The sequence below is a fragment of the Dryobates pubescens genome, chromosome 6 (assembly GCF_014839835.1).
Source record: "Dryobates pubescens isolate bDryPub1 chromosome 6, bDryPub1.pri, whole genome shotgun sequence".
NCBI lineage: Eukaryota > Metazoa > Chordata > Aves > Piciformes > Picidae > Dryobates > Dryobates pubescens.
In genome coordinates, this window is record NC_071617.1 from 14,467,105 (window position 1) to 14,705,114 (window position 238,010).

General features: G+C 43.1%; 2 protein-coding genes across 11 annotated transcripts; one reads left to right on the plus strand and one right to left on the minus strand.

Annotated features, from left to right (window-relative positions):
- Window positions 1-6,047: 6,047 nt before the first annotated feature.
- On the plus strand, window positions 6,048-14,505 carry SMIM28 (small integral membrane protein 28). Its single transcript, XM_054162642.1, has 2 exons — window positions 6,048-6,489; window positions 13,803-14,505. Exons 1-2 carry the CDS (start codon window positions 6,379-6,381, stop codon window positions 14,199-14,201), a joined length of 510 nt encoding a protein of 169 aa, XP_054018617.1. The 5' UTR covers window positions 6,048-6,378; the 3' UTR covers window positions 14,202-14,505.
- A 23,335-nt stretch (window positions 14,506-37,840) lies between these two features.
- On the minus strand, window positions 37,841-236,600 carry NHSL1 (NHS like 1). 10 transcript variants are annotated; one of them, XM_054162652.1, is made up of 10 exons: window positions 236,021-236,600; window positions 96,442-96,594; window positions 76,121-76,248; window positions 73,267-73,338; window positions 64,576-64,768; window positions 59,602-59,733; window positions 43,823-47,227; window positions 43,144-43,273; window positions 42,702-42,753; window positions 39,530-39,659 (listed from the first exon to the last, which is right to left on the minus strand). In XM_054162652.1, exons 1-10 carry the CDS (start codon window positions 236,376-236,378, stop codon window positions 39,633-39,635), a joined length of 4,650 nt encoding a protein of 1,549 aa, XP_054018627.1. In that variant the 5' UTR covers window positions 236,379-236,600; the 3' UTR covers window positions 39,530-39,632. The 10 variants fall into 10 exon arrangements, with proteins under 10 accessions (XP_054018619.1, XP_054018618.1, XP_054018624.1 ...); XM_054162644.1 differs by lacking the exon at window positions 42,702-42,753 and having other exon boundaries at window positions 37,841-39,659; window positions 43,823-47,224; XM_054162643.1 differs by lacking the exon at window positions 42,702-42,753 and having other exon boundaries at window positions 37,841-39,659.
- Between the last annotated feature and the right edge of the window lie 1,410 nt (window positions 236,601-238,010).

The following is a 238,010-nucleotide window of genomic DNA, read 5'->3' on the forward strand; positions in this document are numbered from 1 at the left end:
CCCGAGAGTGGTGGTGAATGGTGCCACATCCAGCTGGCAGCCAGTCACTAGTGGTGTGCCCCAGGGATCAGTGCTGGGCCCCATGCTCTTTAACATCTTTATTGATGATCTGGATGAGGGCATTGAGTCCATCATCAGTACATTTGCAGACGACACCAAGCTGGGGGCAGGAGTTGATCTGCTGGAGGGTAGAGAGGCTCTGCAGAGGGACCTCGACAGGCTGGACAGATGGGCAGAGTCCAACGGCATGAGATTGAACACATCCAAGTGCCAGGTTCTGCACATTGGCCACAACAACCCCATGCAGTGCTACAGGCTAGGGTCAGAGTGGCTGGAGAGCGACCAGGTAGAGAGGGACCTGGGGGTACTGGTCGATGGTAGGCTGAACATGAGCCTGCAGTGTGCCCAGGCAGCTAAGAGGGCCAATGGCATCCTGGCCTGCATCAGGAACAGTGTGGCCAGCAGGAGCAGGGAGGTCATTCTGCCCCTGTACTCAGCACTGTTTAGGCCACACCTCGAGTACTGTGTCCAGTTCTGGGCCCCTCAGTTTAGGAAGGATGTTGACTTGCTGGAACGAGTCCAGAGAAGGGCAACGAAGTTGGTGAGGGGTTTAGGCTGGAGGCTAGGAGGAAGTTCTACACAGAGAGAGTGATTGCTCATTGGAATGGGCTGCCCAAGGAGGTGGTGGAGTCACCATCACGGGAGGTATTCAGGAGGAGACTTGATGGGGTGCTTGGTGCCATGATTTAGTTGATTAGGTAGTGTTGGATGATAGGTTGGACACGATGATTTGAAGGTCTCTTCCAACCTGGTCTATTCTATTCTATTCTATTCTATTCTATTCTATTCTATTCTATCTTTATAATGGATTCCTTATGCCAGATAAATGCATTTTGAGTTAAGCTTTACCAAAGCATAAAAGGTCCCCTTGTTTGATTTTAATTACCTTGTCTAGTAGAGATATAATGCAGTAGGAAGCTGGCCCACAGCCCACTCATCTGTGACAGGTGAGACAATGAGCTTGGCACCCTTTTTAACGGTGACATTTCAACTGACTGAGGTAACAGAGAGCCAGAGCCCAGGATGGCAGCACAATTATCACCATTAGTACAAAATGGGAGGGTCTAACAATGACAGAAAGACATAAATGAATAAAAAATGTCAGCCTGAAGAGAGAAACAAAGCAAAACCACGAAACCCAAGCACCCTTTCACAAACACACAAAGTAGCACTGAAGTCTAATACTTCAATCACACACAGAGATTGGGACAGTGAGAAAAAATGTGTCACAGTTTTCAAGGTTGGCTCCCACCTTCCCTCTTGAAATGTTTATGTTTCCCAGGCTCTGCCCTCACTGTGATCTCCTGGAGAGAGATGTTCTTCAGAGGCAGGCTGACAATGAGCTCTGTTAGCTGGGCACCAGCTTCAAGACAGACAGAGCTCCCCAGTGTGCTGCAGGCACTGTGGGGCTTGGTGGAGGGACCTCACAACATGGTGCTGGGCACCTCAGCTGCTATGGCATAGCACAGGTAAAAGCTGTCAATAACTTTGAGCACCTAACCCTCTCTACCAGGCACTGCCTGCTGTCCAAGTTGAAAGGCAGCAACTCACTTTGGGACATTGCTCTTACACAGCAGGTCATTTATCATTCCAGAGATTTGCAAAGCACTGACAAGATGGCTAAGTGGGCTGAAACACAAGACAGTGTGGGCTGAACCAAAAAGCCCAAACCAAACAACCAAGAAAACAAAACAGTAAAAGAAACAGGGCAGGAGGGGGTGGGGGGGAAGCTACAAAACTGCCCACAAAAGAGAATTTCTGTTGTTTATCTAAAAAGGAACCATACAGTGCATACTGACAGACTTAAATATGAGAAAAAGAATTCAGGGTAAGGTTGACCCACTGTAAATTAAGGGGATTAACCCTAGATGTACAGAAAATATATAAATAACTAAATAACTCTTCCCAAACTCTAGACAACTTCATCAGATGGCTGCTGGTCAGCCACCAGCACTCTGCTGTGGACGCAGGTTTTCATGCTTTGTTACACTCAAAAAAGTGTAAAGGATATTCTGCAGGAGGCAGTCCTGCTACAGAAGCCACCTGAGGTCTATCACTGACTGTCCTGGTTTGAGGCCAGGCAGATCCTTTCTTGCTCCTGACAGGGGCAAATGAATGCCACTCACACAAATGGATTGCAGACATGATGGAAAGGTTAAATGGAAAAGCAGTGAGTGTTTTAGAGAAACCTACAAGCATAGTGACAAAAGATATCCAAAGCATACAGAATCCCCTATAGCATACCCCAAATCCTCCCAACACTTCCCTTCTCCCACCTGAGAGTACACCCAAAACCTCCAGGGCTCTTTCTTCCCCCCCACCCCCCTGCTAGACTAGTCCCAGGCTGGCCAGGTCTGAGACTGCCCCCCCTCTCTTCTCCCCCTGGCATTAGGCCTAGACAGGCCTGAAAGCCCTTGAGATAACTCCCCACCATTACCCAATAGGGAGCATCTCCCATGAGAGCAGAAAGGGAAGAAAGAGGAAGAGAATCACTCTGCAGATAGATTTATAGGGTGCAGGACATTATGGGTGTGAAATACTCTATTTCCTGTGTCCATCTACTGGGCTGGACCCTCGGGACACTGGAGGTGTAGCTTGTGTGGCAGGAACAGGAGGCACCCAGCCTAAACTGCCACACTGGTATTCTATTTAAAGGTTTTGCTTTCAGCTACCCTTCTGCAGCATCAGATCAATACCGCTGCATCATCTCCTCCTGCTTCCACAACTGCTGCTGCTCCTACACCAAGGTATACAGCATCAGCATGCACACATTTTGTGACTGGGTCTCCCTGGCTGCATTTCTACAAGCCATGAGGATGTGGACCTTGCCCACCAGCTCTGTTCTGCAGAACACCAGTTGTCAGCAGGGCTACACCGACTGGTACCTAACACTTTGAAGCGTCAGTGGTTGTAGTTTGATAGAGGGGAGGTGAATGCTTTACACAGAAGCTGCTTTGGGTTTGAAAAATAATTTTACTGCTGTCTAACAAAATGAAAAAAACAAAGCCAAAATCTCAATACCATGAAAAGTTTACCAAGAAAGAGCAAACGAATTGTCTAATTACACAAGTGAAAGGGAATGGACAGGAGCTGACACCACTCATGCCTGAAGATCACTGAAACACCTACCAGCTGGTGATAGGCAAAAGTGAGCACATCCCTCTATTGAATCCAGTGCAACCAACAACCAACAATGCAGCATCACTTACAGTGGTAACACCTCACCCACCACAACTCTTAGTTCTGCATTATTCAGGTTAGCTTTCACTCACTCCCTCCCAGAGGTGCAGAACTTCAGGCATGGAAGCCTTACCACCACCTGTGGAAAGCAGCGAAAGAAACTGGGGAAGAAAGTAGCAGATTTGAAAGGCATCTAGGACACTGTGGATATTCTGTTCCCTACTGATATTAGTGGCAATACAGCATAAACCCAGCACTACTAGCCTCAAACGTCTCAGCAAATCAGAAAAATTAATTATTTATGACAGACAGTTCAAGTTTCCTACTGGGGACAGTGGAGGAGCCTGTTTTCTGCAGTGGCTTCTTCACAAAGTCTCTGCCTGCTCCCAGACAGAATATTGGAAATTATATTAGCAACACTGCCTCAATTAAGAGCATCATGTTGTTGTTGTTTGCCATTTACTAGACCTTCATGAATTTGCTGGTACCATTCGAGATATTCTCTCCAGAGTACTTTAATCTAACACTTGCCCTGTCAATTATTAAAAAAACAAAGCCAGTGGAGGGAGGATGTTTTGTCCATGTCAAGACCTGAAGACCTCCAAAGGTCAGCCTCCTCCATGCTTGAAAGCAGCAAGCCTGTCATCTGGCCATGGGGCTTGGAACCAGTCTCATTCCTTTTCCCCTTCAAGCCCAAGCTATGTTGTTATTTATGAAATCTGTGTGAGAAGGAAAAACAAATGTCATGTACCCCATGGAGCTGGTAGAAACCTGCCATCACCAATCCAGCCCTCAGGTGGTACTGTTTCAGTTCTGTGCACAAGCAGTCTCGACAGAGGCAGCATGTCAAATGGGCATCTGACCACTGACAGCAAAAGACAGTATCCCTTTACTCCTACTAATATTCCTGCTGATTCCACTGATTGTATAAAAAGCCAAAGAGATTGGTTTATATTCTAATTACCTGCATGACAAAGGCCACCAAATTCCCCAATTCCCATCTGGCCTCAGCTCTTTAATTATTTAATTTTAAATTAAATCATTCTTATACATTTTCCAGAGAGGTCAAGAATTCAAAGCAACCCCTGGCAAATCAGGTCAATGAGCCTTAAAAAGTCACACCTTAGCTTTTGCTGAAATTCATCTAACTAGACTCCAAGGATGCCAAAGAAGGTGTTTATACTGCAAGTAGACTTTCCCCCCCACCCCCCACTTCTCATTGTTCATGACACAGTCCCAAATCAAATTTCCAGTAAGCTTTTAAAAATAGCATTAATAGTCTTAGGGGTTGTGTTATTAAGACCCTAATTAAGATAGTACATGAATGTTTCCTGCTTGCACGTGAAATGACAGATTTAAGCTACACAATCATATGACTCCTTAAGGAATTTATTTTCTTAACACCAGTTTGGGAAAGATGGTTGTCATTTTTGCTTCCACACCAAGTGTCAAGGCACCAATTCAGAAGTATTTCCCTGCCTTGGTGTGACCTGTTAAGCCACATCTAGGATCCAGCTTCTGAGGGAATGTTGTAAATCATAGTGTGAATCCCTAGACTCTGGTTGCAGCTGCAAACACCTCTGAAAGTGCTTTCTAAGATTACAAGCAAGGCACCAAGGAAAGAAAGTCTTCTCACTAGAGTGCAAGAGCTCTGTGAGGTGACCTTCCCAGCTTTATACAGGACCTCAGCAGAAGCAAGAGCAGGGTCCAGTTTCTAATGAATGATGCAGCTGCTTCAGCACTAAGATAAACCATTCATTTTGTGGTACTGCATCTTCTCCACTGCTCACCTGGCAACTTCAGTAACAAAAAATAGGACAGCTTTATCAATATTCTCTTTCCCACAGCCCATGCTCACCTGCAGAGCAAATCTCTCCTGTGCACTGCAGTGGGAGGAATCACACACAGCCTTGGAACAGACCTTTCCACATTAGAAACAAGTGCTGACACTTAGGACTGCCACCGTTGGAGCTGCAAGGGTTCCGCCTGCTGGCAGTTACACCTGCAGTTTTCTGGGAGCCATGAGCAAAAAAGGAAGTCCAAGCAAGAAATAAATGGTTACAATTCTGACCCCAGTTTTGCATCATCAATGCCAAATAAAACAGGTTTGCCTTGAGGAACTATCCAAAATATACCACAGTCAAACGAGATATTACCAGCAGCCTCTCCTCCTGCTCACAGCGAGGCAGAAAGAGACACCGCCAACCTTTCAGTAGGAGTTAAACCTTGATTCAACTTTCAACATAAACATTCCTTGTTTCAGAGTTTAATGTACATCAGTGGATTTTATTTCTTTTTCTGTTGGATACACAGTATCCAAGGGCTTCTTGCTGGAGAAAAACTGCCATTTAACAACATGCATCCTAGAAAGCTGGAAATGAGTCCTGATTTAACTGAGGTGACAACTCATTACTAGTGAAAGCAATCGCATACTCTCAGTGACCAAAGCTTTCCTGGCAGAGTTCTTTGCATGGATATATCATTAACATCTACATCCTAACACTGCTAAATAATTCAGCACAGCATTTAGCCTTGTGTCCTTGTCTCTCTACCCAGAAACCACACTCACTATTTACTGTACATTGCAGCATCAAGGAGGAAAAACCTGCCTGGATCATAGTTCCACACCACACCATGTAACTTCGGGGGAACCTTTGCTCTCAACATAGAATTGTGGGGTTTGTTTATTTTGTTTTGTTGGGAAAAGTGTTTATTAGATACCTAAATATAGAGCATTATTTATCCACATGGAGTCATGACCATGTGGGCTCAGATTCACATGCAAATTCCCCTTTTAATAATCCTAATGCAGGGAGCGCTCCAATCAGAGCACTATCAGCCCCAGCTCCCAGATACCTGATGCCAGCTTTGCTGGTAATGTAGGCCACCGAAGCAAATCCAGAGAGATTGAGTTGGAAGTGGAGAGAGGCTCTGAGATCTATTTGCTTGGCTTCCTGACGACAGGGGGAGGGGGGTGTCTAACTTCTTTTTTTCTTCTCCACTATAAACGGGATATCATTCAAGAGGGATCATTAGCTGAGAGCAGCCCAGCTGGGTCAAGGCTGGGAGGCGGGGAGGCAGCTGCAAGCAGCGAAGCAAGGTGGAGGCACGAAGACAGAAGACCAGGTTAATGAAAGCATGAGGTGGCTCCTAGGCAGCAGCTGGAGAAAATTCGGACATGCTGACAGGGGAAACTATGACTGGCTGAACAGCGAATCAGGTGGGGCACTCCTGGAAACAGAGCTTCAGGTCTGTATCCCCCTGCTCGTCTCTGTGGCATGTCCTTTGACTTTGCACGTGTGTGTATGTCTGTGTAACGACTCAGTGTATAGCACAGAGTCAATACCTGTGTGTTGAGGCATATCAAAGCAGTACTGCTCCGTTACATAGAGTCAGAGCATTTATTTATTGCTGTTGTTTTAAGCACATTTATGGGGAAAGAAAAGCATTAGGTGGAAAAAAATCCTGCTGGAGCACCAGGTGAAGAAGTTTCTTTCTTTTAAGAATAATGCATTCTGCTGTTCTTTGATTTCCTTTCTTTAAAATGTATGTTTATGCTTTGGATCTGATCCCATGAAACCTTTCTGCAGATGTTAAGAGTCAGTAACAGTCAGCAATAAACTCTTGTTCCCTAAGCTGCGCGCTGATTACTTCTGCAAGAGAGGATCACATGCAGGCAAGTGGGGGGGAGGGAAGCAACCCTCAGAGATGAAAACACAGCCTGCCTTTCAGGCTTTGTCTGGGAGACAACAAAAGGGTTTCTCTGGTCAGAAATAATTTAAAGTGCAATTATATCCCCAGTAAGTGTCCAGGTCAAGTAGTATTAGCAAATGAACTGGTAGTGCTATTGAGCTGAGGTATCAAGTGTATTGTTGCGAAATAAAAGGGAGTAGGAGTAGGGGATCAAAACAGGAGAAAATGTAATATTTAAAAGGCCTCCACATTTTTAACAAAGTCTACCTCACCAGTAACACTGCCAGAGCAGCAATGGCAGTGTCTTCACACCTTGAGACTGGTTTTGTCTGACAGTGAGAAACAAACAGCATCCCCAGAGTCACTTTCTAACAAGCATTTGGAAATGCGGTGTAAACCTAGGCTCACTTTAAAACTATGTGTTATAATATATGGACATGAAGAAAGCCTACCACAAAAAATGTTTTTCTGTTTCCCAGAGTTGTATCTTTTTTAGTTCTACAAGCAGTAATTAATCAGCTTGAAGACATAGGATAGAGCTTGGAAAAGCATCTATGTGTGGAGCACAGCCTAATGACTTCAAAGCAGACTTTGTTCCAGATCCACTTAAAACATTTCAGAAGTATCAGCTTCCTGATTCAACTTCAAAAGACTTGCACAAATACAGGCTATATTAATAAAAATAATGTCAATAAACTTCTAAGTACCCTAGCAAATCATTAACAACATCATAAATCCTAGCACCAATCAAACACTCACTTCAGTGGGAATTTAAGCCAGCCAAATAAACGTGCATTTTTTTTCTATCCTTACACAAAAGCTTCCTTTAAACTCATATTTGGCTTTACTTAGGTCATTCCCTTCAAAGCCAGGTACTAGGCTTCTTTTGTCTAGACAAAGAGTTCAATTCTAAACACATTCCTCCATTACTCACCAAGGAAATGCCACACAACTGGGCTGCTCTCTGCATTTCATTCCTTTACCAACAGGCACAAATGAAAACTCATCTAAACTGATATGGGTCACGTAATCCGTAAGCTGGCAACTGTACATGCTCAGCATGTTGAAAAAAAACCTAGGCAAACAGATTACTAATGAAAGGCTTTGCCACTTCTAGTCTGTGCTCAGTGTTAGGGGAAACTAGCCCTCTGCTTCAGTTACTACAATGATATAAATGAAGGGGAGGGAATAAATATGAGCCTACAATGGCCAAACCAACCTAGTGAAAGTCAGTTGTGGAAAACCAGAGGGCTTTCTGAAAGCATAATCCCTTTTACCCTTGTGCCCTTTTCTGCATTTATAAAGGATATGTCCCCCTGTAATTTATTTCATGCTGGAAGATGAAGCCTTATCTTTATCAATTGCAAACCAAAGAATAGCTGCTTGTGATGACACAGGCAAAGCACATTTCCAGTGGAGCAACAGCATCAAAACCAAGCTAGTCAAGAAAACACAACTAATTAATTCCCTCAGTCGCTTCATGTGCTTGCTCTGGAAATTTCAGTTGCAAAACAGCAGAGGATTTGATTTTATGTATGGTCTGCAGTTGGCTTATTTGCTAGCACTTTCATTTCGTTTACTGAAGATGCAGTTTCATTTCTAGATCATTTCATTTGTCATTTCTGGCAGTTGTTTCTGATACCTATGCACGCTGGTTCCTTTCTCATTTTAGAGCTTCAGTTACAGACATTCATTTAACTCAGCTTAGAGCTTCAGAGCATTTTTTTTCCCCTCAATGACCTTTTTTAACTTACATGCACACACAAAAGGAATATTTTTTTTTTAAGATCTGTGGGGTTCTCTATAGCTATAAGATTTTTCCAAGTCCTACATGTCAAGATGTTTTGCAACATTCTTCAGTAACCCCTTAGCCATTCATCCCAGAAATAGGCACAAAACCACAGCAGAAAAAACAGAGTACTGCTCAGTTGTCTCTCAGTACTTTGGACATATATTTGGATAGACCTACAGGAAGCTAATCAGCTTTTTGAACTACACCTCGATGTAAAATCTGTCCTCATTAAATGTTTGGCAGGATGCAATATCAAAATGGCCATGTAGGTCCCTGTTAGTTATACTTCAGGTTCTGGGTGTGTGGGGGGGCAATATAAACTTGTTAAAACCAATTTCAACTTAAATAATAGGCTAAGTAGCCTATTGATTATTTTGCCCAAATAGCAAAGCTAAGGCTTTAGTTTAAAATCTATGGACACTTTGAAACACAGGCTGAGAAAACTGGTCCTTAATGTCACCTGTTAGCATGAGAAACACGTATTACCAGTATTACCCAATCCTGAGTCCTACCTGCTTCATGTGCAGTTATTTTGCAGATCATAGTAAGGCATACTGTTCTTTCACAACTGCACAGGACAGGATATTCTTTTCATTACTAACCATTCAATGTGCTGCTCTCCCCACCTTCCTCAGCACACAGCCCAGGGCCTTTTTTATTGCATCTTCTTCAAAGAACAAATTACTTATGTCTTGTTTTATACACATTAGTGAAAAGATACTCTCTAAGCACTTGTGTAGTTACTCTGAATGGAATAATTCAGTTGGGAGGAACCTACAACAAACATCTAGTCAAAACTGCCTGACTAATTCAGGGAGCACATGATGATATATTTTGTAATCACTTATGTCATTTCTGCCCAGATCCCTTAGTGTAATAAAGTACTCACAAGCTCAGGGCACTGCTCTTTTGCTTTCAGAAACAGCAATGCAGATGGAGAATTTTTTCATCCCAGACCCAGGGATCTCAACCCAGGTACTCAAAGTAAGGTATAACTAATGAATACCCCACCACACACCTCAGCTGAGCTGCCTTGCTGCCTCTAGAGCATTCAGTAACAAAGACAGGAAAATAACTCCCCAGAAGACCATTCACTATTTCTAACTAGCAGGTAGCCCTCTCTCTTTCCCCAGCCTCCCAATCCAGTCAGCACACACTCTATACATTCTGTAGCACATTACCCTGAGCCGCTGTGGTCTTCTGCCCCAAGCAATCTATTCCAACCTCAAAGTAGGCACTTAGTACAAAACAATATAATTAAAATTCATGTGAGTTGTGGTTCAAGAGAAATATCCACAGATTTCCAGGCATTTATTCAGCCTTGAGGGCTTGAATTTGCAAGTTTAGAAGCAGTGATATAGGTTTCTTCTGGGGGGGATAAAAAAAAAAAAGGAAGACACAAACACCCAAATTAATCAAGGTTGCCCTTTTATACCTACTTCTCAGACTGTGGCCATCTGAGTTAGCTCATACTAGAAAGAGTTGCACAAAGTGCAGTGTACTTCTTCCATTTTCTTGCCATTAGATGCAAATAGGCCCCTCCAGCAAGAGGACATTTTACATATTTCTGTTGATGGGCATTTCTTTGCAAGACTCAAGACTGATGGGTTCCAGGTGAACCTTTGGAGCAGAATATTCCCCTAAGACCCAAACCCACTTGCTAATTCCTTCTGTTAATTGTTACCTTTCCTTCCCCTGCCTCCCAGTTCGCCACTAGCCTCTTTCTTCTTCCACAAAGAGAATGGGACTGATGTAGTGAGCTGGCCCAACATCTGCTCCTCAGACTTCAGTCCGATCCACTCCTACTGCCCCTATTCTCATTCCCTTTTGGTTTTCCTCCCCACAGCTTTGCATCTTGAGCATCATCCTCACAAACCAAGGCTCTCCATCAATGCCAGTGCACAGTTCAGACCTGCATTCTTCTCTGCTCTTCTTTCCCTTGATGGGTCCACAGCTCTTCCCTTCAAGAACATTGGTTCTTATTTTTCAAATCCACATCCAAGCCTCCTCTGTCTCCTTGCCATCCTACAGATTCTCAGAAACCCAGGCCATGCCTGACAACAACACTTCAGGCAACCACAACACTAGTCTCTGCTTCCACCTGTACACAAAGGATACACCATCCTTGGCCATCATTTAAAACAAAACCTTCCTTTCAGTGAAATTCAAGGGAACTTGCACTTCACTAGGTTCACGTAGGAAACGCTGGCAATCTGTCCTCACAACCAACCACAGCAGTGCACAACTTGCAGATACAAAGAACTGTGCTCCAACCCAAATGAAGGCCCACTCCTTACAAATGAAACCCAAAACTCACACCTGGATCTCAGAACCAGGCTCTTCACTGATCATGCATAATGTTTATGCATTATGTATATGCTTAGCTCTTCTAAGGATTTGTTGTAAAATGCTTTTTCTCATTTTCCCTCTGAACTGTTTTGTGCATGTCACAAGCCACAACAATACAGAGTTAACAAACACTTTAAAGAAAAACACCTCATATTTCTTTTCAAAGATGATTTAGTGCCTGGATTAGAGTAACATCTGAACAGCTCCTTCCACTTCTGCTGTTTCCTGTAGCTCATTTAATGGTCAGGTAAGACAACAGTTTGTTCTGCCAGAAGCTCTTTAATAAGAAATGATCAGTAAATATGAGATAGTTCTTCCATATGCATTTTTGTGATAAAAAGACAGCTGGAGAACAAAGCTTTATGATATCAATGTATTTTAAAATTACTTTAATGGCTTTAGCCTCAGACCCACATTACCTCATACACTGCCAGAAGTCACAACCTATTTATTTTTCTTCAGCATGACTGTCTCTGTTTAGTCCATAACTAGGGCTAAAGTGTAGTAGTTGCTCTATCTCACAGTATCACAGTATAACTAAGGTTGGAAGAGACCCCAAGGATCATCAAGTCCAACCTGTCTCCACAGACCTCATGACTAGACCATGGCACCAAGTGCCACGTCCTCTTGAACACCTCCAGGGATGGTGACTCCACCACCTCCCAGGGCAGCACATTCCAATGGTGAATGACTCTCTCAGTGAAGAACTTTCTCCACACCTCGAGTCTAAACCTCCCCTGGCACAGCTTGAGACTGTGTCCCCTTGTTCTGGTGCTGGTTGCCTGGGAGAAGAGATCAACCCCTTCCTGGCTACAACCACCTTTCAGGTAGTTGTAGAGGGCAATGAGGTCACCCCTGATCCTTCTCTTCTCCAGGCTAAACAATCCCAGCTCCTTCAGCCTCTCCTCATAGGGCTTGTGCTCAAGGCCTCTCCCCAGCCTTGTTGCCCTTCTCTGGATACATTCAAGTGTCTCAATGTCCTTCTTAAACTGAGGGGCCCAGAACTGGACACAGTACTCAAGGTGCAGATCATCTGCTGATGATCCCTCCACAGCAGAGAAAAGGAAAGCAGGAAAAGCAGAAAAGAAACCACAGGCTGAAATGAAAACAGATTTAAATAAAGAGACAAACTAATACCAGTACAAAGTACAACAAGTTATGCTCAGCTCAGCAAGCATACAGTAAGTACTTCCAATAAACAGGAAAGCAGTCCTCAGTAGTAGGAAAAGGAGCAGGATCAGAAAGAGCAAGAGCAGGAACCCTTCATCCTTAGCAAACTCCCCTCTTTATACTGAGTGAACCAGCTCTGGTCAGCTGTCCTGGCTGACTCAAAACTGCTAAGGGCCTGCAGCCCATGGCTAGCCTGTGGTTCTGCCTCAGCAAAATCAGGACAATGACTACTGAATATGACAAAGAATTAGAGAGACAATCAATGCCTGTTAGATAATGAGTTGACTGTAGGTTACAGTGTGGTTTTGCAGCTAAAAGAATGACCACAATTCTTGGAAGAATAAGAACAGAAAGTTTTTGTAGCCAAAGAAGGGGTCAAAGGAGTTACTGATGCTTTTCACAAAGCCATTACAGCAAACAGTCAGTTTGCACACCTACTTCAAAACACTTTGAGGAAAGAACCACTTGAATTTTCCTAGCTATAAAAGCAGCCTTTGTTCAAAATAAAGGAAAATTGATCAGTTGGTGTGTTCAGTCTCACCATAAAAATGTGAAAAAGCCACCTGATCATAGTCTTTGAGTACTTAAAAGGGACTGATTGGCTAAAACCCAGCATTTTACAGTTTGGATGTTTCACCCTCTCTAGACTAGACTCCAGAAAACAGTCAAGTTATTAAAAGGTAGAGCTAGACCCAGACTGAAAATAAGATATATTAAATGTTTAAAGCAAAGCTAACATCATAGAAGAGCATAAATGTTACTTTTTAAAAAGTAGCTTATAGCTCCTTTAACACTACAGCCCAGTTCATAAGCTGTGGGTCACAGGCTTTGTGTGCCATATTTTGCAGGTGATAAAGCTAACTGAATAGTCCAGCTGCTATTACTCTTATAATAGAAGGATATTTTCCCACAGTTTCAAACAGGGACAATGATTCCTGGACAGCTGGCAGAACAAGCTCAAGAAAGAGCCCTAGCCTAGGGTGTCCTGACACACCATGTCTTATGTGGGGCTGGTCTGTAAGGTTAGAACAGACCAAAAACCAGGTACTGTAGGCAATGGATGTTGATGAAAGGTTTCATTGTCTTAGTATTTTTCCTTTAAAATAGTAGAGTTTTCCAAACAGTAAGATAGAACACTATAGAACACTAGATGGTGGATTACCAGCCCTACTCCTCTGCAGGTCAGTGTTCTCCCAGGTTTTAAAAGCTAAACCACTCTTTGACAAAGAGGACTGGTCCCAACATACTCTAGGAGTACTAAAATCTCATGCCAGAAGACATACAGTTCCAGGTTGCTGTGGTTTTCTGCCTATGGAGACAGTTTCTCTTTGCAACTTCTCAATTTCTTTTCTCCAGTTTTCAAAGTATTTTGTGATAATGGACCAGCAAATAACATTTGACAGTCCACAAGAGTTCAAAATATATTGAGTGACACTAATGCAGACAGAAAGTAACTTGAAAAAGCAATAGCTGAGTGATGGCAGGAGGGGTATTTTCTCTCTGAATAAGAGGTCTCCAGAAATCCAACGCAATACCTACCTATTTGCTTTGATTACAGAGCAGACAACAGACAAGTTCAACCAAAGATGACATAGAACCATTTCTGTTCATCATACTACCTGCCACCATGATGCTCTTCCTGGCATTCCTGCTGCTCTTCCTGTACCACCGTTGCCAGCACCCCACTCCTCAGGGGCAGATCTTCAGCATTGACCTCCCTGAGGCCCTGCCTGAGCACGATGTGTCCAATTTACTTTCCGTGTTGCCCTGGAACAGCGAACAGAGTTTCCAATACTCCACTCTGGTTCCTGATGCCACACTGCTCAGTGTGTGTTTGCCCCCATCATATGAGGAGGCCACCATGAAGACTTCCACAGATGAGGCTCACATTGAGCTCTCTCCAGATCCAGTGCCTTCATATGAAGAGAGCATGCTGCAGTCCAGCACCTCCAAATAAACTTCCTACGGAAGCACCTTAGCTGAAGCATGCAGCCCTTCAAGGCACAAAGGTAGAATTGTAATGGCCTTTAAAATCAGCATAAATATTCCAGATGAGGCACCAAACTAATGACTTAATGAAGGAAGAATCTTGGAGTTACAGGGAATGAGTCTCTTCTCATCCTAGGAGTCTCTGTCTTCCACTTGTGGCAAGCATACACACATAGAGTAGCACCAGACAATCCCAGACTGGTAACATGGATATTCCAGTTAACAACGAATGTCATGCAGGGATTCAACTTAAGGACAGGTGGGAATATGTCTCTCTTCAAACCCTCAGCTACAAGGAAATATAAATTATGCTACAGATTCACAAGTCACCAAAAAAAAAGGGCTTTTAGCTCATACCTATTTCTGTTTGGTCGGGGTTTTATTTCTTTTGTTTTTTTAATGGGTTTATTTTTAATCGAGTTTCTGACAAGATGATATGCTCAACCTGTGTGTTGATATCACACCATGCTGCACTGCTCTGGAACGATCACAACAATATATAACCTCTACAAAATTTCCAGTGGTGGTCCCAAAGGCTCAAATGCACACTATGACTGGTAAAGGCTGTAGTTTATCACAGGTCAACAACAAGGACAACCAGAGAAGACCTGATCATTCTGGGTGAGGAAAACTCCAGCAGCACCACACAATGGCACACTCACAGTGCTGCTGCAAGCTACCTGCCAAGACCTGCAAGGTCCAAACATTCTATTGGCTCAAGTTCTTTTCCAATTTGCAGTGATAAACCCTGTGACCGATCTGGTGCAGCCTGTATAAGAACTGGGGGGAAAATAATAAAATCAAATTCACTAAACCCCCCTGATCTGAGAGGGGATCTTACCAGTATCTATAAATGCCTCTGGGGTGGGTGTCAAGTTGAAGGTGCCAGTTGCTTTTTGGTGGTGCCCAGTGACAGGATGAGGAACAATGGGCACAAGCTAGAACACAGGAGGTTCCGCCTCAACATGAGGAGAAACTTCTTTATGGTGAGGGTGATGGAACACTGGGGCAGGCTATCCAGAGAGGTTGCAGTTTCCTTCTCTGGAGAGTTTCAAAACCCACCTGGATGTGTTCCTGTGTGGCCTTCTTTGGCAGGGGGGTTGGACTTGATGATCTCTGGAGATACCTTCCAACCTCTAACATTCTGTGCTCCACCTTCATCACTAGAGCAAAGTAAATCTCATTCAAGTGCACTGTTGGTATTTTCTCAAGAGGGCTTGCACAGGGTTACTTTTAGACAATGACCTTACCTTTACTTCTTTCTTAGCATTTTCTCTGTGTTGATAGAAATTTTGTTATGGAAGGTAGCTACTACAGATCCTGACAGCCTCAATAGTTCTGACAGCTTCTTCCTTGCAGGTATCAGCTTTTCCATGACATTACATTTGTTTGTGGCTTGCCAACGTTACTATTACTGTGTGCAGTCCTGGTGTAACTCCTAAGCCCAAAGGCTGTCCTGACGTACACATTGTCATTACACCAACTGTCATGAGTTGTCAGTATCAATCAGTTCTGTTTTGTGAACATACCACAAAACAGTACCAAAACAATATAATAATGGAAGAAAAACTTGTCATTGTACAACAGAAGAAAGAGGCCACTTTTGAGCTGCGTGTAGATAAATTTCACGGTGTTATGCCAAAAGTGGCACAAATCATATCGCCACAGTAACCAAGTAGTCCAGGCCAAAACTGATGATCCCAATCATACAGTTCCCTTTAAAAAACAAAAGTGGTGGTGGTGGGTGCCTTTTGTAATTCAGAAATTGGATTGGTCTCTTGAACTACCTTCTTTAGGTCACCAAACTGTATGAAGAATAGCTGCAAATATTTTGGACAAATTCTACTTCACTCCCAGATCATGTCTGGGATAAGCTCTTGGTATTTGCTGATGCAGTTGAAAGTACTGTGCTTTACTGTCTCCTTGTATTTTGTTTGTCCCCTTAATATTTTGTACATGCAGTTGTTGCCAGGTACAAGGAATGCTGGAAAAATACAAGAACCTTAAGCATCCTAATTAGCAAGGTACAAAGGTTTGAGGTTCAGAGATGAATCACTTCTGTCTCTGGAGTCTGTATATTCCACTAACTTCAGCAGAATTGTGAAGGTATGCTTGAAAGTTCAGCCATCATGATATCAAATTGAATATATTGTGCCTTGAAAGCTGCTGTGTCCTGAAAAGAGTTAGACTGTTCTTCAGCACAATTTCTTGTTTACCCTTAGCAGTGTAGGACCTGAAACCTAGTCCCAGGGTTCATCATTCTAAACTGCTCTCCAGTTACCTTAGTTACGATTGAAATAACTTGCTGGCTGATATTTCTTGTGACCAAGACTGATGTACTTTCTCCCCAAGAATATAGTGAATGTCTTGCACAGTATTTATTGGATAATTCTCAAATCCTGCCATAGACAAATAGTTTCTGTTCATTCACACTAGAACAGACAACTAAAAAAATATATTTGCTCAAATCCAAATTAACAGAACCACCTCCATGAATGAAATTCAACTAAGACACTGCTTTTTATTCCATCTGGAATTGATATCCCTTACCTCATTCCAACACAATTTTGTCAAGTCATGCATGGTAATTGTCCCTAGTGGGTTTTGACCCAATCAGCATCTCACCCTTAAATTTCCACCCCAAAGAGAAGGTCCAGAGAAACAAGAAGAGAATGCTTCTTATGCAAGCATACTGAAACTATTCTCCATTGCCTAGAAGCTACCTCTGGTTATATCAGCTCATGGTGACACACACATATCAGTAACCACAATATTATTGGTATTAATGCTATTGGTTGTGGAGGGCAGAGCAGCTATCATGCCCTTGGAGCAAAGACCTTCCACGTTCAAGTGAAGAACTCAGAATCTCAAAGTAATTTGTCTCTAGCAACACAACAACCATAAATGTAGGAGAAAACTTCAATTTTCTCAGTTCCACTAATCTGAAAGGCGATGGTTTAGAGCATATCATCTAAAAGAAAGATGACAACTAAGGAGACACATTAGGTTTTCAAATACATAAAAGGTTAATGCAAACAAAGTAAAACAAACATCCTTCATGCCTGCAGCAAGATTAAGTCAGAAAAAGACATTTCTAGAAGTGAAAATGCGGTGAAGCACTGGCAGCACCATCTCTGGACACACTAAGTAAAGACAAACATTGGTCAGGAGTGATGAAGAATCCTAGCTGGAGCAAGGAATGGATAAGATATCTCTTCTGGGTCCTTTCCTGTTCCCATGACCTAAAGCTATATCCAAGTAAATTTTGTTTATCATTTCCCAGTTTTGTATGAAATCAGATGTTTCTTTCTCTGAAAATCCAATACTATGCAATTCCATGTGTATCCAGGGATCACTGTAATCCTGGCATTGCACTTTATAACCACAAGATCCTCATATACATTTGCCATTTTGTTTAAACCTGATTAAGATTAGGGCTTATTAAATATTAATATCTAATAATACACATGCAAAGTCTTACAACTGGTAAACTCACCTTGACGTGAAGGGCAAATTTATTTCGGTTTTCCATTGAGAAAATACTAACACCCATGATGAGATTAATTATGTATATACAACCCCTTGTTTAGACTTCATAAGAAACTATGGAACACAGGCTTCCTTCTTGTTAAGGAGGTTTTCAAAAGCTTAGAAGGCAGTCCCTGTGCTCATCGTCTCTAAGAGCTGCCAGAGTCCCTCACTGACATGGGTCCAATTAGTTTGTAGACTAAGATGCATATGGATCCCACATGCATCTAAGTTTCTTGCTCAAAAGACATCTAAAGGAAAACAACACAGGTAGTTTACACAAAATGATTCTACTGAATATCTACTGAAAGTATGCAGCATTAACAATATAATAGTTTGATATTAACAGAGCATCCTAACTCTCATTTTGCGTGAAGGAAGGAAAGGTGACACAGCTCTTTGCAATCACAGTAGGATCCCAGAAACAAACACCTGGCATAAAACTGATTCATACTTGTACACAGATTGAGCATCTGGCACCTAATCTTTACTGAACTAGGAACTAGCTTGTGACTCAAGTTTGTACTAGCTGAAGGTAAAATGTGGTTTAAAAACAGGACAGTCACTGCTTGGTATTATGGAGTAATCAGCTTCTAGTCCTGGTCTAGGAAAGGAGGAACAAGCATTTCAGCACACACATTTCTCTGAAGAGAAATGATCCTTTGTAACAAGTATCTTGATCAGAAATTTAGATCCTGGCTTTATTGAAATGTAGTCATTTTCCAAAAGGAAACTAACCCTGACATCAAGTCAGAATGTCTTTTTGATAGTGCAATACCACCACAGAAGCCAAGAAAGTATCCCCAGGAGAAAACATTTAGCTTAATCTACTCTTACAAGAATTTTACTTGGGTTCCTGTGCCAGCAAAGCCTCAAAACATGGACATATATTGATCAGTACAAACTCTGCTAGTATGAACTATATATTGTCTAGTTGTAGAACAATTCTTACACATGTATATGGGAAGCTGAGTCAGCAATCTTATTTTGGCTAGAAATGCAAACAAACCCCCCCCCCAACCTTTTAAGGAAGAAATCTGCACAAAAGCATCAAATAAGAATGAGTTGAATGCTTATGGCAATTATTCACTGACCTGTCTTTCAAAACTTGTCCATAAACAGAATGGTTAGGGATTATTAATCATGGTGTTCACTAATTTAGTCTAATTGGTAGTAAGTAATCATATGATGGCTTGACTTTTGTTACACATGAGTTCTTCTCATCCTTTGGATAACCAGGTCCTCTGCAGAACAGGAGAGGCGTGTGAGTGCAGAGCCTAAGCATACTGTTCTCAGTGGTACAGGCACAAGGCTGAAGTAATAGACATATTTTGGCAGCTGTGTGGATTCCTACTACGTCCCACCCACCACACCACTCCCTGCCAGCCAACAACACAGTTGTCAGAGACATTTATGGTTTTGGTTTGTCCAGTTTTATGGAACAGATTTTCAGTTTTACCTGGGACTGCCACCAAGTATGTACAATAAGTGTATTAATTTCCAATAATTTTTTATTTTTGCTCTGTTAGAAGATAAAGAGTATTTCCAGAATGGTTTGTATTTAAAGTTATCAGATTACAGTGACTTTTGAAAAGCTGAAACCAAATTTTCACTACCACAACAACCTGCTTCTCCAACACAAGCTGTGCCACGCTGTCCTGGTTTGACAGAATGCAGATTTACCTCCCTTCCCCCTCCCTCTCCTCCCATAGGGAAAAGCTAGGCAGGGGAAGGTGGAATGAGTAAACAAAATAGACTTGCACAGAACTGGAAGTTAATATAAGTAATATTAACGAAAATAAGCAAAGTACAAAAGGTATTGAGGGAAAAGGAATATATACAAAACCAGAATGGGCAATGGACCTGATGGGCTCTTGTCAGTGGTGCCCAACAGCAGGACAAGGGGCAATGGGTGGAAGCTGAGGCATAGGAATTTTCATGTAAACATGAGGGAAATTTTTTTCCCTGTGAGAGTGACAGAGCACTGGAACAGGCTGCCTAGGGGGGCTTTGTGGAGTCTCCCTCTCTGGAAATATTCAAAACCTGCCTGGATGCATTCCTGTGTGATCTGCTCTAGGTGATCCTGCTCTGGCAGGGGGGTTGGACTGGATGATCTTTCGAGGTCCCTTCCAGCCCCTCTGATTCTGTGACTAGGCCCCACCACGAGGCCCACAGCTCCCAGCCAGCAGGAAGCCTCTCTCCCTCCCTCCCTCCCTCCCTCCCAGCAAAAGCAAAAACAGGAGACAAGAAGAACACTGACCTCTTAAATAAAGAATATGCAGGAAAAAGAAGGCAATAACACATTCCATTGTCCAGTGCCTCCCTCTTGGGACGGGCTTTCCACACACCAGAGGAGCTCCACCTCAGGGTTTAGCAGTTAACCCACAACACCTGTGCAAATGCCAGCTCGCAGAGGAGGAGGGCACGGAAAGGCTTTCTCTCCACTAGACAGCTGGCCACCAGCTGGTCTAACAGTGCAGGCAGAGACTGAATCCCCCTTTCCTGAAGACTCAACTTGTTTGGGGCAATCAGACATGCCCACACCTAACAGCTAGTCAAAAGGAGAGGTGGGACTTCATTGCTCTTGAGCCTTAGAGAATTCTCAGTAACTCCTGCATGTGTGCTCTTGTGCCCCGGGGCTATAACAGGCCGTAGTAAAGCTCTATGCCTTCACTCAAGAGCTCTCAGAAGTTACTGTAGTAAGACCCAATGATATAAACTGCTCCAGTTGGTACGTTTCCAGTTATCATGGTTTTGACGATGTACCTGTGTTGGGTGTACAGCTACAGCACCCCTGGTGAGGCAGAGGCTGCAGGAGGGAGGGCATAGCCTGCACTCAAACTGCACTGTCCAAGTGTTAAACAAGCACAGCCGAGTGGGGGTTCAGAGAGCAGCCATACACTGGGTGGAAATGCACTGGACAATAATGTTCAGGCCAGCACAGCAAGAAGAGCACCAGGCAGAACCAGTGGTGCCAGACTGGTTCTGGTGGCCCTGCTGCTTTTAGCCAGCTGGGCAGGTGAGGGGACCCCACTCTGCTGCCACCCCACCAGCCCTGGCCCACTGAGCCACAGCTCTGCCTGTCTCACCAAGCAGTCAATGGTGAGCCAGTCTGGCACTGGCAGGGAGATGGGAGGCAGTGTTCGAGATGGCAGTAGGAGGCTAGTGGTTGCTGTCATCACATCACTGTCCCCAAGTTAAGCCTCAAAATCCACTTTTTTAGCTCCCTGTATCCTCCCTTCCATCCTGTGACAGTTGCAGCAAAAGTCCCATGCATGCTCCACCAGAAAGCAAAACAATTGCCAGGCTGATGTGTCATCAACCACCCTTAACTGTATATGGGTTTCTTCCACCCACAACTGCCCCAACATGTTGTCCAACTGAGACCAGTAGCAGATATTTACCTGTGTGCTTCAAAATCCTGGAAATGAGAACAAACTGCCAAAGTTACCCAGCAGCTCCAGGGGTGCCATGCAGGAGCACTAGATCAAGCAACACTTTTGTCCAAAACCCTAAGTGAGAATTCAGTAGTGCTGAATTGTTAAGTAAGCACCTGGTAAATCAGCACAGCTGTAAACATTTAGATGCTTCGGCTGTGATTAAACTAGCACTTAGTAAGAGCCTCAGTTTATCTTACTAAGCACTCCCATGCAGAAGGGACAGTCAGCCTCCAAGCACCATCATTGTTTGCTCCCTGCACACCTTCCTCAGAGGTGTTTGTGGCCTGGATGAGAACACAAAGTAACAGCATGAGAGGTACAAAGACTTACAAGCAGCAAAGGCAAGTAATGTATATATGGGAAGACCAGGAGTGCTTTCCCTGGCCCAAGCAGGGAGCTTAGATATCCCTGATAATTTCCTAGAAAGGGTCATCAAGTACCTGCTGAACCAGGAGTTGGCTGCACAGCCACAAGGCTCAACCCTCACTGATTTTCATTACCTTAATTCACTAAACATGAAACTGCATCAATCCAGAAGCAGATTTACAGGTCTGGCTTTAGAAGAAAGCATCTCTTACAAAGAGTATGTTAATTAACAAGACAACATCTACTGTTACTCAATTTTAATCCACAGCCTCCCTACATCTAACAGTCAGAGCACCCTTAATCTAGCTGTTGTCCTGAATTGAAGGACACAGAAGCTAATGAGTAGTAGTTGCAGTCCTTTGAACAGTCATCTTCGGGACAAGAATAAAAAGAGAAGGCTCTAAAGCCATGCCTCGTTCACCAGAAGAAGCATTCCACACAGCTCCTTCTAAATGTATGTTCCAATTTCTTATTCCTGGAAGCCTTTAAGTAGTGCACCCTCTGGCTCCACTGCTCACACCAGTCAGAAAATTGTAATTTCAGATTAAACTGCAGAACAAACACATCGTTCTATACTATTTAAAGCATCTTGAACATTTGACCTACATTGAAACTATTTGATTACAACCATTCTGAGAGGAGTTCCATGGCTCTTTTTCACACTGTACAAGGTCTTTCCTCAGCTGTGTTGTAGCTCTCTGAACAGCAAATTTTCCCAGTCACAGTGTTATGAAGGCAAGGACTTCTGTTTTGGGTCACAGTCAAGAAGCCAGCAACAAATACTGTAATGTAATGACATGCTGCACTTAGAAATACCTGTAACAAACAGTGATAAGCCACAGGAAAGCAAGGCTCAGCATTACAGATGTCTTCAGGTGAAACTACCACCTTCAATGAGCTTTCCAAAACTAACTATCCTATAGTGAGATTTCACCTGTGGCCTGGTTTTTGCAGAGATGGAGGAGTTCCCAGGATTTAAGGGAACCCTTAAGCAATCATTATGCTAGTGCTGCTCTTGACTTCCTTGAGAATTACTTAACTGCTACCACCTGGCCTAGGATTTCTAATCCCACAGGCAGCTGTGGTCTTGTCTTGTGCCCATCTGTGAGTAAATTTAACGCTTTCCAGTCCTCAGAGAAGACAACTGAGAAGAATAAACACCTTCTATGGAGAGGAACATTCTTTTTGGGAGGTCTGTGGAGTGCTTGGCCATGGGGGGAGCTGCTCCCATTCCTAAAAAGCTGGTTACAACATCCAGGACCACTAGAGATCCTTCAGATAGACTCCTTTTGGTCACAGTGATAGAAGCCTAATTTGTAGCTGAGGAGAAAGGGTGCAACGAGGTTTTCCCAGGAAACTAGTCTAATGCATTATGATTACATTGCACAGGATTTCAATCTCTTCTTCTCCCACTACTGGCTTTTACATCCTTTTGTGGCCTCTTTGTGAAATCTGTATCAAATCAGATTATTTAAAAAACCTAAAGCTCCTTTCCCTTTCATGGAAACTCCAGTTTCAAGAAAAGTGACCAATAATAGTGACCCCTCTAGGGCAAAGAGTGTAGTCTTCATCTCTTGTAAAACTAAGAAAATTCACATGGAGGAAAGACTCCTTAAGCACAGCGAGCACATTATTGCATCATGCACTCTGCAATACAGCAGAGAATTCAAGTTGTAAAGGTACAGAAAAAACAGTAACTTGTACTTTGCTGCTCACAGAACTATGACAGAACAGTGAAGTTATATAGGATTTATTTGTGGTGTTACTACCCTCCATACAGAATTAAAGGTATAAATGCAGCTCTCACACAAGCTAACAAGATAGATGCTTTCTTGAACTCCACACTCTTTAGCTGCTCTGCTTGAGTTTCTATGTGCCATTAGTTATTTTTACTTACCTAGTCTTCTGAAAGGATGAAAATATAGATGGTGCTCCAGTGAGCCTGGTGCACATCCACTCTGTGTCCACCTTTGTGGTCTCCTATTAATGCCACTCAAAGACCAGTGTGATGGAATTAATGTATTTCTACTGAAGAAAGAGCAGAAATGAGAGTGTCTGACAGGTGTGGATTAATTTGTGCAGTGCTGGCAAACAGGTTTTGTCCTATAATCCAAAGAGAATATCCAGAATAATAAGGTCAGTAAAGTTGCACCTACTTTCCTGCATGAGGGAACTGAGTTTTCATTTTCACCAACTAAACCATGCACTGAGCCAAAGCCTGACCAGAATTAGCCTGTAATACAGTAAATCATTGTACTCTTGCCATAGTAATTCACTCTTACACAAACCCCACACATTTTTCTTTCTTTTTTTTTTCTTCTTCTTATAATACCACAGTTTATGTAGACTGTATCACATCAGATTATATATTACCTACTATAATTACATATTTTCCCTACTTGGTTGTGTGAGTCAGCATAGGCAGGATGCAGGAATGGCCACAAAAACAAAGATGAAATGCCAAAGTAAATGTATTTTTGTTACCTCATTAGCTGGAGGATCCCTGAACAGAGGCACAGGAGCAGGGATGCAAGGCAGCACTGAGCTTGGTCCATCCTAGATCACTAAACCTGCTGTTTTCACCATGCAATTAATATGACATTTGTATTTTTCTATACCCCATCTGATGGTCACTTGAGTGCATTTATAATCACCCTTACCAGTCTTCCACTATTATCCCATATTTCACTCCCTTGATCAAGGGACTACTTCTACTGTGACTGGCAAAGCTGGAGGTGTCCATGTGGGTTTGTGGGGTGTATGGCAGGCTAAGGTACGGAGGCATATAACAAACTCATCTAGAAAAAGGAATAAGCATATCCCTACAGTAATGATTTTCATCAGATGTCTCACCCATCCTTTCAGGGAATCAAACCACTCTAGCTAGCCAGGAACCACTGGCAGATTTTTATTTATTCGATGCATTCAGTCCTGGGGGTGATGGATGTTGAATGTTGTCCTCTGTGCTAGCTGATTTCATCAGTTATGTTGAAGCAGCACACACCTTCAAAACTGGTGCAGCATTTATGGTGTTGAAGAAGGAGATGCTTCACTGCTAGTCAATTTTGTAATGTTCCTTGGCATGCAGCCATTACCTACTCAGAGAAAATAGCAAGAGGAACATTAATATCAAAAGCACTTAGCAGAGTATAATCCTCTAATACAGCTACTGGGGTTGGCACGCTAGAGAAACACATTGTCAAAAGATCTGCAGCTGTTAATCCCTCCTCAATACAAAAGGCTGTCGAGTTAGTTACAGAAAGGGACAACCAAATCCAAGTATTTGCATGTTGATCTCATGGAATCTTATCCAGGGCCTGTGCTTGTAGTACAAGGCTACAAAGCATGAGAAGCAATCCTGCGATAAGGGACAAGAACAGAAGCAACATCTCTTTCCAGTAACGTACACCATTACTCCATCTCCTTCAGCTTGTATTACTCTGATGATAACCCAATGTGAGGTAGTTGCTCACAAAGATTGAAGAGCTGTGGCTTGTGCTTTTTCACTTTGAACTTCAATTTGATGTTTGGCTCATGACACCAGTAACACCATTCCAGTACTGCCTTCTCTGGATAAAACACAGGTATTCATTGAAGATACTTGAACTACAAGAACTCGAGAATCTGATACCAATAGAGGATGTAAAATAATAGGAGAAGTTGGGCTACAGAACCATACAGCGTTCTCAGGGGTTACTATGTGAATCTTCACATCTAGAAGATGGTCTAGAAGGTCATGGTCCCAGCATGCTCTTTAATGGTGTTAACAATTCCATTTCCCGTGTGGTTATTTTGGGAGAAACACCACCTGGAAGAATTTCAATCCTCATCATGTTTTGTACTGGAGGTGGTGTGATAGAGCATTTGCTCATGATTACTCCAGCTGTTTAACTAAAAAAGAGATGAACTCCATACACCTGTCCCCTGTGTAGGGTATTTTTGTACATGTCAGTCCTCTTGGGCCCATTAGGCTAACCACATTGTGGGGTGTTTGTATACAATCCTACTGTCAGTGTATAAGAAATGTGCCTTCCCTTCCAGGATGGCAAAAGGTGCTGCAATCAATCCAGTCCAGTGACAAGCTGCCTGTATACCTACTTGCCACAGTATAGTTCCTGCAACCAGGGCACATGCAACTGCTCTCTGTTGTCTTTGCCCAGGTGCCCTGTGTGTTGCACTTCCATTAGTAAACCAGGCATCTTTCTCATGCTTTTCTATTACCTCACCTTCATAAGGTGGCACTTCCTCCACTGGCGATGTAGGGCAAGCTCCCGAGTGCGGCTGCAGGATTAAATGACACAGTGCCCAGAAAAGCAGCAGGCAGAGTGGTGACTCGTGGTTTTCCCAGGAGACATCATTACTGTGAATAAAGTTTGGATTTCCAGTGCGTGGCTGTGTGAGCTGCCCCTTGCATGGGCCCTAATGACACCACCAGTAACCTCCCCGTGAGTAGGTATGGGTGTGTCTGTACAGCCACATCTTGGCCTGTGACTCTTGCTGTTTCTTGTAGTGCCCAAATTACACATAAAATTTGTTTATCCATTGAGATATAATGTATAGTGAAGCCTTGTAATGCCTTAGAACCAAATCCTCTATGTTCTTTCTAATCTTTTGGCCAGGTCATCTGCCACGGTCCCCACAAGACTGTATCATCTAAAATTGCTACTTCTAATTCAGAGGGATGTCCTTGCCGAGGAGTGTATAGTTGTGCACACTCAGTAAAAACACTTCTGCAGGCATCTAACACTTCTTGTTCGGTCCACCGCCAAGCAACTCTCCCCAGTTAATGCCTGCAGAGGGCGCATCAATACCACCAGATGTGAGAGAAACGTTCCACACCCCGAAAGTCCCAAGAAGGTCTGTGGCTGCTGCAAAGGCTCTCAAAAAGAAAGCATTGTCAGGGAACGTCACCACATTCCAGGGGGGCACATTCTTGCTAATTTTTTTCTATACGAGTAGCCATGTCTGGTAGTACTTCAACTGCAAGTGTAGAGGGTGACTATATTCAGTTCTCTATAAACTACAGGCATTCCCCAAGAGCCATATGGTTTTTCAACAGGCCAAATAGCACCTCTCCTATGAGGACAGACTGAAAGAGTTGGGGCTGTTCAGTCTGGAGAAGGCTCAGAGGTGACCTAATTGTGGCCTTCCAGTATCTGAAGGGGGCCTACAAGAAGGCTGGGGAGGGACTTCTCAGGATATCAGGTAGCGATAGGACTAGGGGGAATGGAATGAAGCTGGAGGTGGGGAGATTCAGGCTGGAGGTGAGGAGGAAGTTCTTCACCATGAGAGTGGTGAAGCCCTGGAATGGGTTGTCCAGGGGGGTGGTTGAGGCCCCATCCCTGGAGGTGTTTAAGACCAGGCTGGATGAGGCTCTGGCCATCCTAATCTAGTGTGGGGTGTCCCTGCCCATGGCAGGGGGACTGGAACTAGATAATCCTTGTGGTCCCTTCCAACCCTGACTGACATTATGATACTATACTATGATACTATGATTATTAAGAGTAGTCATGGTTCTCTTAGTGATTTCCACTTACTGAAGTTTCTGAATGGTTTGAGTAGTTTCCACCGCCCTCCCTGGCACAGTCCAATATGATGGCATTCAACAAGTCCAAGTGCCAGGTGCTGCACTTTGGCCACAACAACCCCATGCAGAGCTACAAGCTGGGCTCAGAGTGGCTGAAGAGCAGCCAAACAGAAAGGGACCTGGGGATGCTGATTGACAACTGCCTAATCATGAGCCAGCAGTGTGCCCAGGTGGCCAAGAAGGCCAATGGCATCCTGGCCTGCATCAAGAATAGTGTGGCCAGCAGGAGCAGGGAAGTCATTGTGCCCCTGTACTCTGCACTGGTTAGGCCACACCGTGAATACTGTGTCCAATTCTGGGCCCCTCAGTTTAAGAAGGACATTGAGACACTTGAACGTGTCCAGAGAAGGGCAGTGAGGCTGGTGAGAGGCCTTGAGCACAAGCCCTACAAGGAGAGACTGAGGGAGCTGGGATTGTTTAGCCTGGAGAAGAGAAGGATCAGGGGTGACCTCATTGCCCTCTACAACTACCTGAAGGGTGGTTGTAGCCAGGAGGCAGTTGGTCTCTTCTCTTAAGCAACCAGCACCAGAACAAGAGGACACAGTCTCAAGCTGCACCAGGGGAAGTTTAGGCTCGAGGTGAGGAGAAAGTTCTTCACTGAGAGAGTCATTCACCATTGGAATGTGCTGCCCTGGGAGGTGGTGGAGTCACCATCCCTGGAGGTGTTCAAGAGGGGACTGGACGTGGCACTTGGTGCCATGGTCTAGTCATGGGGTCTGTGGTGACAGGTTGGACTTGATGATCTTTGAGGTCTCTTCCAACCTTGATGATTCTGTGATGATATGATCAGAATTACCACCTTGGCAGGCACACATAGAACAGGACCCTATTTTGTAAATCCATGCAAGACAGTTACAGATCAAACAGTGAATCCTGCTTCTGAAGTCCTGAAGAAGAAACAACCATTTAAAGTTTCAACTGTTTGTCTTGCCAACACATCAATACTCAAAATATATTCACTAATCATGGCAGTTAACACTGTCATGGTAAATTGCTAAGCTAACCTTAGCTCTGAGGGCAAGAGTTGGATTTCCCCCTAATCCACAGACCTGTGATGTGGTGTCTTTACTGTTAATATTACTATGTAATACAGCAACTTCAGCTCCAGTATCCACCAGAGCTGTAAAATCTCCCCCAACCATTACTTTATAGTTAAAGGAACACAGAGGTGCTGGTTCCCCTTAATGGAAAAAGGCTACAGTGGTAGCAATTTTGGGGGACCCAGCAAACTTTCATTTCTGCTTTCCATGTCTGTCCCTTTGTTTATTAGCAATATGTGCTACCAGCCAGCCTGCAGTACCTTGCAGCCCACGGCACTGCTCGGCTTGTGTAGGAGTAACGCCTCGCATGATTGTCTTTGCATCTTGTGAAGTCCCAACTTCCTTTTCCAGTTCTCTCATTTTACTCCATAATGCTACAGCTTCACAATCATGAGCTCTAGGACCAGTAACCAGTAGCTATCCCAATCTGCCCACTAACTTGTGAGAAGCCTGTGATGCTACTTACCATGCAAACCACTCACTGTCATGACAATTGTCTGGGGTATAACCACCACCCAGTCACTTATTTTAGGCCACACTTCTGCTGGAGCCCATGTGGCCAGAAAAGTAGCCACAGGGGTCCAGTGCTGTGTACTGGCTCATCCTGGAATACAGGGAGTCACTGTCACAACCTCCCCATTCCCCAGCTTTTCTGCCAGCTGCATCCAACTGACTACACCAAAATGTGTGAGTCAGCGCAGGCAGGATGCAGGAACAACTGCAAACCCACAGACGAAATGCAAAGAATAAATTTCTTTTTGTTACCTCACCAGCTGGATTCCTGAAGCAAAAGCCCGGCAGAAGCATGTAAGTGGGAACACCAGCTCAGCCCTTCCTAGTGATTGCTGGATCTGCTGGTTTTGCCTGTGTTTCAGGCATTCATGCAGGCATAGTTTACCACTGTGCTTTGATCTTTCCCACAGCAGGGCAGGAATCTCAAGCATGCCTGATAGGATGCTTCTAAGTCTATCACATGCCTATGTTGTTATCTAAACACAGATATTCTACTTGTCAAGCACACAAGGCTAAACAACAATTAGTTTGATATATGTGTTTCTCTAACACCCCAGCTGCAAGTCACTTGAGGGTGTTTATAATCCTCCACCCCAATCTTCTGTTATTATCTCAGACTGGTTGCTCATATTTCACAATAAAAACACTATGCCACAGGAGCTGGGAATGAGAGGGAAAAAACCTGAGTACATTGCATATATGAAGGAAACAAACTGAATTCCAGATCTCAGTACCTTCTCAGAGCTACAGACTGCTTGAAAAGTGCAGTTGAAGACTACCAAGGAAAACCTAGGTATTTTCTGTTGTTTTCGGTGCTCCCAGTTGGGCCCTATTTGATGGAATTCTGCATTTCCAAGTAGCATATTTCAGGACTGAGAAATGCAAACCAAGATATCTGGTCATTTATGTTACCAGTTTCTTCACTGATGTTTAATACCTGCTGTCTTTTACCCCAGGGCCACTTCTCTTCATAGATATTTAGAAAACCTAAACACTGCAGGTGAAGTAAAACAGACTGTGGGCAACAGCCTTGCAAGGTGTCGGAGAGGCTTTCACGCTGGTGGCACAAACCACAACTGGATGTTGGGCTCTAACAGCAGACACATCTCCTGCCATGCATTTAAGTGCACACAGTGGACACCTGTCCATACTCTCATTGCTGAAGTGGTGTCACTGCTCTCTGTAGCTGTTCACAGTCCTTTCACGGGTGTGAGGACAAGATAGCACGGATAAGGATGCAGTCTGTGGGAGCTGGGTGTGAAACAGGATGGTGAGTAAGAGCTTGGAGGTCATGGTCAGTCTCTGGCATTCTACTGGGGGAGAATGATTAGCAAGCATCTGAGACTGCAATTAAGGAAAGCAGACATGTTAAGAGAGGAGAAAGATAGTGGAGTCAAAGGTTAGCAGATTATGTTAGAAGAGGTGAGAGAAATGTAAGCTGCAGGAAGCTCTCCTCTGAACACACAATCTAGCAAACTAAAAGGTTTCAGCTCTGTATAACTGGAAAACACGAACTGGCAAAGCTAGAAGCCCCTGTGCTGGCATGGAAGCAGGAGCTGCTGTCACTGATGCCATTTTCCCAGATAGATGAGCTTTAGGAGTCCATAGTCTTTGTACTAGGGCATAAAGGACAATCAAGTTTAAGCTCCCTTTATATCTATTATTCTTGGAAGGGTTTTTGGAATACATACCAGTATCACTTGGAAGATATACCAGTATTTAAATGTAAGGGAAAACTTCTTTAGTTTGAGGGTGCTGGGGCAATGGAATAAACTCTCAAGGGATGTTGTGGAGCCTTCTCTGGAGACTTTCAACACCCGTACAGATGCATTCCTGTGCAACCAGATCTAGGCAAACCTGCTTTAGTAGGGGGGGCTGAGGTCCCTTCCAACCCCTATCATTCTTTGATCACAAAGAAGTCTTGATGCTAGCAAGGTCTTTGAAGCAGATGAAGAAATACCTGTTGAACAAATCCTGCCAAGGCAGTCTACATAAACATATGATATGAGGTGTGGCTTATCCAAAGAAGGAACAGTCCAACAAACAAGAGTAGCAACCAGAAGGATTTTGAGAAAGACAATTTCAGTTTATTGTCAAGATACTTTCTTCCCTCTTTTCTCATTTTAGATAACTTCTAACACAGACTAACAGTTTCTCTTCCAAGAGGTCACCACAATTTCCCAGGTGCTGGTGATCATTTCAGACTGAGCATGTCTGTGGCACAGAAAGCAATTTTTGAGATTCTTTGTTTCCAAAATCCACGCTGGTACTACAGAGGTTGTCAGATCATGCAAGAAACTCATCCCTTGACTTGAATGACCAGTTTATTGCATGAGTCCTGGGCCTCAGAGCTGCCCTCCAGGAAAGGCTTTTATTTTACACAAACTTGCTTGCATAGGGTTGTGCCTAACAGTCCAGAAACAAAGAAGTGCTAATGAGATTTTAATCTCAGAAATAACCTGTCAACTGCTTCACATCCCCAAAGAACACAACCCACTTCTGACAAGCTTTGCAAAAAGCTGCATCAGTAAACAGAGAAAAGCACTGCTGTGGATGCTCCATGTTGGAATATTAAGGGATTACACATTTGATTATTACACTGAGGTACACTTCTGTTCCCTGTGTATCACACATCATGGACACCTTTCTGTAGAATTTAAGTTTGGTTGCTTGCAGATAACAGACTGGCCCAGAAAGCATTGCCTATACAGCAGTCTCATCTGGCATCACCAGTGGTTTGGTACTGCATGTGATGATGTCCTTAGCTTTCAAGTGGATATAAGCTACCCCAGAACCACACTCGGTCTTAAGATCTCCTTCCTGAAATGGACATTTCCTTTGTATCAGGACTCCATAAAAAGGTAAATGTATTAAAATCATTATCACTCCTTTCCTTGTGACTGCTGTACTGACTATGTAGACCTGGGCTTTGCTTTTTTTTTAATCCCTTTGACTACATTACTCCCAGTGGGCAGAGTAATTTACAAACACCACCGTTTTGCAGGCAGCACATTACAACATCCCAGCTGAGGAGTGAAGGATAGGACCACCTTTCAGTCTCCCAGCTGGTCATGCTTTTGCCACAGTAGTGCTCCTTCACCATTTTTAAACTGGCTTACAAATCAGTTTAGTGAATTACATAAGTTAAATTATTACCTACATTTCTCTTTTCACATTGGGTTGCAGAAAGAGAGACAGAAATTCCAGCCTTCGGGAGCTAACACTGTATGTGACCAACTTTAAAGACAACATTAATTTAGTACAGAGACTTGATAGGGTGCTTGGTTGCATGGTTTAGTTGATTAGGTGGTGTTGGATGATGGGTTGGACGTGATGATCTTGAAAGTGTCTTCCAACCTGGTTTATTCTATTGTAAGAAGAACATGGAAGGTTAAGCAGCTCCTAAAATACCAGTGTCCAGTCCTGATACTCAAAACCCTGCACTCATCAAATCCACATCTTTCCCAATTCTTTTAATTGATTTCCAAGAACCTTCCAGACCTCCTCTTACCAAGCTATTGCTCCTTGTATAACCACCTTACACTTAAGATATTATCTTCTCTCCAGTATATAAGCAGTGAAGGCCTGTAAATGCCACAGAGCCTTATGAATGTATTAACATAATAACTAAAAGGGATCCAATTAGTAGAGAGAAAGCATTCTTCTTCAGATGGCAGGTAGGACATTTTGTTTCCTAGTTGATGTGTTGCCAGAATTCATCAAATTGTTTCTGTAATTCATGTATTTATTTTTTCCCCACAAATGAGTTTCAACCATCTGAACACAAAACTTAGGTTTCTACTACCTTTTTAAAGATGTAGTGAACATGCAGAAGCTTCTGCAACCTCTGTGTCCTGACAGATCTTTACCTTTTTGTGTTCCTTCAGTAGCCAGAATTTCTGTTTTATACTGAAGGCTGGTGCACAGCTCTGGTGAGACCCCACCTGGAGTACTGTGTCCAGTTCTGGAGCCCCTATTTACAAGAGAGATATGGATGTGCTGGAACATGTCCAGAGAAGGGCCACGAGGATGATCAGAGGGCTGGAGCACCTCTCCTGTGAGGACAGACTGAAGGAGTTGGGGCTGTTCAGTCTGCAGAAGAGAAGGCTCCGAGGTGACCTAATTGTGGCCTTCCAGTATCTGAAGGGAGCCTACAAGAAGGCTGGGGAGGGACTTCTCAGGATGTCAGGTAGTGATAGGACTAGGGAGAATTGAATGAAGCTGGAGGTGGGGAGATTCAGGCTGGACATGAGGAGGAAGTTCTTCACCAGGAGAGTGGTGAAGCCCTGGAATGGGTTGTCCAGGGAGGTGGTTGAGGCCCCATCCCAGGAGGTGCTTAAGACCAGGCTGGATGAGGCTCTGGACAGCCTGATCTAGTGTGGGGTGTCCCTGACCGTGGCAGGGGGGTTGGAACTAGATGATCCTTGTGGTCCCTTCCAACCCCGACTGATACTACTATGATACTATGAAACAGAGCAGTACACTATAGATAGAAGCAATTCATGTATGTTGGGACTGGCCTTTCTCTTTATTATATTCATGCACATGCATGTCCCCCACATTTAGATTTGCTATTAACAGACAATTTCCTGCTAAAAATCAATGACATTCTGCACCAGTATTGTTGGAAGGAAAACTGATTGGCCCTTAAAATGCTGGTTGCACATTATGTGAAAGAACCTAACTGCAAAGAGAAAAGTTTTCAACATAAAATGTACTCATTGTGCTGGAGAAGCACTTTCAAGACTTCTGGCCAGTCTTTCAGAACAGTACATAACATAGCAGCTCTTTATCAAACAAACCTGTATTTTACTTTGTTGAGTGCTCATTAACTCACCAGTATAGCCACAGTCATGATACAGTACTGAATACCTGCAAGATTTTAATGCCTACACCCTGATTTAAAGTTGGTAACAGCTCTTCAGAACCAAATTATCAGGTTTATGTCAGAAGACTTTTCTAATCTCAACCCTTGAAAGAAAGAACTTCTGAAAGTTACTCAGAAAACAAAGTGTAACTCAGACAGCTAATACAGTGTACATTACATAACTAATGTAATTTCACAGAATGCTTTAGGTTGGAAGGGACCTTTAAAGGTCATTTAGTTTAACTTCCCCCACAGCTGACATCCCCAGACCAAGGATATCTTTAGCTAGATCACGTTGCTTAGAGCCTGTCCAACCTGACCTCGAATGTTTTACAGCAAGGGGGCATCTACCACCTCCCTGGGCAACCTTTTTCAGTGTTTCACCACCCCAGCAGCAAAAAAAGTCTTCCTTGTATCTAGCCTAAATCTACCCTCTGCTAGCTTAAAACCATTATCCCTTGTCCTGTCACACTAGGCCTTGCTAAAAAGATTGTCTCCATCTTCCTTATAGGCTCCATTGAAGTACAGATAGGCCAAAGACATAGCCTAAAACTGCCACAGCCACAATAAGGTCTTCCCCCATCCTTCTCTTTTCCATGTTAACCAATCCCAGATCTATCAGCCTGTACTCATAGGAGAGGTGGTCCAGCCCTTGGATCATTTTTTGGCCCTCCTCTGGACCTGTTCCAACAGGCCCATCTCCTTCATGCACTGAGGGCTCTAGAGGTGGACACAGTCCTCCAGGTGAGGTCACAACAGAGTGCCACTGTACATTTTTTTAACACTATTGCTGAAGTCTATGCTTTTAATCATCTCTTACAGAAGCAAACAACACAGCATTATGAACCACTTAAACTGTATTACAGCAAGAACACTGGAACAGGTTGCCCAGGGAAGTGGTTTGGGCCCCATTCCCGGAGATACTCAAAGCAAGGCTCGACAGGGCTCTAGGCAGCCTGATCTAGTTGACAATGCCCCTGCTTACTGCAGAGGGAGTTGGACTACATGACCTTCAGAGGTCACTTCCAACCCAGACCTTTCTAGGATTCTATGAAAAGCTTTGTCTGAGCAGTGACTGCTGCTATAAATGGCTTTTCCAGAACTTTGTGAATTCCAGCCAATACCTGACAAACTACATTGGCTTGCAGGATTATGAAGACATTTATCCCTGTGCTGCATGCAGAAGTGGTCTTTCTTCATTCCAGGAAACAACTGAAGGTTTAGCAAGTTAGCAGAACACAGGTGTCTGGAGAACTGTATTGTCTGTAGGAATCACTGGACACCAATCTTCTTGATCCCATACATTCTTGCTAGATTTCAGGCATAGAACCTTTTTGTATAGAACCCTTCCAAGAGTTGTGCTCAACCCTGCAGCTACCTGCTTAGTGTTGCCTGAAGTCTCCTAAAGCATTCCTCACTTAAGCCTATTTCTGCTTCTCTAAGTTCACACAATTTTGCTCTCCTTTTCTAAAACATTTTTTCCTATGTTTGACTGACTACACCCTTTAAAATGTGAAGAAACACACAGGCCAACATTTTTCTTTCCCCTTGCTCCTTTTCTTCTTCTAACTTCTGTATTTGCTGAAGCTCATCTTCGAGAATCTGCATTAGCCTGCCTCATACCTTACTGTCATTCTGTGTCTCTTCTCCTCAGTCATCTCCTTGCTTCAGCTTTTCTGTCATTATTCTGTGCCTTCTTGCAGCCAAGCCTTGTGCATGCACCAGCATCCAGCCCTGCTTACTCAACCCTCTGCACTCATCTTTCCCGATTTTTAACCCATTTCCAATAACCTTCCAAACCTCCTCTGACCAAGCTATTGCTCCTTACATAACCATCTTGCATTTAAATTAAGACATTAAATTCTCCTCTCTCCAGCATATGACCAGGGAAGGCCTGTAAATGCCACAGAGCTCATGAATGTATTAACACAATAACCAATGGGCTCTAATTAGGAGAGAGACTGAGACTTCCTACATCTAACAGTAGTGAAAGTGAACTTTGAACATAAACAAAGCAATCATAGAATGACTTAATACAGAACAAAATTTAGGAAAAGATGGAAGCTGAAAAACCATTCCCAATAAAAGAAAAAAAAAAACATTAAAGTCTCATCCAGCTTCAATAATTCTTTTAGAGACAAACTCCAGACCAACTACAAAGTCTGGACAAGGCCTGTAACAGTACGACTCATTAAGAATCAGGATGACAACAGCCTCCTTTTTCCATTTAGCATGGCCAAAGTTTGTTTTTTTTCCCTTCTCTCTGGATGTCTTTAGCAGAGGTTTGCTAAACTTACTCCATACTTATTCACCAACAAAGCCACCATCACAACCCCCCCACCTATGGAGGAAGCTTCTAATGGAAGAAACTAACTTTGAAGTTGGATACATGACAGCAAACAAAGCATGTTCTCCTTAGCATAGTTACACACCCATTGAAGTTCTTGACAGAACAGAAAACACAGCCTAAAGTTGTCATGCTATTAATGTTCTGTAGGGGATACTTGTATTGGCTGAGACTCTATGGCTGAGAAAACTGAGCTGCTAACCACTTCTGTGTGCTGCTACAGAAGATGCCAGTAAGAAGATGACATGATTGCATCTCCACAAGCTACATCAGTTGCCTAAATAAGTATCCTTATAAGCACCATTAAAAATATTTCAGCACATACTATGCAAAATGTAATCATGCAGCAACATCAGTAGGGCTACATAAACACTGCCTTCTGCACAGCAACCAAAATATGAGCCTCAACTGAAACCCACCTCACAGCAGATGTGGGCTTCAGATAAGCATCAAGGCTACCTGTGTCCAGAGAAGAAATTCAGCCCATGATACATTCAAGTTCAATCTCACCTACCTGCATTGACAAGATGGTGTGTTTGCAGGCCAAGACTTCCCAAAGAGTACCCCATACAGCCTATGAAAATGACTGGCAGCATCAGCTGGCCAGCAGCAGGGAAAGAAGCTGGCTAGGCTCCCTCCCATAGGCATCTTGTACAAAATGCTGTAATGTACTGCAGAAGCTGCAGACACCAGAACTGTGATGTTCTCCAATGCTGCAGTTTTCAATTTGATGATGCCCCCAGTTGTAAACAATAAAACCAAGCCTGAGTGTCTTCCTGTCAGGATGGTGGCATGAGGACTGGTTAGCATTTACACACTGCTTTGAAAGGGGCAGTAGCTACTATGAAAAGGACATAGCACATGTTTCATGCTATAATCTCTGGGAGAAATGTCAAAGCAAGAACCAGAATGTCTTGCAGTAGCTCTTTGCAACAGCATGCCATTCAGATCAGTATCAATAAATGTGAAATGATCTACTTTATCCAGTTAGTTTTCCAAAATATTCCAGTGGTCCTTTCAATAGTATTTAGCATGCAAAAATGGCACAAAGTTTGCTGTGCACCAGAGTTAATCCCACCCTGGCTCCAGTGAGCGCAGCTGGATTCACTTTCTCCACTTCATTTCACTTTTCACTCTGCCTATAATCTGGTTCTGCAAAAATTTTAGTTTTGGGGAGATGTTGCAAGTAAGAGAAGTAGTAGAGACACTCACAAACAATACTGGAAGAAAGTTTAGCCTTCTATTTCAAGTCTTCTAGCTTCAGCACTAAGATGCCAAAATGGGATGGATGTGTAAGCATGCTTTAGTTGTCTGTGAAGAGAGTTAGTAAATCTTGTAGCGAAAACTGAGATTAGTAGCTGGATGGATGGTTTATGGCATTCAGTGGGTTGCCATACACTGTGGGACACATCTTTTGAAGGAGATTTTAATCAGCTCAAAAGACAATATGGCAACTGGCAGCCTTGTTCTTTATTGAAGCAAAGTCACAGCATTTTCATCACTATTCCCCTCTTGTGAAGGGAAGAGTTAAAGAAGGCCCCTGAAATTTACATTACTAACAAGTAAAGGGTTGAAGAGAGAGATTACAAGCGTATTTCTCTAAAATAAATAATCTACAAAGAGTGCTTTTTCCTCTTCCAAGCAGCCTAGAAATGTATAAATCCTACGGTGAGGAGATCGAAAGATTTCAACAACTTCCAGTATTTACAAACAGTACAAAAACCTGCGCGCGCCGGCGGATGATGCAGAGTTCGCCTTAAAAACCGAAAGCTCCATTCCTACCAAGAGCCCTACAACTCCAGCCAATATTTAAGTTTCAATTAATGGTCTCCTTCACAATTGGAAAACCGTTAAATGCTTTTATTATCTGTAAAATGTACAATAAGAACAAACCTTGCTAAATTATTAAGGTTAAAAAAAGAGAAGAGAAATACTGCAGGCAAATCGAAAAGGAAAGCAACTGTAACTTATTCTTTGGTAACCAAAAGTTAGCGAGTACTGTGTATTTCAAGTGATGAAAAGTAATAATCTTCCCATTTTGACAAGTGGAAGACAGACTTCTGGCAAAATACAACTCCCAAGTCTCAATTTTGAAAGACAGGCTTCACCTACAGCTCCATAGTGCAAGTTCTCAAAGTCAAATTTTGCTTTCTAATTCAGAAACATAACCCTTCCAAACTCTTGGCAGTACACTGCTTAATTCCTCTCCCACCTCCCTTTCATCTGCTTGCATCCTCCGCACATATCCAGTTCTTCCAGTTCTCTAAGGGAATACTCTAGTCAAGGAAGCAATTCACTTGGACGTGAGTGTTTCACCAAGTGCCTGTGTGTGGCTGCACAGCAGCCAGTAGCGTCTTACAAAACTTGGCTCCCTTTTTCACATTAACTCCTATTTCATTTTCCCTTAGGAAAAACAAAAAAGTACCCTGGACCAGTTCAGAACTTCAGTGGTGACCTCACTGCTTTAGCAGGACATGCTTCATTGAACACTGAGGCATACTCCAGTAATAAGCCATGTAAGCCCAACCCTACTACCTTCTCATAGTTCAGTGTGCCTCGTCACGCCTCACTCCGCTTACAAACGCACTATGCTGCACCACTACAATGCTTTTGAAGCAAACGTCCACCTTGTACCACAGAAGCCTTCCCATTCTGCCTTTTCAGGCTTATACCTAAATTTGCTTGCACAATTGCAGTCTCAAGAAAAAGAAAATCTTCACACCCCTACAGGCTCTGAGAAAACTCCCTCCCCCACAAGAGGACTTCTAAGGCTTTACACAAAAAGTTCAACTGTTAAACTCTTTAAGCCACAGACCGCTCATTCATAGCAAGTCCTCCCCACCCCAATCCATCCATGCAGAACTATCATTGCTTTAGCATTTAGACACACACATGCAGTTCATGGAATAAATGCTTAGCAAAGCACACTTGTCCTGGGTCTGGGCTTTCTTCTGGAATCTAGTCCTCTGTCATTTTCTAGACTAACATCCAGTGCCTTTAGTCACCGCCTTTTAACTTTCTTCAGCTGAAGGGCTCAGATACTTCCTTGAAGCACCTGGCTGAGTCATTAAATCTAGATGGGTTGCATCCAAGGTCTCCTTAGAGCCTGCCTCCTCAGCATATGGAAAGTCATTTATGTCCATTTCATCACTGGCAAACATATCAAGCTGCCTTTCTTGCTGCTCTTCCAAAGTCCTTCGGACCCTGCCCTCTGACTGTTCCACCGGTTCTCCATCTCCTTCACTGATGACGGTCATAGGGCTGCTCTGGATGCGGTTGCGGACATTGTATTTGCTGCTGGCAGCAGAGGGAGGTGTTCGTGACCGGCCGTACCTACTGCCAGAAAAGGACATGCTCCTTGGCATCAGGCCCTCACTCTTAGCCCACTCTTCCTGAGCTCGCTTGCTCTTGCTGGGTGAGCAGCTGGCAGGGCTGTCGGAAAGGTCAGGGGAAGAGGCATCTGTCTTTGTCCGGTGGAACCGTGGGTCTGTGTTCTTCAACATCTCTGCCGCAGACATGCGGGAACTGGTGTCACAGCGGCTCCCTTTCTTCAGCAGCAGGGCTTTGAAGTTGTCATTGCTGGTGCTGCTCTTGCGAACGCTTCTCTGAATTGATCCAGCCTGTTTGAGGGTAGCTAAGGTTGGGGAAGCACCAGTGGGAGTTACGGGGGGCGATGGGGAATGGTTGCGGGTACGGTCATCTTCAGAGTCTTTACGGCCGAGGACTTTCCTTTTGGATCTGGGTTTGAAAAACAAACAAAAAAAAGAGAGGGCCAAACAAAAAAAAAAGAAACTTTAAACCACCCTTAGCTAGAACTCAGCTTAGAAGGATGACAATGAATTAAGCTAAAGCAGAGAGAGAGAGAAGGCAGAAGTAACCTAAGTATAAAGCATGAGGAAGAATACCGCCAAAACTGTACAGGCATTAATACAGCATTTGCAGTGTAAAGCTCAGTTTATTGTTCTTTTTCTGCAAATCTGGAACAATGAAACTACTAAAACTGGCAAATACTGATTTTATAGTGAATCAGGTTTTGTGAAGTCAGTATTCAAGTGCTATGACTACTGCATCATACTCCACACCATGTGCCAGTTAGTTTGGGGACTTGATTAGAAACGTCACCCAGGGTACGTTGGGTTTTGGGTTTGGTTTTCTATTGCGTTTGATGTTCTCTGGACAACGAGAACTGTGGGTTTGTGCACTTGCCTTTAGAAAAGGACACTGAAATGCACTGCTGCTGAAGTTAAGATGAGGTAAAGGGAGGCATATGTAGCAATTCTGGATTAAGTGATTTAAAAAAAGAAGCCCCCCAAACTCCCAACCTAAATATTAAATTAATACTGAAATTTAAGTTTCTCATCTTCTATTAGGGTGCACAGACAAAATTCTGTTGGTTCTCTGTCACTATGTTGGTGTTCTGTCACTATGACCCTTCAACTAAATGAAGGAGAGACCAGCTTCCTGACATGAAAGTGATCAAAAGGCAGAGTGTTTTTTAAAGTGCAAGGGTAACAAAAAAACAAACAAACAAAAAGAAACCATCACAGAACTGGGAATAAGTGGAAACTGGACTTCTGTTGCCCCATTTTCACATTAGAAATCTTGGAGATGTATTAGATGCCCAGTATCTGTTGGAAAGCTGCTCTGCTTCTTTGCAGGTTAAGCAAGAATTAATTCAAAAAGATTATGCAAAGGCTAATTTTACATATGCTGTTTTGGCCAAAGTTTCAAGTCAGTCAGCAGACTCGTTACAAGATTATCATGCTATAATTCCATATTACTGTTTATCAAGCACGTGTGCAATACAGACTGTTCCTCTTGTACAGCAGGTTTCTATTTAACATGATCTTTAGCTGTTCCTTTCTCAAAGGCCTTGAGATTTTGCCAAGGAAAGCTCAAATGTCTTCATGCACTGCAGCTGACTCATAATAACCAGAAAACAAAGTAGCAGGATTCATCAGCTGAGTAGGTGGCAGCAACGGACATTACCAGAAACTCTGCCAAGATCGTAGAGTGATCCTGTCTTTCTTAAGTGGTGGAATTTATGCATAGATCACTTTTGATTACTTCCCTCAAAGGCATCTATTTATTTTCAACTGCTGCTGCCTTCACCTGCCTTTCTGGAAGAAGACTGTAATGCTGACATCCATTCAGTCCGAGGATAAATGGACACCAGAAGATAGCATAGGGATACAATGATTACTTCGGTACTTCCGTTGTGGCAAACCTAAGAACCTTGTCTAGATTCAATTGTGTGGCCAGTACTGTGGACAGCAAACAAATTTGGTGCTTGGATGCTCTGCAAGTCCGTACGTGAACATGTGTGTGCATTAGTGGGAAAAGATCTCCCTTCTTTAGGGTTTTGGCTTCCTATAGGTATCTGTAAACACTGCAATGCTGGGGTCGTGCTGCTGCCAAAACCCAAATTATATTCCAAATACACAGAAAGCAAAATTCAATTGCAAAGGATCTGCAGGGAAAGAATTCACGATCTTGTCTTGAAGCAATTCAGTAAGACTGTGAATGCAGTGCAGAGCAGTCAGTTTGCTGTCAGCATCTAACCAGCTTTTCTCAGCATGTATGAAGTATGGCATAAACTTAACAATGAAATTTGGTTTTGGTGGCTTTTCAGACAGAGTTTATAATCAAGCACAACCGTGACTTAAGATTCTTTTTCTTGTCCTTAACACACATGCCACTAAATTTCTTGTCTTTCTCCAAAGCACATATTTGAGAGTGAGCCAATCACTGAGATAATGCCTTTTAGAATACCAGGGTTGGGGGGCAAAGGGAAGGAACAGAACCAAATGGGGTTTTTTATGAGTTAACAACCAAAAATGGTTGTGGTTCAAGTCTAAAGCCAGCAAAAGCAAGGTCTTAATAACAAATGTGTTAAGCAGTTTTAACTATGCCACATCCAGTTCCATTGTCCATTTCCCCATAAACTCAAGAATTACATGTATGTGCATACACACAGAGATCCACTCTGTACCTGCGTGCATAATGGAGAGAGGTTACTGGCTAGAATATTCCATTCTAAGAACAGATTTGTCACAGTCCTAGTGAGTGCCACGCAACATGAATGCAAAAGACCATTTTTAGAACAGCTCCTAAGGGGTAACTGTAAGTTACAAAAAGACAGCATCATATATATGTTATATTTTTGTAACAGGATTGTTTCAAAAACTAGAAACCAGCATTTGCATCCCAAGTGCTGCAGTCTCCCAGCACCCGGCCGTATTCTCTCAGGCTTTTCCCATCCTTCAGTTCTCCTGATGCAACTCACACAGATAAGCAAACTGACTGTGCATCTACATAAACTTACATGGGTGCTGCCAAGCTCTTTGTGTGACCACATCAAAGAGCTGACCCCTCTACGTTCTGAAGTAAAAGCCACAAGATGGCACTACCACTACATCGATTCTAGTCTAAAAGCAAGCTCAGTAGTTCAGAGTGGTAACGGTCTTCTGTGTGTACTGTTTAAATGGTGCACGTGTTTCATTTTCTGGTTTTAAGCCTTTTTCTTTTTTTGTTTACTTCTTTTTGTTTTGCTTGGGTTTTTTGGACAACCTCACCATTCATAACAATCTAGCTGCCTATTCAGGATGATTGTGTTTGTCAGGGAAATGAATAATGTCGTTAATAATAGAGCCAGTGCTGCACATTTCATTCATGAACCAGTTGGACACAAAACACCCGACCTCAGGCTGGATTATGGCAAACTATAATCCAGCGTTTGCCATATGTTTTGCCATATGACTGACATGTTGTGTTACTTGCCAGTTTCAGCCACGCTTGCCATGAAGCATTAGCGTTGAGCCTCTGTCCCAAACTGCACCATATAAGCAGCGAAGAGAGTAAAAAAGAGATGAAGAACAACGAGAATGAAAACAAAAAGGTATACAGAAAAAAGCAACAGTAGAGTTAATATGGCAAATTGAGAACAGTACGATAAAGACTAGATGTAACTTCATCTTTCAAGGGGCAGGATGTTTATAAAATGATCTACACTGATTTAATTCTTTTAGTTCAGAATGGATTAAATGCATCTGTAAAACAGAACACAAATCTTTTTCATATATAGCCTTAGCAGAAAGTTCATAAATGCATGCCCTCTGTTAAAGCAATGACTGTTGTAACTGGGTGTTTGGCAAACAAGGTTAATTAATTTTGGAGAGAACTATTGGACCTGACAGTATGAGCAGTGCAAGTTCTGCAGTACCTGTGAATAGCTGCAAAAAGATCCTCGGTAGTCCTTGGTCTTGCTGGTGTTGCCACTCCGTCCATCTCTTCCCCATAACTACTGCTTGGCAGGAATGAACTGTTTGCTGCATTCGATTCAAATACCTCCACTACGTGGAAAGAAGGAACAGTAATTATCAGTCCATGGAGAGAACCCAACAGCACATAATCCTGAAATCAGCCCTCATTGCCTCTAAGGCAAAGCCTCCAAGAGACTGAGTGAATGCACTCTTGTCATTGTGATTTCAGAGTGATGCTTGCTTAGGAGGCTGCAGTGCATGAAATGCCAAGGCTTGCTCACTCATAGGGGTGGAGAACAATACTGACAGAAAATTCTGTATGGTTTCTACTCAAATTGCAAAATCAAAATTAGCCAAACTAATCAGGTTTTCATAGCATGTTTTAATCCTAGCACAGTTAAATAAACATCATTCTCTTTCCACGTCTGTAATAATGAGAAGTCAGAAAGGAATTAGAAGAAATCCATGAAATATTAATCAGATTCTGCAACTTCATTCAAGCTTTCAGTTGTACCTCACACAAGAGATTCTTCTCTCTACAGAAGCCCACCTGAATGCTAGGATTGCTATTCTTGCTCCCCAGGCTCTCTAAAATAGCTACTGCTGCATCTGAAGAACAGTCAGAGAAAACAGACTCACCACTTTCATTTTCTTGAGAGAGGTGCCCATCAGCATTACTGCCACTCTCTTGGCTGCTGCCTGAACTGCTTTCTTCATCAAAAGCAGACTGCTCCTCCTGCCTGGCTTCTTGAACTGGTGATGCAGAAGGCTGTACCACAAAGGCATTAGTTCCGACTGTCTCAGAGAAGGTGAATCCGGCAGCTCCTCCCTCAGGAACCAGGCTGCCAGAGTCCATCTCGCTAGAACTGAGTCCATCTGTAAGACAATTTCTCGCTCCCTCGCAGTGTGCAAGCACAGCGTCTCCCTTAGTTGGACTTGATGTGCTTCTGACAGTATCTCTCACTTCAGCTATTTTCTCCACTGTAACATCTAATTGTGGAGGTGGTACAACAAGAAACAGTTTGGGTTTCTTTGAAATAGGAGGTGGCTTCTTGCTTGGCAATATGACCTGAGTTTTCTCAGGAGATGCTGGTGATCCCTGAAGTGACATGCCAGAATGGAGGTCTTCACTCTGCACTGAAGACTCAGGTGTGTCTTCAGTAGCAGTCCCCAGTACATCAGCTTCAATGGGCTTGCTTAGACCTGCAGGCTTTTGATCACTGTCAAGCATAGGTTTGCTATCAGAGAGAATGAAAGGAGAACCCCGAGCCAGCGTCTGAATTGAGTCTTTAAATGAAGTGCCTTCAGCTTTCACTTCCTCCTCACCTAAGCTGCTACTGAGTCTTAGTGAGAGAGATGGCTTTAGGGAAGACTGTGATGGTGAATTTACAGTACCTTTTTCCTGAGAGGTGGTTTCAGAAGCAGATTCAGGTGATGGTTCACCTTCTGTCACTTTTTTCACAGACCTCAGCTGCACCATTTGCAATGCTTTGGTAGTGACTAAAGGCATTACAGGTCTAGATGCATCTTGCTTGTTGAGTGGCTGTTTCACTGGACTACAGCAAGAATCTTCCAAGTTACGTTTCTTAAAAGAATACTGTGGTTGGATTGTTGCACCTTTCAGTTTGGGATCAAGAGGTGGTGCTGGAGGTGGGACAGCTAATGGCAATGGAGAAGGAATAGGGGAAGAGAACGAATTGGCAGAAGCTTCTTGTGGAAGCCATGGGACAGTCTGGGCAAAGGAAGACTTAACATCAGCTTCTGGGGGAGGAGGAGGGAATGTGGGAGATGATGGCAATGGTAATAGATCCATGACTTCTGCAGCAGGAGGAAGGGGAGGGGGAGGAGAAAGCTCAGGACAATGTGATGGAGGCGTTGGAAGAGGAGGTGGTGGAGGAGGTGCACCAGAATCTGGAGGAGAATTCAGTGCGGGGTCCAATTTCTTCACACTCACACTCCCTTCAGTAGATGTATTTGAAGAAAGAGAAGTAGAGGATGAAGACATGGAGACTGAAGACAAAAGGGAAGATTTCCTTTCAGGCACTTTAGGCTTTGGCTTAGATTTGCCAGTTCCTGATGATGAAGATTTCAAAAATACAGGCACTGGAGTAAGTGCAGTGGGTGTATTGGACTGGCTGGAGTACCCACTCGACGGAGATGTGACTCGGTGGGATTTCTCTGGCGAAGTGCTCTTTGGTTTGGCCAGTTCACTGGGCACTTGTTGCACAGAAGCCCTTGAGCCATCACTGAAGTGGCTGATGCTGTAATCGCTGAGAGCAGATGATGTGCTGGCAGAATGGGTCACTGGTGACTTCATCTGGTCGTCTCCCACGGCAGCATAGTCACTGTAGTAACCCCACTGGTCAGCATACTCTGACTTGATGCTACTTGTTTCGCTCTGAGATGGAGTGACAGTGCAGATGGAGTACAGGTTTGGAGCAGTGGTGGACATCATGCTGCTGCTTGCACTGACTGAGCTTTGGCTGCGGGATCGCAACACCCAGGGATCTTCATAATCACTGCTGGGGCTCTGGGAAGGGGAGCTGCCATTTTTGCATTTCAGATTCAACTGCAGAGAATGCTGGAGGGTGGCAATGAGAGTCTCATCAAGCACCTGTCCATTAGATGGAGCTTTTTTCTTGGGCATCCTTCTAAGTGAGTCTGTTCTGGATGGTGGCAAAGGAGGCTTCTTTGCCTTTTTCAGAGAGATGTTTCTTGCAAGGGATTTGTCACCTTGGCCTGACTGGTCATCCTGATATCTCTTCTCCTTTCCTTCAAAAACATTTATCACACTGTCTCTGGCATTCCCAAACCCATTAGTACTATTGCATGGCACGTCTGACTTCAGCCCAGAGTCCATATGCATGGAGCTGTAATAACCATCATGGTCCACAGAATGCAGAGAAGTAGAATCGTCCCTGACCGAAGTCCTCTCCAGGCTGCTGCTGCTCAGGTTGCTACCAGGAGTGGCACAGCCTGGTGTGGTACAAACTGCCTTGAGTAAAGGAGTCTCACTGTTTTCTGCAGACTTGTACAGCCAGTGCTCTGTGCTGTTCACTGCTGCTTGTGCTCGCTCCCCTGAATAGCTAGATTCACTTCTACCATCACTGTCCTGGGAAGAGTTTGGTAAAGCAACATTATTCCTACAGCTGTAGCTCATGCTCTGAGACCCAGCCTCTGCATTTCCAGGAGTGCTAAGAGACACAGCAGAGTCACCAAGAGAAAGCATGATGGCAGTGTTAGATGGGATGGTATCTGAAGTCTGTGAGTGACGTGTGGAGCTACTCTCACTCCAGTTACCACTGGAAGAATGGTGATCTTCTTTCCCACTTACCACACTGCTGGCAACAGGGTTGTCTCTTGGCTTTGGGTAGGCAGTGGAGTTAGTAATTTTACTATCCAATGGCCCAACACTCTGGGCTGTGTGAATAACAATAACTTCTGAGGAGGATGACAGCGTTGCATTGGGTATGACACTCGTTGAGTAGGTGGCATGAGGAGAGACAACACATGCTGGGCTTGCAGATTTTTCACTGTCATAGCTTTTTACCTCTTGAGACTTCGGCCTCAACAGGACCCCTGGTGTGGGATTATTCCTCAGATGCACAGCACTATCATCCACTTGCAACTTACTTATCTGTTGAGGTAAAGTGCCAGCGATGTCTTCTGTCTGCCTAGAGCTGCTCTGTGTCTGCTCTAGGGACTGCAGTGAGACTCTCGCACCAGCCCGTGGCAAGCTGTGAAAACCTATGTCGCTGTTTTGGCGAGAGGAAAATATAACTGCAGCAGAGTCACTCATCACTGACATGTTTCCAGATGAGCTGGAGAACTGAGACATCTGGGCCGCAATGCCTTGTCCTTTCTGTGCTCGTATTCTTCTCATTGAAGGAGGCACAACTTTAACTTCCTCCGTCTGGCAGCTGGTGTCCTTGGTTTCGGAGCGCTGCATGGCAGAGCGATAGCTGTCCAGTCTCCCTAGCGTGGAGCAGTGATCTGGGACATACATTGAATGCCCTCGGAAATCACCTTGGCCAGTGCCAACTGCTGGAGTCAAAATAAAATCATTATTTCTTGAAGCACAAGTTCACATTCATGCTCTTATTCATTTAAAAACAAAACACACCAGCAAACTGTTTGATCCCAAGCTCCTGCACGTTATGCCTTCTGAGAAAGAATCTGCAACAATGGATTTTGCACAGGCACTCTGTGTTTTCTGCATCTCTTCCCTTTTTCCTTATTACCATGAACCCTCTACTTACAGGTTTTTCTGCATTCCTGCTGCAGATTTGACACATGAAATCCTCTATTTATGACATGGCAATAATTTCCATAGTAATCAGTTATGGCAGAAACCAAGTAGCACTGTTTGACTTCCAGTAGGAAAAGCAGCAGGAACAGACAAAAGCCTAAGCAACGTGAAGTGCGTTTCCATGCTGATGCCTCATGCAATAAAGAAAAGGGGAAGGAAATTTGGAGACTAATGTGAATAATCAGATCTGCTTTTTGAAAGCATTACACTTCACACACAAAAAATTTCAGAAGACCTGGACAGCAGGTCTCCAAGTCTTGCAGTTCATATGAAAGGAGGGTAACACACTGAAGCATGCATTGTTTTACCACAAATAATATGATACCACTTATACAAAGACATTCTCCAACAATGCAAAGAAATCCATTAAATAACATTTCTTCATACAACTAGTTTTGATTTATCATAAAGGAAAAGCTCTTAAGAAGTGGGGGGAAAGGAACAGCTAGTACTCAGCACCATCAGGAAATAGAAAATAACTGTACTTTTAAAAAAAAAAAAAGAAGTAGTAATAACAATAATATATTGGCATTAAAAGAAACCAACAAACCTTCGAGGACAAAGGAAAACCAGTTGTAGCCCAAAATACAGTTATCACTGGGTCCACATAAAGGACTCGAGGGTTCTTTTAAACTTACATTTTTATTGGTAGCTGCCTTTTAAAATCACAAACCAGAGCACTGGTTTAAAATGGGTCTGTGTAAAGCTGTTGCTTTTCAGTTCGGTTGCATGACTGTATAAATAGCAGACACGAGAGGCAGGCGTGCTGCTGGAGATGCTTCTAAGGATGCTGCATATGTCACTGCGGGGGAAATCGGTTATTTCAAGTCTCCGCCTTAGCTAGTCTCAGGAGTGATGAAGCAGCACGCCTGATGGGACAATTCTCCTTTCATATTTACTACATGGAACTGGATCAGGACGAGAGGTATTCTCATCATGCAGCTTTAAACACCACTTAAAGGATATTTAATTATCCTTATTCTTGGCAGGCAAAAGAGGCATTTAGGAGAAGGAAAAGAGAGCTCTGAAAAGGCTACAGTGAATGCAGCACACACAAAAAGATTGTTTACTTCTTTTCCCCAGGCACTTAAGTAGCCTTTTACCAGCTTGAAGCCTATTTAGTTTGCTTTGTGTAGATTTCTCTTCCTCTCATGAAAACCTAGCCTCTTTCTGCTTCTGGTAGAGGTTTGCAGCAAAGCTAGATACTTGGATGCTGGCAAACATCTTGGATAATCTGAGATGCTATCAGAACAGATGGACTACTGCAGCCAACCAAGAGAGGCATTTGCATATTCTGCACACAGTTATTAAGAACTGTACAGTAAGAAAAATAATTTCATTTTCCATGTGTGTTTTTTCTGTGGATCAGTGTCCCCTTTTTGATTAGAGAAAAACATCAGAGCAGATGTTACAAATGTTTCTGGAACCATGACATCACTGATGATGACTGAGAGCTAATTAAAAATACCCAGTAATAAGAATCTGTGTACTACATCTTACAAATAACCAGAGGAATGGGGTGTGTTTCTTCTTTCTGCCACTATGAAATACACACACACATACACACACACGAGACAGAAGGATGGGGCTGGTGCACAAAGCTGTCAGCACTACAGCAAGCATCTAACACTGTCACATACTGACCTGTGGCTGAGAGCACCTCATCTCAGTATGCAGCATGTTTGTATTCACCAAGGAAGCTAAATACACTCCGCTTCACAAGCAGCACGACACAGATCCACGGTTTATGCTTGTTTAAGAGGTTACTGCTAGCAAAGGTAAATGGCAAAGCAGAACAGCACCGGACCTGCTGACTTCCCCTTTCCTCCTTCCAAAATCAGGTGTGACAAACACACTACTGGGACATGCTGCTTATGGCAAATGCAGAGCAACATGTGCAAGACAAAATTAAACCTTGGTGCTACATCTGCACTACTGAAAAGAGGCCAAGGGTGGCTGTAGCAAAATGGCTGAGGGAAGAGCTCTCTCCCTGTCCCCTGGCACCCATGCCAAGATGTAGCCCAGGGTACCACTGGTTGGCCCAGGCCAGAGCAGTACCAGAGAAGCACACTAACAAGAGGGCAGCATCAACAACCACAGGATGCTGCTGGGCATCAGTGCTAATCCTGTGTTTGCTACTAGAGGTAACTTAGGGTCCAGTCTAATGCGCTCATGAGTGGAACATCTCCCTTAAGAGGAAAGGCTGAGGGAACCAGGCTCTTTAGCTTTGATAAGAGGAGACTAAGAGGTGACTTCAGTGTTTACAAATATGTGAAGGGCAAGGGTCGTGAAGATAGAGCCAGGCTCTTCTCAATGATGTCCAATGATAGGACAAGGGGCAACGGGTGCAAGCTGGAGCATAGGAGGTTCCATGTAAACATAACAAAAACTTTTTCACTGTGAGGGTGGCAGAGCCCTGGAACAAGATGCCCAGAGATGCTGAGGAGTCTCTATTAAGGGGTGCTCCAGACCCCACTTCCCCCAACTCCATCAGCAGAAATTTGAATGGGGAAAGATAAAGGCATGAAATTGCCTTCCCCTTCCACTAGGGACAGGTAATGGCTCCCATTCTTCCTGCCTGGGTGGAGGTCCTTCACACATATTTACCAGTGGGGGAAGTCCACTGGGTTTGGGAACTATGATTAGCATTGTGCTTCGTGCCCAGTACACATTGGCCCTGGACATGTTGTCTAGGAACACCTTCAATAGGGTCACCAGAAAGTGGTCAGGGCTCCCACTCTCATTTTGCTCGCTCCCACTTTGGCTCAGCTTGGACTTGCTCTGCTTTCATGGCGAAATTGGAGAAACCAGCACTCAGACCTGGCTTCTCCCTGGACCTGCCTTCTCCCTGGACCTGCCTGCCCTGGGGTCCTGCTCCCTGCCTGCTCCTGGAGTGACCCTGCCTGCCGTGAAACTGCGGCTTGATTGCACTGTTCAGACAGTGCCACTTCACGAGTTTCCCCTCATGACAGCCGCATCTACAGACACTTTGATTCTGGTGGGTCCCTTTTCCTTCAGACTTGTGCCACATTATCCACAAATCAGATTATAAAACCTGCAGTTCTGGAGTGTGCCACTGAAGAAAGACCTAGGCACCATCGCCAAACTCCTGCTCCATCCCTGTGAGTACAACCTGGTGCCCTCATCGGCTTTCCCTAAGGTTCCTGGCTTGCCTCTGATTTTATAAGTGGGGCAAAGCTATTTTGGGGTTTAGCCTTTTCCATTTTCTGAAGTCTCTAAATTGTACGAAAGTTGCCCATGAGCATCCTGGTAGAATTCACAACCAAACAGAACCTGTTAATAATTTAGTAAGTTTTACACATCAATTGTGGGTGGGATTTCTGGGAAAAATAAAAATCACTATGTTTTTGTAATTCCCACCTCGTTCCTTTAATCCCAATCAAATCAGTCTCCTTCTCTGAAACCCACCAGGATGCATTCCTGTGTGCCCTACTCTAGGTGATCCTGCTCTGGTGGGGGGGTTGGATTAGATGATCTTTCAAGGTCCCTTTCAACCCCTAACATGCTGTGCTTCTGTGAAATTGATTGAACAGCAGTAAGCCTTTACAATCTTGAAAATGCCGGGGAGCCCATCAGGGGCACATCTTTGTACCAGTGAGAAGCCTCTAGTAGTTAGAATGAGTCAGATCCCAAACAAACACAGGGTTCAGAAGGGGATGTAAGACAGCCTAGTCTCAGAAGTATAAAGTACAGGGCTACATCCTTCAATCACTATATGGGACTTTTCACAGCAGTTTCCATCACAAGAGCACAACATTGAGGTTTTATGTAATTTTTGGAGGAAATTGGTTATATTCTGAAATTCAGCTTTGGTTTTACATCCATGCAGCATCTCAAGCAAAGCTGTGAGGATTTACTTGTCCTTTATAATACAGCGATTGCTCTTTTTACAGTTCCATTTCCTGAACAGGAACAACAGAAATCTGCAGGGAAAATGGTTCAAAAAAACCCCAAACAATGACCAAAGAAACATTTAGGACTCAGGTATTCTCTTAAAATAGTGTGGGTTTTAAGACTGTGATGGAATTCAGAGGAGGGTGATGAGGAGTGGTTTGTTTGCTATTTACAAATGCACTGCAAATGCACAAAAAACCAAACCACCTTTGCTGATACTGCAACTAGTTGACAAAATCCCTGTTTAAGGGCCAGCTCAAACCTTCATTGATTATTACACTGTCTCTCTCAGAAAGCCTCTACTCAAATAGCAGCCAGAAGTTCCAGGGAGGTGGTGGAGTCACCGTCCCTGGAGGTGTTCAAGAGGGGACTGGACGTGGTACTTGGTGCCATGGTCTAGTGATGAGGTCTGTGGTGACGGGTTTGGACTTGATGATCTTTGAGGTCTCTTCCAACCTTTGTGATACTGTGATACTGTGAATCAGAGCTTCTAAAGAATACCACTTGCAAGTCCATCTAGTTGCAGGAGTGATATCCAGGCAGATAGCAGAGAAAAATGTTGCAGAACTGGACATTAGGTTACAAATGCTGAATATTATGAAGTCAGAAGGGGCTGCAGTTTGGTGGTATGATAAATGTGCTGAAAGTAATAAATAATTGCAGACAGTGCTATGTCCACCACAGGAGACCAGTAACTATACCCCTTTCTTTTTTAGCCTAAGCTGGAAATACCTCTTAGGGCAAATGCTCTTTCCTAACACACATTTTCAGTGTAGGCTCCAGAAGCAAAACACCCACTAGCTGGAACAAACAAAACATGCAGAATATTTTAACATCTCTTTGCATGGAAACACAGAGAAGAGGTTCAAATGCATGCCTTAGCTCCAAGCACTTGATCCAAGATAGGCATATACAGGTTACACTAGTTTTCCCTGACTCCAGTAGTCACTGGTGTTGCTCATTAGAGATGACAGGCACCGAGAGTGACTGCAGATCTGATGGGAAAAAAAGAAAGCTTCTGCATCTAATTCCTAGGGCCAGATAATAGCTACTAAAAGACTCGCTATCTCCTTGTGACTCTGGCTGATCTGGTGGCACCAGTAACTCACTACAGAGAATGAGCAGAAAGGTCCTCTGCACTGAAATGCGTGCAGATAACTGAGGATTGGAGAGGATAGCACAAAGAATGTGCTTGTTTCAACTAGTACATAGAAGTAATCACTCTTCCCAAACTTCTTTTGACTAATCATTTCTGCTATAAGCACTTGTCTCTTGTGCCCCAGGCACATTCCTGAAGTTTGCTGCTCTCATCTTCTCATGCCCCACCTAGCAATCCTCCTCTAAACCTGGTGACCTGGCCAAGTCACCACACAGGCACCACAACTTCCACCACTAAAAAAGAAAACACCCTTGGAGATTCTTAATCTGTTTTACCCTAGCAATTAAATACCAAATGATTTTTAATAGACATTCAACAAGAAATAGACAAGTACATCTGGCTTATGGTAATTTTGAGGAATTTTCACTGTGCTCCATGAAACATCTGTAATCTCTCTCAAGGGCAAGAAAAATATCGCAGAGAATCTTGCAGTACTTTCAGTCCTGACAGCTAAAACAATATCCTGATTCCTTGCATATGTTAGTGACACCCTGAAAGGGAGAACTTTGATGAAAATATAGGGAATTTAAGTTTTCTTGAATCTGTTAATTTCACTAACTGAACAGCCTCTGGTAAAAACAATATTCCTGGCATCTCTGTTTTTCATCCCCCATTATCAAAAAGCAGATCATACCTGTTTTCTAACACTCTGATTTCTGGATTAATAGTGCTGGAAACAGTGTTGAGAAAGTACACCTTTAAAACCAGTATTAGTTAACAGGCACAGCAGCTCTGGAAGAGAGATATTCTGTTCAAGGACTTTTAAAGCTCCATATTGAAGCAAGTACAGAACACCAGCCTGAACAGCTAGGTATTTGCATGGTATTTAGAATACATGGAATACATAGAATAAACCAGGTTGGAAGAGACCTTTCTGTAGGCCCAAAGCATAGTTGTGTCTCTTCTTAGCTGTGGGACCTCTATCTTGAGTGACTGCAAGTGCTGAAGCAACAACTTGGAAAATAATATCCCTTAAGAGGAGTCTTCAACAGAACAGTGAGACTCTGGAATAGGTAGCCCAGAGAGGCTGTGGATGCCCCTTCCACAGAGGTGTTCAAGGTCATATTAGATGAGGCAAATCTAGTTGAGAGGCATCCCTGCCCATGGCAGGGAGGTTGAAATAGATGAGCTCTAAGGTCCCTTCTAACCCAAGTGTGGCTGTTTGACGCTGTGCCTTTAAGAAAGGGGCACACTGGCCAAATGTTTATAAAATATTTTGGTAGTCTAAACGAATTTCATTGGCCAAGCAGGTGGGAGGTGAGATTGGACCCAGGGGAGCTGGGAACTTTCTCTCAGTCTTCCTTCCTTCGCTGTCCCTTTCAGCTGGATCTGCTTCTGGGCTTCTTGCCAAGAGATAAGAACTAACTCACTCCTTATAACAGGCCTGTCCGCTTCTTCCCCTGTCCTGCTAACCATCCTCATCTCTTCTTCTACCTCTTTGGGGGAGAAGGGAGGTAGGGGGTAAAGGGGAGCACAGGAGGAAGCCCCCTCTGTGGGGGGTCTGGTTTCTGGTTGAGTTCATTTGCTGTATATTCCTGTATATATTGTAAAATAACTGTATTTGTTGTGTTACATATAATCTGTTTCCTTGTAAAATATAATCTCATTTCTCCGACTGGGTTTAGCCGTGGTCTCTTTCTCGGTGGGGGAGGGAAAGCAGAGCCTTTCCTTTCAAAGCACCACACCCAAGCCATTCTATGATTGATCATAAAGACTTATGTGCCCCCATGATACTGAGATAGAATGGTTTCCTCTAAGGCACCAAAAGAGGGTCTATGTTGTGCCACAAGAAATCACACAAGGGACGAATAATTCAGGTGACAGTCATATTCATCCTGATGACTGACAGGAGGTCCTACAGGTGACAATTCATGGTGAGCTACTGAAAATGTGAGGCAGGGAAATAAGTGGAAGAAAAGCATATGAGGTCATTCTGACCCTCTGAACTCTCTTGTTAGGAAGAAAAAAAAACTAAGTACAAGGGGTGGGAAAACTGAACCACCAAGCCACTAAGACCCTGAATTGCACCTTAAGGTTTTGAGATAGCTCAAAGGAAGCACACACAAAGCATAGCATTAAAAGACAGGTTTTGAAAATGTGAAGAGAGAGACTTTGATTGAAGAAAAACAGCATGCCTGGCACAAGACCAAATCAAAAGGTAGAAATCTTGAAGACGGCTTCCTCTCCCCTGGTTTGGTGAGGTATATTTAACTGGAAGATGTGTTGTGGCAGAACCGATTCTCAGGTCTGGGAACTGCTCCTCCTGCAAAACAGGGAGGGAGTGTGGCACACCAGAAGCTGTTCATTGGTGCCTGGGACTGCACTGGTGCAGAGCTCCAAAGAAACATTCATAGCCAGGTAACTTGGTACCTTCAGAAAAAGCAAGTTAGTCTGAGCCAGACATAGAGCACTGACACAGAGAAGGGACCATTTTAATGCCTTTATTTCATCTGTAGAATTGGAACACATGAAACTGAAGGTAACAAAGAGACAAGAAACGAGCATGGCCTGCAACAGGTTCTCCCAGAGAGATGCTCAACTATACCAAACTTGTTTGGGAATCATCTTCATGAGGGAAGAACACCAGTTTGCATGTAAGGTGCTGTCTGAAGAAGACAGGATAATGGCAACACAGAGCAGAGAAACTGAGTGCACAGAAGCGTGAAGAAAAACATCATCTCAAAGTTTCTTGCCCTTTCTGCAGTCTTGATCCAACATTAACTCCTTTAAATATATATATAAAATATTAATGTTCTGTAAGACAATGAAGGTAATTCAAAGGTAAGCAAAACTAATTTTGCATTGCTGTGTTTGGCAGAGAGGAATGCTTTGCTTTCTTGTCTTACTTCAGTGTTGTTCTGCTGAATAGGACTGAGCAGGTCCTGCTGTTGAAAGAATAACTACTTAGAACAGAACTGGCATCTCTAAACTAGTGGGCATCTCATATTCTTCTTCTGTCTCGAAGTACCATCTATGACACTGCATTTAATTTACACAGCATTTTTAGTGCAGAAGTTTCCAGTCTGTGCAGAGACTGGTTCCTTGCTGGAAGACACCTGTGAAAACACAGCAGTATTACGATGCTCAGAAGTAGCAATGTTTAAAGATGCTTTCAGCACACGCCTCAAGGGTGCAGTTAAGGATCTCTTTTGGTACATTTGTCTAAATTCTATGAGGGTACTGCAGGCACTGAGCTCAGGCCAGCAATCTGCACAGGCTCTCTCTTCTGTTTGGTATTTTTTATTCCAAAACAGTCAAGGGAGAACCCCATCAGTTTGGTGTGGCAGAAGCTCTTCCATGAAATGAAAATAGTTCAAACTTGGTTGAAGCTTTGAGGTTCTCTCAAGTTTCTGCTTCTTTTGAAGGACGAACAAGGGGTAACAAGAATCTGCTGTGTTGGTTATTCAGCCTGTGCACAGCAACTCTGGTGTACCAAGGGATTTTAATCTTTGTGTAAATATTACAGCCATTCAGCTTTAGGGGAGAAACAAAGAGATTTATTCAGCTGAAACCACAGGGAGAATGTCAATAGGCACAATGCAATTGCTTGATTTGGATTTTAGTCCGGATCCTTGTTCTGATCAAATGAACTGAGGAATGTTTTAAAACAACTTGTTATTTATTTTGGGACAGCGTAAGAGAAATAGGAATGGACAAGTACAGAAATATTTGGGGAGTGTCAGAGGAGAAAAGGCAAAGAGAGTACTGAACAAGGATGGGGGAGATTTAATTTATTCCCAGCCTTGCCAGCTGCCTGCTGGGTGACTCCAGCTAAGTCATGGTTTCCCCATCTACGAGATGAAGATACTGATAACTTCTCTCTTTTAAACTGCACTTTGTTTCTAGTGAGGGAAAGCAGTATGCTAACAGGATGGAGAGTGCCATTAGAGAGTTTTCCTGGCATACATTTTGCTGTGTAGATGACATACAACCATCAAGAAAGTAACAAGAAGTTCCTTGAACAACTTCCACTGTAGGGCAGATGGCTGAACCTCTACTTGCCGGCCAGTTGTTGGGCAGTGAATCCTCCAGGGCAGAGCCCCTACACTGAGGTACTGCCATCCCTGAAATTTCTGCAACTTACATTAGGAGCCAAGGAAAATCTTCAAGCAATGAAAGATGAAACATGCTCAGCACAGAGGTAAAAGACTGAAATCAAGACCACAAAACCTGTCACCCTTAGCAAACAGGCTGGCAAAAGACACAAACCTCTTTTAAGGCAGTAATTGAAGAAATTCTCAGTTAATGCCACTAGGAAAACTACAGCTGATGTTTTCAATCATTAAACGTCTGTCTGAAGGCCTCACAAACATTACCACAAAGTTCTGGAAAGGCTGCTGTCAAGAAGCAGTGTTCACACATCCACCTGAGTAACAAGTTACCCGTTTCGAAAGCCACGTGCCTGAAAGAGCACGGAGAGCCCCAACAAGAGACAAATGGCAGTGTGGAACAAAACCTTCTATGTCACTCTGCTTTTCTCTGCTATCTGCCTCAAGGTAGGTCATCATGTGTCAAAGATAATCTCTACCAAAACCAATGTCCACGGTACATGTGCCACTTTCAGAATACCACAGAAGACTAAGACCACTGTAGTAACATTGAAAATGAACAATTAAGTCATGTTCTGTTATCAGTTTTGCATTTAAGCAGCACAAGTACTTTTAAGGAGCACAAGGCATTTCATCTAACCTCTAGACAAAAGAGCAAAGCAGTTTAGTTTGAAATGGAAAAACAGCTCTAGAACAGATGAGAGAGGAAGAAGGCTGTTTCTGCTATTCCTCAAACTAGCTGTAAACATGGCACCTGAGGGATTATCCTCAGAGAGATTTAAAACAGAAGGGAATCTTGTTAAGAATAATTTAATATTAAGTTTTATGTAGCTTTGTTTCCAGCTTTGATCTTCATTTGGTAAGCACAAATCTACTTTATTTAAACTCTCAAGCTTACTTATACTTGACTGCAGGTCTGATGAATGTGCTGTTCTCTCTCAGGAAATAAATTCAGATTTTGAACTCCAGGAGCATCTCTTGGTCTGGACATTGTCTCCTGCCAGGTGGTAAGGCCCACTACACACAGTGAAGAGGGAGGAAGGGAATCCGCACTATGAGGAGCTCCCTACAGCAGGCACAAAACAGCACCCATCTCCCAAGAAGAGGGGGACAGACACCTGTGAACCTTGGACAAATCTCAGAACAGCAGTTAGAAATCAAATCCTTATGGGGGACCCAAAGGTGACAACATTTAAAGCTGCCTAACTTCAGCCATCCTAGCAGAGTTAGAAAAAAGGAGTTTCTTTCTTGAAGCAGAGGATCCCATGGCAGGGCAGTTTCATTACAGATGTCAAAGGAGCACAGGCCTACTCACAAACCACTTTTCACACACTTGCTTCTTGCTTTCTCTACACTGGGCCCTCTAGTTCACTTCAAACTGACTCACACACATATTTTTGCTCCTGTTACTGAAAAATCTAGACCAACAACCAAGAATCATTAAAAAAGAAAGAGATGCAAGATGCAAGGCAGTAAAAACTTACTTGAAATCATCAATATGAGATGATTCCGCATGTAAAACACCTAAAATTATGCTCTGCCACACTACTTTAAAAAGTGTACACTTTAAAAAGTGTAAGAGTGTCATTTTACCTGTAAAGTTATATATTTTTTTAAATAAGTAAGAATAACCAGTTAAAGAGTTCTGCCAAAGTGCCTGCAAGGTCTGCCAAATACAGACTACTTCATCAGCTTTGAGTATCATGTACTGTATCAACTATGAAAGGACAGTCAAAGGTAGTGTAAATGTGACTGAGCAGGAATTTTTCCTTTGGAATATATGCAATAGCTGATGAGCCCTTGCAAGTTGCTTCCAATCAAACAACATTTATTCTTAAGGAATTGCCAATTAGAGCTAAATTAAGCTGGAAAATGTATATGTTTTTCACTGTTGATGCAACTCTCGGCAGATCCAAGAAGGCATCCATGAGTCATTGTTCGCAAGCCAGTATGTCTGTCCACTTCAGTTTTCTTTCAATGAACATCATAGAATTGTAAGGGTTGGAAGGGATCTCAAGGATCATCTAGTTCGAAGCCCCAGACATGGGGCAGGGACACCTCACATTAGATCAGGTTGCTCAGAGCCACATCCAGCCTGGCCTTAAAAACCTCCAAGGATGTGGTTTCTACCACCTCCCTGGGCAATCTGTTCCAGTGTTACACCACCCTCATGGTGAAGAATTTCTTCCTAATATCCAATCTGAATCTACCCATTTCTAGTTTTCCTCCATCCCTCTTAGTCCTGTCATTACCTGACACCCTAAAAAGTTGCCCCCTTAAGATACTGGAAGGCCACAATAAGGTCTTCTCAGAGCCTTCTCTTCTCCAGACTGAATAACTCCAACTCTCTCAGCTGGAGTGCTCCAGCCCTCTCATCATCCTCGTGGCCCTCCTCTGTACACGTTCCAGCACGTCCAGATCCTTCCTGTAATAGGGGCTCCAGAACTGGATGCAGTACTCCAGGTGGGGTCTCAACAGAGAGGAGTAGAGGGGGAGAATGACCTCCCTCAACCTGCTCGCTGTGCTTCTCTTGATGCAGCACAGGATGTGATTGGCTTTCTGGGCTGCAAGTGCACACTGCTGTCTCATGTTGAGCTTCTCATCCACCAGCACCCCAAGTCCTTTTCTTTAGGGCTGCTCTCAAGCCAGTCACTGTCCAGCCTATACCGGTGCTTGGGATTGCTGGGGGAACAGTCCAAATATCCAAGAAAACATTAAGGAACAGAAACCTTACATCCCTGCAGATTTCCATTGTACCAGTACATCATTTTCCAAGTACCCTGCCCCGTGTTCTCTTCAATAGATGGAATTCAGATAAAAGGTCCTAATTTCCCTTGCCACTTTGTGCATCAGAGGCACACATGTTTGGAACCGTAATAGGCTATCAGACTGTATTGGTTTCATGAGCACTGGTAATGTCATTAGTCAAGTAATGATAAGCAGTGACAATGAACAGTGGATGGAATACAGTTCTGATGAGCCATACCTAGCTCCTTTTGTATGTTGTCAGGGATTCCTGTAATAGTCTTTCTCCTTTTGACTTTCTTCGGCCGTCTTACCACCGTGTCTGTGTAAATTAGAGACCGCCGAATGCTGGCTTGGCGGTCGAAATTCTCCCCTAATACATGATAGAACAAGCAAAGCAACATTACTTCCAAGCATGCTGACATCATGCACTTTCTTCCACTCACTTTGTTGTAGAAATGGAAAAAAAGGCATTAACAAATGATGTTAGCTTGTCCTACAAAGGTTTACATTGAAGGAAGATACAGCATATTGTCACAGTAAGGCCTCAAACGCAAATCCATTACACAGGACTGCAGGCTTTAAAAGGAGTTTTGACTTCCTGAGCCCAGGTCAGATCTGGTGAGAGCAGCTCTAATTTCAGAAGTGAACAGAATCCTTGCTTTGATTTGACCCTTCAGGGTGGGTTTTTTTGTGTGTGTGTGGTATTGTTGTTTCATTTTGAAGTAACGAGCTGCAAAAAAAAGCAGATCTGCTCACGAAAACAAAAGATCACAACGGTTTACGCGGGAACAGACATCGCTATTGGCAACAGCTATTACATCTTTGCACAGCTCCATCATTAAATCACACAAGACGCTCCTTTTCCCTTCCAGGTTGCTCTGAACCTGTCAAGTGTACCACGTTTCTGGTGGTGATCTTTGAACACGAATACAAATAAGTACTATGGAGCATGCAGAGATCAAACCAGTCTTTTGGTCTCATAAATATTTCAGCCAGAGCCCAAGATGCTTAAAACAGACATTTTATAAAGGATTACAAAAATATACAGTGGTGAGAGCAGAAAAAAATGCGTGCAAGAGCACGCTGCCAGACAAAGCCTTCTGATGACCATGTGCTGTATCATAATGGGACCCAGAAGCACCACTAACATTAAGCAGCTTTTCTTTAGGAATTCACTTCTGTTTAGAGGTTTATAATTTGGCCATTTTACTACCAGGAAGATAAAGCTTGCCCTACAGATTGTGAGCCAAGTTACTTCTCTGTTACTACTAAAAAATGTAAGGACTACCCCCACATGTAACACCCTTTTTAGAAGCTAAAGCATTTTAAAGCAGTAAGTGCCCTTCAGATAATCCATTTAAATGTTAAATGCAGGGGAAAAAAAACCCACATGTGTGTAGATATTTTTTGCTAGGGATGTTTTGAAAATCGATGACCAAATTATTTACCTCTAAAAAGTGATTAATGCAGAATAACTAATACGTCATAAATATCCCTGCCTGACTGCACATCAGGATGATGTGTGTCGTGCAAATGGCATAGAAAACCTCCTTACCTCTGTAACAGTTAAAGACACAGCCATATTAAAAGTACAGCATGTGGACTTGTGAAAATGCAAGGAAAAAACCACCAGTTTCATTCACCATTTTGTAAACAAAGACTCTGACTCTGTTTGACTGGAGCCTCGTGCTCCCACGAACCACACTTGTGTGAAGTGGCATTCTTGCAGCTACAAAGAAGTGCCAGTTCCATCCAAATTTTGGATGAAGTGATTGAAGTCAGGGCAGATTAAGGGAGGAGGAAGCCTATGAGATTCATAAAATTTAGAGGTATGGATCCCAGTGGCTTAGTAGAAGCCCCTGCAATACTGAGACAGACTATGCACCGTCTGGGGCATTACCACTACCAGGATAGTAGAACCTTTATGGGGTCAGATTTAGGTAATCCTGCCATGCAGGATAATAATTCTATCCGCATCATAGCAAATTTGAAGGAGAAAAGTTTTGCTCCTCTGAATAAATCTTTCTCCATTCGAAGGCCAACAATTAGGCCTGAGACTGTGAGATGCAAGGAAATTAAAATACAGCTTTGAATGCCCTGGAACGAAATATAAGTGGTAAGTAGAGGATGCAAACAAGGAGAGAGTCTTTTACATGAAGCCTCAGACAGCACAAACAGGATGACCATGGGGAAATGTTACTGTGTCAGCTGATCCACAATAACTTCTTCCCCTGACCTACCCAAGAACTAACTCAACCAATCCATCTTTAATGACTTTTGATACATAAAGTTGGGGTTTTTCTCTCCCCAAAGCCACAGTGAAAATGTGTAGAATTCCAAAGTAGCAGCTTTAATAGATTCCAACAAGCTAAATCAGAACATCTTGGTCTTTTCCCCCCTCCTTCACTGCCATCTTTTTTTTAAATTACTTTTAGAAAATATGCATCACCTTAACATTAAATAGATTTTGCACATTTAAGAATACTTTCCTCCTGTTACAGATTTCTAACAAATCACCTAGGCATTCCTCATACAGTTTACTCAGTTTCCTTGGATGCACTGAAAATATTTAAGTATGGTGCTTAAGTCCCACTGAAGTCAGTCAAATCAGACTCAAGCTAACCCTTAAATGTTTTGCAGGATCCTGCCTGGCACTGATCACCTCCACCATCACCAGCCTGCTCCGTCTGGAAAGAAAGTTAGTTCCGAAACCCCCATGAAAGCAGACACCATTATACATCTTTTAACCCCCAAGATGTGTAAACGCAAGGACTGGCCACCGCTAGCATTTCAGCCCAGACCTTTTCCAGGCCAGAATAAGCTCAGCTCAGGCACTCCAGAAGTCTGAAACTGTGTGCAAATCTGGATGCCCAGTCAGCAGCTTGTCAGCCCAATGCAATGCCCCCCTGCACCTTTAGGCTATCCAACAGATTTTTACTATGACTGCATTAGTTGCTGCAATCCATTCACCGAGAAGGCCCAAAAGCTGACCTTGCGGAGTGTTTGTTGCACAGCCACGTGAGAGGCCATTGTATCAGGATCATTACTAATGTGCTGTTGAAAATGCTGTCCATTGCCAACAGCCTCTTCAGAGGTTAACCTTTTATTTCATGCCACAAGTAGTAAAATGGGAGTTTTTGGACCTCTCTTCTGGTAGAGTTGGGGGGGGAAAAAAAGGCAAGTGAAGGAAAAAGCCCGATCAAAACAAACACCAGTGATGGCTTGTTCCCCGGCACATTGAACAAACTGGACAGAATTCTTGGGTGTTTTTTTCCTGCCTCATGCAGTAACATAAGGAACTCCACAAAATAAAATTATTCTGCGTGTGGGAGGGCAGAGGAGGGGACCAGATTGTGACTTTTTACAAGGGAACAAGGATAGCAGCTTTTTCATGTGTGCTGTGTGTGGCTCGTAGTCTGTTACTGTTGCTTGCCTTGTTTCACAGTAGTAATGTAATTTATTCAGGGAAAGGAAACAGTGGATCACAGAGACTATCCACATGCTGCAACAATGGCATTCCTTTACTGCCCTCCCTTTCCATCCCCTCTGATTACCATGCTTACAAGGGAATAAATGCTCAACAGCACACTCCAAAAAGGTGAGGTGTAATACACACGCGCACTGCTTTTATCATGAACGTTGAGAACTGCTGCATTTGCCAAGCGCAAACCAAACAAGGGTTGCTACACCAGTCCAATTAAGCTGCTTTACGTCTCAAGACTAGTTTATCCAAACATGTTGATGTTCTCAGTGACAATGAATTAAGTCTATGAGGTTTATTTGATCTCTTTGGTCTCATTTTTCTTTCCATCTGTTTTTCTCCTCCATATATCTTCAGTGGGCAGGACCATTTAAATCAAACAGCAGATTACTCTTTCTGTAAGTATACCCTCTTCCTGCTGTCACAATTTCTAAGCCCGGCTCAAGCTTATCGATTATGTCAGATTATCCATTGTTCCCACAACTCAGCCTTCTGCACCTACATCCCCCAGATAATGCCAGCTGGCCTAGTAACATTTGAGCATTACATTTATTTTCCTTCTATTAATTTTCCAGATGTGAAGTGTTTGTAATTTTCAGTCAGTCCTCTTAATGATGTTTATTTCAAGTATTTTCTGCTATTTAAGAAAGAATTCCTGTTGCTTTCTCAGCTCTCTGATGTTTATCACAGAAGTACTGCTCTTACACTATTTAAATACTATTAAGTAATACTGTCTAAAATTATAGTTCATAAAAAATATAGGTGAAGAAAATGCTGGTAGTCATACATGGAAGAACACCACCCAGGGTACTTTCAGAACAAAACCAAATAGTGTAAGCTATTAGTTGTAAGACTGAGCATGGAGTCAGAGCATGCCATATGGCATTTGAAATAAATTGGATATTGAATATCATCCTGGTTTTGGAAGGCAAGTACTCAGTTATTTGAACTAGTTAATAATGGCTGGATACCGTGCAGAAAAAGAGGGACTGTTAAACTGAAGTGATAACTCAATCTTTCACACAAATTCTATTCACATATAGCAAAATATGTACTCAGCATTAGGCCTGAGCATAATTTAACTTCCACAAAGCATGAGTTCTACAACTGTAAAACCAAAGAGCACTTTCAATATGAAGAGTTAACAGACTGTTCACAGCAAGAAGATGTGGACTATGGTCACGTGAGCGTCTTGCTGAAGACGTAGCCCCATCAACTTATGCTGCTCTTACCCTATTCACCCTGCTATCCTCTTGCTGATAAAAATAAAACCCTTGAGGCATTTTTTTTTCCTTGCCTTTCGTAATGTGTAGCGTTTGGAATACAGAAAACCCCTGGTAACTTTCCTAATGTAAAATTCCTAGAAAGAAAACCCTTGAAAATCATCAGCATGGCATAAAACGTGATTTTCCATTCTGTATCTTCAGTACAGTCAACAGCAAAACACTAGTTATTAATCCCCTTCTAGTACTTCATGAATATCTCATGCTGTTTCAAGCCCACATTGTGTAGACTATCTTCATTAATGATAATTTTAAGGGATTTTGATGTTTCCTCATAAACTTTGGAGATAGAATATTAAACAAAACACTGTTTTCACAGAAAGGTGCAGTAAGTAATTAAATTCCATGCATCAATCACACGAGTGTCAAAATATAATCCAACTGTGTGAATCCCTTTTTATCCCTTCCCTCCCTCAGTGTAATTTAATGACTGAAATTAAAAGCCTACCAGTCACATTAATAGGAACCAGATCTGTTTGGACTGCCTGTGCTTGTTGTCGCATTTTCTCTTCTGGTGTTGGCAGTGGAAGTGACTTAGTCCAGTTGGTTTGGGTGTCGATATCTGATAACTCATCTGAAACTGGAGTTTTAGGCCTCTTGATGCTAATAAGCTTTTCCTCTTCTGGGGAAGAGACAGGGCACTACAAAGAGAAATACATGCAACAATGTAAGTTTACTATAAAAAAACCCCAACAGCAAACCAAAGGTGGGACTATGGCATTACAAAGGTACTGCTGCTGCAGCCAGCACGATCGCTCATGGAACAAAACGACACCCTCACAACTGTCACATTTTTACCTATATGAAGAGTGGTTTCAAAGACACACCACCCACAACGAAACACCTGGACTGTATGCATCTGAGACATCTAATGAGTCTAAGGCCCATTAGATCCTTACCAATGAGAGAAAAGAGTGGTCTTGAGCACAGCAAAGCACAGTAATGTATTATCTTGCACTCTGACATCATTCCTGGAGTGATTAACTCCTCCCACTACATTACAGTGTGCCTTCCCTTCTCCTCCCTCCCCCAGTGCCCTGTCAGGTAGATGAGATTTGAGCACTGCTTTGTTCCAGGTCTACTAGGTTGTGAGGATGTGTCACATCTCAGCAAGAAGCGTGTTATGAAAAGACAGATATTGGGAGAGCCAAATGAACCAGCCAATGTACTCTACAAAATCATCAGCCACGGATCAGTGAGGTAGTAAGAATAAAATTGATTTCACCTTGGAGAAATCTGTGCCACACTCAAGAAGTCCAATTGTGCCCATTTTTCAGGGGTAAGGCAGTTAATATTAGTAGCCACATCATGTTCACGTCAAATAAATTCCGTGTCAAAGTGGCAGATTTTATCCCCACAACGGTGTTTCACTTCAGAAAACCACATCAACCAATAAAACAAAAACTTTCTGCTCCAGAAAAAGAGGTTGCAACAACTTGTGCAAATCCTTCCACTAATGTGTTAAGCCAGAAAAGCCATTTGCTTTCAGGAAGCAAACCTGTTTTCATTACAACGTCCTGGTTTGCATGTCAGTGACAGCAGAGAAAGCTGTAATAAAGCCTTTTACTGATAGGACAGTATTAGTCCACAGGAAAGCCCAAAGACAGGCAGATTCAGGGCACACAGAAGACATATCACTGGGGCTTCCAGCAGGTGGTCACAAGCTTCAAGCAAAGCCAGGAGAAGCAACCTTCTCTAGTTACTCCTACCAGCAAGGCACCCCAGGGAATCCCAGAAGCAGGAGTGGAAGGAAGGCCTAGAGCAAAACCAATCTCTGCTTCCTCCTGCTCCCAGGCAAAACAAAAGAGAGAAAAAAACCACAGGAGTTCAGCAGCAATAGCAGAGATCTCTCTGCCACCTCCCAGCTCCTCTGCTTCAGAGGTGTTTCATTTGGAACCTCCCTCTTCACCACCAGACCAGAGTTAGTCCCAAACTCTTTCTTTTTATTTTTCCCACCCCTCTCTCCATTTGGATGGCAGAATGCTACCCAAAATAAGGTTATCTGTAGTGGATCACTGTCTCTCCTGGTCATTACTCCCTCACTGCTGTACACAGCATGGGAAGAAGCATCACAGCTATTCATAACAGATGGACTTTAAAAATTATTCTGGGTTTTCAGTGTAAGTGATCTGTTCTTAGTGCTATAACAAAAGGCATACCCAGACAACACTCTGCCACAACCACTGTTTATAACTTCTGAGTTTAATTTTCCTCCTGTTACCATGAGGCAGTCCCATTGTTTATAAATAAATAACCATTCATTTAGTCTATTATGCTTCAACTGTACATCCTTACAAGACAGGGCTCAACATGATAATAAAGAAAAAATAAGTAGAGGAAAGGAAAGGGAGGAAAGGAAAGGGAGGAAAGGAAAGGGAGGAAAGGAAAGGGAGGAAAGGAAAGGGAGGAAAGGAAAGGGAGGAAAGGAAAGGGAGGAAAGGAAAGGGAGGAAAGGAAAGGGAGGAAAGGAAAGGGAGGAAAGGAAAGGGAGGAAAGGAAAGGGAGGAAAGGAAAGGGAGGAAAGGAAAGGGAGGAAAGGAAAGGGAGGAAAGGAAAGGGAGGAAAGGAAAGGGAGGAAAGGAAAGGGAGGAAAGGAAAGGGAGGAAAGGAAAGGGAGGAAAGGAAAGGGAGGAAAGGAAAGGGAGGAAAGGAAAGGGAGGAAAGGAAAGGGAGGAAAGGAAAGGGAGGAAAGGAAAGGGAGGAAAGGAAAGGGAGGAAAGGAAAGGGAGGAAAGGAAAGGGAGGAAAGGAAAGGGAGGAAAGGAAAGGGAGGAAAGGAAAGGGAGGAAAGGAAAGGGAGGAAAGGAAAGGGAGGAAAGGAAAGGGAGGAAAATAATGAGGAAAAAAGGAAAGGGAAAAAAGTAATGAGGAAAAAAGGAAAGGGGAAAAAGGAAAGGGAGGAAAAGGAAAGGGAAAAAATAATGAGGGGGGGAAAAGAAAACAAGTAAAGAAAATTTAAAGAAAAAAAAATTAAAAGGAACTTCCAAGTGAAAGGTAAAAGAACAAAAAAGTAAACTCTCTTCCAGTAATAATAAAGAGATGTTTCAGGCAATGAAATTATTAGCAATGTCATCCTGACATTTGGAACCACGCTTTGTAATGTGAGAGCTTTTCTTTCTGCATTGCTTTCTAAGAGAGGCTGCAGATGAGATGGATGCTACTCTGGAGGGAAGGCCCAGCCCTGTGAAAGGCTCAGCAATCCTTTCAACACAAGCTTCTTGGAGGACATTTGCATTTTTTCAGGCATGCATTATTTTTAACAGGCTCTAAAACCATTTCTATATACAAACATAATGTGGATGCTTATCTTTTTACAAGTGTGTGCACATACGCTGTTCATACACAGATACCACGTGGGCACAGATATCTGTATGTATTTACACACACACAAGGATCTCCCCACCTCAAATCACTCAAATTCAAAACCTTTCATTAACTTAAGCAATTTGGGAGAGAAAAATCACTGCAGAATGGAAAGCTGCCTCTGAGCCATACTTCCTCCCAATTATGTTTAAAAACAACTGAGAGATACAAAGGGTTTGTATGGAATGTAGTACTGGGATGCTAGCCCAGTGTCACAGTGGGCATGTGTGCATGCACTTAAAGGAGTCATTGGGGTTGAGGCAAAGAGATTCCATTTTCCCCATTTGACAAAGAAGTTTTCTCTGCCTGAATCAGGGAACCAAGGGAGACACCTCAGGCCTGGTTTTGCAGTTTGTGAGGATGAGCTCCAGTGACCTTCAGACACTCTGCTTGGTTGATACTGTCAGCATCAATATCTGTCACATTCAGACTGTACAGCAGTGCCAGGTCTCAGCTGTCATACAGCAGTCACCAGGGGCTGCTCCAATATGCCAAGTGGCAGAGATATTGATACAAAGCCACCTTTCATTTACAAGGCAATTACCCAAACCAAGTAGAACACTTCTTCTGTTACAGGACATAAACAGAATAACCAAGGAACTGAATCATCTGCTACAAGGGAATTCAAATTATGGAAAACAAACAACAACAACAAAGTGGACCAACAATGACAAATTCTGCAGAATTAAAAGCTGAGAAAATCTGGGACAGATGGAGGACGATAGACAGAAATGTAACAACCCAGTAAGCGTGTAACAAATGGAAAGTAATTGAAAACCCAACTGTGCAGCTGAGAGTTCAAAGCACTGTATCTGGAAGAATTTCTTCTGCCACAGAACAGTGATGTGTACTTCTATAAAATAATTCAGTATGAGTTGTGGGTGGCTTTGGGTGTAGGAATAAATGTTCTCTTTCCATCTGTAGGTACACTTCCCATGATTCCTGAAGAACCATAATTATCTTTAATATAGAACCACTGATGGTGGAAGAGATCTTTGAGATCATGATCTTTGTGAGGGTAGGGAGGCTCTACAGAGGGACTTGGATAGATTGGATCGATGGGCCAATGTTAATGGGATGAGCTTCAACAGGCCAAATGCCAGGTCCTGCATTTGGGTCACAAAATCCCCAAGCAATGCTACAGGCTTGGGAAGTGTGGCTGGAAAGCTGTCTGGAAGGAAGGGACCTGGGGGTTCTAATCAACAGGGAACTGAATATGAGCAAGCAGTGTGCCCAGGTGGCCAAGAAAGCCAATGGCATCCTGGCTGTATCAGAAATGCTGTGTCCAGCAGGAGTTGGGAGGTGATTGCCCTCTTGTACTCAGCTCTGGTGAGGCTACACCTTGAGTATTGTGTTCAGTTTTGGACACCTCAATACAGGAGAGATGTGGAGGTGGTGGAGTGAGTGCAGAGGAGGGCAACAAAGCTGGAGAAGGGCCTGAAGAATAAATCTTACGAGGAAGGACTGAGGGAGCTGGGGCTCTTTAGTTTGGAGAAGAGGAGGTTGAGGGGAGACATCATTGCTCTCATCCTGAAAGGATGTTGTGGAGAGGCCAGTGCTGGTCTCTTCTCACAGGTAATTAGCGATAGAACAAAAGGCAATAGCCTCAAGCTATGACTGGGTAAGTTTAGACTGAATATTAGGAAAAATTTCTTCACGGAAAGAGTGGTCAGGCATTGGAATGTGCTGCCCAGGGAGGTGGTTGAGTCATCAACCCTGGGTATGTTTTAGATGTGGTGCTTGGAATATGGCTTAGGGGTGAACCTTGCAGAGTAGGGTTATTGGTTGGACTTGGTGATCCTGAGGGTCTTTTCCAACCTGCATGTTTCTGTGATTCTGTGATCATCAAATCTAATCACTCACCTAGAGCTCACAATCCCACCACCACTAAACCATTTGCCTAACTACCACGTCCATGTGGGGTTTTTTAATACCTCCAAGGATGGTGACTCTACCACTTCCCTGGGCAGCCTGTTCCAATGCTTGGTAAAATTTCTTCACAGAAAGGGTTATCTAATAGCCAACCTGAACCTTCCCTGGCAGAATCTGAGGCCATTTCCTCTTGTCCTGTCACATGTTGCATGTGAGAAAAAATTGACCCCAACCTCACTCCAATCTCTATGTTCTTCCTTCCAAGTACTCACAGTGACAGCAGCATAGGATTTTTTTGATGTGAAGCTGCTTTAGAGTCCATGACAAAGCCACACACAGCTTTCTTGCATGTGCAGGAAAAGAGCAGCTTGTGTTTCAGCTTTCTTCACACATAAATGATTTTCCTCCATAATCATGATGAAAATAGGGACTCACATTTTTAGCAAACGCTCCCAGATTTACAGCACAGAAGCTTGCTCTAAGATGCAGTGATCTGCGGCTGTGTAATGTCTTCTCAAGTACTGTTTGTTACATCAGAAATAGCAGAAACAGTATATCAGGACTAGGCTGTACTTTGAGATTATGTATCTGCTTAGCAAAGCTCATCATAAACACTATGCTCATAAAACAAAAAGCACTTGCCCCATTTTTATGGCATAACTGATTCATAATGGTTTTGTTACTAGACTTAAATGGCCACATTTCTGTGCCAAGTGGATGTAAAGACCCATCTTCTTAGGTAAACTTGGGGGAAATTATTCTTTTTAATGGATATTGGAAGAGAGGAAAGTGGGAAGTAAAACTCGCAGCCTAGGACCTTACAGTGTTTCCGGGAACTATTGCGACAGAGACTGGAGTCAATACAGATGACCAATATGATCGAGTATTGTTCCTTCCTTGTTCCAGTATTGTAGGACTATAGTGCAAGCATAGTGAGTATAGCACAGTAGTGTAAAGCAAAGAAGAAGGGAAAGGAAAGTGCGTATTAAGGGAACTTCTACAACTTATATAAACTCGGAGAGCCTCCTTGGCATAGCTTCATTGGTTCCCATGAGTGACCCTACATAGCACCGTTATGGATTATTGGTCCAACTACTAATGATGCACAAAGTTGTTGGTGCAGGTGCATGTCCTGTTGTCCCAAGATAACTTGCTGTGTTTATAGCTACCAGTGTCCTGCTTTAGTTACATGCTGCAGGCACAGCACTGCTTTGCTGCACTGCTAGCCACTTCTGCACTTATGCTGAACATGGCCTGCCACCATGTCAGGCTCTAGGCCTACACTGCCAGATTGCTCACACTGCTCGTCGCTGGCATTGCCACAGGGGACATGCAGTTTTACAGGGGAAAAAGCACAAGCTTTTCAATGGGAGTTAAAAAGAGAATCCAGGGGGAAAAACGTCCTACAAATACCCTGTAGACAAGCTGTATGGCTCAGTAAGCCAGAGAATCTCCAATATTTTGCTGACATATTGTCCCCCAGCCTACTCAGCTGCCGAGATACAACAAAGGAAGGATTTCACTGTCTTGTCACATTCATGTTATTTGAGTGGTCTCAGATGACAAGTGCATCTTCCAGCATGCTCTACCTAAATTCTGTTCATTCTTCCTTTTTTTTTTTTTTTTTAATATATATTCCAGAGGCTTATACTATAGAGTTAGCTGTCCATTACTATTTGTCAGCACCTTCTTTCTTCTCCAGCCTTTTAGTAGGTTTGTCAGCTTCAAGTGCCCTTTCATCCAATGCAAGATGGAAAAGCAAACAGACAAACCCCCCAAAAACCCCCACCAACAAACACAAGCCCCAAACCTTTAAATTATTCTTTCCTGGTCAATTGAGAATGTCACTCTGTACTTGCTTCAGCCTGTGGGGTTTCACAATGTGTTATGGAATACTGCCACATCATAAATTTACAAGAATTTACACTTAAACTAAATTAGTCATGCCTTGCTCTATTTGGTGTCCTTCCAGACCAAGGTCTCCAGTCTAATCCCCACAATTTTTGTAGAATATTCCCTTTTACTACTTCTACCCATAGAACTTTGGTTACACTAGCCAACTTTCCTATTCTACTCAATCCTTCACTTCATAACCTTCACTGTCTCAGTAAGGAAGGGATTCCTGTTCTGCTAGCAAAAAATTCTGAGCATCAAGCAAGTTATGACCTTAACCAGTACACACAGAAACGTTCCTTTCTTCTTCCTCTGCTGCAATAGGTATAAAAATATAAGAAGAGTTATACTGCACCAGTTCAGAGCTCTTAAAAGCCTGCCCACTATCTGCATTATGATAATGCCCAATCAATAATACAGGTGAAACAAAAGCAGAGGATGCATAGAATAGGATACCTTCCCCTGAATATTTTCTCAGCACTGGATGGAGTCTCTTTCCCCAGTTTACTCAGTTGCTTTCTCTACATATGGAAACTCCCAGCACCCACAATTCCTGCAGCAGTTAGGCAGTGCATGTCATACATAACAAATTACCTTCTTGCTTGTTCAAAGACTTTCTGTGCTCACTTCCTTATGCTCTTGGCAGTTTACAGTTTGAGCTGCTGGTTTGACTCCAAAAACTGAGCAGTATTAGAAAAAACACACCACCAAAAGCCCATGAGGTGGTATACATGTGCTGCTTACTGCTCACAAGAGAACCCCCACTTAAAAGTACCTGCAGTTCTGCTAGTGTCCATGCCTCAGGACTCTCAGGCATTCCCACCTCCAAACTGGAGTGGCTACTTGCTTCAACCCCTCTTAACATCAAGCAAAGTTTCGGATTAGACCTCCACAAGCTTCTCAAGCCAATACAGAAGGGCAACAAGGCTGGTGAGGGGTTTGGAGCACAAGCCCTGTGAGGAGCAGCTGAGGGACCTGGGGTGATTTAGCCTGGAGAAGAGGAGGCTCAGAGGAGACCTTATTGCTGTCTACAACTACCTGAAGGGTAGTTGTAGCCAGGTGGGGGCTTGTCTCTTCTCCCAGGCAACCTGTGACAGAATGAGAGGACAGTCTCAAGCTGCACCAGTGGAGGTTTAGGCTGGATATTAGGGAGAAATTCTTCATCAGTAAGAGTGATTGGCCATTGGAATGGGCTGCCCAGGGAGCTGGTGGAGTCACCACCACTGAAGGTGTTTAAAAAGAGACTGGCTGAGGCACTTAGTGCCATGGTTTAGTTGATTAGATGGTGTTGGGTGATAGGGTGGACTTGATGATCTCAAAGGTCTTTTCCAACCTGGTTAATTCTGTACTCTGTAGTTAATGCATCTGTTTTAACTTTTGCACATATATTGAAGATAAAACTAGCAGTTTGCCTGAGTACAGTGGCAAATATCTGATTCCCCCCATGCATAAGCAAAATAACCTCAAAGTTTTTAAGAGATTTTATCAAGTCAAAATTCATAAGCAAAATGGCAGGACCTGAAGAAATACAGCATGAGATTTTGGCACACAGACAATTTTAGAGAAGGAATAAAGATATGATATGCTGCATGTCTGGGAGCAAATGCTCTCTGTAGTTCACATTTCATCATTTAAGAAAAACACATTACTCCAAATTAGTAAAGGTTCTCTTTGGCTAATTAAGAGCAGATGAAGCAGCTATTTAAACAAAATACAGTGTTTGTTGGTGAAGGGGTTTTAAAGAAGGTAAATATTAATAGACAAAAAGGAATGAAACAATTTCAAGTAAACAGGATATTGGACTACAGACAAGAAGGAATAATGAGGAACAATAAAGGAAACAAACCTGGTGCAGCATTCTTCTGCTGACTAGTTTATTTTCAAAATAGAAAACAGAAGCAGGCAACAACTGAAGGCTGAGAGCAGAGTAAGATTGCATATAGGCTAAATGCTACAAGTCACATCAAGCTGCAGATATGGCAGCTGGATGGTCCCACTTGTGGGCAAGGTACCTTGTTGTTCCAGGGAACCAAGTTACAGCAGGAGCTAATGCAAGACTGAGAGATGCAGTCTAACAGACTAGACTGTTGAGTGAGACAAAAAGAAATAAAGAGAATGAGTGATAACAAGGGAAAGAAAAAAGAACAAGAAACAAAAAAAAACCCACACACACAAAAGACATACATTTAATATACACAATTCTAGAACATAAGGGAACCAGAGTTTGAAAGTGACATCTACATTTATCTTGAACTTCAACAATACTGAGGGAGAGTAATAGCTCCCAAATTGTATCGCCAACAGTTGGTATGCACGGAATGAAAAGGAGGACTCTGGTCACAATACTGAGATGTAAAATCCAGATAAACAATTTAATCTCCAACAAACTCAATTAGGATCAGTACTGCAGTGCAGTTTGGACTGTGATTCATTAATGTAACTTGTAAGAATCAACATAGCAGAGTGGTACTACTACCAGTATTACTACTTCCAAGAATTAAAATTTCTGCCAGCAACCAGTCAGAGGCTTCAGCTTTCTATGGTTTCTTTGCTTGTTTTTCAGCTGGGCTAACTTGAGTGCCTCTCCCTACTGGTTTTCCTTTCCAACAGCAAATGTTCTGCTTATCATAGACATTTACCAAGACTCACACAGAATCACATGCCTTGCGGTATGAATATCACCACCCTCTGCTGACAGACACTCACCTCCACAAATTGAGGTCTTCCCTTGCATCATTTAGCCACAGTTTCATACTGTCTCCAGTGTAGACAGAGAACTGGAATATGTGGCCACATTTATTTTAGGAAAAGGCAGATCAAAAAGAGTGTGGAGAGATGATTTCCATTGTGAATCTGCCATGCAGTTTTTCCACAAGTTGGCAGTTACATCAATTTAGAAGCAAATTTCCAAAGAGTAAATAGCTATTCATCCATCCAACTATCATTATTCAGTTGTCCTTGAATTTCAACTATTAGCTCCTGGAGGTACAGAATGTAAAGGCTGGCCTCCTTTTCTTTGAATAGACAACTACACCAAAAAGCTTTCATCTAGCAGCGAGGAGTTCACATATTCAATCATGGAATTTTGGTGACCCCAGTTGCACACTGGTGCTGAAGAGCAATTCTGACAGCTGAAATATGAATTGTTCAAGGCATAAGACTTATTAGAATTACTTGGCACTTTACCAGTGGGATTATTATTCAGAGATCTGTTGTGCTAAGTGTTCATTTTAAAATAAGAGCAAAATTTTAGGCAATTACCAAAAAAGTGAATTAATCAAAAGACATTGGTCAAAGGACACCACTAAGCACTCAGTTGTACGATATGAAGGGAGACTCATGCTGCCTTTCACATGGGATTGATGCCTTTTTGAGCAGCAAATTAAGAGCTGCAGGATGAAGATTACAGTTCTGAGATAATCAGTAACATTCAAGACTGTTAATTTGACAGCTCTCTCTCTCCACAGCTCTGGACCATCCTTTAGCAAAAGCTATTTAAAGGAGATGATTCCAATTCAAAACGTGAGTGCTATCCTATCTGTGAAACATGACTAGTTGCATGGTTTTTTTCCCCCAGAATGCACAGAAATTGTTACTAACACATCATGTTAACATTCCAGAAAAGCCTTAACCAAGGATGACAGACAGCTCTTAGGTCTCTAAAAGAACTCAGTCATGCCTATGTGCTCTCATTTGAATTGTTAAAAAAACCAAGAGAGTGTATTTCTATTTTTCTGATGTTACACTTGTTTTACATGTTGCAGACATTGTGTGCAGCACAGTATTGGCTATGAGGAGTGGATAAGCTATATCCACGAACATTTATGAAGTACCTCAATAGCAACGCTGTGCTAATACTAACCACAGTGGAAGTTATAATTCCACTCAATTCAATAATGGTTTGCAGGTTATCATTATAATGCACTCCACAGTAAGAATGTGCTCTACATTTTCTGTTCACTGCCAGTAGATACTCCACACAGCTAAACAAGATGCTCTAACATTTGCTGCCAATACACTCATAGAATGTAATCGCCACCTGGATGACAGACTGTACATAGTCCATGACACACTTTAATATGTGATGAAAAGCTATGGAGGACAGAGCTGAAAACACTGTACCTTTTAAAGAAAGAGTTCTCACTTTGTATAGAGACATTTATTTAGTCTGTACTACACTGGCACATATGGTTTAGTAATGATTCAAAGAAATTAAACTGCATTACAATCAAGAATATCCTCCCACTCTGAGCCACACCAGTTCTGTAATTGAAACATATATAAAGTGATGTATATAACAGTATGTCTTCATATGTTCATCTGTCCCTTCTCTCTCTTTCTTTGCTTGCTTAATTTCTAGATTCTAAGCTAAGCATACCAGAGCTGAGATGTGGGCATGTAAACATGAAAACCATGAAGCAAACTGATTAAAAAAACAGCTGAGAACCCCTACTTGGTGTGCAATCTTTTATTCTTCTGGATGCCTTTAGGGAAACAGTTGTGATGCAGTATGACAAACCTTTACCTAATGAAACTTCCTAACTGTTTTTGTTAGTAATTCAAAGTGTGCACGGGGTGCTGTTACAATGCCAGTACAGCAATGGCTGGAAAACAGCTTTTCCTGGTATTTAAATGTAAAGGTCTTCCCTTCAGAACATCACCAAACCCCTTCTGGCTTTCACATCGTAAGTTCCACTTGGAACTTCACATGAGTAGAGTTAGGATTTTGGGGAGGCACAAGTCAGATGACCTAATACCACTGTCACTGAAAGGCATACGCATGCTCATGATCTTCCGGAAATCCTAACTTATTCATAAACTGCACCAGATACATACTCTTTCCAGCACTTCACCTCCCACCATTACCTTTTGTTCAATTTCTTCATAATCATCCTGATAGCTTCCACAGGTTGCATTGGAAGATGAGGAGAAGGTGGGGCCTTGAGAGTAATACTGTGAGCTCCGGTAGCCATCCCGTCGCAGCTTGTCACACTCTGTTGAAAGACAGCGAAAGAGGAGATTAATTCATCACAGGGGCCATTACTATTTACACTGGGTGTACAACAGGCACTCACAAAAGTACAGAATACTCTTCTGAAGGTGTTTACCATGCGTTAGCATCATCTGTCTCAAGTGACAGAACCCAAAGCTGCATTTTTCGCGCCTGTGTTTCCCCTTCCCTCACATATATTACAGACACCAGCCCACACATAGCATACATACACATGGCTTTTGTTCAACCCAGGAGATGTCAAAAGCTTTGGAAAGAAGGGGGAAATAGATTTATTTATTTGAGGCCTGGCTCAGTGTCTTGACAGATGGCAGCATCTTGCAGGATGGGAGATGGAAGCATGAGAGTAACACCAGGGGTCTCATTTGCCAGGCCGGTAGACACCCATTATGTGCCTTACACTTGAAACCATGATGTTGCTCACTACTCATGCACCATCTGCTAAATAACTTTGGCACTGACCACTTGTCTTCCTGCCTGCAGGAGAGACCATTTATTGTGATTTCGGAGAGGTATGCAAATCACAGGGACATCAAGATCTCATGCTGCCGCAGAGCACGTGTAGTTCAGCGGTGAAGTTTTCAAAAGTCAGGAAGAACTCAAGAGTGGACATGCATGCACACTCAAAATGGCCAAAATCCCAGGCAGTATCTCATCCCCCTTAGCCAAGTTTTCCACAGTCATCTTCTTGCCTCCTAATTGATATTCAGTGTGATTGTGGTGAAGAATAGCAGACGCCAGAGCATAAGGAAAAATTAAATGCTCGAGATGAAGCAAACCCACCAGCCCAGTCAGACTGTTAGCTCTACATTTCCACAGGCAGATATCTGAGACTCTTGCAAGATGAGGAAAGAAAAAAGAAAATTAAGTATTTGGTACATTTCTGTCTAAGGAACCGAAATTTCTGCACAATACACTGACATTAGCATGATACAAGGTACTTTTATCATCACTTGCTGGAGAAAGACTTTCCATGATTGCATCATCTGTCTCCCTATCCTGATCTTTTGAATACCCCTTAAATTGGAAAACACACAATGTTTACATTGAGGGCAAGGTTTTTGAGAGGCTTTTGCCTGGCAAATGATTAAGTGGAGTTGCAAATTGCACATTTCATCTGTTACACTCAGATGCTTTCAAGGCTGAGGTCTGGAGGGCTTCACTCTGATAAGTTAATTGACCTAGAGCAACCACAGCCCTACCAGGGTTTAGTCAGTGTGGGCTCCCTTGTTATCTGCACATGCACACTGAGAAGGCAAGTCTGCAGTTTGGCAGCTACCCATTTGCAGCACCACACATACATCCTGGCCTATCACGTTTCTGCATTGGGTCAAGAAGGGCACCATGGCATGAACCTGTTCACTTCTCTCTCAATTCAGAGACAAAGGGGGGCTAAGGGCAGCTTTGAGATCCAGGTCAATTGCTACACCTCAGGAACAGAAGGTTGGTAATGCCGTTTAGCTGCTTTGCACATGTGAGTATGCTGACACTGCACGCATCTGGCAAACTGCTGCTGCAGTTCAGAAGAAGGTGAAAAATGGCTGCAGGCAACCACAGGAAAACAAATTCCTCTATTGCCCTTCCAAATATAGCACTGGATCCAGCCAGATCCAGCAAATAACACTCACAAACGTGAGCACCCTGATGGGCTGTTTGTTGGTTTGAGGTACAAATCAACAAGACTAAGCAGGGTGCAGAACCAGACAGTCCAGGGACTTGCATCAGCTTGTAGCACAGGTTAAACACACTCAGACACTGCCAAGTTTCACCTTCAGATCAGTCACTAATCACCACAAAAAAGTAAGAAGACAGCCTAAGGGGTACATAAGAATGCAGTGTATTTTTTTCCTCCTGTTCTTGGGATAAGGCCCCAGGGCCCTGGGTGGCCATTTTGGTGACTATTCGACATCAGGCATCACCATGCGCCCCTAGGGTGATGAGCTCTCACGAGGCATGGTAGACACATACTCTGATATTCATTGCTTGACATTTATTCTCCTAACAAAGGAGATGAAGATGATGAATGGTGTGCTTCACGAAGCCAGAAAACCTCCAGAGACTTAAGCAAGCCAACGCTAAAGGTCTCAAGTCCACCACAAGTTCAGGTGGACCGAAAGCAAAAACCTGACAGTTTATCAGGCCCACAGCCTCCAATTGTTGACAACACTAGATCCATGTAACATCAGAAGCTAGTGCAATAATGTTGCTGAAGAAGCCAAGAGAACTGCAAGAGAGCTGCCAGGTGAACACAAAGGTGATTTGTCCCCCAGATCAGCTTTTCTTTTTATGTACTGTCACTCTACATTTTGCAGTGCTGCAGGAAACACACTCTGTGAATGGCAACCAAGGCCAACTAACCTCAGCAGAGTTTTTAGGCTGCTACCTTTTACTTTACATTCATTGCAACAGTCCACAAGCACACCACAAACTCAATCACTGTGTCTAATTGAATCTACTCTTGCTGCCAGACCAAGGGCAGCAGTTTCTGCTTCAAACCTGCTCTAGCTGGAGGCACACACCTCTCTTCTCATCACTCCTATTAAATGTGTGTATATGGTCTTCTGCAAGCAATCAGCCTTGCACTTCTCAGAGAAATGTTGAAGTTTACATAAAAATAACCTAAAAATTCTTACTCCAGGAATGATTCCAGACATGTTTCCTTTTTCACAGAGAAGCAATACCTTGTCCTATCCCTTGCAGAGGGACCTTGACAGGCTGGACAGATGGGCAGAGTCCAATGGCATGAGATTTAATACATCTAAAGTGTCGGGCTCTACACATTGGCCACAACAACCCCATGCAGTGCTACAGGCTGGAGTCAGAGCGGCTGGAGAGCAGCCAGGCTGAAAGGGACCTGGGGGTACTGGTTGATAGTAGGCTGAACATGAGCCAGGAGTGTGCCCAAGTGGCCAAGAAGGCCAATGGCATCCTGGCCTGTATCAGGAACAGTGTGGCCAGCAGGAGCAGGGAGGTCATTCTGCCCCTGTACACTGCACTGGTTAGGCCGCACCTCAAGTACAGTGCCCAGTTCTGGGCCCCTCAGTTTAGGAAAGATGTTGAGTTGCTAGAACATGTCCAGAGAAGGGCAACTAAACTGGTGAGGGGTTTGGAGCACAAGCCCTATGAGGAGAGGCTGAGGGAGCTGGGGTTGCTTAGCCTGGAGAAGGGGAGGCTCAGGGGAGATCTTTTTGCTGCCTACAACTATCTGAAGGGAGCTTATAGCCAGCTGGGTATCAGTCTCTTCTCCCAGGCAGCCAGCACCAGAACAAGAGGACACAGACTCAAGCTCCACCAGGGGAGATTTAGGCTGGATGTGAGGAAGAAGTTCTTCGTAGAAAGAATGATTGGCCATTGGAATGGGCTGCCCAGGGAGGTGGTGGAGTCACCATCACTGGAGGTGAATGGATGGGGCACTTGGTGCCATGGTTTAGTTGATTAGATAGTTTTGGATGATAGGTTGGACTTGATGATCTCAATGGTCTCTTCCAACCTGGTTAATCCTATTCTATTCTACAATCCCAACAGAGAGGAGGAGCATCATACACTGATAGCAAAAATGTTCTTGCAGTTTTGCAGGTCATTTCAGAGACTGAAAGCTGACTGGGGAATAAAAGCATACAGCCAGTTCCAGTTGTTAATCATTTTCAGTTTTAAGAATGTGACAACACATCAGTGCTTTTGTGAGCCAAGGCCATACACGCTCTTGGACTGAGCAGCAGAGCTGCCATTACCCACATTATCTAAGATGTCAAACAGCCTTTCCATATCTCTGCCTCAGAACTGCCAAGGTATGGTAGTGTCAGGTTGTGCCTGGAAAATATTCCACAGATCCTGAACAGAAAGTGGAAGAATGTAAATGAATTACCATTGGATGTAAAAAAGGAAAATAATGGTAGGTTCTAAATAATTCCATTGGACAGATGACTAACAAAGCTACAGTTCTATGATTCTATGAAAGTTGGTTTGTATAAACTCACTTTCACTCTTTTGGCTTCCTCACTCTGGCAGATACTGACTTGTGCTTCTGCTGGCTTTGCTGACCTTGAATGTGTTCTTGTTGTGGTTAAGTAACTAACAGCACCTCTCTGCACTTTCTCCTGTCCTGTGTACAGCGGGGTAGGGAAGGGAGCAGGAAAGGGGAAGCTATTAGTAGCCCCCTGGTTTGTACAGGGTGCTCTTGTGTTGTTGATAAATTGTACATGTATGTAAATATTGTATATTTTGTACATATTCACTGCCTTTCATATTCAGATTATAGTTTTGCTTGTAAATACAGCTTCACTTGCTTTCTAACCAAGCTGGTCTGGCAGTTTTATGTTAGGGGGAATTTTCAACCCACCACACAGGGCAAACCTCAGGAGACTGCATCAGGCTGGACAAAAATGCCTGTTCCTGAAGATGTGCCTGCCAGTTCAAATCTACAGCACACCATGCAAACTCAAAGTTACATAATCTTAGAATAGTTCCAGTTCAGAAGGACCTTAAAGATCATGTACTTCCAACCTCCTTGGCATAGACAGGGACACTTCTCACTGTATCAGGTTGCTCAAAGCCCTATAGAATCTGGCTATGAACACTTCCAGGGAGAGGGCATCCACAACTTCTCTGGGCACCCTGTTTCAATGTCTCACCACCCTGCACAGTAAATAATTTCTTTCCTATACCTAATAAAAATTTACCCTTTTCCAGTTTGAAATGGTTAGCCCTTGTCCTATCACTGCACTCCCTGGTAAAGGGTCCTTCACCAAGTTTCCTGTAGGCCCCCTTTAAGTACTGGAAGGCTGTGATAAGGTTTCCCCAGAGCCTTCTCTTCTGCAGGTGGAACAACCACAATTTTCTTAGCTTGTCCTCACAGGGTAGGTGGTCCAGCATGTTTGTGGCCCTCCTCTACAACCACTTGAGCGCGTCCATTTCTTACACTAGGCATCCCAGAACTGAGCACAATACTCAAGGCAGGGTAGGGTCTCTGCCAAGTATCTGATCTGAAATATGCAACAATATTACTGCATCCCTGATGAATCAGTTTTGTTTGCACAAACATTGACCACCCACCCAGGAAAGCCAGGAAAGAGCCACTGCCCTGGCAATTGCAATCAGTGGCTGAACAGGGCAGTGTTAAAGCACTACCTCCCCTCCACCTCCCAGCTGCTTCCACGGATGAGTGTGCAGTGGTGCTGCCTGTCATCTGCTGCCCTGCAAGTGCTTTTCTGGCTAGATAAAATCACAGATTAGTTCTTGTCCTTCTCCTCCTACACTGATGATACATTAAATTTTAAAACATCTTCTGTATCATAACATTGTTAAAAATGACCATAGTCAGACTGCATTACAATATGTTTTAACCCCACTTATAATCATGCAAGTTAAAAATCTTCCAGGAGAAGGAAGTTTTGCCTGAAATTGAGTTTAACTATTCACAGGGTGGTTTTAGTTAAGCATGAAGAAAGTGCATGGGAAATGTGGTCAAAAACCTTTTGAAGGTCCCCCTCATAATTTCTACAGTTATCAGAATAGGATACATCTGATGTTCAGGACATGCAAGATGGAAGTCAATGTGCTAAAGATGTCATACAATACATCCAGCCATCCACATGTACCCCCTTGGGACTCTCTGCCACCGGCTTTACTAAATCCCGGCATCAGACAGGCGTGCTGGGGACATGCTTCTCAATGACAACAGGCGTCTGCATCACCCTTCTCTGCTTGCTTCCCCCCCTCTCAAAAAGCAGGGGAATGAGCAGGTACTGGCAGCACCCTGCTGAAAGCAAGGGCTCAACTGAGCCAATTGTGATTCTTCATCAGTTCTGAGCCACAGGCACCGGATTCAGTGCTGCTGTGAATAGCTTGACCTCTCCATGTAAAACCTTCAGGGCTCTGTGACAGGCAGTGAGACCAAGTGTATGAAAATACCTTCAAGCCTCTCAGCCCAGATTTTCTCTCCATTTTATATGAGGAACTAGCACATAATTGCATTTGGCCCTGAGCCAGCGATGCAGTTGCAAGTCTCACACAGCAGAGGAGATTTACTGCTTTTCCAACAACTTGAAACCACATTCTTACATGATAACTTGAGCCACAAATCACCAGAGTGAACAGAAGGCACAGCCCTGATACCTCAGTAATTCGTCTGACATGGTATTACTGTGAAAAACCAGGATTAACATTTACCTTGTCTGCTTAGTTAGACCTACACAGTACATTGCTCTGAGCCAGAAGGAAGGCTGGGTTTGATGGAAGAGGCTGGATGTGTTGGCTCTTCTCCTCTCCTTTAACCAGCTTTGGTAAGACTTCATTCCTGCTGAGTTTCCTACCACTAAAAGTAGCTGCAATATCTTAAAAATTCACGTGATGGAAAATGCATCATCCTGCCAGCAGCAGAAGTGGTTAGAGGTAGATGGATTGATGGTAATTTTCACAAGTTTTCCCTTTTGCAAACTTATTTTTATTTTATCATAAATAAATTGTGCAAGACAAAGTGTCATTCTTCACAAGCCTCTTCATAAAACTATGCTTGTGCCTGCCAGGCTCAGGGCACCCCATATTGCCATGGCTGTAGGGAGAATGGCTCCAGAGGCTGGTTTTCAAGGCTGGAGTTTATCTGAGCCTGGGACATCTGAAGGTGCAGCCTCAGTAGCAGTGCAGAGCCATAGCTTCCTGCTACCACTCTGGTCTGGTTTTCCAGTTCTGGGCCCCTCAGTTTAGGAAGGATGTTGACTTGCTGGAACGAGTCCAGAAAAGGGCAACAAAGTTGGTGAGGGGTTTGGAACATAAGCCCTACGAGGAGAGGCTGAGGGAGCTGGGGTTGCTTAGCCTGGAGAAGAGGAGACTCAGGGGTGACCTTATTACTCTCTACAGCTACCTGAAGGGAGGTTGTAGACAGACGGATGTTGGTCTCTTCTCCCAAGCAAGCAGTACCAGAACAAGAGGACACAGTCTCAGGCTGCGCCAGGGGAGATTCAGGCTGGATGTTAGAAAAAAATTCTATACAGAAAGAGTGATTGCACATTGGAATGGGCTGCCTGGGGAGGCGGTGGAGTCGCCATCACTGGAGGTTTTTAGGAGAAGACTTGACGGGGTGCTTGGTGCTGTGGGTTAGTTGCTTGGGCGGTGTTGGATTGGTTGATGGGTTGGACGCGATGATCTTGAAGGTCTCTTCCAACCTGGTTTATTCTATGTATGTATTCTATGTATTCCAGGCCTCAGGGCTGCAGCACAGCTATCACTCAGTAAATTGGCCCTAATGAGATTACTTGTATAAGCAAACACTGCCTCACATGACTGTTGCAGGATCAGGTCTTAAGCTCTGTAGTTGTCTATCTCCACACAGGAACACTCAGAAACACTCTCGAGTGCACAGATTAAAGAGCTCAGTATTAAAAAAATAATCATCCACTTTTTTGTGTTTCTAATTATTTATGAGTAACCAGTAAAAACACTAGCTAAAGAATTCAGCTACCACAATATTTACAAGTATAAACATGGAAACTTGCCATTGAGGTTATTCAGACATCTAAACAGCTCCGAGTTCCCTGGCATCACTATCCATCTCACTGGATCGGTCAAGTAACCAAAGACAGAAAGATGATGTCCCAGAAACATCTGAATTTGCCTCATACCACAGAATCAACCAGGTTGGAAGAGACCTCTGAGATCATCAAGTCCAATCATCACCCAACCCTATTTAATCAACCAGACCATTGCACCAAGTGCCTCATCCAGTCTTTTCTTAAACACCTTGAGGGGTGTTGACCTCACCACCTCCCTGGGCAGCCCATTCCAATGGGCAATAACTCCTTCTGTGAAGAACTTCTTTCTAAGATCAAGACTAAACTTCCCCCTGCACAGCTTAAGACTGTGTCCTCTTGTCCTGTTGCTGTCACAGGTTGCCTGGGAAAAGAGACCAATACCCACCTGGCTACAACCTCCTTTCAGGTAGTTGTAGACAGCACTAAGGTCACCCTTGAGCCTCCTCTTCTCCAGGCAAAACAACCCCAGGTCCCTCAGCCGCTCCTCATAGGGCTTGTGCTCCAAATCCTTCACCGGCTTTGTTCCCCTTCTCTGCACACATTTGAGCAAGTCAACATCTTTCTTGAATTGAGAGGCCCAGAACTGGACACAGTACTCAAGGTGTGGCCTAACCAGTGCTGAGTACAGGGGACGAATTACTTGCCTAGTCCTGCTGGCCACACTATTTCTGATACAGGCCAGGATGCCTTCTTGGCCACCTGGGCACACTGCTGAACTAAGAACAGCACTGAAACTTGAGACTAATTGCTAAAACCAAAAGAGAAAAAAATGTCAGTCAGGTAAGGGGCAGCTTCCCAGGGGAGAAGATGTACTGCCCACCCAGCAGAGCTGCCCAAAGCCACCAAGGCAGAGAATGCCCAGGGCAGAGAGAAAGGGAAAAGACCAGCACGTGCTTTGCTTGCCTTTGCACCATCCCTTGTCAGCAAGAAGGGACAAGTGACAAGCTGGCAGCTGCATCTGTGCACTTGAAAAATTATCTCAGCTAAAGTCAGGGTGACTTTTTGGCAGAGGCTTTCATGCTGTAACTTGTATTTTGTAGAAAGGGATTCCCCCACCGCCCCCTTTTTTTTCTGGTACTAGAGAGGCTCTTAACTTCAAGAGTCAGCTAAACTGTCAACTACAGACATAAATCTGCTGACTAGAAAATGAAAACACATTTATCCATTCACTGCACATATCACTGGAAAACTGCTCTACTCCCTGAGGTCAGAAGTTCTTTTTTTTTCCCCTGTCTTTAAACATTATAGTCAATCCCTTCTTCCATAAATACCCACAAATCACATTCCTCCCTAAGTCACATCTGCAAACACTGTCTTAAAAGTAGCTTTTCAACATTTCACCTAAACCCAAACTGGGCTGCATCAAGAGAAGTGTGGCCAGCAGGTTGAGAGAGATGATTCTCCCCCTTTACAGCACTCTTGTGAGACCCCAACTGGGGTCTCAGTCTAGTTCTGGAGTCCCTATTACAAGAAAGATATGGATGTGCTGGAATGTGTCCAGAGAAGGGCCATGAGGATGATCAGAGGGCTGGAGCACTTCTCCTATGAGTACAGGGCTGAGAGACTTGGAGTTGTTCAGTTTGGAGAAGAGAAGGCTCCGAGGAGTCCTTATTGTGGCCTTCCAGTATCTGAAGAGGCCCTAGAAGAAAGCTGGTGAGGGTCCTTTTAGGGCGTAGGGTAGTGATAGGACTAGGGGAAATGAATCCAAGCTAGAAGAGGGAAGATTTAGATTAGATGTTAGGAAGAAGTTCTTCACCATAAGAGTGGTGAGACACTGGAACAGGTTGCCAAGGAGGTGGTGGAAGCCCCATCCCTGGAGGTTTTTAAGGCCCGGCTGGATATGACTCTGGGCAGCCTGAAGGTGTCCCTGCCCGTGGCAGGGGGGGTGGAACTAGATGATCCCTGGGGTTGTTCCAACCCTGACAATTCTGTGGGTATCAGAAGACCTGGAATTTCCTACCAGGCATTGTTTCATCCAGGAAAATCACTCTGGGTTAAACTCAGTCAGGAACTTATGAGTGCAGAGAGAAACAACGCAATCAATGTACGTGCCTCCTAAATTAAGGGTTCAAGCAGGTATCTACAGTTTGCCTGCAGCACCCAAGTATATAGTGAAGCATCTTAGGATAAAACCAACTAAGGAAGAACCTGGGGTGCCTCAACTCTTGCCCTCCCCACAGCAGTAATGACCAATGCTTGGTCCAGTGCTGTGGGCATCTCTTCTCATGAGGAGCAGGAGAATGTAACACCTTTAGCTCTGAGGATGATGTTCTTTTCATCCAACAGCTGCTGAAAACAACATGCTGCAAGTTAAAATATTTTTCATGAGGTACAAGTTAAAAATCTTTAAGAATCAGGTGAGCACAGGCAAAATCTCCAACTTCATAAGAGTCTGCTCTGAGCGTTACACAAAAAGATTGTCACCTGAAATGTAAGAGTCAGAGGTGTGTTTGTCTGGTACGAGACATGCTCTAACCACACCTACCATATTGGGTGCAGCTGCCTGTCTGCTTGCAGGGCTGTAGCCTGCTCTTAACCCTGCTATAAAACCAGGGTTAACTCTGGGTTACACAGTTAACCAGGAATTTCAGGGAGGTAGCTTTTCCAGATAAAGAGCTTGTTGACCATTACTCTGCCTGGGACCATAATTAAAGCAGGCACCCTAGTTGAAAGGTCTCTCTGGTTAGTAAAGCTAACTAAAAGTACTGCCTTTCACTCTGTGCCTCTTTGCAAGTTCCTCACTTGGAAACTGGGGATAAGAATGCACAGGTCTCTGCATGTGGATGAAACAAGCTGTATAACAGCAGAACTGAACAAAGGCAATCTTGTTTTCAACAAATGTCTCGCGCTAAATGTGACTTAAAACAAAATAAAAGCAACTCAGTTTAATTCCAGTGAAGCATCTATTTTTGTCCCTGGATCTAAATATGAGGCAGACAGCTTGCCACTGTTACTTTACACTCCTCCCAAAAATTCATTCAGCCTGGATCAAATCCCATTTCCCTTAAATGTATAAATCCCCGTATCATCTGCAGAACTTAAATATCACAGAGAGTACTTCTATATCAAAGCTTTAAAATATGTTGCAAAGCCACAGCAACCGTGCACTTGTGTAACAACTGAACTGTAACCAACACTGACTGCAAAGCAAGTTCATGAACTTCAGCTGTGATATATCCAGTGCACTATTTTGTTCAGACTTCGGGTTTGATGGGTCAGGAATTCCAACAGATGTAGTACCCATAGCAGCCCAGCTGAAAAAAAACCTTCTGCTCAACAGTTGGATCTAGATGCTCTGGATAGTACCAGCCTTTGCCAGGACAGATACCTTCCTTATTATTCATCCTCCCCTAAAAGGAATTCGATATTGCTATTTCTAGATCCTCATATTTACCAGCATGTATAGAGAAGGGTAAGAGAAGCCTGGAGATGGTGAACATTGGTACCCAACACACTTCTTCCACAACTCAAGTGCCATATGAAGTGTCAAGTTTTTAAACCACCAACAAAACTTCATCATTTACTACATGGCCCTCTTGTCTGATGAGGAACAAGAAAACTCTTTCAGACTTTATAAAACACTGTTCTGTACGTTCCCTCTCTTGAATAAGCAGCCATGCCCAGCTACACAAATAGCTTCTAATGACAGATGCTGTGTGGAGATTCCCAGAAACAAGTATGTCCACAGGAGGAAGGTAACCTTAACAGAGGGCTGCTGGACTCTGAAGGAGAAGTCTGTGGAATGGATACCTCAAGAAGTCTTGAAAGCAATCAAATATGCTAGTCTATTCCCCCCGGTGCATAAGTGCAGACAGTCTCCTTGGGAAGGATGTCCTGACTGCAGGCCCAGTCAGGCTGGGAAACCCACCCTTCCAGATCAGCATCTCCAAGCTACTTCAGGGCTCAACAACACCAGGATGGGGGCATGAAAGTAAAGGAAGTATGCAGTTAATTTATTTTCAAGGGCCCAAATCAGAAGTCTTTAAGAAGGACCTAAACTAAAAGGAACTCTGCACTGTGAAAATATCTTTAATGAGGTTAAGTCAATGCAAACACACTGATAATTCCTTTTTCTTTTTTTTTTGAGGTTTTTAAAGAACAAATACATATAATCCCATTCATAATTCCCCAGATAATCTGTAGGATTTAGTCATACAGAAAGCCCTCCTAATGGCACCAAAATGCAATGCCATTGCAAATTATATTTGTTAACAAGCTGTCACTAGGGAGTGCCCAAAATAATTATCACTGTTTGTCTTCAGTTAATTTAAATTTATGCAAGTGTGTTGTACCACTACATTTAGTGGTGACAAGATGTCTTAAGTTTAACAGTTTCCTTTCTTCCTTTTGCATGTTTGATGCTGGCATTAAAATCACTGTCCCTGCTTTTTGTCTAGCGTTTTAATGGATATTTGTTGTTTCTTAGACAAATGAAAGCAGCTAATGCAAAAATATGAAAGGAGTTTTTAATTATTTCTTTCTCCTAGGACACTTACTGTTAAAACTAAAGCTATCTAAAATGCTGCAAGCAAGCATGTGTAACACCCCAGTCTAGGAGAGGAAGGAGAAAGAAAAGCAAACAATCTTAAAGCCTGATATTCCTTGTGATGGAAGTTACTTTACCTAGCACTGAAACAGATACACCACAGATAGAAACAGTTCAAATTTCTTCTCTCCATTAAAGGCACAGATCTGAAATGTGGTGAGGTTTGATAATCTTCCAGCTAAGTCTTCCTACTGATTCTGACTTCTATAAAAAGTATTAAGAAAACACATGAATCTGGTTTAAGAAAAAAAAAAAATCATTAGTATTATTTTGAAACAGATTTTCATCTTCTTTCAAGCCTTTCACTGGAATTATTTCACTTAGGTATTTCTTGCAATCAATCTATATATAACCACCCTGTATGTTTTTACAGTAAGCACTGCACTAAACCTAAAAATAGGGAACCAGAATGCTTCCAAGTAGCTGAATTTTTCAGCACAAGAGCAGCTTTCAAACACGAGCAGTGTAGACTCATGGTCAAATCCTGTTTAGTTTTATTTGAATATTTGATTTTTAAACTTCCTTATTAGAAAGGGCAGTTGTGGAACTTGGCCAAAACCATCAACGGCTGTACTGTGAATTAATTCAGGAACCATAGAAAGGGCAGGATACATGGACAGAACCTCTGGTACTAACTTGACTACTGAAACTAAAACAGCAAGAAATCAACTGATTTCTATTTTTTGACTTTACAACTCCAAGGCCCTTCCTGGACTTAACAGTCTTTTACTTCACTAAGGTTTCCAGTTGGTAGGGAGCTCACATCTTGACGTCTCCCTGAACCTGAACCAGACCTATTGTCAATATGAAGGTTGCCTCCTATTTTGCAGCTCTTTAATGAAACATAAGATTATTTTAAGTCCATAATCTTCTCAGAAGGATTATCAACTAGTAGGGCTGACCCTAATATTGCTCATCTGAACAGTGGTCTGGCAGATGCACTGAGAAAACAAAGGCTAAACACATACCTGTCTGGAGGGTCTTGCAGCAAGGCATAATAGAGGCTTTATGAGTAACTACTTAAATCCGGTTTTATTTAACAATGCTTACCAGATGTCTTGTAGAAAACAAATCGAGAGCTTCAATCACTGCTGCTTAAATACATTCCTTGAATTTGACCAACAAAGCTAAACAGAAGCTATAGTCAGCCAAATCCAGCTCTTCTGAAGATGAGATAATAAATGAATCATCGCGGACACTGGAACATGGTGCCCTATATTATGTACATAGCCTGAATCAACACAATTACCCTGGGGGGAGGGAAGGCACAAAGTGCAGGCAGTTGTGCAGGAAGTCTCCACAGTTACAGTCTGAAATGGAGTGTGAAAGTCAGCATATGGACTGCTCCTACTATTTACAGCTACACTTTCCTAAGTACGTACCTGACACACTGTAACCGGCTGAAAAGAACAGCCAGCTGGGCCAGCAACCAGCACCCTATGACAATTACCACTCCTCCACAACTTGAACTGCTCAGGGAGAACATCCACAACACCCTTCAGGAGCTGGCTACACCTCCTGACAGCCTGGTAACATTTCTGTCTGCCTGTGTTTGCCCTTAAACATCGACACAGTTCTTTCATCCCTTCCCCCTTTACAACTGTCACCTCCCACGGCATGGCCAGGTGACAACACGCAGCAGTGGAACTTGTCCTCCCCCATGTCTTAATTTTTGCTAACTGCAGGAAAGGGGAAGATAACTGCCCCTTGGAAATCCAGCTATGTATGTCCTGCACTGGCTCCCACCTCTAGAACTGACTTATATCCACATTTGAAGGAGAATATAGGACACTTCCAAAAAATTCAGAAGCAAAGAGTTAAGCTGCATTCCAGGACTTTTTTTTTTTTTCCTGTTTTGATTTTTTTTTTCCCCTGGTTCCTTCACATCATCATAGTTTGCAAGATTATCTGAGGCCAATACATTCCAGATAACTTTAGGCCTTCCTTTTAGGACATTAGACCTACACCCGTGAACACGCTATTAACACTGCAAACCTGTCCAGAAGGGTGAGAGGCATACTTAAGAGATACACCCCCACAAAGCAGTTAAGCAAAGCAGTCATGGAATCATAGAATTGTTACAGTTGGAAGAGACCTCAAGGATCATCTAGTTCCAACCCCCCTGTCATGGGCAGGGACACCTCACACTACATCACATTGCTCAGAGCCACATCCAGCCTGGACTTAAAAACCTCCAGGGATGAGGCTTCCACCACAGTATCACAGTATACCCAAGGTTGGAAGAGACCCCAAGGATCATCAAGTCCAACCTGTCCCAACAGACCCCACAACTAGACCATGGCACCAAGTGCCACGTCCAATCTCCTCTTGAACACCTCCAGGGACGGCGACACCACCACCTCCCTGGGCAGCACATTCCAATGACAAACGACTCGCTCAGTGAAGAACTTTCTCCTCACGAGTCTAAACCTCCCCTGGCACAGCTTGAGACTGTGTCCTCTTGTTCTGGTGCTGGTTGCCTGGGAGAAGAGACCAACCCCTTCCTGTCTACAACCACCTTTCAGGTAGTTGTAGAGGGCAATGAGGTCACCCCTGAGCCTTCTCTTCTCCAGGCTAAACAATCCCAGCTCCCTCAGCCTCTCCTCATAGGGCTTGTACTCAAGGCCTCTCCCCAGCCTTGTTGCCCTTCTCTGGACACGTTCAAGTGTCTCGATGTCCTTCCTAAACTGAGGGGCCCAGAACTGGACACAGTACTCAAGGTGTGGCCTAACCAATGCAGAGTACAGGGGCACAATGACCTCCCTGCTCCTGCTGGCCACACTATTCCTAATACAGGCCAGGATGCCATTGGCCTTCTTGGCCACCTGGGCACACTGCTGGCTCATGTTTAGGCGGGTGTCAATCAGCACCCCCAGGTCCCTCTCCGTTTGGCAGCTCTCCAGCCACTCTGACCCCAGCCTGTAGCTCTGCATGGGGTTGCCGTGGCCAAAGTGCAGCACCCGGCACTTGGACTTGTTAAATGCCATGCCATTGGACTCTGCCCATCTGTCCAGTCGGTCAAGGTCCCTCTGCAGAGCCTTTCCACCCTCTAACTGACTAACATCCGTTCCCAACTTGGTGTCATCTGCAAACTTGCTGATAACTGACTCAACCCCCTCATCCAGATCATCAATAAAGATGTTAAAGAGCATGGGGCCCAGCACTGATCCCTGGGGCACACCACTAGTGACTGGCTGCCAGCTGGATGTGGCACCATTCACCACCACTCTCTGGGCTCGGCCCTCCAGCCAGTTTCTGTGTTTGCACTCAATAAGTATTGGCAACATTAGACTAAATCATACAAGCAATTCTTTCAGCCTTGGAGCTGAGCATACAGTGCAAGGGCTTAGGACTCATTTGAGGATCCTGACCCCATGCGGAGCCCCAGTTCTTCCTTCCCATGTGTCTTCTTCATCTCCTATTTTCACAACTCCCTAGGAGGAAACAGTGACATGGAGCAGAGTCACACAAGCCTCCTCAAGAGTGAATATTGTTTTGTTTCCATCTGAATGCCTGCATGCTGCATCTCCCATAAGGTGGCCATGAAAATTTAAGGAAGAAATCACCTAAGGCAGACTCTCAGGAAAGGCCAGTTAAGAGTAGCTTGGCCCCGAGGGGAAGGAAACAGGCTTTTGGACGGCAAGTGTCACCCTACCTGCTTCACCAGGCACTCTAAGGTCCTAGATCCTTTTCCAAAAGAAAGGAGACCCAGTTTTATCCAATGTAAGCAATCACCACAACCCATCTGCATTTCTTTGAACTGCATCACTGGCTAAACATTTACATCCTACTGCAGCAGTACCATGACTATGAAGAGCAGCTCAATTTTTCCTTCTAGCCATCAGATTAAGCACTGTTTAACATAGTAATGAAGCCTGGGTTAAACATGTCAAGCCACTGATTCTAGTCAATGACACCTTTAAATACATTAATGTAAGTTACATAAAGCCACTACAGTTCTTAAGAACACATATTGTAAATGACACATTTTGCAGCTCCCACACATTTTTAACATTCAGTTTTAACATTCAATTTTAACATTCAGATTACTGGACAACACAGGGTTTTCAGAACTTCAGGTAGCACTGGAGCTTCTGCATGCCTAAAGAAGAATAAACACCATTACATCAATTACTAACAAATCTGAATGCAAGATCTTTTGATGCAGCCCAGGAGGCCAGTCACATGCTGGGCTGCATCAAAAGATGCACTGCCAGCAGATCCAGAGGTGATTTTGCCACTTTACTATGCTCTAGTGAGACCTCACCTGGAGTACTGCAATCCGGTCCAGAGGAGGACCCTCTACATCATGAAAATGATCATGGAGTTGGAGCACCTCTGCTTTGAGGACAGGCCTAGGGAGCTGGAAGTGTTCAGCCTGCAGAAGAGGAGGCCCTGGGGAGAGAAGGGGGCCAGGGAGAGAAGGGGGCCTACAGGAAGGATGGAGAGAGACTGTTTAAAAAGGCCTGCAGTGACAGGACAAGGGGCAATGGCTTCAAACTAGAGAAGGGCAGATTTAGACTGGATTATCAGGAAGTTCTTTACTATGAGGGTGGTGGAACACTGGAACAGATTGCCCAGGGAGGTGGTTGAGGCCCTTTCCCTGGAGATATTCAAGGTGAGGCTTAACAAGGCCCTGGGCAGCCTGATCTAGTTGAGGATGTCCCTGCTGACTAGGGGGAGGTCAGACAAGATGACCTTTGGAGGTCCCTTCTGGCCTGGACCATTCTATGATTCTATCTCTTTGAATCTCAAATCTCATCTCAAATTTGAATGCAAAATGCCCTCTTTTTTTGGTCAGGCATTGACATAGACTGCCCATAGAGGTGGTGGACTCACCACCCCTGAAGGTGTTCAAAAACTTGTAGACATGGCATGTCGGGACATGGCTTAACGGCCATGGTGGTGTTAGGTCAGTGGAAGACTCGATCTTCAAGGTCTTTTCCAACTGAAACAACACTATCTCACCATTTATAAAGTAGTTTCATGTGTTTAGTACAGTGTTTCTCTCTGATTTCGAACGGGTGAAAGGCTAATTCATAGCTATAATAATCTAAAGAATCTCCCCATGCAACATCCACTATCACATGCTGCATCCACCTCCACTGTGTGATAAGCAGAAGAAAGAACAATAATAAACTACACCAAAGACAAAAGGGAAAAAACTCTTCCTCCTCCTAATACAACACTGCTCTTCCTATAAAAGAATGCAGACCATGAAGAGATCACCAGGCAGAATACTTGGTTATCTCAAAACAGGTTAGACATCTTAAGATCTAACTCTTAACCTTTTATTCTTAAACCAATTTAAGAACAAGAAGTGATAATAGCTTTTCTGCTCTTCAAGTGGTGCTTAGAAGTTTATTCTAGACCAAAGACAGCTTCCTATCCACTTCACTAGGGTTTTATTTAGCTAGACCCATGCTGTCAAACATTTGCTGTTAAAATGATACCAGAATAAATAGGTTTGACCTTACATTGTCTTAAAAGCTAGACATTATTTTTGTCTGATCAATATTAAGTAGGTGAAAACACCTTGGTAAAAAGCTATCTCTTCCTTCCCAATCTCTAAAAGTAGGATTAAGTATACATAGACAATTTCTGAGGAGCATTTATCTTACTTATTCTAAAAAATCTCCCAAAGATTTCACAGCCCAAAAAAATTCATCTCAGTGCTTCAGGGAAGTTTCCTCTGTTATCAGACCCAAGCACTTCCCTGCTGCTGTGCATGTTCACTACTTCATTTTCTGTCTTACCACAAAGAAAAAAATTAATTTCACTTTTGTTCCATTCCATGCAGGGGGATTCTTAACAGGGGAACTCATCCTACTGTTTCCTTTACAGAGCACAGTGCACCGTGTAATCCAACAGTGTTTTTATTCCCTACCACTCAGATAGCACTTTGGGTCACAGAGCCATTCTGCTGTCCAACACTTCACCTTGACCAAAGAATTAAGATACATCAAGATGTCAAACTGCAAGGTTCATCATGACACCAAGAAAAGCAGAACTAAAGCTGCCATATCTATAGCATGGATAAACCCTTCAAGGTTTATCTATGCTATAACCACATAGCACTGAATTCACCTCCTACCCATTAAGAAGCTTTTCTAAAGCAGCAGGTAGAAAATCAGCTCGGCAGTTGTCATAATCATGTCACAATTTCAACAGCACTTCTATGCTGAATGAAGTTCAGCTCTGGCTACAGAACTTTTAACCCAATCCTCCAACAGTGAACAGAAGCACTGTTGTCTGCTTGATTTGACAGTTCTGGCGGAAGCAGCAACAGTAAAACTGATAAAAAAACTACTCAGTGCCTCTTTTACTACTCAGAGACCCTACAGGCAAGAACAAAATTACTGAAAATAGTGTTAAATTCATGCTGTAGGTACTCAGGACAGCTACAGGGCACAATAAGGAATTATTTTAACACTGCTCTTGGGGAATAAGTACAGCCTGGGGAAATAAATAAATAGCAGAGTTTCAATGACTCAAGTCAGCAGACTGAGGTCTGGTGAAGGCAGCACAGCTTCTTCTCTCTTATTACTACCCTGAAAGCATAAAACTGAAATTCAATTCATTACCAAAGAGACCTACAGCACATGCACAAGCCAGATTATTTAACAGAAATGGCTAACTGTTAAGTTGTAGTAGTACTGAACAGGAACAGCTTTTGTTTAATAAAGAGCCACAGCTCTGGCAAAATGTCCCAGCAGTTCTGAATAGCTTCGGATGTGTAAGATGGGGGAAGCTGCATATATTGCTTGAGTTTCACACAAATATATTAGCTATAAATTTATTGAAATGAAAGATGGATGTGCAGTCAACACATTTCTGATAAACTATGAGACAAAATTAGGGCAGTGTTTTAGCCTGTGCAGTTTTCTTTGATATCCCAAACAAGAGAAAAATAGAAAGGCAGCTGAAGTTCACAATAAACTAACCACAAGCTGTGTTCTTTACAATCTAAAGCAAGCAAATATTTTTCTTCTGTAAAGAACTGGTGAATGTGTCTTCAAGGAAACAATAAGCATTTCAAAGCTGAAGTGCTGCACAAAAGTGTAAATCCAATAACAAGTATAGAGGACACACAGGCTATCTGCTGAGCCATGCAAGAGCTAAAAATAGTGGCTGTCAAGATTTCCCTATTAAATAACAAAAGGCACCCAGTAAGAGATAGTGAAAATCAATCTAGAGAAACAGCAAGAGAAATAGAATACAACAGCCAAACACTTCTCTATTCAGACATGCAGAATAAAGTTCTCTGCATGTTAAGAAGCAGAAATGTGTTAAACAAAAATTACAATGTTCTTTTAAATCAGGCTAACTCTGCAAGGTATCAAGTAGCTGCAGTTCTTGCCAGAACAGAAAGGGAATTGAAATGAGTTGGCTCTTTGCAGGGTAACCCCTTTTGTTACACAGCCAACGTAAAGAAAAGTTTTAGCTTAACCACTTCTAGAACAGACATGAAGCTGTAATTTAGAACTTTACTTCTGGCCCAGGGACAGATGTTCTGCAGCCTGCCCCATTTTCATGGCTGCACTAACACAACACCTGCCATGCCAGACCATACAGGTACACTCCCAATGCAGACACCAAAGGCAAAAAATGCTCCTTAAAAATATGCTGCATCCTTCTGAAAGAAGGGACTTTCTCTACTGAAAGAGTCCCTGTGAGTGCCCTGTTCCTGGTTTCCCTTCTCTGCCCTTAGCACCTTCTCAGACATGTCTCAAGTAGTCACATCCCTAGCAATGACACTGTACAACAACAAAAGACATCACCTCTGATGTGATTTTTAAACTAAAACATAATTGAGTAACACAGGACTTACTGAAATGGAAGGTACCATTCTGGAAACACTCTGAAGACCAAATGGAAATGGCCAAAAGACACAAGGCTTTCTCCTTTTCCATTCTTTTCATAGCAAAAGCATTTTTGCCCTACCCCTGTGCTTTAGTGGGTAAATCCCACTAATGCTCCTGACATGCTGCAGGCAGAAAAATACATGTGCTTCTTCTGAAGCTTACAATTTAGATATGTTTGCAAAACCTGTGACAGAAACTACTTGCCCTTTCGGACATGTGCTAGTAGCAGCACCCCTTACCTCTTAGGACTGACTTGAGGTTCAGCTTCGCTTGTCGGTGCAGATCCTCCACACAGGGTGGTCTTGAGGAGGGCAGGAAGACATTTTCCTGCTGGTGCCATGGAGCAGTGTAGTGCACAGTCCACCTGCTTTCTTCATCTAAGTTGGAAACAGCTGCAGAAAGAGACAAACAAACACTATTGTAGATAACTGTGTCTTGAAACCACACATGTTAAGTTTTTTGCACATCATCTTAAAACAAAAAAAGATTATTTGCTACTGTAGTCCCATCAAAATGCTCTCTAGGACCTCACTTACATTGCAGTTAAAAATCTTGCTCTCATTTCTAGTCCAAATTTGCTGTGCAGGAAACACCTTTCCCTCTTGCTATGTTTACACTCACTGTTGTATTTACTCTGAACTTGCAGCTTCGTTTTCCCCTCCACTAGCTCCCAGCTTACACAAATGAGATCAGTATCCCCATTCCTCTGATCCCAACAGGCACTGTGCATTGCAAGATAATTTCCTCTTGTTCAAAGGTCACCCTGGTAATATGGCAGTCACCAAGAGAGATTATGACAGGTTCATAATAACTTTCTCTGACCTCATGCTTGCTCAAACCAGGAAGAAAGATTCCAGTGAAGCCACCAAATTAGCTACCGTCTCTTGCCATGAGTAGAAACCAGGTTTGGACAACAGCAACTCCCTGGGCAAATACTGCTCAGAACACAACAGTACTGAAGGAGGATTGTTCTGACCACCTCTTCCAGCCAATACACACATGAAAATAAAATAGAGACCTTGCTCAAGTTCAAAGTTCCCTACAGACATGTAATGAATCTCTAGTAATGAATCAGAGAAAGCACACATTGCTAAGATTTGTTTATCATTTATGCTTCCCAAGAGACAGACATTACCTTTTGTTTAAAATTTATCACCAATAAAAACAACTACAGCTTAATAGCCTTATCCCTCCACCCTGTAATGATAGGAAAAGGGTAGCTGGAGGTCATGTTTTATGATTCCCCCAGGCACCTTTTTGCCTTCAGCCAGCGTACTGCACATCCTTGCTTTTAGCCCTCCGGATCACAAAACCCAGTATAGCTGTGGTGCTTCCCGAGCACCTGCCCTGCTGCTGTGCTGGCCTCACCGCCAGCTCCGCATCTTCCCTTTGCTTTCCTTGCTGCCCGGGCACTGCTTGCTGCTGTCACATCCCTTTGTGAAGTTTGTCTGATGCAGAGGAGGTGTGTAAACTGACAAGCAAAATGAAGGCAACAGTCTCCCGTTACCTGAAAAATTACCCCTTCCCTAATGCTATCGTGCATCAGGATCCTTTAAGATGGAACCCGTTAAAGAAAAGCTACACCTTTTGCTTCAAAACCTGCCCACAGCCTATTGCCCCATGCCTCTTTTGTCCTAGGAGGACTTGGGGGGGGATGGAGGGATGGGTGTTCTTAACTGCCTGTGTTTATTTCTAGTTTAGTGTAAAGTCTCGAAAAAGGTTTTTGAAGACTTTTTATTAATCACTTCAACTCCGAGGTGGCTTGGTCCTACACTCTCGTCCCTATGGCAGACATACTGGCTGCAAGACGGCTGACAACACATTCAGTCTCTGCCTGCTTCTCCTCTTATTGCTAACTAAAGGTCAAACCTAAATCATGACAATCTCACAAGACACCATGTACCTGGTTACAGCATCAATCACACTGATATTACAGAAAAAGTGGTAGGTATAATGAATGACCTGCCCCAAAAGCAACACTCACCATCCCCAGGCTGAGCAGGCGCGGGGGGAGGAGAGTTAAGGCGAGGGGAGGAGGAGGGAAACACCAAGCCTACTGTCTGGCTGCAGTCCCACCGTACCAAAATTCAAGTTTGTTGCTCATCACAGCAACGGTCAACAAAACTAGTCGACAGGAGTGCTGTGCACTCTCTCTCTCGAGTGCAATTTGTTTATCTTCATGAGTTAAATAAAGATCTGAAATTTTAAAAGCCGTTCTGAAACCACAGCATCTTTAGAAACCAAAGCTCTGCTCAGAGAAAGCTTTTTGTAGGTAGCTCAGAAACACAAACCCGTAGCTACACAGGTGCCCAGCAGCTGCCCAAACAGACGCAGGTAGGCGTCTGTCCAGCCCTAGAAGAATGCCCCAGCATACCGCAGCACACCTGTGCCCAGCTGCAGGTGACACTGGCACCCTCAGCCTTGTTACCAAGCTGCTCCAGCTCACTTCACACAGAAGTTTGGGTCCTCCAGAATTACATCGACGAAGTATTTCAAAAGCAACAACGCAGCATCCCAAAGCAGAGGTCCTAAGGCACCTTATAAGGCTGCATCTACACATTGGAAAGTACTCTTATGGAAAAGGGAAGCAGGACACAAGGAAAGCAGGACCCGAGCCCAAGGGAATTGCACTTGCCGGATGTCTCTTGAAAGGACAGAGAGCACGCACAACTACTTACTCTTTCTCTTAAAAATTTTCATGAAAGATTTAAGCTTTGTGTTGATGAAAACCACCATTTTCAAGGTGTTGAATTTCAATCCTGGAGTTCAAATCCCATAGAAAGGAGGAGCTGCAGAAAGGTGACTCTTTCCAGACCAAGCCTGTTCAAACTCCACACAGCAAATTCCTCTTCTCCAGGCTCTCTTCTCCGCCTTTCTTTCCTGAAATCACAACTTTAAACCTGTCTAGGTCTTCCTGATGCACGAAACCATTTACAGTTCTTTACCCTACATTTGTCCTCCTCACAAGTAACTTTGTGGGCTGTAAACAGCTAGGTCCAACATGGAAAACCAGGAAGAGCAGGAAAGAAAAAGAGTTAACTATATTCAGGTTCGCATAGAATCAAAAAATCGAGCTTTCCCGCTGTCCACGCATTTACTCAGTTCTTCTCATCCTCTGCTCGGCTCTCCAAGTTTGGCTGCCCCAGACAGTTCGAGTTCGCAGGTGACCGCTTCCCCTCCCCACCGCGCCAGCCGGCTCTGCCCGCGGAGCAAAGGGAGACGCCTGCACCTTCCCCCCTTCCTCCTCCTCCCTCTCCCCGCCCTTTGCACCTCCCCGATGCCAGTCTGCGGGCGGAAGGCGGCAGGGCAGCCCCCACCCGCCCCCGGCCCCAGCTCTGCAGCCTCATTCCAGCTGCAAATGAGTTGCATTTTCGTGCAAATCAGGATGCCCAGCGTTCCCACCGCTCCCATTCTATCCTCCCACACCCTTTTTCTTTCCCACCCTCTCATTCCAAGGACCTAAAAGCTGCGGTTTAGTTGACTGCTCCCCCCGTATTCATCGCCACCGCCTGCGACACTAGCCTTCTATTTTACATATTGAATTTCATTCAGTTACATACCTAATTTATTCTTACCAGCGTCATCTCTGACCAGATACACAGAAAACAAAATCGAGTTATTGCTGGCTAACAGAACCTGTTATTCATCAGATGAAACTTGTGCACTAGCCCAGCTCTTTCAGATTCACATTATAGTCTCATGCCTTAATAAAACAAAACAAAAACAACCAACCAAACAAAAAAAAACCCAAACCCGGTAATTGTACTGAGAGGTCCAGAGCCATCCTTCCTAGGAATGCTGTTTTGTAGCAGTTAAAGAGAAAATGCTAAGCACCAAACCAATGTGCTCAGCAGGGCATGCCCTTCGCACAATGTTCGGCTCAAGAAGCAAGCCCTCCCTCACAAAGCAAGCCTAGGAAACCCCCTCGAGTTAACAATGAAAAGGATTTTTTTCCTCAGGAAAAAGAAAAAGGCAGCAGCAGGGGGCTCAGACTGACCCCGAAGCTACAGCAGGATCTGGAGTGCAGCAAGTAAAAAGCAGATGCTCCACAGGAACTTCATGTTTCATAAAATGGCTAAAACTTAGCACTGCACAGACCAGACTGCAAAGAAAGTACCTCCATCACCGTCTGCACACGCTGTCATCAGTATTTTTCAAACCCAGATATTTTACAATTACAACGTGAGATTAACACCAAAAATGCTGCCATTACAGCAGGTCCTCCTTGAGTAGCTGCTGGTCTCAGAGACATTTTGACTATCTCATCTCTGCCACAGGGCTAGAAGACCATGGTGCCACAGCAGCAATGGTGAAGAAGGCACCTTTGCCTTTGCATTGATTTCTGTCAAGAACCTTACACAAGAAATGACCCCGGGATCAAACTCTGATAACACGGTAACTGCTGAATGTTACTTGCTCTTTAAAATCGCACACACAAGAATACCCCCGTGAGGAATCTGCCATCTTTCGTACATCATTAAAACCACTTTAAATGCATAGACACACTTTGAAGGCAAGGACAAACTGACTGCATGTCTAACGTCAGTAGCATTGTCATCTGGTAACAAACCCAGACGGTAGTAACTCCTTTTCTATTGTGATGGTGTCTTTTTTAGGGTGCAAGATGTGCCTCTGTAAATGGGATGGGCAGCTACTGTACAACTGCAAAGAGAAGGTAGAAGTTTCAAGCTAATATGTGCGGGAGACTGGGCTACTGGAAATGAGACGTTGTCCCTGAGGTCTTTATAGCACCTCACAGAGGCTTGCAAGCCCTGGGAAGCAAGCATAGTAACTTTTGCATATGCGGGGTACTTTGGACGATTCTAGGAGCCCTTCCCCGTTTCACCTGCATTGTGTGTCAAGCCCAGTGTTGTTCTTTGTTACCAGATCATCAGCCCAACCCTGAAGCATTTTTCCTGCCTGAAAACAAGAGCCTGATGGCTGTCCTCAAGCCCTCATCTCCAGTATGGAGGCAGCTATTCAAACCCAGTAACAAACAATGCGTAAGATGATGTCTGTCGTTCATCCTCACCCCTCCTTTGCTTCCATTTTCCCTTAGGTCACGTTGATAAAGAAGTCAAACATCAAAAATGCCTATCGTGAGAGGATACACCAAAGGAAATACCAGTTGGGTACTTGTATTTGCATCTCTCAGAGACTGTACTAGGTCAGCAAGTCTTTTCCACCTGAGACAAACCCATTGGCTTCCATGAAATGCAGCATACTATTTCAAATCCAGCTTTTTTAAAATGCTTTTGCTGTCACAGGAAACGGTCAACTGGCTTCTCATGGCAGTTCTAGAGCTGAAAGCATGACATAAGTGTGCTGCTCTGCAGCCTGCTTCTCTACACTGAGAAGAGAAAGCAAAGATGAAGCCGTTTTGAGAACATTTATTTCGTAGTCATTATCCAAACAGGTAAAGGACTCTAGCCTCCAACAATGCCAACCCAGGAGACAAAACACCCCACCACCCCCAAACAACAAACCACTCACCAAAAGTTACTTTAATAGAAAAAAAATAATGCATAAGTTTGTTAAAACCAAATAAACCCAGCATGAACAGTAGGTGTGCATGCACTGATACCCGTTCTTTAGAAGCAAATGACTCAGAGAGAAGTAGCAAACTAGCACTGTGACACATCCTACGTCACCTTAGACGTCTAAGTTAATATTAACCTACCATCTCAGTTCTCACATCATACTCACTTCCCACCTCACAAGGGTACTATCCCAAGTAATACAGAAAACACAGAGATTTTTAGTAAACACCACTTCCCACTTCATACTGGATGAGACTCCTAAGGATCCCTAGGACTCTTTCCTACCAAGTCAGAGATCAAAGCAAATGAGAGGCACAAGATGCAGTGCCAAACAGCACGCTCAAAATCATGAATGTGTAACACCATCGTTAATAAAATGTGTCTAAGCTTACATTACAATAGTTTCTGATCTAAGTATTAAACTGATTTTATTTTCTAACAGAGACCATGTACATACAGCAGAGAAGTGAGCACGAGTGGTTGCTTGTACATGGCATGCCTGAAACGCTGCATCCATTCCTTCACTTCTCTCTCTGCCCTCTTTAGAGGGGCTTTCCAGCTGACCTGCTCTGCAACAGCCATCTGGGACAGCTATCCCTCCACATTCATGGCAACATAAAACATCAGTGCCTGTGAAACAATCTGAAAATATTTGGCTTCCATGGAAATACTTGAAACCAGCCCCTGGGGAAGGGGGCTCTCCTGTAGAGCCCTCATTCACAACCCAATGCCCTGAACTTTGCACCAGTGCACATGATCCATTGAAGAAGCTGTGGGTTTATAAATGGTAAATGTTGAAAAGGGATGAATTTGAATTGTTCAGAACCACAGCTGGAGCAACTTGCCCAGCAGCAGCCCTGGCAGCAGCTGTCTGTTGGGTACGCGAACAGGGCAGTGAGAATCAACTGTTATTCACTTTCTGACACTCATCAGCCTATGCACACACACACAGTATTAAACTTAGGAAGTACCAAGTTAGAGCAAACCCAAGCAAACACCCACAAGAACAGTTGAAGGAACCCATTTATCCTCCCACCCACAAATCAAGACAAATTTTAACGCTTATTTTCACGAAGGAGGGGCAAACCCGACACACATATGAAGTTCATGAAAGGAAAGATGCAGCAAGCTACTAACACATGTCATAATCTCAAAACGTAAACTGTAAAAAGTAAAACCGTACAACTGAGCTGAGAACTGCACCACAAGAGTTCTTCCAGGGAGTAGCTGCAAAAGCAAAAGGGAAAGCAGAAACTTTGCTAAGCAGATCTACTCAACACAATTAAGTTGATGTCTTTGCTTTTTACAGACGCGTCGGTTACTCATTCAGAACAAGTTTCCAATGTGCCACTCTCCAGCAGCATGCAGAGGACACGCAGGGAAGAAGCTGTCTTGCAGGGGCAAGTCCACGTAGGACGTGCTCAGGATTGCTCCCTGCCACTCCCGTCTGCCTCCTCCCAACAGCTGCTGTGTCCGGAGGGTTGCAGCTATGGGACTGACACCCACGGAGCCCAGGCAGCCCAGATGCACCTGGGCGTCCACAGAGCGAGCCAGAGCCCCAGCAGGATTATAAACCCCTTCCTGCAGGTGACGAGGCTCCTGCCTACCTCAGACCTGGCCTTGAAAGATGCACCTTTACGTCTAAGCAAGACTTCTGTCATGAAGAAACATCAAGCACCTGAGATAAGACAGACGGAATGTCTCAAGTGTTTTCAAAACTCGTGCCCAAGCTTTTATGCCTATTCTGCCCACCTTCGCCCATGCTGTCAACCGCTTGTTGGTGTTTAAACGGGAGTTGAAGCCACCACCGCAGACCACAGGAGTCAATAATTTATGGTCAGGAGAAGTTTCTTGCTCCCTCCCTCTCTCCAGAGCCAGCCTCAGCTGACCCTCTCCCTGCATCTTCCCGGAGAACAAAAGTGCTCCCTCCACAAAGGCAGTCCCAGGCGGCACCGCATTCAGCTGCCCTCCTGTCTGCAGCTCAGTTCGCTCACAATGGCCTCTTTGAAGGCAACCTCGGCCTTGGTGAAGCGCGATACTTCCTCGGCTACCGAGAAATTACAATTCATTAAACCTGGAATCAGGAGGTAGAGGAAGAGAATGCACAGGGGAGAGGGAACAAAGAAGAGGAAGTATTTTATCCCAAAGCCACCGCAACAGAAAGCCAAGAGGGACCCAAGTCCCAGCAAACTGGCAGGGGAAGCCGGGGCTGAGCCTGTCTCCATGCAGGCAGTTCCGACGCAGGTATTACTTTAAAGTAAGTGCACCAGCAGCACCCTCGTTATTCAAGCCGTAAGGGATTATGGCTACAGGCTCTGGAAAAGAGGCTGCTCCGTGGGGGCAGGGGGAAGAGAGAGGAAGAGGAGAAGGAGATGCAGCACAACCTAAGCCAGAGAGAACAGAAAAGCAGCAGACCGATTGATCTGATGATCCTATTTAGGTCACAGCACAATAAAGCTAATTCATTCCTTTGACAATTCAAAACATCTTTCCACAGGATCCTCTATCATGCAAACACATCACAAGAGAGAAAAGGGAGCATGTGGGCAGGGCTGTCTGCAAACAAAGCAGCAGTTTCCTCTGGTTAGACCATCTCCACACACACTGTAACTGCACAGGAGAACACAAAACGTTCAGTGAATGCAGTTTTGTTTCAGGGTTTTGTTTTAAATTGCAAGGAATGATCGTTTTCCTTTGGCCATTCCTGGACCCAGCTAAGGCAATATCAGCTCCCAGAAGAGTACTTTTCTGCCTTCCTAGGAAGGCCCTTTTTAAATGCCACCAGGGAGTACTCTCAACTTACATTCAAAACCCACCTCAATGCTCTCATGCCATGGCTTATACTGAAGAACTGATCAAAAGTAGCTGCATCAAGCAATAAGTTAGTCATTACAAAATCTAATAACACTTCATAAAGATGATGTTTCTCTTCCGAGTTACTGATGGGAAAAACACCAGGCAGACAGGTTTGCATGAATCATCTTATCAATTCATCCTGTAAGACTTGGGAGCAAAACAAAACAAACAAACAAACAATACACCCAGACTACAAAAAACAAAAGCCATTTCTGAACTTCTGTCCTGAACAGACTCCCTGTTCAGCCTGTCATTCCATCTCTGGCAGCTGTGCACTTGGGGATCCACACTAATATCCAACAGACATCTTCAACTAATCTCAGTCTGCATTCTCCTCCTGGGTGTCCTGAAGGGGATATGCTCCCCACTCACTTCACTTATTTAAAGGTCACAGAAAGAATTCTTGCAGTCTATCTTCATCTCCCTGCCCAACATTGCTCTTCGGCATACTTTACATGTGGATTATCCTGGTATAAGAAGTTGGCAGACTCTTTTCTCCCTTCTTTTTCTCTCTGCTTACTCTGAAACTCAGGGTGAGTCACATTAAAGCTTGGAGACAACCTCTTAAAATTAGGCTGGTACATCCTCTAATCTCCTAAGAATTTTGCAATCTATAAATGAAAAACATTAAGCTCCTTGGAAAACTCCAACCTTCAAACAATCTTGTAACTGCTCATGCCAAAATTAAGCACCAAGTGCTTGCTTACTTGCTCACACAGCAGCTTGGAGAGGAGGGAGGGGGAGGAATATTACTGTTTTTTTTAGAATAGCATAAGCCAGGTTGAAAGAGACCTTAAAGATCATTGTGTCCAACCCATCAACCAATCCATCCCACCTAAACAACTAACCCATGGCACCAAGCACCCCATCAAGTCTCCTCCTGAACACCTCCAATGATGGGGACTCCACCACCTCCCCGGGCAGCCCATTCCAATGGGCAATCACTCTCTCTGTGTAGAACTTCTTCCTAACATCCAACCTAAACCTCTCCTGGTGCAGCTTGAGACTGTGTCCTCTTGTTCTGGTGCTGGCTGCCTGGGAGAAGAGACCAACCCCCGCCTGTCTACAACCTCCCTTCAGGTAGTTGTAGAGAGCAATAAGGTCACCCCTCAGTCTCCTCTTCTCCAGGCTAAGAACCCCCAGCTCCCTCAGCCTCTCCTCATAGGGCTTGTGCTCCAAACCCCTCACCAGTTTAGTTGCCCTTCTCTGGACATGTTCTAGCAACTCAACATCCTTCCTAAACTGAGGGGTCCAGAACTGGACACAGTACTCGAGGTGTGGCCTAACCAGTGCTGAGTACAGGGGCACAATGACCTCCCTGCTCCTGCTGGCCACACTGCTCCTGATGCAGGCCAGGATGCCATTGGCCCTCTTGGCCACCTGGGCACACTGCTGGCTCATGTTCAGCCTACCATCGACCAGCACCCCCAGGTCCCTCTCTGCCTGGCCGCTCTCCAGCCACTCTGACCCCAGCCTGTAGCTCTGCATGGGGTTGCTGTGGCCAATGTGCAGAACCCAGCACTTGGATGTGTTAAATCTCATGCCGTTGGACTCTGCCCATCTGCCCAGCCTGTCAAGGTCCCTCTGCAGAGCCTCTCTACCCTCCAGCAGATCAACTCCTGCCCCCAACTTGGTGTTGTCAGCAAATTTACTGATGATGGACTCGATGCCCTCATCCAGATCATCAATAAAGATGTTAAAGAGCATGGGGCCCGGCACTGATCCCTGGGGCACACCACTAGTGACTGGCTGCCAGCTGGATGTGGCACCATTCACCACCACTCTCTGGGCTCGGCCCTCCAGCCAGTTCCTAACCCATCGCAGTGTGCTCCCATCCAAGCCAGGGGCTGACAGCTTGGCCAGGAGTTTGCTGTGGGGGACGGTGTCAAAGGCCTTGCTGAAGTCCAGGTAGACTACATCCACAGGCCTGCCCACATCCACCAGGCGGGTCACCTGATCATAGAAGGAGATCAGGTTGGTCAGGCAGGACCTGCCCTTCCTAAACCCATGCTGGCTGGGCCTGATCCCTTGGCCATCCTGTAAGTGCTGTGTGATTGCACTCAAGATGACCTGTTCCATAATCCATAATTTCATTTTCAAAAACTTTGTTATTTACAGAACAACAAGTAAAAGCTAAAGTTCACAAATAATAGACAGGATTTCAGCAGTTCTGACATTTAGGATTGTTGCAAAGCCCTAATATTGTCAACAAAATCTGAAAATGTGGGCATGTTCCAGTTAAATAATGGCACAATCTGCCCTGAAAAAGAGGATTCTCCAAGTTCAAGCAATGCACCTAGTCCACATAGCAGTCACCTAATAATTATGTTGTTGAAGGATTCATCAACATATTTTAAGCTTCTGAACCAACATCTGTGCCACAGCATCTCCAGAGAATGCTCTTGGCTGGCCATGAGCACGTGGATCTGTGATACGATCAAATACCAATAGGTTCTGAAAACTAATTTTACAATATTTGTGTGGTCAGCACCATCTTCTTATATGCTGCCAATAAAAACTAATGAAAGGATAGCCTCTGTGGATTCCAACTTACGATTTTATCACCGTTTGCTTACCAGTGCCTGAGATGCAAATATCTTTGTTATTAATCATATGCAATCTAGCAGCCCAAAACTCATGACACAGTCAACACCATCAGCATCTAAACATCTAAACAATGCTACTGTGACAAAGGTACTGTTTCACCAAACATCTTCAGAAAGCACTAGTGAACACAACTCTCACAATTTTTAATATCATGGCAATGGTTTCAGCAATTATGTGGGGACACTAAGCAAACAACAGGTATGCCCATCCGCTCCATCCAAAGGTAACCCACAAGAAGATAAAAAATATTCTCTCCCCTCCTGCATTGCCTGCCATTTCTGCCTCCATTTCCTGATACAAAAGGAAAGAAGTAGATTCCCTACTTTTCTTTTTCTACAGTGCAGATACCCACACTTTTTTATTTAAAAAACCTAGTTATTCCCTCCTAAAGCTGCAGAACTTCAGATAATCAAACACTGAAACTGTAACATAAAGGGTTTAACATATACTATTTGAAATTAAAGATACCATTTGTAATTGCAAAAATGTCTCCTTTGTTACCCTTGGTTTCCCCACTTAGCACAAAACAAACTCCAGAGAAGTTGCATTTTGTTGGAGGAGTTTTAAGTGCAAGTTGGAGAAGTGTAAAACCTGAGACATCTGATGCTAGTTTTTCAATTATTTTTCCTGGTCCTTTCACTATTTGCACATGAAAACCTTCAAAAGCCTGCAGCTACAGCACCATCTCCCCCACTTCAGCTCCAAACAGGTAACACTCTGTAACCTGACATCACATCTCCAGACTAACCTTCTTCCAGTGATGAACTCTCACAGAATCACAGAAAACATCCAATTAGAAGAGACCTCAAAGATCATCCATTCCAAACTTTGACCCAGCACTGAAGGGTCAACACCAAACCATGTCCCTAAGTGCCAGGTCCACATGCTGCTTAAATGCCTCCAGGGACAGTGATGCCACCACTGCCCTGGCCAGACCATTCCAGTGTTTGATAGCCCTCTCTGTGAAGAAGTATCTCCTAGCATCCAGCCTCAGCCTCCCCAGAAATGCAAGCATGCATCCACAATTCAGATCAACACTTACATTAAAGCTATCAAAATATTTTTGAAAGAGGTTCTAAATGTATTATCCTGCCAACAGTAGATATATGGCAACTTGGAGATTTCCAACTGAAGACACAGACCCTAAAACTACATTTCTGAGCAGAAACACCATGGGTTTGCCAGCCCAGCATACAACAATTAACTATCCTGCCCAGCTTGGTCATCACAAAACGTCCCAGTAGCTGTTGTTAACAACAGTAAGGACAAGGCAAATAAATACCTGTAGTTAAATACTACTAAGCAAACAACCCTGCCATCTCAAGACAATTGATTAAAACTACTGGATATCCCAAGCAGCTGCATTTTTAAACTATGTGGAACAATCCAAATTCAACTTTGGGTTACAGGTTTGTGCAGAGGACTGTTAATTCCTGACAGCTTGTGTGCTATTACAGAATTGGAACAAGACAGCATTATTCATCTCAAGCTCTTCAGAAGAGATGAGAAGTCTCATTTTAAAATGGCACAGAAGAGTGAGGTGGTGAAGTTCCCACTGGCTCCAAGGCAGGGTTCACCCCCGGATCAAAAGATCCGATTCAAATGTGAAGAAGGAGGTGGACGATCAATAACGCAGCCAATGAGAGTAACTTTTACACCCTCAGGAAAACCCATCAAGGAAACCACAGCTGTATTTTCCCCACATCATTCTGCAGTATGTAGTATGCACAACAAGGCTCTTTCTCTTCTCATCTCTACAGACAACCACACCAGCTTTTCCAGACTTCGGCATCCTTTAAGGATGCTGCAGTGCAGCGCCAAACAAGCTTCAATCCCTGTCCACTTGAGTTAGACATAAGTGTCACCTAACAGGACACCTCTTTTGCCATCATGTCAGGAATTGTCTAAGCTGATGCACACCAAAACCCATTTCCATTTTTGGTTTTAAACCACAGCTGGTAAGAAGAAAATAGTTGAACCTACAGCCACTAGAAGTATATGGCACATCCCACAAGGGCTATGGCACATCCCACAATATCTAATATTCTGTACAAAGAGTACACTCTGCTCCAGGAACAAGGAAATTAAAATGCTGTGTTCACATAGGCTTTGAAAATATCTCTTGTTATGTCAGGGAAATTAATATCTTGCTCTTCTTTGGGTAACTAAGCCTAACAGGACGAGGTTACCATTACACACAGGAGAAAAGCCAAACTCATACTCACCTTTAGCTATGGACATAAAAGAGCATCTTTGACGCTATTAATTATTTAATCTAACATTACTATCACCATCTGTTTGGGGACCTGCTTGCACCCACCAAACAGCAGCCCACTGTCCCTGATCTAGCTGTGCCATCATGTTCATGGCAAGCTTCTGAAAAACAAAAGGAGGGACAGGCCAATTAAAGTTCATGCTGAGAACTATGAGGGATCAGGAGAAGTGCCAAACCCACTTTGGAGATGCTACCCAGCTACAAGTTTAATTAGCCCTCTCCAGAACAGACCACTGATCTGCAAAGAAATTGTTTTATATACTGCTGTTTGGGTGATGACACCATGCCTGCACCACAGCCTTTGTGTGTAAAACTTCACTGTTCTTAAACTCCTTGTCAAAGTGCCCAAAGGACAGCAGACAAATGATTGCACTGAACCAGAGGAGGGAAAGTTGTCCCATACTCATCATGACCCAGATCAAAAACTGGACAGGGGATGCAACTCTCGGGATGAGCAGCACATGGCCAGTGACCCCTTGCAAAGCGGGTAGCTGAGCACTCCCACAGAAAAGGCACCACACATGGATAATTTGTCTTTCAAAACTGGCATTTATAAGCTTTTCTTTCTCAAGAAGCCTAGTGTCCAGTGACACCAGTTCATGCTCAGCTGATGGGGACAAGCCCTCACTAGTAACATAGCAGCATGCTGAAAAACAGTTTCCAAACAAAAGCCAGGGGCTGCAGCCTAACAGCCATGAGCAGTGCTTTAGGGAATTCGGCCTTTAAATTAGTTATAGTCAAGCCAAAGCCTGCCTGTCTGTGCACAGAAGACACAGGGAGGCTGATTAAGTACTCTTCTGTTGTGACTAGAGTAGTGGCATCCTGGGGCTTCCTATTTATTCTCCTCCAATGACTCCAGGACAAAACTGGTCAGTTACAAGTCCGGCGCTGTTTCTGTAACTGCTGTAATGGCAGGCGCCACTTGCAATCCAAAACTCAAGCTGTGCATTTCCAATCATGCATCATCCCCATAATCCAGATCCCACTGCAGTGTATTACAGCACCAATTGAGATGTAATTGCAATGAGCCACTTAAAGCATTCTTCTGATTAAAAAAACCACAACAACAAACCACTCCTCTGTCCCCATTTTTGCTTAGGCAGAACAACATCACCAATTGTTTGTTTTGCACCACGTATTCTTAGAATCGATCAGATCCAATCTATCTTTCAACTGCTTACCAGTGATTTCTTAACTGTGCTATCCTTGTGCTTTCCAGCACAGTTTGAAAAATGTTTTAAAGGGTTTGGGGGGGAGAACAATAAGTTAACTAAAATAAAGGCTTTGCCCTCCCCACCACCACCTTTTTATAAACAACCAATCTCTCCCAGTCGCAGCTCTTCTGAGACATTTAGGAGATGCAAGCAAAATGCCATCTGTTGGCAGTGAGGTGGGACCAAGGCTTTATCGTTGAAATACTGACTTTAGAAAACTCAAGCAGGCAGATTTAATTGAGTGACAAAACTGAGTTCACTTAAATCACTGCATATTCCAGGTCCAGTGCTGCACTTCCTTTCACATAAGACAGACATATTTCTGTTTGATCTGCCATTAACTCATCACTTCCCTTTTAAGAAAACAATAAGATGACCTGGCATTTTCCTCCTACCAAACCTGCTGCCCCTTCATTGGTTTAAAAATTCCAGCACAGGGCTTTGCTCACCTTCCCAAGGAGGCGTGAAGCAAAGGAGAAAAAAATAACCTCTAAGCAGAACTCGGGCACTGGAAGGTTTTTTGTCTTGTTTCAGTGTCTTCTGCACATACCATATCATATGCCCCTGCTGTGAGTTCCAGTCTGCAGGCCACTGACTGCCTGTGGCAGGAGACAGCCATCCCACAGCCCCCCACCAGTGGAGCTGCTCTACAGACCATGATAATGTCAGTCTGGGGCTGACAGGAGAGGAATAATTGCGTGTGTACTCCCCACCTACACCTGCTACCCAAAAGAACTGCTGTGCATCTGCTGAGTGGCTGCTGCCTTCACACAGCATCAACAGAAAACAAGAAATACAGAATTTGAGAGCAGCTTTCAAAAGTCCCACCCTCAGGAAGAGCGTCACTCAACATCCTACAAGGTGATCTGATGCCAGACACATGCAGCCACCAGTCCACTACAGCTTGCTGTAGGTATTCTATATGAGATAACCTACCTGTTCCATGCCAGACAACCCACCTGTGCCAAGGTTTTTATTTTGAAGTCTAAGAAACCCAGTTCTGCTCAAGACTTACCATTGTTACCTAAAAAGACTACATACTTGCAGCAAAATCACAGAATCAAGTCTAAAAATCAGCAAACTTTATACTCCACTTGGCTCTTCCAGCCTTGCTCCCGTGAGAAGCGATTCCAGGCGTGGGCGCATCCATCGGCACAGCAGGCAAAGGCAGATGGCCATACACCAGCAAGGCTGCCTTCTGCAACTTACCAAACAAATTCAGTATCCACTTGCACAGCAGTCTTTCACAGACATGCAGTCACCACACAAGCCAAAACCCTTTCTACTCAAATCCTTCTCAATTTTATATGGAGTAATTTTATCATGCAAGAAAAGGGGAAAAAAAGGAAAGAAAAAACCTAAACAAAACAAAAGAGACTCCTCCTAAAATTCAGATTGCATCACCAAGCTCCAGGCACCCTATCATTCTGGGATTTATTCTCTGAAGATACCACTCCATCAGTTAATTTTCTCTTTTCCACCACACTAAGTAGCCTTCACTCCTCTCCACTGTCTCCCATATGGTTAACATGAATGTGGCAATTAATATGCAATTAATAAACTGGTGTGATCAACTGCTTTTGTTCACAGCAGCAGCTGGTCTGCATGTTAGAGCGTAATTAGACAAATTAAGACATATCCCTTTTGTTTGTAATGAACTGACAGCATCGCTCATGCTCAAATGTCACTAAACCTACAGGCATTTGGGGATTACTTTAAACACATCCTTTCTGATTAACACTACAAGGTATCAATAAGCCAGACTTAGATGCTGCCAGCTGCAATGCCAGCAAAGCACAAGGTTGCTTTACCTCCAAGAGGTTTGCAGAAGCCAACACAGAGTTACAGAGAGAAGTGATGGATTGCAGGGAATGAGTGTGCTTTTGCTCTGGGTAGAGGACAAAAGCAGAGTGGATCTGTAACTGTGTCCAAGCAAAAGTTTGAAAACCTTGAGGCCCAAGCAGTGTGCATATTTTTCAATGTTTTGTCATCAGATTAGGGCAGGGAAACAAGAGAGGGATAAAAATCTGTCGTGATCTATCAGATTTAGTACCATTTCCTTTAAAAGGCATTTGTGTGCCCTGTGTAGGAGGCACACAGAGAAGAAGTGGTTTCAGGAACAGTTCCAAGCTCTTTAGGAGTTGAGAGATGAAGTAAAACCCCCACAGTCTGGCCAGGAAGGAGGCAGGAACCACAGCACCAACTCCAAGCATCAGCAAACCTACACAACTGAGCTTGCCCAACAGGCAAAAGTGCTGGGGTGGATGGGAGCAATGCTCTCACAAATCCAGTTCTCAGGAGCTGCTCTCCAGAAGCCAGACTCCTTTGCCTGCATAGTGGCCCCCAGTGAGAGCCCATGTACCCTGTGGAGGCTGTACACCCTTTCCTGGTTGTCCTCACTGGCAGTGCACTGCAGTCCACATTGCTCCTACTGAGAACATAGAGGTCATCATACCCACCATACCAATGGCAATATCCTGTTTAAATCATTGCATGACCACCTGCTCTGCAGAAGCAGCACTGCAGGTTACATACATTTACATAGGGGCAGCACATGTCATTCACAAAGCACCAAACAAGATACTTGATAAATCAAGCATGTGCAAGGCAACACACCATCACACCTTTCCAAGGGGTCATTACTAAAGCTTCTGGCTTTCCAATTGTGTGAGAAAAACACATGGGAAAGGACACCGTGTGAGGAGCAGCTGGCACAGGAAAAATAAAGGAGTGGCAAGCAAGCCTTTGAAGATGTTCACATTTAGTAACAGCTAACAAGAAAAGACAAGCCACCAGGAAGATTTCTGCTGCAGGAGCGGTGCAAATGTGCCAAACTCCACAGAAGCTCTCTACCACCCTACCTCTACCGTTCACATGCAGACATACAACCTGACTCAAGAGACAGGTGAAAGTCACCAACCTGCAAAGATCTGGAACACAGGCTCTAGAAGGAGTGATATGAGTAACTACCTTGTTAATAGGAGAATTTGCTTCTGTACTCCACCAGCACAATAAAAAGCACTGCAGCTATAAATCCTGGTTAGCTTTTATCACTTCATCTCAAAGTGTTGGCCTGAGGAAGGGTGGAACACAGTAAGAAACATGGCATAGTAAAATGGATTTTGATAATGCTACCATAACCCTTTTCTGATGGCTAGTGTAACTCCATTAGCCAGACTGATAAAGGCATCCCTTAAAGCACTTGTACCTTCCTGGGGAGTTTCACATTCTGCTCACCATGTTTCAGCCTTCGTATGATCTGAGTCTGATTTTCTTGTAACACTCAAAACCATTTCTTGAATTCACTGCACTAGCTAAAGAACTCAGTAAGATCAGCAAACACACTGTACCCACCATCCATAAGCTCCAGGTTTAAGCACTGACAAGCCTATTCAGTCTACTATTAACCATCATCTTCAACCACAGGCTATCTAATCTCACCTGTTTCACTCATGGATTTGTACTTACATTGCTCCACTTGCTTAATTACAGCAGATGCCCCCTGCTTTAATTGCCAAAAACACTGCAAAAAGAGTGCAGATGTCTCTGAACTCTGTTTTTTCAGACTCTTCCAGATGCACTTGAGTGATGTTAATGAGTGCTGTACCAAAATCTCCCTTCCTCTTCCTTGTGCTTCTGAGTGCCACATGTGCCTTCTCATCTGCTTCCACGCAGAAAAGAATGCATAAAACATCCACCACCAGCACCTCCTTGCAACTGCAAGCACAACTTCACATCTAGCAGTGGGCAGGCAGGCTAGCAAAGCATTTTCTTTCAGCAAGGCAACACAGCAAGGCCTTCATACTCATGTCACTGACTCACTCACTGTTTTACAACATCCCAACATAAAGCTCTCTTCACACCACGTATTTCATGTTCTCCTTCATCCACAGTTTTCTCGCATCTGATTCTCAAAAGGATTACAAACTGTATGACAATGACATAGGAGACCAAGAGCTGGATGTTCATAGCCCAGCCAGAAAATGAGAGCTGAAGGGGCTTTTCTATACAGCACACGCAGGGAACATGCAGCAAAATGAGTCAAAAGACGTGTACTGAAATGCACATCAGGAGAGTTGTTATTTATCCAAGACCTCAAGTAATGTTGTACAAATTGAAGCACTCCTTTCCTTCACAAGGTTTCAGTGGCTTGTTTTGGCCAAATGAACAAAACATCTATGAAAACTCAAGCATAAGATAAATCCTAGCTAAGACCACGAAAAGAAAAAGGAATAAACCCTTTCCTTTTTAGGCATATAATAAAAACAACATTGATGTCACTTTCTCTTTAACAAACAGATCGGTTCCCAACTTACCTGATACAATCTGATCTGTCAGCTCTTACGACAGGAGCTGAATGCAGCAGATAAAACTGGGAAGAGAATGGCCAGTCACTTGCATGAGGCTCTTTAAGTAGCCATCCCAGCCGTTCACTGCAATAGACTGAGCCCTTCTGTCACTTAGGGCACCAAAGGCCACAAAGGCTTCCTCAGTGCTCCCCACACAGCCCACAATTTGCTGAGATGGAAAGCAATTCAGTCTTTGTTTCACACTGCTAAAGGAGAAGGCAAAGGATGAATCCTTCCAAAACACAAGGATTTTTTAATTATTTTTTTTTCTAATACAACACCCTGTAATTGAGAAATTCAAACCCCATCACTGTTGGAAGAGAATACTGAGGAGGGAAAGACAGAGCAAACAGTGGATAATGAAATACCCAAACTGGTTCAGGACATCCCATTCATTCATAAATAGATTGAGTCATTGTTATTTCAAATGTTATGTATTTTTTCACAAAACACACACCACAGGTAAGGCAGAGCTGCTGTCCTTGGAGCAACGAATTAAAAAGAAGAAAACATTCTTTCATGAGCTAGCAGGCAACAAAATGCTGAGAAAAAAGCCCAGTAACTGAAGCTGCTGTTCAACGAGTGTTAAGAGTAATCTGATCCTGCCATTGGCTCACTTCCACATCTGTGAAAGAAAGGAAAGAATCCTCCAAAACCCTTCCCAAAACTTTATCATCACAGAAAGCCAGCAGATGCCACAATTTAGCTCGGTTAGCAACAGCATACATCATCTTTGAACTCTGCAAATCTGGTGAAATCTGAGTCAGCAACGGGAATCACAAGAGGCAGGCGATGCTCTAACAAGGAGCAGGTGACGGCCTCCCAGGGGTAGCAGTCACTGCCAACAGCCTCCAATTCAGCACACATTTAAACCTAACCAAGCCAAGTCCTCAGCCTAGCTTTGCTACAGGAAAATCAACTGCCAAACACTCAGCACCACTGAGTATCTGGTTTTTGTCTGCAGTCATGAATGAACACGTGATGGTCCCTCCACCACTGTAACACCACGTTTCTGGCAGGCAGGCTGTTAAAGGATGTATTGCTGCACTGACTAATTTCAATCCTATGCCGCCTATTTAAAGTCAATCTGGTAGCAAAGAAAGGCAGAGGAACAGCATCATGGATGCTGAAACAAAGCTGAGCTGGTCATGCAGAACTTCCACTTCACAGAATCACTGATTTCCCAGTTTGATCAGGACAAAATATCCAAACCCCAACATAGTGATTTGATTGCCACAGCTACTACATCACACCACTACTGAGTATTTTGCAGAAGAGATGCTGTAAAGTGAGCAGGATTGCCAGGGATTACTGGAAGGATGCTTCCTCCAAGCCTATGAGAAAGTTCAATAATTTGACTGTATTATGTTTTCAAACAACCCTAAAACTACCAGGGGCATTTTCTGTGGAATACATAAGCACTGTGAAACCTCTTGAAGCCCAGTTCTCATGACACTTGATAAGGACCCCAAAGGGAGGCCTTTATCAACTGAGATAAAGCTCAGCCAATAATCTCCTGCTGTGCTCTGCAGTTATCACTTGACCAGGTCTCAGAAAGCACTTCCACTCCTGAACACTTTTGTTCCTTAAAATAAACATTAACAGAGTTTAAAAGCAATGCAGCTTCCCTGCCCCAAAGCTCTGTCCCACAAATAAGGCTTTTAACTGATGCCTTAATCTTCTCCTTCTGCTGACTGAGAATGAGTAAGATGAAAAGGCAGACAACAAGGCAGAGCTGAAGTTCCACATGTACACCCTTCTACCATAGGGGACGCTGTCACTGAAGCACAAATAGTTACCCTGGGAAAAGTCAGGGCAGAAAGCAGGTTAACTGATTTGCTGTCCTCGGTTTCAAAGATTCAACATTAAATATTGAAACTCCCGTGGTTTGTAATTTAAAAACCAAAACCACAAATAACATGCATGAGGTCATACCAGGCATCAGTGGAACTCAACATAAAGGAAGCAAGAGTAAGCTTGGTCTGAAGCATGCAGAAGTTCGTTAGGGTCTACAAAGGACATTAAAACGCATCAAACAATTGAATTGTTTATATGTCAACAACAAGCTGGTTAGAAATAAAAATGACATACACAGCTTTTAAAACACTAAATAGAATCAAATAGAAATTTTCTCCCTTCATTAGGAATATGTTGAAGCAACGAAAAACTAAGGCACTTGCATAGGGTGCTACAGGAATCACATCACACCACTGAGATAGGCAAAAGTTTCCCAGGTTCTTCTTTGCATACCTATTTAAATAATTTCCATTCAGAGATCATTAAGTTCCCTTCCAAGTAGACAGTGCCTTAAAGTGACTCAGCTAGTGAAATGCAAAAAAAAAACCCAACAAAAATCCCTGTGTTTCAGTTTCCAAACTTTGTACATGAAAATAAGATTTAAGTTCATCAGCAAATACTTACTTCTCCCTTTCTAATACTGTAGTAAGGGAATTATTTCCTCTGTCTCTACTCATCTTCTGCAAAGTTTTAATTTCAATGCAGGTACATTTCAGAAAGGAGGAAATGGACACCTTTCCCTACAGACAGCACAAAGAGAAACAGGAAGCAGGCAGCAGGGAGGAAGCAGGTTCAAATGGATGCTCCTGATGTCCTGAGCTTGGCACTCAGAGCAACACCTTCAAACCAGCTCTGAAAGTCAATGTCATGACTTCATAGGAATGAACTAATTTGTCACCCATCAAGACAGACAAAATCATACCCCCCAGACCGGCTGGGGCACGGAGGGGCCATGTCCTTCTCACCAAAAGCATCTCTGGAATAATTTTCTGGCACTTATCCTCTTCAGCGTTTCCCCAGGAGCTACAGTACAGAAACTAGATTGGACGTGGCACTTGAAATCATGATTTAGTAGTCATGAGGTGTTGGGTGACAGGTTGGACTTGATGATCTTTGAGGTCTTTTCCAACCCCATTGATTCTATGATTCTATGTAACTTTACATGAAGGAAGCATTTTCATTTTCCCTTCTGAACGAACTGGAATTCACTACGTGCTCTAAAATACAAGAACTCAGCAGATGAGCTGCATTGTTCTTCCCCCCCCCCCCCCCCCCCCCCCCCCCCGTTTTAAGATACTGCTTCCTCTCTAAGAAGGCCTGAAACACCCATGTGATAAATCACATTCTGACTTGAGGGGACATCAAATGAAGCTTGCTTAGAACTAGATAGAGAATACAGAGAACAGACATACAGGTGGTTCCACCAACCGGTGTTCACATGGTGTGGCTAGATGATTGGTTTTTTCAATTGCTGATAACTACCCATTGTCAGATGATCAGCATGAGACTAATAAGGAAAGGAAAAATCAATACAGTTGCAAATATATTCATGTACTACTATTCTTTTTTTTTTAAAGGCCTGGTGCAAGATAACCAGCCAACTGGCTTTTGCATTAAAAGCTTTCTTTGTCTTGTGAGATTTCTCCCCCATCACGCTTAAATACACTTCTCTCAGAAGCCATTCCACAAACAGCTGGGAGCCTTTGCTTAGGTAGGGGGGGGGGGGGGGGGCGAAAGGGGGAAAGGAGGAAAGGAGGAAAGGGGGAAAGGAGGAAAGGAGGAAAGGAGGAAAGGAGGAAAGGAGGAAAGGAGGAAAGGAGGAAAGGAGGAAAGGAGGAAAGGAGGAAAGGAGGAAAGGAGGAAAGGAGGAAAGGAGGAAAGGAGGAAAGAAAGGAGGAAAGGAGGAAAGGAGGAAAGGAGGAAAGGAGGAAAGGAGGAAAGGAGGAAAGGAGGAAAGGAGGAAAGGAGGAGGAAAGGCAAGCAATAAGGCTAAAAACAAAACAGCTGAACATTACCTCTGTCTGTCCTATTCTCTCCCCTATTTCCCATCTGTATTTCCCAGTGAAACTTGAAACTACACAGACTTAAAAAAGGAGAATCATCACAATTCAGGAATTCTTTCTTCTCACATTCAAAGGGAAAATAACCTTCAACCTAAGGTTTCTCAAAAGTAGATTTTTAATTTTTTTAAAAATAAGCACTTGTCAAATGCATTAAGCATCTCTGAGTCTGTTAGATCCTTTTCTTGTTTTTTCTGGCCTTTACATCCACTGATTCTTTCTACTGCTTTCAATTAGAGCGCCACATCAACAGCTCCACTCATCTAAACCAATCATTTTGTTGAAAAGGAGCATTATTGAACGAAAAGCAAATGCTCAAGGCCTCTCAAACATGAACATATCACATACACAGCGTCATCCTGTATCAACTATGCAGTCCCACCAGATCCAGTATTTACTTTGTCCTCCAAATAAGTAGGAGAAATAAGAGTACTTTCCTTGTTTATATGTCTGTTTTACTTATTTCCTCAGTAATGACGACACACTGCTAAATGACCAAAACAACTAACAAAGAAAGAACTGATCTTTCTTACTTGGCCAGAAGGAGTTGTCATCTTTGTTCAGTAACTTTTTCTTGAGGCGCCCGGGCAGCTTGGTGTGAGTGTTTCCCATTTTGTTGGAATACAGCGGGATAAGTTCCTCCTCATCATCGTTGCAGCTGGGCTGCCACTTGCTCCTGCCGAGGCACCCGACCATCGGCTCTGAGGGCAGGCAGTGCACATAGGCAATCATTGTGAGATGCTGCTCTCCAAGATGTGTCTGCTGTCCCCAATGGCTAGTTGGGAGCAGAAGGGAGTGGCCTGCTCATAACCCTTGAACGGACGCATTCAAAAGGCTGCAAAGGAAAGTATTTTCTCCTCCTCTGCACTTAGACAAGCTAAGCTATTCCATTATGCTAGGAACCGTTTTGAATAGGATTCTGTTAGCCCGTAAAAAAATATAAGGAAAGCCAAAAAAGGAACCACCTGGTTAAGCAGCTCCGTCCAGCTGCTGGATTCCCTGCCCGGCCGCCAGCCCCCAGCTCTCAGCCACCAGCAAGAAAATACAAGCTGCAGAGAGCAGGGAAACCCAGTCACCTGCCACAGATTTCAGACTTCTCACTTCCTGCTTCCACTCCAGTCTGCTGCTTGTCTTAAGCCTTATCCCTGATTACTCACCATCCCCTGAACAACAGGTACTCTGGCTATACACAGATGGCCATATCCAAGCAGCTTATTTAAAGCTAACATACAGTAATCACTGTGACACTGACGGGTAAAGAACTGCAGCGTGGCAGTTCTGCCACGAACAGGAACATTTACCTTACTCTAGAAAATACAAGTAAGAAAAATACGCAGAATAAAGGGAAAAAGAGAGAGAGAGAGCAAAGTGTTGTGATTTCAGTATGTGGGTTTTAATAAGGAAACTCCCTCTCAAAGCCAGAATCACAGGAAGGCATCTTCCAGGTTAGACTACAACTGGACTGATGCTGAATGCAAAGGGCAAGCAGCTACCGCTTCACACTCCGTACTGTATAAATACATAAATCCTCACAATGCCTCTAGAACGTAGATATTAGTCCTATTTAAAGATGAAGACATAGTCCAAAAGAGATTTAGTAACCTGCCCACAAAGTGGTAAAGCCAGGATTAGAGTTGAGGTATTCTCAGTTCTTTAGCCTCATCCACATGCCATTAGGCTGTGGCACCTCTCCACTCCCAAATAATGCACTGCTAGGCAAGTTTCCACACTGGTAACCACATCAACTCTAATCTTGCATCCCCCATACTGTTTTTCTCTGGGATCCAGGAAGCCAGCCCTTCCTGGGCTTCTGAATTGGCTGCAACAGCACAGCCAGATAGGGACTGCAAGGAAAACAGCACATAGTGAGACATACGCCCTGCATACACTGCTGTCTTAAGCAACTTTAAGTCTGCTTTTATATTGTTCAAAAGATTACAAGCAATTTAACGCTCTCACACTTGCTTTTAAAAATTGGAGGATATAAAAATCCTAAGCAAAGTACAACAAAGATCAAATCTTACTCTGTTTCCTTAACTTCTCTTTTTAAACTCTTTAGTCACAACCCATAGCTTTCATGAAAGTGGCTGCTCTCTACATAGGAGCTGAATAGTGTCAGGGAAGTATTTACACAAATTAGAAAAGGTTTTATTTGCTGTTTGGTTGATATCCACCATAAACTTTTGTACTGAAAAAATAATAATAACCCCCCCGTTGTTTTAATAGGGGAAAAAACCCCAAACAAAAACACCCCCAAAACCCCAACAACAAACCCAAATAAACAAACCCTACAATAACAAAAATTCAGATCAGATGTGCACCTCTCTTTCTCCCTGACACACATACCCATCTCCTGCTGCCTGCATTGGCAGCAGCAGCCTGAGAGCTGGGTGTACACACCAGCTGCCCGCAGTCACTGCACCAGTGTGGCATCTGCACTCAAACACGCCAAACAGAAAGCGCCAGCCAGCATAAACTGCAACACTGACTCAGCTGCCCTGGCAAACAAAAAAATTACCAAGCAACTGGCTTGCTTGGTATTTGGGGGTTTTGCTTAACATGCTGTTACACTGCACAGCAACCTGAGCAAGTAATTACAACTGCATGACGTTTTATCCACACCTCACAGTCACATCTCGTCAGATTTGCGAACAGATGAACACAGGCTGTACAATGAACCATCAGGTGACTTTAAAAAAAGATGAAACAAGCACTGTCCACAATTTTACCTCTCTTGACAACAGTCTTAAATATCTGCAAAAACATGAATGAAACGGGGAGAATGTGCCAGCAGCACGGGCGATAGCTGTTGGCACCACCAGCTCCTCTGTGCGTAGAGCAGAAACTCTTGGGCATAAACTGAATGCTGGCAGCCAGTGTCTGAGGCAAATACAAACTTCCAAAGCCAAATACATTTACTCATCAGGCTATGAGAAAGACAAGCTGTGGTTAGCACCAGCCCAGTTCAACTCACTCATCAGCCACACCGATATTCTTGCATCCACCAGAATAAATGAACGTCTAGACAGTCCTCCTGGGTGGGATGAATCCCTGAGAGTGCTGTTAGTGAACCAGCTCATAAGGAGGCCCCGTTAACGCCTCCCTAATGGGACAGTATCTCTGTAACCCACTTGTCTAGCCACTGTGCCTGCTGTCTCAAGCTTTCAATTCCCTGTGATTATCAGGATCTTATGAAGAGTCACTCTTGTGATGCACAAAACTTCTAAGCAACAACAGACTAAAAGAGTGCGCTAAGGTTTGTACTTACTGTTCCTGCAGACAGGAGTGATATCTTTTGTTAGACAAGAAGACAGCTGTATTTCTGTTATGCTTTTTAACAACTCAAAATGATCTTACCAAATTATATTTCAAAAGGGTATCAGTTGTTTGCATGCAGTCTTTGTATTTCTACACAATCATGTCACTTGACATAAAAGTTAATGGTAGATCTACACATCAAACCCCTATATATTGGGTAACACACACTGCAAACACAGAAGCAAGACAGTAAGGGTCACAGGCAAAATTCAGTGTTCAGCAGACTCAGATGTTCCCAAACACTTAACAAGAGGACAGGATAACACATTGGCATAGAGTCCACATGACAGTTACCATGTACTTCTCTGGGCTACAGACACACTGAATCAGCCATGTTTCCAATGTGTGCTCACAAAGCAAGGCTGATGCCTAATAATGGGATCTGTGCTGAAATCCAGTTTAACAGATGTATTTACCATATGGCAGGCATTAATGTCCCCACAAACTTTTTACCTGAAGAATCTTTTTTTTCACTGAAGAGTGGAAGATCCTGGTAATATACACAATAAAAGATTTGGTGATGGCTATGATCTCTCCTACTAGCAAATGCAAAACCATGAACAGTTAGGAAGAGGATATACCATCTGACACAAGAAAGACATTATATACAGTGCCTCTTCTAGTTTTCTCCCCCAAAAAATCCTGTAAATCATTATTTTATGCTGTGCCTATATGGAGCAATAATTTCTAAGTCTGACCAAGTCAAAATGTCACCCAAAATTTTATGATAAAATTTCTGATTAATTTATTCTATTGAAGCTATAGTGCTGTTCTATTTTTTCAAATCCCAAAAGTGAGGCTGTGCATTTTTCTCAGCCTTGGGCCATCATTTATATAAAGATTCCCCCAAAAATATCATTTTATTTCCTTCATTCATCTTTTTCACCCCTTTTAAAAACTGAAGTATTTGTAATGTAAGTATGAATGTTCTAAGTAGACTATGAAACATGCATATTCCTTCTTCATTAGCATTGAATTTTTGCTAAACCACATCTTTAAAGTCAAGTTCTATTAGGGAGACCTTGAGTTATTAGGGAAAATAATTGATTACATTATACTGGAAACAGTGTAACATCTCAATAGAATAGAACAGAATAGAATAGACCAGGTTGGAAGAGACCTTCAAGATCATCGCGTCCAACCCATCAACCAATCCAACCCACCTAAACAACTAAACCATGGCACCAAGCACCCCATCAAGTCTCCTCCTGAACACCTCCAAGGATGGTGACTCCACCACCTCCCCAGGCAGCCCATTCCAATGGGCAATCACTCTCTCTGTATAGAACTTCTTCCTAACATCCAACCTAAACCTCCCCTGGCACAGCCTGAGACTGTGTCCTCTTGTTCTGGTGCTGGTTGCCTGGGAGAAGAGACCAACATCTGCCTGTCTACAACCTCCCTTCAGGTAGTTGTAGAGAGCAATAAGGTCAACCCTGAGTCTCGTCCTCTCTAGATGATGATGAGATGAGACTGTTGAGAGTTTGACAGATTTCCAAAACTGTGACTAACTCAGGGATTACACAAAACAAAATTTAACACCAGCAACCAAAGAAAATATTAGCCCTTTTTATTAGACAAGAATGTATGCTCCTTAGTTCTGAGAACAGCAATCACAGTGATGACTTACTACACACAGGAGTCTGAAAAGCACATATATATGATATATCCAACAGGTACTCTAGGATTTGGATTTGTGATTTGGAATCAGACAGTACACTCATGTCACGTCATGTCGGTCTCTATCTGTGGCTTTGTAAGATGTCCAAGGACAAACAGTGGATGAAATGACTAGCAGGCCCCAGCAATGCAAGGAAAGTCCCTCTTCCTCTGTACAGGCCTGTGTTTCAGATGTGAAAACTGTCCTGGAAGATCAAATGAATCCTATTCCCCACCTGTATGGTCCTGTGTTTCAGCCACGAGGAGCAGGTCCTTCCCTATCCAAGGGAAAGAATCTGGGAGGTACATACCATGGCATACCCTGTGGTTTTACTTACATGACCATAGGGAGGTCATGAGGAAGCAGGATGGAAAACCCACTTGAGTCCTGGCTGCACAAGTACACAAATTACAAGGAAATTCTTCCCAGAAGAATGCTGCCACAGTTTGTGGTGAAAAGTCTTCCAAAAAGAGCAGAAGAACTAATGCGGCTTCTGATCCTCATGAAGAGATGCCCAAACCATCTTCACAAGATGCAAGTGATCCCAGTCAGAACTAGAGGGGCCCTGCCTCCAATCAGATAGAACCAATGGCTTGCTAAATTGAACCCACAAGAGTATAAAACTTCAGTAGATGCCATCAAACTACAAGGTGTGGAAATCATATGTGGTTTTGGTGGGATAGGGGAATCCCAACACCTGAATGTTTTGGAAGGAGAGCACCAGAATGCAAGCCACAGTTTGCTTGCACTTGGAGGGGTGAAAGGAGTCACTGGAATTGATTGACCCCAGAGTGGAAATGTTACAGCCCCATCATTTGGACTGGTCATGGACTGATCCAAACTGTACTGGAACAGGGTGGAGCTCCAGAGCATATGCAGTGAGTAAGTCTTCTGTGTACTGCAAAGTAATCTCAGTTTGAGTAAGAATGGATAGTGAATGATGTGTGTTGTTTAATGTTAACTGTTGCTGGGCATGACACAGATGGTATAGAATAAGGGGTGGAGAATGTCATGGGTTGAGTGGGATCTGCTGCTGATACTCAATACCATGCTGTTGTCATGCCAGCCTCAAAATGAAAGTGCTTGCTGGAGCAAGGTATGATGGGGCTTGTAGTTCAGAGTGTAACATGGGAGGCTTCCCATTCCAGTTGCTGTTTCCTGGTTTGGGTTGTTGGTCTTTTCCACTGAGCTGGCTGCAGGTGCAGGTGTAGGGGCATCTGCTGCTGCTTCTGCATTTTGCTGTGCCTTTCTGGAAATAGGGTAAGGTAACTGTGCGTTGTATGATCTCATTTCCAGTAAAACTCTATCTTGTTACCTCAACCCAGGATTTTTGTGTTGCTTTCCCTCTCATCTGTGTGGGAGAAATGGGGGGATGGGGATGGGAGGGGGGAGAGCGGGCTGCATTAACCCAGCACACACAATCTTAACACCTACTCTGCTATGAAGATAATCTTCATAAATTTGCTACGCAAGAAATTGTATGAAATGCCTTTATGTACAATTTGCAGATTCTCTGGATAAAGGGAAAGCAGCAATATGCACAATGTAGGGATATAATGGCACTTCTACAAACACCATGCTCAACAAAACCCCTCAAAGTAATTTCAAATGCAAGCCCAACAACCACAATGGAAACTGAAGAGAGCTTGCAGAAATCCAAAAGGATAAACTTTGCCCTAATTAGACAATGAGTCTATTTTTAGCAGCGATGGGTTGACGTATTCTGTGCTTTTGGGCTGATCAGGTGGAGCTTTTAAACTGTATTTTAACAACTATTTTTAAAACAAACAACAAGAACAACAATTGTACGTTAATCTTGTTTCATCTGAGCCACAGAGCATTAACTAACCCTTAAAATAATACTCTTGGAGAGGAAATATCCTCCCTTTACAGCTGGACAACTTGCATGAGCGAGGACATGCCTGTCACAGAGGAGCACCACAACATCCTGGGCAGCCTGGTCTAGTTGAGGATGTCCCTGCTGACTATGGGGATGTTGGACTAGATGACCTTTGGAGGTCCCTTCTGGCCTGGACCATTCTATGATTTTGTCCTCGAGAGCTGGCAATGGCCAGATTAGACACAGGATGTCATGCTCTCCTGGCCTGTGTATGCACCTTCTCTCTTTCCTGTTTATTAATGTAGCATGTCTGAAGTCTTAATTCCTGTTCCTTAAACATATATACGGAGATAACAGCTAAAGAATTTCAAAACAAGGTGGGGGGCTGGGGGGTGGGGAGAGGGAGGGGGTGGGAGGTGGAAAACACCTCAGGGTATTGCAATTCACTTTTTAACTGACTATGAATCTGTCAAACAGGAAGCAAGCAGTCCCTGGGAACTTAAGAATTGCACTTCTGTGGTCTAATTATTCATCTTTACTTTCAATTAGGAAGCCTTCTTAAGAGCAACAAGCAATGTCATACATTTGATATTAACTCCTGATTGCTGCTTTGCGATATTTAAATGAGAAAGAAAATAAAGCCAGCTGTATAAGCAATGGGTAAGTCAGAAAAGCCTTTCTATGCCTTTCCAGTTTAGCTCTGCTGCCATACAGAAAGAGAAAGCATTGGGGTTGGTGCATTCTGTGAAACAGACTGCCTTTGAGAAGAAGGTGATGCACATTCAGGACATATGACAGCTGTTGGTGAGACAGAAGTAATTCAATATTACCACTGGTGGTTGAATCAAAAGCCATTCTTGCTGCCTTACTCCAGGGAGAGTCCCATGCATACACTGACCCTTCTCAAAATGTGGAGCCAAAGATAATGCTGCCAAAAGCAGACAGAGAAGGCAGCATCCAGTCTGGAGCCACAGCGGATGGCAGCACTGCTAACAGTGGTACACCCACACACTCTGAGAGCAAAGGAGACTCATCTCTACCAGCTTATTTTACAACTCATATTAAATGGCAATTCAGACAGACATGGGTAGGATTACCAGTTACAGATCTGCTCATTAAGCTCATTACCATGGTAACAGAAAGAAGTAATCTCCCCACTCCTATTTTCTCTCATTCCTGTTCACTCCTCTAATGGATTTAAAAGCCCAAAGAGGGAAGCTCCAATACAGAGCAGCAGTGACCTCTCTAACACCAAAGCAGCTCACTGGAAGAGGCCACACACAGTGGGATTTCCATTACAAAAAAACAAAGCAACTTATACTACTTCACAAGAGCCACCTTCATAAAGCAGCCTTCAGTCATTAGGCTACAGCATCCTAGCCCTCCTCTTCCTGCAGGAAATGCTCTGCCAACGCTGCCTTCTGTTCATGCACACCATCAGTACTGTCAAAATACAGTGCCACCTCCTGGACACACATGTTCCAAGGACGGCCCACTTCAGCCAGGTGTGTAATGGGGAGCAAGGAGGGCTTTCAAGATTAAAACACAACAGGCACAAGAATTCAAATCCGTATTGAGAGCGTTAATTTTCAGCAGGTAGTTGTAGGAACCGTTTGGTTTCACATGGTCAGAGTGCTTCAATGAGTGCCCTATAAAGAACTGCTAGAGATCCAGGTAGGAAACTAAAGAACATGAAAGTTAGTTCTACTAACAGAGTGCTCCTTCAGTGCATAGTTAAAAAACAATCTTGAGATGTCAGAAGATGAGCTAATCTGTTTGCCTTTCTGTTTTAGACAGAAACTGTTAGGTAATACCCGCCCCCACAACGTCAAAACTTCCTAGTCTGTAGGGCACAATACTCAGCATTGAAGAGTCATCTGCTGCGGGGCAGAGGCATTTGTTCACACTGAATTCAGACCACAGAGCAACAGCTAATATATTATATACAAATACATTAAAATATAATGCAACGATATTAAAATGTCAATCCATCAGCTGGAACTGCCATAAAAATGAGAAACTCAGTGGTTAAGCTTTTCACTTTCCAGCCTGAAAAGCTCTTCTTGCATACTGGCACACATTTCAGCCACACTTTCACAATATCACCAAGGTTGGAAGAGACCTCAAAGATCATCAAGTCCAACCTGTCACCACAGACCTCATGACTAGACCATGGCACCAAGTGCCACGTCCAATCCCCTCTTGAACACCTCCAGGGACGGTGACTCCACCACCTCCCTGGGCAGCACATTCCAATGACGAACAACTCTCTCAGTGAAGAACTTTCTCCTCACCTCCAGCCTAAACTTCCCCTGGTGCAGCTTGAGACTGTGTCCTCTCGTTCTGGTGCTGGTTGCCTGGGAGAAGAGACCAACTGCCTCCTGGCTACATCCCCCTTCAGGTAGTTGTAGGCAGCAATGAGGTCTCCCCTGAGCCTCCTCTTCTCCAGGCTAAACAACCCCAGCTCCCTCAGCCTCTCCTCACAGGGCTTGTGCTCAAGGCCTCTCCCCAGCCTCGTTGCCCTTCTCTGGACACATTCAAGTGTCTCGATGTCCTTCTTAAACTGAGGGGCCCAGAACTGGACACTTAGGGATTTATGGCATGACCCTGAGGATCCCCACATTCCATGCCACTAGTTCGCATCACAGGCACAAGGACAACAACTACTCCATGCTACAGATCTGCTCCCTCTTCTGTCAGGAAACTTGACAGTGTAGGCATAGCTTCTCATAATCACAGCTGTGAGTTTAAGGTAAGGTCGTTTTATTGTTTTTAAATGCACAACCAATGAAAAAATTAACTGTCACACACTTCTGTCAGCAGCCCACGGGGAGGTGAGGTAAAGAACAATAGCTTGTATCAAATATCACTTTACTATTTTTTTTTTTAATCTGAAATGTCACATTTACTGAAATCATATTTATATAAGATAAGCTAGTTAGCACTAATTACAGCCCACCTACTCTCCAACAGGCCACATCAAGGCTTTTTAGAATGAGTAAGTAAACTGTTGGACTTAAAAATCATGACAGAGGAATGCATCAAATGCTGTTAGAAAGAGTAATGACAAAAATACGCCTGGAAAAGATTAAGCTGATGAAGAGCAGGACAAAATAGCAACATTTCAATCCAAAACAAAAATCACACCCAAAGAAAGAATGTTCTTCTTGAGTTCAGGATCAATATGATATTCATATGATGCATAAACCTTTTAGCATCAATCATGTAGTCTTGATTTTTACAGAAACATCATACTGACTTGTCACTTGTGTATCTCAAAGAACCAACTCTTTCTACACAGATAGAGTGACTGCCCATTGGAATGGGCTGTGTGGGGAGGTGGTGGAGTCACCATCATTGGAGGTGTTTAGAAGGAGACTTGACAGGGTGCTTGGTTGCATGGTTTAGTTGATTAGGTGGTGTTGGATAATAGGTTGGACGCGATGATCTCAAAGGTCTCTTCCAACCTGGTTTATTCTATTCTATTCCAACTTTCCAGCCTGCTTTTTCATGCAGAATATGGAGTTACAGAAGGCAACTGTTCTTGCAGTATATGATTTTCCAACAGAATGGATTCAATGCAGTTGTTATAGCTGCTACACAGCCTACTAGGGCCCTTTCTCGGCACCTGGAGTTGCTGCTCTGTAAATAAATAGTAGAAGTCCAGTGGGTGACCTTCACAAAATCAACTGGAAAGAGCAGCCATCTGTATATGTGCCAGTGTAAACACGCAAATTGATTAATTCAGGTGTCTAGGGGTTTCATTTCCAGTCTGCTCACTAGCCAAAACCACAAACAAAGCAAAAAAGCAAACTGCCTAAAGAAGGGTACATTTTTGCATTCAGGGGGCATAAAGCTTTCTTCCCATTCAACACAAATCTCCCTGCAAAGTCTTCAGGCAAGAGTATCCAACTAGTTAACCTTAAAAATGAAGGGAGGAAAAGCCTGGGTTTTCCTCATTACTTAAGTGTCATGCTTCTTTATTCTACATAAGCATGTTAAAGATGCAGCAATTCTCTTAAGACTAAGAGACACAAAAACCAATTCCTACAACGCAGGATTTGCTGTTGCTGAAGATGTCTCTGTATTAGTTCTTGCATTCACTATGGGAAAACTCCTATTTTATTTGTTTCAACAAATACTGATGAGTTCAAATTAAAATGAGGATGGGTTAAAAACCAGAAACCAAAAGAGGCTAGAATGCTGTGCTGCAAAGAGCAGATTTCCAACAGGTCTGGATGAGGAGGAATAGTGAGCCACTAAAGACCTTGCAACAAGCAGTCTGCGTGAGACTTGGCACTACCTCCCTACATAGGTAACTACACTGAGTAACAGGACAAGGCCAAGAGTAAATTGAAGTGCATCTGTGAGGTCCAAAGCCCCTGCAAGGGCAGGAATCCTGTAAGGTAAGACTTCTAAGGCAAGTGCAGCCCACCCAACACTAGAAGAGGACAGGAGATGCCCAGGGGCCCAGGCCAGGCTGAGCTCATGGAGAGATTTCTGCCTCAGCAGTACCACTTGCTCAGTCTAAAAGGAAGACTGAGGTAAGCAGGGCACACCCACACTGTGAGGACCTACAGCACACCTTGCTCCATATCCTGCCTTTCCCTGTGACCAGCCTCAAATGAGGAACAGCTGAATATAGAGAAATTTCTACAATTGCATATTTAAAGGGGTAATTCTTCCTGGTCTTCACAGGAGAATCAGAGTCACTTTAGACATGGGATGACTACAACATATGCACAGGACAAATGCAGTCCCCTCCTTAAGCCTTCACGTAGCGCCACGGCCTCCTGTCACAAACTTCCCTTGCTAGCTTCAGAAATCCTGACTTCAAGTCTCCCCAAACTTACTAAGAACAGCCTTTAAAACACTTCTTTGTCTACATTATCCTGTTTGGAAGTCTGTTCCACAACTTCCCTTCTCAGATGGTTTGGGACCTTTTAATGTCTGACTTCAATTAATTCAGAAGCCGCTCATAACCATTCATCTTGTGCCAATACTCTCCTTTGACTTCAACAGGTTTCCTCCTTCCTTGTGGTATTTACCTCCTAAGCTACCAACTAGACTAAATAAGCCAGGATTTCATAATCCCTCTACATACCGCCAGCAATTAGGTTTAAAATAGTTTAAGGTCTGAAAGACTAAAAGTTAGACAAGAGATTCAAATGCCAAGAATATTCTCTGATTTCATTTTTTTTTAATATAGCTAAAAAAGTGGGATGCTCTAGAGGACTGTAATTCAGACAACACTGGGACAGTACTGAAAAAGATGCCTGGGGTAATTATAGACTGCTTTGCCTGCCATTAACCACAAGCAAGATCACAGCTGTGACAGGACTCTGAATAAAAGAATTAACAAAATTTCCATCTCTTAATACCAGGCAATGTGCTTTCACAGGGAACAGGTCTCCCATTCACAAAGGTTTCTGGCATTTTCCCAGGAGTAACAGTGGTCTTCTGCACAAATGCTGTTGTGGGGGGAGGGAAGAAAGCCAGTGCAGAAGACTGACAAGCATAGACAGTACAAATCTGGTAATGCTGTTGCATTAAACAATGTGAAATCATTACTAAGCTTAAACCTCTGAAAAATGTATGAAGATATTTATAGGTTCCAAGTAAGTGCATGCTGTTTCAAAGACCGCTTCAACATTAAATTCTTTCAATGCTTATGAATCCAATCAGCTGCACATGCTACTTCTTACATCTGTTTTAACATTCTCCAGCCTGCACATTTTTTAATTCTAAGCAGTAAGTGCTGTCTTCTTGCTGCAATCTGTCAGAAATTCACTGCCCTCTACTACTGCTTTGCACACCAATCACCATCTGCATTGTACTTGTAGCCCTCCAAATGATGAAGGAGGTTCATAGATATTGTTTAAAAGCAAACAGAAGCAGGTCAAGGAAAACAGCAGATGATCTCTCCACTTAGGATTCATTTACCAACAGGGCCTCTTTGGAACTGCAATGCTGTGTGAATTTGTGCAAACGGCTCCTGTTACAGCCTGCAGGAAAGAACTAGGTGTGGAGCAGAAAGGTCCAGTGTGCATTCAATGCTCAGGTGAACATAAAAATAGAGTCTACGGAAAAGCTGTGTGTTAATGATACAATTGTGACAGCAGATGAGTCAATTTTCAGTCTTAAAAGACTGAACACCACCTAAGTAAACCAATAGACATCAAGTATTTCCACTTGTGTGTATTTATACTGCACTACCTTTGCAAAGCACAAGCTGAATTCAAGTACTGAAAGCTAGGCACAGAGATCTATCAATCATCAGCTAAAGTTTTACTGAAGGAGAGGTTCAATACTAACTGATTTCACAGCTTAAATCTATACAACCTGCTTTGTCACCATGCCACTTTAGGGTGAAAGACTTGTGTGCCCTGGGAAAGGCTGGTGTACCTGACAGAAGGTATTTTTATGTAATGTTGGTTATTTTCACCCTGCTTCACCCACTGCCCTTTGCCTTCTTAAAAAATTTAACAGAAAAAAATAGGCACCCACACCCTGTTCTATGGCCAAAAAAGGGCAAAGCAAACCCACAGCAAACAATAGGCATTCATTCTGCAGGTTCTGTGCCCATGCCATTTGGTGGTCTCCTCCAGAGTCAGTCAAATGAAACAGCAGGAGCTGCTTACACAATGTGGTGAACAAATGGATTTAAGATGAAATCTCTCCAGTGTAGAAACAAGAGCTAGGGTACACCACCCTCCTCCAATGGGTCAGCATTGCAGAAGTACTCTCCAAGGTTTCCATTTGATCCCCTTGCTGCAAACAGAGCCAAGAAACAAGAAGGGCAGGCAGTCCAGGCACAGCCGCAGCTCAGCCACCCAGGCACTCTGCTGCTTTGGAAATTCACTTGGCTTTTACATATCCTGCCCCCTTCCAATGTATTTAATTGTGATTTCATCCAAGCAGAAACACTGCTCCTCTGGGTGCTCAAGTACCACATTACAGGACAGGAGCATAGCCATAGGTGGAGCAGTCCAACAATACTTAAGGAGGGCGTGGGGGGTGGAAGTAGAAGTCCATGGGGATCTTCTGTATTTTTGAGCATCTGGCTAACTGCAGCACAAATGCTATTATCCAGACCTACAATCTTCCATCCGCTATGTTCAATTTCATTCTAGACTTCCAGGCACAGTTAGAAGCAATTCCCATTCACTGTTGCCCAGTGGGGAGAGGCCAGTCCTGTGGCAGATGCTGTTGGTCATCCTCAGCCACAGGCATACCTTTCCCACTTCTGTACTGCTCCTTCCTTCAGCAGGACATAATAGAGCTGTCATTTAACCAACAAACCCGCCAAACTTTAAGCAATCTTAAACACTATAATCTCTTTAATAATTAAAACTGGGTTTGCCCATAGCAAATGAATACACCATGTGTGACAGAGCTCTCTGTGGCTCTCCTGGCATGTCAAGCATTCACACAGGTGTAACTGTGAATACTTACATTCAGCCCATAGAGACAAGGAGAGTGGCAGACCACAGCTGCATCTGAGATGAACCAGGCAGCCGTTCATTTGACTAGGGGTAGGAAAATCAGCGAGGGCAAAAAATCCCCCCAAAACTGAAAGCAGCACAGCAGAAAGTAACTCAGTAAGATACCTGGAGGAATGAAGAAAGATAGCAGAGCTCTCCTTTCAGAAGTAGATTTTTTTCCCAATCTCAAAGCCATAATCCTAGTTCTCATTTGTTTGTTCTAACTCTGCATTTGCTGGTTTTGTATTTTGAATTAATTACGGCTAGGAAATGTCCTCAAAGTTACTCAGCCTATTCAAACAATCTGGTACGACAGAAGAAACAACTACAAAAAGAATGGGTCTGACTCATGAATCCCATTGTGATTGAACACAATTTCAGGGGTTTTTATTTCTCTATGACTTAAGTCAGAGGAATAAATGCCCCGTGATCAGCCTCAGGCTTAAACTAAACTCGTTGAATTCCACCAGGAATCTTCACTTAAATTAGTACGTCCCCTCCCTCATTTTGGCCTCCTGTTATGCACACACACACCCCAAAAAAAGGAAAAAAAGAAACCAAACCCCAAAGTTTAAACAGAACATAATAAATAAATACGAAAGCAACTTGGACAAATTTTTGCTTGCCTAGTCTGACTTGGAAAATGCATTTAAGACATCATAGAAAATCTGTTTCCGATTTCAAACACTGGATATTTTATGAGGACATTGCCAAGAAAGGAATCCAAGGAATGCCCTGACACGCACAGAACATGCAAGACAACTGGTGAGCAGCCCTGTGATCTTTTACAAAAAAACAGTAAAAAAAATGTCTTCATTTCCAGCGCTGAACCCTTCTCCAGGGAGCAAACAGCACATGCCTGGGACTTTTCATGGAGAGATTCTATCATAATTTCTTGCTATTATTAGTATAAAATACTTCCCTCTCAAATCCACAGCTGTAAGACAAGCAAGGATGGCAAATACTTCCCAAGTGCAGGCAAGCAGTAAGCACACATGCTTGCTTTGCAGTGTTTCCTGGCACTATTCTCCTACAAAAGCTATGAAGAAGTTCTAGGCAAATATTACAGAAACTTAAACTCACTTCTCAGCACATGCCAATGAACTGGCTCATGACCCTTCTAGGAATTCTTTTATAGCAAAATGTGTTTAACTCTTCTGTTTATGTCTTTTCAGTCCAAAAGGCACAGAGCATTGCCTCTGCTGCAGATGCCCTATTTCCATCAAACAGCTGTATAAGTTGTGTTTGACATGATAGGGGTCACCTCGAGGGCTGTGCTGAAGAACTGTGTGCTGCCTGTGGGCTGGTGAGGCCACCAGGCAACCCAGTGATAGAGCTCAGGTCTGCCTCTAAGCAGAAGACACAGGGTCACCTGCCATGCATAGGCAGAGGCACCCAGCACTCATTGCCTCTTTTCCCCAAGAGTCTTAAGGGGCAGCTGGACAGGGCAAGGCAACAAGAGACTCCATGTTGGCAGCTAGGACTTCCATACAGCAAACAGAAACAGTAACCTGGGGAAAAAATAAACAATTAGAGTCTGCAAGCCCATAGAGCTCATGGCAACCGAGTTTTAGGGTAGGGATTTAATAACTGACCTAATATACACACCACTGCATCCACACCCACCAAACACACAGACTTGGTCCCAGGACAAACCGGGGACTAACTCCTCTGATCACAACTGCTCACCAGGTCAGACTGAGAAAGTGCCACGGGAGCTGACAGCCAGGGCAGTGCCAGGACAACTACTTCCATTCTTCCTGAGCCCTCAGAGCCTAAACAATCTCCATCTGAAAAGCTCATGTGCTGTGCAGCTTCAAACACAGATATAAACCTTCCTCTCTATACAGGATACCATCAAGTCAGTAAAAGGACTGGTATGCAGCAGCTTCTCTCCTTTGCATCTTAAGGTTAATAAATAAATAAATCAGTAACACCACGCCAGGTGATTAGCTCCAGATCATGATTTTCAATGCAATACCCAGTAACTGCTGCTTCTTGAGGTCTACTACAAATTAACAAAACAAGGCATGCTTGACTTAAAGAAAAGCTTATAAATGCATGTAAACACGAAAAAAAATAAAGAAAACATTCCAATCAAAATACACTGGTATCCAACAAATTCATCCACTTCTTCGAAGCATAGCCCTAAGATGTATTATTATGTATTTTAGCTAGCAACTTTTCTTATCCAGAAACAAAACCTGCAAATATTGAAAAATCTTTCTTCCACACATACAACTTAAGATTCATCAAAAAAATAAATACTGCAATTCAATTTTAATATGGAAGCCTGTGTAATAAAATATTTTGCTTCTGTACAAACTCATTTCTTGCATGTATGACATCTCCACAAACTTCACTTCTTGCTTCATTGTCAGTCAGGTACTCCAGAAGACAGAAGCCTCAGTCTTCTTACAGGGCTGGTTACCCACCTTGCTTGAAAACCTTTTCCCCATCATACTCTCTATGCTTCTATCCTGTAAGTTAAAGTTTAAAAGTTTCGTCTTTCATTCCTTCTGAATTCCAGTGATCTGTTGAACTGTTGTGAACTGAAAGTCTCTTGGAAAGTTATAAAATGCAAATAATGCTGTTTTGGGGGGTGTTAAACTTCGTACACTGTAGTAATTTCATTTAAAATAAATCACTGCAGAGCAAATTTAGGTTGTGCAAGGTTTTCTCTACAAATGCCGATTCACTCCTCTGAAATTTGCAGGAAGTGAACATTTTTCCTGCTTTATTTAATTTATAGTTGGCAACTCTACCAAGGCATTTAGTGAAAACTGGACAAATAGAAGTCATTAATAGAGTAAGAGCAGTGGAAGTTTCAAAGCAAAGTAGAAAAAAGAGCAAAATATTCAAAGCAGTATTTAACTTAATTTCTCTTCCTACACAGGCAAAGTATCTTTTTTACAACTCCTAACCCCTCCCTTGCCACAGCTCTCTGGTGTCATCTTACAACTGTACTTTAGTAAGAAGAGTATCTGGTTTTAGTAAAAACATAAACCGGACGTCAAATACAAACAACATCATTTTGCTACCCGTGGTTTTCAGAACCACATTCTAAGAAGTCCAATTAAAGACGAAATAAAGACCTCTTTGGACAGAGAAACTCTTCCTGTCTCGACAGGTCTGCCCCATCTCTACACGACAGCAAGCATCCCCCGGCCGAGCAGACAGCATTTCTATCCAGCACCTGCACCACCGCGTCTCAGCTGTTGTCTGGGCACAGGGTGGCATTTCATCCAAAGTGTGTGTGCGCGGAGAAGGCACAACCGAATAAAGGCCAACAAACTTCAGGTGCCGTATCGCCACTACAGATGCTCCGCACCATAAGCCACCACTGCAGTCCATCCTGCAAAGCAAAGTGCCCCCCCGGCCCCGCCGCCCGGGACGCGCAGCGCAAGAGCCAGCCCGGCCTTTTGTCTGGCGAGCTGCCCTGCCGCTCCCGCAGGATTCCCGCCGGGCAGCGCCGTCCCGCTCCCTGCTTGCAGACACAAAAGGAACAACAGATTCATACGCTCGCTCATCAACGCACCGAACATTCCACTGGCTTTTTTTAAGGACTACGTTTCCATTCTAAAGTCCCCCCTCAGCCAGCGGAGGAAGCCCGGTAGGAAACGGCGGCACCCCTACCTTTCAGGCAGAACATCCTGCAGCCGACCCTGGCAGTATCTACGTGGGGCAGCGCACTCCTGACGAGACTCCCCGCAGCCCCCGACCCGGCCACCTCCCCCCCCGGCCCGGCCCATACCGCGGGGCAGGCGGTTGCAGAGCGGGGCCCGGCCCGGCCCCAGGGCAGCTCCCACGGCCCCGGGGCGCGGCCGCCCAATCCGCGGGGGTCTCGGCCGCAGCGCTAGCACCTCCCCATCGCTCACTTCCCCCGAAGCTAAACGCCCGCGAATTGAGCAGCACTTACAGAGCGGGCCGCCGGGCACCCTCGCTCCGGAGGCAGCTGCGTCAGCCCCGCTCCCAGCTGTGTCACCACCGAGGGTGCAGCTTGTGAGCATCACTTGGTCCGCGTTGGAGAAATGCATCCCTTTAATGCCACTTAGCTGTTCATTATGAATTACTAACTCTCCTCTTTCTGATTTATTTTTCTTTTTGCTTAGTTCTGGAACACGTCTGGTCTCTGAAGGAAAGGCTTTGTGCGGTTTTCCATTTCATCCACATATGCAGGCTTATTAAACAAAAACCTTGCAAGCATACCCGAGGAGTTGAGCTACAGACACCTCACCTTCCCTTGCCTACTACCAAGAGACAGAGGACACTCCACGCAATTTTCTGTACAAAAACAGATTAATAGTGGGGAAAATCTAAACAGTCCTGTGTCTTAAGTTTCTTTATGTTGAGTATCACAGTCTCTAGAGCCAGGGTCTGCCTGGACCTCCTGAAAGTGTATTCCCTCTCATTAACATACTAGTTCTGGGCTCCTTACAAAGAACTTTTTTCTGCAGAAAACTTTCAGGAACAGAAGCCACACTACTTGGTAAGCATTTCACTGAGAGCTGCCAGTATTGTGCTTAATGGTGATACTTGGGTCTAAATCCAGCTGTATTTTGTTCACTAACTTTCATAGACTGACCTTATACAAAGAAATAGGGACCAGGGAGCAAGGCAAAAGTCAGGGTAATATACCTCACTGAGCAACTGAGAACTGCAACTGTCTCCAAATGCACAAGTCCTTGAATCCTCAACCTAAAGCAGAACACATGGAAACACATTATCTTTGAGTAGAGCGCCAGAAAAAAAGAACTGGTCCAGACACCTTGAAAATAGCAGTTTAGACCCTAGATGAAGCAGCGCTAATGAGATGCTGAGTACCATTAGCACTGTTTAGAGCTTGAAGTATCACATTTCAAGTATCTGTCATCATGTAAGACAAGTTACTTCATTTTAGAGTGGGCTAAGAGCAGGCTGCTGTGGCAGAAAACTGGAGGCATTACAGTGAAGTAGCTCAAAATCCAGAAAGAGTATTTATATAGTTTAGCCTCTGCCTTTTCTCTTAAATCCTGCTAGAAAACATACAGACTAACACTGAAGGGCCCTTGCTCTTCAATCCTGCTAGAAAGCATACAGACTAACACTAAAGGGCCCTTTCCCTCTAATTCAGTTTTCTGGTGCTCCAGGCATGCACACACTATTTCCTACCATAACCGTTCAGAGGGCTCCAGGAATAAACACTTCGTGGAGGCAAAATAAACAAAAACATATTGTAGCTGGAGGAAGGTCATTTGGATACCAGAGGGATTTTAAGGCCCAATCTTGTTAAATCTACTCATTAATTACCTGGAAGGGGAAGTGAGCAGCGCATCAGTGATAATCACCAGGAACTGACAGCAGCTGCAGACACACACAACTGGGGACTCAGAAGCAACAACAGATTCTAGGGGAATCACAAACACAAGTGGGAAAATACACAAGAAGAGTCAAAACAAGCAGTCAGTTTTGCACACAAGCAGTGGGGAAAACAGTCAATAAAGCAAGGAAGAGGAAGCCAACTACAGAATAGTATTGTTGTTTGAAAAATTAGAGCTCAGACACAACATGGTATTAAAGTGCTGGACAGTCAGAAAGTGCTGTGGGCTGTAACATTCACATACCCCTCTGGGAAGGTTTAGGCCAGTGTCACTTCCTCAGGGCATACCTGCTGCCCTGTTCACCAGCTCACTGGGAACACTGTCCATCCTCACTGGAAGGAGAGCAAAGAAACCTGAACGGGACCCCCCCTCCCCTCTTTCCACTGCCCATTAGGAAAGAGGAAATGCTTATAAAAATACAATAAATAAGTATAATTTCACAGATTTGGGAAGAGACCAGAATTACAAAATCCTAGTCCAGTATCTATTTCCCTCCTCTATTAGTGTGTCAGTACTCTTTGAGTGCCCAAAGACATGTGCACAGCTTTACAGTCAGCAAAACTAAGGATGCTTGGAACCTCACCAAGTGCCTCAAGGGTGGTGAACTTTGCCATCTAGGAGGGCAGGAGGTCCAAGTGACACTATTTTCATACCTGAGCATTTGCAGCAGCTAGGCCCTCTCTAGCAGTTGTGACACTTTTGAGGATGTCACATCTAGTTCTGACTCTGAGTCTCATCAAGGAACCAGTTCTCAGACTCCCTAAGTCTCATTTTGGTGTCTATGACAGTGGGGGACCAGATTTCGTCACTGCATTGGCATAGACTCTACGGAAGTAACACAGAAATACCTTATAATAATGAAATTACAAAGTATACCGACTGTGCAAAGCATTACATGTCAAGCTGCATATGAAGAGGCAGCTGCTGCAACAGTGAAGTGCTGCCTCCAGGAGCATATTCCACCACATCTCCCATGAAGGGAGAAACAGGAGTAATGCCAACTGCCATCACCAAGTCTCACAGAGACACCGCTCCTGCTGACTAAATAGTCTGTCTGCATAGAGGAGACCACAACTGCCGTGGAGAATTGCACAGGTATATCCATTTTTAATAAGAACTGGTCATGGTCTTCTAAAAGTTTCAACCATCTGAAGCTGGAAATTGACACACCAAATTATGCATTTCATTCTCTCCCTTACTCTCAAGTCACTGACATTTTTATCAGCTCTCTGAGAACAACTAGGAGTATTAAGTGTTGTTTTTTCCATGTTGAAAACAGCATCATTAGCACTGCTTCTCTTAGCTGCCCTAACCTGAAAATGCAACAGAATGGAGGGAAATAAATGTAGGGAAAATATGTATATACTGGCAATATTTTTTGATACTAAAGGCTGTACCATAAGCATGAGTGTTAAAGAAAATGAAGCTCAGGCTTGCCCAACACACAGAAAGAGGGTGAGGGTTTAGGCAGTTTCTATCTTGTTTCACACACTGCTGCACAGCAAAGTGCATCCTGATTTGACTGCCAGCTAGCAGGGCTGCTGGGACATCTAACTAAATCCTTTTTCCTTTTAGAACTGAAGTGGTCTGCAGAGATGTACATTTCTGATAGCCTGGATGGGTGCCAATTATCCAAACACTGTTTTTCTAAAGCCTGAATCATCTAACGCATTTCCCTTTCAAACTATGCATAAAACACACACACAAACAAAACCAAACAGAAAAACAGTCCCACTCTCCCCCAGTAAAAAAAAAAACAAACCACCCTGAAAAACTATCCAAAGAAGACAGCTGGAGTTAAAATAAAATTTTCAACCTGAGGGTAGCCAGAACCCAACATCTTGTAGTCTACAGTTGGCTCATATGCTAGGGAGAGCCAGACCCAGAGCCTACCAGGCACTGTGGTGATAAGAGCGAGGAGATAAAGAGGTCAGGTCAGCCCGGTCCTATCTTTAAAGGGGCAGCATTGACTCAGAAGCCAAGCAACAGCTGAAATGATATTAACCACTATTTTGATAAGTAAAACCAAATATTCTTGTAACTCCAAAGAGAGAGAAAATGTTCTGCTATTATCTGTTGCAGTATATAGTGTGTATTATATTCCTTGTTCTGTTTGAGGACTGATTTGGGTGGAGTTTCCTCACACAGTGAGAAGGGAAAGAAATATTTTGAAAAAATACTACAGAAGATGAAACTCATTTGGGAAGTCACATAATGAAACAAGCAAATTACTTCAATGATCAGGCTGGAAGTATGTCCTTTAAAGCAGAATCCACTGTGAATAATTAGAATAATCTTATGATTATGCCAAATACCTCCATTTCATGGCAAGCTGGTGAGGTCCCCCCTGAGTGGAAAAGAAGAAACATAACCACCCTTTTCATAAAGGTGAAAAAGGAGGACTCAAGGAACTACAGGCCAGTCTCACATCTATGCCTGGCAAAACCATGGTGTAGAGCCTCCTGGAAACTGCTAAGGCACAAAAAAACAAGTTAGAGATTGGTGGTTTCACCAAGGGCAAATCACGCCTGACAAATCCGGTGATCTTCTGTGATGGGGTAACAGCATTGATGGACAAGAGAAGAGCAACTGATGTTGTTTACCTGGACTTGTGCAAAGTTGATGGGTGGAGCATCCACTGGAAAAGGTATTGGCTTGATGATCACCCTCAGAGAGTGTTGGTCAAAGGCTCGATGTCTAAGTGGAGACAAGTGATGAGCATGTCTCAGGGGTCAATACTGAGAACAGTGCTGTTCAGCATCTTTGTCGGTTACATGGAGAGTGAGATCGAGTGCACCCTCAGCAGTTTTGCCAACTACACCAAGCTGTGTGGTGCAGTCAGGATGATGGAGGGAAGGGATACAATCTAGAGGAACCTTGATGGCTTGAGAAGTGGGCCAATGCCAATATCAAGAGGTTGAACAAAACCAAATGCAAGGTCCTGCACCCAGGTTGGAGCAATCGCAAGCACAAAAATAGAGGGTGGGTGGAGCATGAACAGAAATCACTCCTGAGGAGAGGGACATGGAGGTGCTGATTGATGACAAGCTCGATATGCACCAGTAATGTGCACTTACAGCCCAGAAAGCCACCTGAACCCTGGGCTGCAGCAAAAGATGTGTGGCCAGCAGGCCAAGGGAGGTGATTCTCTCCCTCTGCTCTACTCACATGAGACTCCACCAAGAATACTGTGCCAACTCAGGAGCCCCCAAGACAACAAGTACATGGAACTGTTAGAACAAGTCCAGAGGACCACCATTAAGATGATCAGAGGACTGGAGTACATCACCCATGAGGACAGGCTGAGAGAGGTGCATTTGCTCATCCTAGAGAAGTGAAGGCTCCAGGCAGACCTTATAGCAGCCTTCCAGTATTTGAAGGGGGCTTAACAGGATTGCTGGAGAGGGATTTTTTTTCATGGGATTGTAGTGACAGGATGAGAGTAATGGCTTCAAACTGGAAGGAATTAGATTCAGACTGGACATTAGGAAAACATGGTAAGTGGTAAGGCACTGGAACAGGTTGCCCAGAGAAGTTAAGGAGACTTCAGCCCTGGAAGTGTTTAAAGCCAAGTTGGATGGGGCCTTGAGCAACCTGGTCTAATAGGAGGTGTATCTGCCCATGGCAGGGGGTGTGACACCAGCTGTTATTTAAGGTCCCTTCCAACCTAACCCATTCTCTGATTCTGTGAACTCACATTGACAAATATTCACCGTAGCAGAAGCTAAAAGAATGTGTCCCATCCCGCAAAAAGCAATGCAGGAAGGTGATTCTGGTGAATGGACCTTCTCAGATTATTAGTTGAACACTAGTATAGAGCTATTCATGCAATCCCACATTCACAGCTACAGGGCTTTCTTGTACCTTTCAAGACTGGCATAAGAAACAGAATTTCCCAAATATTTAAATGTAGGAAAACAAAAACCAAACACAATCTAGTTCTAAGTACTTTTAAGCAACAAGGATGAACATAACCAATATAAATATTTGGGGGGAGGCAGAGGGGGGAAGGAAGGGGAGGAAAAAGAAAAATCACAAAACATTTGCCCACAATTAAAAGTGATTTTTAAAACAACCTTTTCCCAAAAAAGCACACCTCTGGAACCACTTGAAACTGTTTTCCTTGAGAATTAAACCTCTATTCCATTCTATTCTATACCTCTTACTTGAGGGAAGGACACAGTTCCACTTCAGTTGTGGTAAATTCAGGAGCCTGTGTCAGTTCTCTTCATCAGAAGATGATTTGCAATGAAACAACTATATTTGTGTTCCTCCTAGCTCAGCTCTAAGCTATACTGCTATACACATACCCTTTTGTGAGATTGTGGTATGGTTTCTGATTGCTACAAACAAAAAGTTCTTCTGTAATAAACCCTACAATATGTGCAGGTGTCAAGTGCTTGCTTGCCATAAAAATAAACCCACCCAGTGATTTTAGGAATGGGCTGTTTTCTGCCTTAAGTGAAGAAGAAAACAAATGCAATGAGGTCATGAATTAGTTTGCCTTATCTTTTGTTTGCGTTACTCTTCAGATTAAGGGCACAGAAAGGGCAAAATGTTTTTCAGAGCTGCTATAGGTCAAGAAAGGAATTTGTAACCAACTTCTGCAAATTCATTCAGGCCGCAGAAGCTGAACAAAGAGGGCATTCCTGTTTGTGCAAGGAGGACTGAAGTGTATAGAGGCTTACCACATGACAAGGCAAAAACTAATTATACCAACACACTGACTGACAGTCTTAAATTTAAAGAGAGCCTAGAGTAGAAATTCTGGGGGGGAAAGCCTGGAAAAACAACAGGCAACCCAGTAATTTCCCATCTGCTGCTAAAACACTTGCTACTAAATAAGACTCACTTGTTTTGGGAGGACTGTGTGCAAAATGATCTTTAATGGATGCAATAGGGCTTTATCAGTAGTGTTTATTATTAAAACGAAACAAAGAAGCCCCTTGTAGGCACTTTGATTTGGCCAGTCACCAGTGCACTGCTACAGAAAACCACTGCAGGTGTGTCATAGGTTGAAATGGATTTACTCCTTCAGAGTGATGATGTCAGTATTTCACTAGCCCTAGTAACAAGCCACTGAGGAATGCTCTGAGGCCACCTTTGGGTAACCAGGAGTATCAAAATTGCAGGCAGCAGGTCCCACAAGGAGGATAAGAAACGAGCAGGTTGTTTCCTAAAATGTGCACAATTGTGACACACTGTCACCCAATACAGAACAATGCTCTTTTATCTAAAAACTCCCCAGGGCTGAAACACACACCAGACAAACACAAAGCAGTAAACAGAAAAATCAGTTTCTCTGCTGACTTAAGGGGCACAACCACGCAGATGCCATGGGTACCAGCCGAGAGCTGCTGTCATTCACATTACCAAAATGTTTACCTAACAGACCAGAAATAGCTCACTGAAATAGTAAGCTAAACCCAGCAGTACTTTAAACAGTTTTCTTTTGATTTAAAGCTATGGGCCAAAATACACCCATGTCCTTGAAAATGAATTACAAGAATTGGCACTTGGGCGGTCACTGTCCTTGGGCAGCAAACAGAATCAGCCCTCTCATCAGTAACCATGCGCAGAGCAGAGTGTCAGAGCAGTTGGCACGTTATTACAACCTCAATTGTGCACTGCAATAGAAAATATCCCTGAATTCCCACCTGTTTTGGCTCTTTTCTTGCTACAAACTCAAGCCAGCCCCAAGGCATATTCTATCTTCATTCCCAGGGTAGAAACACAACTGCTTCTTCACTGAGACTTTGGCACACGTGTGAAGTGTCAGCACAGAGCAGAGAGAACAAAATGAGTTATTTCTCTTTTGACCTGATTAATTTAATAGATCTGCTGCCTTTCTCATAGTCCCAGCTGAATCACAATCTGCTGGAGATTGTAGGGAAGCTGCAGACCCCTCAATGTTGGTCCCAGCTCCACGACCATAGCCAGTCAGCACATTGGTAGAAGCGGTTGGGCTGTTGAGCAAGAAGAGTCTTCTCCCTTTGCAAAAGTAGTTAAAGCTGGCTACAAGTCAAATGTATAATTTCATGTGTGATTCTGTCACTGCATAACACAATGACCTAATTTTCATTCTGAAAGGAAAATGCCTTATTTACTGTATGTGGCATTACATGCATTACTCAGGGTTAATAAAACTGATTTTAATAACTCCTTGTATGAGTTTTCATGTAAATGTACAGTATGCTGTAATCAGTCACTCTCACTCATTAGCTCTTCAGTAGCATTGACTACAAAGAACAAAAACGGGCACAAAAGACTCCATGGAAATTATAAGCAAGTACAAACAAATTTCAGTTTCTAAAAGGCAAAGCCCTCCACTATGCATTAATTTCTGTGGCTGTTGCAGGCACTGAAATGAAGCATGAACAACAGAACTGAAATGACGAGCCTGTTTTTTCCACAGGTCCCTCTAATAGTTACTAGTGAGGTGCCTACAAGAGTGTGATTCAGAGTATTAAGCCAAATATATATGAACTGTGAGCGTCCCTGCTGCATTAGGGAGCAAACATCTTCATGTACAAAATAAAACAACACCACAGGGAAGTAAGAAAATTCACATATGCAAGGAAGCAAAGGACTAAGAGGCAGCAGGTTATAGGAGTGGGTCTGATGGGACTCGATTGACAGAGATGTGCTGTGTGAACCCAGGCATGTGGTGTCCAGCAGGCAGGTGCCACTCCTGGGGAAAGCCACATGGAGGCCAAGCTGTGCTTCCCTCCAGCAGCTGACCAACCTGACCTGCCAACTGGCAAGCACAGCTTCTTGTACCACGGTTAATGGGCATAGCCCACAGTTCATGTAAGAAGTGACAAGAGAGATCACGTCTCTGCCTCCCCCCTCCCTCCCAATATACATGCACACAAATGTGTGTTCACTTTGACCACAGACCTCTGTTACCTTGCAGAAGCTGCTACCAGTGATAACTTCTGTTTAACACCTCTGTGAGTTACTCTCAAGCAATGTACATCCCTCTCAATCCCTCTGCTTTGGCATTTGGTTTGACAACTTCTGAGCAACTTTACTGAAAGCCTTTTAGGCATTTCACATCTTTTTGTTTTGAGTGAATGGGCAGCGGATGCCCCATCACAGTTAATGCTGCAGTGCATTCAATTCACAGCTCATAACTGCCTGCACTACAGTTCATCCAGATTCATGTCCAGGGAATCCATCTGCTTCAGGGAGATAAAGTGCCAAGCAGAAGCTGCCATGCCATATGTAAGGGAAGCTCTAGAAGGAGCAGAAGGTGTATGTATCAATTACCTTTCTTTGGCATGCAAAATACTCCATGCTATTACGTGTCAAATATTCACGCTCACATGCTGAAAATATACCTGAGCCTTACATTTTAACAGATCACTTCAGCTCAGGCTTTGAAACAATAAGCTATGCTTGAGGTTATAGCAGGGGGGGAAAAACCCAAACAAATCAATGAACAAACAAACAAACACAAACAACAAAAAAATAGCAACCCCAAAACCACACAGCAAAGGGATTTCTACCTACAAGTGGGAAAGAGGCTAGTAAATAATAGGTAAATGTCAGCAAAAAAACAGTTTAATTTATTCATGTGATACTACACCAAAAAGACAAGTTTAAAATGTGTTTCACCATTTAAATTACAAACTTGCAAATCCAGCCCTTTAAATTGTTCCACCTATTGTAACAGAAGCAAAACACACTCTCTTTAAATTCATTAACTTTGGTCATAAACCACATTCCTAACCTTTAACTTCAGTTTCTATTAATTTGTAATGGAGATGGGGGAAAAAGGCAAGTAGCTGTAGCTGTCCTGCCAGAATGGTGAGCTATTACCATGCTGGATACAAAGGTCCCCTCAGTTCTACGGGGCAATTCACAGAATGGTTGGCTGACAATTGCATGCCAACAGAGAATTTTTCCCCCCATGTATTCTCTTACTTGATGATTCTACTGTGTGTAGAAAAGCACATACATTGAGTTGTTGCAGCTCAAACACACCTACAATGTCTCACTGGACAACAATGAGTTTGCTTTATAAAATACAGCTAGCTAAGAGTGAAATGTGAAGGTCAGGAGACATCAGTTTTGTCCCTCAAGTTTCAGGGGAAACATTTGCCCCAACCTTTCAGCCTAAGGATTGGCTGGGCTTGAGAGGGAACAAGAAGTATCCTGAGAACAAGGATATGAAGTGTATAAAGGACACCAAGGTATCTACATCATTACATATAAGCTGAAACTGTTCATAACAGTCAAAACAACGCATTCTCAAAGGAAAAATCAAAGTGCCCTGCTGGTTTCTTTACGGCTGCAGAGAAAAAACAAGCAAAGGACACACTATTCTGTGAAGAGTGCTGCTCCAGCTACAGTGCTAATCCAAACACCAAGTAAGGTAAAACTGCCAAACTGCTTTGTGATGTCCTTGTAACTTTTGAAACACACCATTAAGTCAGGTGCTACTCAGTTTGTTTGCATTTCCCAGGACTCTGGTCTTCTACAGCAACCAAAAAGAGAACTCACTGGACCTACTCTTCAAGCAAAATTCAAAGCACGCTACAGAAGATAAAAGCAGTCAGGGTCTCACCTCACAGCATACACAGAGCTGCCCAGAAGGAACTGGCATCTGACCCAGGAGCAGCAATGCAGGGAACTTCACCATTCTCAAATACCAGCAGCTAACTTCCCCTTCATGAAACAAAACCACACTTCTGAGGCAGCAGCTCCAACATGTCAGTTCCCTGCAGTAAGACAATACCTACCACGTTCTTCCCTTCAGACACAAATGTTACGATGCAAGCTTGACCATATTGGCAGATTGTTACAAATGCATATAACTATATCCAGTTTTATCTTTGCATACAGAACCTATGACGTGTAAAAGTTGTAAGACAGAAAATCTGCCTTTGTGTCAAAGGATTTCATTATTTCTTCCACTCAGATATTTGCATTTGTATGTGTGTCCTCATATATGCAAAACTGTGTGTCTCCAAAACATTTATTTCTGTTTAAAAGGCCTTCCACAAATAGGTATGTAAAACTTAGAATAATTGTTTTGGAGCTATTCCAGTCTTTGACACAAATGCTTTTTGAAGTTTCCACAAATTATTATTTATGGACTTGCCCACAGCTTTCAGAGTCCTTTTCACACACACACTAACACTACAATCCATCACACATTATTGCTTCTACACATGCTAACAGATCCCTTCAGGTTTGTGAGCCCTTATCTATATAGCAACTGATGTGACTTCTTCACCTCTTGACCACAAGATCTTGTGAAAAAAACATACAGGGAAAAAAAGCCCCATGAAATTATTTTACATTAGAGTAGCAAGAGAAAGTTTGGATGTGGTAATCTTGCTTATGGAGTCTAACCAGTTCTTGGCACTTTTACATCTTATTATTTGGGGGGAAGAAACCCCAACACAACAAAAAAAAAAACCAAACAAACAAAAAGTCCCCCACCACACCATAATGTGATTAGTCTCATAAACTGTATGACTTTAAAAAGCCCCAAGAAATTAAAAAGTCATTTGGACTTTAGAAAAAGACTGAGCTAATGCTCTGACACTGCAGTTAGATATTGTCAGAATCTCCACACTGAGTTGCTACAGAAAGCAATGAAAACACAGACTTCTTGGTACTAAAAAGATTGAAGGTCTGGAGCCCCAGCTGTCTCTGGAACATAAAATAAGGCCTTATCCCACAGTATCAAATGTATATGTGATTAAAAAGACCACAGGTAGGACAGACATAGCTGAAGAACATCATTTTTACAGACTGCATATGGCTACTGTGACAGAAGAAATTAATTGCTTGGTTTGTGGAAATTTAACCCCTTGGCAAGTGTGATGTTCTCAGATCATGATAAGCAGTGGGTGGTTAGGAAGTTAACTGACAGCTTTGGTAGGAGTTGTCATCAGGATGTCAGGATTACCTCCGTTGGATATGCCACAAGGACATGAAAGACTGAGCCCACAAGCAGTCACTTATGAAATTTAAAGGACTTTTAGAATTGAACGAAAGTTTCACATGAAGACTGTTTTTGCAAGGGGGAAATGGGCATGCCACATGCTTTTATATTAAGGACCAAGACTTGGTCTGCAGACAGCCAGTGGCTACCACTTTTTGAACTGGCTTTGAACAGTCCTTGAAAGACCACAATGAGATTTCTCTAACGACTCCAAATAGGTTTTCCAGGTAGCACAGCCTGCAGCAAAAAGCACTCAAAGTTTTTGACTTTTTCATGATGCACAAAGGTTGGAAAGCAACCAAGTGAAATGGAGGCAGTGGGTTAAAATAAAAATATCAGAGCAATAAGCATTGACAGGAGCTGGGGGTAAAGGGGAAACCTCCCTGTTGGGTAACTGTTTCTTTTGGTGCACCACCTGAGGCCAGACCTGACTGTTAATTGTGCTTCTCCAACAGCTGGATGGAAATAGCAGGAAAAATAAGGACACTAGGTCAGGCCTATTTAACCATTCTGGAGAAATACCTTCTCATTCTCTGCAATCCTGCCAATATCACAGGGAAATCAACATGACCAGCCCTGAAGGTAGCACTTCCCAGAGCTGCTGTCATAAGCTCTCTTTTTCCAACTCCTAAAACCAATGGGAAGGAAGAAGAAAACAAAAAAACAACAACCCCCCCTACAACAACTCAAAAAGCACAAAACAAAGTCAGCAAAACTCAGTAAGATGTTCTGGTGCTGTGACTCAACTTGTTTTCTCCAAAGTCAAAGTAACCATAGCGAGATGTCTACCATAAATTGACTTATCTGTTACCTCTACTCACTGTTAACTTGCTATGTCATACTCAGGGTAAACAGCACAGGCCCACGTGAATACATATCTCCACAAGTCAGAAACCCTTTGCAGCACACACAAGCACCTCTGCTTTGGTTTCAAACAATAACTGTCTGGTTTTTTAATAATGTGTCTTTTTGAAGGGGGGAGGGGAAACACCACAACACTTGAGTTTCATTCTGAAACACCCAGAGGCACTAGCAGCATGCCACCCATTTTACACACCTACCACTACTACATCTCCAGCACACAGACAAACAGAAGAAAAAGCCACCTCTGTTGATCAAGGCAACACCAGAGCAGCCACAGGACCCAGAAGGCGGGGAGTCTGCCACTTTAGTGGCTTTCCTGAGATGGCCAACCCCAGTCTGTGGCACCCCTCAGCAAAGCTGCCTGGGTACCACTGCCCCAACAATCCCACGTGCAGCTGTATGAAACATAGCCAGGCTCCAGGGGTTCAGTCCATAACAGACTGGATGAACTGGTCTGCGCTCTTCCCTTGGAGCAACCTCTGGGAATGCCAGTGACAGAAAAGGATAAGGAGAGCCTATGCAAGAGAAGAAGGACACTTGGAGCATGAGTAGGGAATAAAAAAAAGAATTAAGCCATTTCCTCTACATACATGCTCCAAAAAAATGGAAACTTCTGCTATCCCAGAACGTAGGATATCCAAACTATACATTCAGATTGAAGAAACAGGAGCTAGAGTGCTCTCATTTCAAAGGTCTTCCAAGCTGACTGGAGAAGAAGAGGGCTGAGCAAGAAGTGTTTCAAACAACAAACCTTTATTTTACTGTCAACTTAGTAACTGCTTTATCAGGTATGAAGTCTAATTGGTGCTACCAGTTCCAAAACACTCTGCACTACCTTTTAAAGAACAATGAGGGAAGAAGCAGTAGCCCCTGGCTTGACTTCCCCGCAGAGCTCAGCTCATCAGGGCGGCGCCCCAGGTTGGTTGCTAGTGTTTACTTCGATTTTCCTGCTCGTTTTAAACTGACAAATCCAACCAATCTCCCTGCTCGCTACTGTTTTCAAGTCCCCCGTACCAGCCAATGCAGATTAGCCACTTTGCTGGTGAAATACCACATAACACATGCTGGCTTGTGCCTGTCACCTAGCAGCCTGGTGGGAATGCAATATGAGCCAGGAAGAGCAATGAAGCAGCAAAGTAGTAAGAGGTTTAAAAAGACAGGAAGAGAAACAGCTCAGGAAGAAAAACAATTCATTCCTTTTCCATTTCTGTTAGCACTCTTGCCTTTACATGTACAGTTAGGCAAAGAACAAGGTAGGAGAGCCTGTGATTTGTCAGGCTTACCTTTCATCAGCTTAGCTGAGGAAGAACTGGGGGCAAAATTACTCTGATAAATGAAATTTTAACAGTTTTTAGCTGATCTTTTTATATAAAACTAGCCATCCAGCCTGCTATGCATCCTATTTCTTTCTAGTCTGCATTAATTTTGAATGACATGGTTAACTCTGGCACAAAAGACAGTATTGTTTTCAGCCCCTGGTCTTACAAAGGCTGGCAAGCAATAATGCAGTCCTGTGAAACACTTGCAACCATGACAAGTTTCTCCTCTCCTGCCTGAGTATATATAAGCCAAACTCCCTTCAGCCCTGGCATCTTCTGCATGTTTGTCAGCTCTCTCCAAGTAGAGCATCTTGGTCAGCAGAAGGGCACAGTTAGATTTATGATCCAAGCAGATAATACAAGTTAGCTCAAACTGTGCCCTGTGAAGGGGAAATAAGCCCTCCATAATCTATACCTCCCCCTCCACCTTCCTTTCAAAAATGACCTATTGTCATCTCTGCTATAGGAAGGCAGGGAGGCTTTCATAGCTTGCTGCCCAATTACAGGAGGAATTCTGCCCTCCTCCTCCAGCCTGTACAATAGGCTCTTTATGTAAATCACTCAGAAAAATTAAGACACCATTAATCCATCGGTAAAGCTTCCTTTCCCATCTCTCCCTTGTGGTGTGGGCACGGGCTAAGGAAGGCAGCATGAGAAACTTTATGGAAGTTACTCAGACACCAGCAGCAGGACTGCCTTGTTCTTGGGATCCACAGCATGCAAGATCCCACAGGCATTAAATATGTGTTTGACATTGCTGTGTAACAGCAACATGCCAACAATCAGAAATAACAAAATCACCACTGGCTGCAAATGTAAATTCCCTGTTTAGAAGCTTTTCAGCAGCAAAAGGGGTTAAAAACAATCTTCAAAGCACAGATTAAAATCGTCTCCTAGCATGCTGGGAGCAAAGCACAAGCATATACATCCTGTGTTAGTGTTCCTGCATCCAAACCATTTACTGAAGCCACAACTTATTCTGAGTCAGAACTGAATTTCTGGTCAAATAGCTATTAACTGCTCCCAGAAACAAAAAGAAATAGAACTCCCTTTGAAGTCCAAACATCCTTGGAGAGCCTGCCTGCTCTTACAAAAGTGACCTTACAGCAGAACTGAAGCAGCCTTACACTTTCCACTAACAAATTAGTGCTTTGGCAGCACTGGAGAAATTACAAGCAAATCGCTTTATCAAGTATTTTTGCCACGCACTGGTAACAGCAGCTCACTGTGTCAGGAGTAAAGTTCTGACATTTATTTAGATTTGTGGTAAATATGAGGTATGCTTGGTTAAGTACCTGGCAAACTCAAAAAAACCCCAAGTGTATACAAAAAATAAAAGTACTTTTTTTGAAGTCTCCTCTAAAACATAATCCATGTTTGAATACTTCAAGGGTTCATTCAGAGCTTCCTATCTTGCATCACAGAGCTCCCCCATCCTCTCTATAGACTGATTCCCATCACCATCCCATCATCTCTTTTATTTTGCACCTGGGACCTCTTCTCAATGTGCCTCCATAAACCAAAATGCACTTTCCAGCAGGACCATGAGGCAGTCATCCAAAAAGCCACCCAGTCTGTTACAAGGCAACTCTTAAATGGCTTTTGGTACCACATAGAGGAGAGATTCCTGCAGCACTGCCACCAGTGACTATTGGCTACAAGAAGCATAAACAAAACATACCTATACGACACACAGTCAGTACCTTTATGTGGCCCGGGTGGGAAATTAAAGGTTTTGCCTGATGATTACTACAAGCTTTCACAGTTTTGACCCAAAGAAGAAAACTTGGCAAGACAGTGCTGTGCCTACGCTTTATGTGCTGCCCTCCTCCTACCCCACCTGTGTCTCCCAGCAGGACCCAAGCAGCTGGACAACAGCACAGAGCAGTGGCTAACGCTGCAGCAGCAATCACAAGGGTTATAAAGAAAGCAAGTCACCTTTCCTCTGCTGGCTCCTGTAGGTCCAGTTCTCATCATCCTCGTCTACCTGCTGCACGCACATGGAGGAGAGTTCACCATCGCTGCGAAACAGTCTCTTTGTCTGCCTTGACAGGGAGGAGAAATTTATCCAGCTTACAGCACGCGAGAGGGAGCCTGGGTTTTGTTTGAGTTTGAAAGATCTCGAAACACACTCCTTTTTCATTTTCCTCCAAGCCAGCTACTGGCCTCAGTTCCAAACAGAGCTTTCTGAAATTGTTCCTGTCCCCTTTCCAGTGTTTTTATGGAAGGCTAAACAATTTCAATACGACTTCCGTCCAGGTTTCTTCTCACTGCATTTAAGCCAGCACCAGTATGGAGGTAGGTCACTGTGCCAGCACAGCTCCCTGAAGCTGTTTTGATACAGCACTCAGGGAGCTGCCAAAGAAAACAAAGGGGAAAAAAGCAGCAGAAAGTGGCACCTTGCAGCAGCTCAGAGAAGCATGTAACGGCTGAGCAGAATATAGCACTAAGGCACGTGTTTTCCCCATTCTCCACTCAACGGCAAAAACTGTAGCTCCACTCTTCTCCCTGGCATCACTCCCCAGGAGCATGCATGCAATCCAGTCCTGTCTTCTGGCTCATCAAAAACACCCCACAACGAGGGAAGAGCAGGCAGAGATCACGCTCCAGCGTGGCACAGTTCAGGAGGGAAGATGAACCGATCACACTTCTGCCTCCTCGTTTTGGCTGCCCTGCTCTCCCCTAGTGAGAAGCCTGGTGAAGGAGCTCCAGGAAGGCTCTTCTAACAATAAAACAGACTGCGTGGCTATCGCTTAGGATTAGAGTGAAATACGATAGGCTTCCTCTCCTAAAAGCACAACCGCAGAAGTAAAACTCCTCCTTTCCTCAGCCAGCTCGGTGGCAGCGCAAACTTCTGAACCCTGAGTGCAGAAATAGAAAAGCACTTGTGCACCTCTGTGGACTTGGAGAGAGGAAAAATAAAGTTCTGCAGCTCATGAACGCCACAAGCATCCCAGAGTTCGCTGAAAACATCAGTGCCCCTGTAGCTGATGGCACATTTAAAAAGAAACTCCGAATGAATGCACGGACACAAACAAAACACTGTGCGTGAGCAGACACTTTGAGTGACCAGACTCCCACCACTGGGACTCCCAACTCACAAAACAGGTTTCACTCCCAGCTGTGCTATGTTCTGACACTTTCTCCTTAAACTAGCAGCTGGAAAAAGCACTCGGTAGTATGAATGTTTAAAAAGTCAGGTGCCATTGAACGCTGCTGATATGCCAGTGGCTTGTGTCCTGCATGCCAACACCATTGCTGCTTTCAGAAGGGCATAAGCCTCAAAGAGGCAAAGGCTGCATTTTAATGCAGAAAGAAGTTGGTAATACCAAGGTGTCCAAATACCCATGGGTTTGATGGGATTTGTCAAGATGGAAGCTGACAAAAAACACACAAGTTTGTACCTTGCAGCAAAAGAATAGACTTGAATGGATGAGATAGCCAATCAAATTAGCTCAGTGAATCCTCAAGGAGGTGCTGATAGTGAGGAACCCAGGAAAACAAAACCCAGCCAATGGACCAAAAACAAACCAAGAGGTGCCTCCTATCTGAAGGACAAGCATTAATGCCATAACATCTTACTGGCTGCAGATGATGTTAGCAAAAGGCAAAGCAGTTTAAGAAAACAAGGGTACAGCGTTTCAGCTCGCAAGCTGTCAGTCAGATTTACACTATTGCAGAACACATCCCAACACTCTGGCAGATGCTCCACAGCCTTCTGGATTCTGCTGCACAGTCTATCCAAAACCATTAAAAACAAAGGCTCTGGCTTTTTCTGAAACTTAGGGTTCTCTGACTCATAATAAGAGCATAAGGTTTAACCCACTGACTGGGAGGCAAAAAGCTAAGTACTGTATCGGATTACCCTATGAATCAACTAGGCACACCAAAGTGACCTTTGGCTGCTACTAACACAGCACAATGGGTTCGCCAACTGTCTTCTGTAAATAATTTAATAGGTTGCCTTTAAATTGAGCTCTGCCAGTGAGGTAATGCATATGTACATACACAGGTCCACCACTTCCCCAAGTTAGTGGCGGTGTTGTGGGGTTGGGGAGGGGGACTGAAGTGGTATACGAATAGGAGCATGCATCACTAACGTTGGCTTTTCTCACTGTCATCAAGTCCTTCTACTTTGAAGGGTTTTGTCTTAAAAAGACACCACTCTCCATCCGCAGTGAGACAAGAGCCTTGGATAGGCTCTGGAAAGAAGGGGTAATTTTATTCTTCAGATATTTTGCTTAAAAGTATATTTGGAGAATGCAGGCTGACATACTCCTTGAGACACAAACACTGGATCCATTTTTGGGACAGTTCATGTTCAAATAGGTAGGATTTAACATAAAAATCAAATAAAAGACAATGCTTTAAGTCAATGTCTTGTTGCTTCTGAGAAAAAGCAAACATTCAGAACTGCCAGTACAGTAAACTACTACAGCTATTACTGGCTAAATTGTAGAGGGCCAAATGTATAAAAAAATTGGTAGGAACTACAAAATCAGTAGAATAGAAAAAGAATAGAATAGAATAAACCAGGTTGGAAGAGACCTTCAAGATCATCGCGTCCAACCTATCAACTAATCCAACACCACCTAATCAACTAAACCATGGTACCAAGCACCCCATCAAGTCTCCTCCTGAACACCTCCAATGATGGTGACTCCACCACCTCCCTAGGCAGCCCACTCCAATGGGCAATCACTCTCTCTGTGTAGAATTTCTTCCTAACATCCAGCCTAAACCTCCCCTGGCACAGCCTGAGACTGTGTCCTCTTATTCTGGTGCTGGGTGCCTGGGAGAAGAGACCAACCTCCGCCTGTCTACAGCCTCCCTTAAAGTAGTTGTAGAGAGCAATGAGGTCTCCCCTGAGTCTCCTTTTCTCCAGGCTAAGCAACCCCAGCTCCCTCAGCCTCTCCTCATAGGACTTGTGTTCCAAACCCCTCACCAATTTAATTGTTGCCCTTCTCTGGACACATTCCAGCAAGTCAACATCCTTCCTAAACTGAGGGGTCCAGATCATCTCCTCTCCACTGTACAACTGAGAAACAGAAGATTAGAGAAACCAGCAAGAAGGAAACCCTTTCAGGTTAACCTAAAATGCCAGGGTAAATCCCAGAGACCTGCCCAGAGTGCTGGCAGCAATTCATTTTTAGGATTTTTTCTGACCTGCCTTTAAATTACGGTGCTGAGTCACAACTTGGTGATGCAAGGGTGAAAACATCGTTGTGGGTGATTGACCATAACATTTCCACTGTTACTGTAAATACAAAGTGGTGCAACGCCTCACTCCGAGTTCAGTATTATTATATTTCATCTCAGGAAAAGATCCATCATCACACTGTCATTACTACAGAGTGCTGCTTATTTGGAGGTGTCAACACATTTAGCATTACCATACATTGTTGCACATGGGGATCAAAAAGACATTACCCAAGATCACGGTTTTTTATTACGTTCTGAAAAAGCAAGACACATTGAAGCATTTACAGCAACAGAGTTGCAGGTTAATCTATGTTCTAATTAGCAGCCAACCACAAGGCCAAGGAGTTGAGACATTTTAGCATCTGATACACTTTAATAAAACACTCTACAAGGCCATTTAATAAGCTTACCTAATTTTCCGACCTATTTCCTCCCTTATGAACTCATAGCACAAGTAAGTAGGCTTCATGTTTTCCAAGCTATACGTGTAAAGTTTAAGGCATTATTTTTGTGTTTCACTTAATACAAGCCCAGCTCAGAACAAAACCACGAAGGAATGACATAAGAAACCCTGTTTGAAGTAGAACGCTAAAATTGGTTCCTGCCCCCTCGTACCTTTTATTATTTTTGAGGTGAACAAAAGTAAATATTCATAGCCTCACCTGCCATCAGGATTTTCACCATCTATCACAACCCTATCAGAGAATTCCCCAAAGGTTCTTAAGCAAGCACACAAGGGTTAGGCTCTCAGCCACTGCGTTCTCCTAAGGCCAACAAACAAACAAAAATGTTGCACAGAAAAGGTTTTAATTCAGTGTAGAAAACCAACAAATCAGAAAGAAAAATACCAACCCCCAAACCCTGCAGACGTGCTCTGGTTTTGGTTGGCTGTGGGGTTTGGCATAGTTCACACATTAATTTAATCCCCACATTTCCTAGTCTATCATTTCTGATGACTCAGACAGTAACAGACTTTCTGGGTGTTTTCCTTCAGGTGGCAACAACTCATTACCAGCCAGTCATAAAGCTATTTAGATTAAGCACTGTCAAAAGCCCAGTGAAATTGTCTTGCCTGCGGACTCAACCCTTCCTTACATCTCTCTCTCCGCAGCCAGCAAAGGGCATGGGGTGACCCAGAAGCCCTGAAAGACTCTCAGTCCCAGGAACTGTCCCAACCCCACCAGCTCCACTGTGTATGGTCACTGTACAGTCTCATTCCCAGTGCCACCCCAGGCAGAGAAGCATGGGCACTTCAACAAGTTAAAACCTTGTGAACCTGGTCTTCACCTACAGCATGCCTGTTTTTATACAGGTATCCTATAAAGTGCTCACATAGCAAATCCACAAAGTAATCCAGTACCAGAACAAGAGGACACAGTCTCAGGCTGCGTCAGGGGAGGTTTAGGCTGGAGGTTAGGAGGAAGTTTTACACAGAGAGAGTGATTGCCCACTGGAATGGGCTGCCTGAGGAGGTGGTGGGGTCGCCGTCGCTGGGGGTGTTCAGGGCGAGGCTTGACAGGATGCTTGGTTGCATGGTTTAGTTGATTAGGTGGTGTCGGATGATAGGTTGGACATGATGATCTCGAAGGTCTCTTCCAACCTGGTTAATTCTATTCTATTCTATATTCTTGCATGATTATTTACAGCAAAGCAGCCACAGAGAACATCTTGGTATCAAAACAGGGCCTCAAACTTCTAGTTAAGATTGTGCCCCTTTTTGTGCAGGGCGCATAGAGAGAAACTTTTCCTTCTAATGTGAATGGACTCAAGAAGGGAAAAAATAGTAAAGATGGAAGAGAATCAAAAATGAAGTTACTTGCCCAAGATCACAGAAAGGATAAGCAGCAAAGCTAAGAAAAGAAAATAGGTCTCCTGGCTACCAGCCTTGCGACCTACTTAAAGTAGGCCCTGTCTGACACAAAAAGCAACGCCTGTTAATTGCTTCTATCACAACCACTACAGAGCCTTTGAATGCCCTAATTACAAATGAAAATTTCCTTTTTGCTTTGTTACTCATTTTATCCTTTCAGGCTGTTTGTTTGGTTTTCAGCTTAAAAATATAACATACTATACATGAGTACCTAAAAGAACAGGCAGCTCTGTGCTGTAGGCTGCTTCAAGTGTTGCATACACATTTTCCAACCTTATTAGGTACATGGAAACAAAACTAGGACCAAATAAAATCAGACTGCAGACAATTGTAGAAGATAAAGTCTGTACAATGCACCTGCTACCAGCCTCCCTTCATTCAACTTCTATATCCTGGAAGGATTCACCACACCAGGGCAGGCAGTATTTTCTCCAATTTAATAGCTGCACTTGACATTGGTAACCTAGGTTAACCTGGGCTTCCTTCTCCCCCCCAAACCAGCTACACACAAGTGTAGCTCCCGCCCTGTCAGCCAAACAGCTCTTATTGTGAGCAAGGAACACTCACACAATTTGGTTGTTAGCAACCAGACTAAATCTACCCTCTTTAAAACCATTACTCCTCGTCCTGTCACAACAGGGTCTGCTAGAAATATTGCTCCCATCTGTCTCACAGGCCTCTTTCAGGTATTGAAAGGCTGCAATAAGGTCTCCCCAGAGCTTTCTCTTCTGCAGGCTGAACAGTCCCAACTCTCCTAGCCTTTCTTCATGGGAAAAGTGTTCCAGCCTTCCAATAATTTGTTGTGGCCCTCCTCTGGACCAGATCCAGCAGGTCCACATTCCTCTTGCGCTGAGGACTCCAGAGCTTGCCACAGTACCCCAGGAGGGTGAGGTCTCACTAGAGCAGAGTAGAGCGGCAGGATCACCTCCCTTGACCTGCTGACCATGCTTCTTTTGACACGACCCAGGATAAGGTTGGTGTTCTGGCAGCCAGTAACCAGTTTCCAAGTAAAGCAGCTTACAGCTACTGGTAAAATCACTTTTGCTCTCCCAGCAGGAGCTGCCAGGCCCCTTGCCAAGACCAAGGGGAATGGCTGCGGACAGGGCCGGCAGGTGGCAGCAAGGACACAGCTGCAAAGGCTGCACTTCCCCACCCGGGGTACCTGTGTAGCCACGGGTGTAGCAGCCACAAAGTTACAGTGAAACACACCTCCTGTGATTTAGCTGTTCGCAATGCGCTGGTTGAAAGGTGTTATTATCTCAGCTGACTCTGGCATGACAGCTTATAAATTAAGGTGGCTCTGCTGGAAGCTTCCACTAACTGTAGTCTCTGCCTCAGTTCCTGCCCAAGTCCCTGTAAGTAGTGCAGCTCTGCTTTTCTAGCACAAAACCTATTAAAATATATCCTAACCATAGGGTTACCTGCCCTCCAAGGACATGGAATTACTCCACTCACAACTGTTAGCCAATACATCCCAAATGTTGATAGTCTGTGAAGATTAACTATCAAAGTATTACACTTTAGCAGAGCGAGTAAGTTTTCTACCTGAGAAACAGATTTTATTTCTGCCCCCCACCCAGGCACTCCTTTGTTTGTTGGATCACCAAAAGTTATTGATAACAGTGCTTGTGAATATGAGAAGTCACTTAAAAAGGTCTGGGAAAGAAACTGGAGTGGTGATGCAGCAGCACCTCATACACCACACTGACCCTTACTCCCACCAGGCACCCACCGGCTCCAAACTCTTGTCCCAGCTGACCTGAAGGATGCTCCAAATCAAACCAGCTCCTGCATCTCACTGGGCATCTCTTCCCTCCCAGGAAAGATGTGCACTTTTGTACCATCCTATCTCCACATATATCCTCCCTGCTCTTGAACATTCTGCTATGAACGCACGGATTTAAACACATTCTGACTTTATAAATGAAACTTGCATTGCTTTGATCTAAACTGTAAGATCATTTTGCTCTCTCTTACTACTTTACTTTTGCTACGTTCATACTAAGGAGGGTCCTAAATAACTTTTAACACCTGAATATGCAGATGAAACTTCACAACACAACAGTTGTATTAGAAATGTACAAATATCAGTTTGGTGAAGCACAAGAAGCTTCACTGGAGCAATCCAAGATTCCTGTGGAATTGCTGTACTAAAAACAATTGGAAGCTAATTAAAAACCTTACCATAGAAAAAGCATTTATTAACATGTAATTGAGGACCACTCTCCAGCAGGAAAGTACCCTAGGCCACTAAGCAAATGTCTTTCTGTTTCCCACTTCTCTGATTAAGAGGATCACAGGGAAACTGCAGAGGGGATACGGTTGTTTGCTTTGAGGTGGAAGCCCTCTGCTGGTTAACATAAACTAATTAACACACTAATCTGAATGTTTTTCTAAATAACAGAACCACAAAGAGCAAGAAGGGAGAGTGTAGTTAAAGAAGCAGCAGAGAAGAATCACCAATAACCTCAGTCTCTTCATCTTATTTAGTAGGCCCATAAATGCAAGAGGACATTGTTTCTTGCTTGTATTTATATGCACTTTGACTTACAAAACAAACCATTTAATAAATTGTACTAGTCATTTGCAATAATCAAATGCTAAAAACGAACTTTAGAACCCAGTGAGACATTTGGGCAGACATGACCACTCCAAGACTGAAAATGTTCATGTGTGCTCTCACTGTTTAACAAGCAAAACACGGGAAACTGCTTCTCACAGATACAAATGCTGTTTGCACACATCTTGTTGTCTAGAACCCTTTATCTTTAAAACATATTCCACAGTCACTTCACAGCCAAAACAGCAAAATGGTTTGACCTTACTGACATCATATGTGTGCCTCACCTAGAAACCCAGCTAAGAATGTAATTTCTTAAACAACACGTAAATATGAGCTTCATAAGGAGACAGAAGGATCACTTTTGCATGTGTGTACACAGGTGTAGGATTGCTGGCGTGCTTTTTCAGTTCCTTTGTAAGTTTGCATGCCTGCTTTGCCTGGTACATAGTAAGTACAGAGGAGCGTGTGGAAACTGGACAAAATTTGTAAACGAAACTGAGCTCCGTCATGCCTGGAGGAATGCTGCAGTCTCCTCTCTTCCTCACAGCAGGCTTTCTAGGTTAAAAGAAACTCATTTCTAGGCGAAGGATGAGCACAAGGAATGTTGCTGACACACAGAGAGCAAGGAGGAAAACACACTTTGTGACTCAGTTACTGTCCTGCATAGTTATACTTAATCCCAAATAAAATATCCCTCTTAAAAGCTTGATAAAAATGCAAGAGAAAGCAAAACTTCAAAAAATAATGAACATATGGCCTATGCATGTGTATGCACTCTCTCTGTATGCAGTGCCTGTGCATGTGTTCACTCCATATGTACTCTTCCACATATCCAGCAGGAGCACCAACTGTGACCAATGAGAAAAATTTGCTCCCCTCACTGCAGTTTCCTCTTCTGCCATGTACAGGCCTGAAATCAACCTGATTTTCCTGATTTTTTGTTTTGGGTACCCTGAAACACTTTTATATTAAACCCCAACAACAGTAGTTTCTAGGTGGGAAAAGACATGAAAATACAAAGTAATAACATGCAGGGTCATTCTTGTATAGCTTATAGTCTCCCCAAAAGCCTCTATATGAAACATTTGGTACACAAGAAGGGTTCCTACTCATCAGCTGCCAACACAAGGTGAGAACAGGAGGGGAAAAGAAAGCCCACGCTACCCTTAGTAAAAGACAGGATAAATAAGGACATTGATGCTAGCAGTGGGAATAATCTGATACTGCTTCTTAACCACTGGCATGGGAAATACTCATCCTCAATAGAACAGATGTTTAGTTGCAGTTAAAAAACCCCCAGTGTCAGTTCTGAAATCATTGCTCTCTGTTCCTAGCACAGAGAGAACCAAACAAACTGAGGCTTTGCAATCTTCCGTAACTTCGCACCACAGCTTCTTGTTTATGTATCTAAAGAAAGCTGGCCTACCACTTAGTGGTACAGGGTGGGAGAGGTAGAAAGTGAAGTAGAAATTAGGTATTAATAAAATTACAGCTGTAAGAAATGTTTGCTCATCAGATACTAATCTGTGGAGAGCCCAGAGGATGACTCCCGCAATACTAACACCCCAAATCAACTTCTTCTAAGGAGGAAAAAGTTTAGAAGGCAGACTTCCTGACTTCTTACAGACAATGCTAACCACCAATCACTGTTTCAAGTAGTATGATCAAGAGAAAGAAAATTCACACCTTCAAAGTAATTTTTAAATGAAGTCACACTGACATTTCACTATTAACCAGTGGACTAAATTAGAGGGTTTGTCTTCATCTACGGCTTCTTCCTGCCCACAAGACAATCTGCTTGTAATACCCTGCTAGCCTGAAAGTAACTCTATGCAGTTCCTTCAAAGCTCTCCTCTTCAGATGCTTGGAAACTTGAGTATCAATCCTGATGCAAATATCTCCTACGGCATGACTCCTCCAATGACCAATATCAAAATACTACTCCTATCTATACAATTCCACCCCCCCTTCTTTTACTAAACAAAGCAATCGGCACCACTGGCAGACCATGTGTCAAATCCAATATTTTATGAGGTCTTTCACCTTTTCCCGGGCAGAAACGAGGAACGCGAGTTGAGCTCAAACACTTACAAAGGAAAAAAGTGGAGCAGCAAAAAAACCTCCATGAGAACAGGCCCAGGTTCTAAAAAAACACACGACAAAAGCAATGTCTTCACATCTTTCAGGAGGTGAGGGGTGAGGAAAAGAAGTATGACCCACAACGGAAGCTAACCCCTTTCTTCCTGTATCCTTTATGTAAGTAAGAGTAAAGGTCACTAGACATAAAAGGAAACATAACAATAACTTAAATAAAACAGAACCCCAAAGGAAAATATTCAACATATGCTTTAAAAGATAGATTTTTTTTGTTTGTTTTCAAGAAGTCAAAATGGAGATTTAATTTCTGTGTTTTTCACTTAGTTCTGCCTGTAGGTGGCCTGTAAAGTCAGGCCACCTGCATCAGTGTAAACCCTACTACCCTAAGAGCACATGGAAAACAAATTACACTGAGTAATGACAGATGCTTACTATTTCTCTTGTAATAAACATTCCTTATTTACAGGCATCTAGCAAACCACCAGCAGTATAAACAGATGCCATACAGATATTCCTAAAGAAATTGGAGTACAGACACATGGGATTACATGGAAAATAATTAGTGTTTCAGCATCAGTTTATCTAAACACGTGCTCTATCAAGTACCACATTCTTGTTATGTAATCAAGTTTATTCACCCAGAGGAGTCCACTGACAAATAAGGAGAATGTTTCATATGTATTTATTCATCAAATAAAAATAGCAATGGTTTCTAGATGGAAACTACAACCTTCCTTTGATTCACATGCCTCCCATGCTTACTCATTCTAAACTCATCAGGTTGACAAGATTATCAAGATTGCTTAAACAGCCAATAGTTCTCAGCAGTAATATTGCCCCCCCCCCCCCCCCCCCCCCCCCCCCCCCCCGAGCAAAGTGGAAAACATTGTGGTTTTCTCAGCCAGCTTTGGCATAGAGATAGTGCCATGTTCTGTGGTTAACTGCAAGCTCTTCATCCTCAAGGCACTGTGAGTCATCTCTGCTTTCCATACTGGTGTCTTCCAGACAATTCTGGGTAAAACTCTGCTAGTTTCTTCTCACCAAAGACATTGTTTGAGTGCACAATTACATAGAAGGGATCACATATTACACAAATTTTGTAAAACATTTCATTAAAAAAAAATGTGCAAGGCAAATATTGCTGCTAGCTAATAAACAAGGCTCAAAATAAAACTAATTTAATGAGAGATGCCTTGACACTTGCTGGCTTTTTCTACAAGTACACACACAGTCACAGCAAGATTTGCCTCTCTCATCCAATGGCACCTTTTCCCAAGTTTAGACAAACAGATGTGAGGAGATGCTTTCAATCTTTACTTGCAGACAATGCTGTTTTTTCATTGTGACAAAGTGTCACTGAGCCTGGCAGAAGAAACCACCCACTTTCAGAGACTTTTGGTGTAGTTAATGTTCCTCTGCTTAACAAAAGCTGCCTTGGTCTGAGGCTGTTTCTACAGGCTGTTACAGCACTGCATCCAACTGACCTTCATTTAGGAACAGCCACTCAGGCTCCTGAGCTGTTTTGTTTAGTTTAGGGCCAGCAAAAGGCAACAGACTGACAGCTGTAAAGATCACTTAAGCAGAACACAAACAAACAAACCTCCCCCCACCCCCCAAAGAACAAAAACAGAAAAAAAGCACACAAAAACACACACACCACAAACAAAACCCAAAACAAACACCAAACAAAAGCAAAAACTACAACCCCCATCTTGGCTAAAATATATGATACTTGCCAGCATCCTTCAGCAATGAGTGGGCCATTTCGAAAGTCAGTACCCTGCATCATTTCTATATTAAAGAAATCATTTTAAAAAACAGAGGAAGATGTGACACTTTACAGACATAAAAAAAAAAACCAAATCTAAGCATATAGACAAAGCAGATCCTTCCTGATTCCCCAATTCTGGGCTTCTCCAGGGGTTGCTGTATCTCAGAAAAAGAAATAAATAAAAAACTACAGCCCCCAGAAGAGTGCTTGCAGCCCCAGGCAGGGTAGAACCCAGTGAATCAGGTGAGGTCATAACAAAGCACTTTTTCTTTTGCTATCAAGTAAAGCCAGAAAATAAAGTTTCCATCTTTCCTTGCCCTCTGCGTGCTTGTTCTTGCCCTGCAGCACACAGAGGGCTCCTCCCATGCAAGCACAATTGCTTGAGGAACTGCCTAGGACTCTGCACCATTAGAACCCCGGCCTTTCAGAAGTGATCAGATTTAACCTAAATCACTGCAGCAAGCCAACAGATGCCCTCTTAAACAGCTGTGTCAGCAGAAACAAAGGGATGGTATGTTGAAGAAGGGTGGACAGGCCAGTAAAAGAAGAGGAACTTCTCCAGCAGAGAACATCAGGTTAGCCAGCTGTATGTTCCAAGACTACATCTGTCCATAGGTTTCTACAAACCCCCAGTTCTGAATAATTCAGGGTATTGATAAGGAGAGGTTCCTTGAATCTCTATTCAGCTTGCAGGTAAAACAAACCAAAAAAACCCCACAACAAACTGGGACTTTGAAACAGAACTCCTCTTTGAGAGAAAATTTGTTTGCAGGGGCTTGGTGTGGGTTTTTTCCCCTTTAGTTGCTATATGTATTTTTTTTAATAGTGCTTTATTTTGACTGTGTGTGGGAAAATGATGCCTGAAGTCTTTGGACGCTTTCAACACAGGATAAAATTACTAAAGAGACTTCATAGAGAGGTGAGGGTCAGGGTTGGGCAAAGAGATCACTCAGAACATTTACATGAATTATGTCACCAAAAAAAATTCAAAATACTTCATGTGCTGAGAGGTCATTACCACAGCACAAAAGGAATACAGCATCCAAGATCACAGAAAGGTCATTACTGGGTGCAGACTTTTTATTTTTCAATTTGGCAATCAAGTTTTGCTATGTTGGAAGTTCTCTCCTGTGCTAAGAGAGTTTCATTATATCCAAAGGCATCTTAGCAACCAGCCAAGACAAGGATCAAGAGAGGGAAGACACTGTTATGCTCTCCCCAGTTCAGGAGAGGATGAGGCCAAGTTAAATAATTTAAGAGAGCTGTCTTCCGAAGTAAACTTTTCTTCCAGTTCATGGATTATTTCACGTTGTCACCCAACTACAGACAGTACAATTTGTTAGGGCAGCCTGTTGAAATTAAGTGGAAATTTATTTCTACCTTATTTCCTTTACAAATTTTTAACTCTAGCCCCCCTTGGCAAAGTTGGTGCCTGCTGCTTGGTGCTCAACACTATGGTGCGAGGCGGGTCTTTTGGTGTTTGTGTGGGGTTTTTTGTTTGTGTGTGCATGATTTCAATACATAGAATAGAAGAAATTCTATACAGTGAGGGTGATGAGAACAGGTTGCCAAGGGAACTTGTGGACATCCCCTCCCTGGAGGTGTCCAAGGCCAGGTTAGACAGGGCCTTGAACAACTTGGGTTAGTGGAGGGTGCCTCTGCCCCTGGCAGGGGTTGGAACTAGATGATCTTTAAGGTCCCTTTTTAACCCAAACCGTTCTATGAATAAGACAGTGCAGAAAAAAACATTTCCATGCTACAGCAAGCACAGAGAATATGGGGGGGGCGGGGGGAAGGGGGGGAGAAGGGTGTGGGGGGGAGGGTGTAAGTCATTAAGGAAGGTAGGTGAAGCATCCCTGGCTCTCCAGCCCTGATCAAAAAGGAATGTCACTGCTTTGCAGCTGAGGTGAGGACACAAGCTCACTCTTCAACACAAACATCCCTTCTTGGAAAAATAGCTCAAGTTGCAGCCTGAATTACCCTCCTTGTCTTCAGCAGCAGGTTCACTGGGCAGACACTCATCCTTTATGTACTACCAGCTAGCTTTAAGCTTGGAGAGGGCTATTGCCTTTGCAATAGATTCATCTGCAGTCGTCCGACAGGTTCTGCCTGTAAAACTCGGTCTGCCGTCTCCTTGCCTCTCTGTAATGACTGCTTTCTTCTTCAGTGATGGACACTGTTAGTCAGAGCCACACACAGACACATGAGAAAATATCTTTAACCTCATCATTTTCTCCAGTGTCATTCCCTCTCCATACACAACTTCCCAGGATTGCACAAGTGGGAAACTAAAGCAAGGCAGCACAGAGCAACCACACTGCTGCTCTGCATGCAGAGTGGGGGGGGGGGCAAGACCCTGCATGTGCACAAAGCTTCTGCAGAACTCCAAGTGAATCATATCTGTGCTGCTTCTTCCCACATCCCAGTTCTTCAGAGTCACACAACTGTGTGAGAGTCTCATCTTTTATCTTCAAAGAAGAAAAATTCTAAACTTAATTTGAGGGATGGCAGAAATTCAGAGAACCCAAGCATCACAGAAGTACAGACCTTAAGAGCTATTCAAAAATATCATTTTAATTTCCATTATATTTCATCATTATTTTTAAAGCAAGCTCAAGATGCTTTGGTCAGTTAAACACTTCTACAGCTGGGGAAATCTCTCTAATGGAAGCAGTTACACTTCAGGAATGCAATTAAAGCAAGGTAAGGGATGCTTTCCTGGGGAGGGTTCTGAATGCTTGCATACAATAACTTGAATGTCTCACCTGTTGAGCTGATGCCCGGTCAGGGCGGAAGCAAGAAAAATACAAGCTCTTCATTATTGAGTAATTGGGTGCACACCCTTAATAGTGAAAACAGTTTACTAAGTAATTGCTCACCATCAGACAGCTAGAACAGGAACACAAACAAAAATACTACAAGATCCCAAGGGTTAGAAGAGAAGCAGGAACAGCAGCAGCAACTGTCAGAAAGCTGTACAAAAGCTTTCTATACGATGAAGACTTCAGCCAGTATCAACCAGCAACGCATGCTTTCCTGCCAAGAAGCATACAGCTGAGCATACAGCACAAGTGACTAAAATAATTTAGCTCAAAAACTAAAGGAATTTAAAAATCTAGTACTACAGCAATTATTTTATTCAAAGAGTTTACTGAAAATTTGATGGTGGTTCTTAAAAACTCTCATCATTGATTATAACTCAGATTTGAATCAAACTAACAAACAAACCACCACCTTTAAAAGCTCTCATTCTGAAAAGGTTAACTTCATCAGGTTTTTAAAGTACAAAGTAAGCAACATCTGAGGTGATTGGAAGGGGATCACCACTGTCATGTCCACTTTCCTCCTTTTCTTAGAATAGAATAAACCAGGTTGGAAGAGACCTTCAAGATCGTGTCCAACCTATCAACTAATCCAACCCACCTAAACAACTAAACCATAGCACCAAGCACCCCATCAAGTCTCCTCCTGAACACCTCCAATGATGGGGACTCCACCACCTCCCCAGGCAGCCCATTCCAATGGGCAATCACTCTCTCTGTATAGAACTTCTTCCTAACATCCAACCTGAACCTCCCCTGGCACAGCCTGAGACTGTGTCCTCTTGTTCTGGTACTGGCTGCCTGGGAGAAGAGACCAACCTCCACCTGTCTACAACCTCCCTTCAGGTAGTTGTAGAGAGCAATAAGGTCACCCCTGAGTCTCCTCCTCTCCAGGCTAAGCAACCCCAGCTCCCTCAGCCTCTCCCCATAGGGCTTGTGTTCCAAACCCCTCACCAACTTTGTTGCCCTTCTCTGGACTTGTTCCAGCAAGTCAACATCCTTCCTAAACTGAGGGGCCCAGAACTGGACACAGTACTTGAGGTGCAGCCTAACCAGTGCAGTGTACTTCACTTGTTCTGTGTAAAATAAGTGCCTTTCTGAATCATCCTAAACTGGGTGTGTACAGAGAAGCAAGCAGGCAGCTCCACCTAACTATCAATTACTGTCACAAGATTTACACTTCATCTATTTTCCTTCTCTCCAGTTTTGTTTTTCCTGCACCAGTAATAAATTTGACAAAACCACAAGACTACAAATTCAATCCCTGCCACCTACTGAAGCCAGTTCATCAATAAATGAGTTTAACATTTTTTATATTGCATGGTGGGAAAGATTAACCTACAAGTTCCCATTGAAACAGTTCTTGTTCATATTTCCTTATTATCATCTGAGAGCTTACTATTGAGTTGGCAGATCAGCTTCCCAAAGAAGCTGCTTCAATCATTTGGAAAAAAAGCAAAAGACAACCAAATCAACATTTAACATTTAACCTATAACTGCTATAGATTTAAATTTTCTTCTTTTGTCCTCCCTTAGAGAAAATTAAGCCAATATCACAAAATAATTAGGGTTGGAAGGGGCCCCAAGGATCATCTAGTTCCAACCCTCCTGCCATGGGCAGGGACACCTTCCACTAGATCAGGCTGCTCAGACCCACATCCAACCTGGCCTTAAAAACATCCAGGGATGGGGCTTCCAACATCCCTAGGTAAGCTGTTGCAGTGTCTCACCACCCTTCTGGTGAAGAACTTCTTCCTGATGTCTAATCTAAATCTACCCTCTTCTAGCTTGGATGCACTCCCCCTAGTCCTATCACTACCTGAGACCCTAAAAAGTCTAAAAAGTCCTTCACCAGCTTTCCTGTATCCCCCACATCAGTCACTGGAAGGCCACAATAAGGTTTCCTCAGAGCCTTCTCTTCTCCAATCTGAACCACCCCAACTCAGTCTGTCCTTACAGGAGAGGTGCTCCAGCCCTCTGATCATCCTTGTGGCCCTTCTCTGGACACATTCCAGCACATCCATATCTTTCTTGTACTTGGGCTCCAGATCTGGACACAGTACTCCAGGTGGTGTCTCATGAGAGAGATGTGGAAGGGGAGAATCACCTCTCAACCTGCTGGCCGCACTTCTCTTGATGCAAGCCATGTTACAGCTGGCTTTCTTGCCTGCAGCTTATATTGAGAGGAGTTAGAAAGAAGAATCACTAATGACTGATAGGACAAATCTGAGTACGCTAAATGTATTTCTGTCGGCATTGAACAAATTAATCCATTATTTGATAGATTTGCTTTGAAAGCAAACATGTTCTTTCTGGTTTTATGAGCAAATGAAGACAATTGGCAAGAGCTGCATAATATAAAGGAGTTAGTTACTCAAATCATAGTACCTTGGAAATCAAAAATGTTTTAGAACTAAAGTAATAGTGTAGAACATTTACAACAAACATCACTTGCTTCTGCCACGCAAAGGAAGAAACAATGAAAGCACTGGACAACACATGAGCTTACAGATGGTGATCTAAAAGAAGGTGGGGGGGGGTGAGGGGAGAGAAATGAAAAAGATATTCAGCAAAATGAGAGCTGAAATGTCCATCACAAGGATGAAGATAACCCTCTGCCCACAGGAGACAAGCCATAACTTGGGGATGGAAGAAGGAAGTACTTCTCTTGCCCATATAAGGCCTCTGACCTAAAGCTCTTTGAAGGGACAAGATTTTACAGTAAACACAGGGGATTTGAATATGGCTTTATTGCTGTTCTAGAGTGGGGGTTTTCCTGAGAACTCAGCACAGTCTTCTTCACAGGACATAAAATGAAATATTTCTTCCCTTTTATTGATCCCTTTCATTGCTCTGAAAAAGGAAAACAAGCTATGCACTACCATAAAATACTATTGCTCCATAGCTGATGCAGTCTGCTACAGCTACCATCTCCACTATATCTATGTTACCTCTAAATTCCCTCATCTTCTCAATTTATGATATTTCTGAACCATCAACTGAAAAAGAACAAAATATGGTTGTGGTAATTTGGCTGGGAGGTTACTGTGAAACTTAGGGATAATATTAAAGAATGGGACCTTTTGCAAACACAAGAAAAGACACAGAAGGAAACAAACTCCATTTAGTAGGATTATACAGTCAAACTGAAAAATGATTTTTTGATCTGATCTATGGCTGCTGGCCCTTTGTTAGAGCAGACACACATATGTTGAATGTCTGTGTGAAAGCAGAATACATTCACTAAACCATACGGGAGCGAAAAATCTATTTGTAACTGAGACCATAAAAGGGAGAAAGCTATGGAATGTGTTATGTTCATCCAGCAAAGCTGCGCTCTAGCAATCAGCAGATTCAGTATAATCAATCCTGCTTTTAGACACAATAGAGTCTAGTCTGGAATACAAGAGTAAACTAAGACAAATCATCAGAAAGCTCTCCAGAGATTTGCCTTTTTCTCTTTTTTTTTTTTGGTGGTATCAGACACAATTGGCAGGAAATTGCAATGGCAAGAAGCGTCCTGAGTTCAAAGCTGCCCCAACTTTCTAGCAAGAGGATGAAATCAAAACACCTCCCTACACACTGCACCAAAGCAAGAAAGAAAAAAAAAATAAAGAAAAAAAAAATAAAGAAAAGGAAAACTTCAACAGTGGTTTTCACTATAGATAAAAAAGGAGTCTGGAAACAATTAGCAAGTTAAAAAAAAAACGAGGAGGAAGAGTAATAATAATAAAAAAAATAATACTTGAAATACTGAATACTGAAGATGTGAATTTTTATGGCTGCAACACCCTAAACGCTGCAGGTATGCAACAAAGTTTGATACAGAATTTAACACAGCTCAAAATAAAACCAACCCCTTCCATTAGCAATGTTCCAAGGCCATAAACTTACACAGTGAGTTATCAAAGAAAAACATCTGTGCACTGTCCACACATGCAGCATGTGCTTAAAAAGCAACAAAGAATGATGTCATTTCAGCCTGGTTTTTATTACATTCCATTTTCTAAATTCTCAGCAGTACAGCCCTACCTCAGTCTCTAAGAAACAGCCCAGCATTGCTTCACCATCATTTGGGGCAAATTTACAGGGAAGTCTTTTGCAGTGCCCCGTGGTGCAAATGTTCCCTTTCACTAGGATGATGATGAATGGATTGATTTTCCCTCCACAGCTACAAAACAAGTCCTTGCCCATAAATGAGGCCAAAGTGATACAGATTTGGGTGGCTTTCCTCTCATGCCACTAGAGCAGCCAGTAGCCTGCTTTCTGAACACAGCTGGCCTCCAGCAAAAGTGTGTGAGTCCATGCAATGGAGCATGACCCTGAAATGGAGAAAATAATTTGATCTCCAACAGAGAGCCATAGCAGCCAAAACTGAAGTTCTCAGACACCTACTGCCATTGAGCCTTGATGTGACAAGGAGGGAACTGCCTGCTTAAGGGAAAATATCAGAGGCCATACATGTCATCACTTCTCTAGGCCAGCTGCACTGTGTCCATCAACCTTCATGCTTCTACCTCCTATCTCTCAGAAAGCTTCATTCATGCCAACCTTCTCAGCACTGATTTCCCTCAGACAAACACACTAGAAAGTATGGCCTATGATAACACAGCACTGCACTACTTATTTCTTCCCTCTTGAGAGAAGAAAACACAAATAAAAATAACAGATTTCTGGTACTAAGGTCTAGAACATTCCTAGAAACTCTCAACCAGGTTTTTATTTGTTTGTTTTGGGGGTGGGGAGGGGTTTGTGGGTGCATTTGGTTTTGTGTGTTTGGAGGTTCACCTGTGTTTTGTTTTTTGGGGGGGAAGGGTGTTGGTTTTTGTTGGTGGTGGGTTTGTTGAGGGTTTTTGTTGTTTAGGGTTTTGTTGGGTTAGTTTTTAATTTACCACGCTAAAGTGTTGTCCAGCCTACAGTTTTGTAAGCTCGGTGATTTATTTCTGATTTTTAATTATTTAAGAAGGACTAGCATGTTTCAATGAGGGCTTTCTAAAGGTAGACCCTCAGTAGTTTTGTGGAGGGAGGCAGGGTAGAGTACATGTGTTTCTCTCAGGCCAGTTCCAGGAGACACTGGAAAAAAGCCATATCCCTTGATTCAAATGAAGTCATTCCTGCTTCTCTTCCAAAAATTACAATAGCACCATGTATGAAACTCATCAGTAACTGGAGAATCTTGGCCTTCATTATTTCAAGCTGGATTTGATGCAATATGAACTCTTTCTTGAAAACAACTTTTCACATAAAGGCATTAATGTAAACTTACTCGTATGTATTGGGGCTTTTTTTACGCATACCAACGCTTTCTTGTAATACTCTTGGACTGTGTAATATTGGCCTTACACGCTGCATATAAAAATAGTCTGTCCTCTTACCAAATGATGGGCTTCAGGGACCCCAGGGTTATTAAATTTGGACAGACTGTAGTAGAAGCATGGGATGTGCTCCCAGACTCCATGTGGGAAGTAAGTATCCCTCCCAGCAGTGCTGAGGCCAGCCTCCCGGCATGATGGCCAGCTTGGCCACCACTCCAGCCAGAGCCGAGCCCTGGGCCGCACAGGGAAAGTCCCGTTCCTTTCCAGACTCACAGCAGCCATGTTGCTTGCTTTCCACCTCTGTCATCTCCTCTCACCCTTGCCTGGTCTGATGTGGGTGTTACCAAAGCAGCAGATTGGTACAGTATCTGGACAAATGCACAGCAGTGTAACAACCTCCTTACCCATGCAAGGAGCACATTGACCCACACAACCACCAAAACTTTCACAAGTATTATACTAGTCCTGGAATGAATACAGATTTTGGAAACTCACAAATGTAGTAAATTCCTGCTTTAAAACAACAGCCTTTGCACATAAGGTGGCTTAAGCCAGCTAAAATCCATAAATAACTGAAAATCCCCTTGCTGGAAAACTGAGAGGAGAGGTATTTCATTTTTAGGATGCTGAATTAAATACCAACATTCAGGTTTACTCCAACCCAAAACATCAAGCCAAGGAATCACTAGCAACAGATAAAGAACTTATAATTTCACATTTTTACTAATATAAATGAAATTATTGTAACTGCTACTCAGAAAGAAAATCCTACTAGCAGCTCATGAGTCTTATCACTGATAAGAAGTTATTTGATGGATTTTTAGGCTGATATGAAAGCAATAGCCAGATGACTTCACTAAAGACTTCTGCTGCTCTATAAAACACACACACAACACACAAAATAATCAATGTGAAAGAAAAAAGTGTGTTCAGTCACCATCTTCTCTCTGCAGGAAATTACTCCCATCAGATATCTGCTTATATTTATTTACATATATACACAGATAGATACACTGTCAATTCCTTTTACATGCTCAACATAATTTAAATCCACCCAGCAGGTAGTCCCACAGGCAAAGCAGCTAACAAAATGGTCATCCAGAAAGAGATGCTGCCCTTAGAATGCATAAAATACTAAATATGATTTTTAAACATGTTCTTACACCTGTTTCAACTGATAAATCTCCTCTGCCTGCAGTAAGTGTGAGAGCACTGACACTGGTTGGATTGTATTATAAATCTGAATTTTGAAGATTTCCACCTAAAAGTTCACTTTATTTAGAAAAGGAGGAGTTGAGGGTCTTAGCCTTGGTTTACTATTTGCTGTTAAAGCAGTTCTTCCAAGCATTCAGTGAATTATGATTACTCAGCAGCATTCTCTCTTGTTACAGAATACAACAGGTTGGAAAAGACCTCAGAGATCATCAAGTCCAACCTATCAGCCAGCACCATCTAATCAACTAAACCATGGTACCAAGTGCCTCATCCAGGCTCTTCCTAAACACCTCCAGGGATGGTGACTCCACCACCTCCCCGGGCAGCCCATTCCAATCACCAATCTCTCTTGCTGGGAAGTACTTCTCTTCCTGACATCCAACCTAAACCTCCCCTGGCGCAGCTTGAGGCTGTGTACTCTTGTTCTGGTGCTGGGTGCCTAGAAGAAGAGACCTGGCTACAACCTCCCTTCAGGTAGTTGTAGATGGTAACAAGGTCTCCCCTGAGCCTCCTCTTCTCCAGGCTAAGTAACCCCAGCTCCCTCAGCCTCTCCTCACAGGGCTGTGCTCCAGACCCCTCCCCAGCTTTGTTGCCCTTCTCTTGACACCTTCCAGCATCTCAACATCATTGTTATTTATGCTTAATTTAGAATATATTATGCAACTAAAAAAAAGTAAATAAAAAATTAGAACCCCCCATGTTGGTTAGAATCTGTGCACTTCAATTCTGACCTGGTTTTTACACACACCAAAAACCCAAGAGCGTAAATAAACCAAAGAACCTAAGTGCAACCCTCATCTGCATAATCATAGCTGCCATGTAGTTGTAATAAAAAAACCCTCAGTTGCTCCTGCTATAGTTAATTATTCCCTTCTAAATATAGACCAATTTCAGGCCTAGAGAGTCAGGTCACCAGGTAAAGCTTTACAGAGCATAAATCCGTCACCGCCTTTGCTCAAAGCACCTCTTTAATCCAAATTCATTTACTGTGACAGTGAAAAATGGCTGATTTAGACAGCACAGTCAGGTCGTTTTGAACCCGTCTGTCCTGTTTTCAAAGGAAGGAGATCACAGTGGAAACTCGGAGGAGTCAGCAGAAACTCCACCAAGTTGCCAGCCTGCCCGCCAACCTTTTCATCTTTTTGTTTGTTTACTTAATCTTCTTCACAATTTGCATGCTCCTCGCAATCGCTACCGATTCCAAACGACATTCACGGCAATAATCACGATTGCTATCTATATGGGTAGCCAACCACTGCCACAAACAAGAGCATGCGTTTGCCATAATTGTAAGGGAAAACATTAAACCAAACATTGTTCAATTTTTCAAATTAATATAGTTACCACCAAGCTCTAATTTGTCCCATCTATGTCAAAGTTAACAAATAACATGTTTGTAATGGGAGGGCACTTCAAATACGGAAGCCCAAGGCAGAAATGCATTTGTAGTAAGCTTTTTCAAAACCAAAGCATTTCTATGTGTTTATGGGGTTTTTTCCCCTTTATTTTCTCCTTCATATATAGTCATACACACAAGAATACCACAGTATCACTAAGGTTGGAAGAGACCTCAAAGATCATCGAGTCCAACCTGTCACCACAGACCTCATGACTAGACCATGGCACCAAGTGCCACGTCCAATCTCCTCTTGAACACCTCCAGGGATGGTGACTCCACCACCTCCCTGGGCAGCTCACTCCAATGACAAATGACTCTCGGTGAAGAACTTTCTCCTCACTTCAAGCCTAAACTTCCCCTGGCGCATCTTGAGACTGTGTCCCCTTGTTCTATTATTGATCTACAACTGAATGAAGGCATTTGCTTTAAAAGAGAGACATGTTCAGTTGTCTAAAGCAATTTATATTTTGTGAGACAAGGTGGCACTGAGCTTTAACAAAATACAGTCAGTTTCCAAAAAGACCTGTTCAAAGCATAGTCAGGTTCCAAAACTATCTGCTTAAGGTTGTAAATTTTTATATATTTTATATAGAGGGAATCACAGAATCAACAGGGTTGGAAAAGTCCAACCTGTCACCCAAGACCTCATGACTACTAGACCATGCACCAAGTGCCACATCCAATCCCTCCAGGGACAGTGGCTCCACCACCTCCCTGGGCAGCACATTCCAACAGCTAACAGCTCCTGTGAAGAACTTCCTCCTCACCTCGAGCCTAAACTTCCCCTGGTGCAGCTTGAGACTGTGTCCTCTTGTTCTGGTGCTGGTTGCCTGGGAGAAGAGACCAACCCACTCCTGGCTACAATCTCCCTCCGGGTAGTTGTAGACAGCAATAAGGTCTCCCCCTGAGCCTCCTCTTTTCCAGGCTAAACAACCCCAGCTCCTTCAGCCTCTCCTCATAGGGCTTGTACTCAAGGCCTCTCACCAGCCTCATTGCCGTTCTCTGGACATGTTCAATGTCCTTCATATGTTTTAATTTAAGTATATATTACATATACTTGAGTATATATTGTAATACATTACAAGTAAATATTCTAATACTTAACTTTTTTATATTATATATATATTTATATAATTTACATACTTTAACCAATTAAAATACAAATATGAACACTGCACTGGGAACCAGCATTTATTTAGAACTTTAGCATATCCAAAATAGTGATGCAGCACTAGGCACAGTGTGGCAGGTTACTGAAATCTAGCATTCTTGAGGAAAAAGGGAAGCTGCCAGTTTTCTGTGCACATCATATGGTTAATGAGAGAGTAATTAGTCAAGCAATGTTATCACACTGAAGTTTTGATTTAAAAAAAAAAATTTAAAAATAGATAAATCACTTTCTCTATGGAAGACAAAGTAAACAAAATATTTAGAGAAGAAGCTGCATTTCAGCTGCAATTCAAAGTCTAGAGGCAGGACAGCTTCAGCAGCCACTCCTGCCCACCTCCTGCACTGCATGGGACAGGCACTACTGCCACCCCAGCAGCTAACCAGCCCAAGGAACTGATTCACCCTTGCAAAGCTAAGTCAATTAATCAAACCCATTCATCCTCCCCACCCCTGTCTGATTCCCCATGCAATCACTCACATGCCAGCAAAAGGTTTTGCTCAAGACATGCCCCAAATTTTCTTCGTTTTCCAACTACACCGGTCAAGAACAGAGGAAGGCTGAGCAGCTGAAGGGTGGGGAACAGCTGCTGTAATGGCAGCCACCCCCCTGCCCAGCCCCACTGGCTGACAGCTCCTGCTGCAAGCCCTGCTCCAGTCAGAGCAAAGACTGGCAGGTTAGAGCTGAGAAATGAAGCTGACAGAAGCCTCAAGGCCCCAATTTTGAGCAGCTTTAGACAACCTAATTGCTGGCTGCAAGCATCCCAACCCCCTAGTCCCAAACCATCAAGAAAATCTCTTTTCCTATTGTGTTATCCCATGGGATTGGTTTCTGTCGGCTTACTGAAATGGCTCAGCAAAGGGGGAAGCACAGGACCACAGAAGTAGAGGCACCACTGAGTTCACAGATAGGTTGGCATCAGTCTAAGAAAGCCTACAGTCTAAGTTAAAAAAAAAAAAAAATCATTTTTGCAGCAATTTCTACTGTAGCAATTCTGTCTTAATACCTCAGCATTGCCATGACCCTTTCTAACACCCATTTTTGTAATTTATTTTGTCTTTGCTTGTAGACTGTACTTTAAAGCTAAGTAAACAGATATTGAAAACACTTCTTGCATCTTTCAGGATGGCAGAATATACAGGCCTCACCACAACACTGATCCACAACGCTGCCACAGCAAGTCATCAAAGAGATGCAAGGGTTGGCTCATGATTCCTGTGGGTCTCAAAACTGGCATGTTAATTCCCAGGCCTGCACAGCAAAATCAGGACTCCCTCAACCTTCCCTCTTCAAAGCCACAGTAAAAGGCTGTGGTGAGACACAGTGGGGATGGTGTCTCACCACAGGTTGAGGGAAGCCCAGACTCTGATGGTTCACTCAAACTCTTGCATCTGATATTTAACTCCAGCAGAGCTCCTGAGCCAGGAACCGAGCAAGGAGCAGGTTATACACCCTCCTCCAAACTCCCAGCAGTGCACCACACCTGCTGTATCTCTGTTTGTCTTCTCTGACAGGAGAGAACCCATACAACACAGCCAGCACAACCTGACATCGTTAGCGTGTTTCTTCTACAAAGAAGCACAGCATATACTGTGTGCACACTGCTGTGAAGGCAGGGCTGGGATTCTTTCATTTCCTGCAGTAGGTGGGAAAAAATACAAAGAAAACCACCACAAGGATCATCAAGGAGGAGACACCCTTGTCTGAAACAGCCATCCAGCTACAGACACCTCAAAAGAATTAATTGGTACCTGCTTAACTATGTCTTCTCCTAATAATGGAGATTTCTTTCTCCTGTTTCCACTACTGAATTAGTATGTAGAGAAGAGTCATTTTTTATGATTATTTACAAGAGACTCAATGTATCTGCATACCCACCTCATGCTTGAACCAAAGCAATCTAACACTTCATTACAGATCATTAAATACATGAAGCCTCATGACCACCTTGTGATTTATGGTATCATTTCCTCCACTTCACAAAGAGAAAACTACAGAACAGCAGTTATCTCAGTTGAGTAAGTTATTAAAAAGGTCTGTCAGGAAACCCACAATAAAAGTCACTTAATTTCCATGGGGCCAGGATTTCATGTCTTTTTCTGACTCTCTGCCTGTGCTATAACTGTACAATTACTAGTAAACTCCAGTGGAGCAAAGCTCAAATAATTAGAGACATAGCCTGCTTTCATTGAAGCCACTGGCAAAACTCTTGCTAATTTTAACAGAAGCAGGATTACACTAAGTGCTTATAAAGCAGCTGTGATCCCTGGAAGTGACTCCTGAGTTCTCAATATTATTAGCCATAAGACTACATCTACCTAAGGGATACTTTTGGTTTAAAGCATTCAAAATCTGGTCTGAAAACCTCCTAGGTTTTTAAATGTTGTTTTTTCCACAAGAACATCATTGAAGGACATATGAATGGTTATTATTCACACGGAAGTGTTTCATATGAATAATTTAAATGTGTTGCTAAACAGCAGATATCAAGGCTACTCCAGCAAGGGACAGAAGTCCCTCTGAGGATTCTCATCTCTTTCATAGCTCCTCTTGCCCCTGGTTATAACAGCTTTTCATTTATTTTCCAATTAAAATGGTGAATTAACAAGATTTGGAAGATCTATCCAATCAACAGCTTGCTTTATTGCTTTATTAAATGGGAAAATCATGAAATACCTCAAAAATGGAGGAAGGAAAGCTTTTCAGGCCAAGTTCTTAACATGAAATGGTTTAGATTATAAAGCACAGCAGACAGTTTCTTGCAACTGGCTGACCTGGGTTGGGTTTTTTAATATTATGAATTTTTCTCTACGTAGTGTCTCACACTGAAACAAATACAAAGTTCATGAATGATGGGTTCCACCAGATTTCCCTGCTCAATTTTAAAACATAAGTTATGGCCTGAGATCTGCCCAACACAAAGGCATACATAAGTTCTCACCAAGACTTTTGGGCAGCAAGTGAACAAACAAGTACAACTTCAATATGCCTCAACTATGACCAAATGAGCACAGGAGACTACAAAATCATGCCAAGAGCATCAAAAGCACCTACACCTTTAATAAGCATGAGCAAGAGCTACACCAACAAACGTAAGTACAGCAGCTTTCACCCGAAAGGTCACAGGTAAGTCACTCCTGTGAGCCACACCAGGTATAGAATAGAATAAACCAGGTTGGAAGAGACCTTCAAGACCATCAAACCCAACCTATCATCCAACACCACCTAGTCAACTAAACCATGCAACTGAGCACCCTATCAAGTCTTCTCCTGAACACCTCCAATGATGGGGACTCCACCACCTCCCAGGGCAGCTCATTCCAATGGGCAATCACTCTCTCTGTGTAGAACTTCTTCCTAACATCCAGCCTAAACCTCCCCTGGCACAGCCTGAGACTGTGTCCTCTTGTTCTGGTGCTGGGTGCCTGGGAGGAGAGACGAATATCCGTCTGTCTACAACCTCCCTTCAGGTAGTTGTAGACAGCAATAAGGTCCCCCCTGAGTCTCCTCTTCTTCAGGCTAAGCAACTCCAGCTCCCTCAGCCTCTCCTCATAGGGCTTGTGTCCCCAACCCCTCACCAACTTTGTTGCCCTTCTCTGGACTCGTTCCAGCAAGTCAACCTCCTTCCTAAACTGAGGGGCCCAGAACTGGACACAGTACTCAAGGTGTGGCCTAACCAGTGCAGTGTACAGGGGCAGAATGACCTCCCTGCCCCTGCTGGCCACACTGTTCCTGATTCAGGCCAGGATGCCATTGGCCCTCTCGGCTGCCTGGGCACACTGCAGGTTACCATGGACCAGTACCCCCAGGTCCCTCTCTACCTGGCTGCTCTCCAGCCACTCTGACCCCAGCCTGTAGCACTGCATGGCAGCAATGAAGAAGTCACAGTGGCATCTATGGCTCCCCCTGCAAGGAAAGTGATAAACAGGCAGCTCAGGTCCACTCAGATCTTGCTATATGTCTCATAGAACTTTAAAGAGAAAGCTTCATTAAATGCCTCTGGAGGCAAAAAAAGCATAGCTAACAGCAATAAGTTTCACACAGGAGAAAAATGCCACCATTACTAATCAAACAGAGGACTCTAAAGGAAAGAAGGCATGGAATAGCATCCTGAAACACACACACCTATATGTCAAATAAATCTCAAATAATGGAATTTTTAAAAATTCTCTTTCCTCTATTTTGCAGCACAATGCAGACATTTAGATGACAACTGCCATGTCAGCATTGTTGTTTAGACATACCCAGACTAAAGAGAAGGGAAGCAGAAGCCCAGAGTGCTGCTGCCCAGCAGAAATTCAAACATCTCAAGTGTTCACACTTTAAAAACATGCAAGGCCATGGCAAGGCAAAGTGCACACCTTCAACAAATGCTGCTTCTATCCTAGCCTTAACCATGGAACACAGGATCACAGAAGACTTCAAGTACAACAGAAGCTTGGATTGCTCTTAAACAAGGATATCTGTGGATACTCAAAGCTTTCATTTCAAGAGACATGAAAATATTTTTGCAAATCAGCTTTAAGGAACAAACATTAATTGTTCTTTGCCAGTCTTAGTCTGCAGCCCCTGTGAGCTTATCAGTATAAGGAAGCTTAAGTTTTCCATAGTCTTACTTGAGCTTCCAGGATTCATTACATCAAAGTCATTCACAGCTTCATCACATGATAATCCCTACATTTTTGCTGAAGATAAACCAGTGAATAAATACATTTGTTTTAAGCAAAGAATACTGATACTGAGGGTTTCTTTTAACTGACTTCATTTTCAGATGAAAACAATTATTCTGAGCAGCAAGGACAACTTGTTCTTTTACAAAGCACTCCCTTCCTTCTGTTTAGTCAGCTAAATCCCAGAAATAGAATCCCCTATTTAAATCTACCTGCAATAAGCAGAGACTATAAATACACTCAGGTTATTTCCAAATGCAAATCTAATTTGCACAGAAACAAAATTAGTTCTTTCTTCAACAAATGACTGCATCCTAAAATTTCCCTACTCACACTTGTGCACCATGTTGGCACCATGTCCCCGTATCCATCTCAGCTCTAGCAGATGGGAATCTAAGAGATACTCTTAAGTAATCTTTGCTCCCTTAGCACTACAAACCACAGGTACTTGCCCTCTCTTGCACATCAACTAACTCTTTCACCAGATAAACTCCCCAAAAATTTGCTACCTCAAAACACATTTACAACAAGCTCCACTTGTTCCTTCCTCAGATGAACACCTCCAGGTAGCTTAATGTTCCATAAAGAAACCTTTCTTGCCCCCTCAAAGCACAGGAGCTTCCCATATCCCTGTAAGGGTTTCATCATGCTGGCAGACACAGAGCAGACCTTTTCAGCTGTTTTAGACATCTACACCACTGGATTCCTTTATTCGAATTAATACAATTCCATCTCCTTTGTGTCTTTCCAGTTGTCTGCGTATTTTCCCCTTGCAGATAACTCTACATTTGTGCCAGCTACTAACACCAGTCACCCACCAACTTTCCATGATTTCCCAGCCCCTTGCTAAATCCCAAGCACTAACCCGTTTCACAAAACTCCATGGTGTGCCAGGTAAGTATTGATCTCATTTCACAGCTGAAGATGGATATAAAAATTTGCTGACTTGTTTAAACTGGGGGGGCGGAATTAAAGACTTGTGACAGACACAAATATTAAAAGCAAAATAACTATTTAAGATGCTGCTATTACCTACAGGCTGGGGTCAGAGTGGCTGGAGAGCAGCCAGGCAGAGAGAGACCTGGGGGTGCTGGTCGATGGTAGGCTGAACATGAGCCTGCAGTGTGCCCAGGCAGCCAAGAGGGCCAATGGCATCCTGGCCTGCATCAGGAACAGTGTGGCCAGCAGGAGCAGGGAGGTCATTCTCCCCCTGTACTCAGCACTGGTTAGACCACACCTTGAGTACTGTGTCCAGTTCTGGGCCCCTCAGTTTAGGAAGGATGTTGACTTGCTGGAACGAGTCCAGAGAAGGGCAACGAAGTTGGTGAGGGGTTGGGGACACAAGCCCTATGAGGAGAGGCTGAGGGAGCTGGGGTTGCTTAGCCTGGAGAAGAGAAGACTCAGGGGTGACCTTATTGCTCTCTACAACTACCTGAAGGGAGGTTGTAGACAGGTGGATGTTGGTCTCTTCTCCCAGGCAGCCAGCACCAGAACAAGAGGACACAGTGTCAGGCTGCACCAGGGGAGGTTTAGGCTGGATGTTAGGAAGAAGTTCTACACAGAGAGAGTGACTGCCCATTGGAATGGGCTGCCTGGGGAGGTGGTGGAGTCCCCATCATTGGAGGTGTTCAGGAGGAGACTTGATAGGGTGCTTGGTGCCGTGGTTTAGTTGTTTAGGTGGTGTTGGATTGGTTGATGGGTTGGACGCGATGATCTTGAAGGTCTCTTCCAACCTGGTTTATTCTATTCTACTGAAACTTGAAGCTAGTACAAAATTATAAAATCATAGAATGGTTTGGGTTGGAAGGGACCTTAAAATCATCTAGTTCCAACACCCCTATCAGGGGGAGAGACATTTTCCACTAGACCTGGCTGCTCAAGGCCTCATCCAACCTGGCAAAGTAACATTTTGAAAGTGCGTATTAAGCCAAACTTTTGTCACAAAAAGGGTATTGCTACTAAAGCAGATTTTAGGAATATAAGTAGAGATAAGTAGAACTGACATTGGTAAATGTTTAAAAATAGCCCAATGGTAAAAATGAAGGGCAGGAGCAAAAAAAAAAAAACAAACAACAACCCAGTTGTGTGTCCAGTTCTGGGCCCCTCAGTTTAAGAAGGACATCGAGACACTTGAATGTGTCCAGAGAAGGGCAACAAGGCTGGGGAGAGGCCTTGAGCACAAGCCCTACAAGGAGAGGCTGAGGGAGCTGGGGTTGTTTAGCCTGCAGAAGAGAAGGATCAGGTGACCTCATTGCCCTCTACAACTACCTGAAAGGAGGTTGTAGCCAGGAAGGGGTTGGTCTCTTCTCCCAGGCAACCAGCATCAGAACAAGGGGACACAGTCTCAAGCTGCGCCAGGGGAGGTTTAGACTCGAGGTGAGGAGAAGGTTCTTCACTGAGCGAGTCGTTCATCATTGGAATGTGCTGCCCAGGGAGGTGGTGGAGTCGCCGTCCCTGGAGGTGTTCAAGGGGAGATTGGATATGGCACTTGGTGCCATGGTCTAGTCGTGAGGCCTACCGAGACAGGTTGGACTCGATGATCCTTGGGGTCTCTTCCAACCTTAGTTATACTGTGAAAAACCACCACAACCCAGAAAAACCCCACACTGGTCTGTAATTCTTCACACAATTATTCATTCTGTTTAAACTGTATTATTAATCTGTACCAAAAAAAGGTGTGTGGGGGGGGAAGTGACAAATCCACTTACCAAAAGGGTAATCCCTTGCTTTATATACCCAGAAACAAATAAAGTGATTAAAGTACACAGTATATTTGATATGAAAAAGAATTGGGGGGGGTGGAAGAAAGAAATAAGAAACTGGTCGCAGATCTGATTTCACACTTGGGGGATTACAGTGTAGAGAATACACACAGGCATTCTTCACTGACAACAGCACTGCAAAACATTTGGTGCATTGCCGGCACCCTTAGGATTTAAAAGATTCAATGTTCTGCTTCGTTACTTCACAGCATGCAGAAGTTTGGAGAACGCTGGAATACCGAGCGGCTTAGTAGGGAAGCAAAAGGCAAGCAAAGGGCCTCATCAAACTTACAAGATCCTGATAGACCTCATTTGACAGCATTTTACTGTGCCCAAATTGTGGAAAACAAGAAACAAAGCATTTCTCTTCTCTTAACTCTGCAATCCAGGCCACGCAGTGGGTGCCATACTGATTTCCCCAGAAGCAGACTGTACGTGCACCAACATCCAATTCTTACTTCACCTAACAAAGAAAATTCAATTGTTTCCTCACTCCCTCCAAAACCACAAAGACTTGCAAGAGCTAAAAGTAGAAACAAGTTGACAAAACTTACACCTGCAGCAGCTGCATCAGAAATTTTGGTTGGTTTGGGATTTTTGTTGGTTTGGGATTTTTGTTGGTTTATTTTAGGTTTGGCTTTAGGTTTGGGGTTTTTTTTTTTTGTTTGGGTTGGGTTTTTTGGGGAGTGTTATCCTGAATATGGGCCATTTCTGATCTTGGATCTCCAGGAGCAGATGCTTTGCAAATGTGTTGCTTTCCAGTGGTCAGCACCCAGGTGGACCATTGCTCCTCAATGAAGAACAATGATGAGGGCAACAGATCTCTGCAAGCTGCAGTAATTTCTCTCTTTTCCAACCTGTGCTGCCCCTTAGGAGCAACCCCGTGGGGAAAGTGACAGCACTACAATAGCTAATCCCAAAAAGCAAACTTCCAAGAGTGGAAATGTGCCCTGAAAATGCATTATTTATTCTAAAAGGATGAGACTCCTGAGAAAACACAGAGGCCCAGTAATTAGTCTTCAGGATGAGAAGGTGGCTCTTTTGCCTAAAGATTCTTTTCAAATCATGGCTATTAAGTTTAGCTCAAAGAAAGCAAGGGTTTTTTGTTAAGCAAATACCTAAGCACCTGGAAATTTTAGAGGCACATATACAACTGCAATGAAAGCTAACTTCCAACAACTGAATTTTGTGTTTAAGATGCCCTCTAAATTACCTGTGTAACACTAAAAGGTTTGTGGCTGTTTCCACACCTTTTATGAAAAAACATTTTGTGGGGAGGTTTTGTTGTTGCTCTTGCTCTGTTCAGAAAGGGCTTGAGGAGAAAGTAGAAACCCACTCAGAATACACCTCCCTATCCTCTTCAGGCAGTGCTTCCTGAGGCATGCAGCAAGCCTCCCACAGTATGCAGAAGAGCGATGGATCCAATTTATGAGCACAACCAAATGCCTCAGGGAAAGCCACTATCTGCACACTTTATTCCCTGTTCTTGGAAGCTGTCATACTGAGATTGTATCTTCACACACTTCTTCCTATTTGCATCCCTAAAGAAACCCACCTGGCCTGGGAAAAGCTTATCCCAGGAGGTGATGGTACAGCAGCTCCCTAGGGAGCACCTACAGAAACAAAAGCTTTTTCTGTCTTGTGCCTCTTCAAAGTTGCAACCTGCTAGCAGAGAGCAAGTAACTGACTTCATGTTGGCCCGAGCAGTGCCAACTGCATCATAAATATAGATTAAATTGACCATATTCACTTTGTTAAAAGCATACATACACTGCAAAATCTATGCACAGAAACATCTAAGCCAGCAGTAAGTCCATCACTTAGGACTGGCTAGTGTACTCTCAGCCCATTGTTTCAGCACTCAAAGTGAGATCAGTACCTTGGCTTGAACAATTTCCATTCCTCATCACTACATCCCTCCCCCTCCTTTACCCTGCTAGTCACATCCAACAAGAAACTGACAGTGATGAAAAGAAAACTGCTCCTTTGGCTTTTTTACCTTTTCCACACCGGCTCAGGTCCCAGCACCAGCTCACAGCAGAGCTGGCACAGCTCACAGCACCAGCACTGCCAGCCTGCAGTGCAAGGCCACACAGCCTGGAATAAGGTAGATTTTGATTAGACATTAGGAAGAAATTCATCATCACGAGGGTGGTGAGGCACTGGAACAGGTTGCCCAGAGAGGCTGAGGAGGCTCTAACCCTAGAAATATTCAAGGAGAGGCTGGACTGGGCCATGAGCCAGTCTAGTCTACTAAGAGGTGTCTCTGTCCATGGCAGAGGGCTTGGAACTCTATGAGCTTCAAGGTCCCTTCAAACCCAGACCATTCTATGATTCTATGACACAGCAAGTGAGGGGACAGGTGGTGGCAAGGGAAGGATGTCACCACATTTGATACCCCTGTAAATATCAAAGTTTTTGCCAATATGGGCAGCTTCACACACTCCCCCAGCACACTGCCATGGTTCTACACAGCCCAGAGAGCCCAAAGAACGTATTCTGATAGATAGAACTTTTGTAGCTGACTTTCTAATTCAAAATAATGCAGATTGCATTTCTACAAAGAGGATCATGTTCACTGGGAGTTAACACACTCCTGAATCTTACCAATGGCTGTCACCCACCTCCTAACCCTGTCATGTACTAGGAAACCCTGTCAAGTACTAGGAAAAGGCATGAAATCAGCAAAGGACATTCAGACAGAGTAGTTCTCATAGGTAAAACATGAGAAACAAAAGTAAGAGAATTGAAGAAGAAACAGAACAAGATTCCCTAAACAGATCTAATCTGATGCAAAGTCTGAAATATCTAACTCTATTGTATTTCATATATGAAAATGTTTGTACTCAAGTACAGAATAAAATGTAAGCAATAATTGCTTTGGAAGGAACAGTAATGTGCAAGATGAGAATAAGTACTGGAGGCCAAGAGCAAACAGGAAGAGTTAATTTGCAAGAGAAAGATATTAGAATAAAAAAAACATCTTTGATTAAGAAGTGCATATTAGTAAGTAAAGGAAACACTGGTGCAAAATGCACATGTATTTTCATCAAGTATAAGGCAGGTCTATTTACAGGAAATTACTTAGTAGAGTCATACAGTATAGTGTTTCATTTTGAAAGCTTACTAAACTTAAACTAGACTGGATAGACACAACAGAAGGATAGTTATTATATAAGCAGCACTCATCTCAGAAGGATATTGGGTTTCTAGCTTGATGCTGCTCACTCATAACAAAGTCTAATTACAGCCTAACAAGCACACCCACTAACTGCAATGAGACTAGCTGAAGAGTAAGACTGGCTCCACTGTCTGTCAGGTTTGGCAGCTTCCTGATGAAGTACACTGGAGGAAACAAACTATTGAGGCAGTTAATAGAGGAAACTATTTAATACAGAAGCCAAGGGAGAAGCGATGCAACCTGCTCACCACTGCAACAGTCACCCTCAGTGCCAGAAGCAGGACTGAGAACTTCACAGCTGCCATGTGTGTGCAAAAGATCATGAGACCTCCTCTGCCTTCAGTAGATCTTTAATTTTGTTGTTTATTTGCAACTTTGATAACAAGCTTCTGAATCACTGGCTTTTATTTTACTGGTAACTGCATAGGGACTTAAGTTATAGACAGATGACTCTTCTACTGGAGGACTGTACATTTTTGCAGCTGTAATAGTAAGTGCAGAACAGCAATTAAGGCAAAGCAACTGGGGAAGAAACTCTGGGCTCCATGGCTGTTGTTTTTAAGTGCCACCTCCCATCATGAGCCAAACACCAAGAGGCAAGTCATTTCTACATATTTGCTTGGCATACTACAACACACACAAAACTTACCCATCCAGTTGATATCCCTCCTTCAAAACACTGATTACTGCAGCAACATCAACTTAGATAGCAACTTCAAGAGATCTCTGGGTTTGAGTAGGGCTCACTGCTCCACTCTTCAAACTACACTGTGCATGGCCTCTAGAGTAGTACTTATCATTGTGCCTGCTCAAAACACCCTAATTCAATCAGATCAGACAGCTAAGTGCCTGTGAGGTGCCTCTGTTAGAGAGTGCCACATCTGGGACCACTGAACATTACAGAACTGTCCTGTGGAGAGCACAATGAAAAGAGATGCTAATAGAAACCCAGGGACTGAAACACAGCGGCACATCATGGGGAAGGTATGCCAAACAAAGTTGTGGTCATTTCTGCACATGGATTTGGTTCCACAATGATGTTAAATAGAAGATTTAAAATGTTTGGATATGTAATATTATGATTGAGCCAGCATACTCTCATTTCACACAGTTTGCATTCCTTCTTTCTTTAGTCCTTACTTCCACCTGAATTACAACCAACAGAGCTCCCATAAGCTCTATGCCCAGCTCTGCAGCACAATTTCTCTCCCTCAGGTTTGAGACCATGCTCGTCCTGACTGGGAATGCTTTCTCTTCCAGCTGGAAGGATGTGATTTGGCCAGAGCTGCGCTGCCAACATTGCCCTGCTTTGTGGCAGGCTGACTCCATTCATCAGTGAGCTAAAGTAAGCACAATTAATACAATCTCAGTTACACAGGCATAAGGGTTCAGCGTCTGGTTAGTCTACATGAGACGTCTCTGGTACCTATCAGACAAAGCCAGACTTTCTTAAGCTGCACAGGCTCAGGCACGGAGTTGAACCTGACTGCACTTGGGGCTGGTGATTTACAAGGGAAGGTCTGTGCCCTGTTTGTAACAAGCTATGTATGATTTGTCGCAACAGTCAAACGCCTGCCTGAACGAACCTAATATCCACATGATGGTTGTGTTCCTGATGTACTGCAACACTAGCATGCTGAAAATATTCAGGGGAGTGAAACATCTGTCTTTGAAAAAATAAAACAAGAAAAAAAAGGGGGAAGGATGGGGGAAGGATGTACCTCCACAGAAAAATTAGAGCTTGTATCTCTCCAGTCAAAAATTCAAACCAACTACATCAACAGCATCCATTCAACCTCTTACAAAAACACACTTGGCAGAGAAGCCAGCAGGCTGCATGCACACATGGTCCTCCTGCACTACAGCTTCCCCCACTGCCCAGCTATGTATGCCCAAAGGGGGAAGATGAGCTGGTGCAGGCACCAGGCAAAGCAGTGACACACAGTGTTCATCCCATCCTTTTCTTCAGTTCTCCTGAAACACTGGCTTGTTCCATGCATTAAGCAAAGGAGAAATTGCTGAAGTACTAACTGGTGAAACAGACATTTTTTTCCACCTCTCTTCTCTTTCCTCTTAACTAGGAAGTCAAACTAATCCTTCACCTTTGAAAATACTCAGAGAAGTAAAAGCAGACTCAGCTTCATATTCAGTTACAATTTCAACACCTATTTTGGTTACAGTCATAATATGGGCACATTAAAATCAAGAGGGAAGGAAACAAGGGCCTTTATCTCATTTCATTCAAATCACTATGTATGATTTTATACAATTTAGCTGTTTCAAGCATCAAAACCTGAACACAGCAAGTACCAGATCACCAGGAATTCATATGGATAAGGCCGCCCCACCACAGGTATCTGCAATTTCTTTTATGTGCCAGGCCTAACAATGCTTTAGATACGTGATATGGCTTTAAGTACAAATTGATGTGCTGCTCCTCTGTGATTTGGGAGGAACAAAAGGAACGAAGAAAAAGGATAAACAAAACATGGTGGCCATTACATCACTGCATCCATTTTTCAGGATGCAGTCCTAAGGAACCCTAAGTCCTCAGATTCCTGCAGCAGCAGGGACAGTCAGTTGGGATTCCTGCCTCACTCAAGATGAAGAACTTCAAAAAGCACACACAAGTCGTTCTCAGGTTCTTCAAAGAGCTCTAGAAGCAGGAAAATAGCAGACTACAATGTATTCAAAACCTAGTAATAACAGCTTCTTCCATCTTCTCACATTAGAGAAGTATCTGTAATTTACCCTAGCAGCAAACTAAGATAACAAACCCACCCCTATAAATCAGCTCACAAAAAAATGGAATTTGAGAAGCAGGAGGATAGAGGCTTTTGGCAAAGTATCTAAATCCAACTATTATGGTCAACTACTTCACTGGAAATTTTAAAGACTAACTTGGAGGGGGTAAAGGTTGCAAAGAAGGATAAAAATGCTTGATTTCTATCAGGATTGTCAGGTGTGTTGTTCTGCTTGCACCTCTGCTTTCCTGGTGAAGGGGAAAGGAAGCTATGAAGGGGTTGCTCAGTTTGCAAGGCAGCGGGGTGAGGGTAGGGGGGGGAAGGATAAGCAGGCAGGTAAATGTCCCAAAGACACAGCTTCAAAAGGAACTGTCAGTGCCGACACCATTAACTAGAGGGACCACCTGCCTAAGCCCATCCATATTTAAATGTATTAATTTCCCCAAAACTTACAAATGAATCAAAGACTATTCCATACCTCAAGGAAATGAAAGAGGTCTGAATGAGCGGTGGGGGGGGCAGAATCAGCATGACTGTGATAGTGACAGAAGGACAGGCTGACCCCACACAGACCTGCTGTAAGCTCGTGACGTGATTTCATCCACCGGAACCTCCCACAGTAGTGCCTGTTTGAAATGCTGCTGCCCGCCCTACAGCGATGCCAGCATGCCTATTTACACAAACACACACTGAGAATCAGATCTGGCTTCACCAAGCAAAACAAAAGCCACAAAACATGTTGTTTCCTCCCCACTCACTTGCATTTTTGAAGTTGGATCCAGTCCCTCTTCTGGGTCACAGGAGAGCTACACTGGAACAACTGAGAGGGGTGTGCATGTGAGTGTGGGGTGGAAACAGGGGATATGAATTCTCCTTGTAAAAAGACAGTTTAAGCCAATTCTCCCTGCCAGAGGCAGATTTATCTAGACTTAGGGGAATTTATAAGAGAGCAAGTAAGACCTATCCAGATAAGCCTTTAGACACAAAACAACATCTCATGCAGTGCTGTGTTATGTATCCAACAGGCATTTTCAAGGCATGAATAAATAACATGTTCTGAAGATCTGAAGATGCTGACTACCTCTTCATTGACAAGTTCTGCTGTCAGTAGACTGCAGAAAACAGTCCTCTCCAGAGCCTAAGACATGAGCTGCCTGATGAAGGAATTGCTTGTGGCTGGCATGGCCAAGCTGCAATCCTGATCTTAGGTCTCAGAAGGACAAATACTATGATACTATGAAATCACAACATTGCATCCCAAGAGAGTTGACATCCAAATCCTGTCACCCGTGGTCACTGAACAGCCACGTGCAAGAATACACAGGCAGAAAAGCTTCACTTGCTGAAATCAGTGCTCAGGTGTTCTAGCACATGTAACAAAGCTTTGAACTGAAGGACAAAATGCACTTGCTAAAACACTTGTGCCCTAATCATGGTTCTGAGTGCAGAGAAATACCTGGTTCTTCTGTTCCATATTAGTTTCAAATACCCTGAACCCAATTTATCTCAACTTTAAAAAAGGTTAACATTTCTCATTTCTTTGCATTGCTTTCATGACCTCTACATATTTATTTTTTAAATCATAGTTTCACAACTGTTTAAATGATCACAGATCTAAGAAACTGAGTTCTCATTTGCAAGGCAAACAACATTCCTGTCTGAAGGAAAACAGCAACAATAACAAACAAACAAAACAAACCCAACTCACCACTTCTGTTAGAATACAAATATCTTCAAGTCATAGAAACATAGAATGGCTTAGGCTGGAAGAGACTTCCCATCTTGAAATGCTTGACTCCTGTTGTCTCCTGTGTTTTAGCTGTCTCTAGAATTATTATGGCACACTTGAACAAACCTTTTCCACCACTAGAGTTAAAGAACATTCAGATGTGAACTCTTGTTTTGAAATAGAAGAACAAAAACTGGCAGGCTTCTGCAGAATGCAAAAGAAGCCTCACAGGCAGTAAATCTCACATGTGCAACAACCCAGTGAAGAAAAGTATCAAGAGTCATTGGTTTGAGTAATTCTTGCAGAGAGAAATTTCAGAGAATAAAGTAACTGTATTTAAAACTCACAGGCACTGCAATAATAGTTTGAAACAGGTAGCAGGGCTTGTTTTTCCTCCTGGACCCAGCAAACTTCAGAATTACTTAAAGAAAGGTATTTATGCCCTTTATTGGCAGAAAAGCAACAGAAAAACACTTACAAAAAAGGTAACAGTTTGGAAAATTAGAATCAAAATTCCAGAATAGAATCATAGAATCAATAATATTGGAAAAGACCTCCAAGATCAAGTCCAACCTGTCTCTCAGGACCTCATGACTACCAGACCATGGCACCAAGTGCCACATCCAATCCCCTCTTGAACACCTCCAGGGACAGCAACTCCACCACCTCCCTGGGCAGCACATTCCAATGCCTAACAACTCTCTCTGTGAAGAACTTAGTATATACAATTATATATTATATATATACACATTTATATATATTATTTTATATATATACACACAATTATACATTATATATCATTAGTAAATACACACCTGAAAGTTCAATCAAACAGCAGCTCCGTGAAGTGTCTTAAGCAAAACTAGCACTAACATACAGAAGCTTTCAGCTCGTTTAAAAGTTAAGTTATGAAGCTTGATCTCTAGCTCCTTTGGTCTCTCAAAGCCAGCTCCTGGCACTACACCATGGTACAGAGATCAAAACCAAAATTCTTCAAGATTTGGAAGCACATCCTAATCACATTTACTTACCTGAAAACTGCTGCAAGTAGTCAAACATGCACAAAATTTATTTTATCAACTCCCCCAGCTACCTTCCCTAGGTTTAAACTGATTTCTCTTTAACAGCTATTTTCTTCTTATTTAAGTATTTCATAAAAAGCTCCAAATCCAAGATGCTACGTTTCTAATACTTCAGTTCCGAGAAGAGTGAGAGGAGCTCTGGCTATCTGGCATCACAGCAGCGCCTCAATACACCATGGGTGCTGCAAGAAACTTACACCATTCATGAAACCCTCTCATAGTGTCCAGCACATACTGTGTTCAGTACAGTTACTGTGCTGCTGCAGAAGGATGCATTTGATGTAAATCTAACAAGAGTAACTGATTGTAGCAGTTGGACCACAGAACGAATACAACAGTGAGATTTTTTTTTTTTCCTTATTTTTTTTGCCTGCTTCCTGAAAAGAAATCCATGGGCTGACACAGTGACCTGCTTTCTGGAAGCCCTGCACATTTCTGTGGTAAAAAGTGTCAGCACCAGAAAATTCTCTATTGTGAGGATGCAAACTTCATAGCCTTGAACAGCAGTTGTATGGCAGGTGCATGTTGATCAAACCACTGCTTCCAGCTTCAGAGCTGCTAATGTTTGAGCTTCTTCTTCGAATAGGTTTTCGCTGAGAATGTAGCCCAAGTCCTTTTGGCACTGTATCTTACAGTGGTGCAAACAAATGGCAAACCTGACATTTCCATAGACATGGGATTACACAAGTAATGCCAGAGGAACCCAGGCTTAGAAAAGCATTACTCAAACTCAAACACAGTAGTTATTTATTACCTTCTGAAAAGGATTAAAATTTGTATTTCTCATGAATGCTGCAGTGTACAAACTCCTAGCGAAGAGGAATAGACTTCAAACCAGCAGGTCAAGGGAGGTGATTCTCCCCCTCTACTCAGCTCTGGTGAGACCCCACCTGGAGTACTGCATCCAGTTCTGGAGCCCCTATTACAGGAGGGATATGGACATGCTGGAACGTGTCCAGAGAAGGGCCACGAGGATGATCAGAGGGCTGGAGCACCTCTCCTATGAGGACAGACTGAAGGAGTTGGGGCTGTTCAGTCTGGAGAAGAGACGGCTCCGAGGTGACCTAATTGTGGCCTTCCAGTATCTGAAGGGGGCTACAAGAAGGCTGGGGAGGGACTTCTCAGGATATCAGGTAGTGATAGGACTAGGGGGAATGGAATGAAGCTGGAGGTGGGGAGATTCAGGCTGGAGGTGAGGGGAAAGTTCTTCACCATGAGAGTGGTGAAGCCCTGGAATGGGTTGTCCAGGGAGGTGGTTGAGGCCCCGTCCCTGGAGGTGTTTAAGACCAGGCTGGATGAGGCTCTGGCCAGCCTGACCTAGTGTGAGGTGCCCCTGCCCATGGCAGTGGGGTTGGAACTAGATGATCCTTGTGGTCCCTTCCAACCCTGACTGATACTATGATACTATGAAAATATTCTTTCAGAATGCTTCTCTTCTAGGATGAAACTTGATGATCTTTGAGGTCTCTTCCAACCTTGGTGATTCTGTAATTCTGTGATTCTGTATCTTTTAAAACTTTTAGTTGTCAAACATATTTCTGAGAGAAATGATCAGCTCAGATGCATAATGAGCCTGGTGTAATAAATCAATCAATCAATCGATCCCTAGATGAAGTTCACAAGCTGTGCAGGTCCCACCAAGCGTCCACAGAAACTTTGCCTTGTAAAAGCTTAGTATGAACATGCAGACTCAAACAGAAGAGAAAACCAGGCTACACTAATTGTGCATCCAGATCATAATTGGGAGTTTATGCTCATCGTAATCCTGGCCCTAACTCTTGACTTTAAGGTTGGTGCCAGAACTGCTGTCTTTCACCTGCATCACTCCCCTGGAAAACTCCCATTGCCTACAGCAAGGGACTTCAACCTGAGCTCTATGAACATACAATTTAAAACATGCAAAACATCATTTATAGCCTTAAGAGAAAATAAAACAAGTGGTGATAATAAACAAATGGAGTTGATGCACAGAAGGAATGGAAACAGAAAAAAGAGCACATACATCTTCACAGTACTGTTGTAAGCATGCTGACTGAAACCTATGAATTGGGACTGTTTGAGTTAACAGATATAAATAAATTATTGCAGGTTAAACAACTATTTCCTTACTCATTACACTCAGGTATGTATTAAGCCTTTATACATTAAAATGACGGATAATTCTGCATATATCACTCAGCAAAAGCTCATGAATGCTATATGACATGAAAGAAAAATAAAATAACCAGCAATTGAGGGAAAGACATTCAGTGACTGAACATCAGAATTGGCAAGGACAAGAAAAATGAAGCAATCACTTCACAGACAGGCGAAGTTCATGCACAATACTAATGTGGGCCAAACTGCATGAGTATCAAGAGAAGGCAGCAAAACTTGGAAGAGCAGGATAACAGCGAATATTTTGGAAGACTGACATGCCTACTGATTCCTGCTGAAGGGCAATGGTGGTGAGAACATAGCTTTGCAAGGAGATATGGCTAGTTGCTACTCACTCCCCTGGTCCACCTGCTCAACAGAAATAGCCCAGACAAAAAAACTATGTAAGGCAAGAGCATAGAAAGCAGAGAAATAGAAAACATAGTATCATAGTATCAGTCAGGGCTGGAAGGGACCACAAGGATCATCTAGTTCCAATCCCCCTGCCATAGGCAGGGACACCCCACACTAGAGCAGGCTGGCCAAAGCCTCATCCAGCCTGGTCTTAAACACCTCCTGGGACAGGGCCTCAACCACCTCCCTTGACCTGCTGGCTACACTTCTCTTGATGCAGCCCAGGATCTGATTGGCTTTCTGGGCTGCAAGTGCACACTGAGAGCTCATGTTGGACTCGATGATCTCAAAGGTCTTTTCCAACCTGGTTAATTCTATTCCATCCCTGTGAGACCTCTAATAATGACCAGCACTCTTGTACTGTTGAGCTTCTCGTCCACCATCATCCCCAAGTCTCTCTCCTCAGGGCTACTTTCCAGCCAGTCACTGCCCAGCCTGGATTTGTGCCTGGGGTTGCCTTGACACAGATTCAGGACCCTACACTTGGTCTTGCTGAACCTCATGAGGTTGGCTTGTGCCCACCTCTCCAGCCTGTCAAGGTCCCTCTGGATGGCATCTCTTCCCTCCAGCATTGTCTGCTGCACCACACAGCTTGATGTCATCAGCAAACTTGCTGAGGGTGCACTCAATGCCATGAGGTTATCCAGTCAAAGCTCACTCTAAAACATATTACCAAGAACTTCATTAATATTCATCTACAAATTCAGTTTTGCAAATAGATTAAGCACCTGCACAACACAGTAATGCAGTCAAAAAAAGCAAAACTTTAGGCACATACTAATTGCCAAATAGGAAAATAGCAAACATGGACAGATTTAATGCTTTTAAGGAAGCCTGATACCTCCTGGAGAAGGCAAATTTCCAAGACTCACAATGATATCTGGTTTGCATTTTTAGTGTCTAGCAGTTTAGTATAATAAACTGTGGTTAAGAAGAATTTGTGTTAAAACTGGAGCAGGTTGCAGAGAAGTGAACTATTTCTGAATGTATAAAATGAGCATGAAAATATTCTGCCTCAATTACATCTCTATTATATTGGAACCTCAAAGCAGACTGAGGGTAATTTTTCTTAAAGAAGCATCATGATAAAGCACTTGATAGATAAGCTTTGGAAAAACCTTGCTGTTAGGGCACCAACTCGAAACAGAGAGCTGAAGGCAGAAACTACTTAAACTCTGTGGTAGTTCCTTCCTCACACACCAAAACTCATACCAAGTTTCTGACAGATTTGTGGCAGTTGGCAAAATCAGACAAAAAGTTGCTCCCATCTCTACCCACACACCCTGTCCCAAGGCAAAGGTACCCAATTTGCACATTAAGTAGCTCAGGAACAGATGCAATTTTCCTCCCAGAAATCAGAGTCTGTTTACTTTGGTCTATGCCCAGTCAAAATGTGTGGATTTCTCTGTGTGAGCACATGGAGGAGCTTGCCAGTTGTAGCCTGTCCTTAAAACACTGTTTTCACCTTCCTTATCATTTTTCATCAAAAGAGCCACCCAACAGCACTAGGAAATTGTTCCCAAAGACCCAACACTGAACTGTGCATGAACATGCTTGTCAAACTAGGTTCTGGCAGCACAGGTTAAAGCCAGCTGCTCCTTGTTGCCATATTCTACAACCCAGTATAAGGAAGTCTCCAACATAAGGACCATCTTTAGACTTGAAGAGCAATGTACTCAAATCTTAACCTTAAATTCAAAAGATATTATATTACAGCATCAACTTTATGTTGCACTGCTTTCAACACAACACTTACTGAAATAGAAGCAATTTTGGCAACACTCACTTTGAATCTGCTCAAATACCTAATCAGTACCTGTTTGTGAACATTCCAATCATGTTATGCGCTAACATCAGTGTTTGAGTCCAGTTTTAACCACATACAGTAAGATTTACCCAAGAGCAGAAGAGCTAAAAAGGAAACCTCTAACTAGACAAGAACTGTGAACCCCCCCAGTTAAACAGAACAGCCAGTTATAAATACAACTCTACAGCCAAAACCAACTCCCAAAATATTTGGTGCCCCCAAAGTAACTTCCCATGTTCTTCCAAAGGCAACCGCTTTTGATAGACTCATGGTCTTGCAGAACTTTTGCCACAGCTTCCACACACCAAAATTTAGCATTTAACTCAAATTTTCCTATGTTCATTATTATTTATAATCTTATGACACATTTAATCAGAGTGTATGATAAACTTGCATTGATTTCAGGGGCATTTAGTGTGGCAACTGATGGCAAAACAGATGATGACACACCCAATAAATACTATCTTTGGCTGAGGAAGTGTATCAGCAAGCTCTCAGTCTTCAATTTATTCTTTTCATGAACTCAGCCTCAGCTCTAGCTTGGAAGCATTTTATTTGGATGAAGAGCTCACCTAGCAGAACAAGTTAAACTCTGTTAGTCTTTGCCCAGGGAATAGGTGTGTTTTTCAAATTATACTCTCACAGACTACATGTAAAGGGGACAGGTTGGGAAGAGAAAAAATCATGATGGAGCTAGGCTTCAATTTAGTTGGAGACAGTGGAGAAAGAAAACACCCACAACATAGTAGCACACTTGGAGTCTTTTTTTTTTTGTACAGTAAAGTATGAGGGAAAATATTCCAGCAAATATAAGTCTTAATATCTGTAAGGCACCTTACTCTAACAAAATACCCTATTTCATTGCTCTGCATGCTTCATCCTCTAACCTTATGACTGTGCAAGCACCTGAACAACCTTCTGTATTTTATACACATATTTGCTATTTGGCTAATATCTACTCTACACAAAAGGCAAATTTTACATTAAAATTTAACCCTTGGGCATTAGAGAGTATTTATTATTATTAATCCTGAAAATTTGTGGATGCTGCAGTATTTCACATTTCAAGTAATATCACTGCAACTGAAGCATCATTGGTAGCTTTGAGTAAATTAATTAGTGTTCATGAGAAGGCACCAGGTTAATAACTCTGGAGAAACTTGTCTACTTTTTGCTCCATTTTGATCTGTAAAAATGTCTGAATTTTTAGTATTAGAGATGCAGATCCTGTCTAGCCTGGAAAAATCACAAGTTTGCAAAGTGGTAGCACTGCAGGAGTAACAAAACCAAGAGCACAGGCACCAACACAATGCAAAGTTCTTGTAAAAACTGGGTTTCACAAAAACTAAACTAATTCAGGGGTAAGGCAATGCTGTGCTGCTCTCACCATTAAACCCAACCCCCCCAAAGTTTTACCACATAGCTTTCACACACACAAAAAAGATCAGAACTGACGGGTTTGGTATTGAGTGGTGGTAAGGAGGAAAACAAAAGTGTCTTCACACTCTACTTCTAGATTATCACAAAAGCAGCTGTAAGGAAATGAAAAATGACCATTCCTTCAGTTAACAGAAGAGACATCAGCTATATCTATATGACACTGAACTTAGCTGTAGGAGATGCTGCTGCCCGTATGGTACCAGACCATAATATAGCTGAGTTTAGAGCAGTCACACCAGTTATGTACAAGCTTCTCACCTCACTTCTAAGAAGGGAGGGAAGGAAACCCATTGAGCTCCTTATGTCAGTAGTTAAACTGGTTTTAAACCCAAGCTTTATACCTAGTTTTAAAAGTTTTTGACTTACAACTTTCCTGTAAGACTGTGAAAAGTCTATAAAAATCTATGCTAATCACAGTGATGCCTTGGAAACATGAATCATGTGGCCATTTGGAATACAACTGAGATAAAAGTTTTCCTGTGCTACCGAAACCATCAAAGTGCAATAGCCTTCAGTTCAAAACAATGTACATTAGATCTTAGGGGGGGGAAAAAGGCATTTTCATTTGGGCATCCCACAAATTTTGAAATCATTTTGAAGAAATAAAGCAGCAGAAGTAATTTAGCAGTTAATGAAAAACAGAACTTCATTGTGGTCAACAGGTAAGGTAGGTTGTTTCGCATAAATCATAGAAAGGGTCAGGAGCATCTCGGCATGGCACAGAACGCACAAGGCCCTCCAGGAATACTGCTTCTTAATTATCTATAGGCAAATTAGCAAGACCTCACATAGTCAGAAAGCCTTAAATTTCAGCTCTGGCCTCTCCTGTCTACAAACACAGAGATGAAAAGAGTTCCACTACAGCTCTATAATTCAGTTAACATTTCCACTTTCTTAGGTCAACCACGTTTTCCCTTTGCCTGTACTTTTTGGAGTTAAGGGACAAATATGAAAAAAAAAAAATCAGATTCTATGTAGAAGTCCATATTATTTACTTGACATTAATTTAAAAGTCTGTAATACATGAACAACTTGATTGGATTTTATTTGAGCTCTACAGCCAAGATTTTTTTGAGCTCTTCACCTCTGGACACTACAAATTTCTAGTCTTCAGGTTAAAAAAAAAAAAGGCAAGTCTTCAAATTTCTAATATCAAATAATGATGATGTGATCTCTCCCTCAAAAATGTTCAGATTTTACTTAAGCCAACAAAGAGTAGAGGCAGAGAGTAAAGAGTAGAGGCAGAGAGTAAAGAGTAGAGGCAGAGAGTAAAGAGTAGAGGCAGAGAGTAAAGAGTAGAGGCAGAGAGTAAAGAGTAGAGGCAGAGAGTAAAGAGTAGAGGCAGAGAGTAAAGAGTAGAGGCAGAGAGTAAAGAGTAGAGGCAGAGAGTAAAGAGTAGAGGCAGAGAGTAAAGAGTAGAGGCAGAGAGTAAAGAGTAGAGGCAGAGAGTAAAGAGTAGAGGCAGAGAGTAAAGAGTAGAGGCAGAGAGTAAAGAGTAGAGGCAGAGAGTAAAGAGTAGAGGCAGAGAGTAAAGAGTAGAGGCAGAGAGTAAAGAGTAGAGGCAGAGAGTAAAGAGTAGAGGCAGAGAGTTGTGGCAATGCCAGCGACGAGCAGCGTGAGCAATCTGGCAGTGCAGGCCTAGAGCCTGACATGGTGGTAGGCCATGCTCAGCGTAAGTGCAGAGCCAGCTACCAGTGTACCAAAACAGTGCTGTGCCTGCAGCATGTAACTAAAGCAGGACATTGGTAGCTATAAACACAGAAAGTTATCTTGGAACAACAGGACATGCACCTGCATCAACCACCTCACGTGTCATTAGTAGTTGGACCAATAATCCATAATAGTGCCATGTGTGGTCACTCATGGGAACCAATGAAGCTATGCCAACGAGGCTCTCCGAGTTTATAAGTTGTAGAAGTTCCCTTGCTACACACTTTCCTTTCCCTCCTTCTTCTTTGCTTTACTGTGCTATACTCACTATGCTCACACTATAGTCCTACAATACTGGAACAATAAAGGAACAATACTCGATCATATTGGTCGTCTGTATTGGCTCCAGTCTCCATCGCATTACTGAGTAAGTAGAAGCACATTTGTGCATTCATGCTCTTCCAAAAAAAAAAAAAAAATCCAAAACAAAAACCTTCTAGAACTTCTCCCAGTAGGCAGCAATTTAAAAATGACCAGGAAAAGCTTTCTAAACTAGCAGTGAACAAAAGATGTTTCTGGTGTCATGATGAAGCCAGCACTGACACAGCGGAGTTAGCAGGGCATTGTGTTCCTCTTGAGCAGCTGCTGCAAGCTTCAGCAACTGGAAAGATCAGCATCACAATTTAATCACAATGTATTTCTGAGTTCAGGATCGAAGCGTCAGGCTGATAGACTTCTACCAGCTAAAAAGCAGGTCTCTGTCAGGAAAAAAAATATTAGGAGAAGAACTGATGTGAAAATTAAATTTCATTTCTGCACTGGTTGCCTCCTAGGTGCGAAGCCTGCAGGCACATCCCCAACCCAGTGACTGCTACCTATGCCCAACTGCATCTTCAAGCAACCAGCTCAACCCCCAGTGCAGGGGCTGTCCCAAAGCAGAGAGAAGGCACAACACTGCCACCTGGAACCACAGCAGATCCCGGAGCAGTTGAGAGTACCCAAAACTGCAGTCCTGCTCTTCAGCTCATTATTGTAACATTACAGACCACACTGCAAACACAGCAGGCCCTATTACTTAAAATATGACAAAGAAAACCAGGGCAGACCTCACATATCACAGGGCATAAATGAAAATGGCTTAAGACTCAAGCCTTCCCTCACAGTAAGCTCTTCAACATGGTTTTCCAAAGCCGCTCTGTTCTGATGAGATTAAGAAACTGACAGTGAAATAAAACAGTTGTAGTAAATGTGCAAGATGGGACACAGGACTCTTTTCCTAGACAATAAAAAACAATTTTTTATAAAATCTAAGATGCTAAAAACTGAAACAGGGCAAGTGGCCTAAGCAACATGCTGTTGTGGCAGACATGTGGGGTGGCACAAGGCTGCTGACCATGCAGCCAGAGCAGGAGTTAAAGAGCAAAAATACGGAGGAGAATACCTGCAAACTGTCAGCCTCAGGTAGGACAAGGGGCAATGGTTTCAAACTAGAATAGAGTAGATTGGATATTAAGAACAAGTTCTTTACCATGAGTATAGTGGAACATTGGGACAGGTTGCCCAGAGAGGTGGCTGGAGCCCCATCCCTGGAGATATTCAAAGTGAGGCTCGGCAGGGCTCTGGGCAACCTGATCTATTTGAGGGTGCCCCTGCTTACTGCAACGGGTTGGGACTAGATAATCTTTGGAGGTCCCTTCCAACCCTGACTATTCTGTCATACTGTGATGCCTTCAGTGTGCAGCTTCCCAAGAGGTTTAAGGAAAGGCAAAGGCATTTTTGTCCGTTTCATTGTGACAAAGAGGCAGCCCAGCTTCCCTTGCTTGAACCAGATTTAAATCCACCTGACAGCAATGGGAGAATACATTGAAAGCTAATGAGTCTATAGTCACAAAGAAACTCTCTTTTCAGTAAATGAAGAAGTTTCTTAAATTCAATTAGGTCTTCACATGCAAACAAAATTAAATGTGCTGTGGAAATGATGTTTTATTTGTGCTTTCCCTTCTAATCTACACATCTCCAGACATTAAAGAGCAATTCTGAGTACCTGGCATTCATTCAACTTCAAATATGTGAATGAAAGCAATGAATGATGAAACTGCAACAGTAACACATCTCAATCCTGTGAACAGGGAGATTTCAGCACTGATAGGGGATAGCCTGGATTTGGAACACTCTGGAGGGAAACCATGTACCCCTCACTACAAAGGGGAATTGATTTAAAGGTCAGGTCCCAGTGCTGATGTGTCCCACCTCTGTCAGCAACAGCTCAGAATATCCCAGCTGGGCACCACTGTACCACTCCAATCCTGTAGTTAGCAGCAGCTGCACAGGACTGCTTGGGTGCAAAGCTGGCACTGCCTCCAGACCCAGTCACCAGTGAACTGCACTGCTGGCTGCATCTGAACCTGTAACACAGTGGTTTCCCCTCAGCTGCTCATTTTTGTGGTATTTGGCACCTTTGCTCACAGTTAATTTCCCTTTGTTCTAGGCCACTGTGCAATGCTGTAAATCAGGTATTTAATTACCCTGATTTGGGAGAAAAGCCACCATATTCTTGTTGCACACTTTCCTGCTATCCCTTCCCGTGCACTCTGATCGCTGCCTTCTACTTGCCTCATCATACCTTGCTCCCTGCCTGGGAGACCCAACTCAGGACCCAGCTCTCCAGTTCCTACTTTTACCTCAAAGGCTTTCCCCACATTAAGGGGGTCAGAAATATCTGGGGCTGCTGACTTTCCCTCTGTTACCAAGTCTGCCTTCCTGATATTTTGTTTTTAAGAGAATCCTATGAAAACCATCGTGACAATGAAGCAGGGCCAAGTCATTAAGCAGAAACCACTCAAAACTAATTTCCTTTAAAACATAAAATATTAACACTTACACAGTGGGAAAAGGAACAAAAGTTTTCCAAAATCAAAATGGGGGAAAAAAAAGGTATTTCCAAGTATGACATCATTGGGGCTTCTCTAGATTTTTAGAAGTCATTTTTGAAGGTATCACTTGGTTTGTTGAGTTAAAATAAAAAAACACACAGAGAGCACATGTAAGAGAGAAACAAAAAGCGAGAAACAAGTGGAGGTTTCCCACTATAGAAATTTTTCTGTCACATATATCAGGGATAAAATATATACCTTAAAAACATTTTAAAGCATAAAGATATTTAAATATTTAAAAGCATGGAGGTTTTTTTTTTTAGTCCACTTAAGACTTAATCCTGCAAAGGCTTATGTAGTTGATTGTGCAGTTCCCTTTAGGTGATATACTCTTACCCCACCAGATTTTCAGTTTTTGATATGACATTGAGAAGAAAAATCTTAAAAGTGTAAAGAATGCAAGATGCAGTGCATAAACTATTTTATATCTATTTCATTGTGTGCAATCTTCTCCCAAAGCACTCAGGATATGCCCACAGTTCCAGGCTTTTCTACATTTTTCCAGTTTCACCAGGACAGACATTCCAAATGTCTTTTTTTTCTGGCTATTTCCTTATCATTCTTGCTATTTAGAGCTTTGAACAGCCTGTAAAGTCAGATTTCATAGAAGACCCTTACTCACTACCAAATACTGTTATGATCCTACACATTTATGGAGGGGTTTTATGCTTTCAGAAATAACAAGACAAGAATCTTCCTGTGTTATCACAGCAGCATTCTGCAAGCAGGATTTCTTTCTGCATGGTTTGTCTTGTTTTCTACATGTTTACCTCCATGGGATTTTTTGCTGGTATGGAGAGCTCCAAACAGAACAGTCCCTTCATCCACTTTCAGTCGCAGGCATAAAACGTGCGCTGGACCTAAATAAAAAAATCAATACCTAAACCCAGCAGCATAAAGTAGAGAACTCATATTTACCATTCAGTTCAGAATACTCTGCATCCATCATCAGGTGTCAGGCAGGGCAAAACGAAGTGTCTCGTAGCGCCAGCAAATGGGGGCTGCTCCAACTGAATAGTTTGGTTGCAGTTTGACAATGAAAACACTTTTAAAACCAGAAAAACAAGCAGGCGATGGCAAGCTGAATAGCAAGCGGAAAGCACGAGTAAGCGCATTCGGTGACACAGCGCTGCAAATCACAACAGGCAATGGACCTGGTTTGTCAAGGGATTCCTACAAGTTAAAGCAACTTGAAAACAATAAATATCATCCTGGTGAGTTGTTAAGAACCATTAACTCAGCCCACATTTATTGCAGATTTTTATCTCCATTCATATAACACCGCTAGGTGTATAAAAACAGCCCGGCCTCCAAACCAAACTGCATCAGCTCCTCATTAGTATATATCTTTAGAAACAAAGTAGGAGTCAAAGTTTTCACAGTTTAAAAGGCACCAAAAAAAAAAAAAAAGCCCAACACCACCCAGTTTTAAATCAACTGTAAATAAAAGCTAAGTAGAATGAAACACCTATACTGCAAGCATTTCTACCAGACAATGCACTCGTGCAGATGGTTTGCTCAGTATCACTTTTTGCTATGGCAGAAGAATCAATGCTGTCCGTTTGCATTAGAACAGCCAGACAAAATCTCTGTGTGATAATTTGCTGTAGCTAGAGAGAATTTGCAATGAGGGCCTGAAAGTTTTCATAGCAACCCACAGCCTCCCTGTGTGCACGAGGGATTCAAAAGGAGACAGTTCTTTCACACACTGCCCAAAACTACTGTCACACAGGGGCACAGTCCGAATGCCGCACACCTTGAGCTTCATCCGGGCTAAGCTCCAAACTTCCTCATCTCTCCTTGATTCTTTTACTTATTTCTCTTGCCTAAGCATACCTCCTTTTCCTCCCCCTCTCCTCCAGCTCCCTATTCAGAGCCTCTAATTCAAGTCATTCAAATTCTTACAATGAACACTGTTACTTCTTGGGGCTGAGCTATATCAGTTTGCTTCTAATTTCTCCCTGCATTGTATCAGTTTGCTTCTAATTTCTCTCTGCATTGTTTACCTTTTTTTTTTTTTTTTAGAAACCATCTACATGAAGGGCAGTTCTTGCACTCTACAAATTCATGCAGATCAGTGCAGAATAAGGACTCCCTACAAATATTTTTAACATACAAAAGCTATAGCTGAGTGACAAAACACTATTTTATACCATCTTCGATGCTTTTATGCAACACAAAACTCAGAAGTAAGTTAAATAGAAAACTCTCACCATAATTAATTGGTTTTGCTACGAATCAGAAATTGGAAGGTTTATGAAAACAAATGCCTGCCCAGTGAAGCCAACAGATTGCAAAGCAAATGGATAGGTCCTTTGGAAGACTATTTTTTATTACTGCCCGAGATTCTCAGAAGGCTCTACAAATTAAAAATGTAAACATAGAAGACAGCAGATTTCATTAGAAGAGAAGAGTACTTCAGGTAACTATAGTGCTTATTAGTATGCAAAGCTTCCAGAATAGGTGGGAAAACTTCATTGTGTGCCCAACTATCAAACTAGCTTAGTTAAAAAAACAATAATTTCACTATGTAGCAATGATATACATAGTGAACAGTCAATTACAAGTAAGCTTAGTGAAGAAAGAAGCTTTTTCACAGCTGTATAAAGCAGATAAAATGAAAGGAGAACTTCTGACAATTTCCTATAAAGAGAAAAAAGGTATTTAGGTAGCACAACGACTTTCAATTTCCTTATGACTAAGAAAAGGGCAGGAATCAACTGCTCATCCTCTTGCTTGTCCCAAGCAGTAGGGTAAGGTCACATTCACTGTGGTTTTCTGGTCTCTCACAGGATGAGTTTGTTTTTCCTTTTACTTCAGGTAAGGGCCTGCCACAGACAGCGCCATTAAGGACAATGCCAGAGAGATGCTGCACCCCCCTTGGGACAGAGACTGCAGGGAAGACAGAATCACAAGAAGCACATGAAGCACTGAAAACCAAGAAGCAACAGCATGAATTTCATACACTGATGGTGGAGTTCATTAAAAGAAAAGAGAAAAATAGAGCAAAGGGCAAATGTGTTTGAAACTGTGTAACTAAACCCAACTCTGGTATGTGTTTTAGTTATGTGAATGAAAAACTTAAAGCAAAGAGATAAAAATCTCCACATTAGGAAGTACTCATAACACAAGAAGTGACCATTCACATTTCAGACAGAACAAAACCCATTTCATCTTGGTTTATAATCGCATAACACACACCGCATCTCTCCTTTTTTTAATAGCAGGCATCACTTACAAACCTTAATGCATTTCATTTGTAACATTGCTTCCTGTTCCTGATAGGGAAAGGAAAATTCATGAGGCAAATATTTAGCTCCAGGCAACAGGCCAGTGTAGCAACAGAAAGTTTCACACTTGTGCCAAGATTTCTTGGTTTCCTTTTAAAATGAAAATCGTGACAATTATCTTGATGCTTTCTGATGAATCAGATCTGTCTATATGAAAAAAAGACTTTTTTTGTTTCCAGTGTGCTATTTTACAAGCTTATTCACTTTAAAGTGAAAAAAAAAAAAAAGTGAGGAAAGAAAGGAAAAAAAAAAAAAAGAAAGAAAAAAAGACAGCTTATGAACCAACTTAAAAGCTAATGTGGGTGCATGAAAACATTTGTAACCAGTCAAGCCACAGGGATTTTCAGTTGGTAAACCTGAACTGCCAATTGAAAGAGATACAGAATTTCAGCAAGGGGATGGATTTAGAGACACTTTCCCCAAAAAATGACCACTTTGTTCAAAATTTTCCAGTCCACAGAATACACCTGACTGGCTTACAGTGTCAATCAATGATAATGTTAGTGGTTTAAAAACCATTTCACCACAAATTAAAGTCTCAACTGAACTTGAAATAAAATCCAAGTACTTCACATGCCATGCCTATGCTGCTTCCCACCACAATTCTAAATTTAAGCTTATTTTGCTGCTTCTTTGTCCCATGCATGCTTTATTTGTTCTGGGGTCTTCTCAACACTACTCCTACACTGTTTTCTCACCATAAAGTGTCAGTTGTTAGGTGATTTGCAGGTAGGAATACTAACTCAGATCAGTTTTAGTCTCCTGGTTTAACACAGAGCAGCAACTAAAGAAAGGCTAAAGTCATTTCACTTGGCAAGAAAAACAAAACAAACAAACAAAAAACCCACTAGCTCATCTCCAGAATGCTTTTTGAAGCTGAAGTTATCACATGATTTTCCAGTTTACTGAGTTCAAGAACCTAATCTGTTTCCAACGTCCATTGGATTCCCCTGCTTTTGTAGATCTTCCCCTCCCGGCTCTCATGAACGTGCTTCTTGACCATCAGCTGATGGCTCCCACTGGTAAAGCTCAATCCAAGAGTGCTGCAGGTACAAAAGTTCACAGCAGAAAACAGTGTCTACATTCAGGCAAGAACTTAACATTTTCTGGACTTCTGCCTCTCGCTCCTTCTCCCCTCCCTGGCAGAGCTGCAAGCGCATTTTCTGCTCCCAACAGAACAAACACACAAGCACATTTGAAAGGAGCAAACTCTTACGAAGTGCAATGTCTTATACAGACTTGAATCCTATCATGCACAAAACCTATTTCCTTGAGCAGTCATATTTCCCCACTGTGCATTACCAAAATTCACGACTGTCAGACTGCGAGCAATAAGTAAATAAATACAGACAATTTGACAGTAACCAGGGAAGCTCTCCCTGTCACACAGCGGCTTCTCAGCTTTCAACCTGCCTCACCACCGCTGTAGATACAACAGATCTCCTCCACTACCCTCTGCTTACACAGGCAGTTACTGTACAGAAACATCCTTTTCAGTATAGAAGGAAAAACTGAAACCAGATATCTTGCAGCTCTTAAATCAGTGCCTGTAATTCTTTGCAAGTCTGTCCCCCAAGACAGAGCACAGCACCCTTAGGAAGCACTTCAAGTCCATTTCGCTAGGAATCACACACTATGCAAAGCCACTTTTCACAACAGACATCAAGACTACAGATCCATGGTAGAAAGTCAGTAAATCTACAGGTTAAAAAAAACCAACCACCGACCGAAACCAAACAGAACAAAAAACACTCATGGCATTAGATCCTCTGATTTCCTCAGCCACTCACTGTCTGCATTATCCAAACCTGAATCTCCTGCCCTTAATAACACTGCAGTCAGACATGCTCATCCCTACCACACCAACACTGTTCACATGGTTAAGATACCTGAAGATATTATGACAGTTCTAATTGTTAGATCTTCATCAGTTTGCTTTATTTTTTTAATGCATCTGATACTAGGACAATGACTTCCAAAATACCCAGTAAATTGCTTCTTTTTTTATTGGAATTGCAATTAATGAACCCAAAACCTAGAAATTATTTTTTTTTTAAATTACTTTGATAAGAACTGATCTCAAATCAGTTTTACCCACCCAGAACTTCTGACCAGAGAGATGAGAAAGGCTTGTGCTCTTTTAAGCACATACCATAGAAATCTTGTGGTAAAACTCACTGTGATCCCTCCAAACATGCTTCATTTGGAATTATACAAGGTTGATGCCCAAAACCAAACTACCAGGGACTGCACACAAGAAAGAAGATAAAAGGAAAAACCCAGAATGTAGTGTATTATTACTCCTGCAGCATTATGTTCTTTGTGGCTGAGTTCTATTTCTGTTAGTTTTTCAGAAGATTCATGTTATACAGTTAAACACCATTTCTATATTTGACCTCCCCTGAGATCGCCTATTGTGATTTTATGGAGTTAGTGAAGAAAATACTCGTGAGCAAAGACAAGCTAGGTGATACTTCTACAGACACTGTACTGGAGAGAGAAGGGACTGTCTGATTGTCTTCCCCCTCTCCCCACCCCCCCTCCTTCCTCTAATCATATTCATTATTTTGTGGAAGAGATCATTTTAGTATAAGGAAATCTTGAGAGAAAGGCATGACTACTCCTCTCAAAACATGGAGCCACTGTTACTGGGAAAGGGCAATGAGCAAGGCTGGGCATGGTAAAATAATCATTACTGTATTTCAATCTGTGCAAGTTAAAGAGTCTTTCAGAAGGGAAGCAAGTGTTTCATCACAAACCCAAAGTATAATCTGTTGATTTTCTTCTGCAAGATTTTATCCAACGTCAGGCATGATAAGGAACTAAAAGAGGACAGCAGAGAAATCATCTGGTAGCAGGACAGGCATATCCCATGTACAGTAGAACATTTGCTTTTTGTGAAATGCCACATTCCAAGCCTAAACCAGAAATCTCTGCAGTATTTCCTCTAAGTATCAGGTTTTGCACAGAGGAACACAGGCACTACTTCCCACGCTCACAAGCAGGGTAGCTGACACACCCACAATCTCAATCAGGCTCCAAGCTTGGGTTTGTCTCTTTCCACAAAGGACATCTCATGACAGGCTTTCCACTTGTTTGTTTAAAAACCAACACACAAGAATACTCTCTTATTCCTTCTCTTGCTCTTGCCACTTGAATCTGATCTCTTCTTCTATGGGCTTCCTTCTAGTAAACTTCCAGTACTCACAGGTGTTGCAGCCCTGGCCTAGCCTCTCCTTCATTGGTCATTATCTATTCTTACCACTCAGCACCTCCTTCCCGTCAGAATTCCTGACACTCCATCAGACCCCTTTGCCTACAGCCCTCCCTATCTCCACGGTCTGAGGTCACAGAAGAACTTTACCTGCACGTGTTTAAGTCAGATAGGGGCTTCTGCTTTACCATTTCTTCTGCAGTACCACACCTAAAACTGACTTGGGTCATGATGAGGTACATAGCAGTAGGAGAAGCAGCTGAAGTGCCTGCCAAGTTCAACTGAACTCAGCACTCCAGATTAAAAGGATAGTTCTCATCCTCCCCCACTGCCCTGCTGGTCATGATTTAAATGTTGCTCTAGGGCAGACAAAAGGAAGTAGAGGGCAGGAAACTGCTCCTGCAGAGGATGCACCAACCTCCTCCCAGCTTCATCTTCAGCCAGCACAGAGAAATAAGAGTCACTGCACAGGCTTAGGAAGGAATATTAATGGTAACAAGACTAAAACAGGAACTGTAAGAAGGCCTCGATTTCAACAGGAAGAACTGAAGAAATGTGCACTTCACTGGATTGTTCAATGCTTTCCTATTAGCTCACTTGAATTAGATCTCTTAGTAAGTACAGGGATATGGGAAGAGTTTGTCCCTGGTTTTGGGGGGAATTAGTGGTAGAGCTAGAATCAGAAGTCCAAACCTGGCAAGTCCACTCCAGCATCCAAACAGCTGCACAACGCTGCAGATGCAAGCTCAAAACAGCTTCTGATGGCATGCTTCTGTGCTGCTTACAAAATGCCCATCACTTCCTGAGTACTACTGTACTCAGAAAAAAAGCTACAGAGAGGGTTAAAAGTGCAATGACAGAAGGTAAGATTAAAACAAAAACCCAAGTCCTAAGACCAGAACTATTTGCATTTTCAGTAATACACTTACATACCTAAGACTCTACCTACACATTAAAAGACAAACTATTACAATCACTGTGAAACATCTAACAACCTATCTTCTGTGGCAGTGCTCACAGGCAACCAGCAAATGCATTTCACAAAAGCCAAGGGGCATGAACAACCTGATCAACATGTGAGTTTCAGAGCACTGGTTCAAATCCAGTACAGATCACCAACAGTCAAAACCACTGTCATACTAGATAGCCAGTGACCTCAACTGCCATGAAGGTGGTATTTCATCAGTTTACTCACTGGTATTGTGACTGCAATTGCAGGCACAGTAAATTCACACTTGCTCAATAGATTAAATTAGTATTTTTTTCATCAAGTGTGCAAGTGTGAATTTTTTTACTGTCCTTTGATGAAGCCGATACCAAAATAAGAAGTCACAGGATGACAGGATGTTAGGGATTGGAAGGGACCTCTGGAGATCGAGTCCAATTCCCCTGCCAGAGCAGGGCCAATCTAGTGCACATCTAGTACACAAGAGTGCATCCAGACAGGTCTTGAAAGTCCCTGAAGAAGGAGACTCCATAATCTGTCTGGGAGGCTAGCTCCAGTGCTCTGTGACCCTTACAGTAAAGTTCTTCCTCATGTTGAGGTGGAACTTCCCATGCTGTAGTTTACATCCATGGCCCCTTGTCCTATCACAGGGCACAGGAGAAAAGAGGCTGTCCCTTCCTTCTTGACACTCAGCCCTCATATTAATAAACATTTATTAGATCCCCTCTCAGTCTTCTCCTTTCCAGACTAAACAGCCCCAGGTCTCTCAGCCTTTCCTCATAGGGCAGTGCTCCAGCCCCTGAACCATCCTTGCAGCCCTCTGTTGGACTCTATCTAGTAAAGCCCTGTCCCTCTTGAACTGGTCCATGCCATGCTAGAATCTAAGAAATCCTGACTCATGTGAGGTTATTTATATCTGAGCATTCAAGATGAAGTGTTAGCACCAAGGAATAGAACTGCCTTTAATTTTTAATGTTTTCTTTGAACAAAAAAGTTTTCTATTAGTGACACTGGAAACAAATACAAACTTTGCACAGCATTTGGATTGTAATGTGGGGCTGATTTTGAGAAAGGTTCTCTTCTTGTGGGGAGACAAAGTGCAAAAAAAGGTGCTCACATCCCAAACCAGCCCAGATACACAACCTGGGGAGTGGAACCAGCTTCACAGTCTTAAGACAGTTGCCCAAGCTCTTTAGCGCCAGGCCTGAGAAATGAACACATGCACAGAGGAGGAACCAGGTTAAAAAAAAAAACCACAAACAACATAAGAGAAAGAAAACAGCACAAACTAATGAAAAACAATAATTGTACATTGGCCAGTAAATAGCTACCCACCAATACAACAACTCCTACCAGCATGTTTACTAGTTACCATGCACAGTATTCCCAGGTAACCTCTATATAGCCACGCTTACAGACACACTAAAGCAAAAGGGTGCTGAGCAGTAACAGTCTCTCCACCCCAAGGGGAATTTCAAAACTGGGACCCATGTGCACCTTAAATAGAAGGAAGCTGATAAAAAGGATCATGCTTGTTGTAACCCTAGTGCATCCTGAACAGGAGAGTTTTTTGGGAAGCATTGATACTAAAGGCAGAACAAACGAACACACAGTAGAGATACGCAGTAGGGTAGAAATAAGCAGGAAGAGGAAACTTGATCTTAATGAAAAGGAGATGAGACACCAATGAATGCAGGAAGAGCCAGGCTGGGCTAAACATAGAGGAGAAGCAGTATTCCCATCCCAGCTCCAAGGAAAGCAGGATTACAGAGAAGCCTAAAAACCCCGAGTTTCCAGCAAACCAGAGCAGATCAAAAACAACAACAAGCACAGACCTGCTTGTTTGGACATTAGCACTAGTTTCTGGTTGAATGAACCCATCATTTGTGAATACCATTGAAAAATTTCCAATTCCTATTAAAGCAGCTGCAAACAGGAAGGGATAATATCCTGTCTTCCACTTCTTTAGTATCTGAAAGGCATCCGCTGTGCTCTGAACTCCAAACCAGCTGTTTTCTGCCACTGTAACATAAGTCACAGACTGTTGTACCAGGCTGAGAAGTTCAGTGACTCAGGTTTTTCAAGACATCAGGCATTTTAATTAGTGAGTTGTAATGCAGACTAAGTCTGAGCAAAACTGGTTTAATTTGCATTTAATTACAGCAGTAGATCAAGCCACACAGGTCTGGCATCAATTTCAATAAGGGAAAGTAATGAATGCCCAAGGTGTGTGAGAGAAACAGGATTCTCAACTAAGTTCCAGTCCATACAGACAGACAGGAGATGGCAAGAGAGCAAGGAGGTGTACTCTAGTTTTCCATTTCGACATGCCAAAAATACTTGGCAATCTAGGTAAAGTAATTAGATTTACAAATGTTGTGGAATCCAGAATCCAAACTGGACACACTGAACTTCTTATTAGTAGTATTTGCACTATTATTAAGGGGGGCTGGGGGTGGTGGGGGTGTGTGATTCACTGGACTAAAGCAGAAAAAAGAAGTCGCTGGATTAAAACAGGAAAAAAAAAAATCAGAAAAAAAATCACTGGACTAAAGCAGAAAATAATTCCCAGAGTACAGACCAAAACCCACATTAATCCAAACCAGCCAAGTGCCCTAATTCCCAGGCTACAAAGCCTAGGAGGCCTCTTTCCCAGTTTCTTCCTTTCTGGTCCCATGACATTCACTTCAGCAGGAGGGATAGAAAGTGCTGCTATTTCACACCAGCCCAATGACAGAAGCTTGTATACTGTGACTGCCTTCAGTTTGAAGGGCCCACTTAATGAAAAGTGCCTATTGTTATCCTTAAATAAAAGGACCACTAAATAAAACAAACAAAAACCCCAAACCAAAACCACCTCCCACTCCTTCCCATCCCTTCCCCACCCCCCCTAAAAAGGAGATTTCAACTGAGTTTAGGCATTCAGGGGCAGCTTGCAAGTGAATTAGTGGACAGCAAGTACAGACTTCTAAACCCAGCAACCTCCCAGGGACATGGTTACTCATCATGGTAAGCAAATGCCAGACAAAATGCTCCTAGCAGGTTCTTTTACTTCCTCGCAGTTATCGCAGCTTGGCCTATTTCTGTGATCACTTTGGTGCTGGAGGAAGGGCAGATGATGTTAAGGTGGGCACTGCTGAAGCAAACTCACCATCATTCCTCCAGCATGGACACTACTCCTAGTCTAGCAAAACTCTACTTTGCCTCTTCTGCCAGAAAATTTCCCCTTGGATCAGTAGGCTAAACTGGCACTGCACCTTCACTGGCCCAAGGATCCTGCAACAACAGCAGAAGGAAAAGGACAACCTGTAGATACACAGATCAGGTATCACCGTGCCTGGTGGGCTATGCCCATCCATCAGCTTACTGCCACCATCAAAGGATCATTCACTTTCTTCAAGCTTCTCTTGGCAGTCAAAATGCATGTGGAAGAGGTCTGGAACATTTCTTTCAGTGGTGCCTTATTCTTCATACTTTCTCCTCGCATACCACATGAAGCTGTTCTGAGGTATTAGGAATGGCTGGACAGGTTATGCCAGGGCATAGCATAGATGCTTCAACAGATAAAACTTACTGAAAAGACCCAGAAGCTAGTCTGAAGCAAAACCTGAAGTGCACTGTAGCTTTATCCACAGTACTATTCTAAGGACACATACCGTACACGGCTCTATCACATCACATCAGACGTGTTTGTAAATTAAGATGTGAAATACCCCTTATATTTTAGGCAAAACCAGTAAGAGTTAAAAAGAGTTAAAAGCCTCTCAGTCACAGTACAAATTCACTTTGTTACTGTTCTAAAAAATCCCAATTCCATCCTACAAATTTATCAGATCCTTGCAGGCAGCTCAAGAGACATTGCTGCTAACAGTGTAATGACATCAAGCCTATGTGTGAGAGCAGTTAGTGCTACCTCCCACAACCTTGCAATGCAGGCTCCAACTTCGGCATCGCCGGAGCCTCTTTGGATTCCCTGTGCTCCTGGGGTTTACAAAGTGAAATGCAAAGCTATCTAGATAAAAGCTTGATAACCACCACAGCTGAGAAAAGAAACAACAAAAAGATGGCATCACAGGCAGAGAAAAGAAAAAGCAAACCCAAGAATGTTCAAAGCTTTCTATTGATATATGCATAAACTAAAAACAATCAAAGCACCTGCAAGCAGCAAGCACAGACTTAACATGTCAGGTGATGAAAGTCATTTCTATTGTTTGTATGAAGGTACAAGGCTTCCATGGCAGCAAAGAAAACAGAACATTTGTTATCAATTCCATGCTCTAAACCAGTACCTCACTGTTTTCTCCCTCCTACATTTTTCCTACTGGCTTCTTTTTAAACAAGATCTAATTACTAGCAGATGCTACAGCAGTGCAGTCCTCAATGAATGTGTAATTAACAGAGGAAAGTTAGGCAGTTGTTTCTAGTTAGAGTCCGATGAGCTGTACACGCCTCATCCCATGAGGGAAGGTGATGAGCAAACCAAACTCTGCCCCCGTTCTTCAGATCACTCAGGGTTGTTATGTGCTGTCTCCAGAACTTAAGAACTGCAAATACTTACAATACTAATTTTGCCAAAAGTTTGAGAATATTCACTACCCTTAACAAAGCAGATGGAAAAAAAACCAATAATAAACAAATCAGTACTAGGCATCTGATACTGACCAGTGAGAGGTCTTTATCAACAAATGGTAATCAATCTGTATAACATAAGTCTTTACTTTTTCAACAACAAAGCTTGCAAGTAAGTAACTTCTACAGACCTTCAAAATGTAACTTTTCTACAGCACACACAAATAAACAGAACTACAAGCTGAGTATGGAGGAACTGCCACACGTGAATGAACACAATGTATGGCTTCAAAGAAGTCTAACCCAGTTTAGTTGCTACTCCCGCTACTTGATAGCTGCCACAGTTTTCATTGTTGCTTAGCTAACCTTAGAAATATGCCAGCTGGGGCTTGTTTGCCAAAAACATAAGCTGCAACCATAAAAACAAGTAAATCAGTATATAAAGTAAGGACAAGCTTGGCTAGTCTGCACAATTATTCAGCTGAACTTCAATTATTGCAAGAATAAGACCAAGTGCCTCAAAAGATCACAAATGAAAAGTGTTGTTTCATGCATGTAAATAAGAGTAACTGTTATGGTTGAAGTTATCAGTATTGTCATAAACACGTGACAGTGAGAGATTCACTGTTTCAGAAATAAAAATGCATTACTTGGGGAAATAGAATAAACCAGGTTGGAAGAGACCTTCAAGATCATCGCGTCCAACCTATCAACTAATCCAACCCACCTAATCAACTAACCCATGGCACCAAGCACCCCATCAAGTCTCCTCCTGAACACCTCCAATGATGGTGACTCCACCACCTCCCCGGGCAGCCCATTCCAATGGGCAATCACTCTCTCTGTATAGAACTTCTTCCTAACATCCAGCCTAAACCTCCCCTGGCACAGCCTGAGACTGTGTCCTCTTGTTCTAGCACTGGTTGCCTGGGAGAAGAGACCAACCTTTGCCTGTCTACAACCTCCCTTCAGGTAGTTGTAGAGATCAATAAGGTTACCCCTGAGTGTCCTCTTATGGTTTTACCCAGAACAGATGGTATTACCCAGAACAGATTTCAGCTGGCGACAACGTGAATGACTCCATACAGGAGTTCAGGCCACACATGCTTGTAGGAAGGAGGTTAATAAAACTCAACCTGTAATTTCTAAATTACTTTTGAGCTAAAAATAATGGTTTAGAATATTTTCCTGGGGAGGAGGCAGGGGTCGGGAGAGAGTAAAGCATGCTTTATTTTAAGGACTGTGAGGAGAGCTTTAAAAAAGAAAAAAAGCAACCCTAAAAACATCATCACTATAAATCTGATCTTAAGACAATAAAATAGTAGGTTTTCATAATAATTTTAAAATATTTTTTTAGATTTATGTTTTTTATAAGCAGACAGGAATTTCCCCTTCTCCTTTTCCCCCCTCCAGAGAGTAGACTACGAACTCATAAGCTGAACAAAAATCCTTAAACCATACTCAATATCATTAACTGCTCTACAGAGTTAACAACACTTCAGGACTCAAAAATAATGTAATTAAAGAAAACACAAAGCCTTATGTTTAAGCACTTCAGTATTTATTATATCCTTTGGGAGTGGTTGCAGAAATTTGAACTGCATACCAGCTTACACCAAAACAACTAAACCTCTTTTCATTGCACATTTTGTGTTAATTCTCAGCAAATCTGCATGGGCACATTTCTATTTTGGAATCAGGTATTTGTTCAAGATAGAATAGAATACATAGAATAAACCAGGTTGGAAGAGACCTTCAAGATCATCGCGTCCAACCCATCAACCAATCCAACACCACCCAAACAACTAACCCACGGCACCAAGCACCCCATCAAGTCTCCTCCTGAAAACCTCCAGTGATGCGACTCCACCACCTCCCCAGGCAGCCCATTCCAATGGGCAATCACTCTTTCTGTATAGAACTTTTTCCTAACATCTAGCCTGAACCTCCCCTGGCGCAGCCTGAGACTGTGTCGTCTTGTTCTGGTACTGAACAAGTACCACTATTACCACTAGCATTGAAGAGGTGGGTTAGAAGAGTTAGGTACTGCCAATACCAAGTGGTCATGAAGCAACATAGGGCTGGCCAACAAAGTATCAGAGCTGGCTCCTGTTTGATGGGGTTTTTCCCTCAGGTGCCACCAAAACCAAGGGCTATTTTAACTCCTGCTAACTGGTGACAGCCCCAAATGGCAGGATTTGGCCACACTTGCTCAGATCACCGATTCCCCTCATTTGTTCATTAGAAGCTGCATGATTCCCCAGGCATGTCTTGTGCTACCTTCATGCCAGCCAGCGATTTTGCCTAACTTTCTGTGGAGCCACAGGAGTGCTTCCTTTGGGTCACTGCTGCTTTGTTTGGAGTTTTTGGATGGGTCTGGGTTTTGTTGGTTGATTGTATTTCATGTATTCACACACCAAGAGTATAAAAATCAATGACTTTTAAAATGAATGCTAGTGGGGACTAACCTCTCGCCTCAGTGTAAAAAACAAACAAATGAAAACCCAAACACCACCACACGCAATTTTCTGAGCTTTATAAACTCCCATTTCATGTAACATTTGCTTCCCTGTTTTAGGATCCTGACTCAGAGTTTGGGGCTAGTGGAACCACTACAACTTCTTTGCTTCAACAATGAAGCATTTTCCTCCTTGCTTCTCCACCTCTCTCCTGCATATTCAATTATCAGGTTCTGAGATGGACCAAATAAAACACTACAACTACTGATCAGCTGAAGCATTTCAAACGACTCATCTTCCTTCTACAATAGAAAGGGCAGCACTGCCTTGCATGACAGACTGCACAGGTGGGTATCCTTTAAACACACACACACACACAATACTGCACTAAACTCTTACTTTAGCAGAAAAATCTTTGTTTTATTTTTAACAATTAATCAAGCCCCATTGCTACAGCATGCCAGTATGTCAAGGTCTGTGCTGTGGCCCTCCAGGGAAAACAACAAATCAACAAATCAGTCAGCTGCACTTAATACAGGTCCCATTAGCCAGCTGAGCACAAACAGATTAGGTCTGATTTGGGGTTTATGTGTACCAGCAATGTCTTCCCAGCATCCATAAAGAAACCACTTTGTAACTGAAGCAGGAGTGGTACCAGCAGCCTGCTGGACAAGTCTGTCTGAACTGTCACTTCTTGAGGGGAGAGTGAATGGCATTCCTATGAGCTAGCAAAGAGCTGCTACTGACACAGTGTGGGTGGGCCAGACTTCTGCCACAGCTGGGTGCAGACAATTTAGACCTGAAAGGCACTGGTGCCGTGTAAACGGGGCCAAAGACATGGCTGGTGTGGTACCACTCAACAAGCTGACCAATGAGTGATACATAAACAAAGCCCAATACAAGGGACATGACTGCAGCAGTGCACATCATATGGAGAAGCACAAGCACGTCAGCAGCCTCCACATTCAAAGATGGGTTTGAGGTAGTAGTGAGAGCAAGCAACACAGCCAAGATAAGCACCATCCTTCTGCCTATCTGGATTGGATATCTCACAGTGCCATGTGTTCAGGTATGTTTTCCTTTCCCACAACAGATGTTTTACTCTATTTCCTTTGCACCTAACTAGACAGACTGTTCAATTTACCTATCCCAACAGGCACAGGGCTTCTAAGTCAATGCTGAACTTAGCATTCCAGTACAAGAAGTAACACCCTCTTGCTTTCACCACCCCAGAAAGGCTACATCCCTGCACACTCCATTTTCAACCAAACCAAGAAAAAAACCCCCACAACCCAAACTCCTAACTTTCTCTGTGATCTTCAGGTATTACTCAACATCCTCTGAGAAGTGTAAATATTGTGAAGCTTGAAATCTAGTTTTCTACACATACTGAAAAATTCTACACGTTCAGCTCAATGTTTGTGCATTTCCAATTTCTGTGTTGCCAGCAGAAGGACTTCATGTAACCAAGAAAAAGTTGTTAATGATCCTGCTGAAAACAAACAAAAATCCATATTGGGTTACTCAGAAGTAACACCCCATCATAAAATCTGAAGTGTATTACAGCAGTTTTTCAGATGCAGCAGTTGGAATTAAGTACACACCTTTCTGTTTGGTATTTTTCAGTTCTCAGTCTAATTTCTTTGAATACACTAAACTTTCCTTCTGCCAGAAGCATAAAGAAAACCTATAGTGAAGCCTTCAATTTTTGAAATCAGTGGGAGCTAAACATAAGGCCTTAAAAAATTCTAGGCACTATCTTTATCTTAGGAGCTATGTAAAGTATTTTTCCCCTTAGCACTTTTCACATCTAAAATATCAAAAGCCTCTGCAGACATTTACATTTACCATTCACAAACTCTTTGCTGGGAATCCTTCAGAGATTCATATTACATAATTCAGCTGGGATAAGTATTTGAAAGCAATTAATCACTAGGGATATCACATACACATCTTCAGTGACATTTACTTAACCAAAGTCAAAAAGCATTTGACCCTTTCCACAGAAATCCTCAGGCATACCTCACAGTCATTTTGGTAGGTACACACATGTTATCATCCTTTACCAATCTCTGTGGTTAAACCATTATTTGATTTGTTTGCAAGAGGTTGTTAAAATTCATGAAATTGGGGATCTCTGAGGAAGGCTTTTCAGGACTGTTCAAGTAGAAAGGAAAAAATTCAGCCCAGGCATTGACCAGTAGCTCAGTGAGAAGGCTGCCAGCACAAACCAGATGTGAAAAAGCAGGCATGGCCTGTGCTGTTACAGATGGGCATGCACCAAGTTAAGCAGGCATACAGGAAACCCAAGATGCCTTTGGACCACTGCACTATTGACCATTAGAAAAGGTAATTTTGTGGTGAATTTCCTAGTGCACCAAAATGAAATGTTATGATAACAAAAATACTGGTTTAATACAGTGCCTATGGAACGTTACAGGGAATATTGTAATTACTTTCCTTTATCATTAAAATGTCTTAATCACCACAGTCAGCCCAAGTTTGCAAAATACCAGGCCTTTCCACTCCCTTCCTCCCTAGATCTGGTGGATAGGTCTGGCCACTAATGCCCTATTCATCAAAGCCAAACTGATCAAAGCCAAGTTGAGTAGAAGGCAAGGCAACTCCAGACAGATGAAGCTTGTGCAGCCTACCAATTAGAGAGTCTTAATCCATTGGGATTGAGATGCAGACTCTGATACTATCTCACCTAAACAAGCCACTTTACCTTTCTGATTTTTGTTTGTCTTAAATGTAAATGGGAATTCTGTCATCCTCAAATCCCTTTTGTCATATGTGAATGAGAATGTCTTTTAGCCATAGTTATGGCCACATCACAATGGCTGCATCTGTGCTGTGCCTCACTTTGAAACATCAGCCTTCAAAGATGAGATGTTGCTCTTCCATTTAAGGAGTATTTGTATTATTATTTGGTGGTGGTGGTGATATTTTAATACAGAAGCTTCCCAGAACTTTGTGCATCAGTCTATTCTTCTGCATCTACACATTCAGCATTTCCAGTTTCCAACATCAAGTTCTGTCTTTTCAAGGCTGGCAGAGGAAGATCTCCAAACTTCAGGCAAGTCATAAGTCATATTAACAGAGATCTTGCAAGCTTACACTACAAGAGTGCTGGTCATTATTAGAGGTCTCACAGGGATGGAATAGAATTAACCAGGTTGGAAAAGACCTTTGAGATCATCGAGTCCAACTCATCACTCAACACCATCTAATCAACTAAACCATGGCACCAAGCACCCCATCCAGTCTCTTCCTAAACACCTCCAGTGATGGTGACTCCACCACCTCCCTGGGCAGCCCATTCCAATGGCAAATCACTCTTTCTGTGAAGAATTTCTTCCTAACATCCAACCTAAACCTCCCATGGATGCTGGCAACCATGATCACTCTGAGCATTGGTACTACTTGTAGGATTTCATCCACAGCACTTCAGCTTTCTTTGATTTTTTCTTTCACATTCATTCAGTTTCTTTCCTAGAAGTCCATCCAGAAAAAAGAAGTGACACTTTTACCCCTCCCCTTCATCTGTTTATTTTTGTTTCACATACAATCAAACCTCCCACTGTCAATAGATTCTCATTTGTGTTTTCTTACTAACTTGACTGCAAGATGGCTGCAGAGGACAGAACTTCTTCAGTTCAATGGGACCAATGCCTGCCTCATCCTAATTTTATTTCTCTTCATCCCTTTCCATTTGTGCCATCTGCTCTTATAATCACTTTACCTCTTCCATGCAGAGCCAAACAGATTAATTAATTAAACACAAAGGAAACATCAACTAGATATGACAGCACAGGCAGCCATGTTTGCCTACTTTCTGACCTCAGGACACCCCAGACCACCGGCATAAGCCCAGCTGGGAGCCACAGCATCAGCCCAACACAGCACCACTTGCTCCACTAACACTCTATAGTAGTTCTGCTCTTACACCACACTCATTACTGAATACTAATAAAGCTTGATTAAAAACACAAAGGCAATCCTTGGTTAGGAGGAATTCTGTTTTCAAATTTCCATATTGAAAAATTCAGCTTCCATAGCACTGCTGGACATACAGGTGCTCAAGCTGCTGCTTAGACTGCTGGTAACTCCCTCTCCTCCCCACATGAGCCCCTCTGTTTTTATAGCATTTCAGTGAAGAAGAATGAGGGGTAATCTCAAGAATTCTGCCAAAACATGAAACTGCAATAGCTAGAGCTACTGAAATACAGTGAGGAAAAGCTGGAGGGGGCTAGAGTTCAAAAAAGATTTTTTTTTTTTCCTATAAAAGTAACTTGAAAAATAATGTCCTGCAAACCATAAAGCAAGTTGTTCAGAGAGGAGACAAAAAGAATACAATAGCATTTCCAATGAAATCCATTGGAAAATGTTGATCTATAAACAGCTACCTAACTAGGAAACGCTGAGGGATATCCTCCTCCAAAAGCAAAAAGGAAAAAGCCCAAAACTTACCTGCACACTTTCAACTTTTTCTCTCTCTCCTGCATCTTCACTATTATAGACACACTCCCAGAGTGACAGCCTCAAGCAAGCAGACTCTTCCCTTTGAAGAGAGCTACAACAGACTGAGCTCTAAGGATGTGAGCATGGGGGAGGGAAACTTCAATATTACAACCCATCCATCAACCACTGCTATAAAGCTCTTTTGTTCCAAGTTCATACTTAGCAACTCAAGGTCAAAACTGATGTTGGAAAATGCAGATCTTAAGTCAACCCAGACTTTCACCCCTCAGAGTCTTCTTAACCTTAAATACAAACACGAAACAGACAAAAAGGGATTTTAGCTACATGGAGAAAAAAAAAAGTATATAAAGGAATAAAATCAATCTAAAAGTGACTGAATTAGGCTCTTACTCTACACTACTAGTGATACAGATCAGAATGTGTGCTACTTGGCTTTGTCCAAACTGTAAGAAAACCAAATCAGTTATTGGGGGATTTTCTGATGGGGTTTTGTGGTTTTTTTCCCTTTTTTTCTTGGAAGGGAGTGGAAGAGACACATACACACAAGGTTTGATTGAGAACACCAGAGGGAAAACTAACTGGTTTTTAAAAATTCAACCTTTTCCTCTCTGGTAAAAAACAAAGGAACACATCTCTATTAGCCTTTGGCTTTAAGAAGTCCTGAGCCAGATGTGAGCAGCCTTAACAAAGAAGAAAAACAGTAGGTATTAAAGAAGAAACAAAAAAAGACATGCAAGGGTTTCACTGCAGCAGAGAAAACAGGATGTATTCTACAGCCTACAACTATTCTCCTTAGAAACACAATAGTGGAGAAAAAAATAATCATTCATTCTGCTCAAATACTTGAGGCCAGACTTTTCAACGACCCCCGTTTTTGCAAGGTTCCACAGCACAAAGCAACAGAGATGCCAAATACCTGAGATTACAAGCTTGTCCAGTGGATATTTCCCAGGGGTGTTGTAACAAAAAAAAAAAAAAAAAAAAAATCAATCTACATGCACAATACAAAGGTGCTGTAAGACAGGAGAACTCTGACACAAAACTGTGATCTAGGATTTAAATCTCCTAATTTTAGAATGACCTGGTAGTCATTAGAATTGTCATCTCAAAACTTCAAAACGTTTTACTCCAAGACATTACATATAACATCTTTCATATGGGAAGTATCCTGCCAAAAGCTTTAAATGCAGCTTTAATGAATGCCTGTTTGGCTTCCTCTATGTGGATTTGGACACTTTAACAAGAGTTTATAAATTTTCATTGGGGGGGGGGGGGGAATAAATAAATATGTTTGCCATCCATGTGTGTAAGTAATAGGTTATTGTAAAATAGCAGATCATCCTGCAGTCTAACACCACAGTTTAAAATAAGGCATTTCTCTCCGATAGCTTTGCTTTAGTACTTAATCACAAGTTTCATTTAAAGCACCATCATGCATACAAAGTCCTGGTAATTAACTCAGCCTAAAGGGGTGCTTACTAAGGGGAAGGACAGGAAAATGTGTTTAATTAGCAGCAACTCAGAATACCAAGGGACTACTTTATTTGATCAATGGATGATGATGAAGAAGGTGTTTCCTGTAATCCTCATTGGAGTTCACTTGCCCCAGGCTAGATGAAGAACAGAACTATACCGTATTTTTCTCACCTTCTTAATAAAGCTCCCATCAACAAGAAAAAAAAAAGGGGGGGGGGGAAGGGTACTGTATTAACATAACCCAGATCCTAGACAGTTTCAAACAACCTAGCCAAGAACCTTTGTCAGAATTTCAAAAAGAAGCCGCTGCTGAAATTCTTAAGCACACGGAAGGGTTGTTCAGGACTCCTCCTGCAAACACTGAATGCTTTTCACTCTTCAAGAGCTGTTGCCGACAGGATCTGTAAGGTGAGACACTAGAAACGGTTTCCACTATTTCCACTGAGATAATTTCCATCTTTCTGATACCGAGTTTATCACCTTTCAAATACAGCAGTGGGTATTTTTATTTGGAGGGTTAAAGCTCTTCCAAAGGAGTGCTGCAAGGTGAGAAGTCCTCAAGTAAATAAATTTTTTTTTTCCCCTAAATACTGTTTTTTTTAAATGTGGTATTTGGCTGCCAGCTTTGTTGCTTTATTAACACCTTCCCTTGCCCATTGTTTTTCAGTTAGGTGTGCTAACATTTACTTAGGACCATAAAGTAACCCAGCCCTCCTGATCAGGTTGTCCATCTTGGCAGCAAATTAGCACCCCTCTTGGACATCCCTCCAGAAGGATGAGTATGTTTGTGTTCCTGCTCATGATGCTTTGACAAGAAGCAATGCACACAAACTGAAATGCAAAAAACTCCATTTAAACATAAGGAAAAACCTTTTTACTATGAAGGCAGCCAAACACTACCACAGGTTATCATAGCATCAGTCAGGGTTGGAAGGGACCACAAGGATCATCTAGTTCCAACCCCTCTGCCATGGGCAGGGACACCCCACACTAGATCAGGCTGGCCAGAGCCTCATCCAGCCTGGTCTTAAAACCTGGTTGCCCAGGGAGACTGGCTGCTCTATCCTTGGAGATATTAAAACATAACTGAACACAGCCCTCAGCACCCTGCTCAAGTTGAGCCTGCTCCCAGTAGGGAGTTGGATTAGGTGGTCACATCCAGAGGGTCACCTGCAAAATGTCCAGACAAAGAATGGTGACAAGTGGTGTCCTTCAAATTCTCTGTTGGGACTTGTGCTGTTTAATATCTTTGTCAATGACACAGACAGTGGGTTTGAGTGCACCTTCAACAAGTTTGCAGATGACACCAAGATAAGAGGTGTGACTGACATTCCTGAGGGACATTATGCCATCCAGGGTGACCTGGACAAGCTTGAGAAAAGAGTTCTTGTGAACCTCATGAGGTTCTATGATGCTGTCCCACATCTAGGATTCTGTGATTTCAATAACCACAAAAAGACTGTTTATCCTTTCAGTTGCAAAGCTCTCAATACATGTTCTATGGTGACTGCTCAAGCACCCTCAAGACCTCTTCCTAGAAAAGTCTCATTCCACTCAAACTCATGCAGTCACAGCTTCAACAACAGCCACCAAGGTGGAGAGAGAAATCAAAGTATAACAGCACACAGTTCAAGTACATTTATAACACCCTGTAAGTGGGAACTGTGCTCTAGTGTTAACTGAGATCACACATGGCTGAGTGATGAGACAGACACTGGTCACTTCATTGTTTACACAGAGTTGATACTGAAGCCTGTTATTTAGTGGTATCTGCCTTTTGTCAGTCATTTTCTAATTTGCTATTTCTCTTAAATGCTGAGATACTCTGGGGTTCTCCCTGGTGGCTTCAAACTTTTACTACTAGAAATATATCCATGGGGGTTTAAATTTAGTGTTTTCTTTTTTTAAAGCCATTAATAATAATCTAAATTAGAAATACTGTATGTGCATAGATGTAACTAGTGATAAAACCAAGAGATCATAAACATGCCAAGCTGACAGGAGCTCAAATGAAGAAAACCTTTTGCCTAACACAAGAGAATTCATTTTTTTTTCTACCACTTGCAGTAGATAATGCATCTAAATCATTTAAACACTGTGTTAACCTGCAGCAAGTTATCTCTATGGACAATGCTCAACTAGCAGCTATTGGTCCTCCTGTTTACAAGGTGCAGCTGCTCCAGGTCTGAAGCAAGTATCACAATTTGTCAGCAAAGCAACAAAATAGTTCCTATGGAAAAAAGCTACTGTTATTTTCAATGTTGGGAAAGGGTGTAGGAGAGGAGAACATGCTCTGTTAGAACAGCAGAGTGAAAACAACAGGCCTTGAAGAGCACTCCCTCCCATGTTACACACCAAGCTCTTCAGAGGGGACATTGAAAATTACATAATTCAAGCCAAACTCAGCAAACAGTGGGAGCAGGCAAGATAATAAGTACTGCACATGGTTTTGGTCTTCCGGACCATCAAGTGGACACAATGTCTCTGTAACAGATACAGAACAAAGAGAGGTTTTTGTAACATGTCAAACCCAAGAAACATCAAGAGCTCCATCTTTCTGCGGTATCCTCCACCTCCCGCAAACACTCTGGATTTCTAATTACCTGCTCTTCCTCTAAACCTCAAGAAAGCCTGTAACTATTGCAAAACTTTGGGTTCTTCAACATAGACCTTTTTAAACCATACAAGTCAAGGTAGAAGATGCAGTTTAAAGTGTTAAAACTAGACTCTCTTGGGGCCAAGAGCCTTCTGCTGACAGTTACATCTGTATTGAGCCCGTGCTAAATTGTTAAGTGCTTTCTAATGCTGTAAGGAAATTTGGGATCATTAAGTAAATCAACACTGCAGTTTTACCCCTCAGGATAAGCAAGCAGAGCCCCCCTCCTCTCCATGCAGGGGACTTCTTGCTGAAGGGGCAGCCTTGTCCTAACGCTGACCATTATGACAAGGGAGGGCAAGAGAACTGCCTGGCATTCAGCTTGTTTTCTCCAGCTTTCCTATCCTTTCTGAAGGTAAAGATCACCCTTAAAGAAATACAATTGTGTACATTTTGTAATTATTATGTAATTATAACTGCAACTATAATTTCAAAATCAACTGTAACAATCTATTTACATTTAAACCACCCTTATTAAGATCATGCTTTGCTTGCCAGGATGAGGTAAACCCTACACGATGCTACCCAGGACTTCAGCAAGCGCAGAGGCAGAGCCACTTTGGTACACATTGCACAACCAGGGCTGAGCCCAGCTGCAGCCCAGCACAGTCATGTGTCCTCCTCCTCCCCCCACCCCGGGACTGCTCCCCACAGGGCTCAGGCTGTCCCAGCCTGCCCAACAGGACTGCACATGCTCCCCCATTGGGAGAGCAGTAGTCAGAGATACCGGGAAGGGAGTTGGCCCTGTGCAGATCAGTTGCTATACCAGTTTGCCATACCTTGGTCGCCATCAGGCTTCCAAACACAACTGGTACAAAACCTTTCTATTTCCCAATTATCGCCCCTCTATTTCCTACCTTACCCATCCCTGTGGCATGCATTCAGCTGTGCAAACCAACTTTGTCTGATAAATATGCTTGTACCTTTTTGCACTCTTGATCTTTTGTTACACACATGCTACTAAAAAAAAAAGCTAATCTGGAGGACCCATGCAATACCTACCAACCTTTGCTTTAATAAAGAAATAATTCAATGAACCAGTTTTAGGAAACTGCATCTAAACACACAAGGCATGTTATGAACACCAGAGTATTTTTAGTCTTTCTCCCTCATAACACATGTAGAATGAGCTTAGGTTCTTGTGTTTAAGATCTTGCAGGTAGGGCCTCCATCTTTCCAACACTACAAATAAAACAGTATAAAGGGGACTATCACCATGTACTTTATTACATTTTTATCCATACACACATGATCACTCCATAAGATTAAGACATGTATTAATTACCAGAAATCCTTGGATTCTTGGACTTCTGCAAAGAAACATTTTCAGTGTCTAGTATGCATGTTGGAGAGGGGAGAAAATCATTCAAGACTGCAGGGAAAAAGGGATTTTATGTGCATGATGTCCAGAATAAGTGGGACGGGAGAATGGATCTTCTTGCTTTGTTTGTGCTATCTTTCTTCTAAATTGAAAATCAAGTATCACAGCTTATTTAAATAAATAAACAGTATTTGGCTTCTTTTTTCTAATTCAAAATGTTCTAAGCATCTCTAAGGACAATGTGGCTAACAACATTTTGAGTTTTCTTTTTAACATTGCATTAGCCAAACATCACTTGATTTTTCAACCCACTGAAGCAGATTGTTACTCAGCATCAACTAGATACTGAATAGGAAAAGAAAGCCAACAGCACTCATTTGGGAGCTCCTTCCTCCCATACAATAGGAACAAAAGGTGCCACTAGAGATAACCCACAAAACACTCTTCTCCAGTCCTGCTGAGCTTCCTGTAAGATGTCCCATTTGTTGCCAAAAGCCAAAACTTGCCAACGTAGAAAAGACAGATGTCCCTTTGCCAGGAGAAAAACTAAGCTTGCTTTCTTACTCAAACCCAAGCTGCTGAGAAAGCTTACCAACATAACAACCACATACAGAATATATGTAAGCCAGTGAGCAGCAATATTTATTCCACCACTTAAAAGTTGATGAGAGCGCCTCTGTAGCCAGCATTTTGATGCTAAAATGGGGGGAAAAAATGGGAGGAGCAAGGAGAAAGAAGAGTATACAAGTACAATATGTTATTATTGAGAATATTCTAGAGAAGTCTCTTGTTTTCATTTTCCACTTGGCCATTCAACCAGAACAACCAACCAACCCCAAACAACAACAGAAAAAACCCACAAAAATACCAACCACCAAAAGCCACCACTGTCACTATTACTTGATACGCTTGAAATCTCTACTTTATGGTTTTTCTATTCCAATTTACATTAACATTTATTTGTTTCTAGTATAAAAATTAAGTAGCTAAGATCTTCAGCATACATAGTTCAAATTTACTTCGGGAGGCATCTGTAATAGTCCTAGTCTCTGAAAAGCAGGAGCTAAATGAATTTAACAGTTGCAATCTTAAACCAAGTTTGCTTAGTTGACTGGATTGTGCTTTTACTGTGATCAGGCTGCAGCCTACCCTTGACAGACCTACTAGTTAACATGTAAAATTTCAGGTTAAAACAGAGCTGCTGCTCACGCACAGATTAGGGGAATTGAAGCTAATGAAAACATTAAAATGTTCTTTCAGATCAAAAGTTGTAAGAATGCAGCCACAGAAATGCAGCAGAGTGAATTCCTTTGGTTACTCCATTTATTTCTTTCCAGTAATACTTGGATACTCTTACTTCCACCACTGTAATGGTGTAAATAGTTTTATTCTCAATTTATACTCCTTTGGAGAGCAATAGACATGTTTGTGTTTGGAAGGGAAGCATTAAAAATGAGCAAAGAGACATACATGGACAACATTAAGACCGCTTCCTATGTTGCTCTCCACTGTGTCACAACCCCAGCCAGGAAGGCCTCACGCTGGGACTAACACAGAGGAGAATGACATGGAGGCATGAGAATTTCACCCTCTCCTGTCTTTGCTTCCCAAACCCTTACCTCCTTATTCCCAAGTCACACCAACCAGTAGACATAGAGAGTCTTGTATTTGAGGAAGAGGAGGTGCCCAAGGTCAGTTTTATCAGGCATGACATAAATGGCAAGGTGCACAGCAGATATTTAAACTGTCACTCCTCAGAGCAAGCAGGACTGGAGATGGGAGAGGTAGCTCATAGCACACCTAGGGTGGGGAGCCTAAACTACTAAAGAAAAAGGATAAGAGAAGAGGAAGGGGAGAAAAACAATAATCAGACCTTAACCAAAGAACTATGTAGAGTAGTGGCTCCAACAGTGAAATTACAAGAGGAGTTATGGCAAAAACAATTACTCAGCATTGCCTCTGTCCACAGGCATAGCTACCCTGACTCAACCACATTCAGTCAGACCTTAAACTATTATTCTAACTACTTAAAATTTTGAAAAGGCAGCAAAATATCATATGCACAATGCTGATTAAAGGACAAGAAGCCAATAAATTAATAAATAAAAACAACCTAACACCATAATTCACAAATGACAAAGTACAAAAACCAACAACAAAACCAAACAGGACAGCCCAAAGCCAGAAGAAGCCCTGCCCAAGTAAAATATGGTACAGTATAAATATAAACAACTTGCAAAGTCCACCCACATTAATCTGTGCTTAACCTCCAGGTTGAAAGATATTTTTTCTAGTCTCTTAAGTGGCATGTCATTCAGGCTCTCTGGAGACTGACATCCAACCAGGTTTCCTATCCAACCTACAGCCAAGATCAACATTGAATTACCATGTTTAATTGATCTTGTTAACTGTTAGGGTGGACAGCTTTGATCTCTCCTGCTGACTACAACAGAAACTGCAACTTTGCATAACTGCCAAGTCTTCAATGTGCATTTTTCAATTCCCTCTATTTGTCAGTCTCCCTTTCTGTTTGTGTTCCACTAATGCTCCTGATGACAGGAACCAAAGCACATGCCTTCAGTTATCCTATTATTTATTTGAACATTCAGGAGGGAAAAAAAAAAAAAAAAAAAAGAAAAAGAAAGATGAGGAAAGGGAAATTTTCACCCCCTTCACCCAGAATGACAGAAGAGGGTCAGAAATCGTAGTGAATCTGGTCCTGGCAATGGTGAAGCACAGCATCCCATGGCTGACGGCTGCTGGCACCAAATGCTTTGGAGGAAGGTGCAGGAATCACTAAGCACATGTGGGATAAATCTGCTCCCATCCCCCTTGAAAGCCTCATCTGACTCTCCACTGATTAGAGGCTGGTTTAAATTCCAGGACAGGGGTTTTGAGGAATTTCAGTGGCTTTCCACTGTGTTGTTTTACATTTGTTAATAGGTTCACCAAAAAAATGCTGGAACTTCGTATTAGCAGCTTAGGAGAGAAGCCCACAAGACCAAGATTACTAGCTCACACTGAACCACGCTGAGACTGTGCCAATACTAATAGGAAGAGAAACTTCTGAAGACATTTTATTGTATCCTAAAATATCTAGGAACCTTCAAAATAGATCCCAATTAAAAACAACTAAATACAAGTATGTTTAATTCATTAACTACCTGTCCTAAACATCGTGTTCCTGAATGATCAAGCCAATCATAAGACCTACGGAAATAAATGTCCATAGGTGGTGTAAATAGGTTCTGAGCAATGTACAAAGCAGCTCTGCATTTCAGCCAAAGAGTGTCAACTGTTTTCAAAACAGCAAGCCAAGCCCTCATCAAACTGAATTCAGCTGGAGATTTGCCACTCAGCAGGACAGCGACTTGGCCTACTGTCCCCATGGGAAATCTTTCTCTAACTCAGACTTTCTTCCTGCTTATTTCAAATGAAATCTCCTTTGGATCAGGTTGAATTTCCACAGATAATTAGTCTTGCACTAGCTAAATAAAACAAGAGTTACATTGCTTCTGAGCAGCAATCTGAATAATTACAACAGGGTAAAAGAGAAAATTCTTTTTGTTGTTGTTGTTTTTTGGGGGTTTTATTTCTTTTCCAAGGGGACATTAGCATTCAGCTGTTTAACATGGTTTGAACTTTGCTGCTGAATCTTCATATTGCACAGCAAATGAAAGAAGTACCATAGTGCATAATCACCTCAAGCATCTGCAGAGTATTGTAGCTCTCAAACAGTATTAAAATGGAATTTTTCAGCTGAAAGTCAGTCCTTCTGCAACAAAACTTCCTCAACAGCAAACCAAGGTTTTGGTGATTGGTTTGAGGCTTTCAGGTGTGGTGTGGTTTGTTGATTTTGGGTTTGTGGTTTTGTTGCTTTGTGGGGTGGGGTTTTTTTTCCTTTTTCTCTCCTTTTTTTCCTTTGGGGGGGGTGGGTAGGGGCATATATGGTGTTTTGTGTTTTTGTTTGGTTGTGGGTTGTTTTCCAAAATAATTTCCACAAGAAGGTACCTTCTCATTATAACAAAATGATTAACATCTTTTGCACTCTATCTTTATACTAGAAGCTATAGAAAGCCCAGAAGTCAACCAGCTCATTCATCTCCTGCCTACTGCTGATACCGTCTCAAATAATGCTCCCTTTTGGTGGTTAGGGATGGAGGAGGGGTTTCCCTAGGAATAAGCTGAATAAAGCTTCCTGTCCCACTAAAGCAGGAAATGTGTTCCAGTACTGCCTTGCACACAAAGAGTGGAAAATACTAAACGAAACAGCAGGAGATAAGTGTAAACTGGATTGTCCTTCCATCATGCAGACAAATAAAACAGTCATCCTCCTAGCTCTCCTGCATTGAGGTGCTTTAGGGATTTTTTTTTTTCCAGTTTTATACATGTACAGATTCTGCATGAACATCAAATGCTGATGCTGTGCCTTTAAAAACAAACACTGAAGGGTTTTAAAGAACAACAAAGCTAATTAGAAGGTATCATTTCCTCGCTCCCACAGGATCAGTTTCTTCTTGTTAGAATAGGAGGTACAACTGGCCAAACCCCATCCTACTTGAGAAACTCTACCATAAGTTGTCATTAGGTTAACCTCCCAGCATTTCTCTCAACATCTCTTCAGAAAGACTGAAAATAGCGTGAAGATAGAAGGGAAAGGCCTCCATTCTGTCAAACTTTAAGGATTCACACAAAAAAAAGAAAGCATATTCATTTTTGCATAAGCATCTGCAGATGGTTGAAGAAAAGTATAAATGGAAAAAAAATTGTCCTTCTCCATGCCCTATAAAAACAATGACTGTTTAAAGCCTCGAAGTGCTTCCCAAGAGCTGGCCTTGTAATTCACACAAGACTTCTCTGCTGACATCACACGCCTTTTGATGAACTCCAATCAGTTCAAAGAGGCACTTGCCCTTACCCACCCTGATGTTTTAAGAACTGAAAGTGATGGAAACTACATCACCCAAAGCTAGGTCACAGCTATGGATACACATCGCTAGAAGATGAAAAGCTGTTAAGCAAATCCCATGGCATAAAACATATTACGGCAGCTGGACGCAGGAATTATAACACCACACCACACAAAACAGGAACACACAAGCTCAATGAAAACCTAATGAAAGCCTTTCTTAGAGCACTGAATCTAATCCTCTGGAGGTGGCTAATGTAGTTAAAGTAAGGTCACAAGTACAGCATACTACACTTGAATTTTATAGCTCTACATAATGGCTCACCTTGAGCCATTAGTGCCTCCCACCACCATGAGTTATAAACCAGTCATCAGCCCCACAGGGACATGCCTCATCGTATTTTGATGTCCTTTCTTATTGGCAAAACACCGTGCTCAACATGCAAACATCAAATGCACATCAGGAAAACATTTTACTAAACATCCTTTAAAATATCCTTGTATTGAAACAGTCAGACACAACTTTCTTACTTGGAGAACATAAAGAGAAGCTCCTCTACTACCCTAAATGGAAAGTTTAAGACAGCCAAACCAAACCAGACAGCTCTGAACCATTCCAGTGAATCCCCATCACCAAGATTGCATACAACTCAAAGCTACCTTCAACATCCTGAAGTGGATGTGGAATTAAACCCTTTAAGGATGTGTGGCACGCATAAACCCTGGAAAACAGCCCACCCACCCCCCCCGGTAAAGGGCATAGCAGAAGTCCAGCTAGTACTGATAGATGAGAAAGTTTCCCCTGGTAAGGGTTGCAAGGACATAGTACCTTTATGAATCAGTTTGCCACATCAGTCAAATGAATGGAGGTACTTGAACTAATGCATTGACTATAGGATATTGAAGAGTATATAGAAGAGAAAACTGCAGAGCTCAATCAAGGGACATTTACCTGTTAATACTCCAATATGTGTATCTAGGAACATATGGATCCTACACAGATGCACAAGGACACTGCACAGTCAACACAGGCCGTGAGTGTAAAGAGTGACTAAATGGAGACAGAGCTTTGTTCTGCTTGCTTCCCCTCCCTCACAAGCCCCACCAAGCACTAACAGACCCATTATCTGAAGGACACTACATTGGAAACTCTACTTTGAAACAAAACGATGATAGTACACAAATAACTCCTCACAAAGTATGTACTTTGCCAAGCACCAGGAACATACATAATGCAACTTATACTAGCTGCCAGGCTGCAGCTACTTCCCAAGAGGTGGGTGTGACCCAATTTGAAGTGTACTGGTCTTCTTCTGGTCCTTCCCATATAAAATCATATGGGAGCCACCTTGGAACCTTCAGTTCCAAGTATTGTCATGGGCCTACAAACAGAACAAAAGCCATTTATTCAAGCAGAAATTACCTATTATTGGAAAAGCAGGTGTACAATGTCCTGTCTCATCATCCTGAAAGCCAGAGCAAAATACTGAGGTCATTTGATACAATGTCATGATGCATGTGCCTGTGCTCCACAGGAGATACAGTAGTTCACAGTATTTTCCCTGCAAGAAAAGTCTTGTGAGAAATGGAAAGGCAATTAAATTTGTTTACAATCCTTTGCTCTTCTTACAGTTCCACATCAGCAAGCCACTTTCACCTTAAAGCTTGTGTATCTTCAAAAAAGTAAAATTCCCCCTTTGTCATCGTTCCCAAACAAAGCCAGCATTATTAAACTGTTCTTTGTTTTGCAGATATTGCTCCTTAATTCCAGCAACAGGGTTAAACTTGCAGACAAGCCTTGATGACTTGCATTACAGAGACCTTCATCATGCTAACTAACTACAACTGATGATGCCACCCAATCTCCTTGGCCAGAGTACAAGGTATAGAAAGCATACAAGAAGAGAATTGTCATGTCTTTATGTGCAACTTCATTTCAATAAGGTTGGCCTACAAATCAATTCCTTTTGACCAACAGGTAAATAATCTTCTTTTACAGAATGGCAGTATTTCATACCACTGTTTTTCAAAAATAGTATATAAAAAAGGTCTAGAAAGAAATCATTGACAATTATCCTTAACAAATGAGATCTTCAAAAAACAAGTATTAGCAGCAGCAATGCAGCTGTTCAGTAGCGAAATTAAACCTGACAGCAGAGATGCCACTAACAAACAATTTAAAAGCCAAATTAGGAAAGCAAAACATAAGAATTATGTCCATTTTGGGAAATTGCAATGGCAAGAGAAAAGATCAAATTAAAAGCAGTAACAGACTTAGCTCATAGAACAGAGTTGTAATTAAAAAAGAAATTGTAAATGCAAACTGCTCAAAACGATGACCAAGAGAGAGTACAGTAATTGTCTGACACATGTAAAATTTCAGGGCTCACACAGTGCAGCACTAGCTTTATTTCACCCTTCCCTTTAGACGAGTTACATCAGTGTACAGTAATAGTTAGCTCCATATTTAAAATAGAGATAAATATATACTGCTTCCTATGTAACATGCCACCATACTGCAGGTATCTCCAGTACTGTCATTCTGATTTCAAGTCAGACTGCACCATGCCATGCTGAACTAATATAACTGTATTGGCAGAAAAGGGCATACCTGCCTTGGCAAGGAAGAAAGTCTCCTTGAGTTTCCCAAGCAGTTGCAAAGCACCAAAAAAGTCAGAATGGTTATCACAAAGCGTCAGTCTAACACAAACCATAAAAGCAGCCTTTTGGAAAGGGTAATGAAAGTTTCCCTTCTTTGGAAGAACCATATCCTGAAGTGTACCACAAGGAGTTAAACAGGTAAGTTACCCATGCAGAGTTCATACTCTTTGAATCTCATATGTGAAAGGCCTTCCTTCCTTATCAACTTTGTTCATAATGTGGTGGGAGGATTAAACCTTCACACTACCATGGTATGACATATGCAAAGTAGCTTTTCTACTTCCATTTAAAAGAAAACTGTAAGTAGTCTCTGAGAATCAACCCTATTTAAGCTAGGCTTACACAGCTGCCACAGAAGTTGCAACACGGTTCTTGGGATTCCTAAATGTTTCCAGCAGATTGAGAAAGCAAAGCTGATGTTGCAAGCCATCATTCACGTTGTCTGTGGGGAGCTAGGACATGCACAAATGAAACTCCATGTAGCTGATAGCCTCCCGTAAAAATTGTTTCTCCAAATTTGGACCAAGTTTGCAAACAAACCTTTTCCTATACCTGTGAGTAGCTGTACTAGTAGCTGCTTCTGAGGACCACTTTACAGACTGAGAAAAACTTAACAAGAACGTCCCCAGACTGTACTACTTGGGAATCTCAGGCCAAAGCCGAATCTTGCTGCTTGCACCCATATGAAGTTGAAAACACAAACTTGGGACCTGTTCTGGACACAGAGCAGAAACTCAAGAGAACTGAGAGATACACAACCAGCTGCAAAGTACATCCAGCTTTCTGTTTACCGAGGTCTTCCCATGCGCATACAAAAGAATTAATCAGGCATGTGGGCTGAACTGTCAGAAGCCCGGCTGATCCGAAGTCTAGGGCAAACCCAGCACAGACACATGAACAATCCCACCCAACCCTCTTTCAGGATGACCGCGCTGGAAGCGCTGACAAGCCGCCAGCCTCCTTCGTCCCGGCCACTCCGCTGCCCTTGGTCCAGACACTCTCCAGTGATCAAGCTTCTGCCGGACAGAGGCACTGCGAAAACACGGGCGGCTAGCCACCGGCCTCGCACGCTGACACCTTTCCCGGAGCCGCCGGGACGAAGCCCGGGGCCGGGGTCCGCGGGAGGGGGACAGGGAGTGCCGCGATGCAGCGGGCAGGGCCCCGGGAGGAGCCGAGGCGGGACCGCGGAGGCGCCCGCCACCACCTGAGTGCGGGAAGCGAGAGACGGGAATGCTTAACTTTTCCCTCTTTCTTTTCTTTCTCAAATAAATAAATAAAAAGAAGCCTGCCGCTCAAACCGCCCCACCGCCGGCAGGTTCCCCTCCGACCCCAAAGTCCCAGAGAAGGGAGGCACTCACGGATCTTGACTTTGCGGTGGTCGAGGCGGGCGAGGAGTGCCTCCAGGGCGCCAAGGCGGCGCTGAAGCCGGGCGTTGCGGTGGCAGAGGGAGTCCGCCTCGGTGAGGATCCCGCCGAAGATGTCGCCGGCGCAGCGGGAGAGGTCGGAGAGCTGCATAAGCAGCGACACCAGCGCGTACGAGCTGACCTGCTCCAGGGCCCCGAAGAGCGGCACCGCGCTGCGGCGGCGACCACCGCTCCCCTCCGCTGCCCCGGCGTGGTCCCCCGGCGCCGGGCCGCCCCGCTCCGCACTGTCCCCGCCGGCCTCCTCCAGCCTGCATAGCTTCAGCGGCTCTAGGGTCCGCAGAGGGAACGGCATCGCGGCCGGGGGAAGGAGGGCAACTCAGGGTGCAATAGCGCGGGGGTAGAAACTAGGCGACCGCGGCGCAAAAAGTCTTCATCCGCGCAGCGGCCGCGATGACAAAAGTTCAGAAAGAGGAGAGAGGGAGGAAGGGAGAACAACAGCAACGGCAAATGAATCGGGGAAGGAGGGCGGATACGCTACGCGCTCCGAGGCTGGGGTCGATCGGCCGCTGCTGCTGTTGCTGCCGCCGCCTCGGCGGAGGGGGAGCCCCGCGCGGCGCCCATGTGCGGGAGCGGCCCCCGGAGGAGGGAGCGGCCCCGGGAGGAGCAAGGGAGGAGGGGAGGGGAGGGGAGGGGAGCGGGGCGGCCGCCGCAACACCGCCGCACGGCGGGCGCGAAAGAGCCCCGGGCGGCGCGGTGCTGCTCCGCGACTGCGAAGCAGGAATGAGCCCTGCTTTCCCTCCCTAAAGGGGCGACTGGGGAGGGCGGGAGGAGGAAGCGCGGGAGGGGGGCTGAAGCGCCCTGAATGCAGCCACAAAGGAGGAAAGTCAGGCAGGGAGAGAGGAGGGGAAGAAGGCAGGGAGAGGAGCCCAGAGTAACCCCACCTGGGCAGCCCCGCGCAGTTGCAGGCACTTTTCTGAACGCACCAAACTCCCAACCCGGAAAGCGAGAGCTGGAAAGAGAGGAGGAGAGAGGGAGCAAAAAACCCAACAAACCAGCTTCCACGAAGCTGGAAACAGAAATCAGGCCGCCGCCTACCTGTGGCTCCCCGAACTGGAGCCTCAGCCAGAGCCTCACCCTTCCCGTCCAGCCAACAGCCAAGGTAGCCGCTGCTGGCCCGGCCCGCCCCGCCGACTCTCGCCGTGGGGAGCACCAACCCCCTCGGGCCCCGCTGCCACTGCCTTCTCCTGCCCCCGGAAAGAGGCCAAATAAAATACGGAGTAGGTCGCCACTGGCGTCCTGCTTCAGCCCCTTCTGCCGCCGTGCTACAGGTCAGGCCAGAGATGCTGTTCGGAGTCAGGGGACGAAGAACAACCTGCCTGGGACAAAGGAGTGGCGGTGCGAGCGAAGTTCTAGCTGTTGTTTATGGTTAGTTTTTAGTAAAATTGGCACTACAGTAGAAAAAAGAGAAGTTTGACTCCGGCAGCACAACATCGACTGTCACTGCACCAAACATTACCCCAGCATTCTGATACAGAACCTGCAGGTTCAGGCCTCATCAGCCCCTGAGTTTTGCCCACTATATAAGACACAGTCAGCTCCTCATGGAGGTGACTGCTCTAATGGACTATTCCCCACAGAACCAATTTAGTTTGCCAGCAACTGTCAACAGCTGCTATTTAATTTTAATTGAACAGTGCCCTACTGGCTCTGCCTCTGCTATGTGATAAAGTGAGGAACACAATCTCTCTCTTCTTGTGGAAAAGGGCCCTGGGGAAAAGTAATTGTATAGCCCCTTCCTGCCCCATAGCTCCTTCTGCAGCTGCAGCTGATGAACCTATGTGATGAAAGAAAGAGAATCAGCTGGAAAGGGAAGGATAGAGAGACAGATCCACTGTCCTTTCATTAACATTTTGGGGATACATAAATTATAATAAAATATTCTGCACTGTAGTAATTTCTCATATGTAGCTTTAGCCTTGGTTAC

Bases quoted from the DNA above. Each gene is read 5' to 3' on its own strand.
- SMIM28 (XM_054162642.1), top strand. From the start codon at position 6,379: ATGAGGTGGCTCCTAGGCAGCAGCTGGAGAAAATTCGGACATGCTGAC. The intron at 6,490-13,802 runs GTCTGTATCCCC...CTTTGATTACAG, and splicing joins TCCTGGAAACAGAGCTTCAG to AGCAGACAACAGACAAGTTC.
- NHSL1 (XM_054162643.1), bottom strand. From the start codon at position 236,378: ATGCCGTTCCCTCTGCGGACCCTAGAGCCGCTGAAGCTATGCAGGCTG. The intron at 76,249-96,441 runs GTAAGGGGTGCT...GTCTTTCAACAG, and splicing joins CCTCAAGTCAGTCCTAAGAG to AGTGTGACAAGCTGCGACGG. The intron at 39,660-43,143 runs GTACTGCAGAAC...TTTCAAACCCAG, and splicing joins CTTTTTGCAGCTATTCACAG to ATCCAAAAGGAAAGTCCTCG.